The 288,358-nt window shown below is 43.0% G+C and overlaps 3 protein-coding genes and 1 long non-coding RNA gene across 8 annotated transcripts; 3 read left to right on the top strand and 1 right to left on the bottom strand.

Annotated features, from left to right (window-relative positions):
• Nucleotides 1-68,984: 68,984 nt before the first annotated feature.
• Nucleotides 68,985-224,369, bottom strand: TMEM232 (transmembrane protein 232). 5 transcript variants are annotated; one of them, XM_025190393.3, is made up of 16 exons: nucleotides 224,215-224,346; nucleotides 204,030-204,093; nucleotides 202,896-203,028; nucleotides 200,364-200,517; nucleotides 186,006-186,117; nucleotides 181,880-181,985; nucleotides 178,056-178,213; nucleotides 173,471-173,570; nucleotides 170,974-171,125; nucleotides 161,348-161,526; nucleotides 140,997-141,120; nucleotides 140,367-140,592; nucleotides 128,791-128,969; nucleotides 114,470-114,717; nucleotides 81,213-81,306; nucleotides 68,985-69,183 (listed from the first exon to the last, which is right to left on the bottom strand). In XM_025190393.3, exons 4-16 carry the CDS (start codon nucleotides 200,495-200,497, stop codon nucleotides 68,995-68,997), a joined length of 2,001 nt encoding a protein of 666 aa, XP_025046178.2. In that variant the 5' UTR covers nucleotides 200,498-200,517; nucleotides 202,896-203,028; nucleotides 204,030-204,093; nucleotides 224,215-224,346; the 3' UTR covers nucleotides 68,985-68,994. The 5 variants fall into 5 exon arrangements, with proteins under 5 accessions (XP_025046178.2, XP_025046176.2, XP_025046179.2 ...); XM_025190391.3 differs by lacking the exon at nucleotides 202,896-203,028 and having other exon boundaries at nucleotides 224,215-224,344; XM_025190394.3 differs by lacking the exons at nucleotides 202,896-203,028; nucleotides 204,030-204,093 and having other exon boundaries at nucleotides 224,215-224,369.
• LOC106732774 (histone H4-like) lies at nucleotides 86,953-87,618 on the top strand. The gene is given in 1 exon segment (XM_075932032.2): nucleotides 86,953-87,618. A coding segment is annotated over 1 exon segment (312 nt). The 3' UTR covers nucleotides 87,265-87,618.
• Nucleotides 224,370-224,513: 144 nt separating the features above from the next.
• Nucleotides 224,514-226,019, top strand: LOC142829889 (uncharacterized). Its single transcript, XR_012904789.2, has 3 exons — nucleotides 224,514-224,717; nucleotides 225,536-225,672; nucleotides 225,853-226,019. It is a non-coding gene; the product is annotated as an uncharacterized LOC142829889 (long non-coding RNA).
• Nucleotides 226,020-229,829: 3,810 nt separating this feature from the next.
• SLC25A46 (solute carrier family 25 member 46) lies at nucleotides 229,830-256,600 on the top strand. The gene is made up of 8 exons (XM_075932030.2): nucleotides 229,830-230,219; nucleotides 235,683-235,725; nucleotides 237,985-238,042; nucleotides 238,620-238,697; nucleotides 240,614-240,714; nucleotides 246,551-246,607; nucleotides 247,649-247,706; nucleotides 253,949-256,600. Exons 1-8 carry the CDS (start codon nucleotides 229,946-229,948, stop codon nucleotides 254,525-254,527), a joined length of 1,248 nt encoding a protein of 415 aa, XP_075788145.1. The 5' UTR covers nucleotides 229,830-229,945; the 3' UTR covers nucleotides 254,528-256,600.
• The last annotated feature ends 31,758 nt before the right edge of the window (nucleotides 256,601-288,358 follow it).

The raw sequence follows: 288,358 nt of genomic DNA, 5'->3' as shown, positions 1-288,358 counted from the left end.
TCTACTGACTGTATCTTATAAAGAACTCAAAAGAACAAATGTACTAACACGGGCATTGTGTTTTCATGTGCAGCAGAATGCACAAATGTTAGTGCAGCACATAATGAAGTGGATGGGGTTAGATTTAAAAGAAACCCATCTATCTTCTGCTAGTTACCATCTGGAGAAAATGGAGAATGTTTCTTGATTGAAACCTTATCACTTCTACTCCACTAGCACTGATATACAATTTTACCATTATAATGAAGTCCTGGTTATTAAAACATATTCTTTCATGCTCACTCATGCATTTTTGTACTGCATATTTCTAAGCTGCTACAATCTCTGACTCTGAAAATAGAACCTGATTATAGACATCATCTTTAGAGAGGCGAGACATGGTCCTGCTCATGCACTGAAGGAAGCAGATATGCCACAAACTAGGTGCATACTGGGAATTTGCTTACTTGCAATCAAAAGTCATGGCTGAAAACCTAACATGCTTATACATGAAGAAGTATAAGCCAAAAACTATATGTAAAAGCAACACTTCACTTTTATTTGGCTTTACAAGAATCTTTTTTAAACCAGAGAGTGCTGATGTTTTTAAAAAATGCTTGAATCTGATCAAGGGCACAATTTTGACCACATTGGGGAGGGGGGGGGGGGGGGGGAGGAAGCAGCTGTGTGCTCCCTGACAGGGCTAGCTTTTCATCCTGTTCCCAGGTCATTAAGGGAGTGAGGCGGGGCAAGGGAGGAGGGAGAAGTGCCTGCATTCCATGCTTTCCTCTCACACCTCGCTGGTGAGTTCCGTTCACCAGCCAGGTATGAAAGGAATGCAGGCACTTCCCTCCCTCATTCCCTTAGCATCCGGGAAACGGGATGAAAAGCTAGGCACATCCCGGAGTGCAGAGCTGCTGCCCCCTTCCATACAGTTGAAATGGTGCCCTTGTGTCTGATAAGAAGATGCTTGCAACAATAATACTAGTAATTAATAATCCCTTCTCCAGAACTACAAGGCCAAATTCCACTTCAATAGTCATTTATTATAAAATGCCCCCTTTTCTCATCCTTTCCTCCCTCATAATAAATGATCTCTGAAAATACCCATTGGTATAAAATCTGACTGATTATTTTTGAGGATGAGGATTTTTTGTTTCCTCACAGCACACTCTAGGTAGCCTGACTCCACTGCAGGAGCTTCTACTTCTGTGGGAGAGTCTGGTCATTCTAGTTCAAAAATCTCAACTGTTCCAGAGAATGTGGCAGCTTTAAGCCACCATCGGCAGCTCCTTTCTTCTAGGTCTCAATGCTGCACTTTTCTTGAGGCAGCTCAGCTCTACAGCATGACTCTCCCTTCTCCCTGGCTCCAGTTTGGACACCAGTCAGGTCCCTTCTGCCTGGCACCATGAAAGAGTTCAGGAGCATGCAAAGTAAGCCATTTGGCTCCTTGCCATGGAGGAAGATGACTAGCAAAAAGGATCCCACTGTTGCTGGCACTAGAGGCGCTACACCATCACTTGGTAACTATGAGAGAACTTCAGAAAACCTTTGATGGAGGCAGCCCAAGAAGTTTAGTGATTATTTCAAGGCCACATTACAAATCAGTAGCAGAGATGGGGACAGAACTTAGGATACTTGACTCTGCGGTAACCACTGGACCACATTTCCCCAAACTACTAGATAGTGTAACATTTTTGTCCACATATGGGAAGGAGTTGTTTAAAAAAACAACCATCCTTCAGCGTTCTGTATCAAGATGCTGGTTTAGTTTAAAGGAACTCTCTGATTTCACAACAATAACCTTTCAGTACCAGTCAAAGGGTAATTAACGATGTCTCTAAATTTAGACAACAATTCAAACATCAGTGGTTGGATATTTAGAATATATTTCATTGCTCCCATTGTTGTACACACACACACACACACACACACACACACACACACACACACACACACACACACACACTGTTGAAAGTATACACCTCAGTTTTTAACAGCAGCTACTGTCTATGCTATGCTTCATTGCTTTCATCCTAGCATCTAAATATATTAACACTCACAAATGCAACTCACAAGATACTTCTTTGGCCCCTCTCCAAATTTCAGCCTATTTTGATGCTAATCATCATGAAGTCTCCAGCAGTCTGGAGAAATCAACATACTTTATTAACCTTTTTAGAAAGTAAGTCTTCTCTAGGGACATACTATTTAAAACATAAAGATTCCTTGACGCAAGTGAGGGACCAAAGTTGTATTGCTGGCCTTATATATATTGAAATTGAAATATATTTTTAGGTGTTTACAGAATATCCTTGGATAAAAACCACATGTAAGATTGATCTCCAGTTATGTAGTTTCCTAAAGAGAAATCACTAATGGTCCCTTTTGTGCATGTAGCACTGAAGTTTTGCTTTTAGGAGATCTGGTAAGGGGAATGGTAGGTCTTCATAGATTTCTAGCATCAGGTAGCATAAGAAAGATTAATATAATTTCACTGATATTTCTGTAGTTATCCTCTCCACCCACACTTAGGCAGCACACATACATAGTGAAAACACATAGGATTATTCCATGTTTCATAACTTCAAATGCTAATGTAAACCAGGAGTTGTTAGTGAGAATTCCAGCAATGCTGAAGTCTCTCAATAACCTACTCTTTCCCCATCAGTATAGCCTAGCATTGAGACTTTCTTGCAGAAATACATGGGGAACAACCATAGCCCACCTGACAAGGAAGCTGTTGAGAGACGTTGCTTGGAGAGGATGCTTCTCCAGAGTGTCATGTCCTCAATTCACTGACACAGGAGGGGGACAACTGTGTTTTGAGTCTTAATCCCTCTCTTGTACAAAACGTTTATCATCTGTCTCACAGCATCTCCGCTATGTTGATATTACCATCTTTCTAACACAGCATTGCAAAATAGTTACAATAAAATTGAGACACTTTAAAATCCGTATTTTTCAGATTTCATGTTTTATGCAAAATGTTGCTGTTTTTACACACACATACACAAACACCTAAATGTTGAAATTTGTTCTTTTCAACATTTCACTTGCACAAAGAGTAATTTTTGTGTCTAAATATGTAAAAGAATGAATATTCTGTGTGGATGAGCTCATTAAATAAAAGTCTTAACAAAAGCAGTTTTGTGGGCACAAAAATCACCCATCTAAAATGGCAAATGTTATGCCCTTTTTCAATCTTACCATTCTTCTCCTGGAGTCATCCATGTAATGGTAAATCTGTCAGTGAGTAACAGGCCTGGTCAGCCTGGTTGGGCTAGTAATTCCCCACAGTGCACTGGTCTACTGGCCAAATGCTGGAATGGTGTTGGTACAGGTGGGGAAGTTGGCAAGTGCACATCTAAATCTGATACTCTGCTATAACTGTGAATCATGAGAGTACCATTTACAGCAGGTTAGAAATGAGGATTCCAATGTGCAGATCTGCTTACATTATGTTGCTTACTTGAACTTGTAATTTGGTACCACACCATATAGGGAAGAGTTGAAACTCATCTAATATTTTTTTCAGAGCACCACATCCTTGTAACAGGCCTAACCCATCAGCTATTATGGGTTTCTGTGGGAGTTTTGTCTACATGGGGAGCATAGGATCAAGGCCCATAGACATTTGTGTTTCTTCTCTTCCCTCCTCCCTCCCTCCCCCCGAATTGGCTGGTCAATAAGGCTATGTCTAGACTATGTTCCACTTCTTCTTCCAATCTCACTTTCGAAAGTGAAAGTAGCCTGGATGCGTTTTTTTTTAAACCCTTTTTCAAAAAAACTGTTCTTCCTTAAAAAAAGAGGTTTACACCGTTTTTTCAAAAAAGGGTTCACCTTATACATTCTGCAGTCACTTGATTGTTTTTCATCTCTAACCCTATGCAGCTTTTTTAAAATTGGTTAGCCTAGTGGGGTAGCATAACCATAAATGTGGCCAGGCTAGTCTTTCAGGATTCCAAAGCTATAAAGGATTCTGTTTTATCATCATCACCATTCTTTATCATCAAAGAATCTGGAGATGTCTTTGTTAATTAATTCTATCTGGTTCATATGGACTGATAGTGGAAGGCATTTGCACAGATATAGGATTCTTGGAAGAATGTTAATAAATGTATGGATTTTTCTATTTTATCTAGAAAGAAAAAGGCATAACATCCCATTATTTAAAACATCTAATTTTTTGGAATGATTTGGTATAAGTTTCTCTAAATGAACCTTTTAAATTAGATGTTGTGTGCACGCTAAGTACCTGAATCTCTTAGCTCCAATTACATTTTTTCATAGGTGAACTTTGCGCATAATCATTCAGAAGCAGCAGAAATGCAATGTAACTACTTCAATGGTAGAAGAGGGCAGCTGGGAAAGGGTAAGCATGTATACTTTGTACGATCATAAAAAGACTAATATATATTTGACTAACAATTCATTACAGTCTTAACATATTTAAACATTATATTTTAATATAATTAAAATAAAAGGGGGAAAATTTATATACAGAGTCGATTTATGGTTCAATAGCTGTTTTTTAAGTTATTCATCATATTACAAATACTATTTACAGTGGTTGTCTAGTTACAATGTGTTTTTGTGGGCATTAAAGGTTTGTTTTGTTAAGAAAGTGCATAGTGGGTTCTTGGAAATTGATTTTGAATTATTACCATCCATTTAGCAGAGTTTTGCATATAACAAGCCCTGAGGTTTAACTCTGCATAGTGCTTTTTGAAAAATCCTGAAAAAGGCAGAACTCTGTGCTGTGCTTTATAGAAGAATGAAGCTGAGGTGCAGGAAGAAGTAGAGGGCACAGTTATACAGACTATTTCTGGAGCCCTCCTGTCCCAATTACAACTATTTTCTCTTCCGTAGATGTAACTGTGGCACCCATCAGCGTGTATATCCGAATGCAATTTTTATCTCTCTCTATATATATTACTCTCTCCTCCTTCATAAAAAATAAATAGGATTTTTATTACTGAGCTAGTCTGCTGCCTGCAAACATAAATAATTATTACCAAGAAATGTAGTTTGTCCTGTATATAGTATTAATTGCAGACTGATTTATGAGAGAAATGGACATGTGGAATTGAAGAGACCAAAAAGCAATACAGGTTAGACAAATTTAAGAGACAACATCCCTCTTTGTGTCAACAGCATCACTGCCATGAAAGAGATCATAAAACATACTGAATGGCTCGTTGATCTTACACTTTATGAATCAAACACAGAAAAATGTGGTGATTAGCCATGCTTAGTGTCAATCAATTATTAATTTAGAATCAAAATCACCTTGTCTTCTGCCCAGAGGGACAGGTGGAAATATTTGTACTTCTGCAAAGCTGACATCTTGGCAGGAATCATGAAGCTATAAAGGCTTCTGCACATTTAATGTAGCACTCCTCCAGTAGGGGAATTATTGTGTGCTGCTTCTGCCCTTTTTAAATCCCCACTTCATTTGATTATCTTCCCTACCTGCCTTTAGGACATTCTGTGCTGTTATAATTAGAAACTGAAGTATTCTAAAAGAAGCCAATGCTTTGCAATGCATATTGGAGCAATTGTGTTTGCTTATTCTGTGAAATACAATCTAGTTATAAGCAAGGCTTTGTGCACTTCATTTAATGGGTTTTATGAAACCACAATGCCCTTTCTTAAGTAAGTCTTCTCTGGCTTGTTCTTGTGGTCTCTGGGGGGGAGTGAGGGGCACTGCTATGCATCAGGAAAAACAGTTCAGAATATTATGGCGCTACAACTGATGTGTGTTCCATTTCTGAACACAGGAGAGAAACATTTCCTCTCTCCGTTGACCTTTTTTGTTGACTGGATAAACACACATAGTTCCTGCTGAAAGAGAACATAGTTCACCTAAGCAGTATTAGCAAATTGGGCTGGATGACTAAAATGATAAAGCGATGACTACATGGCCTCTGAAGCCGATTCTTTTTATTTCAATGAAGCTGCTTAATGAGATTCTTCACGCATAAAATTATTTTTGCTCTATTCTATCAACTTCTAATATGAAAGGGTTTACTTAGAATTTTGTCAGATTTTATTTATATTTGCAATAAAGGGGACCTCATAATAAAGGCTTCTATTGATAATAACAGAAGATACAAAAGAATTCAGGGTATGTCTACACTACAGCGCTAATTGGAACTAACTTAGTTCTAATTAGTTAACTCAAACTAAGCTAATTCGAACTAACGCATCTAAAACTAAAAACTAGTTCGAATTAGCGTTTTGCTAATTCGAACTAGCGCATCCACATTAAGTGGACCCTGAAGCGGGGTGAAGGATGGCCGGAAGTAGTGCCGGCAGGGCATCAGAGGAGGACTTAGAGCGTGGAGATGCTGTCTCAGGCTAGCTGAGGGCTGTGCTTAAAGGGTCCCGACCCCCACCCCGGACAGACAGTTCTCAGGGGTGCCCCGCTTGCAAAGCAGTCCTGGCTTGGAGTGCCCTGAGTGCCCACACTGGGCACATCACACCACTCGGCCATCAGCCCAGCTGCACTTGCCGCAGGCTGCCATCTGGGGAGATGGGGCAATTGGGGAGCTGCAGGAGAGCTTCCACCCACAGAGCCAGCCCAGTCCTCCCCATCGGGGGCTCGTGCCCCATTCCTCCCTCACCTCCTTCCACTTACCCTTCCCTAGCCCCTCTTCTTGATGTACAAAATAAAGATAACGTGTCTTCCAAAATGGAATCTGTCTTTATTGAACAAAACTGGGGGAGACTGGGAAAAGGAGGTGGGAGAGGGGAAGAGAGAGGCTGGAAGACAGGAGGGCAACTAAAATGATCAGGGGTTGGCAACATATGAAGAGAGGCTAAAGAAACTGGGACTTTTCAGCTTAGAAAAGAGGAGATGGAGGGGGGACAGGATAGAGGTCTCTAAAAGCAGGAGTTGGGTGGAGAGGGTGCATACAGAAAAGTTCTTCATTAGTTCCCATAAAGAAGGACTAGAGGACACCAAAGAAAAGGAATGGGTAACAGGCTTCAAACTAGTAACAGAAAGTTGTTCTTCACAAAGCAAAGAGTCAACCTGTGGAACTCCTTGCTGCAGGAGGCTGTGAAGGCTAGAACTAGAACAGAGTTTAAAGGGAAGTGAGATCAAGTCATGGAGGTTGGGTCCATGGAGTGTATTAGCCAAGGGGGTAGGAGTGGTGTTCCTGCCCAAGGTTTGTGGAAGGGTGGAGAGGGATGGCACGAGACAAATGGCTTGGTCACTGTCTTCGGTCCATCCCCTCCAGGGTCCCTAGGGTTGGCCACTGTCAGCAGACAGGCTACTGAGCTAGATGGACCTTTGGTCTGACCCAGGACGGCCATTGTAAGCTCAGGGCTCAGGGTCGGGGGTCTCACTGGACCCCCTTGATTCTCTTGCACACCTGCTCCTGGGTGGCCAGGCTGGCAGCTATCCTGCCCTAGACGGCCACTTTCCTGTGCCTAGTGCGGAGATCGTGGATGAGGTCCACAATGTCCGCACTGGCCCAGGCGGGTGCCCGCCTCTTGCAGTCCCGGGCAAGGTCCCGGGAGCCGCCAGCCTGGTCCCGGGAAGAGGGGGAGGGCTGGGGAGCATCGGGTGGGTGGCTCGATCCGTGCCAGGTGCAGGGTCTGCTGGCTGGGTGCTGGCAGGCTTGCACCTGGCACGGGCACTGTAGCCAGCCCGTGCCCCTTTAAGGGGCCCGGGGCTGGGAGGGGGGCAGTAGAGTTTCCCTGGTGTTGGCCAGAGTGGCCACCAGGGAAACTTGGAGAGGGCTAGCCTCCCACTAGTTCGAATTAAGGGGCTACACACCCCTTAATTCGAACTAGCTAGTTCGAACTAGGCTTAATCCTCGTGGAATGAGGATTACCTAGTTTGAACTAAGCGCTCCGTTAGTTCGAATTAAATTTGAACTAACGGAGCGCTAGTGTAGTGCCTATGAAAGTTAGTTCGAACTAACGTCCGTTAGTTCAAAGTGACTTTGTAGTGTAGACATACCCTCAGGGAGCCATTCTACTCTTTGGTTGCAATGATGGATTAGGCATGAGCTGTTAGCCAAAGAAACTGAAAGAGCCCATCAAACTACAAAACCCACCCTTGGAAGACCTACTTTTTGAATATCACTTGATATGCCAAAGGAGATAAGGGGAAAGCTGTTAATAAACAGCCCAGTTAATCAGAAGAAGAACTTGGGTCATCTGAAGAAGTGGGCTGTGCCCACGAAAGCTCATGATACCATTTACATGTTTTGTTAGTCTTTAAAGTGCTGCAAGACTATTGGTTGTTTTTTAAATTTAGCCCTGTTAATTGTAAGCTAAGGTAACTTCCTTACTCTTTGAAGTTTCCATTATTGTTGTTATTTGCAGCATGAGCTAGTTGCTTTTCAAACTCTCCATGTGCCAGCAACCTGCAGCTAAGCCAGTTACTCAGCTGAGCTGCCTCCTTTCAGCCGCATGCCAACTGAGTAGATCAGCAAGAGACCTGGACTCTGCAACAACCAGCTGACAATTAGCTGTAAGGGAACTTCTGGTGGCCTCATACTGATGGCAGTCCCCCTTTCTCCTGTAAATCAGCTCATACTGAAAGCTGTGGAGGACTGGGTTTTAGTTTTTGTAAGCTCTAAAGATCAGTCAAAAGTGACAGTAGATGGGAGCAGAGCTGTAACATTTTAATTGAAAAAAATTCACAATGACAAACTTTCAATCCAATTTACACTTAGCAAACAAAGCCTTTTTTTTTTTTTCCAATCAAAGAAGGTAGAAGCAGACGCACTGAGATGCCAAAAATCAAGGGGGAGACAGAACTACAAGTTTCATGGGTACAAAGGCCAGGCTGGCCTACAGGCCAATCTCCTAATTAAACAAGGATTTGAAAAGGTTATTAGAATTACAAAAATATTGTAGCCATTAATGGAGACACGGTAGAGCAGACAGCTTCATCTCCGACGCAATTACTTCTGCCAGTGTTACAAGTGGAAATGGACCTGAGGCATGGAATTCAGAAACACTGTTTGAACTCTCCCAGGGCTTAGGAGGTGGAGAGGCCTGTCAGATCACCTCTTATGTGCCAGCCACTTGTCTAGTTAGGAGGCTTTTGAATATTATTTAAATAAAAAACACCAGAAGGGCTAATCAGAACAAAATGTTCTTTCATCAACTGATAGTGTGAAGGCTTTTGACCAAGCAAATTAATCTTTTTTTTTTCATTTCAGTCATAGGAAGAATTTACGCTATAGCTTACAGTGCTATTCGATAACTCTGAAGCTCATTTTAGAGTCAAAGGCTGTAATCTGAGCTCCCTTAACTTAAAAAGGGGCACATTGCAGGAGGGAGGCTTTCTTGTTTTCCTCCTATTTCCTCTATCATTAGAAATATGTACTGGCCACCAGTGAAAGAATGAATGTATGAAAGTCTGAAAAACAGTGAAATACCTTTCATAAAATTTCACCCAGTCAGGTGCTGCTGGAAAAGCGGGGAAGGATTCCCTCCGTCTACAGCAATTTTCCTTCCTTAAAGGGAGAATTACTATTTTACTTTTGCACTGTTTGTCTTAGGACATGAGACAGGTAGGTAAAATAAAATTTTGAGCTCTCTTTGCATCTTTCCCCAGACAGGAAGAGCTGCATGTAGCTCAAAAGCTTGTACCTTCTGCCAACAGCAGGTAGTCCACTACAAGGTATTGTTTCACTACATCATCTCTTGAAGTTGAAATGTTTAGAATAAATTCACTTGCATTTTTAAAATATTTTGTGTTATGTTTTCAGCGTGAGATGATTCCCATTTACTCCTTTATTGTGTTCAAGATGGCAGTTATTTCACATTATTATCTTTAATGTCTGTTCTGCTGGAGGGTTTACTTCATGCCAGGTTGAGAACCCCTCTTGACTATAGTATCTTCCCACTTTTAAGGGCAATCCTACATCTAAGGCTTTGTCTGTATTGCTAACTGAATGACAAAATTTTTTTTTGTCATTCACAGGTGCTTAACACCCACCCCCACGCAAAAGACAAAAGTTGTGCTATAGCAAGTGGCAAGGTAAACAGTGCATTGTTGGCAGGAGTGCAACCCCCACTTAGGCTACGTCTAGACTACAAGTCTCTTTCGAAAGAGGCTTTTTCAAAAGAGATTGTCTAGACAGCAACCAGTATTTTCAAAAAATAGAGCTGCTTTTTCAAAAGAGAGCACCAAGGCAGTCTGGATGCTCTCTTTCAATAAAGCACTGTTTGCATTGACTAACGCCTTTTTTTGAAAGAGCACTTTAAAAAAAAGGCATCATTCCTCGTAAAATGAGGTTTTCTGCAGTTGAAAAACCTACCCGTGTCTTTCGATTTATTTTCGAAAGAATGTGGCAGCACTCTAGATTCAGGTGAAATTTTTTTGAAAAAAGGTTACTTTTTTCGGAAAAAACCCTGTAGTCTAGACACACCCTTATTGCGAGATGGGGTGGTATTTTATCAGCAATAGCACCAACACACAGCACTTACACTGCCCAACTTTTAGGGTATGTCTAGACTACATGTCTCTGCCAACAGAAGCATGTAAACTAGGCTACGCGACATAGTCAAAGAAGCCGGGATTTAAATATCCCCGGCTTCATTAAAATAAATATGGCCACCGTGCTGTGCTGGCTCAGCTGATCATTGGCACAGCATGCGAGTCAAGACGCGGATCGATTGACAGGGGAAGCCTTTGTTGACTGCTCCCTTATGCCTCGTAAAACAAGGTTTACAGGAGCAGTCGACAAAGGCTTCCCCTGTCAATCGATCCGCGTCTTGACGCGCGCGCTGTGCCAACGATCAGCTGAGCCGGCACAGCACGGTGGCCATGTTTATTTTAATGAAGCCGGGGATATTTAAATCCCAGCTTCTTTGACTATGTCGCGTAGCCTAGTTTACACGCCTCTGTCGGCAGAGACATGTAGTCTAGACATACCCTTAGAGACATGGATGTGTCGACACGACCATGTTGCTAAAAGCTATATAGTGTAGCAAAAGTCTAATTGTGCTGTTCCCTGATGTCTTGGCACACTTACCCTTACTGCTGCTGGGTATGTTGTTCTTTGTTTTGTCTATGATTGTAAGAGAGAATTTCTTTGCTTTTAACACCTCATTTATGTCTGTTTGGGGATGCATCTAAGTAATTGTCTATGTAACACATAAGCTCTAAGTAACCATTTGTGCGTGCATGAAGATTGTTTTCTTGTGCAATAAGATCTGAAATCTAACATGATGACTATTTGCTCTTTCTGATATTAAACTTTCCAGAAATCTAGAGGGGAAAAAAAAACAAGTTGTGCTGACAGAGTTTGTACATTTTAGGGTATGTGATTTGTTTTATTTGATTGTTGTATAGTTTAATACACAAAATCCTCAGACATTTTCAAATGACTACACTAGAAAATGAATGCATGATTTTAATTTAGCATTTTTGATTGGGACACACTAGATTCTCCACCTGCTGTGATTTGTTACATGACTGGATCTACCTATTACACACTTAAAGCTATAAATCATAGTGATCAGCTATTCAAAATAAAGGCTGAAGGGCTCAAAGTTTGCATGAATAAGGACTTCAGCCTCATTGGTTGTATAAAATGGGAGAGAAGAAGAACATTGTTTGGATTCTGATTCCAGTAGATTTGTGAAATTTGAGGGGGAAGAGGGTGTTAAAATGTACAGGAAGGAAAGAAGCACATGGGCCTATACTTTCCAACAAAACAGCATTTTTTTTCTTTTTCACTTACAGCATAAAAGTAATAAGAATCAGCTGGGTAGAGCTAACTTGTGATAAAAGGCTCATTAAAAGCTTCTGCTATGATAACTCTTGTGTGAAATGGTGACTTCATGCTGAGAACAGCTTACTGGAACTCCTCCTAGTTCTACTCTGCTGTCAGAAATCTCTTTTACCTCATTGTGTGGACTTGCCTCCTGCAGTCTATGTGGGTCCCAGTTTGAGTCTCATCTGTAATGGTGTGATTGTCACACTCACAGCAAGTTCAGCCACAATGAAGGACTACAATAATTGGTTAAGTCAGCTCTGAGTGTTCCATCCCCTGTCGGCAAATACAACAGACCTAAAATTTAAATAGCAGCACAAAGAGAAGTTTATTCTTTGATTTGCTCAGTCAGCACAATTCACTGTAGCCAGTGGGCCTTCTCCTCCTTGAAAGGAAGTTGCATCTCAATATTTTCCCCACTAGATAAATATAACTACTAGTGTGGATTTTAATTGGGTTTCATCATTTTTATATAGGCTGTATGTATAATTTCTGTAATGCAGGTCTATTACAGATGAATTAGACTCAAAATATTCTGTGAGATTTGAGCTGGAAAATTATGGTGTGTGCATCGTGGGTTCTGTAGCAGGGGGAATGAGGGTGGATATATGCTCCCCAACTTTTGCCCCTCCACCTGTAATGGTTCCCCGAATTTTGTCTGGGTGGCCCAACTTTGTTGCTGGTTGTTAGCAGTTTTTTATCTCCAGCAGCTGCTCCTGTCCTATTCTGCCATGGTGCCATTGCAATTTACAGATGTGGGGGTGCTGAACAGAAACAGCAGCTGCCTCAGCTCAGCTCAGCTCAGAGCCCATCATGGTAAGCTAGGTTCCAGGGTTCCCTTCAGCCCATGAGACAACAGGAGGCCAAGAGAAATAATTTTGGTTCTGCCCCACACCTAGGAGACAGCAGCACAAGTTGCCCCCTGCACTCCAGGCCAGCAGAGGAAGCTCAGGTGGTGAGGCAAGGCAAAAAAAAATCAGGAAAAGAAGGTGTCTCTTGGTGGACAAGGCCAGGAGAGGAAGATTTTGGGTGTGGAATGTCTCCTGAGGTCAGGGAGGGGAGGAGAGACACATTTTGGAATCAGAGGCTATTTTGTATCTGAGGGTGATAAAGGGGGGATGGGGAGATTTAGAAAGTTCTTGCAAGCTGACATTAGGAGGCAGAATGAGTGCTGGAGAGTGGCTCTTGAGGGAAAGAGACAGAAATTACGTGAGAAGGAAACAGGGATGGTGTGAAAGGGGGTTGCTAGTCACCAAATGGGTTAAGGTGGCAGAGATCTGAGGGGAAGAAGTTTCAGATAGATGCAGACTCAACTAGAAGGCAACATGGGAGGGCAAAGAGAGCTCCCAAAAGCTAGATATAGGAAGGCAGGACAGAATTCCTAGGAAAGGAGAAATACCTTGTTTCCTCAGGAAGTGAGCCTGAGAATAGGGTTCATAAAAATGAGAAGAAGGAGGCAGAAATGGATGTTTCTAGGGATAGGGGAAAATAATAGCAGGAATTTATAATTTCCAGATTCAATAAATGAAAATAATAGAGACCTATATAAAAGATTAATATGATTATTAATATTACTGCCTTCAAAAAGGAAGCCACTAGTCCTCGCAACTGAAATTTAGCTTAAGGACATTAAGTAGGAGCTGCTTTTTAAACTCCTAGTTCAGTTTAAGCACTTGAGGAAAATGAGACAGGAGGAGGAAAAGAGCAATGGAGTGGCAACTGGAAGGGGGCAGGAGAAGAAATGGCAACTGTAAATTAGCCTTGTCCTCTGCTCTGCAAGACATCAGTATTACAATAAACAGCTGCCTGGTAGGGGCTGCAATGTATGATTGTGTCTAAAGAACTCTACTTTTTGGGAAGTGCTTGATGAGAGATCAGCATCTGTGGAAGATGGAATAAAGCATGAATGTTGCACTCTCTGCTCTTTCTCTCTCGTTTTATGCTAGAACACTGAACAAGCACTGCTTTCTGCACCCGTTCACGGATGAAAACCCACTTTCAGGTTTCACTTTCTATTGAAAAACTAAATTAGAAGTCTAATTTAGTTTAGCCAATAGAAAATGAGTCTTGTTGAACCATGAACTGTCACAGAAAAGGCAGACAAGCTCATGGGGAACAAGGCGAAGGAGAATGCAATTTCTACATGCAGGGAACTTATAAAAACCATGAATGATTTTTAAAAGTCTAGTGTGATAATACATACACTCAAAATACCAGTTAAATGATGTTAACTTGTTACCCACTAGTTTTTAGAATATTTGTACTAGGTACTACTTTTGGGGCAATACCTTGCATAATCTTCCTCCTCCCACCCTGCCATAAGAAGATTTAATACAGGTGCTTTTAAATTAAATTTTAAATAGCGGTGGTATAACCTGAAGGCATTTTAGAGCATGCATTACTAGTGAACTTCTAGGGTTGTTGAAGGCTCTCTGAACAATACACCCAAACCAAGCACCTCTTCAGTCTAATACAGTAAAATGCCCCCTTTGTGTTGTGTATTTCAGGTGACACTGGTAAGAAATACATAAGCATGTTTGAAATACAGTGATTAGGGAACATACATACTTCCTACACAGAATTTAGCCTACCATTGGCAAGATATTCTACCTGGCTGTAATTCACTTCAGTGAGGATTACAAGGTTTATGTACCCACCAAAATAAATCTTAAATAAGATTTAAGTACAGCTGGTCCCCGAGTTGTGAACGGTTTATTTACAACCGTTCGCATTTACGACCCAAACTCCCATTGAGCGGTCGTAAAGGCGGTTCCCGAGTTATGAATGTGACCCACACTCATGAACAGCATGGTCACAATGTAACTCAATGGGGTCCGAGTTACAAACATTTCGAGTTACGGCCAAGTGTTTGGTCCATAACTTGTTCGTAACTTGAGGAGAGGTTGTTGTGAGTAGGCTTTATAATGACTGCGATATACCAGGGTTCAAACTAGACTAATGAGGAACAGAGTCACCACTGCACCGTAACCATGTGTTACTTACGATGCCTTGCTGAAGGAGTTCTACCTGGGCCCACTCACAAGCAGCCATCCAGCATGCACACCACACCCTGAGTGTTTGTGTATAACTACAGTTTGCCAGCCACACTTAAGTTATACTCTGGGTCTCATCAGTGTTGGATATACTACAGTGTGACTCCAAAACTCACCCACACTTGTTTTTCATCCCAGAAATGAATGTCCTGTTCTGCTCCTCCCTTCTCTGGAAAATACACATCATATAAAGTCCATTATTTCTTTAATAGAAAGAACTTGCCACCCCAAATGGCATTTTCCAGATACTTAAATTTAAAAACAATGAGTCAAGTTTTAACTATAAAGAGCTAGGTTTTAAGTGAGTACAAGTGATGAGGCATATAAGCCAGAAATGGCTACAAGAAAGATAAAACACAACTGGTGCCTAATTTAGCAAACTATGGTAAATTCAAAGCAAAATTTTTTCACCACATACTTTCATCAGTCTTACTGACCAAACTTCCAAGGACCCTTTCTCCAAGTATCCAACTAATGTTTCCTTTGTTGCTTCAGGTGCCATAAATGTGATTAGTAGTGAGAAATAAAGGGGAATTCCTTGAGATGTGAGTTCCTCCTTTATATAGTTTGTCCCCTCATGAAAAAAAAACATTTCCAGCTTGGTACCAGAAATCATAAAGTCTATGGGGAAGGATGTTCCCTGATGCTGCTTCCCTCACCTGTTTGCACTTTCTTTGTTTCTCTTCCTGCTTAATGCCCCTGTTTACTGCTTAAATGCAAATTAAGCAGTGCACACATTCTTTTGTTTGAGACAGACTTGTTTGCCAACCTTCATTTGAACATAAGAACATAAGAATGGCCATACTGGGACAGACCAAAGGTCCATCTAGCCCAGTAGCCTGTCTGCCGACAGTGGCCAGCATCAGGTGCCCCGGAATTGAAACATGTTAATTCCAACATATAGTGGAATCTTGTAATTTCACATACCGTGCTGCCATACATATTTTATCAGGATGATACTGATCAGCAAATTATGAGTTTCAATTGATATCTTAAAAGGCAAGTCTCAGACAAAGATTATTACAATAGTGTGTAGGGTATGAATACAGAGGTACGTTCTGTCGCACCGGCCCTTAGCATGGGATGAATTTCACCCTTAGAAAATTTCATATAAAAATCCTGAATTTATTCCATAAAATGTGGTCTTAATTGCTGAAAATATTCTAAAATAATAATGTTGCCTTTGATATTTCATTTTTTTCTTAGGGAGGATTCCAAGACTCTACTACTCTATCCCCCATTAATTTCCCTACTTTCCTGCCCCCATTTTCTTTATATGGCTATACTTTTGCCTTTATAATGTGATTCTAATACTATTTAATTTAAGAGTGTCATATGTGGATCTGAATCTTCTTGCTCAGGTAATTTTGTAGCAGCCAGTATGAAGCAGTAGTAAGTATTTAGCATGCTGGGTACAAAATATATAATTTTTAAAGGATTGTTTCCTGCTAGATGAAAGACTGACAAATATGAGGCTTGGTAAACTCAAAGACGGGTATCCTGCTCATGCATTGCCTTCTGTATCCTAGAAACTACATGATTCTGTTAAGATAATTCCATTAAGAATTATCCTCAGACTGGAGATTTCATAAAAGGTGACACTGATGCCAGAGTTACCATTTCAGATGCCCGAGGCAAACTTCATGGCATGTTGCCTGTGACTATTCACTTCTTGTGGGACATCTTTTATAATGAAGACTAGGAAGCTGGCTATATCACCTAATGAGCAGCACAAGCTACAGAATGAAGAGTACTAGTCTCCAGAAATGTACATTCTTCATTTTTCTTCAATCATCTACCATGCATTGCATGAGAATACAATCACCTTTTGATTTCCACTTATTTATCACTCTGTATAGAGTTACCTACATGATTTATTCAATTTTGCCTTTGAATAATCCAGATTGGAATTCAAATATATGAATGGTCAGGAATCAGGATTTATTGACAGTAACTACAAATGTAAAAGATACGCATGTCGACTTCAAGGCTGTACTCAGTTCAGTGGACAAAATCCCTTTTGCAAAATTTATGGCAAAAGTAAAACTACCCATCAGTCAGCCATCTTTATATTAGTCCGTTATTTTTCATTCAGCCGACTGTCATATATCTTCACTAAGTGGAAGTGGAATAACAAAGAACTCTTTGACCTTATGCACAGGGGTGGCTTGTCAGCCTGGGGAAGTGAGGCACAGACTAACCAAGAATTATTAAAAGCTACAAAATACATTTTTCATGTTCTTTTTCATGTAATTTGTAAATATATACAACTTTAGGTACAAATTGTGATTTGATTTAAATGTCAGCTTGCTCTTTTGAGTTGGAAAATGCAGATTCAGACAGTTTGAACAACAGGGTACTGGGTGAGGCACATATCTTGGTATAATTAATAATGCCTCAAGAAGATGCCTTGTTACCATGGCAATTTAACCACGTGTAGGAGTTATTTTATAAGTCTGCTCCTGTGGTAATCATTGCTTGGTAAGACCTGGCAAGATGGTAGCAGTTAAGATTGCGCTGCAGAAATATTGCAGAGGGCAAGGAGGGGAACTGAATCTTGCATCTCTCCTCTTTCTCCCCCATTGGAGAGGACCCCTACAAAGGCAGGAGCCATCACTACCAAATGCCAGGCCCCTCTCTCACTCTGCTTCCCATGCTGGACCAGGTGGTGGAGGATCCAACTATCAGATAATCTTTTCAATAGCTCTTCAGTTATACAGTGGGTGTTTTGTGCCTCATCTGTCAAAAAACAGTCACTGGTTGTGAGCAACCCTCAATTACAGTTTTTGTTTGGGGGAATGACTGAGTGTGGCAATGCACACAGTAGTGTAACAGTGAATAACAGGACTGTCAAACATATCAGGTCACTTACTACGTAGAATGACAACTTTGATGTTCCTAGATGTCATGATGGTTGAGGTTGGCCATATTCAAATGTTAGGATTTTCTCAGTAACTATGAAGACAGCTTCTTGGAAACAAGCATGGCTGGTAAAGAATGGATTGAATGGCCTTCAGATATGCTTTCTTAGTCATGTATTTGATGCAAATGTCAACATGAAGCCTGAGCAGGAGTCAAAACTATTGAGGGTAACCATGCTGTAAGCTAAGCATGGTTCAGAAAATAGACCTCTATTATTGAAGCAAAGTTTCATTCATGGAAGATACAGATGTTTTCTTTCTGAACAGCAAAGGCCCAGATCCACAAAGGGATTTAGGTGCTGTGATGGAGCAAGGTGTAAGGGCTACAAGAAAGTAGCAGAAAGTGAATGTATTAGCTCCAGATTAAACAAATCGCTGTTTCCCTAGTAGCCAAACAAGGTCTATCCCAGGTTAATTGAGACACCAACAGGCAATGAACCTGCTAGAACCAGTTGAGACAGGTTGATTGGAACAGCTGGAGCCAATCAAGGACCAGCTGGAACTGGTTGAAAAGCCTCTTCTTCAGTCAGCACAGTAGCATAGTAGGAGCTGTGGGAGGAGGATGTGCTGCTGGAGAGGAAGAACAGTAGAAACATTGTCAATTACCAGGAGGGAACCCTGTAGGAACAAAGGTGAGAGGCAGGGCGAATCCTGTTTGGAGAACAGCCCCCTTGAGCTCCAGAGGTTGGAGGGAGGTAAACCCCTGCTAGATATGGAGAGACCAGATTAAGGAATCTAGTGTGTTGCCTCCCCACTCAGAGGCCATCGGAGACTTTCCCCTGCTCTTTTCCTTCTGCTAGCTGATAATGAGAGGCTAAATCAGACCATGGCTTGCCCCTGAAATAAAGGGGTTAGACATGTAGTGAGCCACTGAGGTGATCAATTGGACCCGGAATTATTCATTTTCCCAGATGGGGAGAAAGAATACTCAGCCTATCTCTACCGGGAAGCACAGGACCCACTGCAGGGAAACAGGTGTGCCGCCGTAGTGCCTAAAGGCAAGATGAGGACACTTGAGTCCCAATTTTAGGCACCACCATGATCCACACAACCCTCAGTCATTTGCTGTCCAACTCTAAAGGTGCCTAAACTCAGTCCATACCTACATTTTCAGCTGAGAGGCACCACCTCTCTGGTGCCTACATTTCTGCCTCTGAGTTTGCACATGCTATCTTACCCTAGGTGCTATCTCCATCCTAACCAGGTGAAGGCAGTCATTCTCCTGCCTATCTCCTTGGAATCAGCTTTAAACTCACTATTCTGACCAGTGCACCTTTATCAATGGTAAGGTAAAGGTCCTTTCTGCTTTCAGAAAGGGTGGCTGGCAAAGTACACTAAGGCACATTACTTTACATAAAGCTACATTTTAGCTACATGGCTATATTAGGACACATCCCTCTCCTTTGCACCTCCTATTGGCTAATTAAGGTGGCCGACAACCTAGTATGCTGGATTTTGCAGATCCCATTCTAGGCGTCTTTTTCTCCCTTCCCCCTGATTCGTTGATAGGTGCCTCACTTAGGCTTTGAAGAACCTATCCTGTTCTCTTAATTGCTAAATGTTTGAAACATAGATATTGCAGTTCAGTGCTGCAGCATCTAAGTCCCTTTGTGGCTCTGGACCAGAGAGTCATAAGGGCCTTGATAGACACATTGCAGTAAACTTCTGATAATCTGGCACCTTTAGGACTCAGGGGGTGCCGGATTATCTGATATGCCGGACTATCGGAAGGGTGGGCTATGTGCGGGATGGGGTGGGGTAGGGTGAGGAGGATGCCACCCCAGACCCCTCATAGCCCCCCCTTTCCGATAGTCCAGCTCTACCCCAGGTGTCTCTGATTCAGCCACTGCTGGTCAGTTTCAGCAGCGGCTGAATCGGGGACACCTGGGACAGAGTAGCTGGGGTGCTGCCGGGTTGGTCCCGCAGCGCCGAGGGGCGGCGCTACAGGACCAACCCGGCAGCACTCCAGCTGCTCTGCTCCAGGCATCCCCGATTCAGCCACTGCTGAAACTGACCAGCGGCTGACCAGAATCACCCACTGGTCAGTTTCAGCAGCGGCTGACTTGGGGACGCCTGGGGCAGAGCAGCTGGGGTGCTGCCAGGTTGGTCCTGTAGCACTGCCCCTTGGCACTGCAGGACCAACCCGGCAGCACTCCAGCTGCTCTGCCCCCGGCTTCCCTGATTCAGCTGCTGGTCAGTTTCAGCAGTGGCTGAATTGGGGAAGCTGGGCGCAGAGCAGCTCCAATTGTCCGGTTGTCCAGAGCACTTCCAGGTTCCCGATGGTGCCGGACCATCAGGAGTGCCAGAGCATTGGATGCCGGACCAATGGAGTTTTACTGTACTATGTTAAATGTCAAGTGATTTTTTTACAGGTCCTCTTATTTGTGTTCACAGTTTAATCACTGCAAACAAGCTGAGATGATTTAGATGTTGCTTTCAGGCATCAGTTCAGGCAGAAATTTCTTTTTATCCTGGCTAGGTGCAGGATCATATCCCATCTGAAGAAAATCTACCATCAGAAGACAAAAAAAAGCCCAAAGCATCTGCTCAATGTAAATTTTGTTGATAACTCTTTTGACCCATTGATGAATTTTTAAATGTTCCTTAGGAGCAGAGCACACTGAAAGAATGTGACTGTGAGCACATTCACTGTGTTATCTGGTAAAAAGGATGGGGCTATTTAACTACTTTGTCTCTAAATGCCAATACAGTTCTTGGCTGGTGGTGGCAGCTTTAAGGGAAATGAAATACTTTTAACTTAAAGAGAATATGCCAGGTGCCTTGGGGGAGATGCTTAAAATACTTGACATGCTAGACTGCATACAAATGAATGATTTATAACACTAGAAATGTTGACCATCAGCATCAGATTTTAATTCATTATCCTCTGCTAAAAGTCCTATATTAATATACAGCATGTGTATGTCTGTGCCCACTTTGTGATGATACATTCTCAACTTTGGCATTAATGACGTGATGTAATTACTGTTTGTTGGGGCTACACAAAACAGAGATTATAATGCATAAACGAGTGTAGATTAGCATGGGATAATCAAATCTCTCCAGTAGTACAAAATCTAAACTACAGCTAAATTGCTCCTATCTCTTATGGGGTTTGAATAATTATCTCATGAAATTTATATTAAGTTATATTAGAAAAATGTGTTCAGTCTAGGGGTAATTGGTATATTTTTTATGCTGAATTAAGTTAAAATTGTAATTTTAGAAAAGCAAATGTCTGAACAGAGTCTTTTGGTATCATTTCGATGCAGATGATATTCTGATCACCCTTGAATCAATTCTAATCTACACAGTGCCAAATTTCGAAATAACATGCTATTTCAAGCCACTCCTTATCCCTTGTGCAATGAGGTTTACTGGGATGATGAAATAGCATACCTGTTATTTTAAACAATATTTTGAAATAACGGGCTACTTGTGTAGACACAGGGTAGCTATTTTGGGATACCTCCAATATCCCAAAATAGCTGCTCAGTGTACATGTACCCTGTATCATTTTAACTTACTCTATCAGAGCTCAGATCCTACTAAATATTGATGAGTAGCAGCAACCAAAGCATTAGACCCTTCAAATCAGCTGCAGCCATACATTTGCCCCTACTGTAAGAAACACCAGATTGAGGGAGGCATGTGCATGCCCATCAGCAAATTTTTATGGAGCTTATGCTGGTGTGTTCTTTCTTTCTTGCCTCAGAAGAGACCTAAGCAAATGGTGCATTTTTCTTTCATGTACAGCCTGAGAGAGACCCTTTTGAGCCACTAAGCAGACGGCTACACCTCACCTTTCCTGCCTCCAAAGTCAGTTTTATTTACTTCAAATGCATTAGCTAGCTATTATCTCAGGCATATCTCAGATCACCAATTATGTATAGCTTAGACAACAAGAAGCATTATTGTCATCTTACTGAAAAAAGAGAACATAAATGTAAAGAACTGTAAATTCATATCATGCTTTCTTTGTATGCTATTCATTTAAGCGTCTGTGGATTGGCACTAACCTTGAAGGTTTTTTTTTTTATTGTCTTTGTGTGTCAGAGAAATCTTTTCTGTCTCTATTCTCTAGTGCTGAGATGTGGTATGTGACCCTCTTGAAATAGTCACTGTGTACTAAAATAATCTCATTACGGTAATTACAAGGAAGGAGGGTTTGATCTCTGTGTATAAACTTTCTGACACTAGGGCTATGTCTAGATTACATGGAAGATTTGAAAGAGGATATGTACATTCCATATGCACATTTCATGATACTCACATTTCAGAATGTCATATCAGAAAGCTCTGCTTTCAAAAGTGAAAGTAGTCGGGACACAGCTTTTTCAGTAGCCCCCCCCCTTTTTTGAAAAGCTGCTTTTCCTCAAAAAATGAGGTTTACACGGCTTTTCGAAGGGAGATGGGGTTGCTGAAAAAACCGCATCCGGACTACATTCCCTTTCGAAAGAAGAGGTTTCAAAAGTGAGATCGGAAGAAGATATGCAAATTCCCACCAAATTTGCATATCCTCTTTCAAATCTTCTGCATAGTCTAGATGAGCCCTAGAAGTCAAAGTGTACATTAGCATCTGGTTCTGCAATAGAGAAAATTCAGCTGCATTCTATGAGATGATATATCTCCATATATTATTATTATATTATTTCCCTATTGCAAACACATTCAGTTAAGCAATAACTCAATCTCCCAAATTCACAAGTTTAGAATTGGACGTGTTCTTTGTAAAAATAATGAGAAATACTCCATATTTCCACATTGTCCTGAACTGTCCATGGCACAGGGGAGTTCAGAATGGTGTAGCAGACAACCCTCTAAATTATACCGGCAGGTGAGGAGGAGGGCCCATAGTGATGGCTCTTCTTAAACACCACCCTTTCCCACTCGTGCTGGAGTGGTTCGTAACACAGAGTTTTAGTAGGGACAGGGACTTCAGTGTTCCCTAGCCTTTTCATAGGAGACTCATGTATAGAATCAGGGTCTGCCTACACTTGCCCCCAAGTTCGAACTAGGGAGGCAAATGAAGCATACCGAAGTTGCTAATGAAGCACGGAATTTAAATTTCCTGTGCTTGATTAACATATTCGCGGCCAGTCACCATTTTAAAAAGCCGGTAGCCCGAATTAACTTGCTGCGTGTAGATGCGGTAGTCTGATCCAAAACTCTTCCCTCAAATTAACTGTTATTCCTTGTGCAATGATGAATAGCAGTTAATTCGAGGGAAAGGTTTTGGATCAGACTACCGTATCTACACGTGGCGAGTTAATTCAGGCTACTGGCTTTTTAAAATGGCGACCGGACGTGAATATGCTAATGAAGCACAGGATATTTAAATCCCGCGCTTCATTAGCAACTTTGGTATGCTTCATTTGCCTCACTATTTCGAACTAGGAGGCAAGTATAGACATACCCTCACAGAATATTAGAACTGGAAGGACTCTTAAGAGGTCAAGTCCAATCCCTTGCATTCATGGCAGGAGTAAATAATCCCTGATAGATGTCTGTCTAACCTGCTCTTAAATATCTCCAATGATGGAGATTCCACAATCTCCCTTGGCAATTTATTCCAGTGTTTAACCACCCTGACAGTCAAGACGTTTTGCCTAATGTCCAATCTAAATCTCCCTTGCTGAAATTTAAGCCCACTACTTCTTGTCCGATCATCAGATGTTAAGGAGAATAATTTTTCTCTCTCCTCCTCACAACATCTTTTAGGTATTTGAAAGCTGTTGTAGTCTCTTTTCCAAATTAAACAAACCCAATTCTTTCAGTTTTCCCTCATAGATAATGTTTTCTAGACCTTTAATCATTCTTGTTGCTCTTCTCTGAACTTCTCTAATATCTTATAAATTAGAACTTCTCCAATTTCTCCATCCCTGAAAAGTGGCACCCAGAACTGGACACAGTACTCCAGTTCAGTAGAGTGCAGAGCAAAGTGGAAGAATTACTTCTCATGTCTTGCTTATACACTCCTATTAATGCATCTCAGAATGATTTTTGCTTTTCTTGCTTTTTTTTTTTTTGCGACAGTGACATACTATGATCCCTAAATTTCTTTTTGCAGTACTCCTTTCTAGACAGTCACTTCCCATTTTGTGTGTGTGTAAATAATTGTTCCTCCCTAAGGGGGTACTTTGCATTTGTCCTTAACCTTTTGTCCATTTGCTCTTATCCTTTTGCGTCCTTTTGTCTCCACAACAACTCCATAGACCAGTGATATAGCCAGAGACAAATTAGTTACTACTTTTCATTCTCTTCCTCTCTGGACATAATGTATCATTTCTTTCGAAGTTTACATTTGATAAGGCTGATAAAAAGATAAAACAATAACTGTTTCAGCCAATTCTGGCAGGCTTGTCCATTGTCCCAAAATAAGGGGAAAATGCATAAAATGTCATTTTCTCCCTAGGGCAATCTAACTAGCCTATCCTGCTGCTTGATAGAAGCATAGACTTTTTAACAAGTGAATTACAAATTTATCCTACAGGTCCATTGTGTTCTGTAAAATACAGTTCTTAAATTAAAGGAGATTCTAGAAATCTGTCCTTCAGCTAAAGTTAACAATTACAATTCACTTCTGCTTATGTCACTTATTATAAGCTTGAATAGATAAGTTCACCAATGTTAAGTCCATTAGTGGCTATTAGCCAGGGTGGGCAGGGATGCAGCACCATACTCTAAGGGTATGTCTACACTGCACACTTATTTCTAAATGAGCTATTCCGGAAGAAATACTCCGAAATAGCTTATATCGAAATAGCACGTCTACACTACAGGGAAGCCTCAAAATTAGTCTGAGGCAGGCTTCCCTAATGTGGATGTGCTACCTCAATTTAGAGCCCTAGGAGGCACTGGAGAGTAATTATGTTGAATAGCCCTGGGGAGAAGCTATTTCAAATGAGGCGCAGTGGAGTGTCCGCACTACTGCTATTCCAAAATAGCTATTTCAGAATAGGCGTTATTCCTTGTGGAATGAGGTTTACAGAAGTTGGAATAAACTGTCCGTTATTTCTAATTCATTTTGAAATAATGAAATTGCTGTGTAGACACTCGCATTGTTATTTCAGAATAACAGCCATTATTCCAAAATAATGCTGCTGTGTAGATGCACTCAAGGTGTCCTTACCCTCTGTTTGCCAGAAGCTGGGAGTGATTAATAGGAGATAGATCACCTGATGATAACCTGTTTGGTTCATTCCCTCGGAGGGACCTGGCCTGGACACGGTCAGAAGGCAGGATATTGAGCTAGATGGACCATTATTCTGACCAGTATGGCTGTTCTTATGTTTTTGTCCATATCACAAAACCTACCAAAAGTAGCAATATTTGGCATCTTTTTTATCAATGTCAGCAGGGTCAAAGACTGAATGGAGACTGGAGAATGAACTGCACTTTCCCTTGTAAAAGTGGCCCTTATTGGCTATGGACGATGCATACTTGCAGGGAAAGGATTTCAACTACTGCTGTTGGCTGTGTTCAAGGATTAGAATACTTTACTCTCTGGGAGGATCATTCCAGCACCTTTCCTCAGAAGTAAATTAACTTTAAAATTATGTTAAAGTAACATATTCTAACGCTTCATCTTATTACGCATTTTCACTGCCAAAAAGTAAGTTTGGGAAGGTACCATTCAAACTATACAGAGAAAAGCAACAAAGTGAGTAGTCCTGTCAAGGCTGTTTCCCAATCTGGCACTCTAAGAGTATGTCCACACTGCAGAGTTTTTTTTGGAAAAACAGCTGTTTTTCAAAAAAAAATTTCACTAACATCCATACTACAATCGAGTTTTCAAAAAAAAAAGTGAAAGAACAGAGGGGTTATTCCAACATTGGTAAACCTCTTTCTGTGAGGAAGAAGCCTTTTTCCAAAAGAGCTCTTTCGGGGAAAGGCATGTGTGGATGGGGAAGGAAGTTCTTTCAAAAGAAGAGGAAAGAGGAAAATGCACAGGTGCTCTGGTGGCCACTCCATCCATAGTAATCACAGCTTACATACTTTTTCAATGCTCTTTTGCAGGGTGGACGCTCTGTTTTGCAAGAAGTTTTTTCGGAAGATCTCTGCAGTCTAAGTAAGAAGCCTGCAGTCTAAACATAGCCTGAGTGCAGATGGTAGGGGCCCGTAAGAGACCTTAAAAATACCTAGCCTCTATAGGCGTCTGCTTAAAAGCTCCCGAAGGGCACAGATTCCCTGGCCTTGGGAGGTAGCTGCCACCATCAAGTAAAACAAAAACTTTTATTTTTTGAACTCAGGAAGAAGCACTTGAAACTTCTTCCAGAGGGGTACCTCAAGCTCCTCTAACACAAGAAAGCTTGAATAAAAAGAGAAAACAGACTGCAATCTCTGATAGCTGACCTCTCAGTCTTAGGAACACATACACAGACCCCACTCATTGCCTTAAAAAAGGCAATTTTATTGACAAAACAAAAAGGATATACTCGATAAAGCATATTTGTTTCCTAGGTGTTTTAAAGCAACTGAGAAAAGAACAATTTAAAAATACAGAAATTCCAACCCTGGGATACACCTTAAAGTTGCAACTAGGGAGCGCACATGGATTTAGCACACAGAAGTTTAACCAGACAACAAACCAAAGAAAATAACCTGATCATGTTTAAATAGACATTTCTCTTTCTACTCACGATCTGTGCTTCAAGGTCAATTCCAATTCCATTTCCATTCCCAGTATTCTTGGTAGGCATGGTAGTTCTGCCTGGTATAATTCATCTTGTTCCCCTAAATCCTGGCTTAAAACTCACACAAAGAAAAACAGCAGGCAGATATATCTTCCAATTCAAATCTCAATGCCTTCTCCAATTGGCTCTCCCAGCTCCCTGCCAATACCCCTTAGCTACCTGAGTTTAACCCTTTAGTCACTGAATGCTGGGATGTTCAGAAAAAGCCAGCACTCCTCCTAACCATCACAATCCCTTTTGCATATTTGTTTAATTATTGATTCAGAAGGTGCTGAAGATTATTGTGAGGATTAATGATCACATGTATAGGTAGGAATGAAAGGTGAGCTGGTACATTTTAATAATGTATTTAATTTTTTTTAAATACTGTGAAGTGAAAGTCAGAGCAGTCATGCACAGTAATGGGTTTCCCTTTGTCTCTGAGGCTATGGCTACACTGTGGCCTTCTTCCGGAAAAAATGAGGAAGAATGGCTCTTGCAAAGAGGGGGTTTTTGTGCAGCAAAAAGGAGCTGTCTATACAGCTCCTTTTTGCACAAAAGCCTCTTGCACAAAAGTGGCTGCTAATTATGCAAATGAAGCATGGCGATATTCCACGCCACGCTTCATTTGCATAAGCTTTTCCGGAAGAAAGCTACAGTGTAGCCATAGCCTGAATGTGAGGGACAAATGTTAAAGCAAATCTTGCCTTTCTATTCAGTATAGGTTCATACACCACTCGTTACCATAGTATCTGAATATTTTCCTGTTGTTCCTTAAGTAACTTGACTAACACTAATCACATATGATTCATTCTTTTCTCATCTTCTTCATAAGGGAGACCTCTGTGTATAGCAGACCTTTGGTTTTGTGTTGTTGCTGTTTGAGAGTGTAAGGTTTGAGAATTGGGCCTTGAACTTGGGGCAGAAGATGGTGACATCTGTGATGGTCCTCATTTCCTGTAGTGTTTATTCAACAGTCTCACTTGTCTGTGCAGGAGACTGAGTTTTTATCCTTGTGGTAGAAAGTTCCATTGTGTGAGAGAACTGGAGCTGTCATTTCAGGTATCCATACTTGGTTTAGGAAGTCAGAGTATCATGTTCTTAAAGATTTTTTAAAATTTCTATTTGGGAACTAATTTATGAAGTAAAAAGATGTTTCCACAATGTGCTTAACCTTTTATATAATAGGCCCAATGCTGATTTTTGTTCTTGACTTTCTTCTTTCAGTGGCACGTCATAAATATACAATATGAATATTTATATGCAGCAGAGTTAATGGCTCCCACATGGAGACATTAAACTGTTATTGCAAAACTCTTATATCAGTTGCTGAACTAGCCTATTTACTAGCTTCTTCTTTTAGCTCTCTTGACAAGTAGTTTTGCGATTCAAATTCATTTTTTTTCTCCTTCAAATCTCAGTAGCCAAAATAGTCAGACCTGTAGCTCGTGCAGACAAGGTCTATAATGAAATGGCTCAGCATTTCTATTGGTCAGGACCATATAAAATAAGTGGGGGGGGAAACACTTGCTTTGTGAAATTCTGCCATAAAACCTTCAGGAGGAATTGTCCATCATCAGACGGTCAGCTCCCAAAGGAAAGGGCTCAAAAAGACACCGTATTTTGAGTCGCAGTTTTCAGCCCAGATAAAATTGAATGAAATGAAGTTTGGCATAAGAAATAATGTTTTGCAGATCACTTTAAACATTAGTGTTGAGTGAGGTCATTTTGAAGATACATATAAGAGACAGTCTGCAGTACTCAGTATCATTTGAATACAGACATTGCATGATTTAGTTCTGGGTTTGGTCTGTATCTACCATCAAAAACCATGTTGTAGGGGACCCTATAGGGTGGGAAGACACTCTGGAGTGGGGGTGGGGTGGCAAAATATGCCGTCAGTCCTTGTTTTATAATATAAATTCTATCTCTTTGGGCTCTCTATGCTAACAAAACTCTTATGGAGCCTCGCCTGCAGTATAAAGTTGTCCTTCCCTGGTGGAAACTGCCAGAGTGAAATAGTGATACTAACCCTTCCCACCCATCCCCACTCCCTCTGGGTGATCTCCATGGTGATAGAGCCAATCCACAAATTTGGCATACAGTTTGTTTGAGATTTATCCGCTCCAGTAACTTCTAATTAGACACTTTATCTGTTTGCACTGTAGAGGTTTATGAATTCGTTCATTGCATGCAGGGTGAAGGCTACCTTGGGAAATGTTGAGAGAGTCTATGCCAAAATTTCATGTGGATGAGCTCACTGTTGAATTAGCAATCTTTCATCACATAATTTTATAATTAGTCTTTTTTTTTGCTAATACATTTTTAAAGTCTTGCTGCATCAGTAGATTTCTTATATAATGCTAATATGATAAGATGAAAAATTGCTAATACAACTGCAGATCTGTCATATTAGCAATCTGATCAGCAAAATTAACATTAATATGGTATGATGAAATATAGTCAGTGTAATATAATGGATTTTCTATCAGGAGCACATGCTTAAATTCATCTTGGACTTTTCCACTGTTGCTCTCCTTCACCTGAGTTCTTAAACTGCTTAATACAGTTAAAAGATAATGAATAAGGTTTCCATACTTGTCCATAGTAAAAATCCCAGATATTACACAACTTCTTGCCAAAAGAAACTGATTTCTGTCCTGTACAACCTGTCTTTCTTCATTACTGGCAGTTTAAGGTTTATGTAGGCCACAATATTTCACAGTGGTTGGGTTGTTTTGTTTTTAATAACTGAATTAAATCTATGAGAAGTTGCTTCCTATGTACAAGCAAGTGATTTTGGTAGATCTTTGAACATATATTTCACTACCACATGCTTCATGGGTGCCACTATGCTTTACATGGCAAAATTAGAGCCAGAATTCATATCTTCCTGCTTCAAACTCCTTGAGCTCATAGAAAATCTCTTTTAGCTATTACAATTATGAACTCTTTGACACATTATTCGGGGTATGTCTATACTGCCACCCTAGTTCGAACTAGGGCGACTAATGTAGGCATTCGAACTTGCAAATGGAGCCCAGGATTTAAATATCCTGGGCTTTATTTGCATGTCCCGGGCGCCGCCATTTTTAAATGCCCCGTAGTTCGAACTACCTGCCCGCGGCTACATGAAGCACAGACTAGGAAGTTCGAATTAAAGCTCTGAATTTGAACTACCATTACTCCTCTTGCAATGAGGAGTAATGGTAGTTTGAATTAGGAGCTTTAATTCGAACTGCCTAGTCCGTGCTGCGTGTAGCCGTGGGTAGGTAGTTCGAACTACGGGGCATTTAAAAATGGTGGCGCCCGGGAACATGCAAATAAAGCCTGGGATATTTAAATCCCGGGCTCCATTTGCAAGTTCGAATGCCTACATTAGCTGCCCTAGTTTGAACTAGGGTGGCAGTGTAGACATACCCTCTGATTCTTATGTGTGTGTGCACATGTTATTCAGTCCTTTACACTATTACATTTATTTCTGACAGAACGCCAATTAAATCACATTTTGTGGTGGCAAATTACTTCCAAAACTTTAATTCCTATAAAGCTGACAATGAATCAAGTAAGAAACTAAAGCCAAAACCTTCAACCTTTTATTCTGAGAGAGATGTGGAAAGCAAAAAAAATCTAATGAATTTGATGTTGGAATAAAATGGCTATTCCATTCTTTATAAAGGTGCTTTGTATATAAAAGAAGCTATATCAGATGCAAATGTGATTTTAATTTTGCAGCATGCTTTCTTTAATTAATTATTAACCAGAAGAATTTTTGGTACCAGTTCCGTAGCTCAGTTTTAACTAAAAACAATAGCATAATATGCATTCCATCATACTCTTTTAAATCATCTGGCTTTTTTCTGAAATTGTAGTTCTTTCCTTTGGCTCATCTGAATGAGGAAACGCACCAGATAGCAGTTCAAGGTTAAACATAAGTATGTTCTTCTAATCTTTCTTTTTCATGAGCTGCCAATGTGTGAAATATTCTCTTTCCACTTGCATTTTCAGATTTAGGACACTAATTATTTCCTGTTAACTTTCTTTTTTGAAGTTAGTACTCGGGTTGTTTGCCAGGGCCATCCTTTGTGCACTTGATACAGCATGATTATTAGCAGCTCTGACTCATCCATACCAACATGTCTCAACTTACACTTAGAGGGATCATCTCTAGGTGTGAGAGAATAATGTAGCTTCCATTCCTGTGCCTATAAGATAAATGAGGCAGTCAATATATATTAAAAACTGTTACAACTAGATGGTTTAATCAGCAATATTCTTTGAAAAGTCAGTAGATATTTGCAGTCACAATGTTGTAAACTGTCTTTTGGAATTTTTACTACTGTGTTGTCTAGATCTACTCTAGGACTGGGCACCATGAAGGAATCAATGCTGGCAGCTGGTATACACTAGTATTCCCACCAGTTTCAAGTGCCATGGGTCTGCATCAGCCTGGAACAGTGACCGGCTCATGAGATACCTGCAGAAACCAGCGTAGATACAATCAAAGTTCCTGTAGCAGGAGCAAGAGCATATTCCTCATCTTGAAGTAAGGAAAGGTTGGGTAAGGGCAGCATTCTCATTAGACTTTTACAAGTCTGGGGAACAGTTGTCTGAAAAGGCAGTAAAACAGATGGCAGCTAGTCAGATATTTTGAAGATTTCTGTAAGGATCATGAGGATCTGGGAGAATGATCTAATGCTGGAGACAGCTAAGTAAAAGTCCCACTAATGTGCCTCATAACAGTTTGGCTCTCTGCTGTGGAGGGAGGGAGTTTCAATACGTACCTGTTATTTAAAAATAATTACAACCATCTATGACCAGCAAAAGTTGTGTTTGGCATTATCACTTTGTCCAGCGTTGTCTTGGAGTAGTAAGAAACTCACATGTATCACTGATGCTATTCTTTGATTTTGTGAGAATAAGAAAAACATTTTTTTTTTTTTTACAAGAGAGTGAGAGATTTTGGCCAGAGATGTGATGCACGTAGCAAGTAACTGGATGCTAATTTAGGCTATCCCCTTTAATTAGAGCATCAGGGCTGGAATGTGCACTCTTCTCTCTTTGGAAATAAGAGCTCATGATCAAAAAACTACCACCTACTTTAAATAATTTAAATATGTATCGATTTTAATTAAAGTTGATATTGAGTATTGAATATGAAAATTACTTCTCTTTTTCTTTACATTTAGATGCTACCATATAAATGAGCAATTCTCTTGTTCAGAGTAACACAGCATCTGGCTGGCAATTTTCCTTCAGGGTTGAAAACTTCAAATGAATATCTGCTTGAAGCTGGCTGCATCACTAATGTCTTCCATGGAGCCAGCAAGGCAGGGGATCTTCCATTCTGTTAGGTCAGGTACATAGGGTTTTAAAAGGCCTCCTGCTGCCAGACTTATTTCATGTTACTAGTTTGAGTACACACTAGTTTATGTATCTTTAGAGAAAGCAGAGTTGAGAAAGCTAGGTACATTTTTGGATTTCACCAGAGCTGTACATATCTCTATTAATTTTCATGAATTCTAATAGTTTTCTGTAAGCTTTCTGAATATCTTTGAGGGGTGCAAAGAGTTTTAAAACGCAAACATATCTGTGTGCAAAACCATATATTGTTCATACAAATAGACTCATCCAGAGACACATACCAGCACACATAGTCAGAGATCAACCCTTCCCCCCCCACACTTATCACCACACAGATGCTACAGTCATCAGCATGTAAAAATGCCAACACTCTAGTCATCTGAAGAAGTGGGCTGTGCCCACGAAAGCTCATGATACTATCTATATGTTTTGTTAGTCTTTAAAGTGCTACCAGACTATTAGTCTGTACGGGAAAAACTTAAAAAACAACAAACTCGGCTACTCCCTGAAGCTTTTGATACCTTTATACTAACATCTATGCAAATACAACAAATCCTTTTTTTGGATCCACTGATATAATTTGTAAGAGCTTTCAAACCTATGGCTTCCTTCCAGCTGATAGAAAGGATTTATCATGTTAAACAATGAAACTAAATAGTAAAGCCCATCTGTGTCCTGTGCTCAGGTTGAGACATAAAGGAAAAATATGGTAGCCTGAAATACAAAGTGGGTGACTGTCCAGCCTTAATTCACTCCATTCCACTCATTATGTCTCCATAGGAATAGAACTTCACAATTAAGCATAAGATTTTGCATCTCTCAGCCACATCTTTATCTTTGTATTTCTCCTTTCCAAAGTGGAGGGCTTTTTGTGTATGTTTGTGTGCTCTTCATTCTGGGAAGAGCAAGGATCTTTCATTTCCTCCTTGCTCCCCTATCACTTAAGATCATGGAAAATGTCCTGCCAAATGAGTGGGGCTGGATTTCTTGAGCCAATTAATACTGTTCCTGAGCTAGCCAGAGAAGTTACAGTATTGCAGTGAGAAGTTTTCCTCCTCTCAGCTCTAAGCATTCTGTTTCCAAAGCACACCCAGCCCATGCCAAGTCAAGGAACAAAGAACCAGGTAAGTAGTTTGTAATAAGCACATTGTCTGATAATTTGTATTAGGAATATAAACAGTTCTCAAATAGATTTAATAAGAATTGCATCCAAGACCTGGTATGGCATATCCCTCATGCATTTAATGATGGGTTTCTAGAGCAAATGAAATGTCCAACATGTATAGTGGAAGATCTTCCCTTATGTACTTTATATGGACAGATCCGCATTGCTAAACATTCAACCATCAACAAGTTCAATTGTACTGCTGTTCTGTGACTTGATGCAATTATTGTGTGTGATAAGTTTCTGTTGGCAGCTTCTTAACTCTGCTACAGTTTGGCAAACTATGTTTTGATGAAGTGGTGTGAAACATTCCTTGTTATGAGAACTATTGATTGTTAACATTACAAACAGGAAATCAATTTGTGATAATCAGATACTCAAAGATCAGCCTACAGGATAAAGTAATTGTGCTCAGTCTACAATTCCTTCATCCCTGTTTATCAGACATGGTCCTTGGATGTCAGCCTTGAGAGTTCAGCATTGTCCTTATGCTTTAGCTAGTAGGCTAGGCAGAATTCTAGTTTGTCGTTTGCATCTGGTATATTGAGTTTGTTGGTTTTGGCCTAGTCCAAAATGATGCAGTGGTAAGACGGAAGGAATGGCTGTGTACATTCAGGTGAGAGCCGAGATGACAACAACGGGGGTATTGTGGGAGAGGAGATCTTATTTGCTTTTTTGTGAAGGATAGCCAATGCAGTGCTCATGTAATTCTCATGCTTTATATTGCAGCATTTGGTGGGGGGAGGGGAGGGTTCTGGTAGGGAGGAGAGGAATCGTGGATCTGAGTGTTAGTCTTTGTCTCTGCCCACTAGCAGAGAATAGAGCAGGGCAATTCAGCTAGAAGGACTCAAATATCAGAAACAAGTGTGACAGTGTATGATGGGGAACCCTAGTCACTATCTGGGGATAAGCGACAAGGAGTCCGGTAGCACCTTAGGGTATGTCTACACTAGCCCCCCAGTTCAAACTAGGGTGGCTAATGTAGGCATTTGAACTTGCAAATGAAGTCCGGGATTTAAATATCCCGGGCTTCATTTGCATGTTCCCGGGCGCCACCATGTTTAAATGCCCCGTAGTCCAGACTAACTGCCAGTGGCTACACGCGGCACGGAGTAGGTAGTTCGAATTAAAGCTCCTAATTCGCACTACTGTTATTCCTCCTGAAGTAAATAAAGAAATCAACAGAACACCACTGGCCATCACCTACAGTCCTCAGCTAAAACCTCTCCAACGCATCATCAGTGATCTACAACCCATCCTGGACAATGATCCCTCACTTTCACAGGCCTTGGGAGGCAGTCCAGTCCTCGCCCACAGACAACCTGCCAACCTGAAGCAAATTCTCACCAGCCACTATACACCGCACCAAAGTAACTCTAACTCAGGAACAAACCTCGGTGCCAACTCTGCTCACATATCTATACCAGCAACACCATCACAGGACCTAACCAGATCAGCCATACCATCACTGGCTCATTCACCTGCACATCTACCAATGTAATATTCGCCATCATGTGCCAGCCATGCCCCTCTGCTATATACATTGGCCAAACTGGACAGTACCTATGAAAAAGAATAAATGGACACAAATCAGATATCAGGAAAGGCAATATACAAAAACCTGTAGAAGAATACTTCAGTCTCCCTGGACACACAATAGCAGATTTAAAGGTAGCCATCCTGCAGCAAAAAAACTTCAGGACCAGACTTTAGAGAGAAACTGCTGAGCTGTAGTTCATCTGCAAATTTGATACCATTAGCTCAGGATTAAACAAAGCCTGTGAATGGCTAGCCAATTACAAAAGCAGTTTCTCCTCTCTTGGTGTTCACATAGATAAGCTGCTAGAAGTGGGCCTCATCCTCCTGATTGAATTTACCTCGTTATCTCTAGCCTGATTCTTGCCTGCATACTTATACCTGCCTCTGGAAATTTCCACTACATGCATCTGATGAAGTGGGTCTTTGTCCACGAAAGCTTATGCTCCAATACATCTGTTAGTCTATAAGGGTATGTCTACACTATAAAGTTAGTTCGAACTAATGGACGTTAGTTCGAACTAACTTTCATAGGCGCTACAATAGCGCTCCATTAGTTCGAATTTAATTCGAACTAACGGAGCGCTTAGTTCGAACTAGGAAAACCTCATTTTACGAGGATTAAGCCTAGTTCAAACTAGCTAGTTCGAATTAAGGGGTGTGTAGCCCCTTAATTCGAACTAGTGGGAGGCTAGCCCTCCCCAGGTTTCCCTGGTGGCCACTCTGGCCAACACCAGGGAAACTCTACTGCCCCCCTCCCGGCCCCGGACCCCTTAAAGGGGCACAGGCTGGCTACGGTGCCCGTGCCAGGTGCAAGCCTGCCAGCACCCAGCCAGCAGACCCTGCACCTGGCACGGATCGAGCCACCCACCCGATGCCCCCCAGCCCTCCCCCTCTTCCCGGGACCAGGCTGGCGGCTCCCGGGAGCTTGCCCGGGACCGCAAGAGGCGGGCACCCGCCTGGGCTAGTGCAGACATCATGGACCTCGTCCACGATCTCCGCACTAGGCACAGGAAAGTGGCCGTCTAGGGCAGGAGAGCTGCCAGCCTGGCCACCCAGGATCAGGTGTGCAAGAGAATCAAGGGGGTCCAGTGAGACCCCCGACCCTGAGCCCTGAGCTTACAATGGCCATCCTGGGTCAGACCAAAGGTCCATCTAGCCCAGTAGCCTGTCTGCCAACAGCGGCCAACCCTAGGGACCCTGGAGGGGATGGACCAAAGAGAGTGACCAAGCCATTTGTCTCATGCCATCCCTCTCCAGCCTTCCACAAACCTTGGGCAGGGACACCACTCCTACCCCCTGGCTAATACCACTCCATGGACCCAGCCTCCATGACTTGATCTCATTTCCCTTTAAACTCTGTTCTAGTTGTAGCCTTCACAGCCTCCTGCAGCAAGGAGTTCCACAGGTTGACTCTTTGCTTTGTGAAGAAGAACTTTCTGTTACTAGTTTGAAGCCTGCTACCCATTCCTTTCCTTTGGTGTCCTCTAGTCCTTCTTTATGGGAACTAATGAAGAACTTTTCTTGATGCACCCTCTCCACCCCACTCATGCTTTTAGAGCCCTCTATCCTGTCCCCCCTCCATCTCCTCTTTTCTAAGCTGAAAAGTCCCAGTCTCTTTAGCCTCTCTTCATATGGGACCTGTTCCCAACCCCTGATCATTTTAGTTGCCCTCCCCTCTCCCAGCCTCTCTCTTCCCCTCTCCTACCTCCTTTTCCCAGTCTCCCCCAGTTTTGTTCAATAAAGACAGATTCCATTTTGGAAGACACGTTATCTTTATTTTGTACATCAAGAAGAGGGCTAGGGAAGGGTAAGTGGAAGGAGGTGAGGGAGGAATGGGGCACGAGCCCCTGATGGGGAGGACTGGGATGGCTCTGCGGGCTTCTGGGGGTGAAAGCTCTCCTGCAGCCCCCCAATTCTCCCCTCTCCCCAGATGGCAGCCTGCGGCAAGTGCAGCCGGGCTGATGGCCGAGTGCTGTGATGTGCCCAGTGTGGGTAGTCCGGGCACTCCAAGCCAGGACTGCTTTGCAAGCGGGGCACCCCTGAGAACTGTCTGTCTGGGGTGGGGGTCGGGACCCTTTAAGCACAGCCCTCGGCTAGCCTGAGACAGCATCTCCACGCTCTAAGTTCTTCTCTGATGCCCTGTCGGCACTGCTTCCAGCCACCCTTAAGCCCGGTTCAGGTTCCACTTAATGTGGACATGCTAGTTCGAATTAGCAAAATGCTAATTCGAACTAGTTTTTTAGTCTGGATCCGTTAGTTCGAATTAGCTTAGTTCGAATTAACTAATTCGAACTAAGTTAGTTCGAATTAACGTTGTAGTGTAGACATACCCTCAGGTGCTACAGGACTCCTTGTCACTTTTGCAGATCCAGACTAACACGGCTACCGCTCTGATATCGGGGGATAGACAATCAGATAGACAATGTGCTGGCCTTTTCTCCAGAGCTCTCTTTATTGTCGTCACAAACAATAAAAAGTGCGCAAAAAATAACAGAAATGCCACTTTGGTCAGAAGTTCAGACTAGGGTCCTTGAGTCTCCAGTAGCTACTGGGCAGAGCTCTTTCCAACCCTGAGGGGAGATGGGAAGGGGGATGACTCTACAGCACTGCCAGCTGGTCTGCCAGCTCTGGTCATCAGAACATATCTTTCTTTCTCCTGGTTTCCACCTCACTCGTGCTCCTTGGAGAGTGGGCCAGTCAGAAGTTGTTGATAAGCTGATACCCAGCACGTGCCTACTGGGTTTCTTTGTGGGGCAGACTAACTGTTCCCTCTCTGGGGCTAAAAATAGGGCAGACCATCCTGTTACAGGCAGTCACTAGACATGCTCGGAAGCTGGTCTTATCCTGGTCATCTGAGAGTGAAACCAATCAGAGCAAGTGGGAGCAGTTTATAAATATAGTGGCAAGTGTTCGGCTGCTGCTTGATGCAAGATCAAGAGATATGTCTGCTCTGAGGGCTGGATCCCAAGTCCGGAATCACTTTGGGTACAGGTCAGTGCTCTTCCAGCTCTATTTACTAAGGAAGCCACTAACTAGGATAACATTGGTCCACAGGGATGTTTTATTATGGATCTAATGGGAGAGCTGGGCAAGGGAACATTTTGTCAACCCTGGGAACCACAGACTCTGTGGTACTTGCCTTTAATCATCAACTAATTGCTGTAGTCTGAGATTCTGTCTGTTCCAGAGGGAGAATGGGGATAGTGCCTAGTGAAATGATGGTTTGTGAATTTATGCCTGTCTGAGCTGGATTTATGGGGAGGAAATGGTGCTCTAGAGAGCAAGAGCCTTGGAGAGTTTAGAGAGTGAGTATTTTATATGCTGAATCCAACCTTGGATCCAGCTACAGACTTCTGTTTCACCATCAACTTTGACAGGAGCAGTCAGCGATCAATGCAAGGACTGGAATATTGCTAGTTGGGGCAATCCTCAGACTGTTGATGACAGCGTATTGCAGTGTTTGAAAGGATTTGAGACACTGCCATTTCTCAAGCTCTGAAGAGAGTAGAGTGACACATGCCCACTATGGGCATGCCATAAAGACTGAGAAATCATCTCTTGAGAAAATATCAGGGCACTGTATTTTGAAGTATAGAAAATGTTACATTGAAATGTTATGTTGAATATTTGTAACAGAAACAAAAGGGAGAGTGTATGTTAGAAACACCAATAGATTTATTGTTTAATAGCTTTTGTTTGAAAGTTATTCCTAAGTCTCTATGGAATGTTTTTTCTACTGGTCATGGTGTGTTTTGTTACCCAACATATTTGTTTTACTATCAAAGTGTATGGTACTGTCTTTGAAATTGACAGTGAATTATTAACATCAACTTATCAAGGTTTTACATACAGTCTCTCAGAGTGTTAAATCTGTTTAATAGTAATAGACCATCTTGTTAGTCTTTAAAGTGCCGCATAGTCCTGTCTTTTGTTTCAGCAACTCTGTTTAAGACGTTTTGAAAAAGCCAGAAAAAGCAGAACTCTGGCCTATGCTTCAACAAAGAGCTGAGAAACAGGAATCAGAGTGAAAAGTTGTACAGAATTTTGCCTGAGCATCTCTTATCTCATTCCCTGCTTTCCCCTCTTCTCACGGGTGCTGCTTATCTGTGTCTGATTTTTACAAGTGCTAATCCATCTCACTTTCACAAGCATAAACTGATCCAGTATTGTCCCAACCAATGGCAATAAAGTAGTCATCAAGGCTGCTGTTCAAACTTTGTTCTTATTTTTTTAAGTTGTACCTTTAGTCCTGATGAATTTGAAGAAGTGACGTACTAATAAGTGAAAGCGAGGAATGCTTTCCTTTGGATCAGGACACAAACAACAACACACATACATGGGCTACCAGTAGAATAATTTTGCCCACACACCCAATTGTACTAAAATAATTATGAGAAGTGATCTAAATAAGGAATCAGAGAAAGTAAAGGGCAAATATGCTCAAGGCAATGTAAAAATAAGTTCTTTTTAATCTGATCTATGCAAAATATAGGTACTCTAAGACCTGGACAGATTTTATACATATGAAAATTAATTAGAACTTCAGCCAAAATTGGATCTCAGAGCTCTCAAGGATGAAGGTCGTTCATTTTGTGCCTTAGCCCTCTACCTACACAGGGTGAATGAAGTTTAATAAGGAAATCCTTTGAAACCTGTGGTGATCATAAACACTAACATACTGAACAAGTGTTAAGGTGCACAGTGGGAAGGCTTACACATCAGACATCACACAAAGAATCAATTTCCTGCAGGAGGAAAAGATATTGTGGCAGTAGATGCCTAATAGTATAGCTTGGCAATTGAAAGAGAGTGCCTTCAGAATACATTGTGGCTTTGATTTCTTAATGGCATGCGGACAAATGTTGTGCCTATATGAAGTCACACATGTTTTCTTTTACATAGCATTGGATTCTGGCAAGAAGCACAGCAGGTTCTAAGAGCCAGCTATCTACTATATCATCCCAATATTATAGTATGTGAGGACCACACAAACTTTAGAGCTGATAAAAAAAATTCAAAAAAAAATTGTACTGCTAAAAGTATGGGATTTGTCCATGGGCTGTGATGGACAATAGCCGAGTACCTGAAGGTGCTCTTACCTGGTTGGAGAGATAAGTCCCTACCTGCCTAATTGTATCACCATCCTGGTTGTAAAGTGATGCTGAACTTGTACCACAGATACAATTTCCTACATGTACACACACACATGCAGAATTTCATAACCAAAACCTGTATTCAGAGCTCATATAATAACAGTCAAGTTCAGAACATAACATGCTTTCATAAAAGACCTTACTCAGTATATTTTAGGGTAATAGTAACATTGTATACAATCAGTTATTTTAACGGCTTAGTTCTGAGGTTTAAACCTTATTTCTTTTCTCTCTTTGGGGTGTCCGGCTCCTAATTGTCATTCCCTCATGTAGTACCAGTGAATATCAGAGGGTAAGCATCTCTTTATACAGTATATTTTGCATGCCAGTCTTACAAACAAAACAGATGCAAAATTAACATCAAAATGCTTGAGGGAACATTATGATATTGGCAATCATCTTAATGGACCGCTGCCTGGTTGCCAGTTATGCAAAGGCTTTTTAATGCCACTCTGACAGTGTAAAGGGGCTTTAAAATAGACAGAAATGGCCCCTGAGACTATCCCAACCTAAGGGCCCTCTTGCCATCTAGCACAGAGTTCAATAGCAGCCCTGGGGCTAGTTTATGGGGCTAGGGGCTGGTGTGTGGCTGGATGGCACTGCACTGCAGTTATTCCTAATGCTTGTAGGGGACTCTTGGAAGCAGAGAATAAGCAACAGTGGCACTGTGCCTGCTTAATTTACAAAGGTCAGATAGGCCCCCCTACATGGTCATGTAATATGGAGCTTCAAAGGTGAGGTAAGTCCAAGTGAAGTGATGATACAAATGAGAATCAGGCTTTGTATTTGCTGGGAATGTCTCAAATTATGAGATTTATGGACTAATTGAAAATTGATGCAGGAATTATTTCAGGGATAAGTACCCCCTAAATTCCTATTGTTAAAATAGAAATGTTTCATTCTGGATGCATGGTTCCTTAATCCTTTATGCAATTGCATTGACTGCTTAGTGATTTCAGTGAGATGCTACAGATGTCCATGTTGCAAAAACAAATACCCTCATTAGAAATGTGGTTGCCAAGAATATCAAATGAAAGGAAACAGAAATAATTGAGGGAAAAATGTACCAAGTGAGATAATCTAGGTAAGTAATAGGTACTAAATATTATATATCTTGTCTTTCAACAGTGGCTGGTGCTGGATGCTTCAGAAGGAATGAACAGATCAGCATAATTTTCAAGTGATCAGTTCCCTGTCATCCATTCCCAGTTTCTGGTAATCTAAGATTTAAGGGAACCCAGAGAGCAGGGTTTTGTTTCTAACCATCTTAGTTAATAGCCATCAATGGACCTGTCCTCCATGAATTTATCTAATTCTTTTTTGAACCCAATTAATACTTTTGGCCTTTACAACATCCATTAACAGTGAGTTCCATAAAGTGACAGCATTGTATGAAGTAGAACCTCCTTAGGTTTGTTTTAAATCTTCTGTCTTTTAATTTAATGAGATAACTCTGGGATCTTGTGTTATATGAAGGAATAAATACCACTTCCTTATTCACTTTCTCTACACCACTCATGATTTTATAGACTTCCATCACAGACACCCTTAGTCATCTTTTTTTCTAAGACGAATAGCCCCAATCTATTTAATCTTTCCTGGTATGGAAGCAAATCATTTTTGTTGCTCTTTTCTGTACTTTTTCAGTTCTAATATATCTTTTTTAAAATGAGGTGACCAGAACTTCATGCAGTATTCAAGCTGTGAGTGTACCAACGATTCATATGGTGGCATTTTTTATATCTCTGGCTTCTGCTTTTTCTTTTCTTTTTTTTCTTTTTTCTTTTTTTTTTTCTTGGTGTGCTCCTGCACATTGTTTACTAAGAACTATCCATAATGGCCCCAATATCTTTCTTGACTGGTAACAGCTGATATAGACACCATCATTTTTTATGCTTGATCGTGATTGTTTTCTGATGTGCATTACTTTGCACTTATCAACACTTAATTTCATCTGCCATTTTCTTGCCCAGACAATTTTATCAGTTCCCTTTGTAACTCTTTATAGTCTGCTTTGGACTTAACTATCTTCAGTAATTCTGTGTGATCTACAAACTTTGCTCCCTCCCCTCATTATTTACTCCCTTTTCCAGATACAGGCAGTCCCCGGGTTATGTACAAGATAGGGACTATAGGTTTGTTCTTAAGTTGAATCTGTATGTAAGTCGGAACTGGCGTCCAGATTCAACCGCTGCTGAAACTGATCAGTTTCAACAGCGGCTGAATCTGGACGCCAGTTCTGACTTACATACAGATTCAACTTAAGAACCCCAGGCATCCCCAAGTCAGCTGCTGCTGAAACTGATCAGCGGCTGATTCCAGGAAGCCCGGGGCAGAGGCTTCCTGTAGTCAGCCACTGGTCAGTTTCAGCAGCGGCTGACTTGGGGACACCTGGGGCAGAGCAGCTGGGGTGCTGCTGGGTTGGTTCAGTAGCGCCGCCGCTCCTCGGCGCTACTGGACCAACCCAGCAGCACCCAAGCTGCTCTGCCCCAGGCGTCCTGATTCAGCCGCTGCTGAAACTGACCAGCAGTGGCTGAATCAGGACGCTTGGGGCAGAGCAGCTGGGGTGCTGCCCGGTTGGTCCAGTAGCGCCCAGAGCGGCGCTACGGGACCAACTGGCAGCGCCCCAGCTGCTGTACCACAGGTGTCCGGAGCAAAGCTGCGGAGCACGGGGGCAGCGGGACAGCCCAGACGCGCCGTGGCTCTCCTGCTGCCCTTGGGCTCTGTGGCTTTGCTCTGCTTTGCTCCCCGTCCCCCTGGTCTGCAGTCCAGGGGGACGGGGAGCAAAGCGGCAGAACACGCGGGCAGCGGACAGCCCAGACCCGTCTGGGCTGTCCACTGCCCGCGTGCTCCGTGGCTTGGCTCTGCTTTGCCCCCCGTCCCCCTGGTCTGCAGACCAGGGGAACGGGGGCAAAGCAGAGCCAAGCCGCAGACCACGTAGCCAGCTGACAGCCCAGACACGTCTGGGCTGTCAGCTGACCGCGCGCTCCGCGGCTTGGCTCTGCTTTGCTCTGCTTTGCCCCCCGGCCCCCTGGTCTGCAGACCAGGGGGACGGGGGGCAAAGCAGAGCCAAGCCGTGGAGCACGCGGCCAGCTGACAGCCCAGACGCGTCTGGGCTGTCACCTGGCCGCACGCTCCGCGGCTTGGCTCTGCTTTGCCCCCCCCCCCGTCCCCCTGGTCTGCAGACCAGGGGGACAGGGGGGGGCAAAGCAGAGCCAAGCCACAGAGCGCGTGGGCAGTGGACAGCCCTGTCCGCTGCCCGCGTGTTCCGCCGCTTTGCTTCCTCTCCCTGGTCTGCTGGAGACCAGGGAGAGGAAGGGCCCCGTTCGTAACTGCGGATCCGACATAAGTCGGATCCGCGTAACTCAGGGACTGCCTGTAATTTGAATATGTTGAACAGCACTGGTCTCATAACAAATCATTAGGGGATCCTTCTATTTACCTTTCTTGACTGTGAAAACTGCCCATTTACAGTTTCCTATCTTTTAACCTTTCAGGAGAGAACCTTATCCCCACCCCCTCATGTGGCTTACTATGCTTAAGAGCCTTTGGGGTGGGACCTAGTCAAAGGCTTTTCTAAAGACCAAGTGCTCTTTCTCTGCTGAATCATCCTTGTCCATATGCTTGTTTACCCTCTCAGAGAATCCTAATAGGTTGGTGATGCATGATTTCCCTTTACAAAAGCCATACTGACCCTTCCCCAACATACTGTGTTCATCTGTGTGTCTGAGAATTCTCATTCTTACTATAATATTAAGAAATATGTCTGATGCTGAAGTTAGGCTGTAATTGACAGGTCACCTTTGGGGCCCTTTTAAAAAATCTGTGTTATTTTAGCTATCCTCCAATCTGGTTGAGAAGTTGATTTCAGAGATGGGTTACATAAAATAGTTAGCATTTCTACAATTAAATATTTTAGTTCCTTCACAACCCATGGGTGAATGCCATGTGGTCCTAGTGATGGATTACTGTCTCATTTATCAGTTGTCCCAAAACCTGCTCCACTGACACCTCAATCAGTTCCTGAGATTTCTCCGCAAAAAAGAATGGCGTACATGTGGGAATCTCCTAAACATCATCTTTAGCAAAGACCAATGAAAAGTATTCATTGAACTTCTCTGAAATGGCCTTGTCTTCCTTGAGTGCTCCTTTGGCACCTCCATTATCTGTCATCTGCACCAATTGTTTGATAGGCTACTAGCTTCTGATGGTCTTCATTTTTGTCTTTTGCACTTGACTCACCAGAGGTTATTCTCCTTTGTTTTCCTCGGTAGGATTTTATTTACATTTTTAAAAGGTGTCTTTTTGCCTTGAACTTCCATTTTTACTCTTGTGTAGTCATTGTGGCATTTTTGGTCCTCTTACTGTTTTTATTACTATTATTAGGCCTCAGTGTCCAGTTCTGGGCACTACATATCAAGAAAGATGTGGAGAAATTGGAGAAGGTCCAGAGAAGAGCAACAAGAACAGGAGCAGCCCTAGACTAGCTGCCAGCAACTGGTGCCCTAGGCAAACCATGCAATTGGCACCCCCACCTCCAAACCCCTCAATGATATTGTGACACCATTTGGTGCCCCATTTAACTTGGCATCCTAGGCGACCACCTAATTCACCTATATGGACTGGCCACCCCTGAACAAGAATGATTAAAGGTCTAGAGAACTTGACCTATGAAGGAAGACTGAAAGAATTGGGCTTGTTTAGTTTAGAAAAGAGAAGATTGAGAGGGGACATGACAGCAGTTTTCAGGTATTTAAAAGAGTGTCACAAGGAGGAGAGAGAAAAATTGCTCTTCCTGGACTCTGAGGATAGGACAAGAAGCAATGGGTTTAAACTGCAGCAAGGGAGGTCTAGGTTGGACATTAGGAAAAATTCCTAACTGTCAGGGTGGTTAAACACTGAAATAAATTGTTTAGGGGAGGTTGTGGAATCTCCATCTCTGGAGATATTTAAGAGTAGCTTAGATAAATGTCTATCGGGGATGATCTAGACCCGTGGTCACCAACAGATCAATCGCAATCGACTGGTTGATCGTGAGGTGACCAGGCTCTCTCCCATTTTCCACTCGCCCCTGAGAAGCCCCTGTACTTACCTCCAGCGAAAATGGAGGTAGTGCCGGCTTCCCACGGGTGGATGGAAGGCCCGCAGCTTAGCGCTACTTCTGGGAGTTCCGGAAGTGTGCTGGCTGCTTTGCCAGGTGTGCTGCAGGAGGGTGCCCTAGCTCCGGAAAAAGAGCATGGTGACTTCTCTGCACCGGCACAGGAGGCGTGAGTTGTCCTGGGGGCAGGCGCGAGCGGGGTTTCCCTGCGCTGCGGGGGGGGGGGGTGTTGGCCGCAGGGCAGGCACGCGTGGGGGTTTCAACCCCGGGGCAGGTGCACGTGGGGGGGGAGGGTTGCCCCTGAGAGGTTGCCTGAGTGTGCTTCCCTGCTCGGTTTTGGGGGGGGGCCGTCAGCCCCGGCAGAGGTACGCAACGGGGCGTCCTTCTTTCGCGGGGCGGGAGGGAGGAGGGTCAGCCCCGGAGGGAGCGTGGGATGGAGGCTTCCCTCCATGGCTGGTGTAGGGGACTCCTTGCCTCCGAACCTTGTTCCCTCTCCCCAATCCCAAACCTGTCTCCCGCCCTCCTGCCCCCCTGTTCCCTTTCTCCTGCCTTCCCCCACTGCTGCAGAAACCTGCCCCCACTCTGTGGAAACCTGCCTTCCTGGCACCCTGCCCCCCCTTCAGAAACCAGTCCCCCCTGGCACCCTGTCCCCTACTGCAGAAACCTGTCCCCCTGCTCCCCTCTGCAGAAACCTGTTCCCCGCCGGCACCCTGTCCACTGCTGCAGAAGCCTGTCCCCCACTGGCACCCTGGCCCCTGCTGCAGAAACCTGTCCTTCTGACACCCTGCCCCCTCTCTCCTGCCCCCACTGGCACCCTGATCTCTGCCCCAGAACCCACTAGCACCCCTCCCCAGTACTGTATCCCCTGCTCCCGACTGACTTTTCTATGGGTCAGTGACTCCTGACTCAAGGCAGGTTCCCTGCCATTCTCATAAATAAAGACAATGCAGAATTTTTTTGTGTTTGACATAGTAGTTTATTTAAAAATGAAGCCTGGCCAACAAACCCCCAATTGGGGACAAGCTCCCATCTGGCCACAACCACTCCTGCATTCCCCCTTCCCCAGACCCTAGATCTGAGCCTATCGTACACTGGAACTCACTGCCCTGAGCCCTTCGCATACCCCAACCCAAATTCCTGCACCCTCATATACACAAGCCTGTGGCTTGCTTAGTACCTCAACCCTCCATTTGACCCCAACACTGCCCGGTCTGGAGCCCCCTCCCCGAGACAGTGTCCACCTCCTTCTGCATCCAGATTTCCTCCCAGAGGCTTGCACCTCTCACCCCTTCCCACACCCAAATCCCTCATTCCCACCCCCAGAGACTACGCATCCTCTCAACCCAGCGAGGGGCTGGCTAGACAGCAGGAGTTTTTCAGGATTCTGCAGATATACCAGAAAAACTCTTCTGCATCCAGGGTTGCATTTGTTCTTCCACTTTTTTTAGTGGAAGAGCAAACATTCTCTTTTGGTCACCTCTATATTCCTCTTTCCACGAAGAATAAGGAGGCTTCCAAAAGAAGGGGGTTTTCTGACATTTGGTCCAGTCTAGACAGGACAAATGTTGGAAAAACCCCTTCCTACAGAAGAATTGTTTTTAAGAAAAGCAGCAGTATAAGGATTGGAGATAGCAAGTGATGGAGAGGAGGAGAATAGAGAGGGTGGGGCTTCAAGGAAGGGGTGGGGCTTCAAGGAAGGGGCGGGGTGGTAGATCTTGGCTTGGTCTGTCATTTAAAAAGTGATCTTGGGTGTAAAAAGGTTGGAGACCACTGATCTAGACAGTACTGAGTCGTGCCATGAGGGCAGGGGACTGGATTCGATGACCTCTCAGGGTCCCTTCCAGTCCTAGTATTCTGTGATTCTATGATTTGGGGAATATATTTAGTTTGATTCTCTAGTATTATGTTTTTAGAAAGTTTCTATGCAGCGTGAAGCTGTTTCACTCTTATGACTGCCTTTTAATTTCCATTTAACTGTCTTCCTCATTTTGGTGTAATTCCCCCTTTTTGGACTTACATACTACTGTGGTTGGTGCCTTTAAAATCCTGCCCACCCAGATGTTAAATTTAATGACCTTATTCACTATTACTGAGTGGTTCAGCCATATTCCAGGGCTCCTGTGCTCCATTAGGACTAAATCAAGAATTGCCTCCTCCCTTGTGGATTTCAAGAGTAGTGGTTCCAAGAGTAGCTGCTCCAAGAAACAGTCATTAATGGTGTCTAGAAAATTTCTCGCTGCATCCTATCCTGAGGTGATGTGTACCAAGTCAATAAGAGGATAGTTAAAATCCTCCCTTATTACTGGGTTTGCTGTTTTTTTAGTATTTCTAATCTCCCTGAGCTTTCCCCAGTCACTGTTACTATTCTGGTCAAGAGGTTGATATTACTTCTTACTGTTACATTCTTATTATTGAAGCATGGAATTGCTGTTCATGGAGATTTTATAGTATTGATTCCTTTATTTTCTATGCTTTCTTTCACATGTGAAGCTGCTCCCCCACTAATGTGACCTGCTTTTCCATTCCTGTGTATTTTGTACCCCAGTATTATCATGTCTTGTTGGTTATCATTTCACCACACTTCTATGATGCCTACTTTAGCAATATCCTTATTTAATACCAGCCAATCAAGTTCACTCATTTTAGTGCTTAGACTTCCAATATTTATGTACAAGCACTTACAAAATTAATACATATTTAGTTGTCTGCATCTCTGTGGTATAACTGAATGGGACTTTTTTTGGTCTTACTGTTTGTCTTCAGTTCCTGCCTGTACTTTATCAACCTCTGCCTTCTCCTATTTACTCAGATGTAGAGTATCCCCTTTAATAATCCTCTCTCAAAGGATGCCCCTCTCTCTGAACTGTGTGCTTTGCCTTTCTCCCAGGTTTTAGTTTAAAATCAGCTCAACAGCCTTTATAATTTTGCATGCTAGAAATCTGGTTCCATTTTGGTTTAGGTGAAGGTTATATTTCCTGTATAAGCTCGTCATTTCCCCCAGAGTTCTCCTGTTCCTTAAGCTCTCCTCCAAACACCATCACCTCAACCACAAATGAAGATCCTGGATTTCCACCTGTCTACCTGGCCATGCGTGTAGAAAGTGAAAGTCTTGGACGGTGGGTATAATAGGCCTAAGGAAGCTCAGCCTCCTCTGGCTCTGCTGTGGCCTCTGGACTCCCAGTTGTGGGATTTGAGTGGAAGTTTTTGCTATATTATGCTCCATACAGCTTCTGGGACAGCTGAAGACACAGTATGTGCTATTCAGTTTCCTGGGTTCATTAGTAATTTACCTGGACTCCAGAGATTTTTTATTAACACAGGAAACTGAATAGCAAATGCCATCTCCTCTGCTGCCCAGAACTCGTGTGGGATATATCAGAATGAGAGTGAGATGCTTTTCCCCAGGGTGGCTTGAGATTTGGGGAGTGGAGGTATGGCACAGCTATGACTGGCGTGGGTCTGCTCCAGCCAAAGAGTGTGGTGCTCAGGCCTTAGTCATCCCAGGCCTCCTCCAGCAGATGGGGGTGGTGTCTTGTGGTTCCAGCTGGCAGGTAGTCTTAGAGCTCCAGCCATGGGGGTGTGGGGAAAAGCAGGCAGAATGCAAGGAGCTGGAGAGCTAGCCTCTCCAAAGGGAAGCTACCTGCCACTCATGTTGGAAGCATTTCAGAGAATGGTGCTGTAGAGGTCCAGGACTTCAATCTCCTACCTGGCAGACTAAATTTGACCTCCAGGACCTCACTTCTACCTTTCTGAGCTCTAGACATTTCTCTAATTCTATAGTAAAAGGAATTGTGAGTGTCTCAATGGTAATTAGGCACCTACCTGTCTTTTGTGGCTTTTGATAATCTCCTTCTCTATTTCCCTTTAACTGTAAAAATGAATAACATCAATGTAGATGCACTGCCAAAAGGCAGGAACCTCTGTCTAACATGGGTTAAACTCTTGGTGTAACTCTTTTGCAAGTTGGTGTAATTACACTAGGGATGGAGTTGGCTCCTTATTGCTTTTTGTGATTGAAGGGTCTCAGGTTTTGTTAGGCTAGGCCCATTGTTGGTATTCATTCTCTCCATGCCTCTCCTGCCAGACACTATATGTAGCCCCTATCCTTCAGTGAGGTCCAGCTAGGAGATACCACTGACCCCACAAACTTCACTGAAGTTCTATGCACGTACCAGGGTCCCACTATGGGGAGCTCTTTGGCCTTCGCTCAGAAAATAATCCTACAGTGGGTTTTTTTAAACCTTTAATACATTTTCAGTGCCAAGTCTGATGCTTTGTAGATGGTGTGTAAGGGTATTACAGAACTGCTGTTTGGCCGATAGCCACTTTCTCAAGCGGTACATTTTAAGGCACTGTAATCATGCAGCACAGTTATATGAAATGATATATTTCATGCCTGTCATTTCACCTTTTTAACACTCGTAGTATTATTTTTCTTGCCTCTAGCTAAAATGAAAAGGCAGCAATGAATATATGTATTAGGGATTATGGACGGTCCGAGGATAGCTTTCTTGATGAGCATATCGAGTCCAAAATGAAGGTGACTAAAATGAGGTTGTGGGTGCATAACAGCTGCTATTTGCTGAAACTGAATAACTGTCCTCATCTTCCCAATAACAGTAAGATGCTTCCTCTCCTGCCTCAAATATATTCCACATATTAATGTAAAATGTTAAATCCAGTAAATAGCTCATGTCTCTGCAAACATGAAGAGACTTTGCTTCCCCCTCACCTTCACTTCTTCATTAACATTTATACACACATTGATCTTTTACTAAGCCTGGTCACTTGAGAACTATATGTAATACTAAGGCCACATTATATTCGCTGAAGAGCAGAAAAGTTGCTGCTCTGATAATTACTAAGGATTTCAAGATAATTAACTGCAAATGTCTGAAATAGGCAGCTGTACTAATGTAGCAAAGAGTTTGGATGGTGGTCCTGACACAGAAGTTCTTGCGCTGGTTCCTTGTAATAAAACTTGAGAGCTCTGTGTTAAATAACAATGCAATATCACAGTGTGTTTCTGTGTTACTGTTACTGTAGTAGGCCTCTGACCATATGTCTAGGCAACACACTGGGAACAACATGACTTTCACTACCTGAAAAAGGCAAATAATTTTCAAACAGTTCACTGCCTAACTGGTTTATACTCTTTGAAATATCAGAGGGGTAGCTGTGTTACTCTGAATCTGCAAAAGCGGCGAGGAGTCCTGTGACATGCATCTGACGAAGTGGATCTTTGCCCACGAAAACTTATGCTCCAACACTTTGGTTAGTCTATAAGGTGCCACAGGACTCCTCGCCACTCTCTGAAATGAGTGACTAAAAAGTTAGGAAATCTGATATGGGTATTGCAGCAGGTAGTTCTTGCAGTTAGGGTTTGAAAGTTTTCTGTTTAATTTTATTTCCAACTTCTTCTAGTACATTTTCTAGAAATCTCTGTGAAGCTCTTGACTGTAAAAACTAGAATGAAATGTCTTTGCTATCTGCTGGACAAAAATGGAGCTTTCCAATTGGCTGAAAATGATGTTTTACCCATGTGTAAGGAAGTGCCTGGGCCTAATTGCTTTCCTGATATTATTATTAATATTTAGTTGTGCTGTACTAACATCTTGAGCCAAAGGCCCCACTGTACTTGGTACTGGTCACACACAACAACAGATGGTCGCCGCCTGAAGGAGCTTACAATCTAAGTTTAAGATAAGAGACACCAGCGTATACAACAAACAGATGGAGGTGAGAAACCCAAGAGCACAATGATACAGCTCTGAGCAGTGGAATAAGCAGTGGTCACAGCTCACCAGCTGTTCATTTTGTGTATGAACTTCATCTCCTTATAGCAAAAAGACAGATATAACAGTGCATCTTAGAGTGACAACTGATTGTACCTCTGGGCAGGGAAATGTCCACCTGACTGCACTGTGAGGAAAGGGGAGCAGTGCAGGTAGCTTCATCCCTCATACAAAATGCAGGCTCATGGATGCTTGGTTCACTCAGACACTCAGTTCTGAGTATACTCTTTTGGCTTCAAAATCCCAGCCGTGAGAAGCCAGTCCTCAGCCTGCTGGGATTCTAAGAATCCTTAGTATTATAATTACTACAGTAAGCTTGCCCTCTGGGAATGCCGCTTTCTGTCAAAACAGTTTTCCTGTGGGGGGTGGTAAAAAGTCTACTTGCTAGTAGCTCTGGGGCCTGAAGCCAGCCAGTGGCAGCTGAGCTACACAGAGGTTATATAGATAAGGCATAATTATTATAAGGCTGTAATGCCAGCATCTTCAGGTCTGTGTGACAATTAGCTTAGAATAACTAAGGTCCACCTTGACACGAGGGGCTTGGGATAAGGAGCTAACTGATGAGTGATGTTAAATGGCAAGATAGGGATTACAATAAACAAATGTGTTCTGTGCTGGGAGAAGGTGAAGTTAGGACCACAGAGTTATGCTTTTGGAATTTTAAGAAAAGTTTAATGGATAATGAGTTTAACATACATATGCTTGCTGCAAGTATACCATGGCAACTAATTAACATAAATGCTAATGAGGCTATAATAAAAAGCTAATTAGCCTATAAAAAGTAACATCAATATTATAGAGGTGTGGAAGTACAGAGAAACCAAGAGTGAGATGTTTAAGATACAATGGCTGGTAAGTGGTTATATTATAAAAGTTAGTACACAGACTCTGGGCAATGGGACACACTGGGACACACTCACATGACACATCACACACCTATGTAATCATCATACCTACTTCAGGGTTCCCTTTGAAGGACAATATGAGTAATGCAACTGCTGGACTTGCTGGATTGGCGTTCTCTCCCTGGCTATACTCCAGTGTTTCTAGTTTTGATGGTTTAGCTAATAAAAGGAATACAATTATTGATCAGAGATCCCATGTCTCCCCCTCACTTTCACCAGGCTGGGTCAGGGGGTTGGAATATGGGAGGGAGCGAGGACTCCAGTTGGTGCAGGCTCTGGGGTGGGGTTGGGGTTGGGGATGAGGGGTTTGGAGTTCAGGAGGGGTCCCTGGGCTGGGGTTAAGGGGTTCAGGGTTTAGGAAGGAATCAGGGTGCGGGAGGTGGCTTGGGGCTGACATAGAATGGTAGGTGGAGGGGTGTGGGCTCTGGGCTAAGGTCAAGGATGAGGCGTTAAGCTTGCATATGCAGCTCCAGACTGAGGCTGAAGGGTTCATAATGTGGGAAGGAGCTAGGAGTTGGGACCAGGAGTTGGGGTACAGAACAGGTGTGATAGAGATGTAGCCGTGTTAGTCTGGGGTAGCTGAAGCAAAATGCAGGACAATGTAGCACTTTAAAGACTAACAAGATGGTTTATTAGATGATGAGCTTTCGTGGGCCAGACCCACTTCCTCAGATCAAATAGTGGAAGAAAGTAGTCACAACCATATATACCAAAGGATACAATTAAAAAAAATGAACAAATATGAAAAGGACAAATCACATTGCAGAACAGGAGCGGGATGCAGGGGGGGGGGAGGAAGGAAGGTAAGTGTCTGTGAATTGATGATATTAGAGGTAGGGAGAGTGGGATGTTTGTGAGTTAATTGTCAGCGCTTACCTAAGGTAAGATTACTCAAAGTAAGGCCCAGCACATCCCTGTGGCTTCTAAGTGTAGGATGAGGGCAGGGAGGCTCTGAATGCTGCCTGTGCCTGCAGATACCACCTCTGCAATTCCCATTGGTTGTGGCCTGTCCAATGGGATCTGTGGAACCAATGCTTGGAGTGGGAGTAGTGAGCAGAGCTTCCCTGGCCCTCCATATGCCTGGGAGCTGCAGGGCCTGCAGACCCCGTCATGGAAGTCTTGCTAAAGCAGGGCATGGAGGGAGCCTACTTTAACCCCACTGCACTGCTGACCAGACTTTCAACAGCCCGGGTCAGCAGTGCCAACTGGACCTGCTAGCTTCCCTTTTCAACTGTCAAAAACTGGATGCCTGGCAGTCCTACTGACACCATCTCTCTAATGCTTTTTATGCTAATGAAGAGGGGTTTGCTCTAGTGTGTCTGCAGGAAGAGGATGAAGAGTATAGGAGACTCACTTTTTCATGAGATTACATTATTCTCACATTCATGTAAATCAGCGATAACCTAACTCATGTCCATGTGTTTACACTGGTGTAGCACTAGTGTTGATCTGAATCAGACTTACAAAACCATAGGCATCAGAATTTTCACATTGGAATAATCTGGAAGTCATAAAATCATAGGACTGAATGAGGCCTTGAGAGGTCATCAAGTCCAATTCTCTTCATTCATGGCTGGAACAAGAAACACCGAAATCATCCCTGACAGGTGTCTTCCTAGTCTACTCTTAAAAATCTCCAGTGACAGAGATTGCACAATCTCCCTAGGCTCATGGTCACCAACCAGTCGATCGTGATTGACTGGTCGGTTGGGAAGCTCCGATCAGTCGATCGCGAGGTGTTCGGGACCCCCCCATTTCTCCCAACCCCGAAGAAGTCCCACTACCTACCTCCAGCAACAAGGGAGGTAGTGACGGCTTCCTACAGGGTGGACAGAAGTCCAGCAGCTGCACGCCACTTCTGGGGTTTGAGGAAGTGCGCAGGCTGCTCTCCCTTCCCCAAACAGCTGGCGCCGTACCACAAAGCAGGTCTGTGGCGTGCCGGGGACTCTCTGCACGTGGGGGAGGTAGGAATCCCCAAAGGAGGCATGCGCTGGGGCTTCCCTTCTCCATGCGCGGGAAGGGTGAGGGGGGGTTGGAAGTCCTGTGAAAAGGTGCGCACCCAGGATTCCTCCTCTATGGAGGGGAAAAGGGAGGAATCCCCAGAGGAGGCACACGCTGGGACTTCCCTCCTCCATGTGGGTGGGGGGGTTAGAAGTCTCAAGAAGAGGCGCGTGACCGGACTTCCCTCCTCTGGGGGGGAAGAGTCCCCAGAGAAGGTGCATGCTGGGACTCCCTGTCCCCCACTGCAGAACCCACTAGCACCCTGTCCCCTGACCCCTGCCTCAGAACCCACTGGCACCCTGTTCCCACTGGCACCCCATCCCCTGCCTCAGAACCCTGTCCCCTGCTGCAGAACCCACTGGCACCCTGTCCTCTGCCCCCCACTGGCACCCTGTCCCCTACCCCAGCACCCACTGGCACCCTTCCCCAGTACCATGTCCTCTGCTCCCACCACCACAGTTAGGGCCACATTAGTGAGGTGGGGGGGATTGGAGGAGTTATTTTTTTGCATCTCACTTGTGTGGCCCCAACTGACTTTTCTGTGGGTCAGTGACCCTGACTCAAAACAGGTTCCCTGACCTTCTCATAAATAAAGATAATGCTGAAACTTTTTGTGTTTGACATAATATTTTATTTAAAAATGAAGTCTCACCAACAAACCCCCAATTGGGGCCAAGCCCCCATCTGGCCACAGCATTATAAACTCCTGTACCCCGCCCCCAGAACCTAGATCTGAGCCTATCATACACTGGAACCCCCTGTCCTGAGTCTCTCACATCCCCAAACTCCTGCAGCCCCACATCCTCAGTCTTCTGCCACGACACTCCTGCACGATCCACACACCTGCAAATCTTCACCATCCACACACTGCCCATCTTACTTCCAACCTCCTTGTCCTGAGCCCCTTGCATACTCCAATCCAAACTTCTGCACCCTCACATCCACAACCATGTGGCTTGCTCAGTACCCCAACCTCAACACTCCCCATCCCGGAGCCCTCACCCCGAGCCAGCATCCCCTTCTTCACCTCCTCCTGCATCCAAATTCCCTCCCAGACCTTGCACCTCTCACCCCTTCCCACATCTAAATTCCTCATTCCCAACCCAGAGCCCACACATCCTGTCTCAACCCAGTGAGGGTATGGCTATACTGCCGGAGTTTTTCCGTGATTCCAGAAGGATGGTGTGGTAGATCTTGGCTTGTTCTGACATTTAAAAAGTGATCTTGGACATAAAAAGGTTGGAGACCACTGCCCTAGACAATTTATTCCAGTGTTTAACCACTCTGACAGGAAGTTTTTCCAAATATCTAACCTAAACTATGGATAAAATAGTGTAGTTGATTAATCAATAAGCCAAAGCTTATAGGTTAATGCTATAGACTACACGCATTTCCCCATCCCCCACCTGTAAATGTTTTAGCAGGCTGGCCAGCAACCTGACTGGTTCACACCAGTTCTGGGGCCTACCCTTGCATGTAAAGTGTATTATGAGCTGGGAAGGCAGGCAGCCCAACTCAGTTCCAGTTCGCGCTAGGTCTGGGAGCTCAGACCCCCCCCTCACCTCAGACAGGGGCTGCTGCCACACCGCACTGCTGCCTCTTTATCAGAGGTGGCAGCACAGGGTGACAAGCAGCCAGTCCACAAGAGGAGCTGGTTTTTAAACTGGCTTCCCTCATGGACTAGCTCCTGGCTGGTACCCTGCGCTGCTGCTGGCCCCGCCCCTAGGGACTATAGAATAGTTGAGTAACCGATAAGAATTAATGAGGTTACTCGACTATTCAATTAGCTGATATTTAACATCCCTTCCTTAAACCTCCTTTGCTGCAATTTAAGCCCATTGCTTCTTGTCCTGTCATGAGAGATCAAGGAGACTATTTTTTTCTCCCTCGTCCGTCTAACAACTTTTTATGTACTGGAAAACTGTTATCATGTCCTATCTTCTCTTTTATAAACTGAACAAACCCAATTTTTTTCAATCTTCCCTCATAGGCCATATTTTCTAAACTTTGAACCATATTTGTTGTTCTTCTCTTGACTTTTTCAAATTAGTCCACATCTTTCGTGAAATGTGGTGCCCAGAACTGGACACAGTACTCTAATTGAGGCCTAATCAGCACAGACTAAAGTGGAAGAATGACTTCTTGTGTCTTGCTTAAAACACTCCTGTTAATGTATCCCAGAACGATTAAAACAGTGTTACACTGTTGACTCATTTTTAACTTGTGGTCTGCTTTGACCTCTAGATCCCTTTCCACAATACTCCTTCCTAAGCTGTAATTTCTCATTTTGTATGTGTGAAAGTTCCTCCCTAAGGGTGTGTCTAGACTACAGAGTTTTGTTGACAAAAGTGGACTTTTGTCGACAAAACTATACCTGTGTCTACACTACCGCTGAGTTCTGTCGACATAATATCGACAGAACTCAGCAGTTTTGTTGACGCTGGTAAACCTCATTTTACGAGGCATAACGCCTTTTGTCGACAGAGTTCTGTCGACAGAAGGTGTTATTGCTTGTAGGGTTGTATCTAGACTACAGGGTTTTGTCAACAAAGCAGTTTGCTTTGTCGACAGAACTGAATTTGTCTAGACACTCTTTGTCGACAGATACTGTCGACAAAACTTCTGTCGACAAAAGCCTGTAGTCTAGACGTACCCTAAGTGGAGTACTTTTACTTTTGTCTTTATTGAATTTTATCCTATTCATCTCAGACCATTTCTTCAGTTTGTCTAGATCATTTTAAATTATAATTCTATCCTGCAAAGTAGTTGCAGCCCTTCCCAACTTGGTATCATCCACAATGTACACTTTGGATCATGTCCTAGTGGTTAAATAAACTATGCATACTGCTTGTGGAAGTCTGCTTTTAAAAGAAATGTGACCCCAGCCTGAATTGCTTGTGATTTAAATAGGTAAGATGAAATACATTGTACTCCCCCCAATTCAGATCTCCTTGGAAGGACATTTACAATGAAAGATATTATAGTAATAAAAACAGAAAGGTTAACTTTACTCAGTGTGAAGTGAATGTCCTTACCTCTTAGATCAAACCCAATTTGTTTTGTTTTCTATAACGCCACATATTTCAGGTAAGGAGAATAGGGCAAGGACAGTATAAATCAATAAGCTTTTTCTTTGTACTTAGATACTCAAAAGTTCCATGAGGCTAGAGCTAATGTTGTTGGAAAGCAATTAAGTGACACACCACATCCGGATGAAAAGAAATGTTAGCAGCAGGACCTAGACAAGCAGGTGTCATAGAATTTCAGCCATTTCTGCAGTATTAGGAGGATGTTTGGCCTATTCTTCCCATCAACAATAATGAAATTGAGCTCCACACTGAAGATAATTGTCTCAAGTCATTCTTCAGCCTCAGGGAAAGTAAGATTAATAAAGAACATTTGTTATAATTCTGCAACCAATTTATATAATGGAACACATAATAAATAACCATATTTTACACAAGCATTTATCATAGCCAATTTATACATTAGTTTGTTTCCCATGTGTTTGTTAAACCAACCATTTATATGAATGAATTTTCTTTGTGACCTTTTTCCTCTGCACTAAAGTAGAAATTTTTGGTTTTTGTTTAGTTTTTATAATAAATGTAGACATGATTGTGAATCGTGGTAACTTCTAAAGGTGCTGGGATTGAAGTAGTAATAAAAATAAACACCAAATCCATAGTTTCCATCACCAACCCCATTATAAAAATGATTCCAGCACTCCTGCAACTTCCCAGCTACAGAAAGATACTTTGCAATTTTTCATGGAGCTCAGGTTTCTGCCTATGATAATAGGAAGCCATTTTTTAAACATCTCCAGAAAGATGAAACCCTTGCTGCAAGTAGGCAGCCTATGTATTTAACCTCTTTGATTTTATTTGCATTGAAGTAGTAGGGTTGTCTCTTCAGCTGGAGGCAGAAGGAATTAATTCCTAAAAAGTTGTTGATCCAGAGAAATCAAGATACACTGTCACATAAATTGTGCATTATTTCTACTGAAGTTAGTGGAAAGAATCCTGTTTGATCAGGTCCTTAAAAAGAGTAGTGCGAGATAAGTAGCCATTATGATGCAGTAATATAGCCTAAACACAGAAGACAGATCCATTTCTGGATACTGAAAAGGAAAGCCAACTAAAATACTTTTACTGGACAGTTTTTACAGAAATAGGAAAGAGGTTTCAGATATTTTCTTTCCCAATTATTGAGGTCAGACAGTGTAAATAGATGTTGCTGATACTGCATGTAATGGTGCATATTTGAACATTTGTAGTTCTGTGAACGCCCCTGGAGAATGTGTACATTTCTGTGATGATGCCATTGTAGCATGCATTTTGATGAGGAGGTATTTCCTTAAGTTAGACCCTGCTAAACATGAAGCAATTTAATTACAGCCCAATTTGTTCTGGATTTCTCCTATCTGGTTGTAATTTCCTTAAACAGAGTGATTATTCTTTAGCATCTGTCAAGAGTTGAGTTATCTTTGATTCTCATTTATTTTTCCAGAATCAAGCACAGTCTATAGCTAGAAGTCCTTTTCATCATATAAAAATAAACTTAGAGTACAACCACTAACTGCTATGTATTTGAAAATACCAGCTCATTCTTCCCCACCCCAAGTACCCTCTCCCCATTTTTGTTTTGGACTGGTCTTCCTCCTACCTCCATGTAGTTCTGGTTCATGTTCAAAGTACTAGAAAAAGGGTTAACTTGTGAGTTATTATTACAGGCAAAGAAATGAAACTGAGTTTTTTTCCTGTCACATTTTCCTTTCTTACTTTAAACTTATGCATAGCTCATTCTAATATGGGGGTGTTCTGAAGCGTTTTAAACAAAGGCTACTAGATCTGCAATAAAGATTTGTCCTCTTTTATTCTATGCATTATACCAAGAAAGTTCTGAGCAGCAGTCATTGTAAAATACAGTAGGAAATAAAAAGAACTTTTATTGCCCTATGAACAGCCATAACCTTCTTGTTTTCCATACTGACAAAAAGACTTTTAGATTACTGTGGCACCTGGAAAAAAAAGTATAACAAGTAAATGTGCACTTCTGTTGAGGTGCACATCAATATTTATTAACCCAATAGTTAGATAGTAAACAAGGGAAAGCTGAAGATAATATTTATGGTGAAGAACAATAATATCTGATGTTCATTGAAACAAGCAATCTTGGTCCAATCCTTACTGAGGGAGAAAATTCATATACAAGTGCACATGCAAATCTGTGCTTTGAGGCATGCAGGATTTAGATATGTAAATCTGAAAATATTCATAAGCCCAAAATGCTGACTGTAAATTTAAATGATGGAAGGAGGAAACCTTGTCCCTTAGTACAATAAAATTGCCATTGCTATTTGACATTCCATGTTTCCAGGTCTTGAATTAATGTCACCAGAGGGAACTCCTGGGTTCCTGGAGCAATCTGGTACTTAAATTTGCCTGGCTCTTACCCCAGACAATAGGGTAATGTTTAGCTTGATATGTAACCAATTTTCAAGCAATCTGGCTTCTTTTCAGAGAATAACGAGAACGAGGCTAAAATGCACTATGCTTGTTATTACTTTTTAAACATTTATCTCTAGATTACTTGCATATTTTGGCAGGGGATCAGGGATTTAAGGATTTTTAACGGTGGGATTTCTCTGGGTGAAAACGGCAATTAGGTTAACTACTATGTTTCTCTATTTATTTTTATATATAATACTCCATATTTAAAAGTGTTTGGAATATTGCTTTCATACAGCATAGTAGATGAATATGAAGCAATTCATTATCAGTTAGAAATACTAGTGGTAGATTGTCAGTGTGTATCTCCAAAGGACAAAATATCTATAGACCATGGGCACTTTTAGGTTCTGAACTCGACCTACAGTGTTAGCATTTCTATCCTTAAAAGAAGTCCTCCCAAGTGATACTTGGCAAGGAGTCATACATATAGAGCAGCACCTAGGCAATTTGCATGTATTGAAGGAGAGCTGATGAGTAGAACAGTACTTTTGGGATTCATTATCCTATCATTTCCCCTGTATAGTCCATACCCTTATTAGTAATATGGGTGAAATTATTCACCACTGCATCAGGAAATGTTATTGCTATTGTGTATATACAGCAGATATATTATGTAATTTACCTGTCCAAAATGACTGTAGTTTGGCTAATGAATCTAAATACTGATGTTTCTTACACCTCTCTGAGTCGTAGCTTGTACTAGAGGTATTAAAGATTGGTCTGCTCTTAATTGGTCTGCAGCACAGGGGCAGAAGTTTAAACAGGATTAAAAATGCAATGTTTTGAATCTCAGTATGTACTGTAACAGCACCAGTTAATTTCAGGCCAGGTTGCTGCTTGGTGACTTTTTACACCTCAGAGGTTCTAATGGTGTCTTGAATGAATGGACTTCTTTATTTCCTCACCTATGACTAGTTACTAGGCAATTACTTGTTATCAGCTTTCTCTGCCTCGTGGAGGATGACGGAGGCATTGTTCTTTGACAAAGAAGTATGCATTAAACAAACAATCTTGCATCTTGTCCCAAAATAAAATAAGCACAATTTTGCTTTAGGTTTTCTAATCAAGTTAGAATTTTATTGTTCACTAAATTATAGAAGAGAAAACAAGCAAAAATTAAATCGTTAGACTTTAATGATATCACTCAAGGTCCTTAAAACATTTGGTGAAGTTAATCTAGAAGCTTTAGTTATAAAAAGGAAAAAGAATGTTAATTAAGTCAATCTCAACCCATAACTATTAATTACTCCAATAGAATCGTTGGTACTTAAGAACATCTTAGACAGCAAGTGTTTGTAAAATGGAACTTATTTGCCTTTGATGCTGCTATTTGAGTGCCATCCTTTCCTGCTCACATATCCCATTTATTGTAAGGAATGTTCTTTTCAGTATCGGATTGGGCAAGAGGGAGATGAAATACTCCAAAGTAAATATTGATTTTACATTAGAATCTATGTGATCAGTCACTTCCTTCAAATAGTCGAACCATCCAAAGAAGTTCTGACAAATCAGAATACCTTTGTTTGTTCCATGATTCAGGTTTTCAGTGCAGTTATTGGAGGAAAGTCACGAGAGCAAATATCCTTTGCAATCAAGGGCCAGTTTCTCTTCTGGGATAAATTAGGCAGGTCTATTGTCTTAAATTAGCTATGTCAATATGCACTAGAAAAGAATTTGCATCCAAATGTTTAGAGGGCCTCAGTCAAATTTCCCATATAACATTTTGCACACTATTACTAATGCATGCTGATACACTCACATGTACTTGATTATGCAGGTGTCCATGAAGTTTGGATATATACATTCTTTTCTTTTCATGGTGATAGTGCACTAATGGCTGAATTCACACAGATGTCATGTTTTGAAGTTCTGTTTAATCTCATCTGATTCTCAAGTAAAGGACACCTGGCTCCTGCACAGGGGTTCCTTAAGAGCAATGAATAACATTCAAATATACCTGTAATGCTTAAAATCATTGTGTGGCCAGATCTTTTCCAGACTCATACAGAAATAGATTTTTGTTGGTCTTCCACTCCAGGTAACACAGATTATTAATTCATGCATTACAAATAAGATCATAAAACAATGTATTTATCTGTAACATCAAGCAATCCATAGAATCTTTTAAACCACGTTGAGCAACACTTAGGCCCTGATCATCAGACTTTATTTGGGTGACTAAATCCTATTGAAATCAATGGAAATTAAATAATATTTAGCTCTTTTCATTTAAAGTTCTTAAATCACTGAACATTTTTTAATGAATGAGTGTGCAAGGTGCTGGATTAACAGCATTTCTACCATGAAAGGTGTAGACTTTCATTTAGTTTGACCTCATGTCATGGAAGTACTAGGCTGCTTCTTAGCTACCTGCATGTAGAGGTGGCATGATTCTAACACTGGAGAAGACTCTGTTCTTTAAATAACACATTCCTTTGATAATTAATAAATATATTGTAATCCGTGAAATTATTACAAATGTGAAAGGGAAATAGATCTAGGTTTAAGCAAGGTGTAAATTTTCTCTGGTGTGTTTTCTCTGGTGTGAATTTCCCTCTTTAGCTCTGTTCTGCTGTCTCAAAAATCCTAATAATCCCCAACTATGCCTCCAGGTATAGAAAATCTTCTATAGGGTTTTTGTAGGTCAGTTGGAAATGCCCCATATATGTGATTTGATCTGTACAAGTTTATATATCAATGAAATGTCAGCATGTATGAAGACAACTTTGCAGGTGGTATACAGGGACAATCAGTTATTCAAGAAAGTTTAAAACTGTATCATAATAGTACATTTAGAATCTGTGACTTGGTAACATTACTGCAAACTTTATTAAAGAGAAAGTATTTGTGCTGGAGGGGAGAATAATCATAGGAACTCCTAGGGAATTATACAGCTGTATTAAAATTAAACTGAATTGAATTTGGCTTTATACTAAGCCTTTCATACTCTAGACATCTCAAAGTGCTTAAACAGTAATGAGTTACTGCTGGCAGATCTGCTCTATAGACAGCCATTATGCACCCAATATGCACTCAAGCATACTTTGGACATTACTAGGTCAAACTTTCATCTATCAAGAAGGGGGAAAAGTTAATTTTTGCATGTGCAAATCTGTATTTCTGCCTGCTAAGTGGGTAATTGTGTGCCCATTCTCATTTTGCGTGTGGGAATGCAGGGTTTGCGTGCATTGCAAGTGCCTGCCAGCATCTCTGGGACACAAATTAGGTGCCAGCAAGAGAAAACTTGAATGAAAAGTATCTAGCAGGACTAGCTGAAACATTTCCAATGAAACTACTTTTCAATGGAAAATTGGGATGTTTACTAAATGAAGCTTTTAATGGTAAATATCTATATAGATATACATTGTATTTGTGTGTGTATACAAATATAAAACACACATAAATAGAACTAAATATATATTTATTGCTCCAGCTTCTCAGTTATGCCAATCTTATACCCCGGCATAGCTGAAGAGAGTAGCATGGAACTACTGAGCTGGTCAGGGGCTAAAGCATCCCCTAGTATAACTGAAATAACTGTGCTCTGTCACAATCACACCCTATCACTGGCATGCCTTGCCCTACCCCACCCAGTCAATATGCCTCGCCCACCCCCCTCCCAGTATAGACAGCACTATGTCAATGGGAAGGCTTCTTCCATGGATATAGCTACTACTGCTTACAGAAGTGGATCAGTGACACCAATGTGAGAAGCTCTCCCTTTGGCAAATCATCATTTTCACTGAAGCACTACAGCAGCATGACTGCACCTTGGTCTGCTGCCTTTTAAGTGTAGACCTGCCCTTAAGCACAGACCAGCTCCATGATTGTGGAAGTATAAACACATTGATCTGTGGCAGCAAACACCCTCCTCACTCTGCACTGTGCAAATTAGCACAGAAGGCAAACCAGGCTATTTTTTACATAATGAACGATTTTCAGGTGAGTGAAACAAACTACCAGAGCAAACAGATTTTTTCCATCACTCAGCTCATCCCAGTGCTACATTTGTGGATCTGCTTATAATAGGGGTATGCACTTCCATTTTCCCTCTAATGTCTATCCTACAGGAATGAACTGAAATTTGATGAGGGAAAAAAATGCCACAGAATACAGGGCCTTTGTTCTGCAAAAAGCTCATAGCAGCAATAATACACAAAAGGAACAAAATTCATCCCTGCTGTAATTCCACTGAAGCAGAGTTACATCCAGGCTGACTTTGGCCCAGGATCAGCATAGTGGTACCATGCACGTAACAGTAAGTAACAGACCAATCACTGTATCTGCCTTTTGTTTCAGTTGTTAAATGTATAGAACACATTACTGCTTGCCTCCTGAAGGCAGTCTGGAACTATAGTGTAGCTCAGATTTCAAAAACTGGGGACCTAAATTTAGGCTCCTAAGTCCATACTTACACACGGAAGTAAGTTGACTGATTTTTCAAAAGTGCTGGGAACCCAACAGTTCCCATGACTACATCGGAAGACACAACTGACTGCTACAATCTAGGGCTTGTAGGAGAAGACTGTGCACAGCAGTAGGGCTCACAGCCTCACCGGGACCCTCTGGGCAAGATGAGGAGTGCTCTGCTCTGTGCCTTTGGAAGGGGCAGAACGTGGGGCAAAACTGGAGCTAGGCAGCCCTCAGCATTGCCCAAAGTGTAAGGTGCTCTGGCATTGATTTAAAAGATTCGGGACTCTGGCTGCCGCCACTTCCAGGCTGGGTGCATGGCATTCAGTGCTTGGCATTCTTGAAAATATAGCCCTTTGTGCCTCAGGCTCTCGACATCTGTCACTGCTAAAGGTGTTTTTAGGGACTGAGTAAGGCTGAGAAGTCATATCCACTAGCGCCTCTGCAACCATGCCAGCATAGCTTGCCAGTCATCTGTTAAGCAGCTGATAGTCCACCCACTAGTCTCAACTATTTAGCTTGCTTTTAGAGAGTGTCTCGGAAATATAGTCTTGCATACTGCTCAAAGCATGTTGGAATGGGTTATCAGCAAGACAGAAAATAAAAGCAATTCTGAAGTTTAATGAAATATATTCAACTGTATCGCTCAGTATGCTGGTTATACAACTCACCCCCTATTTTATAGGGGCTGTGTTCATTACTCCTTACAGAAACAAAGCTTCCATTTTAATTAACTGGCCTAATCCTGAAGTCCTTTATTCAGTCAAGACTAATTGACTCCAATGGGAGTTTTTTTCTGAATAAAGTCTGTATAAAAATCGTGTAATGCTTTCTGGATTTGGGAGACATGGACTGAATAAAGCATGTCTAATAGGGCCCTTAGTTCATCCAGAAGCCTCATGCCTTGGTAATGGCATTTACAGAGGTTGCAGCAGTTGTCTCCTCCAGTTCATGAAATGGAAAACACAGTTTAAAACTCAATATTCAAAAGAAGGAGCTGTCACTGCTGAGGCTGATATGCTACCAGTTGCTCAATAGCAAAAGGGACTTCAGTAGAAATCCTACATAGCAAAATACTAGAGGGCCGAATAATATGTTGTACTCAACCAATACCCTGAGATGAGATGCGTGATCCAGGCAGATTTACTTGTCAAGTGACATAATTTCTCATTAGGAAGCGTCTACACAGCATTCTAAACTCAAAATAAGATACGCAAGTTGCATATCTTATTTCAAAATAGCTTATTTTGAAATGTGGCGCGTCTACACATCAAACACATCTATTTCGAGACATCCCTTAGCCCTCGTGAAATGAGCGTTAATAGGATGCCGAAATAGCACACCTGTTTTTTTGAAAAATATTTTGAAATAATGGGTGGCTTGTGTAGACGCAGGGTAGACCTGCGGTATCCCAAAATAGCTGTGCAGTGTAGACATACACTTAGAGAACAAAAAGGAACAGCACATTAACTTCTCCATACTTTCTTCAATAGGGTCCTGGTCGCTAGTCACAATGATAATACAACTACTAATAATACTGTGGTTCTGATCTCCCAGAGCAGGCAGGGAAGGACAAAGAGGGTGCATGGCCCCATATCACCTCCACTCTGGTGAGAATAATTGGCCTAACATGGGGCTGAGGGAGAGCATGCTTCACCCTTAAAAATGGTTTATCAGACTGCTCTGGTCTATGATCTGTTGATGTTCTCAGAGGCCTTGTGCTTGCTCGGTCACAATAGGACTGTTTCTCAGTTACACCAGGGCCACTAAAATCACTCTGGCAGTGTAAACAGCCCTCCGTGTGGGTGCAAGTAACACATCCACTACGTCCACACCAGAAACGTATATTGGTATAACTACATCATCCAAGGGTGTGAATAATCCTCACCCATCAAGCTAGGTAGTTATACCAACCTAACCCCCTGTATAGCCAGTGCTGTATTAAGGCACTGCTCCAAGTGTAAGGCACTTCTCTCAGCGATATCCTGGCCTCTCTGGGAGGTGGTTTAACTACACCAACTGGAAAAGTGCTCCCATCAGTGTGATAGTGTCTTTGCTAAAGTGTTACAGCAATGCAGCTCTGCTGCACGTGAAGCCAAGACCTTACACTCGAAGGCTTCTTTCACTATCAGGATGGTGTACAATGACTTTAGTATAAATAAGAATCAGGCCCAATATCCCCGGTCACTCCTCTGAGGACTGAGTGCATCCGCAGCCCCTTATAACAGGGCTATGGCTTTGCAGCCACAAGCTAGTCGTCGCAGGAGTCCTTCCTCTGAGAACAATTTTCACTTTTTTTTAACTGATTGAGTTTTCTGTTTTCTCTGAAATATGAAGAAGGAATAAGGTAATGGTACGGCAGCAGGTATTATGGAAATTAGTCCTCAGCTAGGGCTAAGTAAGTGCATGTGAATAACATTAAAGTTAAATTAATCTTCAGCTCAGTATGTTACTAAGAAAAATGCCTATTTGCTCAAAAGTAACAGAAATCATCAATGGAATTTGCTAAACTATGTAAATAACTGAATTTATGTTAGAGAATTTGACAGTTCAAATTTAGCTTTGTTTATAAATAAGGTTCCAAATGCACATGGTATGTCAGGGAAGATTGTTAGAATAGTATAATGAGTACTCCAAATACTTTAAATCTCCGGCAGCCAACCAATGGCTTATAGGCTGAATGTGGGCTAAATCCACCAAAAACATTTTTTCCATTAGTTGGGGTGTTTATGCTCACTGGCAGAAAAAGAAAAGTTTCCCCTTCTCTTACTTTTCTCCCAAAGAGCTGATGTGATAAAATGTTTCAGATAAAAAAAATTTAATGGTTTGTGAGTGTAGCTGCTACTGGTTTTAGTAGAGGGAGACATGCTCATGAATGGCTAATTTTTAATATGTTTTTTGTGTTGTGATTTTATTTCATTTGACATCAAAACAAGGGAAACTATACTGGCTCCTTTGACAGTTCCCAGAGACAATCTGTGCCTGCTGGTGGTGGGAGTGGAGACCAGGAGGGAAGGGTGAGGGCAGCCAGCATCAGCAGTATCAGTAAGCAAGCTCAGTCCATAAGAACATGGTTAGTACAAGCCAAGCATTAAATATGGGAGGGAGATCACATGATCCCGCCCCCCTGATGGGATCTAACCCATTTGTTATCTGGGTTCTCCACTGATGTCAATGTAAATGAGAAGTCAACCCCCCTGAAATGTATGGCCATTTTACTCTGTGTTGTAAATACACTTGTTCTAGAATTTGGGCCATATGCCTCTTCTTGCTGCCTCTTTCCTGACTTTGGAGGAGAGCCAAAGCTGATGGATACTGACTAGGGTACGTGGGGGAAGCATGAGCTTTGTGACAAATTCCACCAATCCTGCAGAAGCACCTCTGCTTCTATGGTGTAGCCTCAGCCTGCGGTCACTGTGGAATGGGGGTCCTGGTGATGAGAGGGCAGGATCAATGCAGTGATCATCCTCCATGGCATTTCATCCTTAACCTCACAGAGGGAGGTCTCATGGGATACAGTGATGAACCAATGAACATTTAACTTCCAGGGTGCAGAGGAATTCGCCTGTGTTTTGGGAGGTGGTTCAGATCAGCTGTTAGGCATGTGGGGTCCAATGGCTTCTTTCAGACCCATTGCTGTGGGAAAAGGGAAATGGCGGGGTGAGCTTGGGGAACAATTCAGAGGCACTGGGCCTTTTTGGGCAGATGAGCTCTATAGGGTTTGTCTGCAGTCTTGAAATGAGCCTTTCACAGGTCTTCAGAAATAACCCTCAAATAACTTAAGTGTGTGATCGCATGCCTAATTGACACATGCAAATAGTTCAACTCTGCATTCGAATCACATAACCACATTCTCAAGAGGCCCACTGCCAAGAGTGGGGGATCTGCTGTATATCAAGGTCATATGAGTCTAGCCCCTTCTTACTGATTTCTTAAGGTTTTCTTTTTTTAAAGAAACTTTCAAGAAGCATTTGTTTAATTTCGTTGCTTCCATATTCTGACAAGTTTATAGAAGGTTTATAGAAGGTTTTATTCTAAGATTTTCTCTCACAGCCAAAACTCAGTTAATGCTCATTTTTTTTAGAGATGATTCATAAATGCTGCTTATCAATTATTTAGAATTAATACCAACTACTTCTGTTTACAAATGATAAAATATGCTGTGTGATCGTAAGTCAAGAATTAATAGGAAAAAATGCTAATTATACTACTGGAAAAAATATAACTGGAAAAATTGCACTCACTTGAGACTCTTAGTTGCTGTAGGTATAATGACCACTTTTCAAATATATCTCATCTCAAATGAGGGCAGCAAAAAGTGATGATGCATGAAAGTTCTTGAATTTAGGCAATAACTGAAGCTTTCTTAAAGAAAGCTGAATACAGGAAAACTTGCTTGGTTTTGTTCAAAATCCAAACTATGGCAACTTTGCTATGGCCAGGTTTGCTAGGTTTCCTGTGGCAAATGTGAGATGCTGTTTGGCAAACTGATGGTTCAGAGGGAGACCATGAGAAATCTCTCTGATTTCACATGATTTTGGCCAGAAATAAGGTAAAATTTGGAAGCTTTGATTTTATTTTTGGAAGTAGAAACTCCAAATGAACTTCAGGAAGTCAAAGCTATACAAAAAGTTTTCCCTGAACCCATTTGTTGAAATGGATCCTGTAGCAAAGATTGGCTCAGGGCACATTTGGGACAGAGGCTCCCTAATACTAGACCCATGCAAGTCCTCTATGTAACAAAAGGCAACCTGAAGACTACTCCAAATTCAACCTGGCTGCCCATGACCTAAAAGGGCTATTCCAGCAGTTGGGAATGATGGATGCTGCTGTGCTTTGAGCTGCCACGTACACCAGGAACTCACCCCTACCCCCCAGGAGTTCCCTGAGGACTTTGAGAGATTGGCATAGAGGTTGTTCAACACCTTAGGAACAGCCAAGGACTGTCCCCAGACCGCTGAAATCTAGGGGTGCTGGAACAATTTTTAGTCTGTGGATGCTGAGTTCTTCCCTCCCCTACAATAGTTTCGTGCCCCTCTGACGGCTGCCAACTGTCAAGGACCAGACCAACTGCATACCATTTGCAGCAGTGGAGTCCAGTCCTTACGGTCTGGGAGAGTTGGCAACTCTGGCCCCTCAGCACCCCCAAGCTGGAGCCACAGCTGGGAGAACTGCTGACCCTGGGCTGAGGCCAGGTGCAGAGCCCTAGGTTGGCAGTGGAAGACAATGGGGTGGGGCTGGTGGGCAATGGGACCCTGAGGGCCAGCAAAGCCTATGAGGCTGCTGAGTGGCAGTGAAGCGAGTGGGGCTGGGGGACCCTCGAAGCCCAGCAGGACCCTGCAGGGACTGCCCAGAGGCCAAGACCCGGGGCTATGAAAGCCAGCAGGGGGTCAACACTGGGGTTGACCCCCAAACACAAAGAATCTGAGTGCAAAACCTGTGGGTGCTGCAGACCACTCTTATTTCCCGTGTCTGTGCTGAAATCCTTAGGCGAACGGACTCCTCACGTGTCAGAGCTGCAGGCCTGGCATATTGGGTCATTTTACTAGTCACTGGGGAACAGTTATTTTTTCCAATTTTTAAAACATTTTAATTTCAAGCATTTAGATTAGGAAGTCAGTCCCACATTAGTGTTGATTGATGAAATACTGACAGCTCGATCTTGTTAATTCACTTTATCAAATCTTCATCTTGGTGTTTAGCAGGAAGCTCATAAGGTTTGGTTTTCTTGTGCACCTTTTCTTCTCGCCTTTTCATAATTTCTCTGAAGTGCTCTTCCTCCTTCCTTTGTTTTTCCTGAAGTTCTATCTCCAGGAGCCACTCCTCTTCCTTAAGTCTGATCTGCAGCTCCTTCTGCCACTGTTGCAAAAAAGAGAATGATTTTGATTTGGTGAATGGGGTCTGTATAGGAAAAAGCACAATCTGGCATTAGCGAGCTCAGCCTGAGCAAAGCAGTTGCCCAAATGGCAAGAGCTAATGATAAATTAAGAATGTGTATTTAGGAAGAGGGCTTCTGTTAGAGGCAAGAGGCGGGCTGGTGGCTGGATGTCATAGTGCACTTTATTGTGGCTAAAACAGAAGCATATGACTTTTACAGGGAAGAAGGCTCAATGGAAAATCATTCATTTGTGGACTTTCTGCTTAGTTCTAACTTAAACATAACACAGCAGGTTTTCATATTTCCAGTCAATCTCATGGTTTCACTTGCAGACACTCTCAATGCTGACAAACTGAAAAAAAAAACAAGTAAGGTATGTATTTGCTTATTTCAGCCTTTATAGGGTACATAGGCACTGCCAGAAGTGAAAACATTTTGCTGAAAAGGACTGAAAGTATTATAGTGCTGCAATCAAGAAGCAGAAGTTAATGTCTCTTCTTTTGTTCCTCAATGACAATGTTATTACTGCATTAATGGAGGCCCTGCAGCTACAGACTCTTAAATACAGAAAATCCGAGTCTGAGTAATACAGCAATAAAAAATGTTGGTGCTTTGGGTTTGGTTTTATTTAAGGTTTCACAAGAAGAATAAAGTGTGGATGGGAGGGAGAAAACCACAGTCACAAGGTAAAGGACCAGGTATGGTAAATTCTGGGCTGAAATGTAAATTTTCTCATGCTTTTGGGAAGCTGAATGGAATATTGTGAGGCCACTGATGCCTTATGGGATAATCAATTCTAAAAAGAAGGTGTCTTTTTCTAAAAACCTTCCCCTGACCAAAACAAGCCAGTGGCTCATGGGCAAATTGTCCACAGTGACAGTGATTGTCAGTTGAGCGAAGTGCTCTGAATTATCAAAAAGATTTCAATACACTTGGTATTTTTGCTGTCTACACAGTGACAACTCAATGGAAAATTAAATCTCAAAGCTGTTTAACTTAACCACATAATCCCAAACCTGGTTTTATAAAATCAACCATACTGAAGTCAGCAAAGAGAGGTGGATCATATAAGCATACAGAGAGGGAGGAAATCTTGTTATTTCGTAAGAGAGGTTCATATTTATTTATTTAAAATATTTTTACCCCACCTCTCATATGAGAATTGTGATGGCAAAAGCAAGTCCAAAAACAGCACTTCTGATTAACATAACAAAGAAAAGTTATTTACTTACTATTGTTCATTGTGAAGCAAAATAGCTGGAAGCAAAATGCCCACTCTTGGGAGCACAAGCATTCCTAACATTGAGTTTGAATTCTCTTTAAAGCACTGGCCTGTACTCACATGCATGCACCTTCGCAGAACTAGACATTCAAACCTGACGTTATATAAGGAGTATAGTCCCAGTCCCCCAGGATGTTTCACATTACTAAAAATCATGGAGGAAGTTGGCAGAGAAATGGGGACTCTTGCTGACAATTTACTCAAAATCTATGAATAAATAATCTTTTCTTCACCTTATAATAATGTCAGAAGGACATGGCTTTGAGAGCTACTTACATAAAGACTGTGGCCTGCTCTGCTGATCTGGATATCAGATCTCGCTGCCAGATCAATAGCGAAGCAATACCGAGTAAAGGTATGCATATAACTACAGGTAGCAGGTTTCCATAGCTTTGTGTAGCTTACTAAGACTTACAGGCTACTTGGATCCCAGTGATGTGAGTTTTAAGACATTAAAGCACTGACACATCCTCAAAATTAGTTAAGAAAGGGCATATCTACACTACATGGAAGATCAATACTGCTGCAGTCGATCTTCTGGGGTTCCATTTAGCTGGTATAGCATATACCCGCTAGATCAAACTGAAAGGGCACCCTGTCAGTGCTGGTCCTTCTGCTCCTCACAAGGAGTAAGGGAAGCCAACGGGAGTGTTTGCTCCTCTTGGCCTCCTGCTGGGTGGATGGGGATTTAAGATACATAGACTCCAGCTATGTAATTTACATACTGGAGTTGTTTATCTTACTTCAATCTTTCCTTGTACTGTAGATCAGGCCTCACAATGGCACTAATCTTGAACAGGCATTTGTCTTTCTAACAGGATTCTAACCAGCCCCTGTGCAAGGATGCAAAAGGTAGGGAGAAGTTCTATGTGCTCACACTCTCTTGCATAGCTGTCAGAATCTAGCCCTTAGTTAGGAATTAGGGATCTAGGCATAGTATCCCTTATCTTTAGGAAACATACTGTCCTGGCTGATCTTATTTCAGCTAGGAATAGTCTCAAGGGATATACAGAGTACTCTTCCAAACGTTCAGATGGAGAATCCCTCAATCTTAGCAAACAGGAAATTCTAGTCCCAAGCAGAGGAGGCTCACAAATAAGTAAAATGATATAAAACAGTCCCAACAAAAAAGTCTCCATATTGAAATGTGCAAATATGATACTTTTAGAGATGAGTTTGGATAATGCTGTGAGGTAGTCCAGCATATCTGCGTATTAAATCCATAATTAGAGGTATTAAATGAACCATTGTTAGCCATGGAGCATATTGTTATGAACTGGGTTAAATCTTAGTATGGGTTGAATTAAAACCTCACTAAAACTGATGTGTGAATGTGCCCTTCACATAAGGTTGCTGATTGCCATATTTGGAGTCGAGAAGGAATTTTCCCCAGAGGCCAAGGAGAACAATTTTTCCCTCCCCCTTGCAACACTCTTTTAGGTACTTTAAAACCACTATCATGTCCCCCATCATTCTTCTCTTTTCTAAACTAAACAAGCCCAATTCTTTCAGTCTTCCCTCATACCTCATGTTTTCTAGACCTTCAATCATTCTTTGCTGGATCTTTCTTGAAATGTGGTGCCCAGAACTGGACACAATACTCCAAATGAGGCCTAATCAGCGCAGAGTAGATTGGAAGAATGACTTCTCGTTTCTTGCTCACAACACTCCTGTTAATGCATCCCAGAATCATGTTTGCTTTTTTTTGCAACAGCGTCACACTGTTGACTCATATTTAGCTTATGGTCCACTATGACCTCTAGATTCCTTTCTGCAGTACTCCTTCCTAGACAGTTGCTTCCCATTCTGTATGTGTGAAATGGATTGTTCCTTCTTAAGTGGAGTACTTCGCATTTCTCCTTATTAAACTTCATCCTATTTAACTCAGAAAATTTCTCCAGTTTATCCAGATCATTTTGAATTATGACCCTATCCTCCAAAGCAGTTGCAAGCCCTCTCACCTTGGTATCATCTGAAAACTTCATAAGTGTACTCTCTATGCCAATAGCTAAATCATTGATGAAGATATTGAACAGAACTGGTCCCAAAACAGACCCCTGCGGAACCCCACTACTTATGCCCTTTCAGCATGACTGTGAACCATTAATAACTACTCTCTGAGAATACTTATCCAGCCAGTTATGTACCCACCTTATAGCAGCCCCATCTAAGTTGTATTTGTCTAGCTTATTGATGAGAACATCATGCAAGACTGTAACCAATGCTTTACTAAAGTCTAGGTGTGCCACGTCTACCGCTTCTCCCTTATCCACAAGACTTGTTATCTTATTAAAAAAAGCTATCAGATTGGTTTGACAATATTTGTTCTTTACAAATCCATGCTGGCTGTTACCTATCACCTTATTATCTTACAGATGTTTGCAGATGAATTCCTTAATTACTTGCTTCATTATCTTTCCTGGCACAGAAGTTAAACTTACTGGTCTGTAGGTTCCTGGGTTGTTCTTATTTCCCTTTTTATAGATGGGCACTATGTTTTCCCTTTTCTAGTGTTCTGGAATCTCTCCTGTCTTCCATGACTTTTCAAAGATGATAGCTAAAGGCTCAGATACCTTTTCTATCAGCTCCTTGAGTATTCTAGGATGCATTTCATCAGTCCCTGGTGACTTGCAGACACCTAACTTTTCTAAGTCATTTTTTAACTTGTTCTTTTTTTATTTTATCTTCTAAACCTACCCCCTTCCCACTAGCATTCGCTATGTTAGGCATTCCTTCATACACAGACTTCTTGGTGAAGACCAAAACAAAGAAGTTATTAAGCACGTCTGCCATTTCCAAGTTTTCTGTTATTGTTTCTCCCTCCTCACTGATCAGTGGGTCTACCCTGTCCTTGGTCTTCCTCTTTCTTCTAATACATTTAGGGTGTGTCTACACTGGGCCACTGGTGAGTCTTTGCAGTTTGCACTCCCAAAGGGCGGGTGGCGGAGGGGAGGGGGGAGCCAGGTGCCCCGAGGGAGGAGGGGGAGAGCATGTCACTCAGGCCACGTGAGCTGCACGCTGTGTAGCATTAGGCAGCAAGCAGCATGTGCAACCACGTGCAGCCTGGTGACCGAGCGGCACGTGGCAGCTGCAGGGCACACCTGGGACCGTGCTGCTCACACACATTCGGCGGGACCAGGGGGAAGGGTGGATGCCTGCCAGAACTGGCCAGGGCCCCAGGGACTCAGCCCAGAGCCCACACCTCCGCTAAGGGTGCAGCACAGAGAACGGCACACTGTCCCATGCCTGGCTGTGAGGCACAGACAGCTTCTGTTGGGTACGCCACAACGTCACGGTCCTGTGACTGTGGACCCCACCAAGCCCCTCGCCTGCTCCTGGAGCCTTGGCTGGCTCCCCGAGGGGAGTCCCCACTGTGGCCACACATGTCCCTGGTCTACCGGCCTTGCAGGAGGGATAATGGGAGGGACAAGGGCCCCTAAGTTTTGCTGCAAGGATGGGACACCCCCCCCCCCAGTCACTCTTCTGGTTCCATCCAGGAGATATCCCATGTGAGGGGATCTGAGAGCCCAGATGTGCTCCCAGGCACTGTGTGGGGATGCATCTCGCTCCCTGTCAAACACCAGTGATTAGCCCAAAGCTTTTCACAGTCTCCACCGGCAGGGAGTTCCACAGGTGAACGCAGCACAAGCACCCTCCCGCCCTCCATGGGGCCAGGATACAGACCGGTGCTTACAATACTAGAGGGAAGACCCTACTCCAGGGGCAGTCCTCCTTGCCAACATACAACACAGGGGCAGGAGGGGAAGAGAGTGGGCCCAAGCCACACAACTGTGGGGTCACCTGGGCTCAGGGGTGGAGGGCATGAGGTGTGGGGACAGTGGACGGCCTGCCTGACTGACCCATCCTTTCTTCTCTTCCCTGCAGCGGGATCCAGCACCAGACCCTCCACTGCGGCAGCAGCGGCACCCCCAGCTGGCCAACCCCGGAGGCGCAGGCTGCGTCAGAGGGACTAGCTTCTGCGCCGCCACGTGACCGCTGTGGAGGGAATCCAGGGCTCCGTTGAAGAGTGGGTGCAGGGGGAACCTGCAGTGGCGGCAGGAGGGCTGGGCTGCCTTCCTCACTGAGTGCAGAGGGATGCGCACCTCTATGGACATACTCACGGCACATTTAGTGCACGCCATCCACTATGGCATGGCCGGATCCCATGCCCCCGCCATCCCTCCCGGAGCACAGCCCATGCCCCCTCCTATCCCTGCTCCTATCCCTGCTCCTATCCCAGCTCCTGCCCCTTCCCCTGTCCCTGCCCCTGCCCACCTCCCCGTGCAGGCTGCCCCGACGCGGTCTGCCCAGCGTGTGCAGGTCCCCGCCCGGAGGAGCGCTCGCAGGGGCCGCCCGTCGCAGTAACTGCCCCCCTCCCTGTCCCAGTAACTGCCCCCTCCCCCCCCCTTGTAAATAAAAAGTTGTCTATTTTTCAGTTCATTCTTGTGTTGGTTATTGTGTTACTCTAGTAACTGTAAGAAATGATTTGAGATGCCAATTAGCCACTTAAATTTAACATGGTTACAAACTGTGGACAACAAATTCTTTACTCTATCACCGGGGGGGCCCTTTGTAAGTGGTCATTGGTTTGTGGTGCATAAAGAAATACTGAGACTTTTCAGTAAAATGTAAACCACAAACTATATTTACATAGCCAACAAACAAGCAAGAATGGTTAAAAGATGCACACTACAGAGTATTAAACATAGTCTAGACGCAGGGAGGACAATTGGGTAGTGTTGCTGGCCACCTCAATCCTTTGGTCCTTCTGGCCTTCAGGAGAGGAACAGCCAGGAGATCCCTCGACGGAAGATGACGGCGAAGCTGGCCACCTCAATCCTTTGGTCTTTCCGGGCCTCAGGAGAGGAACAGCCAGGAGATCCCTCGATGGAAGATGACTGGAATCAGGTACGCTGACTTGAGCCTTCCACATGAACCCCAAATCCTCTTGGCTGTTCTTCAGGACAGGCGATGGTGGCCTAAACCCTAGCCTAAACTAAAAAGAAAAACCCTACCTAAGCCCGACACACCCGACGAACAGTCACGATGACGGCGGATGTGCTTTGACCCAATGCTTTACAATTGGGGTGGGAGGTAAGGGGAGGGGGTGGGGAAGGGTACGGGATGGGAGGGAGTAGTCTGGGGAGACCCAGGCGACCCTACTATGGGGCTTGGGCAAACATGTCCACCAAGGCCTCTCTGATGCGCACTGCATCCTGGCGCGCCTGGCGGATGGCAGCTGTGGCGGGCTGTTCCAACGTCTGTGCCTCAGCTGCCATCCATGCAGGGAGGAAGGCCTCCCCACTGCGCTCCACAATGTTGTGGAGCACGCAGCACGCGGCCAGGACCTCCGTTGCATTCTGTTCACCCATCTCGAGACGGGTGAGCAGACAACGGAAGCGGGCTTTTAAACGTCCAAAGGCCAGCTCCACTGGGTTTCGGGCCCGGTTGAGGCGGTCATTGAACCGGGCCCGGTTCTGGTCCGGTTGCCCCGTGTAGGGCCGCATTAGCCAGGGCATCAGGGGGTAGGCCGCGTCCCACACGACGCAGATGGGCATAGGCACATCCCCGACAGTCAAGTCCCGCCGGGGGAAGTAGGTGCCCGCCTCTAACCTGCGAAACAGTCCAGAGTTCCGGAGGATGCGGGCATCGTGTGCCCGGCCGGCCCAGCCCCCGTAAATGTCCAGGAAGCGGCCCCGGTGGTCCACGAGGGCCTGCAGAACAATGGAGCAGAACCCCTTGCGGTTCATGAAATGGCCTGCTCGATGCTCCGGGGCCCAGATGGGGATGTGGGTGGCGTCCAGGGCTCCCCCGCAGTTGGGGAACCCGAGGGCAGCGAAGCCAGCCATGGTATCATCCACGTCGCGCAGGCGGATGATTTGCGGGAGCAGGACGTCGTTGATGGCATGGACGACCTGCAGAAGGGTGCAGAGAAACACAAGGGAACACATCATATACGGCAGGGGCCCCCCCTTGATTCCCTCTGTCCCCTCTCTCACACACACACACACACACACACACCAGGGACTCCCTCGCCCCATGGCCCCCCCACCACCACCGGGCCTATGCAAGGGAGGGACGGCCCAAACCCCTGGGTGACCCAGGCTGGAGTCTTGGCTGTCCCTGGGCCTGGAGTGCAGCATCCTCCCCCCATCCCACTCCCCCTGGGACTTACCTCCACGACGATCACTCCGACGGTTGATCTTCCCACCCCGAACTGCTGTGCCACCAAGCGGTAACTGTCCGGTGTGGCCAGCTTCCACAGCGTGATGGCGACCCTCTTCTTAATGGGGATGGGTGCCTGCAGCCGAGTGGTGGCTCTCTGCAGCATGGGGGTGTGACAGGTGCACAGCAGCAGGAAGGTCCGCTTTCTCATCCGGAAATTCCGGATCCATTGCTGGTCGTCCCATAGTCCGAGGACCACCCGGTCCCACCACTCGGTGCTGCTCTCCAAACTCCAGACAGGCCTCTCTATGGTGGGGTGCTGATGCAACATGGTTCCCTGGTGAGGGAGTCCAAGGTGATCTCTGCCTCCTGGTACATGTACACCATGGCACCGGCCTCCAGCACGAGCAGCAGGCACTTGTACAGCTGAAACAGGGGCCCGAGCAGGTACGTGGCCACCCACGGCTCCATAGCAGACAGAGCAGGGCAGAAAAAACAAAACTCAGGGAAAAGCAGTTGGGGGCCAAAGGGTGGTGTCCCCAAAACTCAGAGGGCAACCACCGACCCTGCGAAGGGTGCCAGTCCCTGGCAGAGGCCCCAAGGCACAGGAGCAGGCGACCAACGGCTGTCCATTAAGCACATGTCTGAACGGCGCTCTTGCCCCGCCTCCGGAAAGGTCTGGTGGCCTTTGCCCTCTTCAAAATGGCTCCGGGCTTCTGCTTTTCTGGAAAAGCGCGCCGCCAGTGTAGACGCGCTTTTCCGGAAAAGTGCATCGTTATAACGGTAACTCCGGGGCCAATGTAGACGCTCCTTTTCCAGAAAAACTTAAAATGGAAAACTGTTCCGTTTTAAGCATTTCCGGAAAAAGGTGCCAGTGTAGACACAGCCTTATAGAATGTCTTCTTGTTATCCTTTATGTCTCTAGCTAGTTTGAGCTCATTTTGTGCCTTTGCTTTTCTAATCTTGCTCCTCTATATCTGTGTTGCTTGCTTATATTCATCCTTTGTAATTTGTCCTAGTTTTCACTTTTTAGATGACTCCTTTTTTATTTTGAGATCATGCAAGATCTCCTGCTGTTGACAAGGTGGTCTTTTGCCATACTTTCTATCTTTCCTGCACAGTGGAAAGCTTTTGGGCCCTTAATAATGTCCCTTTGAAAAAGTGCCAACTCTCTTCAATTGTTTTTCCTCTTAGTCTTGCTTCCCATTGCACCTTACCTACCAGCTCTCTGAGTTTACTAAAATCCGCCTTCCTGAAATCCACTGTCTCTCTTTTGCTGTTCTCCCTTCTACCATTCCTTAGAATCATGGAATCTATGATTCTTTCACCCAAGCTGCCTTCCACTTTCATACTCTCGACTAGTTGCTCCACATTTGTTAAAATCAAATCTAGAACAGCTTCCCCCAGTATCTTTTTCAATCTTCTGATATAAAAAATTGTCTTAAATGCAGTCAAGAACTTATTGGATAGTCTGTGCCCTGTAATGTTAGTTTCCCAACATATGTTTAGATGGTTCAAGTCCCCCATCACCACCAAATCCTGAGCTTTGGATGATTTTGTTAGTTGTTTAGAAAAAGCCTCATCCATCTCTTCTACCTCGGTAGGTGGTCTGTAGCAGACCCCTAGCATGACATCACCTTTGTTTTTTTACCCCCTTTTAATGTAACCCAGAGACTCTAAACATGTTTGTCTCCTACGTCCATCTCCACTTCAGTCCAAGTGTATACATTTTTAATATATAAGGCAACACCTCCTTCCTGTTTACCCTCCCTATCTTTCCTAAGTAAGCTGTACCCTTCTATACCAATTCTCCAATCATGTGTATTATCCCACAGTGTTACAAAAGTACTAAATTTTGAATTTGACATGGACATTACTGATAAGAGGCTATTAATGGTGAAAATGGCCATTGGATCAATGATTATAAATCAAATTTTGCTCTACACATGAAACACGGGGGAGGGAGGGAGTTCAGTTGGAACATTGTGTCCAGTTCTGGGCACCACATTTCAAGAAAGATGTGGAGAAATTGGAGAAGGTCCAGAGAAGAGCAACAAGAATTATTAAAGGTCTAGAATACATGAGCTACAAGGGAAGACTGAAAGAATTAGGTTTGTTTAGTTTAGAAAAGAGAGGACTGAGAGGGGACATGATAGCAGTTTTCAAGTACCTAAAAGGGTGTTTCAAGGAGAAGGGAGAAAAATTATTCTCCTCAGCCTCTGAGGATAGGAGCAATGGGCTTAAATAGCAGCAAGGGAGGTGTAGGTTGGACATTAGGAGAAACTTTCTAACTGTCAGGGTGGTTAAATACTGTAATAAATTGCCTACGAAGGTTGTGGAATCTCCATCACTGGAGATATTCAAGAGCAGGTTGGATAGATATCTATCAGGGATGATCTAGACGGTGCTTGGTCCTGCCGTGAGGGCAGGGGACCAGACTCAATGACCAAGAGGTCCCTTTCAGTTCTAGTATTTTATGATTCTATTATTTTAAACCCCCAAATGAAGTCAAAATATAAATGTAACTTGGAATAATTGGGACCCACAAGTGGTCAAATTCTTTTATATCTGATGCAAAAGCTGGTAGCTGCTGTAACAATATATGCACTTCTCTACCTCTCTACTAGGCTTTTGGCATAGTAATGACAAGTCCTGATTCTGCTATCAGTGAAGTCTGAATTGCAAAACTCCTATTTCTTTCAATTTGAACAGGATCACAGTATCGGAATCTACTTGAATCCAAGCCATTTACAGGCAGTCCCCGGGTTACGTACAAGATAGGGACTGTAGGTTTGTTCTTAAGTTGAATTTGTATGTAAGTCGGAACCGGTACATATTGTAGGGGAAAGTCTAGCCAAACATTTCTCCAGAGCTCAGTTTTATTCTCCCACACCTCACTTCCCTCAGTCCTTTATTCTCAAGCTGAGGTGTCTGCTGAGAAAAGCCGCTCTGCGTCTCCCTGGTCTGCTGGGGGGAGAGGGGAGGCGCTAGCTTCGCGTCTCCCTGGTCTGCTGGGGGGAAGCAGCTAGTGCGGGGTTGCCTCACCCCGTTTGTAAGTAGGGATCCGATGTAAGTCGGATCCATGTAACCCGGGGACTGCCTGTATTTAATTACATGACCTGTTAGTTTTTTGTCTGGTCTGGTATTGTTCCAACCAAAACTATTTAGCTCCAGATCATAGCACCAGGCAGAGCTTTTTCCCATGCTTCCTCTCACACTTAGTATGTGCAAAACTAACTCATTATCCTCCTTTAGATCTCTTCTGAAAATTCTCCTCTGCCACGGTCCCTTCAAAAAGCAAGTGAAGTGGCTGAGACCACTGCTGATCACACTGAATTATCTTGTTTCATTATTTCATGTGATTCCCATATTGGTATGTTTCTAGCTACTTTTCAGGGACAGTTTTATTCTGTGTTTGTACAGCACTTAGCAAAATGAGGTTCTGGTCTGTAAACAGAGTTCCCAGGCACTATGGCAGTAATAATAATTAGAAATAATAATACATTAATATAGTGGTTCTCACAAAATTACAATATGCATCTAAATATTTTGACACAAATTACTGGCAAAATTCCTGACACACTCCAATGCTACTAGTATCTGTTGCGAATGAGGAATTACTAATGGCAGTCCCTCACTAAGGCCATGTCTCTACTATCACAGGCTGCCCACCTAAGTTACACAACCTCAGCTACAGGAACATCATAACTGAAGTTGATGTACTTATGTCTGATTGCCATGGTATCTTCGCCATGATAAGTCAACAGCTGATGCTCTCCTGTCAACTCCTTTTACTCGTCTCATTTTGGTGGAGCACTGGGATCAATGGGAGAGCACCTGGAAGTCAATTTATCACATCTCTACTAGATGCAATAAATAGACCCCCGCTGGATTGATTGGTGTTTGTGGATCCAGCATGTACTGAAGACATGCCCTATGTCTCCATGAGCTATAGTGAAAAATTATTGCTGCAATATTGTCATGTCTGTCAAGAGGGGTTTAAGCAACAAGTTCAAATTGAATATATCTTTCTAAATAAATAAAAGCAGGCTGTAATGATGTATTTTTAGATAAAGAAGTTGCTGCCTGGATGCAGTGTATTGCTTTAATGGACTAGCCTCCTGCCTCTCCAGCTCATTTAAGTGCTACAAGAACAAAGTGATTTAAAAAAATCTTTTTGATCTCCAGAAAGTATGGTCTCCAGAAAAGTGAGTCAAAGGATTTGGGTATAGTTGTTAAGAACACACATCAGAAGAAATCAGTGCTCAGAAATTAGATTCTTGTCAGAAGAAATCAGTGCTAATTGAAGAAACTAGATTAGGTTATTATTTAACAAATAACAACAGGTGGTTCCCATAACTTAAGGAAGCAAATAAGGTGCATGTATAGCAGAGTTTTAAAGTAATATAGTTTGGCAACTGCTGAATTTTGTAATGATCAATATTCAATTTATGTAAGTACCTATTCTTTCAGGTCTGCTTGTCCTTGCTCAAAGACTTTTTTAAAAATTATAAACAATGCTACTTGTCAAACAAACAAACAAAAAAGAAATAAGAATCTTACCTGATCCTCAATTATCTTCTTTAGTGCCCTATCTGTCCTGGTAAAAATATCTGGATATGGATAAATTGGTATTCTTGCTTGCAAAAGTTCCTCCCTTTAGTAAAAAGAGAAACACTCAACATCATTACATATCAGCATTCCTTTTCCTGAAATCATGTTGGAAGCACTTATGTTATTAAGTGCTATTGAACATGCTATGCTTGTGTCTATGGTAGTCTTTTGGGGGAAATCTTCAATCAGTGCATTTAGATCAATGAAAACAACAGAGGGTGTGACAATGTAAATAGACCTCAGGAATTTTCATCACTGTCACCCAGACCAGCTCTAAATAGTGCTCATTATTGAAATCTTTACAACTGCAAGTAAAATCTGTTTCTCCATATTCCCTCTTCTGTGCTAAATATAAGGAATACCATAAACATTGCAGTAACATAAAAAGGCTACCTCTGCACTTGCAGCATGATAGTTTCAACTGTCTACCTACCACACATCACAGTAGTATCTAAAATTGTTTTCAGTATTGCTTGTAGCCATGTTGATCTCAGGATATGAGACTGACGAGGTAAGTAAGGAAATATCTCTTGTTCAACCAACCTTTGTTGGATACAAAGTCACAGGAGGGTACTGATACATAGTCTTACGACTTTTACTCAGGTTGTGAGCAGAATGGTTTTTTAAGAAATACTGTAGTGTTAGCTTTTTGGTGATGGGAGCTCTTCAGAAGGAACTGCTGCAAACAGAAAGAAGCTACTTTCTGCCTTAGACTCTTCCTCTAGAGTTAGTTCTTGGTATACAGTTGTTTCTAGGGAACCAAGTATTAATATCTGGGCTGGGATTCCCAAAACATGGCTTTGGTTGTGTATTGTTTGACTCCTATCTCAGGACTGGTTTGAAATTTGTGTAAATCAACAAGCTATATTAAGAATCAACCCAAAGTCAGTACAATTGGTGTCTCCTCAACTGGGAAACTCACCTGCAAGATGCTGTCTTCTGCTACTGCTCAGCAGAGGGGCAACAGCAGGCCCACCAGTAGGGAGGGGGCAAGGGAGGCAACTGCCCTAGGGCCCAGCAATTCAAAAGAGCCCAGAGCTCCTAGTCATGACTGCTGCTACTGCAGCAGTGGCAAGAGCCCTGGACCCTTTAAATCACTGTAGGAGCCCTGTGTTCCAGGAAGCACTGAAGCTGCCTGGGGGAAAACTAGCCCTAGCCTCACCCCATCTGCCCATACCTCTGCCCTTTCTAGGCCTTCAGTTCCCCTCACAGAGTGGAGAATTTGTTCTTCCACACCTTAAAGGGAAATCTAGACATTCAGCACCCCCATATTTCCCCCTTGTAATAAATCAGAGAACCACCCTGACACAAGGAATGGGGAAGTGGAAATGGAGAATATTTTCACTCTCTATGCTTGTATTTCAGAGACTACCTGCTCTCCTCCTGCAGTAGTGCAGTACTCTGAGGGAAGGGCTCTGTGATCTGGGAGGGACACAGGTCCTGTTACAAAGAAGTGGAAAATAGACAACCAGAAACTGCAGGTGACACACCAGCTGGAAGAGGGCACTCCAGCTGAGCTAATTCTCAGTGACCAGAGGGAGGCATCGCTGCTGTGGTCACAAACTGTTACACTCCCCCAAATGAAGCTATTTTGAAAAGCAACACTCCTAAGGGTATATCTACACTGTGGTGCTACTTCAGGATACTTTCAGTATCTTGAAACAGCTATTCCACTTCTTTGAAACAACCCCGTTATTTTGAAAGATAATGGGTTCACTATTCCGACGTTCCTGTAAACCTCATTCCATGAGAATTAAGGGATGTTTCGGAATAGTGGCTTATCTCAAAATGTGGTGCTGTGAAGATGCATTTGCATAGCTCAAATTGCGTAACTTATTTCAAGCTGAGGGTGCAGTGTAGATGCACCCCTACTCTACACCTGTTTCCTTTACACAGTGAGGGTCAAGGAGTACACTGATCTAGTTGTTCTGGAGCAATGGCAGCCACTGCACACAATCATCCAAGAGTCTGTTCTTGGAACAAGGCAGCAGATTGTTTAGAGAGAGTGAATATGGCCTTTGGCTACACTGGCAAGCTCCATAATTGTAATTCATTACCAGTGCAGCTCCATCAGTAATAGCTGTAGTGTAGACAGCTTTCAGCTATTACCACCTCTATAACTCTGAGCAGGATTGCATAAAATGGTGATTAAAATATATTAAGTATCTCATGCTTAGATTGCAACTTACATAGTTACTACCATAGACGTTGCTGCACAAGTGGTGAATTACAGCTATAAAATTTGTCTGCCAATGAAACACACAAGGTGAGAGACCAATTAAAGGGACAAGTGCAAAGTCCTGCATGCAGCCTGGAAGAAAAGGGAAATTGCGTGAAGTTGCTTTTCTTGCATCCCTGAGCTATACTGCACAATGAAAAAGGCAGGAACTAAATGAAATAAAGGAGTTTCCTAAAAATGTAAATTGCATTATCATCCTGTAGTAACAATTAGGGATGTGAAGGACTAGTTGACTATCCCATAAGTAAATGCTTATCAGACAGTCGACAGGCTAGTTGACTAGTTGCTTCTCCCCTTCCCCCCACTTGCTGCCTCTATCAGAAAGAGACAGCAAGTGGGGGAAGAGGAAAGGGTATTTCAAAGCAGCAGTGCTGCGTGGACCCTGAGGCCCGACCCTGGGCTCCACACAGCACTGCCGCTTTGAAATGCCACAGTGCAGCCCAGGGCCAGCTGGTGTCCCCAGGCTGCACACAGTATTTCAAAGTGGCAGCGCTGTCTGGCACCCAGGATCAGCAGGGCACTCCCCCACTGATCCCAGGCTCCACGGGGTGTTGCCACTTTGAAATGCTGTGAGGAGCCTGATGTCGGGCCCCCTGCAGTGTTTCAAAGTGACAGCACCACACATTGCCCGGGAGCAGCGGGGGAGTCCCCAGCTGACACAAGGCTCCACGCGGTGCTTTCACCTTTGAAGTATAGCAACAGCCCTTGGGTGTTGCTACACTTCAAAGGCGAACAAGTATCAGAGGGGTAGCCGTGTTAGTCTGAATCTGCAAAAGCGGCGAGGAGTCCTATTGTAGGGATAACATATCAATGTATTAAAAATGTAATTCCCCCAAGTGGAAGTGACTCCCCATAATTTGTTCCTCACAACTTAAAGTGTTTAGATTTATTAATTATTATTATTATTTGTTAAGATTGTTAAATGTTTAGATTTATAATTATTGCCCCTCTAGAATATAATTTGTTAGAATATAATATTAGGACTATGTATCCAGAAATAGCTTCCCCACCCCCCCACTCCTCCCACCCCGTGTCCCAGGGCATGCTCAAACTTGTGCAAGGGGCTGCTTGAAATTGACATTGCAGAGATACATTGTAACAATGCATTGTCAAGCCACTAACTCTGCTATGGGAGCCAAGCCCTGTAATTGACTAAGGGCATTGTTACATAATTAACGCCTGTTCTCTTTAAAACATTGTAACTTTACTCAGCACTCAAAGAATGTTTTAAGCAATACCACCCAGAAACTTTTGTAACTACAACTTTTATTATTATACAAAATACTGTATGGGAAACATTAATTAGGGAATGTATGAGAGAGTGCTTGGACGATGAATGAATGGTTCTGAGAGGTGCCAGCCTGAGAATACAGCAACAAAGGACTGAAGAAGGCGTCAGGTGCCAGTGCAACCAAAAGGTGTCAAGTGGAGAAAACCAAGTACTGGAGGTCCACCTGATGAGATCACTGACGAGCACCTGGCAGCCACCCTAAAGACATCAGCATGATGCAGCAATTTCCATAGACTGGCATAGGAAGAAATTCCTATAAGAACTGGACTAAAAGACTATGGAATTAGAGTCCAAGGTTCTGCTGCCAGCCTACCAGGAGCTTCAGATGCACATCTGATCAGGACTTCGCTCCCCACTACCATCACTTGTGTACAGAATACCTGGCCAGTATTCTGTCACAAGCAACTTCCAGGCTGGTAACTATACACAGAACTTGAATGAACGGATGTATGAATGAATGTTTGTTATATATATATATATATATATATATATATATATATATATATATATATATATATATATATATATACACATACACACACAGGCAGTCCCCGGGTTATGTACAAGATAGGGACTGTAGGTTTGTTCTTAAGTTGAATCTGTATGTAAGTCGGAACTGGCATCCATATTCAGCCGCTGAATCTGGACACCAGTTCTGACTTACATACAGATTCAACTTAAGAACCCCAGGCGTCCCCAAGTCAGCTGCTGCTGAAACTGATCAGCAGCTGATTCCAGGAAGCCTGGGGCAGAGCAACTCTGCCTCGGGCTTCCTGTAGTCAGCCGCTGGTCAGTTTCAGCAGCGGCTAACTTGGGGACGCTTGGGGTAGAGCAGCTTGGGTGCTCCTGGGTTGGTCCAATAGCGCGGCCGCTCCTCGGCGCTACTGGACCAACCCAGCAGCACCCTAGCTGCTCTGCCCCAGGCGTCCTGATTCAGCCACTGCTGAAACTGATCAGCAGCGGCTGAATCAGGACTCCTGGGGCTGAGCAGCTGGGGTACTGCTGGGTTGGTCCAGTAACGCCAAGGAGCGGTGCTGCGGGACCAACCGGCAGCGCCCCATCTGCTCTACCACAGGCCCCGGGCTTTGCTCTACATCTCCCTGGTCTGCTGGGGGGGGCACTAGCTGCGTCCCCCCCCAGCAGACCAGGGAGACGCGGAGCAAAGCCGTGGAGGACCCGGGCCGGACCGCGGCGCTTCCAGATCAGTTGGAAGCAGCCGCGGGTCCGGCCCCGGGTCCTGCGCGGCTTTGCTCCCCGTCTCCCTGGTCTGCTGGCTCCCGCAGCAGACCAGGGAGACGGGGAGCAGCTTTTCTTGCCCCGGAGGAGGCGGGCGGCGGGACCAGGCGTCCCGCCGCTTGCGTCCTCCGGGGCGAGAAAATCCCCGTTCGTAACTGCGGATCCGACATAAGTCGGATCCGCGTAACTCGGGGACTACCTGTATATGTGTATAAGGGTTAAGTAGTGATAGGAATAAGTAGTTAAACAACGTTGTTTGCTTTTATCTTTTCTTCATTTTTTCTTATTATCTTTACAATAAATGTGGCTTTTTGCCTTATCCCCCTCATAAGATCCTGCTTGCTTTTATTGGTATAACACTATGGCACCTTATAGACTAACTGAAGTATTGGAGCAAAGACCCACTTCGTCAGATGTCTTTGTCTTTCAAAGGAGAAGGCGCCCTATTGACTAATCAAATAGTCGATACAAAATGCATCGCCTATTCAGTTAGTTAATTACTCACATCCCTAGTAACAATAATAAAGAATCCTCACTATATATTGCACATGTATAATGCCTGCCATGTAAAGAGCTCAAAGCACAAAACAAATATTAATTTGGCCTCACATCACCTATTAGGCAGTGAATCACAGAACACTAGAACTGGAAGGGATCTCGAGAGATCATCAAGTCCAGTCCCCTGCCCTCATGGCAGGATCGAGCACCATCTAAATCATCCCTGATAGGTGTCTGTCTAACCTGCTCTTAAATATCTCCAGTGATGGAGATTCCACAACCCCCATAGGCAATTTATTCCAGTGTTTAACCACTCTCACATTTGGGAAATTTTTCCTAATGTCCAACCTAAAATTTCCTTGATACCGTTTAAGCCCATTGCTTCTTGTCCTAAGTTTTCAGCTGTGACTGAAAACCTAGCCAACATGTCTGGCCATGGCAAGGGAGGTAAGGATCTTGGGAAAGGAAGCGCTAAGCACCATAGGAAAGTATGGAGGAATAGCATCCAGGGTATTGCAAAGCCAGCTATCCACCATTTGGCACATCATGGGTGTGTGAAGCGCATTTCAGGTGTCATTTATGAGGAGACTCAGGGAATGCTGAAGTTGTTCCTGGAGAACATGATCTGAGCTGCCGTAACTTACACTGAGCATGCAAAGTGGAAGACAGTGACTGCTGTGGACATAGTTTATGCACTGAAGCACCAATGCTGTACTTTGTATGGATTTGGAAGCTAAGCCTATCAGTAATTCTTACTGAAGTATCTCCATTATATCAAGCTTAGAACCCAGATCTCCTAAACTCCTAGTCCTGTACCGTAGCCTCAATTTGTAGCCAGTGAAAAAGGTACGTGATGTAGGGATTTAGAGCACACAAAATGGAACTACACAGGAACCTGCAAAATCAGATACATTATTTTAAAAAAGAAACTGAACAGGAGAACAGGAGAGTGAAGGACTTTAAGTCTGAATGTGGCCTGGCCATTTGCATTACTAATATTTTCCCACAGTGTTGGATGCATACTCCCTTTCTGTGAATTCCCTTTTTTCCTGGGTTTCCCTGAAAATCTAGACATTTTTGGCATAGGTCTTGTTTTGCACATTTATTTTCCCCAAAGCATTTTTAGTTGACTATTGCATACTTATATCAGTAATTATGCCTACTTGTAAAAGTAGTATAAATTGAGATACTATGTAAAGAGTCTTATACCATCTTGTAACTAAAATATACTGCCCCTGTACAGCAAAGGATTTCTGAAGTTAAAAAAGCTTAGCAATTTCAAAGTATTTTTCCTTCGTGTAGTGGAACTGATTAGCCATATTTCTTTATGCTCAAAGAGTCATAAATAAAATGTTTTTCTTTAAAAAATGAAAAAAACTCACGTTTTTACTAATAGCAAAGCATAAAAACAAGGGCAGAGATCTATCGTTTTTACTTGCCTATAAAGCACCAAGCACATCTTCTGCATGGAACAATGTAAAAAATATTAAAAATAAGATAATGTTTTTCATCTGTGAGGCTCTCCAAATTTTTACAAAATATATACATACAGTGATTACTTTTCCATATAGAGCTAGGCATTTTCTGCCAGGACTGCTGAGATCTTAGGATAAAATTTAACAAGGTATGAATTTCTATAATTTCCAGAAGCTTCAGGGGATAGCCGAGTTAGTGTGTACAAAATAAAAAGGTCTGGTAGCACTTTATAGACCAACAAAACAAATAATGAAAAGAGGGATTTATTTTATGATGCTACCTTAAGTACAGTGATGATATTGGAATTTGTTATAACAATAGTGTGCAATGGCTTCAAAGAGAACTGGAACAGTATGTGAACTTTAAAAACAAAAACAACCCCATAAAATGTTTCTTAACTGTATCAACCTTATCCTATTTGCTTTAGCTACCAACTAAGACTGTAGCTAACAGATGGACAAATTGTATCATTAAAGCTGACACACAATTAACTATACCATAGAAGTCCTGAATTCTTGCCAATCAGTTCCATTTTTGACTACCTGGTTGGTTAAATTCTTTCAGCTTCTTAGTTACACTTCAGCTCCCTGTCAATTTTGTGCAGTACAACACAGTTCAATTTCATCCAGAGAAACTATGTGAATTGCTTACATTCCTTGGGACTGATTTTGTAGCATCTGAAGTACAAGTGGTAGTTTCTCAGTGTGCACACTAAATAACCCTGCATCGATTTAAGATGAAGCCAGTCAGTGAAGATCAATTGAGGGCCTGGTGACTCACAGCAGAAAAAGAGAAATGCAAATCATGATTTTTCTAGTGAACAGAAAATAGATGTCTTACAGATCAAGTCCTCCTTTGCAGATTCTGCACTGAGGATAGGACTTGACATTGATAAGCTTTAAACTTTAGCTCAGGGCTGTGCGATTTTAAAGGGAAAAAATTGTGACCTATACTTTACAAAATGACTTTAAAGAAATAGACATTCCCACCCAGTTCACTGTATCCTGTGTATTCACAAGCCCTCTAGCAAAGAGGAACAGAACCAATGGGCTCACCTAAGAGTGTTGAAAGCTGACATTTTAATGGGGTTTTGCTATTTCCTCTCTGCTAATCTGAATGTTTTTCTTTTGCTTTATTTTCTGCTATCACTATTCATACATATTAAACGGAGGAAGAAAATTCATTGCAGGATTTGTACAACACTGAAAGCAGCCTGATGCATTTGTGGAAGCCCAGTATTTTCAACTAACTGCAATGCTGCATCCCTAAAGCACCTGGCAGATGTTCATGTATGAACCAACTGTACAAGCTTCAAGTATTCCCTAATGCGAAATCACTTTAACTTAACATGAGACCAAAATACTCAGTTCAGTGAATTTTGATATTCACAGAAGGTACTTCTCCACTACAGAGGAAGATTGAAGCTGCCGCTGTCAATCTTCCAGGGTTTGAATTAGCCATTTAGTTAAGCAGCTAATTCAAAGTGAGAGGGGTGCTCCAGTTGATGCCGATAACCCTGCTATCATGAGAAGTAAGAGTGTTCTTCCTTCAACTTATTGCAATGTAGACAGCGTCAAAAGCTGAGTTAAGCAACTTCAACTTCAGCTACGCAATTGCGACTTGGAAACTAGTGGACCAGCCCCAATATTTGGGGCTTTGTTTTATATAGGCACCTATTTCCCCTCAAGCATATTCCATTCTGATATTTTACACCTACTGTCTGGTCACCCTAGGCACAGGGGAGACCCTGGTGTAGTATGCTATGCTGGTTTTGGGGCAGCTTTGCACTGGTAGAGCAGAACAAGGTGATTAGCCAAACTGTCTGCATTCCAGCACATTCCAGACGGGTTATGGAATCCCTCACCTAGAAGAATGCTGGACTTGAATGCAGGGTCCAGGACAGGAGGCTTTGGGGAAAAGACTCTCCAGAGAGATGAAGAGCTGCAGTACAGCTGACAGAACTCCTTGGCTCTGAGGGAACAGAAGCGGGAACAGGGAGCTTGAAAGTCTGCGGACTGAGGGTGAAATTGGAAATCCCAAGTGAGAAGGATCATAGGAAACTGTATCTTTATAAAGGTTTAATGAAGAGACCTTAGGAGAGGGAATATGATCACATATTTTGGATTTGGAACAAATTATTTGGGGAAGCAAGAGAGGCTTGATGGTAATGTGCTGGTGGAGCCATGCTATGCTAGGGTGGAGTGTGCTCTGACAAGATACTTGGGCCCAATACTATAATGTCAGGTCTGGCAGGAGGACAAGGTGAGCAAGGCAAATGCCTTGGGGTCCATGCTTTCAGGGCCCCGTGCTGCTGAGTATTCACCATCCAGCGGCCAGACCCGGGGCCCCGCTCCAAGCATCCTACCTTGCACCCCCCCAGACCCTTTGGCCGTGCCTGTGTAATGTAGTGGGGATTCTGGTCTGTAAATCATTTTGAGGGTGATGTGATTTATAAATAGCATTTTGACATTATTGTTTTCTATTTTAAATCTAGGAGGTAATGGTCTTGTTTATTCTTTTTAGTGACCTATGTAATTTCCTCTTGCTCCATTGCTGGTTAGTTGCTAAATTAGTTTTTTCAGATGTGTTTGATTGTTATTCACCTAGCACAGTTAGTTACACCTTCCTTACTCTAAGGTTGCGTCTACACTGCACTGTTATTTCGGAATAACTAGCATTATTCCAAAATAACAATGCAAGCATCTACACAACAATTCGTTATTTCGAAATATCGAAATAATGGGCTGCTTATTCTAACTTCTGTAAACCTCATTCCACGAGGAATAACTCCTCTTCCAAAACAGCTACTTCAAAATAGCTGCCGTGTGGACTCTCCACGGCTGCTATTTCGAAATAGTTCCTCAACTCGGCCATTCTAAGTAATTTCTCCCCAGTGCTTCCTGGAGCTCTAAATCGAGATAGTGCATCCACATTAGAGGAGCCTGCATCAGACTAATTTTGAGGCTTCCCTGTAGTGTGTACACTCTATTTCAAAACCAGCTGTTTCAGAATATATCTTCAGGAATAGCTTATTCCAAAATAAGTGTGCAGTGAAGTACCCTAAATGCTAAATTGATGTTTCTTATGAATACAGATTTTCTTTGAGTCTCTTGTTTTGGATGCTGGAGTCTTTCAGCTGGACTTCTGCCTGTAAGTTCTCTTTCTCAGTCTTCTTTTAGGTAAGTTATTGTAGCTGCAGCCCACTACATGATAATTATTATCTTCTAAACTACAGATAGGTTGACTTCTTTAATTTCAAGGCAGTACTTAACACTGATTCTGCTCTTTTGGTGATTGCACTCAACTTATTTCTGCTGAAAATGTTAGATAGTAAACCCTTAAATCAGGAATAGAATGTTATCCTCACATGGCATCGGGCTAATGTACATCAAATGATATAGGATGATGAAATCTGACATGACCTAATGGAAAATGATGCATGCCTCAGCTGTTTTAGGTTTTTATTTTTACAATTTGCTAAAAGTAGTTAGAAACAGCTAAGTCGCTTCAAGACATGGAACTCTGTTAATAAACCCTGGGTTTAAAAGAAAAGTAAGTAGCTGAAGCACCTCCAATTTTTATCTGCAATTTCCAACACAGTATATTACAAGGAAATTTCATTTGGGTCTTATTACTTGACATCAGCATTGCCATGTCTGCACTTGCTTTAATTGTAGGTTCAATCGTTCCCTAGTTGTTGTCTTGTTGTTATAAGACTCAGATTAGTGAAAGGCTTTATTGCATAGTGTGCTACAATATAAAGTTTCTGCTTGTTGTCAATGCAAAATGCTTGCTATTGTGTTTGTTGTAATGTCACTGTAAGGCATTTGGAAACTTTTTCAATGCCCTCTCATTGTTTAGGGTCTACCTTCTTATAATCAGCTACCTAAAATTTCTGTTTTATGCATGCAGCAACTCTGCATTTTGCTTGTGGGACTACCTTTTTAAACCTGAACATTTTGGGAGTGTAACATAGGAGCCTCTCTTTGAAAATATTCCTTTTTGAAGCCCAGTTAATTGTGATAGTAACATTTACCACTTGCACTACCAACTGTTAAATTGGAGCTGTGATAGAGCTCTAATGACTTCTGGCTCACATGAAGATTGCAAAATCCAATTTAGAGAGCATCTTTGTAAGTGAAGTTAACAAAGTGACAAATTTTATCTGCTCATTTTGCATTTCACAAACAATCCCTTTGCATGGAAAAAATGCCACGTTTTGTGCTTTTTATATACACTTGAGCAGCTGAATGGCCATCTAGTTGTGTAGCTAGATAAGTTCCAGTGTTCTGATCCTTATCAGGAATTTGCTCAAGTTTTCTATAAAAATATCTAAACTTTCTGCCTTGAAACTCGTGGATATTTTGCTTTTCTGAAAAATGCAGGGATATTTGTTTATTATAATCTTCCTGTGTGCATAGGTGCTGCAACTTGATTTGTTAGGAGTCATACTGCACACCCTGGATTGAAGTTGATTCCTTATATACAGTGTTTGATTCAATGGCTCTCCGCGCTCCCACTATAAAAACTGTTCAAGCACTCTGTCTGTATAATATGCTTCACATTTACTTAGTCTAAAACTTTAGATTTTTTTTATTTTTTTTTTTTAGCCAAAATAATGGTGGTTTGTGTTTCTATATTCTTCAGCCTTTCATGTAAAAAAAAAAAAAACCTCATTGTGTGTGAGTATCAGGTTTTGTGCATGCAAAATAGATTTAAAACAGGTTGTGTAGTAAATCAAGGATTGACTTAAAATTTAACAGGGTTTGGTGGCAGCAACTAAGTATGTAAATATATAGTTGTAGTAAAATTCTAGGGTTGATCCAAACACAGAGGTTTTTTTTTACTTACTTAAAAATATTTGTTTAGAAACCTATATAGGTGAATTGTGCCACCCACTCAAGATAAACATATCTATACCAGTACTAACACGTTTACATAATAGATTATTTCCATAAATTTACTGACACTCTACACTGATATATCAGTATAAACATGCTTATAACTTTACATCAACATAGGAAAACTGACTTGTAAACAAATAAACTCAAACACAAATCAAATACTTCAATGAAGCAGAAGCAGCTGCAAATAATTTATTGTAGCTTATTTTACTCTGACGTAGTTGGCAAATTAAACTGCTTACTGTTCTGGAAAAAATAATTGTCTTTGAGTGATCTGACTAACCTTAATTGTCTTTTTAAAAATTCAAGGAGCATCCCAATATTTAGTTTGTGATGTCCCGCCATGCCTCACGCATACCTCTTTAAAATAGGCCATTAAATAAATAATAAGGAAAAACTAGCTATGTGTAGATTTGAATTGTATAAAAATTTCTTTCTTTTCAAACCTACAGATAGCCAATTTTCTTGGCCAATAATTTAATGTGTGTATAATATTGTACTATAAGTGCTCTCAGATGCCTGAGCTCCTTAAACATCACAATATGATATTAAATGAGAGATGGTATGTATATTTTCTCACAAAACAAAACAAGAGGCTGGGTCTTCCTACAACTTTGGAGCTGGGGTTCAGATCCTACTGGCCTTCTGTTAACCTTATCCAATATCTAAGGAGAACAATGGCATTCACCACCCTGCTCTGTAGCAGCCCAAGCAGAAACTACACTGGTGCCCCACCTAGTGCTCTGCAACTATAGAAAACACTTCTCCTACTTCCATAAGGCTTTACAGGCAAATCACCTATCCTCACTTCACTAGCCAAGCAAAATGTAATTACTTTACATCACTTGTCTAACAAACCAGCCTCGTGTCTAGCAATAAAAAGCTGCACTGTGCTTCAAGAAGTAAAACATGGGTTGGCTTCTGAAAGGCTCAGTAAAGCAAAAAGTCTATGATACTAATAGTTAAATGAATTACAAAATGAATATTGTACTGTCATGAATAAGCAGGTTTCAGACTTGCTAGAATTAAAAACAACATTTTAAAGTGAATAATGTTTAATTCAAAACTAGGATTAGCTGACACAGGCTTCATTTTATGCAGTCTGATTCATGGGGTAATATCTGATAAGTAGAAGCACTCGCTTATTTTCAGCTTTGTTGGACAGGAATAATAAATAACTGTTCAATACAATAATCAAGCTTGCATTTCCTGCATGAGCCGTGTTATTCTAGAGCTGGTACATACCTTTTTAGAAAGGTTTCTGAGAGATTCCAGAAAGGCACGTGGGAAACTAGCTTGTTCACATGCAGAGTGTTTAAATGAAACATTGTGCAGAGAAGGCACGCTGTCAGAGTCCCGACCCATTACACTTGAAACAGTGAAGGAAACTGCCTGACTTAGTCCATTTGGAGACTTGCCTATGCCACAAGAACTGGTTGGGCAGATCCACTGCATTAGCCCTTTTGCTCTAGTGGATGATCACAAAAGGGCTTTCAAGTAGGGGGTGAATCTGACCCCATGCATTTATATCTAATGTATTTAAGATGTGTATCTTTAGTGGCTTGTTGCAGTCCTTCTAGACCAGTGGTGCGCAACTCGTGGGTCACGACCCCCAAGGGAGTCACAAACATCTTCCTAGGGGGTCGCCACGTGGCTGCCAACAGCCGGGCCCACCCCCCGGCCGTCTGGATCTGAACCCCGCACCCCGGGGCCACAAACAACCAGGACCAGCAGTACAGGTCACAGTAGAGAAAAGGTCACACTCTACTGTTCTTGACCACTGCTGAACCTAGTCAGCAGGAATTCGTCACAATGTGTGTCCCTGTGTTGCACCACAACTACACAAAGGACTATCATGAAAATCCCAGCAATACAGGATGGCTTCACAGAGACCTTGCCCTGTCTGGAACCCATTCAACAGGGCCCATTTGAAGATGGAGCAGACAAAACCAGCCAGGCAGAAAGTGGGTTCGGTGACAATAGACTGGTTAAGAATTATAACAGACATTCATTGCTCTCGTCAGTGTGTTTGCTCCTTAACATCCTGGCATGGCAGATGAGAAAGCCAGTATTTGGCAGCCTTGGGTTTGCACATACTTTCATCAGTAACTTGCCAGTGGCAACCTCTCTTCTGATATGAGGCGGAACAACATTGCTCATAATTGGGAGCCATGAGTCAAAGGCAGAGTGCCAGAGATAATGTGCATGTGGTATAGCTGCATATCTATTATTATAGATATCTAATAGGTATTTCTATCTTGAGAAATAAATTTACATGTGCCACAAAAATAGAGAAGTGGGTCATTTTTCCAGAACCTGAAAGTGTTCTCCAGTTTGATGCCTTCTTTCCTCTGCCCCATTGGTAGTTACTGAGCAAACAAAGAACAAACAGCCTCTACCCTAAAGAGATTACAATCTAAAATCAAGAGAGGAAGCAACAGCTGTTTACAAACAGGAGTATAAACAAAATAGCACAACATGCTGTGACCAATGCCTACCAGCAGTCTAATTACTGATAAGCTCTTTTGGTTTGGTTTGTTTTTTTGTAGCATAATGGAAAAGGAGAGGGGAGGGATTTGAAGGTGGATGAGGTAGCTTTGTAGATGTTTATGGCAAGTTCCTCCAAAACATAAGGGGAAATCATGGGAGAAAACTTAAAGATGATTATTTAAAAAATGTAATGAGAAGGTGAAGGAGGCTGCATCAGAGGACTGCACTGGCTTCAAGTACCATACATGTGTTAAATGTCAAATCCTGAAACATAGATCTTTTTTTAATTGATCTAATTAAAATTCAGGCTATTCTGAAGCAGATAATTTGAATGCAAACTCTGTTCTTTTACTCTGTCTCGAAGGGTGAATTCCCCTACTGATGTGTACTAAAAAGGCTCAACTATAGAAGAAAATGTCGAATTTTTGAATTCCATTTTCCAATGCAAACCAGAATTTGATATTTTGAGAAGAGCTTATAAATGTAGCTAAAAACTTAAAGATATGAGGCCATAGAAACCTTTGACGAAACATTGCTCAGTTAAAAATAGCCACATCACAGTATGTGGGTTCAAAATTAATTTGAGAAAGTAGAACACAATATGAAGGGGCAAAAAGCACTAACACTAAACACATTTTCCCTAATTTAAGCCTGCCTGGGTTTAAAGTTTAATTATAGACAGCTTCCATCATGCAAAATGACTTTCACTTTGTACATTTTCACTGTAAATCACAGTACTAACATAATATTTAAAGGTCAGAATTCTTGCAAAATTAGCTCAAAGGGAAACTTTTTTACACGTGAGAGAGGTGTAGTCTTTTTTTAAACAGAAAGATGCATAACTCACTAATAGCAGAGTTAAAGAAAGCTGTGTGCATGAGTCTCCTTAACTTTTTTTAAATGATGTGACTTGTACTCTTTGAATGTCTAGCATGTGGGAGGCAGTGGCTGAAGAGCAACTCCATAAACATTCTGTTAATTGTACAATTTGTCACAGATTTGTCAAAGTTCTCCCATCAGAGCAAGGTGATATAAATAAAGTCATTTGATACAGAAGCCAGACACACTTGGACTTCAAGCTTCTCTGAATACTGGTGTAAACATTCCTGTGCAAGCCATCTGAAAAGAGGCAAGGAAACAGAGTCATGGATCAGCTTGCAGCAGTGGCAGACTTGGCCAGCCACAGAGGGGAGTATACACAGCACCCTGTTAAGGAGAGGTGTAGGGACTGTGATTCCCCTGGGCTCTAAAAGCCTTCCTGGCCCTTCTGAAGGAAAATACCCGTGGGACCTCCCATTGGGGCACTGTAACGCTACACCATCTTCAGTATGGATTTTCATTCTGCCTCCATGAAATTTCTGTGAAACTTTGGAAAAGATCTATTAGACTATAAGCCCAGATCCACAAAGGGACTTGGACATTACAATGTTTAACTCTTGGGCATCTAGAAAACTATTGGCCCAGCCATGGAATCTAAAAAGCTAAGTTAGATGCCTTCCCTCCCTATTCAATGCATGGAGAGAATGGTGTCTAAGAAGGGGATCCCCAAAAGCCAGCATGCTGGGCGAGGAGCGACCTAAGCTACAGAATGGGGAAATGTTGATGAGAAGGGTAAGTCCTAATCCCCTTCCCTTTGAGTTTAGCATCTCTCTTGTGATCCACAGCCAAGCACTCCTTTCCTGCTTCAGTGTGTTAGGCATATAACCTTTGTCTTGCAAGAGTGAGTTAGGTACCTGCCTTGCTGCATATTGTAATTGCGATGTCCATGTAACTTTTAGCTCTGTGGTTTAAAATGCTGACCTCGGATGCAGGACACCTGGATTCAATTCTTCCCTTTGCTCAGAGTCTGTAGCCACCTACCAATCAGCTGCAATCTTGGGCAAAAGTTTTTTTTTCCTCTCTTGCTGAGGCTTATTGGGCAATAGGTGTCAAGGTGCCAATAGTGAGAAGCATTAAGCATACCAAGAAACATCTAGGCACCTATAGATATGGCATAGTGATAGAGATGTAGCCGTGTTAGTCTGGGGTAGCTGAAGCAAAATGCAGGACAATGTAGCACTTTAAAGACTAACAAGATGGTTTATTAGATGATGAGCTTTCGTGGGCCAGACCCACTTCCTCAGATCAAATAGTGGAAGAAAGTAGTCACAACCATATATACCAAAGGATACAGTTAAAAAAAATGAACAAATATGAAAAGGACAAATCACATTGCAGAACAGGAGGGGGATGCGGGGGGGGGGGGGGAGGAAGGAAGGTAAGTGTCTGTGAATTGATGATATTAGAGGTAGGGAGAGTGGGATGTTTGTGAGTTAATGGTATTAGAGGTGATAATTGGGGAAACTATCTTGGTAATGGGTGAGATAGTTCAAATGTTTGTTGAGTCCTTTTTGGAAAGTGTCGAATTTTAACATGAATGACAGTTCAGAGGATTCCCTTTCAAGTGCAGATGTAAAAGGTCTTTGTAGCAGAATGCAGGTGGTTAAGTCATTGAGAGAGTGTCCTTTCTGGTTAAAATGGCAAGAAACTGTTTTCTCTTTGTGATCTTGTCTGATATCTGTTTTGTGGGCATTAATCCTTTGGCGAAGTGTCTGAGATGTTTGTCCAATGTACATAGCAGACGGACACTTTCGGCACATGATAGCATAGATTATATTTCTGGATGCGCAGGAATATGTGTTCTTGATCTTATAACTCACTTGGTTAGGTCCAATAATGGTATCAGCAGAATGAATAGATATGGCAGACTACCATGGGTTTTGCGGATTGCAGTAGTACCTAGAACTGAGACTTAGGTGCCTGGCTACACAAAGGGACTTGGACCATATTCACTCTAGCCCCAGTCCTGCAAACTATTTACATATGTGTTAAACATGAAGCTCTATGAATACTCAATATACTGATTTAAGAGGACCTACATTTTCAGATAGGGCTAGTGAATTTGTGCCTCAGTTCTTCTGCCCCCAACTTAAGACTCCCTTAAAGGGCTTTAGTAGAGGATAGGTACTCAGCATATTTGAAACAGCAGCTCCAGTTAGGATTTCTCACATTGGAAACCCCAAACTAAAAGCAACCAAAAATGGTCAGTTGCCGCTTCTGGAAAGTTCGGATCAAGTATTGATAAATATAACTGTCATATCTTACTCTGTATTATACTCCAACAAGCAGATGTAATAAAAAATACATAGGTCTCCCAATGAGTTTATACTCATAGGCTATGTCTACACTACAGGGTTTTTGCGCAAAAACCCTCAGAGTGTCCACACCTCAAGTGTGTTTTTGCACAAGAAAATGTACAGTAAAATGGCAGAACAGAGGGCTTTTTGTGGTGTAGGTACACCTCTTTCTATGAGGAATAACTCCTTTTTGCGCAAGAGTTCTTGTGCAAAAAGGCATGTGTGGACACTCAACAGGGGTTTCTTGCTCAAAAAGAGCCTACCAGAAAAAGCACACATGTTCTGATGGCCATTCTTTGAATGGCCATCAGAACTTTCTTGCGCAAGAGCATCCATGGATGCCCTCTTGCACAAAAGCACATTGCTTTTGGGATGCATTTTTGAGGTGTGGATGCGCTTTTGCGCAAGAAGTTTTGTGGAAGATCACTTCCGCAAAAAGCTTCTTGCGCAAAAACCCTGCAGTGTAGACAAAGCTATAGTGAACAAGGCAAAGCAAGATCTAAGAAAAGGAAATATGAAGCTATAGTACATCCTCATGCTATACACAGACATCACTTAGAATGTTAGTAACAAGTTAGCATTAGAAGGCAGAAGTTGATATTTTTTGGTGGAGCCATCTTTGTACATTTTAACCTTAACTACTGTGTAATTTTGCTTATAAGATGCCTGTTTAATATGCATTTGATGTCTGTTATCTTGTAATTACCAATGGTTCATTATTTTAGGCAGCTGTTTTTAATTGTGGACATCAGAATCTATAAAGGGAGTTGATGCATATCCTCGGATCTCCTCTTTTTGAGAAGGTGCATATGCAATCATCTTCAATTAGACTTAGGAAATGTAGCTTGCAGAATCATGTGTGTGTGTGTGTGTGGGGGGGGGGGGGGGGTTAATTCTAGAAGCCTGATAATGAAAGGCTGTCTTGTGGCTCCAAGAATCAATGTTGCATTGGGTAAGGGTACTAGACCCGGAAGCTGGATGCCTCCTAAAGCATAATGCTTCTGAGGGTGCATTAATTGTCAGACATCTTACACTTGTGTTAGTTGTAAATTGCATGCTCACACTCAGGTCAGTGTGCAGAAAGGGCAAGGAAACAGTTATGTCCCTTCCCTATAATGGCAAGGCGTCTGGGGGGCATGTATACTGTCCTTCCTTTCCCCTCCTTCTTGCACTTCAGTGCTGAAATGGAGACAAGTGTGGAGGGCCTCTCTACTGCCTTATACTTGACTTGAGCCCCAGGAAACCCGGCTTGCTTTCTGGTGCCTGAGGCCTTGTCAATGTATTGACATAAATTTCAGCATGGCAGAGCAATTATTTAAATGTATGGCTGCCCCTTCAGCGAGAGGAGTATGTTCCTTGCAACATTTACCCCCTTCGCTTCACCCTGGTTGATTTCATAGGAGTCTAGGATTTGTGACATTAACTCTGTTGGAAGCTGATATTTAAATAATTTCCCTTAAATCATAATCTTGAAGTGTGTGGTTTTTATACACAAACATTAATGTATCACAATATATTCTTAATTGTCTAAGAAAAGAGAGCTATTTGATTAATTGTCAGAAGTTCCAAATCCTGCTGTTATGGAAATAAAAAAACAGAGAAAAGAAACGTAGCTTTGTCTGTCTCAGCTTTCTAGAGCACAAAATACCTAAAGGGGGAGGGGAGAAGGGCTAAAACGGGACAGAAGACCGGATTTAAATTCTTTTTAAATCTCTCTAATTAGAATACAGTTTAGCAGCAAACTGAATTTGATTTGCAACAATAACTTGATCATGAGACCTTTTATTTTTGCAGCTAATTTGTGAACATATATAACAATTTATACTGACAATACCTACTGACTGGCAGACCAAAATGATGAGCATAGACTAAAAATAATGCTAGATTGCTAGACACAGTGACTAGCAACTGTGGCTCTGCCTCCACACTACGCCAGTCCCAGGAGCTAATCCTGCTGTGGCTCTGCACTTTAAATGTAGTAAGAGCCCAGCAACTTGTACTATATTTAAAATGCAGAGCTGCAGCAGTACAGGAAATTCCATCGGCTACTTGATTAGCTAATTAACCATTACTTAACATCCCGACTGAGAACTCCGAAGTTCTAATCCCAGCTCTGTCGGTGGCTCATCCTGACTTCAACAAATAATTCGGTTTCACTTTATTTGCTTTTCTTTATCTGCAAAACGGAGATTATAATCCCATACCAACCTGACACATTCTAGACTGTAAGCTTCTTTTGAAAGAAGCTTTTTCGGAAGAGATCTTCCAAAAAAACTTCTTCTGAAAGACAGCGTCCACACTTCAAAAGCGCGTTGAAAAAGCAATCTGCTTTTTCAAAAGAGAGCATCCATACTCATTGGACACTCTCTCGCATGAAAGCTGTGATTACTATGGATGGAGTGACCACCAGGGCACCTGTGCTTTTTCCTGGAAGCCTCTTCTTTTTTAAAAAAAACCCTCCCTTTTCTTCATCCACACACACCTTTTTCCAAAAGAGCTCTTTCGGAAAAGGTGTTCTCCCTCGTAGAATTAGGTTTACCAATGTCGAAAACCCTCTGCATTCGTTCGATTTTCTTTCGAAAGAACATAATAGCAGTGTGGATGTAAGTGAAGTGTTTTAGGAAAAACAACTGTTTTTCAAAAAAAAAACCTGTAGTCTAGACACACTCATAGTATGATGGTAAGAATTAATTAGAAAAGCAGAGAAAATCACTTGTAATGAATAATTTTATAAGAAATTGACTCTTGTTTTGTTTTCACATTGCCTGTTCTCTCTATTTTGTGAAATATATCTGATGTACAAAATTATCCTGCAAAATGTCTGCACATAACTCCAGGCGTACAAACATAAATAGGGGTCTGTAAGTAATTGTATGTTTGGTTTGCATGAAGGTCCAAAAATAAAAAATCACTGCGCTAAAACAAAACGCTCAATGAACTGAAACATTTGTTTAACTTTATATCAAACAGAATGTCTAATTTCCAATTTCAAAGTGTTAGAATGTTTTTTTTTAAAATATTTTTCTGTAAAACTGAGAGAAAATCCCAACCGGAAAAATCTTTCTGAAATGAAGTTGGAACTTTTTATTTTGAAAATTCCAAAATAAACCATCTTGTCCCTTAAAAATCCAACTCAAATTTATTGTAAACCTAAACCTGCACTCTATCAGTGGTGGATGAGGAAAGGTTTGTATAAAAAACTTTGCCCAGCGCTCGTTGAACTGTTTAGAAGCATTCAGAATCAAATTTCCACCGTTGGTATCTATGATTGGATATAAAAATCACAAGTTTTGTTTTTTCTCCCTAGCTGAGGGATATAATTCTCAGAATTGGATTTCTGGTGTAAATACTGCATTGTGTTCAAAATTTACCTTCTTTGATTTTTTTCTCAAATTCTTGCAAACAGATCACTGCATTCTCTAACATTGATGCAACAGCCATATCATTTGTTTAATCACTGCAGAAAAGGAACATGCAAAGGGCACAAACAAAAGCATAAAGAATAAAATATATTTTCAGTTGATATTCATGGACATTTTTAAGATAGTATCTGAATACCTTAATGAATGTACAGTGCTTTGAAATATAACACTAAATAGTATTGGTGCCTTCCTACCACGAGAGCATTAAAAATGCACAGATCAGATGACGGATAGTTAAAATAGCTGTTTCACATTTTATTATGCTTTGAATTTTTCTGATATAACCTTAATTTAGTTCAAACATGCAGAGCAAAATGGAAACTATGTCATATACAATAATTAGTATTTAATGAAATTAAGAGAAACTGTACAAGGGAAAAATGTCAAATTGTGTTGTCTTAAGAGGGGATTTGCACTAATTCTGAATTTAAGTTAATTGCAAGCAAACTGCAAAATGTTCCTTACGGAGTTCAAGCTACACACTTAAAATTTAGACAGCAGTGCCCAGAATATTCAAATTATAATTAAACAAACATTTTGTAGTAGTGCTTCTTTATCTAGCATTAGTAAAATATCTTTTCAGCCCCCTTCTCTCCCTTCCTCCCTTTTTTTAATTCTAAGTATCAGGTGAATGTCAATTTTTTTTTTTTGTAATGGCTAAAATTTTTACTCCTTGATACTATTGAAAATATCATCAGGTACAGATCATGGCTTGCAAACACACACCTGATTATTTCATAACCATGATTGATATCTTTTCACAGTACAGGCTTACCAAAAGTAATTGGAAAACATTTTTAAGAACTGAAGATGGATAGTGTCTCTTCTACAGAAGACTGATTTTAGGCTGCCATCTTGTGGCACAACTTTTTTTTTTAATGAGATAATATTCTTCATGCTGGCAATAGTACTCTCCATCTTGGCAAAAGCTGGTGCAGTTTGGAATATTCTGAGAACATAATTCAGTTGAAATGAAATTATATTTAAAAGATTGTTTGGGGTTCTTTGAGGTAATTTACTCAAGTCTTATAGTCATGAACTATACGTTAAAAGTTTGTCCTGACCGTTTTCTACTCCTTTATGTCCTATGTACCACAAAAGCAATATAGGCCAAACTTAATTCAATGTGCAGATTAGATACACAATTACACAGGCATTTTGGCATATGGCCATAACTTTCTTTCCTTTTGAACATGATCCAAACTTTATTTTCCATTCCATATTGCAACCTTTTGCTGAAATCCATGGATTTGTGTGTGCACACATACCCAAGACTAGATCTGATCCCCTCTAGTAAGAGTCTGATGAACCATGCTTTGTAATAATTGTCCTTCAGGGATGCCCAATTGAGCTCTCACAGCTGTGTTTCCCCAGAGTCATGTAGCAGGGTGTAAATGATGCAGGGACCATCATTTGTTAAACAGAACAAAACCCTCAGAGCAGACAAGGAAGCTGTTGACCGCCATCTGCCTAACAAATTTATATAATCTCCTGGAAAGGTTATACAGTATTGCATTTTCCTTATCACAAAATGCTAAGTATACAGGGAGGGGCTGCTTTGTTGTTGTTTTTAAACAAAAACATTATCCCCAAGCAGAGATTTTAACTCCAGAAAAAGAAAAGGACCAGAGACTCAATGGAATTCACTATTGCTTTTGAGGCTTTTACATGGAAGGTGCTCAGAAACTGGTGATGGGCAGAGGTTTAAAATTCCTTGATAAGTGTTGCATAACATTCGTATCTTGTGTAAGGCAGACTGAGTAGCGTGAAGACCTTGTGGAGGCTGGGAAGGGCCAGAACTAAACATGTTATTGCAAATCTGTGCAACATGGTCCATTCCAAAAGCAAAAATATTGCTGCTCAAAAATTTTTATGAGCCCCAGGGATGCTTAGCTAGAGAGGAGGTGAGCTGCAGCACAGGCTGGGATAATTGCCTTCAGCTTGTGTGCAGAATTCTAACAAGGGGCCCTAAGAGCTCCCTCAGGCCCATCACTGTATCCTCTTATATAAATATTTCATGCCATCTCTAGGTAAATCATTTTAAAGGAGTTGTAATTGTTGTATGCAGTGGTGTTGTATCCACATTGGTCCCTGGGGCTATGTCTAGACTGCAAGCCTCTTTCCAAAGAGAGCGTCTAGACTGCACGTTGAACTTTCGAAAAAGCGGCTTGCTTTTTCGAAAGAAAGCATCCAGTGAGTCTGGATGTTCTCTTTTGAAGGAGCCCTATTTACATTGAAGAACGCCTTCTTTCGAAAGAGGAACTTTCGAAAGAAGGCGTTCTTCCTCGTGAAATGAGGTTTACCGCCATCGAAAGAAAAGCCGCGTTCTTTCAATTTAATTTCGAAAGAACGCGGCTTGAGTCTGGATGCAGGGGAAGTTTTTTCGGAAAAAGGCTACTTTTCCCGAAAAAACCCCTGAGTCTGGACACAGCCTGGGTGTTAGAAGCAAGGTGGGTGAAACAATATCTCTTTTGGAACCTACGGCTGTTGGTGAGCGAGAGAAGCTTGTCTGTCTTTTTGACTGTAGATGGGCTATTCCGTATAATAATCTGAAAACCCACATGAGGAGAAACATTCTTCATGGTGGTGAAATATAGCATTAAACTCTCATGTGGCAGAGCGAATGTGGGTAGTGATTGGCAATGCCCTGAAAGATGGGAGTAGAACCAGGGAGTCAGGAAACTGAGACACATACCAGGCTAAATTATTACAGTTGTAAAAGCAAGGAGATACTTTGGCACAATGCACATGAGCCACAATCCTGCTATGTGTGTCTGACTACATCTCTCACTTCCATTCTGACTTTTTATCCAGTTTGTCCTCACTGTAATACTCTATTACCGATTTTCCTTTTTTGACACTAAGCACTGTTATGTGGCTGTCAGCACCAATTAAAATGACAACTGGTCTTGTTAAACGCAACCTCTTTACAATGCTCAGAATGATTGGCCTGTTGGCGATGAGAATAATTAATTACAACATTAAAATACAGTCGAGTGTGATCACATTCAGAACTGGAAATGGAAGAACTGACAATACTACTTACTCTAGTCCTGTTAAAGCTTCCTCTCACAATCTCCACCCACAATACTAATTAAAATGCTTTCAAGGACAACTGACTGATTTCCAGGGGCCAGATTCTGCCATCTTTACTAATGCTAAGTAGTATCTTAGGCCTGCTCTATACCAGAACAAGCTTAAGGCTTATGGTAGGCTTAAGGCTTACCTTAAGCCTAGCCTTGGCGGCATCCACACAGTAGAAACACTTACTCCTTGAAAAAGGAGGAGTACTGGACACTGGCGGGGGCTGCCCTCAGTGTTCAATTTACAGATCTCTACCACACCTGCTAATTGAATGTTAGAAGATTGACCTCTGGAGCATTGATCTTGCACTAAATATAGATGTGCCCTTACTGTGTGAGGAACTCTCACTGAGTTCAAGATGACTAGCCTGTTAATGTGGTATGGGGTTTTTGTTTTTTTTTCTTTTGAAGTGACACACTGTTAGGATGGCTGTGTCATATGTGTCATGTACCAGACTGAATGTATTGCTTATAATAAGCCTCAGTGAAAAAACAGAGCCAAGGAGGATATGCTGAAAAACAATTCCACACATGAGGCATTTGTTGTATGATACATTTTCACTGAGTTTGTCTCTATATTATTGACATTAGACTAATGGACAACTTGTTGAACTGCTTGACTGCTTAGAATATTTTACATGCACATTCATGCCTAGAAGTAGGGCAGCTAAGAAAAATGAGAATATATGGAGTTTATCACCACATAAAGCCAATAAAATAACTTGGGTGGGAGGAATTCTCCTTATCAGTCTAGTATTGCAGTCTGTGTGGGTTTCTTAATGTTAGCAATGGCTTTGCCCCTTTGTTTGAATATTTTTTAACTGAACAAAAAGAAAAGGGGGGCAATGACAGCTACTGTGTTCTGGTTAACAGCAAAGTGTGTAGAGACAATTCATTTTATATATGATGGATGTTTAACAATTACTAATCTTAAATTGCAGTGGCACAGTTACAGAGGGATGTGGAAGCTGCTCAGGAAGATAAATGAATATGACAAATTATTAAAGATATGTGGTTAGGTTAATGCTGATGCAGCTCTACTCTTTTAAGGAACAAAGTAGTGGATGAGAGGAGGAAGACCTGAATCACTGTAGGGAAATATTGAAAGAAGACAAGTAATTGGGGGTTGGAATGAAAGAACAGGCTGTAATATATAGCACATTTCAGCCAGAAAAAGACAATGTGGGTATGCCGTTGGGATAAGTACATTAAAGTGATACTACAATTTCAAGGTGAGAAAGTAAAAGGATTTTGTCCATTTTGTTGGACAGAATAAGCAGAGAACTCAGCAAGTTAAGAATGTTAAAGTGGAATAGATAGTGGACCAAATTCTGCTCACACTTGCATCCATGGAATTGCAATTAATTCACTGGCATGTACATTTTTCTGCTGCTATGGGAAAAGATCCTGAAGAATTTTGGACAATATTTTGTATGCAATGTAATTGTCGAGTATATTTGTTTTTGTTTTGACAGAACAAAATCTAGCCTGTAGAGCTAGATCCCCAAAGAGATTTGGGCATTGGAATGGTATAGAATTACAAATACTTGATCTGGACAGGACTTCTAGAGGTCGTCCATCCTCACGGCAGGTCCAAGCTAGATCATCTCGCACAGATGTTTGTGTAACCTGCTCTTAAATATCTTCAATAATGGAGATTCTACAACCTCCCTATGCAATTTATTTAAGCTTTTAATCACCCTGACAGTAAGAATTTTTTTCCTAATGTCCAACTAAACCTTCCTTGCTGCTATTTAAGCCCATTGCTTCTTGTCCTATCATCAGAGCTCAAGAAGAACCATTTTTCTCTCCTCTCCTTCTAATACCATTTTAGGTACTTGAAAACTGCTATCACATCCCCTCTCAGTGTTCTCTTTTCTAAACTAAACAAGCCCAATTTTTTCAGTCTTCCTTCATAGGTCATATTTACTAGACATTTTATCATTTTTGTTGCTCTTCTCTGGACCTACTCCAATTTCTCCATATCTTTCTTGAATTGCAGTGCCCAGAACTGGACACTACTCCAATTGTGGCCTAATCAGTGCAAAGTCGAGGGGAAGAATTACTTCTCATGTCTTGCTCACAATACGCCTGTTAATGCATCCCAGAATCATGTTTGCTTTTTTTGTAACAGCGTCACACTGTTGACTCATCTTTAGCTTGTGGCCCGTTATGACCCCTAGATCCTTTTCTGTAGTATTACTCCTTCCTAGACAATCACTTCCCATTCTGTATGTGTGAAACTGATTGTTCTTTCCTAACTGGCGTATTTCGCATTTGTCTTTATTAAACTTTTTCCTGTTTACCTCAGATCATTTCTCAAGTTTGTCAGATCATTTAGTATTATGACCCTATCTTTCAAAGCACTTGCAACCCCTCCCAGCTTGATATCATTGGCAAAATTTATAAGTGTATTCTCTATGCCATTATCTAAATCATTAATGAAGCTATTGGACAGAACCAGTCCCAAAACAGACCCCTGCAAATCCCCACTTGTTATGCCCTTCCAGCATGACTATAAACCATTAATAACAACACTCTGATTGTCAGGGGCAGATGGCTGTTTTGCGGGGCCCCGGGCAGCATAACTCCACGGGGCCCCCCTTTGCCACGGCGCATGTGCCGTGACGTCATGCACATGTGCGGTGGCGCCACGGCGCATGCACAGGGCTTTTTTAAGCACAGGGCCCGGGGCGGCCGCCCTGTTCGCCCTGCCCTATATCCGCCCCTGCTGATTGTAGCACCTCATTCTTAGGGAACCCTGCTGCTTAGTAGAACTAAACTACAATTAGTCCTTGACTTATGCAATACATGGGGTGACTGAGTGCCTAAAAGTAGGCTTCACAGAAGCCAGTAAGCTGTGCAGAGAGCTACCTAAACTAACTGAGGAGAGAAGTATGTCCTAGGAAATGCTAAGGAGAAATGTGTGGCCTAAATTCTGCTCCCAGAGGAATTTGGGTGCCTAACCCTACTCAGGATTCAGAGCTATGAATCCTCTGCTGGAGTTGTGTGTGTAAGGCATGCTAGGCAGATATTTATGAAAGATTAATTCAACTGGAATGTTGCAGAGAAGGACTACTCTGATAATGAGAGGAATGGAGAAGCTGCCTTATGAGAGGAGACTTAAGGAGGTTGATTTATTTAGCTTAACAAAATAAAGGATGAGGGAAGATACGATTGTTTTCTATAAAGACATCAGAAGGATAAATACCATGGAGGAAGAGGAATTATTTAAAGGGCCAATGCTGGCACAAGAACAAATTGATATCAACTGGCCGTCAATACATTTTTGCCTGATTCCAAACCTAAGGTTTCTAGTCATCAGAGAAGTGAAGTTGTGGAACAGTGCTCCAAGGGGAGGAGTGGGAGCAAATATCCTAATTTGTTTTAATACTGAGTTTGAGAAGTCATGGAGGGGGTGGTATGTAAATTCCTACAATGGCATATGGCCCATCTGCAACAGCTAGTAGCTAGTATCTCAAAGCCAGAGATGGAACATTAGATGGAGAAGACTGTGAGCGATGCAGAATTCTCTCTTAGGTTTCTGACTGGTGGGCCTCGCCTACATGCTCAGGGTCTAACTGATCACCATATTTGTGATTGGGAAGGATTTTTCCTTGAGCTCAGATTGGCAGAGACACGGTGGAAGGAGTCATCTTTCTCTGCAGTGTGGGGCAATGGTCAGTTGCTGGTTTTGAACTTGAGTAAATGGTGGAATCTCTGTAATTAAAAGACTTTTAAAATTGAGATTTGAGAACTTAAATCAGCCAGAGGTTACAGGCCTACTACAGGAGGGGATGGCTGAGGTTCTGGATCCTGTAATGTGCAGGTCAGACTAGATGATGATTATGATCCCTTCTGGCTTCAGGGTGTATGAATCTACAACCAATTAGAGGTATTGGATGTAAAGGGGCATGGCCCATTGATTCAACTTCTTTTAGGTCAGCCTCCACCAGCAGGGCTCCAGAGGCACACATAGCCTACTCTCCTGCCAGTAGGGATAAGCAAATTTTACCTCCTTATGCCAGCAGGGATGAATGAAGCCAAGTATATCAGTCTCTCATAGCTGTGTTTCCAAAGGCATTCACTGTGGAAACAGCTAAAAAATGGAGCAAGTCTATTATTGCTTGGCCAGAAAGGAAAACTGTTTGTACTAAACCTTTTCCATCTGACTTCTTTAAATACTATTTTGCAGATGCTAACACACTGAGGCAGTCTGTCAAAATTAGTATCCACTGCTGGCACGATTTTGTCTCTTGTTTGGAAAAACAAATGACTATAAAAATACACACATTTCTGCACATTGTCAGGTCAGCAGAACTAGCACCAGATCCTGCTATTTTTGTACTGATTGGTAGGGGTGGGGGCAGCAGAGGGATGTGCATACATTTGGCTCTAGTGTTTCTGTACTTAAGTTTTAGCAAATGCAAGCTGTATTTAAATTATAACTATGTGCCCCGAACTGCTCCTTTTTTGACTACCATATACCTCCTTTTGGCTGTTAAATTCTGAATGCATTCCTTATCACAGCTAACACAGGCCAGCATGGTAACTGAGAAGAGTGTTATGCAATAAATAACCTTTGACTGGAATTAAAGGCTCAGAGCAGCTACACAACATACTTATTTATTTGTTTAGAAATCTATAGTGTCACCTGTCTCTAAAGCAACTCAGTGCTATACATCAGTAAAAGCACTCAATAGTCAATCAACAGGCTAACAGCACACCTGCTTGTAAACAAACCACATACCTTATTATCAAGTTCAGTGACAAGTCTGGCTAAACAAAGAGCTTGTGCTGTACCCTGCCGCTTGCCAAACACAGCTTCAGATGGACTGCCAGCCTGAGTAGGTCTCTGAGACTACTGTGACTAGAACTGGCTGTAAGAGTGATCTGGCAGACCCTTACTCCCAGAATGCAATATTGGGGCAGAAATGGTCTCTCAGATAGCTGGGTCACAGATCACTTTGGGTTTTAACTGACACTTGCACCAGGTACTGAATACTTAGTGCAGATCACTGAGGGCTGGTATAATGCCCTTAAATGTTTGCTGCACTCAAGATGAGTAGCTTTATGTGTTTGGGTCCTTTTCAAATGTTGCTCTATGCATAGTGCATGGTAGGAGTTTAGCCCAAAGTTACAAGTTACAAAGCTCAGTGAGCAGGCCTGTGCTGAGGAGGAACAACAGGGATAACCCTAGATGAAAATAGCACTGTCACTGGTTTTTTTTTTTAGATTCTCGGGTGGCAACTGTGCAAAATAAGATCTAAAGTGATTAAGAAGACTGCAGCCACACCACCACTATCTAGACAGACACTCTGTCCCTAGCCTCTGTTTGTCAGGGCTGAAAATGGATAACAGGATGGATCACTTGATAATTACATGTTGTGTTCATTCCCTCTGGGGCACCTGGCATTAGCCACTGTCAGAAAACAGGATACTGGGATAGAAGGATCTTTGCTCTGACCCAGTATGGCTGTTCTTATGTAATCGCAACTGACACTATACCTTCCCTCTGGTTTCTAGATGAACATTGGGCAGCTTGAGAATAGAAGTAATAACGGGCCTGGCCTGCTAATGTCACTGTACGCTGTGTAAACAGGGCAAAGGGGCCAGAGGAAGCTAATGGAGATTTCTTTCTTCACAGAGAAACTCCCCACTGATGGCAGGCTGGTGAATCTGGCTCCTGTATAAGGAGATAGAAGTAGGTGTGCACTGGTGTGGGGAAGGGCTGGGATGACAAGGAAGTGGGGGTATGGCAGAGTAGTTAACTGCTGCTTCCTTACACCAGAGCTGGGTGACTAAAGATAAGGGAGCTTAAACTGGTTCTCAGATACTTGATTTTCCATTGTATGTAGTAACTTGACAATTAGGTTTCTAGCATTCTGCAGTATGTGGGATGTATCTGAATGTACCACTTTTTTTTGGCAGAGCCTTGCTGCTATGCCATGACTCAGTGTGGGGGCTGGTTTGTTTTTTGTTTGTTTGTTTTTTAAACCAGTTATGTGCCTTTCACTTCTCTAAGAAGCAGGTCACAGGCCATAAAGTGCTGCAGTCCCCTCTCATTTCACAGAAGTAATTTCCTTTCCCTTGAGTTCTCCCATGCGTGGTGTTTTGAAGCAGCTGAAGTGAAGAATGTTTTTAAATCTGTTGGTTAGTTGTACTGAGCTAGACATGGAGTTCTTATTATATGAAGAATATTGGATCAGATTTTCAAGTGGTACAGTTCCATTCACTTCTCTTGCCCCATGCTCCTTTACATTGCTGCAGCATCACTGGCTACAAGGGGATTCTCAAGGCCTAAAGGGAAGTCTGGTTGCTTCCAGGATGAGCAGGGAGGGCATGACAAGAGACACAGATGGAGATGGGACTTGAGCCCTTCACCCTGCAATCCCCAGGCAAATGTCCTATCCACTAGGCCAGTCCAGAACCCATCCTACCTCCCTACCTTCAGGACATCCTTTATCCTGCTTTTCTAATACCGGCGCCGTCTCCATCCCAGGGGAAACTGGCCACCCTGGTACCAGATCAGGAGTGTGCAATAATTTTTGAGCAGAGGCCACTTCAATAATTTTTGAAGTGGTTACGGGCCACCCCAGAAGGGGGCGTGCCACGGAAGAAAGGGGTGGAGCCTGGGATGGAAGGCGCAAGCCCTTTAACTAGAAACAGTTGAAAGGGCTCACATGTCCCTGGCTCGCAGACAGCGAGCTATCATGGGTCCAGAGTTGCAAGCTCTTTCAATTGCTTCACTTTAAAGGGCTTGTGCCTGCCAGGCGGCTGCCAGGTAATGCAGCTGCCTGAGAGGCATGAGCCCTTTAAATAGAAACTGTGAAAAGGGCTCGCAGCTCCGGTGTGGCTAGCATGTTGCCAGGGAGCTGGGACTTGCAAGCCCTTTCAACTGCTTCTATTTAAAGGTCTCATGCCTTCCCCATGCCTGTCAGGCAACACGTTGCCTGGCAGCTGCGGAAAAGGCACAAGCCCTTTAAACAGAAGCAGTTAAAAGTGCTCGTGCATGGTTCCCAGGGAATGTGCTAGCAGCATGGCAGGAGCTGTGAACACTTTTAACTGCTTCTATTTAAAGGACTTGGGAGAGCCCTTTAAATAGAAACAGTTAAAAGGGCTTGCAGCTCCGGCGCCGCTAGCGCATTGATGGGGAGCTGGAGATGTACAAGCCCTTTCAACTGCTAGAAGTGCCCTGCCAGGCAACGGGGAAGGCGCGAGCCCTTTAAATAGAAGCAGTTGAAAGGGCTCACATAGCTTCATCCACCTGGAAATGTGCTAGGAGGCAGAGCCTGGAACAGCTGTGTGGGCTGGATCCAACCCGTTGAGTGGCTTTTGCCCACCCCTGTGCCAGATGGAGGGGATATGTCAGTGCATGGCTAAGAGACAAGGGGCATAAAGCCAGAGCATCACTGTGCTCCAGTGATCCCTGAATGCCTGTAAGGTCCTTGGAGGGGGGAGGGATGTCACAGACAGATACAGCTCAGAGCAACTCTGAGACCCATTTGCTTGAGTTAAGAGAGGTGGTAGCTGAGGGTGCCAAAATGAGCAGATGATTGAGGAGTTGAAGAGGTCCGTTGACTAAAGCCTAATTTAACTTGTACATGTTGAGCATCACACAGTTTCAGGTTTCAAAGGAAAGGTTCAAGCACTTTTACTAGAGAAATTATTGGCTTTAGCACCACGAATCTAGATCATGAGGGTCTGAAAATCCAGTCCCACACACTTGTCTCTACTCAGTGAGTCTACCCAGTTATATTTTGCTTTCAGAACATGAATTACTGTAAAGATTATAAATTATTTTCTGGATCTTCAGTGCATAGCTTCAAAAACTAGCATCAAACATTTCTGGATGATACTCCTTGTTTAGGCAACAGACAGCAGTCATACTTCAATTCAGATCTGACACATTTTGCCTTTGATACATGTGGAAAGAGTCATGCTTTATTTATTGCCAGGAGCTGTAGCATGTTTATATGTAGCTGTCTCATCTGAGGGTATTTTCACCCATTGCTATGCGTTGGTTTCTAAGAATTTACCATCCTTCAAAAAGCAGAGCTTGTCAGGATTATTTGTAGCTGAAAGAACATTGTTTTTTTAAAACAGCCTTTAGTCATATTAGAGTATGACCTTTACCATGCTAGTCTGAAGTGAAGTTGTGTAGATATTTAATTCCTTCAAGTCAGAAAGTGATGTTTCATACTGACCTCGGACATGCTTTCTATTTTAACACTAAGTCTTACTAAGTGAAAGTGACTTCTTAATTACATAATAATAGCAATTATGTAATGCATTTCACCTTCAAGCGGCTATACAAATATTAACTAACCTAATACACTATTAGCAATTAAAAGATAAATTGAGAAATGGAGTATGGCACAGAAGAAAATCTGTACAGCACAAACAAGTTAGGACCATTATGATGACACAGATAGTGATAATATAGGGTCAAATCTTCAAGCTGACCTCTAAACATGTTTTGTTCTCTCCTCCCCTCAACCTCACTTTGCCATTTCTACATGAAATTGTGCACTGAGATTTGGTAATCTCATACCTATTTATCCAGTATAAATATGCACTGAAAATCACATTACTTGGGGCAGAAGAGGAATTAAGATCCAAATTGCATGCAAGACCAAAAAAGCCTCATATGCATAAGGCTTAGCTGAAATTCTTAGGGCCCCTGCAGTCTTTTCACATTCAAAAATTAACATCAAACATTTCAGTTGCAAATATGGTAGTGCAACTCGCTTTTTGTTCCAGGATTAGTAGTAACATATTGATATTTTGCCCATACTTTGCATCTTTTTAATTGGTGGTGGAAAGTTAGACATTTCATACTAGCCTTTTCAAATAAAATGCATGTTTACTAATATAATTTGAGATCCTTGGAGTTAACTTTCATATGTGGCAGGATGACAGGACTGGGGCATAAAGTTCATTTAAACCAGTGTACAGTCCTGAGTGGTCTTGTTTTACTTTGCTTATTGGATATCTTCCTAAAAACTAGGTTGCTATATCACTAGAGACAGATTAAATTCAGAAAATCCTTAATTTTATGATTCAGGGTGTGCATAATATTTCCTTTTTTTAAAGACTTTATTCTTAAACTGATAATGTCCCAGGCTGAGATGATATACACAGCTAAGCGAATACTTGCAACACATACATATCTTTCAGCATAAACATTGGATATGATCCACACTAATTTTACTCCAAACATATTTTGCTGAACTTTTTCAGATGCTGAATTCAGAGGAGTAGGGAGTGTTGTAAACATATTACATATAAATGTCATTAACTTGGGACCTGTATTTATCCCTTAAAACCAGAAGAACAGATGGAATGGGCAAAGGGGCAGTGACAGAGTTTATGTGTAGGAAACAAATACCTTAGAGAAGGGCGTGCAGTTCTTTTCTCCACATCACGTTGTTCTGAGTACTGATATTTCACAGGAGATACCTTCTGTTTAGATTTGCTTGGCAGAGGGATGTTGGGTCCGGTGGGAGGTAAGTAGACCTGGGAGAGTGCACTGGCCACTCTCCAGCCCACATACTGGCAGGAGATTAAGGTCCTGGGAGATGATGGAGCATTTGCACTTGAACTAATAAAAGGATTTGCTGGACCATTTGCCTCAGCCTGTTGAATGAAGAAAAACTAAATTAAACCTACCACAATAAGCTGCCTGAAACAAGGTAATGGCAAAAATGATCTGGGATATAATTCATCTACAGAGAGAATTATAAATAAGGTACATAGTGTTTTTCTGTTTTCCATGGCTCACTTTGATTCAGTGCTTCTCCTCTGAGTCAGCATGTAGGGTGAGTTAAAGGAAATTTTAAAAGTACACTATAGATTATTTGATTACATTTATTGAACAAAATGATCCAAATAAAAACTTCATTTTTGTTCTATGGAAACCTCAATAGGTACTTCTCAGTTTTAATAAGCAAATACTTTACCAATTTAAATTTTACCTTTCTAATTTTTCATTTGATTAAAGATCTTTTTACAGAGCCTTGTGAAGGTATTTTGAATAACTCTCCAATCTTACAGACAGGCATTCTGCAAACTTTTAGGGACACAGTTTGAAATGTGTCCTGTAATTACATATTACAGTTTTGCATACCCACCCCCCAAGAGCATGAAAACAGGCAATTTTGTGCACACATGGGATACCAGAATTTGAGTATATGACACAAACGTGTAATTTAGTTTTATATATGCAGATAGAAGCACATGAAAAATACATTTGCTCAGTTTCAGAAACTTTGAACTTTGTCCCTCATTTAAATTGGACATTGTGTGTGCGCCTATGTACTGTTTTGATTGAATATCTGAGACTGTCCCTCAATCCAGAAGAATATTAGCTCTACTAGAGATAAATTACAAACTCTGAACAGAGAGAAGGTGGGTGAGGTAATATCTTTTATTGGCCCAGCTTGTGTCTCTTGCCAACAGAAATTGGTCCAATAAAAGATATTACCTCACTCACTTTGTCTCTGTAATATGCTAGGACTGCCATGACTACAACAACACTGCATACAAATTTGACATTTGGGAAAGGGGACAACAATATGTTTTTCTTACTTTTTTATACTTTAATAGTAAAACCCATGACCTACTAGTATCATGTTTCTGTTCCTGTTATCTTGTTTTGATAATGTCCTTTACTGTTTTTAATTACTTTTTTTCTCGGAAGATGTTTTAACTTAGAGATGCCCATAAGGCAGATTTTTCTCTGTCAGAATCTGCTTATAACCATTGGAGCTGTTAGCTTCAAAATGTCATACAATGTTATAATCAGTTACTTTATGTTCACAATTGCTCTTTCTTGAAAGTAAATAGGACATTGTGTGCTGTCTATTTTGTTCTAAAATACCAATGACTAACTATTTACTGAATGTTATAAATCTTGGTACAGGCCTTTTACTTCATTTTTATGCCTTCCAAGCCTTGCAATGGTAAACAGATGGAATAAAGAAAGCTTTTTTTTCAATGTCAATCATACTTCTTAGCATTACTGAAATCTGATGTTTAGGTAATATTTATTAATATCATTATGTAGGTACATTTGATCAATTAAGAAAGTAATGGTACAACTTGCTGCTTCATATTACTTCAGTTTGTAAACCTTTTAAAATTTTTATAGCAGCTTCTGCTAGTGTCACTACACAGTTATGGCTGCCAGCATTTCCATTATAAATCCTAGTTTTGTTTTTATTTTCCCCAAGCATCTATAACTGAGTAGTAAAAATTCATTCTTTGCAGAAACTCAGCATACAATTTCTCATCAGATTTGTCTATGCACAAATGTCTATTAAAATTGTCTTGGATGTCTTTAACATAGAAATGGGGAAAATACTATAGCACTTCAATATTTTTGACACTTTATGACCCCTTGTCTTTCCCCAATAGAAAAACTGTGAACATGTAACAATTGTACAGGAGCTGGCTTTCCCCAGTGAATAGAGAATGTGTTTACTCTCAGTTACACCTTCTATTTCTTTTGGGTATATGAAAAAAGTAAGTACGCCTCTGGTTTTCAGCCTGTGGCAAACAGAGCTGCTGTAGATTTTCCCCCATGTTCATAAAGGAACTAATATGCAACCTCTTGCGTTAGGGTCAACATATTATGTTAGTCTCTCTGCCAGTGACTCACCCTTTCCCTGAAGGTGATTTCTGCACAACAAATTAAATTGTAAAAGGCTGATTTTCAATTTTTAAAACCAAAACAATTATTTTTGTTCACCTTGGTAGTTTTTCCAAGTCCTTTATGGAGCCCCTACTAAACTCTGTTACCCCTTCTGAAAGGCCTGTACAGTTACAACAACCTGCTTTCTGGCATAAGAGACCTCTCCTCAGAACCCATAAGTGTTGCACTTTATGCTGAGAAAGCGAGTTGCTGAAGAGTGTTATAAACTAGTTTAGAAATGTCAGTGGCCATAATTCTCTGCTCCAAGCCATTTTTGTGTGTGCCACGGCTGTGGGGTGAAGGCACTAGAAAGCACTGAATCGTCTTCCACCATTAGGATGTCCACAGTGGTGAAGCCACTTTCTGTGCCATCCTCACAGTAGCCTCCACCAAAGCGGAAATGGGATGGTTATTGGGTTGGAAGGGGAAATGGGGCATTACTAGAATACAGCTTTTTTCCATCAACGTGGATGGCTTTTTGAAGCCACTGCATGGTTAGTCTAGAGCAGGGGTCTCCAAACTACGGCCCGCGGGCCGGATGCGGCCCGCGAGGCCCTCTCATCCGGCCCGTGGAGACCTTTTTGTCTGGCCCCGCCTTCTTCCGCATGCCGGTGTGACGAGGCGACCCCCGCCCGTCCCTGGGGCGCCGCCGAACGGGCCCTTCTTGCCGCGGGGGGGGGGCCCTGTCAGGGGTGTGCGGCGTGTACTCACGCCGCGCCGGGGCAGGAGAAGCGGGCCGCTCCGCTGACAAGCGGCCGCGCGGCGGCAAACGGCGCAGGGGGCGGGGGTTAGCACGGGCGGCGTTCCCCCGCCCAGACTGACAGGGCAGCCGGCCAATCAGGGGGCAGGATGGGCGGTGGTGGTAACGCCCGCCCGGCGACGTGCGGGGGAACGTGAACCCCGGCGGGAACTTTAAAAAGGTGACCCCTTCCGCCCAGGGGGGGGAAGGAGTGAGCGGTGGCAAGCAGGAGGGGAGGACAGCGTGCAGAGGAAGGGGAGAGCAGGGGGAAAAGCCCCCCCCCCCCCTTCCGGGAGAAACGGATTCGCAGGCGAATATTCTGAAGAGGAAACATTAAAAGCAACAATCTCTCTACCATAAGTGGATATATTTGCACACTATATTCAGGTAAGTTTAACTTAAGAAATCATAAGAATTTTTAAAAATTGTTTCGGGTCATTTGCAGCTATTATTGCGACAAAATTAGTTCGCATAATCAGGTTTTTTGAGCGATATTGTGTGCAAGATACTTTCAGTTTCATTATTTATTCAATGTGTATCAATGTGTATCAATGTGTTATTAAATAATAACTGAATAAAATAATATTAAATAAATAATTAAAAACAACATCCATGTTTTGATTGTTTTTTATTTGGACCTCAAGTGTGTAGTTGGCCCCCGAACTGCTGTTTGATAGTTAATGCGGCCCTCAGGCTGAAAAGTTTGGAGACCCCTGGTCTAGAGCAAGTGGGGGCTTTCCTGATCTATGCCAAGGAGCATAGTGCCCCCAAGTGGCAAGAGAAGTAAGGGAACCCACAACTGCCCTGCCCAAAGTTGCATCCAGTAACTATCACACACAGTGAAGGATGGAGGCCTCCGACTTTGTAAGGCAGCCTAAAAATGAAAAACTTTAAATGACTGACATCTATTTCAGTAAACAACAATTTCCTACAACACAAAAGGGGGCTATATGGCAATGAATCCATGAGGCTGGCTCTGTCATTCTAGAAAGTTATTTATCTTTTGTTCTTTCTATACCCATTGCTATCATGTAATTCAGTGGCATAAAACATATACAAGTCAAGCTTTTATAAAAGAGGGCTACACAAAATATTAATATGGCATAAATGGCAAGAATAAAGTCAGTTGTATATATGAGGCGTCAGAGAGAAAAAGAAGAAAAAAAACCTTTCAGTATTTCAGTTTTTATAGCAGATGGTAGAAAGTACTTAGACATGATGACTCTTCCTAGATGTGCCAGCATATGCCTCAGAATTGCCTGTACAGTAAAGCCCTGCTCATTGCAAATCTCCCAGGAACTATCACAATCAAAGCACATCAATTAACATTTGCTTATTATGCTAGTGTGTGTATATGGCAATTTTGTATTTTCCTCTCATACATTAGGTTCACATTTTAGTCAGGATTACTGATTTGCCAGGTGAAGGTCTCAGCACTTAGACTTCTGTTTCTGCTTCTCTGTAAATATCTGCATTTATTTCTGGACTGTGAGTTCCAATGCACATATTTAAGTCTTGTTAGCAAATGCACACCCGTAGCATGATGCCGATTTCACTGGAACAAATCTGGAAGTTTGAGAAGCATTGCTAAGGTTGGACACATCTGGTGTGCTCAGATCTGTAATCTCACGTGCACCCTACGGGAAGGTGAATTTTTCAAAAGGGGTGCTCTGCTAAATCAGCCACTTCGACTCATAATAACAAGTACCTGAGACACAAGTGGGTTGCACTTGCCACATGGGGATAATAGAAGCATGGCTTTGCAAATTATCCAGCAGATAATTTTAAAAGGACATCACTGCGTCCCAAAGGGCTAGTGTAGCCCCAGAAGTGTGCAACAGAAACTGCACTTCTAAGCTCCGGTCTACATTAGGAGTTTATTTCTAAATAACCCTCCTCCTCCAAGGTCGATTTTATAAGCAGAAAGCCCACACTACCAAGCGCATTATTTTGAAATAATGGGCCATGGAATTCGAAATCTGTACTCCTGCTTTTCTTCAGGAGTAACACTAATTCTGACATAGTTATTTCAAAATAGCGGTAGTATGGAAGCTCTGGTACCACTATTTTGGAATAATTACTCCCTAGAGTAATTCAAACTTATTACTCCCCAGTGCTTCCTGGGGCTCCAAGTCCGAGGCAGCACATTCACATTAACGGAACCTGCCTCAGACTAGTTTCAAGGCTGTGGACATTCTAGTTCTAATTTGTTAAATTGGGAGTTATTAAATCAAATTTAATAATTTTGAAATACTTTCTTAGTGTAAACATGGCCTGAGTGACTACAGCAGGTGACAGCTTCACGTCAACTGCCTTACTGTGATCAACTATGCTAGTCTCAGTACATGTGTGCACCCACTCCAAGCCAGTAGGCAGCCATTTGTTTGTTTGGCATTAGTATTAACAAGGCTACATGCTGGGGGGGGGGGGTACAGGAGCTGCTCATTGAACTAGTTAAGCTTTTTTACTGGCTGCAGCCTGGTGTTACACCTCCTAATGAGAGTCAGTGCCCTCACTGTTGGAGGGGCACCGCTGGGGTCAATTAGGGTACAGTCACAGGGACAGTTAAATGGTAACAAATCATCTCTGCAAGAAATAAGGTTGACTACACAAATCCCTTTCACATTCCTCCACATCTGCATAACCTGGCATACACTGCCTGCTGAGAGCAAAAAGGATTACTTCTGCATTGCTGTCCCCTGGACTGTCCTGCCTGGAATTGTTGGTAGGGGAAAAAAAGGCACAAAAGGATCACATCACCTCTGGACCTGCTGGAGTACTGCCCAAAAACTACACCACCTCTGGACCTGCTGGAGTACTGCCATCCAGCATTGTTGGATACTACAGCAGGAAAAGTAAAATCTAAAGCTGGAGTATGAACCATGGCATTGGTCAGATTGAGGACACAGTCCACGTGTGTGTCAGATACAACCAGCCAGGCTGCACTTTGAGAAGTGAGATGCTTGAGGGAGTGGATTTGCCTCACTGCAACGGACAGAATGATTCTCTAGATTGGGGTGAGGAACCTAAGGCCCCGACCCAAAAAAGATTCCTCATCCCAGTGCTAGATGCCATGGAGGTCCTAGTACAATCCCTCTGAGACACTTGCTGTTGCCTTTGTATTCCTCCTTCATCCTTACCCCTCTGGATATGCTTATCACACCCAGACTCCCAAATGGAGTGAGGACTGCTGCCCAGGATCCGTAGTTACACTGCTGTCATGCAAGCTCCCCCTAGGCATTGCTGCCTTTTGCATCCACAGGACTATTCCACAGTCCTCGCACTAAATAATGCAAATGAGCTCTGCCGGCCCTAACTACAGGAAAGTGCAGCCTGCATCTAATTGTTCTGAGATAGCATCTCTGGATAGCATCTCTGGGTGATTGCCCCTTATACCACTATTTTAAGAGGCTACTCATGTGACTAAGTACTGACCACCGAATAAGGGTTGCACAATCCTAATCCCAAGAAAGGAAGGGTAGATGACAGCCCTTAAAAAGAGCACCATTTTTGTTCTCTTAAGAACTGATAGGAATAAACCATCAGCAAGAGGGTTATTTGCTCCCACAGTTTTCTAGCATTATGTGGGACTATAGTACTACTCAGTATGTTCTTTAGGCTGCTGTTTCTGGTAGAAAGAAATCAGAAGCATCAGCTATAAAAGAGAAAGGGAGGAAAATGGTATAAAATAGAACACCAGAGTAATCTGGGGGAAAAATCTTCTGCCACATTAATCAAAGTAACTCTGAAATGTTATTAGCATAGCTTAATATCTGCAAAATCTAATTACTTGAGGTAACAATTTCAGGACCTGTCTCTCCTTGCTCTTGAAATTAAAGCAGTTTTCAGCCTTTTGAACATGGTTGCGGTGGAGAGACCGCTGAAAAATTATTTCATGCTGAAATGTCTGGTAAAGATGTATACTTCAGCATGCTGAGGGGCAAGGATCCATTAAGCCATTGAACTCAGCCCTGCTGAGTGGAAGTTCAGGAGCACTCGAGAAGTGCATTCAGTGCACTAAGTTAAGCAGTTGTGTGTCCAGCTCTTTCACCTTCCATGAACTTGTGAAATTGCTTTTGCCTCTGCAACCAACTTCATTACCTTGCCAGCTTGAACAGAGTATTCTCTCAAGCAAAGAAAACACACTCACCATTGCTATGCGGTATGTAGGCATTTTGGCCCAGATCACCTCTCCAGAAGTCTATGAGCATTTTCCTCCTGCAATAAAATATATCTCATGGTTGTGTGAGGAGGAGGAGGAGGAGCATTTGCTTCTTCATGGGAAAAGCTGTGGATTCCCACACCTGGATACATTCAGGTGATCAGGGCCATCCACACTATGACCAAGTGACTCTGCATCATCTCTGAACCAGTATCCCTTTTGGTTTCTTGGCATGATTGCTCCCTTTGAATCACAATGCCAGGGAGCCGGGCTGTATTTGTGTGGCATATGGAGGATAGTTATCAATGGTTTACAATCAAGCTGGAAGGGCATCCCAAGTGGGATCCCTCAGGGTTCTGACATGGGTCCATTTCTATTCAATATCTTCATAACTGAAGTGGATAATAGTAGAGAAAACAAATTTATAAAGTATGCAGATGATACTGAGATGATACTGAAGTAAGAGGGGTTGCAAGCACTTTTGAGGACAGCATCAAAATTCAAAATGATCTTGACAAACCAGAGAAATTATCTGAATTAAACCGGGTGAAATTCCAAATCCGGAATATGACACTTAGGAAGGAGTAATCAATTGCACGAACACAACATGGGAAATGACTGCCTGGGAAGGAGTACTGCAGCAAAGAATGTGGGGTTTACAATGGATCACAAACTACAAGTCAAGAGCAGAATGCTGTTGTGCAAAGAGAAAAGATAATTCTGGGATGCATTAGCAGGAGGATTGTAAGCAAGACATGGTAAATAATTCTTCCAGCCTTCTCAAGACTGGTGAGGCCATAACTGGAGTAGTGTCCCCCATTCTGGGCATCACACTCTGGGAAAGATTTGAACAAATTAGAGAAAGTACAGAGGAGAGCAACAAAAATTAAAAATCTGGAAACATGACTTCTGAGACTATGTCTATACTACATAGTTTTTGCGGAAAAACGGCTGGTTTTTTGGAAAAACTCGCGGCGCATCCACACCTCAAGTGCATTTTTTGTGCAAGTAAATCGAATGATCAGAGGGGGTTTTGTGCAATTGGTAATCCTGTATGAGGAAGAATGCCTTTTTGCGCAAGAGCTCTTGTGCAAAAAGGCGTATGTGGACAGAGAAGAGGGGGGTTTTGCGCAAGAAGAGGGAAGAGGAAAAAGCACTGGTGCCCTGGTGGCCATTCTGTCCATAGCAATCACTGCTTACTTGCGAGAAAGCATCCAGGCAGTCTGGACGCTCTCTTTCACAAAAGTGCATCGCTTTTTTGATGCTCTTTTTCAATGTGAACACTCTCTTCCGACAAAAGCTTCTTGCACAAAAAGCCTGCAGTCTAGACGTAGCCTGAGGGAAGATTGAAAAAACTGAGTTTGTTTATTTTGGAGAGACTAGAGGTGGGGGAAAACTGATGAAAGTCTTCAATTATGTGAAAGATTGTTATAAAGAGAAAGATGATAAACATGGGTCAGCAACATGTCCATACATGCACACGTGTCCATGGTAACATTTGAAATCTGTGGAGGCAGCTCCACACTTTGCCTCTGTCCTCCCCTCCCCTGTCCTTCTTGCCCCAAGAACTGACTCCATGGTTCCCAGCCAGCTCAGTGGCCAGGACAAGGAACTGTGGCCAATGGAACCCGCTGGCAGTGGCCCCTACAGACTGAGTCAATGTGCCTGATGCAGAGCCACGGTTGCATCTTTCCACCAGTGACAGGCCATTAGAGGTGAGCACTCCCCTCCCCCCAAGAACATGTTGCACCCCAGCTCCTGCTTGTAACAGTTGAAGCCACCCATAGTTGGAACCTGTCTGGAGAGGGGTACCTGGTCACAGTGAGAGGAAGGGAAATCTGCTCTACTTGGAGATCCCCCTCCTCCACTTCTTACGTATATTATTCAAAATAAGGAAATGCATTAGAATTTTTTTTTCCAGTTTTAAAAGTAGAACTTGGCTGCTACAGTTTTCTTTTTCCCCACATATTAACCCTTAACTCGTCTGAATGTAAATGAAATGAATCATTATTGTGGGAAATTTTGTTACAGAAATTTAAAATTTTCTGTACCCAAGTCTACATTTTCTTAAATCAAAACCCTATTTCACTTAAGGCTACAATTAAACAGAGGAAATCAAAGCCTATGTTCCAAGCAAGTCCTGCTATTAATCATTTGGAAGAACTAATAGTCCAAGTACTTTTATTGCAGTTTCTTTCCACCTGAAAACTACATTTAATCTAAAACTTCAACTCTGTAATACAGACTGAATTGCAGATGAGTCAAATTAAATGCTATACTATACAGTATAGTATGGCGTACAACTTAATGTAACACAATAGCATTGTGCTAAAATAGTCCATACATGACTCCAACAATAAAATTCTGACTAATTATGTAATCAAAGTTATTTATGGATTTATTTACCCCTCTAAACTCAACAGCTGCTTGTTGAAAAATACAGATGTGACAATATTTGCGCTAACACGCTACCACTGGACAATTATTTAAGGCTTGATCTTACTCATAGACTTAGACTTTAAGGTCAGAAGGGACCGTTATGATCATCTAGTCTGACCCCCTGCACAGTGCAGGCCACAAAATCTCACCCACCCCTCCTAGAATAATCCTCTCACCTATATGTCAGATATTGAAGCCTTCAAATACTTTGAAGACCCCAAGATGCAGAGAATCCTCCAGCTGTGATCTGTACCCCATGCTACAGAGGAAGGCGAAAAACCTCCAGGGCCTCTGCCAATCTACCCTGGAGGAAAATTCCTTCCCGACCCCAAATTTGGTGATCAGCTAAACCCTGAGCATGTGGGCAAGACTCATCAGCCAGACACCCAGAAAGTTCTCTATAGTAACTCCTATCATCCCTCCATTGACCTATTTCCTACTGATAATGAATGGTCAATTAGTTACCAAGATCATGTTATCTCATCAAACCATCCTCTTCATAAACCCATCTAGTTTAATCTTGAAACCAGATAGATCTTTTGTCCCCACTACTTCCCTTGGAAGGCTGTTACAGAACCTCACTCCTCTAATGGTTAGAAACCTTCGTCTAATCTCAAGTCTAAACTTCCTACTAGCCAGCTTATATCCATTTGTTCTTGTGTCCACATTGGTATTAAACTTAAATAATTCCTCACCGTCCCTGGTATTTATCCCTCTAATATATTTAAAAAGAGCAATCATGTCCCCCCTCAGCCTTTTGGTTAAGGTAAACAAACCAAGCTTCTTGAGTCTCCTTTCATAAGACAGGTTTTCCATTCCTCGGATCATCCTAGTGGCCCTTCTTTGTACCTGTTTCAGTTTGAATTCATCTTGCAGCCATTGAATAAAGTGAGTTTTGTCCTTACTAGCAATGGATGTAGGATCAGGTCTTTCACTAAATTATCTGAACTGAGTTTCTGTGTGGTTTTTTAAAAATATAACTTTAAAAAATGTATCTATTAAATATAACTTGAATAATATTTGATGTAAACATGAACATTCATGTCCAATGTGTTTCTTATTTAAAGAAAATCACAATAAAACATATTATACATGTGAAACAAATTTTTAGGGAGAAACAGGATTGTCTTGCTGTTCTTTTTCCTAGTGTATCTGTTCTCTTAAAACAATAATCTGGTTTATGTCCCTTCTACAGCGCAGTGTCTGCTTCTGAGTATTACCCATAGCCTGCTACTTTTCAACTGTACAGCAGAAGCCTATAGCTTCTCAGCAGCATTCTACTAGATTGCCTCTTTTAAATAATAGTAGTGCCTACCTCCTATAATGGACTTCTCATCAGTAGATTGCAAAGTGTTTTACAACAGAGATCAGTAGAACTGTCGTTGTTTTATAGATGGGGAAACTGAAGCAAGAGAAGTGAATTAACATCACCCTAGTGGAAAGCTGGGAAGGGAACCTGGTTCTCTGGCTCAATTATACATGAAATTCATAGTACATGACCTCTCTTTTACTTTACTTTCCTAAGAGACCCTGTTAGCTCAAGGAACTTTGCAATGCCATGGTGCATTTGGAGGCATTAACTCTACCGTTCTGTTTAAAATATAAGAAACTATCAGTACAACCATTTTATGCCATTGCCCAGCAGAGGTGAGAGGTCAGTTGGCCAACCTCACTCCCAGCAGAAGTCCCCTGAGTGGATCTGGAGAGCAGCCTAAACAGATCCAAGACTCTGACATTGTCTGTGTATGTATCTGGGAAAGAGGGCAGGCTCCTGAGAGAACATGTAAGAAATGGGAAAGCCCTGCGGTAGGGTGGAGGGCAGGTGTCAGGGTGAGGAGTCTTTATCAAATGGTTTGGAAATCAAAGACTGGTTTGGGGATTGAAGGAAAGTTCCAGAAGTTCTTATTTTACATTCAGAGATATGCCCTTTGGTAATAGGAAGTTATGAGCTGTTTGGTTCTCCTTTCTCCTCTTGATGATCCTCTGGTTTTAATGCCCACAGCCTTTGTAGAGGAGCCTATGGCTGCCTTCCTATTAGCACTGGTGGTGGTAGAGAATTTTGTAGATTTCATGATGTGAGTTTGTATGGCAAATGCGCATCTACCACATTCTAAAAAGCAATTCCACTGTACCCTGGAAGCAATGCAAGTATTTTAAAAGCTGATACCGCAATCTGCTTAAGGATGTGAAGACCATAAGTCTTAGGAAAATATACTCTTAAAGGGTTACAAACAGTTACTTTGTTTTAGCAAGTTAAAATTTTCATTATTTCACAATAACCTTAAAATACACATGTAAATCCATTTCAGTGCAGCGGTACCATTAGTATCTATTTATATCTGGGGTGAGGGGAATTGTTTCAATTTTCAAAGTTTCTAACTGAAATCCTATTGTGATTCCTGGCAAGGCTTGAAAATATTCCTAGAAAAACTATTTTCTTCTTATAAGGACAAAAATTAATGTAAGCACAAAGATTGCCCATTGATTTCAATAGAAGTCGCACCTGCTCACAACCTAGCTGAATTTAATTCATAAAGTTTGTATTATTCATCTTTAGGCACAGATGTCATATGCTGTCATGGTCCACAGGAGATCTTCTGAACACATACTGGTAAGCCATTCAAGCTAAATAGATTACCATTTATCTTGTAATCTGGTGCACTGAAACTGAAGTAGAAGAAGAGACCAAATTTACCTTTTTGATCTCTATTAGTTAGCTTCAGGCACATTCTATATCCTGATCACAGGGAGAGTGCTGTGTGTAGGTGAACCTGTAGCAGCTGAATGGAAGTGCTTTGTAGTTTTTGCTGAAAGGATCTCTTGGAACGCTGGGGGAAGTATGCTGGATAATGTTCCATATTCCGCATGGTGAAAGGTATAGTATATACTCCCTCCCCACACCATTATCTCCTCCCTGCACCTGCTGCCAAATGCTAATGTGGAGGGACCTTGGGCATGCCTCAAGTCCAGTTTGTCATGCTCCTTATCATTGGGGATTGCTGCAGTGTGTGATACTACCTACCACCAGTTGTGCTTCTCTGAGAATTCTTTCCCTCTTCCACATGCACTTGTACAGGCGAAGGTAAACTCCATGCCTTAATTCTATTGAGCAAAGGCAAATGCAGACAAATCCCCTTGTGTTCTCTAGGCTATTGAAGATTTAAATTCTTAATCTCCTAGGCCTATTTTCATCCCAGTTAAATAAATCAGACATTCTTATCTAATTTCCTAAGATAATAGGATGGGGCTGAGAATTTAATACATAATTTAACTTTTCTGCGGGCACCATTTTCAGCAAATTTATCTTCCTTACCTGTCTTAACTGTAACTTGTCCCACTTCTGTAATTCTGTGTCTATTTTATGAAAAATGGAAACTGAATTCAAAGAACTCATCTTCTCTAAAACACACTTGAAAAAATAATTGCCAAATTCTTAAGTCCCAGCGATGTTATCTTTTTATCCACTTCTATTGTGGAGCAAATGTGGCATGATAGACCTCTAAATATTGACAGACACTGCTTTCAGTTGAATTTTCTGCTGTGAGATACAGCCAAATATAGCTGACAGTTTAAGAAGTTACAAAATGAAAGCATCTGTTTTCATTAAGTTAAATAAAATATCAGCATTGGCATTTAAAAGAGTTTTTAGCTCCTTGTGCACCCTGTCAAATTCCCTGATTTCCCTCCTCCATTAACTCTGTAGAGTGACTTTCAAAAGCTCAGTGGATGGAGTTAACAATGATGTCTATCAGAGGTAACCCTGCCTGGTACCCCTTTTAAATATTACACAACTCAGAGATACTGTCTAATGAGCACCGATGTCTGGGATTGTTTTTAAAGTAGTTTTGTGAAAAAAGCATTTGAATGGGATTCAGAGTCCTCGGGTCAATTCTTGACCCTTCCACAGACCCTTCTGTGTGACGTTGGGCAAGTTGTTCCCTCTCTTGGTATCACTGTTCCACATCTGTAAAATGGGGATAATACTCCCTTTCTTCCATCCTTTGTTTCTCTTGTCTACTTGAAGTGTAAGCTCTTATTATGTTTTTGTACTGTACATAGTACAATGGGGACCTGATCTCAGCTGGGGACTCAATTCACATAATAAACAATCCTGTTCTGTTGCGGTCAAAGGTAGTTTTAATACTGTCAGGGAAGATGGACTGGACCTTAGAAAACACAATGATTCTTTAGTCTTTTGTTTCCATCTGAGCAAAAATCAGCATAGCAGTCTCCTATTCCTGCCTAGGCATCAGTAACATTGTCAGAATTGTAAAGATCACTAATAATAACTAATTGCTGACCAGTAAACCAGAAAGAGAAAGTCATTCATTATTTTTAGTGTTCGAATAACATGGAAGCTATATAAAAATTAAATTGAAATATTAAGGGATTTAGAAGCCAAAACATATTCTTTGCTGTATTGTAACTTAAAATGTCAATTGTTACTTAAACAGTAACCCTTTCAACCCTTTTCTAAATTAAAGTATCTCCACATTTTTACAATTATCAAAGTAGGCTCCAGAGACCAGTGCAATTGCCACTAGTTATGGGTCAGAAGTTGGTCTTTTAATTAAATCACCCTCACTTTGTCACTCTAAAAATAAATGTTTAGCTTATGTTACACTAGTGATCTGGCTGGAGTGATGGTCTATTCCAGTTATTGGATTTTATACATACCTCTGCTACTCTAACAGCTTCCAGGACTCGACCATCTCTTTCGTTGTTCTTTTGTTTCTGTAAAGCATTCCACATGGCATTCCTTAAGCCTTCTCGACTCACATCCCCACAGAGTTCATTGCACATCACAACCAGATTGTAAACAACACCATAGCGAATAACCCAGAATAGTTCTTCACCTGCAAATAATTATATTTTAGTGTGCAGTACAATCCTTTATTAAATGTCGAACTAATATAATGCAGCAAAGTATGCTTTAGGCTTTTGCTTACAAGTGTTGAAGAGAGCTTGGCTTAGTGAATTCAGCCATCCTATGGGGGATATTTAATTTTGGAACAGAATAATCAAATCTCTTAAGTCATAGATTTTGTTGGCGTATGAGAGTCGCACCAAGAAAGTGAGTGTGTGGGGGGTAGGGGGGGCGAATGCAATGTGAGCGATTAAGCATCAAGTTAAAACGCCTAGGCTTGTTAATGGAAATAACTCTCCATTACAGTATTCCAGACATGTGAAATGATTTGATCTCATTAAACTATTGTTCAGCCCTCATGAAAAGAACGCTTTCTTTCTTTTCCTTTTCTGTTTGGAACAGAAGGCGGAAGACTTCACATAAGCATAAGACCATTTAAAGTTTCAAAAGAACCAAATACGTTAAATTACAGTGGTTGCACTGAAAATCTTCCCTATATTATCTTAAATAACCTTACCACGGTATTTGTAATGTCCCCTAGACTCCCTTACTCATTTTTAGGGGACAGCTCTGTTGCCCACTTTGTTACCATTGTAAAGATCTGCAGCTTGAAGGCTAGCCTGGAAGAATTTAAAACTAGCACAAATGGTATAAACCCAATTTAAAAGATTCTAGATAATGGCTTAGTCAGCATGGAACAAAATGCACAAAACAGGGAGTCAATGTAACTAAGAGCAGAATGTGGCCCAGCAACTTTAAGCACGAAATGTAAAGGGCTGAAGTACAACTAATGCACTTTGAAAAGAGGAAACACACAAATCTGTATTATCTGAATTCCCCAGTACAATAAGACCTTATATAGTTGTACTGAAGACTGTCAAAAGTGGATCTGAAACCAAAGCTATTTAGGATATGTCTACACATCAAAGTTATTTTGGGATACCAGAAAATGCCCCGCATCTTCAGAAGGCTCCCACTATTTTGAAATATTTTTTTGAAATAACAGGCATAATATTTCAGCATCCCGGTAATCCTCATTCCATGAGAGTTAAGGGATGTCTCGAAATGGCTCTTTATTTTGAAATAAACTCGAAATAAGTACGCAATGTGCATAGCGCAAATTGCATATCTTATTTCGAATTTAGAGTGCAGTTGTGGACATAGCCTTAGTAGCCAGGTCTTTGTAAAGAAATTATTCACTGAATCTGTTCTTTCAACTATGAATAATAAAGTGAGGGTGTAAATAATATTACAGTAAAGCAAATACAAGATTATAGAGAACTAACTATCATGGTGTGACTGATAATTATAGGGAGAGAACACAAGCACTGAAAAATTAATTAGACAAGAAAAGATATCATGAAAAACCTTAAGAATAAATACATGACATCATGCAGGACTTGTATACAATCCAATTTAGCTCTATAGAGGCTCTTTTATACAAACTAACCCAAAATGCTTTTCATGTTGTTCCGTGTTAAGATTAATAAATGAACACAGGGACATGAGAGAATTAAGAAATTTAGTCAAAGGAAGAGGCAGTATCTGTGTTTACATAAGATTTTCAGACAGAATACTAATGAGCAGAGAGTTGCAGGAAGGTTGTGCCAGATGGCAGGAATTGCAGTGAAGGTTCCATTGCATGGTGGGCAGATTGCATGAAGGTCCTGTACAAGAGTTAAACAGGGTGTGGAGCTGGGAATTGAGAAAGGACCATGAAGAGGTTGGATCAATTCCACTGGAGGTTTAAAGCTAAGGAGGTAAATTTTGAAATGGAATCCTGAAATGAATGGGAGACAGTGGACTACTTGGCAGTTCTCCGCAAATTGGTGGAGGGTACTTCATGAGAATGTAAGATGTATCTTTTGGATGTGATCTAACATCCCATCTTACAAAGCAGCTATATATATAAAAAAAAGAAGGGTGGAAGAGAGGTCAGGACTGCCAAAGGGACAAAGGTCATACTTTGGATACATGTGCTCTGGATTTATATATGTTATGGTAAGTTTAACCTTACCACTGAGTGTCTAAGCATTTAAATTATTAATTTGCTAACTATATCTGAGTTTTCTCTGGGATTCCACATTGCACATATATACTGCACCCACACAAATGGTATGCAAACACACAATTACAGCAGTTGCACTTATGTTTCTTCCATTTAGAAAGATTCTGCTTCTTTCAGAGACATTCTAGTTCTTAGCTGGGAAATCAACTGAAGGCAGAAATATCCTTGAGACTGGAAGAAAGTTTTTCAGTATGACAGCTGTCTAAATAAATAGATTTGGCTACAGGCATCAGAGTAGGGAAATCACAGAAAAAAATATTTGTAAATTTATTTGTCTAATTTCACCAATATCTGTTGAATAATACATTAGTAAGTGGTATTCAACCAGAAATAGAGTTTTGACCAACTAATGATGGATAGTTTGGGACTCTTGAGTATAGCTAATGTGTCTTTAGCCATTTTTTGTCAAAAATCAATGGGGATATTACAGAAGTCATCTGCCCCCACCCTCCATCAGATCAGTTTGCCAGACAGGAGGTTTAAATTATATGCACTCTGAGGCTGGGTCTTCCTGGGTACATCTACTTTGTGTGGCTATTTTGGGATACCAGAGGTATCCTGAAATAGCTACCCCGCATCTTAACAAGCTGCCTGTTATTTAGAAATATTTTTTGAAATAATGAGCACACTATTTCAGCAACCCTGAAGCCCTTGTTCTACAACGGTTAAGGGATGTCTTGAAATAGTGCGTTATTTTGAAATTTGGTGCTGTGTAGACATGCCAAATTTCAAAATAAGCTGTTTTGAAATACAATAAAAAAAGATATGCAATTTGTGTAGTGCAAATTGCGCATCTTATTTTGAGTTTAGGATGCTGTGTAGATGCTCCCTTCTGAGTGTGTGCAGACTGGAGGTGCAACCATAGAGATAATAATAGCAAAACACCAGGGTGAATATACGGCCATTGCACAGCATTCACAGTCAATATCTCATACTTCCATAACAGATACGTGTTTTGCACAAGCCATCTCTCTTTACATGCTCTAAATTTTTGTTCAGTGAGGAAGAATATATTACCAGCACAACCATCACTCTGAATATGGTTTGCTCTAAAATCCATAAGATAAATTACAAATAATAAAAGCATCCAGCCAACTTTACCCCAGCAAGTCAAAAATTCTTTTTAAAAGCCATTGGTGATTTAACAAGTGAGCCATATGGCTCCTCTCTTGTTGATTTAAACTCTGCTACAGTCTTCTCAAAGAAGGATATTTGTGAGAACCCCTATTGCACCCAAATGGCACAAAGTTAATGCAAAATATATATATATAAAATTCTGCTTATAAAGACAGATGGCAATATGTTAGAACTGTCATAAAAAGTGGACTGCAATTTAATAATCATGTCTAGACATTTGCTGAGAAACCTGACTGTTATAAAACCACTCATCCAAGTCCCCTGCAGCATCACAAGGCACTCTTCTGTTCTGCTTTGGATGACCTAGTGGCAGCTATCAAAAATGTTGCTTTAAATATATTGAAAGGAAATCTGCTTTTGACAGCCAACCAAGAGAATATTCTGGCAAAAAAAATTTATAAACTGCCAGCAACAGAAATCCTAACAAGAAAGGAAGAAAGAAAGGATGGAAGGAAGAAAGAATCATTACCCATTCAAGGGACCTGAAAAGAACCATTCTGAGTTTTCTGATTATTCCATTTTCTAGTCTTTAGCTTATTGTTAATTTAGCATGCAATGAAAACAAAAATGTCAGTGGCAATTCAGCAGCAGCTGTATCACCCCAATGCAATTCTAATGCAAGAGTCAAGACAATTACTATATGAAGTACATTTTAAATGAGGCACATTCTTCCACACACTGACCTCTTTGAAAATGAAAGAAGCTGAAGTCTTAACCAGTGTTTGTAAATTCTGCTGCTTTGATATAGCATGGAACACAGGCAAAATGGCAATTGATTTTTCTCTTTGCCTTCCTGAAAGGCAGCTGTGCTAGTTTCAGCGGGTATTAACTTTGTCACAAATAACTTTCTTGAGATATTCTTAGATAAATATTATAGAAAAAATCCTGATATGCAATTAGGGGGGGAAAAAGGAATGGTTCAAGTGATAAGGCTATAGGGAATGAAGCAGGAGCTGTGATTTTTATCCCTGCTCAAGAGCTAACTGTGTGTGTGAAACACAGGCAAATTATTGACATGAAATGCATTCCGGTATAGAAGGACAGCACCTCAAAATAGCACTTCTAAAAATCAGGCCACTTATTTATACACTTAAATATGAATTTAGAAGCCAAACTTGAAACATCCAATTTTTAAGAACTTAGCAACAATTTATATTATCGAAAGGCCTGTAATCCCCAATCCACCCTGCAAATAAATAAATATATAATAACCTGAAGTGTTCTGTGCTTGACTAGTTTAAATACAGGTTTGAGTTAAATTCCATCCTAAACCCTGGCAATTATAAATGGCCTATTCAGAATGTAAATGCTTGGGGCAGGGAGTATGTCTTCACACATTTCCGTAAAGCACCTCGCAGAGTACTGACACTACTTAATTATATACAACAATGATGAATAGTTTTAGCAAATGTTTGACTGTACAGGAAAGACAGCAAAGTGGTATGGTACAGGCAGTTGCAACACTGAGATCAATATTTTCCTAGATATTTGTTATTTAATTCTGACACTATTTCTGAAAGAAAAATTCAGCCATAGGAATTTTAAGGGCAGCTGCATCTCATAGAAGACTACATACTTTTTAAGTCTAAAAAATTATCCTGAAATTGCCACTTTCCCAATGAAATATTTTACCAACTGACTCCTCCTGACAAATTTTTGTTGTGTTGGTGTGAGCATGCCAGGCACTGAAGAGCAGACAAGTGATTGGGTCGGGGCACTTCCCGTTTTTTTCTGTACATTTTGATTTGATTGGTCTCTGTTTCTTCATTTGTGGACTCCTGTGATTTGCCATAAAGATAAGTTGGCTCTGAGGAATATGTATAACTGGGCAGTTGAGCTCACATCCAGGGCTTGTGGCTGTATTCTTATACCTGTCTTCACACAATCAGCAGTTATGAATATTTATAAAACATGCATATGCTGACTGAAACAAATGACATAAAGCTGTAGCTGGAATAGATAAGATTGAACGATACCCATATGAAAGTCAGCACTTGGTCTGAGAACAACAGACTAGGAAAATATTTCCTCCAGTCACCTACATTACAAGCTATTCCAATGAAATCGTCAAGAGGGCTGCCACAAGCGAAGCCAAGGAACATCTGTGAATGTGGGAAAAAGATATACTCAGCAGAAGCAGAGCCTACCTGGCTCCATTTGTGTTGAACATCTTGGCAGTCCTATCACCTGAGGTTGTTGGCAGGTTCCTGGAAGGTATAGATGGCCATACCAATTTGGAAAATTTTGACTAGGGGTAGGTCAAATGGGTCAATAGAAGGGCCATCAATTAATTGCAGTTAACTCACATGATTAACTCATAAAATTCATTATGATTAATCACAGTTTTTAATCACACATAACGATATACTATCAATTGAAATGTTTTAAATATTTTGGACCAAATATTTTCAATTACAACACAGAATATAAAGGGCGAAATGCTCACTTTATATTATTTTCATTACAAATATTTGAACTGTAAAAATGATAAACCAAAGAGAGAGTATTTTTCAATTCATCTTAAACTACTGAAGTGCAATCTCTTTATCATGAAAGTGCAACTTACAAATGTGGATTGTTACTTAACTGTTCTCAAAAACAAAACAATATAAATCATTAGTGCTTACAAGTCTACTCAGTCCTACATTTTGCTCAGCCACTCACTGAGGAACAAGAGAAACAAGTTTGTTCACATTTGCAGGAAATAATGCTATCTGCTTCTAATTTACAATGTCACCTGAAAGTGAGAACAGTCATTCCCATGGCACTTTTATAGCAGACATTGCCAGGTATTTACCTGCCCATTATGCTAAACCTTGGTATGCCCTTTCTGCTTCAGTCATCATCCCAGAGGACATGCTTCTATGCTGATGAAGCTTGTTAAAAAAATAATACATTAATTAAATTTATGACTTAACTCCCTGGGGGAGAATTGTGTATCTGCTGTTCTGTGTTTTACCCACATTCTGCCATATATTTCATGTCATAGCAAATTCAGATGATGCCTCAGGACATGTTGTTCATTTTAAGAACACTTTCACTGGAGAGCTGACACAACACAAAGATGGTACCAATGTCAGATTTCTAAATATAGCTACAGCACTTGATGCAAGGTTTAAGAATAAAAAATGCCATAAAAAATCTGAGGGACAAGTTGTGGAACAGGTTGTCAGAAGTCTTAAAAGAGTAACATTCTGATGCAGAAACTACAGAACCTGAATCACCTAAAAACAAAATCAACCTCCTACTTGTGGCATTGGACTCAGATGATGAAAATGAGCATTAATTGGTCTGTACTGCTTTGAATCATTATTTAGCAGAACCCACTAGCAGCATGAATGCATATCCTCTGGTATGGTGGTTAACGTGTTAAGGGAATTTTTAGCACATCTGGCATGTACAGGGGTTAAAGTAGATGCTGGAACTTACTAGTGGGCCCTGCACTGGGTCCAGCATTCTTAGCAAGAGGAGGGGTATCTCTGGACTCCCAAAGGGCAGGGCTCGGGTACAAGGTGCCTAACTAGAGCAGAATACCCGCCACCTCCCAGCCAGTCCTTCACTGCAAGCAGCTGGGGGCTTCGGGGCAGCTGCCCCTTTTGCTCCTTCCTGTCAGTGGCCCTGCTGGTAGTCTCCAGTAATGCTGCCATGGCTGTACTCTAACATCACTGCTGCAGCTGGGCTACAGACATGGGAAGAGCAAAAAGCTGGCCATGCAAGGGCCAGTACTGGTATCCAGTTCTTACCAGAGCACTGCTCTGGCCCACTTTCACCACTGGGCACATAAATATTTTGCGATGCTGGCTATAATACCATGCAAACACCGATTTTCATTTTCAGGTGACATTGTAAACAAGAAGCGGGCAGCATTATTTCCTGCAAATGTAAACAAACTTGTTTCATTGAGTGGACAATAAGTAGAACTGAGTGGACTTGCAGGCTCTTAAAGTTTTACATTGCTTTATTTTTAACACAGTTATTTTTTGTATATAAGTCTCCATTTGTAACTTCAATTTTCATGATAAAGAGATTGCACTAGTAATAGGGAAATAAAAAAATATCATTTCTTCTGTTTTTTACAGTGCAAATCTTTGTAATGAAAATAAATATAAAATGATCACTGTAGACTACCTATTCTGTATTGTAATTGAAATAAAATATTTGTAAAGGCAGGAAACATCCAAAATATTTAAATAGTATTATTTAATTCTTTAATTGTGCAATTAATCATGATTACTTCTTTTAATTGCCTGACAGCCCCATAGCTGGATTTAGAAAGGGGCTTTAGGGGCTGCAGCTCAGGGCTCCATGCTAAGGCTCACCCTTCCTGATGGAGGAGAGGGAAGAGGCGGCTTCTCACACTGCCATTCTCCCACATGGCAGCCGCATCCCTGCAAGTGCCAGGATGCTCTGTTCCCATGCTGGCCTCACCTGCAGGCTCCTTTCCCACAGCTCCCATTGGCCAGAAATCACAGACAATAGGATCTGTGGAGGGTAGTGCCTGCAGGCGAGCTCAAGACAGTGCAGGGCCACCTCTCCTCCCACTGAGAGTTGCCACAGGGAAGCACCCCTCACTGCTACCCCATTCCCTGGCCCTGAGCTTCCTCCTGCATCCTAAGTGCCTAACTCCTTCCCAGATCCTGCACAATCAGTCCTGAGCTTCCCCCTGCACCCTAACTCCCTCTCAGACCATGCACCCCACTCCAGACTCCCATCCTGACCCTGCTCCTGTATTCCAAACCTCTTGACCTCATCCTGGAGCCCTCTCCTACACCACAAAATCCTCATATCCACCCCCACCCCAGAACCCATGCCCCCAGTTAGAGATCTCAGACCCTCTCCTTCCTACCTTCCCTAGAGTCCCCTTCTACACTGAACCCCTTATTTTGGCCCTACCCTGGAGCCTAGGTGCCCCCAGAAGAGTTAATCTGGCCCTGGTCTCTATGTACGTAGCCTGGTGTAAATGTAGAGGACAGACTCTTAAAGTTAAAGTTTAATAACCACTTCATGAGAGCTCTGCAATTGTTGCTATGATTGATGAGACAGTGATGATGGATGGGAGACTTGTCATCTTCTGTTATTTTGTGAGCTACCAATGGGTGTTCAAATCCAGATAATATTGCTTCATGCCAGCTCAGAAAAAATGAGAAGACTCAGCTTTTCAACAAAATAGTAAGACAGGCATTGTATCCAGTGCTGGAAACTCTGGCAGGTCCAGTATCTCTGTCACATGGTAAGTAATAAATCTATAGATGTATGTATATATATACTGTGTTTACATGGTGCGCCTTAGGACTTCATCTCATCAGGTCTAACTAGAGCGCAGGGCCAGAGACCGTCATTAGTGAGATTGAAGACCTCTAAGGAAAAAATGCAGAAGCAGTAAGACATTCAGTAGAAGTCTCTCTTTGTCCTGAATGAATATTGAAACAATGCCCTAATGCTGTTTGATTATTGGTAGGGTTCTATAGTGAGTATCTTTTTTTTTTTTTTGGAAGAAACATAAAACCCATATTCTGATAATGCATGTTCATTAACAAGTCCTTGGCACTTTTCTCAAGCATATAATTATTAGTTTAGCGTCCATCTGTCTGTTTCCAGATAAGTAGGTTCAGTCAATTAGTCATCAGGATTCACTGTCCTTCAAATGTCCATTTTTGCCTAATTTATTCATGGGAAGTGAACACTACAGATGGGTCGGTTCTTATCAAATAAGAAGTGGTTTAAACTACAATGCTGTTCCTGAACCTTTAAAAATCTACTTTTTATCAGCTGAGGATTCTTTAACATTCCCTTCACCACGATATCTGAGTGCTTAACATGATTTCCTTGGTTCAACTGATTTTATCTTCTGCCCCCAACATGGAAGTAGCCTTCCAAACATAGAGACCTATACTTTCCCCCAAAATTGAATCCAAAATCATTCACATCTCCAGGCCAGACCAGTTACTCCTTGCCGATATAAGCCTTGGCTCTGACTTCCTTTGTCTTTTGATCTCCTGTTTCTTTGCTGAACTCAGGCCAGTTCTTAATTCCAAATATCTTCTAGCTTTGGGACTTCCCTAGGGAATGACACATACATGGAAATTCCTTAATGGCACAAGCAGTCTCAACATACCAGAATGGCATTAGAGAGACTGAAATTGTGACAGATCTCGATCGTATGCCTTCTTCTTCAACCCCCTGAGTTCAGTGCATTTCTTATAAACCCAAAAGGAAATCAGGGAGGGAAAAGACTCAAGTTTTATGTATCCAGGTCAGATGTGCTGTTAAGAAGTTCATTTTTATAACTTTTTTTTTAAGCCTGACAAGTAAAGGTGGTGAGGCTTTTTAGAATGTCTCCAAAATGAAAAATACATTTATTTGGCTTTATTTTTTTGACGGATGTCACTGACATTGCTATGTGGGAAGATCATTTAGAATGCATAAGACTATTAGAGAAATACTATGGTTAATAATAGGCTTTTTGTGTAATGCATTTTTTCCCTGAGCACATCTGACAAAAAGAAAAGAAGGATGGATCATGACAAAAGAAATCATAGGACTACTACCTTTTCTAGCAGGAGATGGAAAAGAGACATACAAAGCCTTTTGATTGATCTGAGCAGTGAGCAAGTAATTTTTAAAGGGGGAGATGATCATTTATCTGCAATAAATGCACATCTGTGTACTGTATATAAGGTATAAACAGTGTAGTATCATAGTGACAGAAAAGTGGTGGTAGAAGGAATGCAGGAGATTAAGTTTTAAAATTGAAAATAAATTAAAATATTTAGACTCATTCAGGATTCATTGTCATCTGTCATGGCCATAGTGTTCACTAGGTAGTTAAAACTTCTAATGGCAACAGATGCTATAAAGTAAAAATAATGCAAAGAAATGAGACAATATTATATTAATTCAGTCTATGATTTTTGGTCCATGAATATAGCATTCTGAAGTGCTGTCTCTTAAAAACAAGTGTTATCCTGTTTATGTCTATGCACAAGTCCTTTATTTCATCAAAAAGTATGTAATCACTCCAATCTACCATATACACTAATCTAAAAATTCAAGTATTTAGCCAGATATGTGTACATAATATGTATATGCAACAGTGCTTTCATGACAGTGTATAGAAGTCCTCCATTTTCAGGCACTGTTCCTGCAAGTGCACATTTGGAGGAAAATTAAATAACCAGCTATTTCTATCTTTATCCAGTTTGTATGTAACTGTGTATGTGATCATGGCATTTGCACACAGTCATCTGCAATCACTTGTGTGCACATGTATCCAGAGATTTAGATGTCCAGATTATATAAAACCGATATTGTTAGACGGGTTTTACTGTATCTTAATCTTTTCTGAACATTGTGCCATGTTTTCAGTGTAACATAAATTAAAGGTGTTTAAGAATTGGTAAGAATCACACTGGCCAAATAGGTAATTTTGAGAGTTTACACAGAAAGAGAAGAGCTTCTGTTTCTAATTTCTTCCCTATTATTCATTAAATTTCTTAGACACATTCCATAAGATTAATAATACTTAGCCTCTTTTATATGGAGCACTTTTCATCAGTCCATCTCAAAGCACTCTAAAATGGAGGTCAGTGTTATTACCTTTGTTTTATAGATAGGGAAACTGAGGCAAGGAAGTTTAAGTGACTTTCCTAAGGATCATGCTGCATTAGACTGGAAGAGCTGGGAATAAATTAGTATACTGCATACTATAATTTACCTTGTAGATACATTGAATTTACAAGTATCAGAGGGGTAGCTGTGTTAGTCTGAATCTGCAAAAGCGGCGAGGAATCCTTATAGACTAACTGCAGTGTAGGAGCATAAGCTTTCGTGGGCAAAGACCCACTTCGTCAGATGCATGCATTGAATTTACAGTACAGTTATGTTTTGCTTTTGCTCATTGATACCTTTAACTACTACTTCTACTCATTTAAGAATTGATGATTCAGAATAATTACAATGTAAATATAATATAGTTAATACTCCTGTATTCTTATATTACCTATATTAATAACACAATAGGGCTAATCATAAATAGCAAATTATCCCCAAATGTTCAGGGAAGTGAAAACTAGGCACCAAACTGAGTTTTCTGTAGCTGAGTTTAGCATATGTATAAAATTGGCAGGAATGTGTGTGTTGGGAGTATAGCTGTTGTTTTATTTTTACTTATTTGGTACTTACAGTCGTGTGGACCATCAGAAGGACTATATTGCAGAAGGTCAAAAAAACTTGCTCCTCTTAATTCTTCTGGATGCTTAGGTGGTTTTGTACAATCACAGAATCCAAGAAAAGCTGTCTTTTGTAAATCTGAGATTATCCCATTTAAACAAATGTCTCTCAGTACTGTGGTGTATACATAGCCTATTTCCCACCTCCAAGAAGATAGATTTTGCATGCAGCTGTCTTTCTGTTAGCAGAAATACAAAAATGCCATCAAATACCTAGAAAGACTATGACAAAATCAAAGATCTAACAAAAGAACCATATAGTATATAATAGGAGTAGAGTCATGTACTATAATCTAATGCCATATTTAGTCACATTAATAACCCAGATGTGAGTGGGTAATATAGCAAAGGAAATAATCATGCACCAGACATGCATAGTGGTTAAAGAATACGTAAATTATGCTTTCAGATCTTTATTCTATTGAAATAACTGGCCTGCTCATTCTATCTGCATCTCAAAATGGTAAGACCAACATGACCTTCAGTTTTAAATAGTAAAGAAAACAAATGTCTTGCTTCTATCCAATTTAGTATTTGAAACAAACACATTTTCTGGCTACATCTAAATTAGTACTGTGGTTACCTGCTTCTGAAGAGACATAGAGCTTGAAATAAAATCTCTCACTAGATCCATTAAAACCTTCAAGCAGGACAAGTTTAATTTGGCAGCCTCTCCAAGGACCAACAAACCTAATACAGAATCCAACCTAAATATTTCAAGACAGGGAGAAAAAAGCAAACTTCAATACAAAATAAAATAGTAATGGATTTTTAAAATATTGGCTAGCCAGAGGCAATTAGTGTGCTATTTTGCTAGAATCAATTAGTGCCAGTAAATGCAGGCATTTGTTGGAGCCAGTTAACATCAAAGTATAGAGAACAAGTGAAAGTGTGCCACAGTTATTATGGAAATTTAGAGTTAAATTTAAGATGTGACAAAACCCATGCCCTGGATAGGCACAAACTTACCACATTTCTTTCTGGATCCACAGTAAGGGCAGATCAACTAACCCAGCAGTTCTCAAACTTCATTGCACCACAATTCTTTTCTAACAACAAAAATTACTACACAACCCCAAGGTGGGTAACTGAAGCATAAGCCCACCCAAGCCCCACCACTTCCCAGGCCAAAGCAGAAGACCAAGGAATTCGGCTCTAGGTAATGGGTCTTAGATGACAGATCTGCTTGGGGATGAAACCCTTGGGTTGGTGGAGCTCGGGCTTCTTCAGACCTGTGCTCCAGCGAGTCTAATGCCAGCCCTACTGACTCCATTAAAATGGAGTTGCTACCCACTTTGGAGTCCCAATTCACAGTTTGAGAACCATTGAACTAGCACCATGCATTAATGGTGTCTTAGTTTTGTTGTACCTTGACATCATTCGTGGATGAAACATTTTATACTGCTAATGGGTGGTAGGTGAAACTGCTGCTTGGGGTTGCAAGCTCCCTAGCCCATGGCCCTGCCCATACTCCACTGTTTAACCTCTGCTCCCTAGCCACTGTCTCCTCTTCTCTTCCCTCCCTTTCTCTGCTCACCCATTCCAACCAAATCTCTGAACCCAATATAGCAATGGCATTTGAAAAACACTTTTCCAAAATTTATTTCTAAAGAAAATGGAGCATGTTTTCCACTGCATGCCAGATTGAGAAAACTGGACATGCAGACGGTACTTAATTAAAAGCACAAAATTTGGGAATAAAAAATGACAGGTTTTTGGATATACCCTGAAGTTTGTCATAGATTTATTTGCAAATGCATTGTAGGAAGGGCAGGTCAGCTGTCCTGCTGAATACAACATTAAATATTATGGAATACATGATGCAGCCCTTCTCCATTTCACATTTTCTTCACCAATATTTCTAAGATGATTTTATATTTTAAATATTTTAACTTCATAAAGTAATCAGTCCAGGTTACTACATATTTAACTCACTGAAACAAACACATAATTTTAAATTGATCAGTCAGAGCCATAACAAAGTTCATTGCTGTTACAAAAAGGGAATACTAAGGGCATGTCTACACAGCAGGGCTACCGGCAAAATAAGCTACGCAACTTGAGCTACGGCAGTTGTGTAGCTTAAGTCAAAATAGCTTATTTAGGCTTTTGGAGCTGTCTAAACAGCAGGAAGTCTGAAGAAGAGCACTCTCTTCCTCCGATTTCCCCTACTCCTCCTAAAATAAGGGTTACAGGAGTTGGAGTAAGAAGTCCTCAAGCTTGACATTATTTCAGCATTATGTTGAAATAATTGCTTGCCGTGTAGATGCAGGCTATGTTATTTCAGAATAACGTCAGTTATTCCAAAATAACACTGCTGTGTAGACGTAACCTAATTTATGTTGTGTGATCTTCATAACAATAGACACGTTTATGAAATGTCACCATATATTTATGTTGAAAGTATGTTTCCATAGATTTTAAACATAACCTAGGAGTTTATATCTTGGCAGGGTACGGATTTTTGTAGAGAGTTCTAGTTCATCACATAGTAAGAAGTAAAGAAAGGGAAAGTCATTGTCCAGCTATCTGGAAGAAAGGGGATATTGTCCCTTTACCAGCTTTCTTCAACAGGAAGGTGAAAAGAGAGCAGAGATGGACAGAAAAGACAGGGAGACTTTGGAAGCAAATGTTTGTACTGTAGTAACTAAAATTTAAATGTGTATTTTAGATAAGGATGATCTTATGAAGAATTTATTTAAACAACTAGATCAGAGGTTCCCAACCCTTTCGAGCATACGGACCCCTTTTCAAGCTATTAACATTTCACAGAAATGCCTCCCCCCCCCACCTCCCTGGGGAAAAGAAAAGAAAATAAAGAATCAGGTCCACCATGATCGGGCCCCCCAGGTGTGTGGACCACAGGTTGGGAACCCCTGAACTACATGACTGAAGAGCCAAGCATTTAAGGCTAAAACTGAATATTCAGATTGTGCATCTAAAAATCTATTCCAGGATTTTTAGGGGATGTGATTTTATAATCTTTAGCAGCAAACTTATGAAATATTTGAAGCAAATTCTAAAATAAGGTTTTGTAGATACAGTAGTGCACAACTGCATTTGTGAGTTGGCACATGCCTGTTAAATAGCTTCATTACCATTTAATGGCTCTTTCACAGGTTAATTGTTATGCTAATAGGTCTGGCAAGTTGGAAGGGGATAGACTCACTAGTTTGCAACAGCTTGCTGTGAGAGCCTTCAGGAACAATCGGAATAGGGGCTATGTCTACACTGCAGGGAAAAGTTGGGAAAAGATAAAAAAAATTGCGGTTCACAATTTGCGTATCTTTTTCTGCTTTTCTTCTGAAAGAGGCTTTTCCGACATTTGGCCTGTCTACATGTGGCCAAATGTTGGGAAAAAACCCTCTTTAGAACATCCCTTCTTCCTCGTAGAACGATGTTTATAGGGATGCCAAAAAGAAGGTGTCTGCTTTTCCAATTTTTTTTTTTTTTTTCAGAAAAGCAGACACATTCCTTGGACATGGATACCAGAGGTATCCTAGAAAAGCTCTGCAGTGTAGACATAACCAGAGATAGGAAGAGGGAGAAGACTGAGCACTAAAAAGGCATTGCCTCCCCTTGCCTTTTATTCCCATACCTCCCATACAGGTAACGTAGATCACTGCCGGATCTCAAAAGTACAAGTTTTCCATTCAGATGGTGGAGAACAAGTCATTAGATAATGATTTGTATCACTTCATTTAATTGGAAAAAAATTAACTATTTTCCTAGTCATTGAAATTACTGTAAGCAAAGCTTTATTAGTTATCTGGTTCACTCCCCTGCTAATCCTTGGGGCCAACATGCTGGCCCTACCAGTGATATAGGCATTATTTGGGCAGTTACAAAGAAAGAAAAAATCATTATTAGTCATGATTTCTGACATTAAAGAAAAGATAACATTAATTGGAGGGAGGTTTCCAGCAAGGCACAAGAAAGGAAATTATCAAGTAAGAAATGTACCATTCTGCTAGCAGTGTGTGTTATGCATGGGTTACTCCCTTCCAGACTGCAGTTTCTGGAATCAGTTCAAAATTGTAATACAGCCCAGGTGATTTATTCCAAAACTGTATAAGAACTTGTAAAATATTATTAGTAACCATAATTTCACCAACAACCAGTAAATTATGTACTGTAGACTACAGTACATAGCTTAACTATCACAATTAAATTCTTTTGGCTAGGAAGCTATCAAGGGAGGTTAGAATTGCAGGAGGTGCTGCTTCAGAAAACAAATGGTGAGGTAAGACATGTAGCAATCTGCAGCTCAGTGTCTCCTGCAATTATGATATGTATAAGGAGCAGCAAACAGAAGCAAGAATGAATTAGCAAAACAGAATTAAATAAAGAAGATATCACTCCTGCCCCTGCCCGCCCCTCATTAATTGCCCAAAATGGCAATGCTATTACAGGACCACTGCTGGCAGCACCTTCCTGAAGGCCTCTGCAGAGACTTGACTCATAAAGGTGTTAATTGATGATCCCGTTGCTATCCTGTAGATCTATGCAGGGAAAGCACAAGCTCTTTCTGCCCAAGAAATTGCCATAGACCTTGTGAAGTTTACCCTGATTCCCTCTGGAACAGGAGCACCTGCTATCTTGGATCAGGCTATGCTTCATAGAGGCATACTTCTAGCTATTGACTGCTTGGATATCCTGAGTTCCTGACACTCTGGCTGAAAGGAGGTAAACAAGGAGCCCAATTTTCTTGTTGATTTTGGTGTACTTCATATAGATCTTTAGTGCTCTCCGAATGCCTGAGTGCCACAGCTTCTCTGTTGTATGTCAGGACTTCGGACATAATGAAGGGAAAATGATTTCCTCTGAGGCATAGGATGACAAATTCATCTCAGATAAGAATTATTCTGGGGTTGTTAGCACTGTCTTGTCATCATAGAACACACAGAGGTGTTCCTGCATAGATAAAGATACTAATTCAGACATTAATCTAGTATACATGATGGTTAGCAAAAAAAACAGGTTTTGATGGATAGGTAGAAGACATATTAATGTCAGCAACTCAAAAGAGTGTGTTATCTAACTGCAGGTTTAATCAGTCTGGCTACTTGGAGAAATCTGGATACTTGAGGGCTCTATATCAAAGAGCCAGAGAATCCCAATAATAGGTTGCTACTTAAAATTGCCACTGTGCTAAGCTGAAATCCTCTTTCATTAGCTTCCTGAAGAAACATCAGCATAACGGGGATAATAGGAGCTTTGGGATTTGTGCATGTGTATATGTGTGTGTGTTCTCAACATCACAAGCTAGACCTAGTCCAGGTGGCCATTAGTGTTGAAACTTGCCTGGAGAAGAATAGAGTTCCAAGCACCTTGGAAGTGTTACTAACACTTCTCTCTCAATAGTCAGGCTGTCAGTTGTATATAGTCTGGGTCATGATGAAGGAATGAACTTTGGTAAGGATGTCTGGTCTCTCAGGTAGTTGCAATGGTGGTTCTAACTTCTGTTCTGTGAGATTTGAGAACCTTGGCCTCTGTGGCCAATGCAGAGCTGGCATTATCACCTTTGCTTCTTGCTTTACCTTCTGGATCACCTTTCCTAAAAATGAAAGGTCGGGGATGTCTATATTAGATCTTGTGACCATGTGTATGAGAAAGCATTTGGGGTCTGCTTCTCTGCCAAAGCACTACAAAATCAGAGAGCATGGTGCCTGAATCAGAAAATATTCAGAGCTGTCAACTGTGCATCTGCTGAGCCAGACTGCATTGTGGTTTAGCTGAACTTGTATGTGAATTGCTTTTATGGAAAGAAGAGTCCTCTCTGCCCATTCCATTATGTCTCTCAATTCCACATGCAAATTTACACTCTTGGTATCCTCTTTATTGTTGATGCATACCACAGTGGTTGTGTTTTTCAGCTGGATGAGAACATGTTTCCCTTCTAGCTAGTTCTGGAACTTCTATAGAGTTAGTTTGACAGCTCTGAGCTCCATAAGTTGATGTTCTGGTTTCTTTCCCTGGGACTCTAAGGCTATGTCTACACTCGCGGCTTCTTGCGTGAGTAATATGTAAATGAGGCTAAGCGTGGAATATCGCCGAGCCTCATTTGCATACCTAATGAGCCACCATTTTTTTCAGAAGAGGCTCTTGCGCAAGAAGGAGCGTCTACACTGCCCTTTCTTGCGCAAGAGAAACACTCTTGCGCAATGCCGTTCTTCCTGAAAAGTAATAGGTGTAACAGCATTGCGCAAGACGGTTTTTCTTGCACAAGAAGGGGCAGTGTAGATGCTCCTTCTTGCGCAAGAGCCTCTTCTGAAAAAATGGTGGCTCATTAGGTATGCAAATGAGGCTCGGCGATATTCCACGCTTAGCCTCATTTGCATATTACTCGCGCAAGAAGCCACGAGTGTAGACATAGCCTAAATGTCTTGCATTATCCTGCAAGGCACTTCCCATTCCATCAGACTGTTGTCAGCTGAGTATCTGCAGATCTGAAAAGCATGCGGGAAGTCCCGTTTCAGATCTTACGTCTCAGGGAATTCACCTGTTCTGTAGGAATTGTCCACCATATTACAGAGTCCAGCACCTGGCTTGGATCTAGTACCTGATCTTACATGCTTCCTGCTGAACAGTTCCATACTTTCAGGAGAAAAGCCCTGAACTACTTGATATAGGACCTTACCCATCAGTCGATAAACGATGAGTAAGGTCCTATATCATGAAAGTAGGAGGCCCAATAGCTGTAGAATTATAGTTGGCCTTGCATAAGTTAGCAACATGGATATCAGGTTCTGGACCACATGGTATTTGTGCAGTGATGGGTTGACTTTTGAGCATAAGTTTCTATTTCTATGCCCACATGAATTATGTTTGTGAAGGGAGCCAAGAAGATCTTCTCAGTGTTTATCACAAATCCATATGCTTGAAGCAGGTCTGGCATCCAGATTGTGGCACTGTATAGCACCACTTGGCTAGGAGCTCTAATCTAAATGTAATCTAGGAAGGGAACAGGTGAATTCCCTGAAACCTAAGGTCTGGCTATAATTGCCACCAGCATCTTGAAGATCCTGGGGACTGCTGAAAAGTCAAATCAGAGTGATTGATACAAGTAGTGAGCTATTGTTTTAAGATGGGGAATTGGATGAAGAAGAGACTGAGTAGACTTTAGTTTGAGGAGTATCTGCCACATGCCATCATTCACTTCTGTGGTGAGTCAAAGCCATTATTCTGAGAAGCATTCTGTCTTGCAGATGCAGTTTTGGGTGAAAATAAATTTGTTTGTTGTCCTACTGGGCTCTTAGAGGCAAAGGACCACCTCTGGATTTGCCATCCAATCCCCGGTTCCATGGTCTTTCCCAGATATACCTGTTGCCTCTGCAGCTAGGTTTGTAGTCTCTCTTTAGAGCACTAAGGGGCGGGATTGTTTTCATTTTGCAGTGCTTTCTTCCACTATTTTGTCTAGTTCCTCCCCTGAGAAAAGAGAGCCTGTACATTTAGATGAGCGCAGAACTTGTTTGGAGTAAATGACAACCTTCCGGCTGTGAAGATAGATGTGGCATCTCATTGCTGAGCTGGATGTCATGTCCCTGGCTGAAAATCTCATGCTTCCCTTGATGCATCTGCCACAAAAACTGTTGCTAGGGAAAGTTTTCATAAGAGCAGTCCAGAAGTCAAGATGGTTTCTTTCCTAGCATTAAGGGTGTCAAGCCAGAATACTGTGGCTCTTGCAAAGCATATAGATGTGAGAGATGCTCTAAGAGTGGTCAATGAAGCCCCAAAGTTCCTTCTTTAGAATGTCTTCCACCTTTATATTAGTAACCCTTCATATAGGGTTACTGTATTTTTTTTTTACCTGAGATGCCACTGCAACACTGATCTTCGATATATCTGACGGCATTTTTTAGCTTTTGCAGATGGTGATACATAAGTGTGTGCTTGCTTATGTGTTTCTACTTATTAGGGTTTCCCTTTCCTCTTTGATCATATCGTGGAAGGATGGGTGCAGTGGGATTGCTGTCTCAGAAGAGGATTTAGAGGACAAACTTAAAGCGATGTATGTCTTGTAGTTTCTTCCTACATGTTTCTGATATCAATGCACATGGAATTTCAGAAAGGGGAACTACACAAAAATGGTTATTTAAACAGAAAATAAAAGGTACAGTGCCAGAAGTGAAATCCCTGCAAGCTGCATGGAAACTTTTCAAAGACACCATCATAGAGGCTCAGCTTAAATTCATATCCCAAATTAAAAAACATAAAAAGAAAAGTAAAAACTAATCTGAAACCCAGATATTTAATGCAAGGCAGAAATTTGGTCGCTTTCAGCATTACTCCTTTCCAAAATATAATATGGCTAGCAAATTAGACATGAGTTTGCAATTCACCCTTGAAGAATCTATAAAAGCTTCCCCACAGATATACCACCACTTAAATTTAGCTAGGTGCTCATGAGACCATGCTATCATGCCTGAAAAGTGGCCAAAGGATTTCAAGGTAAAGGGGGGGGGTGCAGTTGCAGTGCTGGGATGGCTAGGACCATATGGCTGTTTCATACTCAATCCAGGAGATGGAGGAGAAAGGTTACTGACTACTGCCTGGAAATATGGATAAGTATAAAGCTGGCAAGGAGAACTGAGAAGCCAGTTTGCTGCTATAGAGGCAGAAGATCTGGCAGCAGGCCAGTGAAGGGAGGGTGGCTGGCTAGCATGGAGTATGCTACAGCTTTGAACTGCCTCCCAAAGCTGCAGGAAGATGAAGAACAGTCCATATGTCTCAGGCTTGCAGGAGAGCCTGAGCTGCAGAAAAATCAATATTATGTCAAGCTTTATTCAGTGTCTTCATTAAGTGATCTAAAAGAAGGAGTAAAGATCAGGAAGGACACAAATAAGAAGGTATCCAGAGAAGTTAGTAACTTGCTCAAAAAATAATCAAATGATTCCCCTTGAAAAATGCAAGCAAATATATTGAGGGGAGACTAATCTGAAACCCAGATATTTAATGCAAGGCGGAAACTTGGTCATTTTCAGCATTACTCCTTTCCAAAATGTGACATGGATAGCAAATTAAACATGAATTTGCAATTCAACATGGTAGCAAAACTAGTTTAAAATGTGAACTGCATACAGAGGCACATCACATTATGGAGCAGAGATTATATAGATCCTTTCTACGTGTTTCTGATATGAGTGCACTCCACATGGAATTCAGAAAGGGGAACAACACTAAAATAAGGAAGTTATTTACCGTAAACAGAAAATAAAAGGTACAGTGCCAAAACTGAAAGCCCTGCTAGTTGCATGGAAACTTTCCTACAGAATTTAGCAGGGATTAAACTAATCTATATATTTTAGTAATATGCATATGTCTGTGTCTGTCCTTCTGTGACTCAGTTCATGCAAGAACTCCTCCTAAATGGTAAGAGCTAGGTCCACCAAATGTGGGATGCAGCCTCCTCTTATCCTAACATAAAGCAAGGTCTGGGTTTGGTTGTATCAGGGAGGGAATTATACTGTAGAATGACTACAAAGGGACAGCAGAAAGCCACTGGCTGGCAGCATCCAACACCTAGGCCTGCTCTGAGTAGCAGCTATCAGCCACTGCATGGCCCCCACCGCTCCTGGGCCAGCCTTGGGGGGCACTGGTGGGAGGCATATGCAGCTCCCACCATCCCTGGGTTGGCCCAGGGGCGAAGTCAGCAGCCAGGGTACACATTCTCCCCCACACACTCTGCCCCTCGGCTGGTACTGGAAAGAAGCCCACGGCTGGGGTATGTGCACCTTCTCTTGCTTCAGGTGGACCCTGGGACAAGTGAACAGCCAGGCTGCATGGGCCCGCCCCGGGCCAGAGGTGGGCAATTCCAGGTCTTTTAATAGGATTCTATAGAAATGTAATGGAGATTAAATCAATAGTAAAAAGGACATCACAATTCTATAGGAGTTATTCTAAAAACCTATCTAACTTAATAAAGAATTATGCTGCAGATAAGTTGTCATTTCGTATTAATGGTATGTAAGCAAGGGCTTGCTATCAGCCAGCTAAAAGGAGAGAGCTGCCCTGGGCATGGGTATGCTCACTCCAGTTGTTTAGCTCTGCCAGATTATTAACTGTTAACTGTTGATATGTAAATACAGCTCATGCCAGGAGGGGGAAGTTGTGGCTATGTAAATCCAATTCAGCCAGGGCTGATGAAAGATCAGTGTTGGAATGGAATGTGGTTTATTGTAAATAATTTGGGGCTGTTGTGGGGGGTCACAAATCATGCTACCCCTAAATGTGGGAACTGTAAAATATGACACCAGTGCTTGCAGGAGAGACACCATCATTGTAAGATGTCTCCGAGGAACAAGCCTCCCCCCTTCCAGAGCTGAGTGGACTGAGCTGGCGGGAAGGGCTAAAGGGCTTGAGTCAGCCTGCTTCACACCTGCCAGGTGTGAGCTATAAGACTGGCACAACCAGCCCCTTTTCCCCCTTTGTTTTAAGGACTCCCTGAGGAGTCTTTTTGCTAGTCCAGTGGAAGCTGGAATATTTTGCCAGTCTAGGTGGTGGCTAAAAGCTGAAATCACTGGTTTGGCTGGGAGCCAGACCCATTGCAGCCAGTGAAGCGGCTGGCAGGAATGACCGGCAGGCGGCCGGTAGGAATGGCGGCGGCCAGCGGAGTGGCTTCTGGGAACGACCGGCAGGCCATGGTAGGAGTGGCGGAAGGCGAGCAGCGGCAGGTGACCAGCGGAGCGTCCGGTGGGAACGAATGACGAGCGGCCGGTAGGAGCAGCGGCAGGCGACCATCAGAATGGCGGCAGGCAACCAGCAGAGTGGCCGGTGGGAACAAGCGGCCAGTAGGAGCGGTGGCAGGCGACCAGCAGAATGGCGGCAGGCGACCAGCGGAGCGGCCAATGGGAACGAAGGGTGAGCGGACGGTAGAAGCGGACTGAGACAGCTGGTGGAGTATGGCATAGTGGCTCGTGTTAAAGATTGCAGCAGAATCCTATGGAGAAGGTTCCCCCTGCCCCCTTTCCGCCCAGGTTGGGAGGTAAAACCCTGCAGGTGAACTTTTGGATTCTGGGCGGCACTGACCAGGGACAGAGAATTTTGGGGTGTCAGACTTTGTGACTTCAGGTGATTCTTGGCTGGGGGGGGGCTTAGCTCATGGTTTGGTCTATGAACTCTGTTTGTGGTATTTTCCCAAGTTAATGCCATATGACTTCTCTCTCTGTTTCATTAAATGTTTCTTTCCTACACTCAGACTCTGTGCTTGCGAGCAGGGAAGCATTGCCTCTCAGAGGCACCCAGGGGCATGTGAATTTCCCAGGTTACTGGGTGGGGGCTCAAGCCAGTTCTGTGTGAGATGGACCCCTAGATATTGAATCTGGCCCTGGTTGCTGCCAGGCCTACCTGTCAGAAGGTTTACAGTTATATGACTTTTCCATAAGGGCTTACTGTGGTTTCTATAGGGCTATCACTTTTTTACATAAAAATACTCCTTTATTAGTAAAACACAGTTACTTCCCAGAATCCAATTTGTATGCTGATTCCAGGGAAACTTGTCCCCACAAATCACATCAAAACTGGACAAAAGCAGAGGATCTACATCTTTATCTACACTAAATATGGACTCTGCCAAAAGGGCTTTCAGCTCCACAATTGTCTCCACAACCTACATTAAAGTTTAACCTAGGGCACCCTAACTACAACATGGATTACAAAAATGTTCATCAGTGTCAACAACATATGGCAGCCAAAGGCTGTCATAGCAACACTGATGGAAAAGACAATGTTAATGATGATATGAAGCTCTTCAAGAACTAAAATGCCCTTTACAAAGAAAGAGGCCAGAAGTCTCTAATTATTTGATATATGCAGAGAAAAGAAAAACACAGGATTTAAAAGTATTAGCAGAGACACTGACCTTAAGAAGAAATTTAAAATTATCCCAGGATCAATAACCGTCCACATTTTTGTTTACATAAGAGGATTTACACTAGGCCAAATGAGTTAATCCAGTTTGCAAACACATGCATACCTGTGACATAACCCATAACTATGTTCTAACTCTGCATTTATCGAGAACTCTTGCAAAGTAGACTAGGTTAGATTCTAATTATATTAGTTCCATCTTTTGTTCATGTGCATACAATGGTTGTGCACCACTTTTTATGTGCTTCCAATGGCTTTGCAGGTTGACTGTTACTGCCCTGTCTGCTTCCTGACATAGTGTCAAGTTTCCAGGATGACCTTTCCCCATTTAAAAGATGGCACAGAGCTAGATTTTGCCCATTTTCTCCTGGATCCCAGTATATTTTTCTGGCAGTACAACTGGGATTGCAATCCAGGAGGCCCATGACATTCAGCCTGCCACTGTGGGGAACCATGGTGAGACCCCAGATCTCAATTTCATCTGGGAGAAGCACTAGTTTAGGAAGCTTTAGCCATAGAAATGAAAAACAGTTTTGTAGACATTGCAAAGCAGATGTCTAGGAAGGGGTTATGACCAGGTTGCTGACCAGTTTCAGATAAAGAACAAGCCACTCAGGAGAAAGTACATTGAAATGAGATATAAAAAGAGAATCCAGAGAAAAACCTGTGAACTGTACATTTTTGATGCACTGGACAGGATTTTACACAGTTACTGTGCAACCCATTCTAGGCACTATTTGGAACTTGCTGCCTGCACTTCTGCACTGAGGGCAACCTGATCTACCCCCAGGGGCTGACCAGAAGGATGGGGGAGAGAAGTTGATGCCTGAGAGATGATATCTTTCTGGGATTCAGGACTCAGGTAGCCACTCACTCATTCCCAGAATATTATAGATGTTCTGGTGCTTCCAGAGATACTGTGTTCCACCTCCACTGAGATGATTTCACCCCTCATTGTATGTGACCTTAGACACATGGTGTGAGCAAGGTCATGCTGCATAGTGATGCTATTTTTAAGAGCACATTCCTTACCCACCTGCATATCCCTGACTCACGCCTCCCTTCACCTCCAGCCAACAGCTCCCTGTACTGCATGTTCAGCTGCTCACTATCTAGACACCGCACAGCTGTCACCCACTAGGTACTGTCCCCAAAGCATGCTATTGTGCCTATCCCTCAGTTCCACACACATCCTTGCACCCATTAGCTAAGGCTCCTCAAAGTGCTGCTTCCTCCCTATTTTCACTGGTCAGTGTTCTTTCTTCACCCAGCTGTTTGAAAGATCCCATTATTCTAGAGACCTTCTTCTTTGGCGACTCAAATGTTCTTCTCAGCCAGCTTCTGTGCTATTAGCCATCAATTAAGGCTGTTATTTGCCATGAGTGGGTGACATTAGGAATATGGGCTGAGTGGGTGGAAGTGACCTTGCACATTCTTCAAAATGGCATCCCCCAGCCAATATCCGATCAAACCAGCTGGTGACAAAGCCTAGAAAAGCAAGCCTGTGCAGTTTAACATCTGATAAGTGGACTGACAACAACCAGATGGAAAGCTAGACTCAGTCCTGCCCTGCTACAATGATTCCTTCCCTGCATTGGTTGAGCATGAGTCACAACTGGAAACCTAGGCTGGGACCAAAAGAGGGAGATTCCTCGAAAGGTAACTTCGGCATGTTTGTACCTATCTTCACCATTGCATATTATTGTTGGTAGATGTGAGCTAAGAGCTTCCTGCTCCATGCCTTTGCTGTATCAAAATACTACTTGCCAATGTAGCACGGTCACAGTCTATACGCCTTCCCTTCTCCACCCACCTTCTTGCAGCAGCATCAAATAATGAAAACATTCATTTGTACAAAATTCAACAGTGTATTGAGACTGTGCTTATAGGAAGAGAAATGTTCTTAATTCTTGCAGTTTACAGTAGATATTGGATCAAGGTACAAACAAAACTGCTCTCTACTGAAGTACAAATTCCCTGCACTTATTCTGTCAGGGAAGATGCAACAGAAATTAAGATGGAGAAATTGGTTGGTTTTGTTTTGCACATTACAGAGAATACAGTAGTTGCATGCTCATGGTCCCAGTACAGGGTGCTCATCATCTCTCTCTCTTTCTCTCTCTCTCTCTCACACACACACCTTTTAAGAATTGCAATGGAGTAAGCCAAGCAAGTCTCCACTAGGCGTTGTTGCAACCATAATAGAAGAGTAGAAAAGCCTATACACAATTACCTATCAGCTTTTTAGCCAGAAACTGTCAGCAGGACCAAAGATATAATTAGCACCAGAACTAAGAAAAAGTGCTGAGAATTAGAGGTAGATAAGATCCTACTGAGGAATGAGAAGCTAATTTTGTTTGTTAATTGTATGTGAACAAACTCATGAGATTAGAGGCATATTTTGGGGGAAAGAAACATATTTGGTTTTAACACTGTTAAATATATCTACAAATTCACTAAGTCCAGTAGAGATGGTTCAGGATCATGACTCGGTGAGAATGTGCTCAACAACATGATCACTCTCTTAAGCAGTGATCTCCACATTGAAAGTGGTTGAGAATCTCTGCTCTAGTATTCAGTGGATTGTTTCTGCTTTTCAATCACTTAAAATTCTGAATTAATTAGCAGTCAGTCATTCTTAAAGATTTACAACCAAAATCTCTGAAGAGTAAATAATACTGGAGAGCTGTTGAGGTTAGAATAAAACTCACTTTAAATGCAAACTTTACCACATCAGTAGCTGTAAAGCTTATTTAAGCTATTATATGCCACAGACAAACAAACAGATTGGGTTCAACCACTTTTGTTAAGGAACCAGTGCTTAGTAAAGAGACAGTAAACCCAAAAATTAAAAACAGCCAAAAGCGAAAAGCAAAATAGTTGTATTTGTGAAGCAATTTTTTCCACCTATTTAACTAAAACTCATTCTATTTAATTTCTGTTAATAGTGGAACTGACTCATATTTAAAAAATTATTTGTTGTAAACAATAAATAGTGATATCTCAAATAGGAGTAGAGGTTAGTTTACCTCTGTATCTAGCACTGGTGTAACTGCTGCTGAAATACTGCTGCTAGTTCTAGTGTCCGACAATTCAAGATGTTCATAGATTGGACAGGATTCAGTGAAGAGCCATAATAATGATAAAAGAGTTAGAAAACATGCCATGAAATGATAGGTTCAAGGAGAGTAATATATTTAGTTTGCCAAAGAGAAGGGGTTAAGAGGTTACTTGATTACAGTCTGTAAGCATCTACATGAGGAAGCTCTTCAGTATTATATAGAAAGATATAACAAAAGCCAATGATTAGAAGTTAAAAGAAGACAAATTTGGAGTGGAAATAAGGTAACTTTTTTAAGTCACTAAACAGTGAGTTGTTATAATTGGAACAACTCCCCAAGAGTAAAAGTGGATTCTCCATCATTCACAATTTTAAAAAAAGAAGTTCTAGTAATTATTTTGAGGAAGTTCTATAGCCTGTGTTATACAGGAAGTCTGATTAGATTATTACAATGGTCCCCCTTCCAGCTTTGAAATCTGTGACTGTGAATCTGTAACTGCCTGTTTGTTAGACTCTGAGAGTCTCAGAGTATGGACTACTCATTCTTGAAAATCAAGACAATGCCTAGCCCTCACACGTACAGAGCACTGTCAAAAACAAATAATAAATATCCAAAAGAAATAGCAGTGAAGTCTCTTAACCGTGAAATTCACCCTTTAGAGATCACTCATTAAACAGCTAATATATTCAAATTTTAGCAACAGTGAATTTGGCCTGTTTTTATTAATGGCTTTAAAAGGAGTAAGTTATAACATAAACGCTTTGTAGTTCTGCAGCACTATACATGGATACTTTTATGCTGATGCTACACATCTTTGGAAATTACTATTTCTAGGGGATTCTTATGCACTTCACTGGCATGTATTACATTGTATTAATTTATTATATTGCATTGTGTCTGCAATGGCTATGAATAAAAATAACCAAAAAGTTCCATGACAATAAGATGCTTTAAACAAAGAGAGCTCTGTACAGTGGGTAGGATATAAAAGATGTTTATACAACTTTTCCACTCATTACTGTAGTAAAAAAAACTTGCTTCCATAATCGTCCTGTTCTTTCTATCTATCCATACTCCCCTTTCACACACACACACACACACATACCCTTCAAGAGAGCCTTAAAGAGACAACATTCCTTTTCTTCCAGAGAGCTTAACAAATTAGTTGCCCTGTCACTTCAGACTATTTGAGGAACTAGTTTTAAGAGAACTCTCCATCAACATCAGTACCTCACTGAAATATAAAATCCGTTGATATGCCTAAAAGTCTTTGGAAACATATTTTTAACCTGAACATATAGTGACATTTCATTAACATTAACCCTAAATTTAATTAACAACTGGGCCTGTTTCCTGATCGTGGTGGACAAGAGTGAGTTGGGGTTTTTTATAGCCCAGCAGCAATTCCTATTTAATTAAAAGAGCAAGAGGGGCTACAAGTAGGCTTTTGATCAGTTACAAGGGCTCTGCACTCACACCAGAGGCCCTCCTGCCTGGCAGAGCAGGGATTTGAGTCCAGGACACTCACACCACAACGGAGTACCCTAGCCGCCATACCACAGAGGGCTTTGGAAGCTTACTGTGCCCTGCTTAATATATAGTTAAAGTGGAACACTTGAAGGTAATAGATCACCCTGCCACTCATTTCTCAACATGAAGAGAAGGAATTGGAAGCCGTGCCTCCCTGCCTCTGGGACTGGTATCCAAAGCACAGGAATAAAGAGGGAGTCATAAGGGCTAAGTGACCCAATTCTCATTTCATATTTATTGAACGTGGCCAGCCATGAACAGGAGAGGCTGAAGAAGCTCCCACCTCCAACTACCATCTAGGCCAGCACTCAGGCCATTCATTTGAAAAGTAAGAGATCAACATTCAAAACAACATTTGCATTTGTCAATGGGCAGGCATCCAAACCTCTGGACTACAGGGACACTCAAGGGCTGCCTGTGGCTCAATGCCAATGTAATTATCTAATGACAGTGGCCCATCCTCAAAAGGAAACACAGAGAAAGCCAGCTCCTAGCCCAGCTCTTAGCCTAGTCACTTGAGAGGTGAGAGATCAACAAGCAAGAAGGGGATGTGAACTCCAAACTTCCACCTCCTGCACACACCCAACCAGTAAACTACACAAGGCTGATTATTGGGGCTTTGGTCTGATGAAAATGTACTGAAAGTGGAGCCACTTCAGCAGAAAGGACTAAGGGAGGCCCCAGGTCACAATCGTTCCTGGTCCAGCATTTAGGCCATTCACTGGAGAGGTAAGAAAGGAAGGTTCAAATCCCTGCTCAGCAAGCATAAAGGGGGATTTGTGCCCCAAGCTTAACATATGTTAACCACATACCCAAACTGCTAGGCTCCCCAGGGCTGCTTGCTAGCTTTGTGCATCCCCATGAATGAAAGTGAAACAATTGCAGCAAAACAGGATGATGCAGCAAACACCAGGCACACCTCAGGGAGACCACCTCTTAGTCCAGCACTCGAACGTTCACTTCAGAAACAACAACTCAAGCCCCTCCTCTGGAAGCTGAGGAAGGAGTTGAACCCACATCACCCAGATAAGCACCCAGCACTACAAAGGGATTAATCAATTAAGCCTTACCTAATTGTTACTTAATAATAATGTCACAGCCTCAAGATGCTCCAAGGTGCAACCCACTTTAGTGTGTTCCTTATGTCCCTGACTGGGACTCACATGTGAGAGAATGCAGAACTGTTATTCAAATCTCTTCTCCTCAGGCTGGGAGAAGGAAATTGAACCAGCATCTACCCTCTCAGCATCTAACCTGACCTCTACTTGTAATCCCTGGCCAGGAGCCACTTAGGTGCCAAAATCATGTCTCGTGAGGTACCTTTGAATGCCTCCACAAACAACTGAGGGGGAAGAAGACTGAGACCTACCATGTAACCTTTAACTTAGTGGTTAAGGGGCCTTACCTGTGACTGTGGAGAAGGGGAGCCAGGCTTTTCAGCATGGGAAAGCCAGGATATGCTAGAGCTCTTTAAACTGTGTGGAGAAGTGCATAAGGACATTTTATTCACCCCTTCACATAATACAAGAGTCAGGGTGACCCAAGGACATGAATCGGCAGCAACTTTAAACCAAACCAAAGGCGGTATGTCTTCCTGCAAGGTACAGTCAGCGTGTGGTCCTGTTTGCTAGGTGACGTCATAAAGACCAGCCTTTAAGTGAGTTCAGTAAAAAAGTGAGCAATTCATGTAGCTGGAGTTGTGCATCTTACATTGATTTTCTCTGCCAGTATAGACTAGGCATGAGTCTTCCCTGGTGCCTATGCCTGCACCTGTTCTGAAATAGCCCTAGGCATTCTGCTTTCTTGTCTGTTGAAGCTGTTCTGCTTGAGTTAGGCTATGTTTAGACTGCAGAGCTTTTCCGGGATACTGGAACATGTGCACTCTTTTGGAACAGTTTCCAAAAAAGCGGACATGTTCTTTCAACATCCCAGTACTCCTCTCTGTGAGAGGAATAAGGAATGTTCCGAAAGAGTTTTTCCAAAATTTGTCCCTGTGTAGACGGGCCAAATTTTGGAAAAGCCTCTTGTGGAAAAAGATACACAAATTGCGGTTCGCAATTTGTGTATCCTTTTTCAACTTCTTTCTGCAGTGTAGACATTGCCTCAAATGTGCTTTAGACCAAGCTCACAGCTAGCCTCACTGTCTAGTCTGGTTGCTCAAATGAGACAGCAGGTGACTGGAAGTATTTCATATGCATTGCAAACAGCAACCGATGGGAATTTTTGACTGTTTGATTTTTATCAGTAATAGGTGTGTATTATTGAAAACTAGCCTTGAGAGGATTGTGGTCCTCATTGGTCACTGCCAGCTGGAACTTTCTGGTCATATAGCCTGCCTCAGGGATAAAGTCTCTGCATGCTGAGCCCCTGATCAGACTTACGGTCAGGAGGAGATGTGGCCCAGTCATTGACCATTGCCAGCTTTGTGGTCAGCCAGATCAATAATAATTTTCTGGAGTTTTTAATTGCCTGAAATAAAGCTATACAATGTGGCCATGGACATTCAGCACTATGGACCCACACTGCCAAGCATATGGTTGTTGTTATGAAAGAGCCCTCAGGATCTCTGAAACATTCATAGAACTTTCAAGCAAGCCTGAACTGGTTTAAAGCTTTCCATGAGAACCAAGTAGAATCCCCCTGTTTCTAGACAGTTTCAAACTTTTATCTGTTTTGGTTTGATATTGTGGAAAATGTGTGTATGTGTCCATGTGTGTGCATGTGTGCGTGCGTATGCATGTGTGCGTATGCATACTCCTTTCCATACTGAACAAGTATTGTCTCTAGTTCTGGCCTGTTTTGAAGGTTCTTATACAATGAGATCATAGAGGTGCTCTCTGGAAGTTTCTGTAATCTAGGTTTGCTTATACAATGTTTTACCTTATTTATATAAGCTGAAAATCTCTCTTTAAGTAGATGCTGTGATATTGGCAGACTAGTCACCAGCTCATGCCAAGGTCTCCGTGTCAGAGTGGGACTGTGACAGATACATAACTGAGATCTGTCTAGCTCATTTATGGGTTAGTACAGTATGATAGAATAGAATGTGCACCAGGTACTATATGCAGGGGAAGGCTGAGCATTCCCCTATTGTGGCCCCTCCCCCAGGGAAGTGTAGTTCCCACGGGGAGTCAGGGGTTGGATGCATTGCCTGCCCAGTGGTCTGTGTCCTAGAGCCCTAGGGCTGTGGGTGCTGCTGCCGCACCACCTAGGAGCTGTGGGTGCTGAAGCTGTAGCACACCAGGACTGGGGGCATTGCCTCCCTGCCCCCAGCTGAGCAGTCCTGGGATTGTAGCACTCCAGGGCTCTGCTGAGCATGCTTTGGGCTCCTGGAGGGATTAAAGAGGGTCAAAGAGGAAGGCAAAAGAGGTGGGCCAGGGGCTAGGCACCCCAAGCTGCCAGGTCACTGGCCACCCATAGACAACAGTGTGCTCAGAAAAGCCACTGACAAACAAAGTAACACATAGCTAGGGAAATTAATGACAATGGGAGACAATGACAGAAATTATAAAAATTGCTATCTTGTAAATAGGGGTGGAGGAGAAAATGAGAACAAGGGTACCCCTTGCTTGGAGGATGCATAGCTTCACATCCTCTTTTCAGGGGTCTCGGTTATAGCTAGAGTTAGCCTTCTTTTGTCAGACTTTATGTTTACGTAAAACCTTCCTTCTGCTTCTCCAAATATAGCTATGTACTAAGGCTCAAGAACAAAACAAAAGGAAAAATATGCTTGTTGAGGTTTCTGTTTTATTCACTGTCCCATTTCATTGGAGTTTACAGAGCTGAACCAAACCCATGAGATGGTACATCACTGATCTCTAGGGAAGCTTACATCTGGTTCCCAGGGCAATCTCCTATTATGTTTTTGAGCAGAATTTTGTAGATGAATGAGCATGTACCTTGTAACACTTTTGCAGATGCTTAATTTTTTTTTCAAAAAAATTCATAAAGATCACTAATTTCATACTGTAGCTCTGCTAAACACAGTCAAGATTTTGCCTGTTGCTGCTTAAATTAATAGACTCTATTCAGGAAAACATTCCTGTGCAAAATTAATTTTAATCATTCAAGATTAGTTTTGGTTACATTTCACAAGTAAGAAAGGCAACAACAAAAAATCGAAGCTTGATATATTTCCCTGAAGGATGGTACACTTCATTTCTGCTGTTTAACTACTTGGAAAATTAAGGCAACTTAAAATGCTGGAATGAAGTTCCTATCAATAACTAATTTAATAAAGACAAACTAGTACAAAATCTGTATGTGCTTCTAGCGAAAAAAGTATGAACAATTTATTGATAAAATGAAGTAATGCAAAGTACATAAATTGCTTTCTGCTTTTGGCACTGAGATTATAAATCTTTTTCATAGGCAATTTAAGTGTGATTAACATTTAAGCACAAAGGTTATTTAACATTTAAGCACCAAGGTAGTTTCCATAAGAACTATATCATGTTTATACAGTTATCCTTACCAGTTTTTCTGGTGGAGCTCATCCTTATAGAACAGAAGATGTTGGAGAACTTCATCTAATCGAGATGAGTTGTTGTGTATACAGACCCAAACAACAAGACTATGCCAAAGAAAGGGCTGAATCTTATTTTCTTTTTGTTCAAGCTTTATTTGAACTGATGGGTCAGAATTCAAGAAGGACTAAGAAAAATAAATAAGTGAAATTCACAGATAAGATCTCTTAAATAGTTAGTCTTTAGTTTTCTACTGATATTTGACTTAGAATTTTTCCCAGCATAATACTTGCTCAGCATTCTATTTTAATAGAAAATACAGTGCTACAGATGCCTCTAATATCTTTCACACATGACCAAAAAACCTCAACATCCAGCCAACAGAAGATGCATACTATTGTTGTTTCTCTAGGGCATCTATGTATTTTGAAGTACTCACCACCTGAAGTTGTCAGGGGCCCTGTTATTGTGCTGTTACTGCTAAGCAATCATTACCAATATCATGGTACTTGGTCCTGCCGTGAGGGCAGGGGACTGGACTCAATGACCTCTCAAGGTCCCTTCCAGTTCTATGAGATAAGTATATCTCCATATATATTACTAATATGAACTATAGAGATTTCACTTCAGACTGAGAGTGGGTTTATAAAAAGAAAAGATCAGCCTTCTGGGACTATAATACGTAGTAGAATTGCTATAGTCTGTGAGGTTAAATATTAATGTGAGCTGGCACACTTTGGGTATCCTGGTGGAAAACATTTAAATAGCCAAGGTTCTGGGTGTGTCTACACTGCAGAGATTTTCCTGAAAAACGGCAATTTTTCTGGAAAAACTTCACTTATGTCCACACTACAATTGCATTCTTTCAACAAAAAGTCAAAAGAACACAGGGGTTTTTCCAACAGCAGTAAACCTCTTTCTATTAGGAAGAAGCCTTTTTACGAAAGAGCTCTTTTGGAAAAAGACATGCGTGGACAGGGAAGAGGGTTTTTTTAAAAAAAATAGGCCTCCAGGAAAAAGCACATGTGCTCTAGTGGCCACTCCATCCATAGTAATCACCACTTAAATACGAGATAGTGTCCAATGAATGTGAACGCTATCTTTCAAAAAAGCAGATGGCTTTTTCAATGTGCTTTTGCTGTGTGGACACTCTCTTTCTAAAAAAGTTTTTCTGGAAGATCCCTTCCGGGAAAGCTTCTTCTGAAAGAAGCCTGCAGTCAGGACATACCTCCTAACTCTGGAATCTGATTGCATAGTCAAAGACCCATGTTCATGCAGACTCCTGCCAACTCTAACAGGACTCTGGTACATACCTGTTACCACCTGCAGGTATCAGATTGTGAGATCAGGATCAACATTATTTTGTTTACAAGCTGGAGTGCTCTTTACAATAAGAATCATTTTTTAAAAATATAAGTATTTTTTAACACTGACTTGTGGTGCCAAACCTATATCAGGATCTGCTAGTGCAGGACCTTGTGCCTCTGCCGAGTCCTCCTAACATAAGTGTCAAAGTCTTGATACAGGATTTGTAAAAATTGAGTACTGGTAATTAAACTGGATCGACTCAACATGATCCCCCGCACCCGCCTCCTCCCAGGACTCCTCTCCCCTCCCCCTCCCCCCACAGAGGAGGGAAGCCCTGGCGTGGGCCTCCTCCAGGGACGACTCCCCCCTTCCCCCTGCAGAGGAGGGAAGCCCTGGCATGCGCCTCCTCTGCGGACAACTACCCCTTCCTCCCGCAGAGGAGGGAAAGCCCCGGCATGTGTCTCCTCCATGGACAACTCTGTCCCCACCTCCCGCAGAGAAGGGAAAGCCCCGGTGCGCTCTTCCTCTGGGGACTCCCTCTACCCCACCATGCCATGCCAGTTCCTGGCATGCCACAGACCTGGGGGAGGGGAGCAGCCATTGCACTTCTGGAACCCCCAGAAGTGATGCGCAGCTGCCGGACTTCCGTCCACCCCACAGGAAGCTGCCACTACCTCCATTGTCACTGGAGATAGGTAGTGGGGCTTCTTGGGGATGGGGGATAAATCGGGGAGGCCCAAATGCCTCGCGATTGACTGGTTGAGCCCTCATGATCGACCAGTTGATTGCAATCAATGGCTTGGTGACCACGGTGTTAGAGGCTTTACGGTGGATATTACGGTCCATTCAGACGACAGCCCACTGAGAAATTCCCGGTATCCCGCCGGGCCAGCCCGCCCCTGGCTATAATAGTGCAATCACAGTCCAAAACAAAATAATTTGGGGACATGTACACAAATGCTGGCTCTGCAGGTGGCTGACTCATTCATAAAGTCAATCTGCTCAAACTTCTCCCTTCAAAACGCCTGCTTCATGGCTGGACAGTTACAGAGCTGATTAGTAGCAATCAATTCATGAGAATGAGCAGGCTGCCCCTTGAAACCTGTAGTTCTTTATTTCTCAAGCCCTTGAATTCCCTTACTGGTGGCCACATTGAGTGCCTGAGTTAATGCAGACTCAGGGTTGTAGAAAATGTCCTAAATGGCAGTATGTAAAGACTCCGCAAGCTCAGGGATCAGAAGGTGGACTAGAATTGGTTTTTCAAATTACCTAGGGCTCCCATGAGGGAGCTGTCATTCATCCTCACTGGCTGGAAGATCCTTCAGATAGCCTATTTCTTGATTCAGTAAACCTTGGGGAATAATTTTATTATATAGTACACTTAAATATGCTGTTGAAATTAAATTTCATTAACAGTAATTGAATCACTCTCAATACATTTTAGCTGTCTGTTCTGAACTAGTCTACAATTTCTACAATCCTCGCTGCTCTGTTACACATATTTAGGGATTCAGAGCTATGATAAAGAATAGCAGACCTTGAAATAAGTAAAATAAAAACAGACATGGGAGAAGCTGCTGTAATCTACTGTTGAAAAATGTAGGTGTGTATTGTCTCTGAGTCTGTTAGCACTGTGGTTATGATGACTGACTGAATTCAAAAGCGTTAGACACAGTTGGGTTTCAGAAGAGATCCCTGTGAGTGCTAAGTATTTTTATTTTGAAGTGTTACATCCTTCAACAAAGACAAGTAATACTAGACTTCAGGCCATATACTTTTAAAATCTCCAAATTTTCTGTGACTGAAGGAAAGGATTTGACAGCAGAGCACTCTGTCTCCTGTTTCTTTCTCTAATGATGCATGCTTTTCTTACTGGTGAATGGTGGTCATTGTCCTGAAAAGGTTATCTTTCCTTATGTCTCCCCTACTTATAGAGAAAAATTGGTGAGTTAATTAACTTAATTAAAATGTTAATATTAGGTTCAATTGCAGCCTTTCTATGGCTATGTCTACACAGCAGTGTTATTTCGGAATAACTAACATTAATCTGAAATAACATAGTGCATGTCTGCACAACAAGCCTGTATTTCAAAATAATGTTGAGTAGGACTTCTCTGACTCCTGTAGCCCTCATTTCATGAGGAGTAAGGGAAGTTGAAGGAAGAGTGTTCTTCCTTTGACTTCCTGCTGTAGACAGCGCCAAAAGCTGAATTAAGCTATTTTGACTCAGCTACATAATAGACATAGCTAAAGTTACATAGCTTAATTTGACTTTTGCCCTGCTGTGTAGATGTACTCTATATGTTAGATGTGGTAACAAGTAGGAAGTAGTATTCTTTCCCCTGATACTGCAATGGCAGCAACATACAAATACAATAAAAAGCTTGGATGCGGTCACCAAAGAATTCCCTCATCACAGGAACTACAAAGCCTTGTTCGCATGCTCCAATATAAGGGTGTGTCACTAGGGGTCTGAAGGAGGGACCAGAGCAGGCACCATTACAATGATTCCACAGGGTGTGGTTGCCTATTGGCATCATGGCTTGAGCTGTTTGTAACACAGGTGGCACCTAAGGGTTACCTAAATTATATCCCATTTTGGCTCCTGCAGCAGCCTAGAAGCGGAAGGGCACAAAAGGTGGCTTGAAGCGTCTTAGCCTACCCATCATCTCTCTTGGACTGAGACTTTTGTATCGCACTTCCCAGAGGTACAGCACAAAGATAATGCCTGTGTTTTTTCTCCAGTTGTGCAGTTTGCATATGCATATCCCTATTTATAACGTGTAAAGTCCTGAGCAGATACAAATTTGTATCTTTGTACGCATCTGCATCCAATTCAAATGATCCATGGATATAAAACAGATATCCACAGATTTGCAGAGCTTTAATAACATGACCTTCCTTACATGTCAAGCCCCACTCCCATGTTTACAAGCCTCAATTTTCATTCCTTTTTACAAAGACTTCTGCCAGTGCATTCCATTGCTTGGAGATTGTTCAAAACCCAGCAAAATATTGCTCAAGGCTTCAAAGCTGTAACAGTCATACTATAACTGCCATTTGTTCTTTATAATGGGTACCTATTTAGTGGACAATTGACTTTAACTTGGCCCTGTTGGTCTTTTAAGTTCTCTACAGTGAGCTATAAAGGATCTACTTTTACAGGCATCTCCCAACATAAGGCTTATAGGATGTGTCACTCACTCCCATCTGTCGCATCCCCTTGCTCTTAACAGCTCTTACAAACCCTCCTTCCCCTTCCCAGGTGTGTTTTATCCTTCTTTCTCTCTTGGTGTGAGACAGTGCAGATTTATTGACTGTCACAGTATGCTGCTAGGCTCATCTTCTTTTCTCCACTCAAGCTTTTGGGAGGAAGTAGGCTGAGACAGTTATGGGCGATTTGACAGGGTTTCTTCATGATGGATTGGCATGGACCATTTTTATTTTGACAGATGAAGTTGACTTTGAGGAAGACAGTGAAATGTTCTAATATGGTTATTTGTCCTTTTATTTATGTTTTTCTTCCTCTCTATGTAATGACAAAAGCCCAATCAGTATAGTATCACAGAACATCACAAACTCTAATTAATTTACCTAACAACATCTGTGGTAGGTAGGGAAATACTGTTATTTCCATTGTATAGTCTGTGCCTACTGAATCTAGACTTCCTGAGTACCAGTGGTCATACGTCTTAACTATAAGTCCATCCTTCCGCCTTTATAAGGGCCTATAACCTTGAGTTTTTAAACATTTTAATAAATATTTTCCCATTTAAGATACCTCCCCTTTGCTCTTTTTTAAAAGGGAGTGAAGCAAATCACTTCCCAGAACGTGTATTGTTTCCATGGCTCAGCAACAGAAAAAGACTCAGAATGCCAGACTTGTATATGAAATGAAAAATCAAGCCCAACTTTGTGGCCTGGGATAGTTTGGCACTTAGGGCCATACTTTCAAAGATGGCTTGTTATTTTGAGTATTTTACTGCTGGTGAAAATGTAGGCCTTAACCTCTTTGTGGATTATGCCATGTCTAGACTACAGAGTTAAATTTATTTAAATTGTGTTGACGATCATAAGTCTCTTTAATAACATAGGTGGAGTATGTCCACACAATGCTCCTTGCATTGGGGGAGGCATCCACAGTCATTATTTTTGCAATGATAGAGAACGCTGCATCACGGATACCTATCCCGTTGTGCAATTTGTTGTCCTGTGTCACTCTTCACCACTGGGAGCCCTGGGACCAGAGCATGGTGCATCATAGGGCTATGCTTGCTATCTTGTGATACAGTTCTTTCTGTCCTACCATTTCATGGAATTCTTAATTCATTTTATGCCATTTTTCAACAGCTCTTGGAAAGTGTGAGCCCATCATCTCTGCATAGATCCTGAGCTACTGACGGCTCTGAGGACGAGCATTTTGAACACTATGCAACTGGTCCTGTAATATTTCGTAATCAGTGAAACAGAGAGTGAATTGCTGATGTTTGTCCTGCTCTCTGCCCTGGAAATAAATCATTCAAGATTGCTGTTGGTAGTCACGGAATAGCACACCATGGTGGACAGCCATAGGCTCAGGAAACAAGAAGTGAGTGGTGGAGTCACATTCTGATGCATGTTTGGAATGGTAAGTAGTAGCTGCAGAACTCTCAGATGCACAAAGCCACCTTCCTAGAACTTTGCATGGAGTTTACCACTGCCCTATGGGACAAGGACACCAGAACGAGAACTGCCCTCACTGTAGAAAAGCAAGTGGCAATTGTGTGTAACTGGCAACTCCAGACTGCTTCTGGTCAGCTATGAATCAGCCTCTTAGGGAGCAGTGGTGCCAGTGTTCAGGGCCACCGATTGCCTCCTGCTATGAAGGACTGTGACTGTTGGTAATGTCCAGGAAATAATTGATGGCTTTGAGACAATGGGAGTCCCTAAGTGCAGTGGAGCAATAGATAGAATACACATCACATTTTGTCCCTCTGACCAGTTTTCAGTAGACTTACAACTAAACATATTACTTCTCCATGGACTTTGCAACTAGGTGCTCTCACCTCTCATGAGTACCCCCAATCTGAGTGTGTGTGCCTGAACTCTGTTTGTCACGGGTCTTCAGTAGTGGAGCCAACAGCCACCGCAGATCCTAGGGCAAGGTGAGGTGGCAGGGGGCTGGCTCCATGCCCCCTGAAGGGGTGGGACTGAGGGCAAAAGCAGTGGGGCAAGGGCAGTCAGCCCTTAGCAACTGGGTGTGACTTCCCCCTCCAGCCTTTGGATTTGTGTAGAGCAATGCTCCAGAAGCAATTCAAAGGATGCTGAAGCTCCAGCCTCTAGAGGCAATGGCATGGGTATCTGGTATCGTAGGTGGAGGAAGGCACAGCCTCCCTAAACCGCCGGGCATGGCACCGCCCACACTCTGCCCCCAGCACCTGCCCTCCTGGTGCTCCGGGGCTGGGCCAGGCAGTGCACCTTCCTCCAGTGCTCTGGGGCTGGAAAGGCTTGGCCATGCAATGTATCATCTTCGCTCCCTCCAGTGCCCTGGGATGGTGTGTGCCCCATTTCCCTGAGGGGGGCAGGGTAGGAGCAGGGCCTCAGCAGAAAGGGCAGGGCTGGAGGTGGGGCTGGAGGCTTGCCTCCTCCAGCCCTACCTTCACCAATGCCCATGGGAGGTGGCACCTGGGAGATCTAGCCCCCCTTTGAATCTCTGGGCCCTGGGGCAATTGTCCCCTTTGCAGCCTCCTCCCCATCAGTGGGCCTGTTCTTTGATCATTCAGACTTCAACCAAGTCACACAGTCTGCTCTCCCCACACACTCGGCAGATCCGGCAGCTATACGCAGCAGCATGTCTGCTGCATAAAGCCAACATTGTCAGTAGGGATAGTGTTGTGTGAACTGTGTATGGGGCGCAAACAGGAAGAGGAATTTCAAAAATTCCTGAGCCTTTAAACTGGGGAGGACAGTAGAGTTCAAACTGTTAACCAGACTGGTCATATGGGCATTGTGGGACACCTCCTAGAGGCCAATTAAGGTGACAACTAAATAAGATATCTTCACTGATGCTCTGTTGCTCTAATTACATCACAAAAAGCACTCTGCCGCTCATCTAGGTTTTTTTATGTCAGTGTAACCCCTCCAGTCCAGTGTGTTTCAGCAGCAGCCCTGGGAACTATATCAGTATAGCAGGGGAGTTACAACGGTGGGATGCATATGTCAGTGTGTGCACCTCTGCTGTTTTGTCAATGAAAGCTGATTTTTGTTGACAAAACTTTGTAGTGCAGATAAGGCCTTAGTTCAGGAGAGGGAAAAATATGGCCCATGGGCCGGATCCAGCTCACCAAGCCACCAGATCTGACCTGTGCGGGCATCAGAGAGACTCAGACAGGTTCTCTGCCTGCCCCACCTCCCCCCCCCCCCACTCCACTCAGAAAAGTGGCTGTGGGGCCCTGTTTGTCTTGGAACAACTGTGAGCCCAGGGATAGGGGAGAAGCTTTGTGTGCTGCCCCAGCCCTCAGCACAATCCCACTGGCCAGTTTCCTGCCAATGGGTGCTGCCTGTTTGAAGAATAGGCAGTGCTCAAAGTACCCCTTCCCCCTCAGGCCTGCAGCTATTTACAGACTCTTGTGGCCTCTGCAGCCAGGGAAGGGGGCAGACAGGGGAGCCTGCCTGAGAAACCTGCCGGGCTGCTGGCTGGGACCCCAAGTAAATGTCCCTGCCAGAGCCTGCCTCTGGCACCACAGTACCTCCCTCCTCCCAACTCTTTGCCCCTCCACTCCTGGCTCCCTGCCCCAAACCCATTGCCTCTCCTTGTGTTCCCATACCTTCCCCAGACACAGCACCCCAATCACCTTCCCCAGGTTGCAACCACCTCCTGCCCTAAGTCACAATCCAAACACAATCCTGCCCCCCCCACAATCCCCTGCCCCAGATCACATAAAAATTATTGCCCACTCCTGCCTTAGTTTCTCACTTTCTAAATTGAGATAATGATATTTGCCTTCCTTTGTAAAGCACTTTGACGTTCTTGGGTGAAAATGGTTATTAGGAGCTAAAAAGTATTAGTATTATAAATAGTGTTTGTTATTTTATTTAGTCTATGAAAAGACAAACAAAAATAATGTTGGTCAGTTCTCACATAGCCTACACTCCCATAGGTAAATTCATAATTAAGTAAAAAGAAAAGAGCAAGAAATATTGTTTACCCAAGAGAGACTGCAGCAGTCCTTTTGATGTCATTACAGCCTGTGAGCTAGACACATAATTAGGCAGTTTTTAATCAGATAAATGATAGGCTAGTGTGCACCACATAATTATGGTTCTTCTCACCCCCTAGCACCTAAAAGGCAGCTAGAGGAGAAAACGTACACAGAAATATTCTCTATGGTTCATTGCACACAGTTTTGATGCATCATCTTCTACAGGGGGAGAAAACTGGGGCTTCACAAGGGGTATGGCCATTCAGCCATGCAGGCACCCCAGTTTCTACAGGGAAACTTGAACATCTCAAGGGAGCCCTCAAAAAGCCAGCTACTAAATGCTACGTCCCCTGCCTGTGCTCCATCTGTCACCCAGGGCAGCAAGGTTCAGTCAAGTACTGTGTTGCTGCAGAAGGTCTGTGCATGAACCCCCTACATCCATCTGTCCCCATCCACTTCCATACACAGATGCCACAGAGCAGGAATAAATGCTGTCTCCAAAAGGATACTGGCACCACTCTAGCTACTCTTATGTATTGGGTCCCCATAATATCACATTGATAATTACATCAAACAAACATGGATAGTGTATTCATGTAATGGCATGTTTCACAAATCCAGACTGTGATCACTACAAATGGGTGTCTATTCCACTGAAAGGCAACCTGTGCTAGTAAGTGGGCCTTATGAGTGGCCCTCCTTCATTTCAGTGGCCCACAAGATTGTCGTAACCAAGACAGTCTCCCAGGATAAGATAGTTTTTCTAACTGCACTTGCATACCTAGAAATGTGTGTGGTGTGCCAACTGAACCATAGCAGCACTTCGATTGGATGCAGAGGGTGTACGTGACTCTCACAATTGTTTTAAGTGCATGTCACTTTTGTAATATCCATAGGAAGGAAACTATGTGGACAAAACCCAGCAAAACCTGGCAGCCCTGCAATAGAACCCCAATGGGCCGCATACAGTCCTCAGGCCACAGGTTGCCCACCACTGGTCTATTCTGTTCATCCTGTCCCTAGACTACAGGTAATTCGTCTAGCTCAACTCTGCGTTCATTATTTTTACTGAATTACCAAGCATGCTTATTTGATCACAGTAATCCTTTCTGATGCATCATATATCATCCCACTTTGTTACCCACCATGCCACGAGGTCTCTGCTTCTGTATTTCTTCCAAGTTTAGATCAGAAAGTACCACAGCACCACATATGGTTTCTCCAGCCTTCAGCATAAAATGCACAGCCGAGAGGATGTTTGGATATGGCTGGTAGCAAACCTCACAAGCAGAAAGTGCTATGGCATAAAAAATAATTTTGTGAAAATTGTCTTTCTGTTGTTTTACAATATATTCTGTTTGCCTTTTATTTATTATGTGCTATTTAACTTCACTACTTTGCTGATGGAATCACTAGCAAATATTCCATCGGATAGATTTATAAATGGTGTGTGACCTCTTGTGGTATAACACAATACTACAAGTATGATTCATAGATAATAGCTTACATAAGCCATGAGCTGCATATAGCTGAAGTCTCCAGTGATGACTGAATTCCTAGTTAACTAAGGCTAACTCTGAACAAGGTGAGGGAGCTCTCAGCTAACAATGAATCACAATGTAAAGTCTCTCTTCATGCAGTCATTCAGTGACTGCATTTATTTTTGGCTAACTGCATGAAAACCAGACTCAACTTTTCTAAACTAACATGGAATTTTTTCCCCAAAACATGTGTATCCTTTGATGAGATTTGAAGCCCCACAATTAGCATTCACACACTGTCATCTGTATTGCAAATGAGATTTAATTCCTCTCAATAACAACACTTGACGCTGAAGAGATGGAGTAATGTGAATGCATCTGAATTCAGTTGCATTAAATAAAAGGACTTTGAGAGGCTGTATTGCAAGCAGCTCTGTGGTTGGGTGAATGCAGATTTGACTGCCTGCATGCCAAAATATTGCTCACTGCAGATCAGTTTAAGTACTGGCAGATACAGGAAGTTCTGTTGTGAAACTGTCTATTATATTTATATGTTTTATATCGTTGACTGGAGTGGACAAAGCTTGTAAAATACAAGGTGTCAGGAAAAAAGTGGGTAATCATTTTTTACATCATCTGATTCTTTGTTCTTCATTTTGTATATTACTTGTGGCCATGACAACCAATTGATAGTAGCAAGACTGCAATGCCTCTGCAGTCTTACTACAGCAGCAGCCTGCTGATTCACTGCAGACAATGTGCATGCATGCTGAAAAGTCTGAAATAGAATATGAATATCCAGCATTAGGTTAATTTACCAGCTCTGTCAGCATAACAAATAAGTGACAGGAGCCCAATCCTATGAGCCACTCTCCCTTTCCACTGTCAGTCCATGTGAGTTAGAAGCACTCAGCACCCTACAGGACTGGGCTGTGTGTTAATACTATACCAGAAGGGAATTTAAGACTTTTGCAATTTTTCCCTCAAACATATGGTGCCCTATAAGATTGCTTTTAATAAGGACTTTACAGGGAGTTAACATTAATTGCATTCCAAACTTTGTGTAAAAGATATTGATCTGATTTGTGTATGTTTTCAAAATACTCAACATTCCTGCTTACTAGAAAGTATTTATTTGAGATCTTACAAATCGCAGTATACTGTGCATTTTTGGCACATTCACTTAACGTTTATTGACTAATTACATAGTGATGCAAGGTTGCTCTGATTTTTCTTCTTTCTTCAACTAAGGCACGTCTACACAACAGGGCTAAACTCGAAATAAGCTGTGCAATTTGCGCTATGCTTATTGCATAGCTTAAATCAAAATAGCTTATTTTGACTTTTGGCGCTGTCTACACAGCAGGAAATCGAAGATAGAGCACACTTCCCCCAATTTTCCTTGTTCCTTATACAATGAGGCTATTTCTAGACTGGCATGATTTTCCGCAAATGCTTTTAACGGAAAACTTTTCCGTTAAAAGCATTTGCGGAAAAGAGCGTCTAGATTGGCATGGACGCTTTTCTGCAAAAGCACTTTTTGCGGAAAAGCGTCCGTGCCAATCTAGACGGGCTGTTCTGCAAAACAAATCTGAGCTGTCTACACTGGCCCTTTTGCGCAAAAGCTTTGAGCAAAAGGGACTTTTGCCCGAATGGGAGCAGCATAGTATTTCCACAAGAAGCACTGATTTCAGACAGTAGGAAGTCAGTGTTCTTACGGAAATTCAAGCGGCCAGTGTAGACAGCTGGCAACTTTTTCTGCAAAAGCAAAGGCAGCCTGAGGGTTACAGGAGTCAGAGTAAGCAGTCTTCCAGCTCAACATTATTTTGACATCATGTTGATATAACTGCTTGTGTGTAGACACTGTTATTTCAGAGTAATATCAGTCATTCCGAAATAATGCTTCTGTGTAGACATAGCTCTACAGAACTGATTTTTGTCTATTTTACCTCATTTAACCAAGCTAAGTGTTGACTGCTTTGCATGCTTACAGGTGAATATGAAACTCTCAGTTCAGGTGGACAGTACCCCTAAGAATCAAATGGTAAGTCTCCTGAATGCAGAACAACTTGAGATATTTACCTAAGTCATTTCCATTTCCCAAATTAGTAGTTAAAAGTCATTTTAAGGTTGCTTATATAGCAAATATATAATGTTCTACCTTTTAAATCTATGTAAAGCCGATATGTATGTTCTCCAGAAGATTTCAGATGACCACACAGGTGAAAAACAAGGAGTCTTAAAAAGACCAAAAATCCAACCTGTCAAAAGAAATATGAATATTTGTATATAATACCACTCACAATAGATGCATAAATACCACTTTTGGATTATGGCTTTTATTCACCACTGCCTTCCTCCACTTGTGTAGCGATATAACTAGACTGAGTTCCACCAGCATGAAACTGGAATAGAGTGCTAAATTAGAACCCATCTTCAGATTTCACATATGTGACAGAATAATAAATAACTCTGTCTTGTGTTTTGCATTCAGTGTATATTAATGAAACTGAATATATTAATAATACTTTGTCATTTATAGAGGGTTTCCTTTTCACATGGAAGGAGCAGGTGAGAGAAGATGCATATCCCTCAGAGTTTTCTTGGCATAAGGGAGTAAACACATTTTTGTGAACTAAAACTCTCAACTCCTGAGGACAGGTTTGTTTGAGGAAATAGAAATAACAAACAATGATACAACACCAAAGAAAACACAACCCTGGATGATGATTCTATGGTTACAATGCCAATCAGGAGAATCACGAAGCTCTTGTCTTTCTCAACAGTGCTGCATGAATCAGGCCCTGCAGTCAGTGTTAGGGCAAAAGCATGCCATCAAGCCAATACTATGTGAAATGTGTGGGCATTAGATATGTTAACTAATGTATATTTGTATCAATGAGTAACCACTGGAATTTTTAGAGGCTCCCCCCAGCACTGGCTCTTGCCTGTCGTCTGTCTGTCCCTATACCCCCGCATAGTTGGCTCTGTGGGAAGCAGCAAGAGGTATATGCATGTAGTGGTTAGGATTATCCGATAAGATCAGGCTTATCAGTTAATCATGTAAACGACTACACACTAACGGTACATCAAGACTACATGCCTCTGTCGCCAGAGGCATGTAGATTAGGCTACCAGACAGTAAAATGAAGCAGCGATTTAAATAATCGCCGCTTCATTTAAATGTACATGGCTGTCGCGCTGAGCCAACAAACAGCTGATCAGCTGTTTGTCGGCTCAGCGCGATAGTCTGGACGCGCGGGTGGCGACATCAAAGGTATTTGTCGACCACCCAGGCATGCCTCCTGGGATGAGGTTTACCGGAGTGGTCGACAAATACCTTTGATGTCGACACCCGCGCGTCCAGACTATCGCGCTGAGCCGACAAACAGCTGATCAGCTGTTTGTCGACTCAGCGCGGCAGCCATGTAAATTTAAATGAAGTGGCGATTATTTAAATCGCCGCTTCATTTTACTATGTCTGGTAGCCTAATCTACATGCCTCTGGCGACAGAGGCATGTAGTCTAGACGTACCCTAACATCCCTAGTAGGCATTTAAGAAGCATCCATTCTGCAACCATAGAGCTAGATATTACATTTGACAGATTTCATGTGTAGACTATGGCTTTGATAACATAGAGGCCAAGCTAAGAGACGCAAGCTAATAAAGCATGTGAAATGAAATAAGAAAGTTAAAAGCTGCCATATAGCCATCATTAAAGAAAATAAAAAGTTAAACAACAGATTGGAAATCTTGGAAAATTATTCAGAATTTAAAATGTCAGAAATAGTTGGACTCCCTGGAGTAGCTGAGCAAAGAATCATATTGAGGTTTTTGTTTTTTTTGTTTTTGTTTGTTTGTTTGTTAGAACACTTGTTTGTTGGAGAAAGTAAATAAGAAAAAGTTATTTACTTGTTCCCATAACATAAGAACTAGGGGGTCACCAAATGAAATTAATAGGTAGCAAGAGCAGGAAGTTTTTCTTCACACAACTAACAGTCAATCTGTGGAACTCCTTGATAGAGGATGTTGTGAAGACTGAGACTTTAACAGGGTTCAAGACAGAACTAGATAAATTCATGGAGGTTAGGTCCATCAATACTTATTAACCAGGATGGGTAGGAATTGCATCCCTAACCTCTGATTGCCAGATGCTGAAAATGGATGACAGGCAAGGGATCACTTGATGATTACCTGTTCTGTTCCCTCCCTCTAGGGCACTTGGCATTGGCTACTGTCATAAGACAGGATACTGGGCTAGATGGACCTTTGGTCTGACTCAGTATGATTGTTCTTATGTTCTGTGAATCATCATAGGAATTTCAACTTTAAATTGTTTCAGCTAGTATGCTCATTGTTTACTTCATAATAAATACTAAAAAGAAATTCTGTAGGCTTGTTTAAGGGACCAACATTTACCTTCATTACAATAAGGTAAATCTTCTGCAGCATCCCTGATGAGTGCCTTTTATTGAGGAAGAATTTAATAGGAAAAAGAAGAAGGTTAAATCAAACAAATATTGGCCTCAATGTGCCTCTCCTACAGAGAAACCTGGAAGAATTTATTGAAATTCTACATGATTTATCTTGCAACACTGCATGCATGCACCCCAAAAGGAAGGGATTTGAGACCTCTTAGGGAATGGCAAGAGGTGCATTCTGCAAATATAGGGATCTGAGGGATCCACAGGAAAAGCAAAGTACAGTAGACTTCCGATAATCTGGAACCTATAGGACCTAGGTGGTGCCGGATTATCAGATATGCCAGACTATCAGGAGGTACTATAAACTGGTTATATATTTACTGTATACATTATATACTGTATATAAAGTGTTCTAAACCCTTTTTTTTGTACATACTGTATACAGTATACTGTAATGTTTTAGTATTTTTAAGCCTTTTTTACCCTTTTTGCTCAGTTCAGCTGCTGCCGCTGTTACCTTGTGACTCATTTTTTGCTGAAGCTCACTCAATAGGCTCTTGCCATTTTGATGCTGGACTATCACGAGTGCCGGACTATTGGATGCCAGACTATTGGAGTTTTACTGTACTATGCTAAGATGAACCCTTCATTATCTCTGGTAATGCTTTATCCTTTCATATTGCTTGGTGGAATCCCACACCACTGGAAGTTTTAAAAATATTTTGTCCTGTTATAGTAAATTTACCACAATATTCTTCACTGTCCTGGAGCAAAAAAATTCAAAAAGCTTCCTGCACATAACATGGACTATCAGAGCCCTACACTCCCTCTGTATCCAATTAAAATACTGCTATGGTTCAATCAACACACCCAGAAAATTCTAGTTTGCAAAAGTTAGCAAAACTACCCTAACCTGGGAGACCATATTTGTTACGATAATCTTGCAACCCACTGAGATAATGGGGGCCACTGATGTGGCCCATTCACTAGCCTAGGTTGCCCATTACTGGTGTAACCAATAAGCTTATGAGTTTTATGTTTCATGTCTGTGTCATGCTTTATTCCCTATCAGACAGCTCAGATATGTCTGAACATTAATACGTGACATGAATGTAAAAAAATACCCTCTTTTTTCCTGGGCTTGTTACTAAAAGATGGCAGAATCAATTTTGCTTAAACTTTCCAAAATAATTAACAATTTAGTTTAAGCTATAAATATAGAGTTTTGGAAGTTATAAGCCATTACAATAGGGAGGATGATTGCCAGACTCCTGCAACTTATCTTCACTAGGACCTTAGTCTGAAATTAGCCCCCAAAGGCTGATTTTGTAAGAGATGCATCCACACTATCAAGCCTGTTATTCTGGAATAAGGAGCCACAGAATTTGAACTCTGTAGTCCTGCCTTTCATAAGGAATAATGCTATTCCTGAACTTGTAAGCCCAAAATAACATTAGTGTGGACACCCCGGTGCCACTAATTTGAACTAACTAGCCTCCGGGAGGTCTCCCACAACTCCTCTGAGTGCTTCCTGGGCTTCTGATTCCGAGGTAGCGCATCCGCAGTATAGACCCTGCCTCAGACTGCATTCGATTCCCCATAGTGAGGATCCAGAACTTCAAATTTGTAAAATCAGGTGCCCAGAAGTCAAATTTAGTCAATTTGAAATAATCTCCTAGTATAGACATGGCCTAACTGGGTAAAGTAGACCAGACCTTATACAGGCAGTCCCCGGGTTACGTACAAGATAGGGACTGTAGATTTGTTCTTTAGTTGAATTTGTATGTAAGTCGGAACTGGTACATATTGTAGGGGAAACTCTAGCCAAACATTTCTCCAGAGCTCAGTTTTATTCTCCCACACCTCACTTCCCTCAGTCCTTTATTCTCAAGCTGAGGTGTCTGCTGAGAAAAGCCGCTCCGCGTCTCCCTGGTCTGCTGGGGGGGGGGGGGCACTAGCTTTGCGTCTCCCTGGTCTGCTGGGGGGAAGCAGCTAGTGCGGGGTTGCCTCACCCCGTTTGTAAGTAGGGATCTGATGTAAGTCGGATCCATGTAACCCGGGGACTGCCTGTATACATAACTCTCATGCTGCTGCACTAAGACTATGTAACATAGTGTGCTATACCTCGTTGATTATACACCAGATGGGAGGATAAGAATTTGCATAATTAACAAAATATTCTGCAAAAATATTAATATTTTATGAGAAAATCCAAGTTAATATTATGCATTATGAACAAAAAGGAGAGTTTTATACACAACAAAAGTGAATATGTACCATATAGAGAGAAATTAAAAAGTACTTAAAAAATACAACAAACCTTTGATAACTTGATTTCACTGGAGTATAAATAAGATTTCTGTGCTGCATCATAACAGATCCTATATAAAATGGATTCAGCAATAAAAAATAAAACAGGGACTTGCTCTGGATTCATGGGTGCATGGTCCAAAGATATTAAAAGGATGTCCAAAGCTTCTAAAGTGAAAACAAAATGGAGAATACATTCAATACGAAGTTCATACTTTGGAAGTCCATTCATAAAGGGATTTAGGGATTGTAGCACCTAACTTTTAGGTGTCTAGTCATCCAGTGGAATCAATATCCTCTAGTTAAATACCTTATACAATGCATAGGAAGAGTCAGGCCCGTAATAACGGGATCCACAAAAGATGGCATGCTGAGAAGCGTAAACTAGCCATTAGCAAATGCCAAGGAGAGGAGTATGGCCTAAGCCCCACCCTCAAAGGGAGTTAAGCACCTATGTCATGTTATGGCTCTAAACCTTATTTCTTTCTGACTGTATACTGTACATCTTATATTCATTTCACAACTTCAACAAAACTCAAATACTTGCCAAGTTATGAACAAATAAAACATGCTTTATTTTTATAGTTCATTCATTTTGTTTGCCTTCAGTAAATATTACTTGGAAGAAAAAACAAAGTGCAAATGTCTGATAAATTGTATTCAACAGCTATTGACATTTTTTGTTAAAGTATATATATTGAAATATATGGTACAAAAATGTCTGAATTAATAACATTAAACTGATTACTGAGAAGTGTAATATAAGCTTTTTTTGAGATATGCCACTTTTTCAGAAAGTTCCTGCAGTGTCAACTTTTCTGCTATTTTTGCTAGGTGGGCTGATCTTTTTTGTAATATGAATGAAAATGACCTTACAAAACTATAGTGGAAAAGACAGAATTGCTTTTTATGGTTGAAAAGGCAGTTAAATTGCTTTTTCAACTATTACATTTTCAAAAAATTACATTATGGCTTTGTTCCATTTTGGTTAATGATTTGTGTGAATCTGATGCTTGTGAAAGTGACAGATTTATAGGTCTCATAGGAAACGTTTAGGTCAGAGAGTCACTATGCAAATTTCTTCAAACATGCCTGCCAATGTGCCTCAGTCTTGACTTAAAACCCACCTGCCTTGTCTGCCAACTTTTAAAGTCTGTGGAAGAAGAATCCACTTCCCCCAACCAACATACACACACATACACAAACACACAAATCCTGCAGGTGGGAGCGTAACCACATTCCAAAATCATCCAATCAACACTTTCTCATCTTGACCTCCATATTTTTGGATCAGTCTTCGTCCCACAAATTTCCAACTTGTCCAAAAATAGAATTATTATTTTATTTTATTTTATTTTATTTTATTTTATTGATGCAGTATCATATAGAGGTCTCAACTGGATTAGGAATATATTGTATTATTAAGAGCTATACAAGCATTTAGTAAATCACAGTCCTCCTAGTGAACTTACAATTATGTGTATATATAATAGTTCCATCCCAGATCTTGTGTTCTGTGCAAAATTCTTAAAAGCCTTTTCCTCTTCAAAAGCATCATGGAAAAAGATACATCTTTTATTATTAATTATGTGAAAGCCTTTTGTCCAGTAAAGCAACCAGTCAAAACAATGTTATTTTATTATTTATTGACTGATAAGAGCATGCTCATGCCCATATAAAACAGACGTTCTACAGTAGCTCCATAAGGGTATAAGGGTTAATATTTGTGAATCCTGTTGCATGACTGTGGCCTAAACAGAAAATAACAGTAATCAGTCACATAATTTATCAATTGACCAGAATATGGATTTGTCATTAAGTGGTTCAGCTACTGTATTATTCTTACTTTTTAAATAGTCAACAGTTCATTGTTGGCAGAATGATATTGCTCCTAAAATGTAATCTGAACTATAAGATGGATTCTTGGCCCTCCTTAAGAAAGATGTATCCACATATTATAACACAGCATTGCTTCTCATCTGTAATAATTCTTTGAAAGATAGATCTTTCAGAGCAACCTTATCAAATATCCACCAAAAAATCTTGTAAGTCTCCCAACACTACAGTAGAATGCATAGTATTAAAACACCTAACATTCTGATATTTCTTATATTCCAAATTAGCTATAATTTTTAACAAGATAATCTTTGATAAGTGATAGCTCAGTTCTTTGTTTCTCCTCCATAAGTTTTATAGCTCTCATTATTTTTTGTATACTACCTTCTCAATATTCTCATTTCTGGAAGAGATCACTTTCGTCAAAGTATATAGAGCATCCCTGTCTTGCCTGGATTGACTTTAATTAGGTTATATCATGGTGATTCTGACTCCCTAACTATTTATTTGATTACCAAGTATAAGCAACTTCTTATCTTTGTGAAAATTATCTTCTTATAAGTCTAGTCATCATGATCAAATTCAAATGTGCATGATTTTTAAAGAAAAAGAGTATGAAGAGAAAAAGGACACTTTTCAATCAAGTGCCATAGGCTTCAGCATCTTACCCAACCCCTGCAAATTATGAGGGAAATAATGCTTAGATCAGCCCCAAATCACAAAACAAGAAAAGAAAAATGAGCTTAATGAGGAGCATAGAATTTTTTGCACACCCTCTATTTTGATTTGTTCCCCCATTTGAGTACTTTTATAGATAGTACAATATCCACAAAACTCCAAAGAAAACCCAGCTTAATAAAAGCAACAAAAAATTATATAGAAGTCTTGATATGGCTTTCACAGTAACACTATTGAATTGTTTCATTTTCCTTGGTAGATTTTCTTTTTCACATGAATGCAGTCATTATCTCATAGTACATTGAAAAATCCAACATCTACAACTAAAGATCTTCTGATCATGATTCAATATTGCAGGAAATGTAGAGAATGTTTCCACATAATTTCCCACCACACCCCAGGATTTTTTGACAGGCAATATCATTCTACCGGCAGACTCATATGAATGAGGTCTAATTTTACTTTCGGAATGGCCCTATACATTTTTAAAAAGAGCAGGAGTACCATAGCATCTATAAAATAGGAATGGAGTGACTCAGCTTTGTCCTATATATCAGCAGTGCAGACTATAGATCATAGATGTCGGCACAGGCACTCGTTCATCATTTTTGTTTCAAATATTGCATGATCCTCTCATTAGCCACACCAGCACACTTGCTCTCCAGCCTAACTAGAAAAGCTTTAAGGTATGTATGATGATTATGGATTTAAATCTTTTTGCCAGAACATTATTTTGATAAATCTTATTCTAACTAAAGTGCTATCGATCAGTAAAAAAATCAAAACACCTTAGTGTTCATGAAAGATCCTGCACAGGAATCTCCTTTTACCTGACTTTATTAAGAAAGATCACGACATTTTAGATTGAAAGAATAGTTAACATTTTCATTTACAAAATCTTCAGAACTAACTCAGTACTCAGCAATTTTATTAATGGGCATAATTAGGAAAGTTAAAAACAAGAGGTTTAGTACTTTGAGATCATTAAATGTCATTTTAAATTACACTTAATTAGTTACTGATTTCAGAGACAGGTTACAAGGTAATGCCATGTAAAGGTGCTTATATGGTAATGATTTTGCAATTTAGGAAATCAAGCATAAAAACAGAAGTCTCTGAAATACTCTGTAAACATTATAATACAAAGTTAGTTTCTGTGTATATTTATAAAGTTTCTTTCTGCAAGTGGAAAATAAAATGCATATTTGTCTTGGCTTTCTTCCAAGTTTTCATAGTTGGGAATGAGCTAAATTTTCTTTTACTGCTTGGTTAGAAAAGTCCTAAAGTAATTAACATAAATATAATTGAAGAAGACTGTACCTTCCTGGATTTCACCTTTGCACTGAGCCAATATAATTGCTTCAGTCCATGCTACCGGAAGATCCACATGCTTCCCAGAACCTAATGTGCCAAGGCCTGATCTTCTCTGTTTGGAAATGAAAAAGGTGAGATGGTAAAGAAAAAAGCCAAAGATTTTTTGTTTACATTTAGCTTAAAATAAAACTTTTCCCCCAGCCAATTTATTTGGAATAAAAATTCTCATTTTAAAGGCATCATTGGTAAGAGTTTGCTTATGCAAAACACAATAGTGGGAACTAATGAGGCAGCAATGCTTAATCCCTTGGGTTAACACTTAATTAAGAATAGGAAAACTTAACTATAATTACAGTATTATTACCCACCGTAAGTACTTTGCATAAGAAACAATTAATTACCATCTCTGAATCACAGTAGTAACTACAGCCAACTTAGTAAAAGGCCTCTACTATTACTATCTCTGTAGGGCTGAAATTGTGTAGGGAGTCAGCAACATGCTATCTTGACAATATACATCTCTGAAGCTTTAGCTTTTTGCATTTTCTAGATCAAACCCTTTCTAGATCAAAACAATCTTTTTAATAGATGTCCTCTTTGTGGGTGATTTCATGGCCAAAAGTCTGACATATATTTGCTCACATCTTTTGGTTAAACAAGGAAAACATACAGTACATTAAATCTGATTTTCATGCATTTAGCTTTTGGAATGAACAGTGAAAAAATATTTTATTTGAACATATTTTCCTTTAGGTTTCCTTCCATATGCTAGCAGCTGATTGTATTCATTGGATTTCTGTATGAATAATTTCATTGTTTTTGCCATTAAGATTGGCCTCTCCCATTTAACCTAAATTGAGCATTGGCACAACAGTGAAGGATGGGAAGGAAACAGCTTTTGGATACTCAGGGAACAGAATTAACAAAAGTAGTAAATGCACTAAGCTGAGGCAGTTTTCCAGCTCTGCCTTCTTGATCACTAAGATGGATGATTATCTATCATGGAATATGAGGGTAAGTATTCTCTAGAACTGAAAAAAATCCAGCATTAATCTGATAAGAATGGAAAACTACACTACAGCACAAAATCAGCAAAATCACATAACTCTATGAGAGTGCCAGTTTTACAAGGGAGCAGGGAGATTTAGAACACTTTTAGCCAATGCACCTTTCCTGCCAAGTAGAAGGTCCATTAAAAAAAGATAATATTCACACTGAAAGACTATGATTGGCAAATAGGGCCTAAGTGTGCTTCATGATGTATACATTTTTAATTTAGATGGTAGCAGAAATTGTATTAGTACCACAGCCATCTCTTCAATGCCTATTAAATGCCAATTACATTGCTTTTTCAATATCTTTCAAATTTGAATGATTATTCTGTTTCTAAACATTATCTATTTTTGGCATAGTAAGCTCACAAGGAATCATGTGGGGTCTCAAAGTGCTGTATTTATTGTTTTCACTTTTCAAAACAGTTGCAAACATTTTAATGGACAAAATAAAATGAAACATGAAAACAAACCAAAACAGTATTCCAGCTAAATAGCTAACCGCCAGGGGTCATGTGCAGCTTGACCTACTGCTCTCAAACAGGGAGGAATTAGTACGTGAAGCAGTGATGATGAGAGAGTCGATCTCAGGATCCTGTCAAAAGGAAGAAAGGAGGGCAGCAAAATACACACACTGGACTTAAGAAAAGCAAATTTTGACTCCCTCAGAGAACTGATGGGCGGGATCCCCTCGGATGCTAACATGAAGGGGAAAGGAGTCCAGGAGATCTGGCTGTAGTTTAAAGAAGCCTTATTGTAGGTGCAAGAACAAACAATCCCACCGTGCAGTAAGAAAAGCAAATATGGTAGGCAACCGGATTGGCTTACTGGGGAAATCCTTGGTGAGCTTAAACACAAAAAGGAAGTTTAGAAGAAGTGGAATCTTGGACAGATGACCAGGGAGGAGCGTAAATATATTGGTCAAATCCATGGGTCCAGATTTAATGCATCCAAGAGTACTGAGGGAGTTGGCAAATGTCATTGTAGAGCCTTTGGCCATTGTCTTTGAAAACTCGTGGAGAGGTCCTGGATGACTGGAAAACAGTAAATGTAGTGCCCATCTTTTAAAAAGGGAAGAAGGATGATCCAGAGAACTACAGACCTGTAAGTCTTTCTTCAGTCCCCAGAAAAATCATGGTGGGGATCCTCAAGGAATCCATTTTGAAGCACTTGGAAAAGGGGAAAGTGATCAGGAAGAGTCACCATGGATTCACCAATGGCAAGTCATTCTTGACCAATCTGATTAGCTTCTATGATGCAGTAACGGGCTTTGTGGACATGGGGAAGTCAGTAGATGTTATATATTTTGACTTTAGCTTTTGATACGGTCTTCCACAATATTCTTGCCAGCAAATTAAGGAAGTATGAATTAGATAAATGGACTGTACGGTGGATATAAAGCTGGCTGGATTGTCGGGGCCAACTAGTAGTATCAATGGCTTGATGTCTGGTTAGCGGTCAGTTTCAAGCAGAGTGTCCCAAGGATCAGTTCTAGGGCTGGTTTTGTTCAACATCTTTATTAATGATCTGGATGAGGGGATGGATTGCAGCCTCAGCAAGTTTGTGGATGACTCTAAGCTAGGGGGAGAGGTAGATACATTGGAGGGTAGGGATAGGGTCCAGAGTGACCTAGACAAATTGGAGGATTGGGCCAAAAAAAATCTGATGAAGTTCAGCAAGGACAAGTGCAGAGTCCTGCATTTGGGACGGAAAAATCCCAAGCATTGTTACAGGCTGGGGACTGACTGGCTAAGTAGCAGTTCAGCAGAAAAGGACTTGGGGATTACAGTGAATTAGAAGCTGAATATGAGTCAACAGTGTGCCCTCCTTGTAGCCAAGAAGACTAATGGCATGTTAGGGTACATTAGGAAGAGTATTTCCAACAGACCTACAGAAGTTATTAGTCCCCTTTATTCGGCTCTGGTGAGGCCACATCTGGAGTATTTCATCCAGTTCTGGGCCCCCCACTATAGAAAGGATGCGGATGCATTGGAAAGGGTCCAGCGGACGGCAATCAAAATGATTAGGGGGCTGTAGCACTTGACCATCAAGGAGAGTCTGAGGGATTTGGTCTTATTTAGTCTGCAGAAGAGGGTGGAAGGATTTGATAGCAGCCTTCAGCTTCCTGAAGGGACGTTTCAAAGGGGATGGAGAAAGGCTGTTCTCAGTAGTGACAGATGGCAGAACAAAGAGCAATTGTCTCAAGTTACAATCAAGGAGCTTTAGGTTGGATATTATGAAAAACTATTTTACCAGGAGGGTGGTGAAGCACTGGAATGGGTTACCTAGGGAGATGATGGAATCTCCATCTCTGGAGGTTTTTAAGTCCAGGTTTGACAGAGCCCTGGCTGAGATGATTTAGTTAGGGTTGGTCCTGCTTTGAGCAGGGGGCTAGATTTGATGACCTTCTCAGGTCTCTTCCAACTCTAAGATTCTATTATTCTATTTCTAAAGTTCTCTTGAAGAAACTTAAAACAGTTTATAGCATTTAGCTATAAACTAATGAAAAATCTGTATAATATTCTGCCAATATATTCTTTTCCCCCCAATATTAAGTAATGACAAGATCCTAGGACAGATGATCAATGGAGATACTACAGGTTGAATCTCTCTAATCCAGCACCCTAGACACATGATGATGCCGAACAAGAGACTTTTCCATACCACAGGAATTCAATATTGTATAGCTGCATTACCAACACTTCCTTTCCTTACTGGGCTTTTAGAAGACATTTAGGGGTAAATTAGAGCCAAATAACACCACAAAACACTGAGAGTCAGGGCTGATGGCTGTAAACAACCTTATGGGACCATGGGACACTTGGCACGCCCATGATTAAGTGGATATCCAGCTAACTAAAATCATGCTGGACCACAGAAGTTGCCAGACCACAGAGTTCCAGGTTAGAGAGGTTCAACTAACTATTATGCTTCACTTATATCTTCTAATTGTTCCTCTTCCCCTCCCCCCCATACTTTCTCCCAACAAAAGTTTTGGCTTTGTTTTTTCAATAAGAAACAAAGTGTGCAAATACCAGAACATTAATAATATTAACTATTCCTTAATTGTGTACACAAACCTTGCATCTGGCAAGCATTTTCTTAGCTAGTTCCAGTAAGTCTTTTTTATCCTGTGGATTTGTTGCATCATTGAACTTCTGAATGAAATTTTCTGTGATTTCCAAGGGGTTTCTAAAAGAAATAGCCAAAATATTGGTGCAATTATGATTTATTTCCTAAACAATATGGTTTAAAGTAGTATAAAAGTGTCCAAAGACAGAATTACTTTTCTATTATTTTTTTAAAGTAGACTTTAAAAAAGTAAAGGCGTGGTGTGTTGTTTTTTTACTATATTGTTTCAAGACTTTACCAACCGTTTTATTGGAAGGCTGCTCTAATTTACATTGGATTTTAACAGGCACATGGGTGCTGAAAGTTCAGCCAAGAATCAGCACTCTACAAAACTGTCCAGCCAGGCACTCACTGTGGTAGCCACACTGGCCATATAATGGAAGTTTTGCTATTGACTTCGGTATGGCTAAGACAGCACTCACACTTTTTTGTCCTATTAAGTTAGCAGCAGGGAAGTCAGCAGGAAGCCAGCCCCACAGGCTTCATGCCAGTACAGGTTCACTTTTAGTGTATATCTACCCTGCAACTGGGAGGTGTAATTCCCAGATCCTGTCGACATATATGGGCTAACTGTGCTCAAGCTAAAAATAGCAGTGTGGTCATGATGGGCCACCCACCTGAGTGTGTACTCAGATATATAAGATATTGGACAGGATTGTGTTTAGGTAGCCAGTGCAAACTATTGCCTATGCCACCAGGGCCACACCTGTTTTTGGTGAGCTAGCTTGAACACAGCTAGCCTATGCTGGGAATTACACCTGATGGCTGAAGTATAGACGTATCCTTACACTGGAGTGACTCCTTGTGGATGGTTAAACTGGTTTTATGCTCATACTACACCAGAAGTGCAATGCAAAGTGCTGTCTTCTCAAAGCTGCTGACAAACCAAAACAATAGCTCTGAAAGAGGTATGGCCTGTCCTTTTCATTTGCTAGGATTTTTATTTTGAAAGTGACCAAGGACAATTTAGATTACAGCATTATAACTACTTCAGTGCTGATCAGTTTACCAAGCACCCACTAATAGACACCTTCACCAATCTCAGACTGCCTACTCTGCCACAGCTGACCTCTTCCCAACTACCACAACCCAGGCTTCCTACCGTAACAATTTCTAGGCTATGTCTAAACTGCAGGCTTCTTGCACAAAACTTCTTGTGCAAGAGTACATCCACACTGCCATGTGCTTTTGTGAAAGAGTGTCCATGGCAGTGTGGATGCTCTCTTGCGCAAGAAAGCTCTGATGGACATTTTAGCCATAGGGGTTGCCTGTGCAAGAAACCCCTGTTCCCGTCCACACTGCCTTTTTGCGCAAGAGCTTATTCTTCTCTTCTGATGATCTAATGCAAACTTTCTTGTGCAAGAACAGGCTTGTAGTGTGGGTGCTTCGCAAGTTTTTGTGCAAGAATGGCCGTTCTTGCACAAGAAGCCTGCAGTATAGATATAGCTCTACAGTATAGCTGTACATTGTCAATACACAATTCTGCATGACAATCCATATTTTAAATGTAGTAACAGCAAAAGAAATCACAATTTAACCTCCCATGAAATCACACAAGGCATACCACATCCAGTGCAGTATTCTTTTTTTTTTTTAATGTGATACAATTAGAGCCTCAATTTTTAATTTCAGTGAAACTGCTGTACCATTTCCAGTATGCCTCAGAACTCACACTGAGCTTATGTAGAGTACTCAGTGCCTTGGCAATCAGCAGTAGGCAGGCATGTCAAAAGCAGGGGGTTGGGGAGGAAAAGGGAAATTGCCTAGGGACCTAGACAATTTAAAGGGGCCTGGGGTCTCCAGCCACTACCATGGTAGCAGCAACCAGGACCCCTACTAGACTCTTAAATTGCCTGTGTAGACCACTGGCACAGGCACATGGTTGGTGGGTGGAGTCCCCCATGAGGGAGGGTAGACCCCAGCTCCACTTCTTCTATGTGTGGGGCTTCATCAGAGTTTATTGTAGCTGGATGCTGAGGTGTAGCAGTTTGAAAGCCTGCAGGTTGTTTTGGCTTTCATACTGCCGCTCACTGCTGTATTGTTTCAGCATGAGGGCTTGGTAGTCGAGAGGTTGGAAACAGAATTAAAACTGGCTTACCGGTATGCAGATCTGGATTGTACATTGTTGAAAATATCCCATGAAAGTTGCTAATATAAAATTTTCTAATTTTTTTAACCCCAGTGTGTATTTAGTATTCTAAGCTGATGTGATTAATTGATTCTTAAAAATGTAAGACAACTTCTTTCAGCAGGACTCCTATGTCAAAAGGTCAAAGTAGAGTAAGGGAGGCAAAAGGAAACTGACCCTCGTTGTATATTTCACAAAAATTTGCTTCCTGATAGTCTGAATTTCTTTTAGTCTCTACCTAAGAGGAGGAATTTATAGAAGAAAAGAAACTTATAAGCTGAAGAAGAAAAAGCTTGATGTTAAACAACATTTCTTAATTTCTAAAATGATGACATTTCAAACACAGCTGTGATTCTGGAACACACTGATTTCTGTTAGTTCTCCAGAAAGCCTGTTTGCCTAATGTAAAAATAAGAAACACTGCCATGTGATACACTGACCCAACCCTTTTATGGCTACTTGCCTCATAGTGTTTTCTTTGACAGTACTTTGCTCTGAACTTCTGTCTCCTCTTTTTCCAATTACACATTAAATCAGTCTGAGAATTATTTTCCTGTTTGGAATGCAAACCAAACTGGTTTTGTTTGTTCACTTTCTCCTACCTCAACCTTGTGGGTGTCTAGTCTCATGCCAGGGAAACTTATGTTGAAGCCAGTTTCTGATTGGTTGCTGATACAAAACATTTTGGCTACGGCTACACTACAAACTTTTTCTGGAAGAGGAAATGCAAATGGAGCGCTCATTTGCATATCTCACACTCTCATTTGCATATTCTCTTCTGATCCTTTTTGCGGAAGAGGTTTTTGTGCAAACAACAGCGCTGTGTAGATGTTATGTAGATGTGATCCAATTTTTGAGGAAGAAGAGATCTTGCGCAAAAGGGAGGTTTTGCGCAAAAAGGCACCATCTACACCGCTTTTTTGTGCAAAAACCTCTTCTCCATTTGCATTTCCTCTTCCGGAAAAAGTTCGTAATGCAGCCGTAGCCTAAGGGTACGTCTAGACTACATGCCTCTGTCGCCAGAGGCATGTAGATTAGGCTACCAGACATAGTAAAATGAAGCGGCGATTTAAATAATCACCGCTTCATTTAAATTTACATGGCTGCCACGCTGAGCCGACAAACAGCTGATCAGCTGTTTATCGGCTCAGTACGATAGTCTGGACGCGCGGGTGGCGACATCAAAGGTGTTTGTCGACCACCCAGGTAAACCTCATCCCAGGAGGCTTACCTGGGTGGTCGACAAATACCTTTGATGTTGACACCCGCGCATCCAGACTATCATGCTGAGCCGACAAACAGCTGATCAGCTGTTTGTCGGCTCAGCATGGCAGCCATGTAAATTTAAATGAAGCGGTGATTATTTAAATCGCCGCTTCATTTTACTATGTCTGGTAGCCTAATCTACATGCCTCTGGCGACAGAGGCATGTAGTCTAGACGTACCCATAATGTTCTCCTCTTTATGTTAAACATTCCGTGACACATAAAAATCCTAAAATAATGAAGTCTTATTCCTGAAATTTAAAAAATTTAGGGAGGTTGTAGAATCTCCATCACTAGACATTTTTAAGAGCATGTTACACAAACACCTCTCGGGATGATTTAGATGGTGCTTGGTCCTGCCATGAGTGCAGAGGACAGGACTTGATGATCTCTAGATGTTCCTTCCAGTTCTATGGTTCTATGAAATACCATTGGTTACATGGGGATCGGATGGGAGGGGAGATGCAGCTGCAGCTGGCATGGGGTTCCTCTGGGCAGATGGGGGGACGCGACTGCTGTTGGCACAGGGATCCTCTGAATAGATGGGGGAGAGAGGTACCTCTGGCCAGGTAGGGGATGGTTGATGTGGAGGCTGTCCACTGGTTGAGGGGTGGTGCTTGGGATTACTCTGGGAGTGGGAGGGAGGTTGTGGTTCCATCCAAATGAGGGAGACAGAGCAGGGAGGCCATTGATTGTACAGTCCTGGGGACTGGAATTCCTGTTGGTGAGTCTGACAATAGGTATGCTTGGAAATAGTGAATTGACAACACTTTCACAGATATTATGGAGCACACAGCAAGTTGCCACAACGGTGGGAATGTTACTTTTGCTGAAGTCTATAAACTGCAAAACCTTAATGTCCAAAAGCACATTCTATCACCATTCTGCACTTGCTCAGCCTGTAGTTGAACGGCTCCTTACTGCTACTGATATTCTGTGATACACAACACACATCAGAAATGGAAAGTACTGTGAGATTAGACATAGCATTTCAGCTTTCCTTAAGCAGTAGAAAAATGGTATGCATTACATTTTACTCAAAGTCAGAGGAAAGTCCCAAGACAACTCTGATCTGCTTTTCTATTTCTGGTATGTATTTTACAAATAACTTATGCTTTATCAATTATTTTACACATAATAACTGCCAACCCGTCTGTGATGCATTATTGAAAAGATAGAAGACTGCTCATTTGTAACCTTGTGTGTAGAAGTTGAACTGCTTAATTGAATGCTTCTTACAGTCTGCCATAGCTCATCTTGAATATTTAATGGTGAAGTAAGATAGTTATTTTTAGCCAATAGCTGACTGGAGCAAAAAGGAAGTCTTTATAAATATAGGCATTTAGAGTCTAGCGACAGAGTATTATAAAGAGAAAAAAACATTAAGCAGCTAGTCCGCAAAACATTACTAACCACCTCTGTTCTTTAACCAGTTCAAGGACCAACTAAGAGAATAGGGGCTGTTAACAGGGAGTTTGGAGAGGGAGTTCTCCAGATAAAGGAGGAAGCTGATACAGGACCCTTGAAGGAACTCACTTTCTGTAGCGTGTGTTGTGTTTGTGGTTTTCTTGCTGTGTGCTAAGCTTGTGTTTGGCTGGAGAGAGGGCTTTGGTTTCTAAGACCATGGGACTCTGTTCTGGGCACAAGGATTCTTAGGAAGAGATGGGATTCACCACAAGAGGAAAGAACATCTTGGAGATGTTTTACAGATCCTATAAACCTCCTTGCAGGAGGCATAAGGGATCTGTGGAAAAAGGCTTTCTTTCTCGACAGATCCCCCTCTAGACTGCTGCTTTTTGCTGACAAAGTGTTGAGTCAGCAAAACGCGGTGGCCATTTTTATGCAAATTAGGCACGGGATATTTAAATCCCTGCCTCATTTGCAATGTCAACCTGCCTAATCTGTATCCTTCTGCCGACAGAGGGATGCAGTCTAGACATACCCCTAGTGACAAATGATGTGAGAAAAGCTGAAGTACTCAATGTTTTCCTTGCCTCTGTCTTCACAGACAGGGGCAGCTCTCAGACAAATGCACTAGGCAACGCAGTATGGGAAAGAGGTGGAAAGCCCTTGGTGAGGAAAGAACAAGTTAGGAACTATTTAGAAAAGCTAGACATACAGAAATCCATGGGCCCGGATGTAATGCATCCAAGGGTACCGAGGGAGTTGGCAAATGTCATTGCAGAGCCTTTGGCCATTATCTTTGAAAACACGTGGAGATTGGGAGAGATCCCGGATGATTGGAAAAAGGCAAATGTAGTGTCCATCTTTAAAAAAGAGAAGAAGGACAATCCAGGGAACTACAGACCAGTCTTATCTCAGTCCCCAGAAAAATCATGGAAGGGATTCTCAAGGAATCCATTTTGAAGCACTTGGAAGAGGGGAAAGTGATCAGGAATCATCAACATGGATTCGCAAAGCGCAAGTTGTGCCTGACCAAACTGATCAGCTTCTGAGATGAGGTAACTGGCTCTGATGATATGGGAAAGTCAGTGGATGTGATATACCTTGACTTTAGCAGAGCTTTTGATACGGTCTCCCACAATATTCTTGTCAGCAAGTTAAGGGAATATGGATTGGATAAATGGACTGTAAGATTGATAGAAAGCTGCTAGACTGTTGGGCCCAACTAGTAGTGATCAATGGCTCAATGTCAGGTTGGCGATCGGTTTCTAGCAGAGTGCCCCAAGGATCTGTTCTTGGACTGGTTTTGTTCAACATCTTTATTAATGACCTGGATGAGGGGATGGATTGCACCCTCAGCAAGTTCGCAGATAACACTAAGCTAGGGGAAGAGGTAGATACATTGGAGGGCAGGGATAGAGTCCAGAGTGACCTGGACAGATTAGAGGATTGGGCCAAAAGAAATCTGAGGTTCAAAAAGGACAAGTGTAGAGTCCTACACTTGGGACGAAAGAATCCCAAGTATTTTTGCAGGCTGGGGACCAAATGACTAAGTAGTAGTTCTGCAGAAAAGGACCTGGGGATTACCGTGGATGAGAAGCTGGATATGAGTCAACAGTGTCCCCTTATAGCCAAGAAGACTAATGCCATATTAGGGTACATTAGGAGGAGCATTGCCAGCAGATCCAGAGAAGTGATTGTTCTCCTTTATTCAGCTCTGGTGAGGCCATATCTGGGGTATGTCTACACTACAAAGTTAATTCGAACTAACAGACGTTGGTTCTAATTAACTTTAATAGGCGCTACACAAACAAACCGCTAGTTTGAACTTAATTTGAACTAGCGGAGCGCTTAATTCGAACTAGGTAAACCTCATTCTACGAGGACTAATGCCTAGTTCGAATTAAGTAGTTCGAATTAAGGGCTGTGTAGTCACTTAATTCGAACTAGAGGGGGGCTAGCCCTACCCAACTTTCCCTGGTGGCCACTCTGGCCAAACCAGGAAAACTCTTCTGCCCCCCCTTCCGGCCCCGGAGCCCTTAAAGGGCCACCGTCTGGCACCCAGTCAGCAGACCCTGCACCTGGCACGGGATGAGCCAGCCACCCGCTGCCACCCAGCCCTCCCCCTCTTCCGGGGACCAGGCTGGTGGCTCCCAGGAGGGGCCGCAAGAGGTGGGCGCCCGCCTGGTCAAGTGCGGAGATTGTGGACCTCATCGAGGTTTGGGGGGAGACCTCCAACGTCCACGATCTCTGCACTAGCCACAGGAACACAGCCATATACAGCCGCATGGCTGACAGCCTGGCCACCAGAGGCCACATGCGGACCCGGGAGCAGGTCCGCTGCAAAATCAAGGACCTGCGGCAGTCCTACTCCAGGGCCTGCCAGCCAGGGGCCGACCCAGAGACCTGCCCCCACTTTGAGGCCCTGGACCGCATCCTGGGGGCTCACGCCGTCCATGCCCCCCTGGTGGCGATCGACCCCAGGGCAGAGGGACCCGTCCCTGACACTGAGGAGGAGGAGGAGGACGTCAAGAGCCAGGAGCCTGCAGGGAGCCTGCCCAGGACCCAGGACCCCTGAGGCATCCCACAGAGCACATCGGCTGTGTCATTCGAGGCCGAGGAGGGCTCCACATGTGAGTACCATCATGCTCCCCTTATGTGTACGGGAAGGTGGGGGGAGAGGGATCCCAGGGACCGTGCGCCTGAGCCTTGCCCACCATGGAGCAGCAGCTGGATATCATGCAGGGGCCCTGGCGTTGCAGAGGGGGGCTGGGTTTCACCCACCTTGTCCCCAGGGAGAATTGACCACTGCTCTTGTTTCACCACTGCCACAGCACATGGGACTGCAGGGCGCACCACCCTGCCTGCAACAGCCACCTGCACCCAGGCCAGCAGGCGTGCCAGGAACCAGGAGGAGTACCAGCGGTGGCACCTGCGGCTCCTGGAGCACCAGCTCCACACCCAGGACCACTGGGTCCGGGAGGATTTGCGGCTGCGGCAGCGGAGTTTGGAGGCGTTGGAGGAGCAGGGCCGTGCCCTCAGAGGCCACCTCCAGACCTTGGTGGACAGGTTCCTGCCTCCTCCTGCACCAGCCCCTGCGGCCGTCCCAGCTCTCGCTCCTCCTCCCACCCCTGCTTCCCCTCCCTCTTCCTCCGCACCCCCTTTCCCTCCTGCCCCACTCTCCACACCCACTCCCCCCCGACACCGCACCCGCAGTGCTGTGAGACGGGAGAGCCAGAAGGACCCCCAAGCCTGAGCTTTCCCTTCCCTTCCTCCCCTTCCAACCCTTTTCCAGCTCCCTCCTCCCAGGTTTCCCCTCCCCTCTCCCACCTTTACTCCACCCTCCCCCACCCCAGTTATGTAAAATAAAAAGAGATTTTGGTTGTCAAAACAGGTGTCTTTATTTGACATTAGGAATGGGGGTAGAGAGGGGAAAGGGGAAGGGGGGAAGGAGGGAAGGGTGAAAGAAGGCCCCAGTGGGGCATGCAGGGAGAGTTGAGTCCTCCTCCTCCACTTGGAAGCTCTCCCTCAGGGCTTCCCAGATCCGGACGCCCCCCCGCTGGGCTTTCTGGACGGCAGCGGTGCGGGGCTGAGCGTAGTGGCCAGCCATGCACTCAGCCTCAGCCATCCAGGCTGGCAGGAAAGCCTCCCCCTTTCGCTCAAACAAATTGTGTGGTCAGGGAAGAAGGTCCCGGCCTGCAGCCTCTGGCACACAGAGGAGTTCCGGTACACCCGTGCGTTGTGTGCCTTGCCGGACCAGCCCACATTAATGTCCATGAACTGGCCCCGGTGGTCACACATGGCCTGCAGGAGGATGGAGAAAGTACCCCTTTCGGTTGACGTACTGGGAGGCCTGCTGTTCCGGGGCATGGATGGGGATGTGCAAGCAAGGTAGGCAAGCAAGCGGAAAAGCTGAGAACTGGCTATCCAAGGGGTCCCTTTAAGCACGAGCTTCAGATAGCCTCAGACAGCAGCCACGCATAGCAACTACTGACCTGATCCCCTGCCAGAACCGGTTTCAGCTGCCCTTAAATATGACCCAGCGTCCAATCAGTGTGGACGCGCTATTTCGAATTAGCAAAATGCTAATTTGAATTAGTTTTTGGGTCTAGATGTGTTATTTCAAATTAGCTTATTTCAAATTAACTACAGGCAGTCCCCGGGTTACGTACAAGATAGGGACTGTAGGTTTGTTCTTAAGTTGAATCTGTATGTAAGTCGGAACTGGCGTCCAGATTCAGACACTGCTGAAACTGACAGCCAGTTCTGACTTACATACAGAATCAACTTAAGAACCCCAGGCGTCCCCAAGTCAGCTGCTGCTGAAACTGATCAGCAGCTGATTCCAGGAAGCCCGGGGCAGAGCAACTCTGCCTGGGGCTTCCTGTAGTCAGCGCTGGTCAGTTTCAGCAGAAGCTGACTTGGGGACGCCTGGGGCAGAGCAGCTGGGGTGCTGCTGGGTTGCTCCAGTAGCGCTGGGACCAACCCAGCAGCACCCCATCTGCTCTGCCCCAGGCGTCCTGATTCAGCCGCTGCTGAAACTGACCAGCAGCGGCTGAATCAGGACCTGGGGCAGAGCAGCTGGGGTGCTGCCGGGTTGGTCTAGTAGTGCCCAGAGCGGGCGCTGCAGGACCAATCGGCAGCGCCCCAGCTGCTCTGCCCCAGAGTCCAAAACAAAAGCCTGGTCTGCGACCCCCCCACTAGCTGCGACCCCCCCCCCAGCAGACCAGGGACACGGGGAGCAGAGCCACAGCGGCAGCGGGGTGCCGCGCCTCTGAGGCTTTGCTTTGGCCAGAGCAAAGCCTCAGAGGTGCGGGACCCTCCCGCGGCTGCGGCTTCAGTCCGGGTGCCTGTGGTCTGCTGGGGACGGTCCCAGGCACCCGGACGGTCCCAGGCACGGTCCCAGAGCAAAGCCTCAGAGGCGCGGGGAACCGCCGCTGCTGCTGCTTCAGTCTGGGTGCCTGTGGTCTGCTGGGGACCGTCCCCAGCAAACCACAGGCACCCAGACTGAAGCGGCAGCAGCGGCGGTTCCCCCGCGCCTCTGAGGCTTTGCTCTGGCAAAGCCTCAGAAGCGCGGGAACCCGCCCGGTGCCCCTGGTCTGCTGGAGACGGTCTCCAGCAGACCAGGGGCACCGGAGCAGCTTACAAACGGGGCTTTCTCGCCCCGACCTCCGGGGCGAGAAAGCCCCGTTTGTAAGTGCGGATCCGACATAAGTCGGATCCGCGTAAGTCGGGGACTGCCTGTAATTCGAAATAAGTTAGTTCGAATTAGCGCTGTAGTGTAGACATACCTGAACAGTCTGGAATGGCTGACCAGAGTGGAGTTTTAGCTGAGGGAAAAGATCAAATTCTGGAAGGTGATTCTGAGGAGTTGCTGGCTAACCCTCATGATCAGGAAACTGAGAAACATTGGTGATTAAAAAATATTTATTTTCTGTTACTCCTGTGGTTTACCAAATATCTACATATTGTTTGTCCACATAATTAAGGAAAAATTATATTACAAGTTAGGATCCTAGTACTGTTTGTGCCCATCTTTTTTTCTCTGTATTTTGTTCCCTCTTGTAGCTAGTTCTTTCATCCAGGGCAACCCACAGGCAAGGGCAAAAACAGTAGCTGTACCAGGGCTCAGTGATTTATAAGGGCCTGTGGCTCTGGGCTGCCACTATCACTACCATGGCAACAGCAGTAGCTGGTGCCCCTGAACTCTTTAAATCACTACCAGAGCCCCATGCAGTGGAGTCCAGTGCTGAGGGCTGGGTGCGGGAAGCTAGCCTCCAGCCCTGTGACTTTCTTCTGAGGCCCTGTCCTTCCTGGAGGGGACTGGAGCTTGCCCTGCCCCCAACTTGCATAGGGCCTGGCAAAGTCAGTCACCAGCCCTGCATCCATCCAATGTATCTATTGCTCTCCATTATTAATCTTTCTGTATCTGTTACTTTCTCCTTTTTTTCCACACTCCACTTTCTTCATTCTCTTGGGACAAATCCTGACCTCTTTGCTCACTTGTGTAGAGTCACTAAAGCCAATAGTTATTCTCCTTTCCTCTCTTTTTCTAAGGTCAAGCTGGTACCTGTAACATGAATGGAACACAGATCCATCTACATTTTCACTACTCACTGTGTCAACCAATTTACCTGGTACTGAAGGAAGGACTCTCTGATCTAAAATTCTCAGATCTAACTCTAAGCTTTTTTTAAAAAAATGATGGCTACCATATTTGCTAGAGTCTGGTCTTCTAATTACTTTCTGCTAATTTAAATTAAAGAATACTTTGTTTTCTAGAAATTCAGATAATCCATTCATAAGTTTCTCAGAACTCCTGGAGGAACACCATCTATTATGGAATAAGAATAGAGACAAGTTCCAAAAGGTGTCAGTCATTCTTTCAAAATGACATTAAACATTTTTTGTCCGAGCCATTTTTTTGCTGTAGTTATAGCATTTTCAACATTTACTGTGAGGTGCCAAGGTGATCATCTGCTGATTAGGATATAGCAGTAGATATTTCCCTAGAAGATGGACTCTGGTGTCATGTCTCCACACAAAATACTTTGCACACAGATACAGCTGAAGAGTGAAATACACATCACCACAGGCACAATATTTTTCTGAAGTCTTGTATTATTTTATTTCTGAGTTAACTGGCAGAACCAGTTGTCCTACAAGCAGTAAGTGAACTACAAGCAGTAGCCTGCTGTCTGGTCAATATGTTCCCAAGCAGATTTATTTCTCACGGAGTGTCGCCATAGAAATCTTTACCGCAGTTACAAATCCGATTCATGGAAAAAGTCAAAACACGTAACACAAATATCATTTTTGTAGAGCAAATTTGCTTTTCATTACTGTCATTCAACCCCTGCATTACAGAAATTGTAAATATGTTCATAAAAAGTACAAGATGCAAATCAATGGACCTGACAGTTGGAAAAGGTTTTCAAGTAGTTTTTTTTTAAGGGAACATGTGGATATATCTAATATCTTAACTTTTTATTATACTATAGACCTTTGATTTAAGGATTATGCCCTTCAAGCTGTTTCCTTTCTGATTGCAAACTGAACATATTTTATCTGAGATCCTAAATTTCTGAAATTTTCACTAGAACAAAAAGAAACTGTAGGAAGGTTCAAATTAAAATGGAGACGATTGATCTGTGGGATCAATGTAGGTTTTTTTTTCAAGTTTTTGGTGGTTGAGCTGTGGCTTTATCTAGCAGAAAAAATCCAAAAATGTCTGAGAAAGCTAGAGCCTATCATGAATACTGTGCCCAGTTTTGGGGTTCACAATTCAAGGTATTAATAAATTGGAGAGGGCCGAGAGAGGAGCCACAAAATCCGTTAAAGCTGCATTTCTCAAACTATGGGTCCCGACCCCTGGAGGGGTCGCGAGCAACTTAGAGGGAGGTCACAGTATCACAAAGTTTGAGAACCCCTGAGTTAAAGGATTAGAATACGTCCCTTATAGCAATAAACTAAATAGGCAGAGTTCCTAGTCTAACAAAGAACAGGTGAAGGCAGGGATGTGGGACCTTTTTTGGGTTGGTGGCTGCTGACCCGCAGAAAAATTAGTTGGGGGGCTGCACACAAGTGAGAAGCCAAAAAACAAAAAACAAAACCCCAAACACTTACCCTGTCATGGGCCCCTACTGAGAAGGAGAAAGACACTCTCCACATTCCCTTCACATACCAGAGCCTAGTGGGGCCCAGGCTAATAGATTTTGTGTGCTCCAGTCCCACAGTAGGCACAGGCTCCCCAATGCTGAGGAGGGGAAGCCCTGAGCCTTGGGGGCCAGATCCAGGAACCCGGGGTCCGCATCTGGCCCCTGGGCCTGAGGTTCCCCACTCTTGGGTTAAGGGTTGACACAGTACAAAAGTACCCACTGAGGAACAAATATTTGCTAATGGGATCTTCATATATGTTCACATAACATAGTCCACGGGCGAGACAAATTCAGATTGGAAATAAGGAATACTTGTTTAACCATGAGGATAACTAATTACTGGAAGAGTTTATCAAGCATCCAGGTGGTTTATGCATCCCTGGTCATTTTTAAATCAAGACTGAATGTTTTTTACAAGGTATGTTCAAGCTCAAGCTAAATTGTTTTGAGAGAAGTTCTACGCCCTATGTTAAATAGGAGATCAGACTAGATAATCAAAGAATTATCTGGCCTTGGATTCAAAGAATGCTTGATTTCAAGATCTTCTGAATATTGTAAGATCTTGGATATTTCTCAAGAGAGCTGTGTCAATTGATATCTGCTAAAGATGTGGCCTTAAGTGAGCTCAGACCATTAACTGCATTCATGTGTCCAGTCTTCCATACTGTTAAAGTAAGTCACAATAGCTAGGAATCTTGGCCGTAGACTTTAGTCTACTGAACATGCTTTGTGTTGGAGCAAGCTATTTGCATTATAAGCATATATGCTAATCAGACCTGGTGCCTTTATATAAATAATAAAACACCATGGGCATAGTTGTGGGGTGCACATGAGGGCACTGCCTCCCTAACAGAGATGAGGCATGGGGATGCCACATGTCACCTCCCACCCATTTCTGCAAGCACTCATCTGCCCTGTAGGGCTTAGTCTACTCATCCTGCCCAAGAAGGAACTCTCCTTCTTACACTGTAATTCCTCCCCGCCCCACACATACACACACTTTAGATTTCCTGTACAACAGTAGTGCCCAGGGGGAGGGACAGGACAAGCAGGGGCTGGGAGAAGAATACTAGGGGGAAGAGACAGTGGGATGGATCGGGGACAGCTGGGAGCAGGAATGAGGAAAGGTATAAGAATGGAGGGGGGGAGGGGGAAGCAAGATCTTAGATCATGGAATTTCCTTGGCGGCAGCAGCAGCATCCCCAAAAGGGAAGCAGCTACAGTAGCAACAGAGCAGTGACATTGCTGCAGCATCCAATGCCAGAATGGCTGTCAGCAGCAGCTGGGGCTTCTCAGTTAAACCGGCCCACTCCCCTCCCCAGAACCAGCAGCCCAAGTACCACTCCAGGCAGGAAGAGAGAGCCAATGGAACTGGCTTGAGTGAACCCATGTGTACATGCATGTGCACAAGTATTGTGCTTCCCCAATGTAACAGTCAAACTACAACATGTTAACTGAGTTAAACACCAGTTATATGCCTAACTTATTTCCAAATGTTGGACCAATGTCATCTGTAATAAGCCAATTTTAGGTTTTGAAATCAAACATCCATATTCCCCAAGCATTTGGTTGAGGCGAAAGGGATGATGGGAGCAGCTTTCCATGAAATGCCTCTGGTGTACCTGACAGATGCCATTAGTTTGCTGCTCTTAGTGGGAATAAACTATTTGTTTTCAAGTCCTATGCACTTCCAGAGCTGAATGGCTTTATAGATAAGAAGGTGTTAGTCAACTCAAGAACTCTGCACAGGAAGTTAATGATCCATGGAATTGGAAACTTAGCCTTTGACCACACACTGTTCTACTATACATAATAAAGTGATGTTAGGGTTTCTATTTAAATTGCACTTACAGAGGCTTGTCATGGCGGATTTCGTATGAATGACTTGGAAAATATTTTCTCAAAAATTCCTTTTGGAGTTCTTTATGTTGTCTATTAGATAATATTCCAAATCTGTGTATCACTGGCACTTTAAAGATTGGCATCTTCTTATGCTATAATCAATCTAAAAATCAGACAAAACAAATACAGAATATGTTACAATCCACTGAATTAGAATTTTTTTATTGTATCCTCCACTAGTAAGAGAAACAGCTATTCCCTATTGATATGTGAAGACATATGTGAAGACTGCCATAACAAGGCAGTCATGAATGACTTCAGGCAAGTTGTTTCAACTCTCTGTCCTGTAGATTCCTCATCTGTAAAAGGAGATTAACAGCATTTGTCTAATTCGCAGATGGAGCGGGGTGTTCAAAGGATGAAACTGTTAGCTATACTAGTTAAGTATGTGAGACTCTTGGATGGAAAGTGCTATACCCAGTAAGTGCAAACTATCATGCTATGAGGAAGGGGGGTTGATTAAAACAGGTCACCGGGTGTAGCTAAGTAGAATAATCTATTTATTTATTGCACATTTGAATGAACCAATGAACTTTACTGTGGTTAATGTGACTTTAAAGATCAAATTTGCAAATAAGCCTTGTTCTGGTTCCTAAACTCATACTCAAAACATACACACAATCATTTGAAACCCAAGAGATAAAATGTGTGCAGGCAAATCTGGCAAATCTCATTTGCATGCACAAATACTATATACTTTGTGGCTGCAAATTATTATACCTAGACAAATGAAAATGCAATTTTTTAGGTAGTTTTTGAAGTTGTGACCATAGAGATTTATTCATATGCATCGAACACAAATGCCTATTGAATGTGTGGTTTTACTAATCATAGATACTGATGAAGATAATACAGAAGTCTCACTTGTTAAGCCTACTAAACTGATTCATACATGGAGCTATACTGAATTAATGGAAGACAGAACATTCAAGAAGTATGAAACTCTGACATAAAAATGTTTTCAGCTTTTATCTCTGCTGTATCTGAAGTTCTCAGACCATTTGGGGCCTGATTGAGCAAAAATGTATCTGACTTACATCAAATGCAACACTTTAAAAGCATATTTTTTTACCAAATCATGCTCAATGTATAAAATAGCACCCACTAGCCAGCAAGATACAGGTAGTCTCCGATGAAGAATTACCTCTAACCTATCTATAGATTTAACACTGATTTTTTTGTATAGCTTTATCAATTTAAGTCAGACAATTAACAATATTCTAATGCAGTTTTTTATCTCAGTGGACTTTGTTTTGTTCATTCTAAAGATACGTGTATAGCATATAGCCACAAACAACTTAGGCCAAATTCAGTCTAGATTTCAGGAAAGACACTTCAACATAATCAGGAAGAGCAGGCAACTAATGAGTTACAAATTGTGCTCAGAAGCAGAAGGGATGCATTCTATCGTTGGAAGAAAGCTACCATGGCTGGTAGTAGATTACAGCTCAGAGTCTGTGGAGAAGGACAAGCCAGCAAATGACTCACAAGTGGTGAGTGGAGGTGGGAATTAAGACTGCAGCTAAAAACAGAAACCTGAAAATCTTGTGAGGATTGAGCATAATGAAAGTTTCGAGGAATACAAGGAGAAATACAGCCCTCTTCTGGCCTATCTCTGTTGTAGTACAGTTACATACGGATAAAAAATCAGCTATGCCCTGTTAATATTTGGCAAATCCATACTGGTAGAAATTCTTATTCACACCTAGGTGAAAAAGGCCGGCAGGTCCTGTGGCTCCTAGGCAGGGGACCAAGGAGGCTCACCTTTGCTACTTGCACCCACAGGCACTGCTCCTGCAGCTCCCATTGTTTCCTGGCCAATAGGAGTTGTGGAATGGGTGCTCAGGGGGACAGTGCACAGAGTCCCCCACCTCCTCCTTGCCCATGTGCTGAGGAGATGCAGGAACATGACAGCTAAGTCCAGGGAACAATGCAGAGCCAGGACAGGGAGGGAGCCTGCACTCTGCAACCAACCAGACTTTAAGTGCTGATCCCTTTTTGACTCGGCCTTCTGGTCAAAAGCTTGGCCACCCTAAAGTTCCAGCGCTTAAGTTGCTGCTGAAACTTTCCTGTACGTGCAGGGTGAATAGACAGTATAAATAAGTAGCATTTGGTTTTTAGTTGGTCAGCTACTGAATTTCCATTTACGATGTATTCACCTCCAACTCCCACCTCCTGCTTTTTATAAGTACCAAGAAAGAAAAAAAATCATGATTTTTAACTAAAGATTGCTGAGTTGAAGACTGCTAGCTAAATTGTCATGTAGGTTTCTTTTTTGTATTTGTTAAAACAACAACAGGATTTAATAGCAGCACTTAATCAACATTAAATTTTCAATATACAAACTCCCCAAATACAGAAAAGGGTTATAACTGTGACAGGGTGCTCAATGGAAATAGCAGACCACCCCTCTGTCACTCTAGCTCCAACTAAAGGAGGTAATTGGAGCTGACTGGGGGCAAAGGAGAAACAGCTCCCAACCTTATTAACCTGGACAGCAGACATCTCCAGAGGGAGGAAGTGAATGGAGTAAATCAGGAAATGAGTGTGGTAGATCTGACCTCCTGACTTCAGAGTCAATGAAATCCTCCAGCCTGGAACCCCCAAGCCATACCTGGGGAAGAGATGGTGGGATGGTACTATGTGGGGGAAAAAAGGACTGGTGACTGCTGAGTCAGAAGGTCTCAGACTGGTCTTTGGAGTAGAATCAGGGCCAAGGGAGGCCCTGCTACACCCTTTGACATGCATCTGACGAAGTGGGTCTTTGCCCATGAAAGCTTATGCTCCTACACTTCAGTTAGTCTATAAGGTGCCACAGGACTCCTCGTCGCTTTTGCAGATTCAGACTAACATGGCTACCCCTCTGATACTTGACACCCTTTTACATGTGTGGGCTTGTCCGCTGGCCCCAAACGCAGCCATGGTTGGATGGCCCAGCCTCTCTCCTCACAGTAGTCCCAGAGTACCCTCCTTCATCATAAACCCTTCAACCCCAGTCCCACCCTCTAGCCTGTACCCTCAGCTAGAGTCCTCACACCCCTGCACCCCAAGCTCTCATCTCCAATCCCACTCCAGAGCTTGTACCCCCATCTGGGCTCCTGAAACACTTGCACCCCACCCTCTGATCCAGCCCTGAGCCCCTCATCCTCAGCCTCACCCCAGACCCAGCACTCCAGCTCTCTGCCCCAAGCCTGAGCCCTCTCCCACACTTAGAACCCCTTAGCCCTATCCCCATCATATGAATTTTGTTATTATATAATGTATCACACATCACCTCCATAATAATGTACATAAAATTCATTCCACTCAGGGTTGGGAAAAATTAGAGGAAACAGTGGCAGGAGGGCAAGTTCCCAAGGAAAGAGGGATGGCCATATAGTGAGTTGGAGGCAGAAGAAAAGGCCAGGAAACCCCCACCTAGAAAAGGCCCAGAGAGGAAAAGGGAAGAGGCCTGAAGGACTTCTGCAGGGCCTGACGAATTGTTTGCTGGCAGTGCAGGCAACCAGGACCCAAAAGGGAGGACTTCCCATACATGAAGTATAGATTGGATGAATTTTGTGGCTGGACTAATGCTGGGGGGAAGGGCAGAAAATGGGCAAAAATTGTCTACCATACCTGTGACGGTGGTGAGGACACCCTAGAGAGGTCCGGTGAATACAGCCTCAGACTGCTGCTTTATCTAAAAGGGAGTGATAAAACCACACTGAATGATTCCCAGCAAAAAAATGAGCATTAAATGTGTTTATAGGGACAAGAAACAGTACCTGATGGCCCAGGTGCCCTTTGAAGACTGGGGCATGTTTTAGTGCAAGTGGGTCAGGGTATCGAAGGGGTTGCCTTTCCTAGTGGCACAGATTGGGACCATATACTTCCCAAGATGGAAAGGAGGAAATAGGAAGAAGCCCACAATGGGAAAAAGAGGAGGCCCCCTGAAGAGGGGGGTTGGAAATCCCTAAATATCAAAGCTCCAGTAAAGAGGGGAACTCATCTCCTATAAGTTAAGACCCCTAGGCATCAGAGCCTGAGTAATGAAGAAAAGGAAGGAGGTGGGATGGGGCAGTTGGTCTCTACTTCTTCCTGGACACCCAAGGCCTTTAAGGGAGGAAAAAGGCCCAAAGGAGCTCTCTACAAAGTGACCCCCAGGAGAAGAGTTTCAGGCCCTGCTAAGTGGGTTTGATGAACTTGAGGCCCGGGGTATCCATGTGGAAGTAGGGGCCAATCCCCAGCCCCTGCCAGAAGAGAATGTAGAAAAAGAGGGAGGACCCATGTGGGGGTGCAAAGGGTGTGAGGACTTTTGGGCAGCAGTGGACCTATGGGAGCATCATCCTCCATGCAATGTAACTTCTCTGAGTGGGGGATGCAGGAGCCCTACAAGAAAGACCACAAGGGTCACCGGAAGGCAGAAGGAGAAGTCCCCCATGCTGGCCCCTCCAATAAAAGAGGGAAGATGAGGTGGGCAAGGATGAAGCTGGCAGTTTGTTAAGCGGAGAGGGAGGTGCAACAAGGTGGCAGCCCTCTGTCACTCCAATTCCTGTTAAAGAGGGTAAATTGGAGCTGGCTGGGGAAACTTGTGGCTGATTGTTTCTTCTCAGCCAATTGTCAGTCTGATTAGCTTGGGGTTATAGACACTCTCAAAGGGAGGAACTGAAGGGGGAAGCCAGAAAAGAAGTGTGATAATACTGCCCTTTGGGTCCAAAGGCTATGGACCCCTCAAGGCTGAAACTCCCAGCTACATTCAGTAAGAAGGTTATGGGGTGGCACTATGTAAATAAATTGCACTAGTGACTACTGAGCCAGAAGGTTTCAGAGTTGTTTTTGGAGCACAGCAGAGGCAGGGCCAAGAGGGTTCCTGTTATGTTCTGTTACAACATATACGAAATTTAGAATGTCATTGACTAAACAATTTACAAATGAGAAAAATGTAATTTATCTACTCATTCATGCAGAAGACTGTAACTGAGACTGTTAAACATAATCAAGAGTTTATCATTTTATCTGACTTATTTGTATGGTCTTAAGCAGAAACTTGGCACAGAATCTTCAGCTAGAATGTACATTTTTCTTTGGAAAATTATTTTGAATTGAGTTTCAAACTATGTGTGTGTGTTTTAAAAAAATAACTATAGATTTTTTTAAAATAACTGAAATATCAATTGTTAACTTTTTGTATTAACTGTCTTTTTGACAATTATGAATGTTTTAAAGTTTAGGAAAACATTTTACAACTGCACAGCCTCCGCTTTTCTTTTCTTTTCTTTTCTTTTTTTTCCCTCCAAGGACTTAACCGCCTTCATGAAATATTCTTAAAGCACTTGTCTGATACTGCATTACAATGCCAAAAACATAGAGAATTTGTCAATTCAGGTCTTCTGAGGCTACTTATTATAGCAAATTATGGTGGTAAACAATGTCAAGGCAACTCATTACTATATCAAATTGCTGTCAGCGTGAGATGTACTCAAAATCAAATCTTTGAAAAGACAGAAAATGAAACAAAAATAGCTGTTAAATAATCCTTATGTATTATACAGGGCTTTTGATCTTCAAGGTTCTTATACAAATTAAATAGAGTCAAGAAGCATTTAAACAAACTCAAACAAACAAACAAACAAAAACCAACCCCAAACCCAAGGCCTGGAAATGTTATAGCACAGCACCTCAGCTTTTCTCCATTCTGTTTTGATGCTACAGCATGAACTACATGGGGCTAAAGCTGGCTCGCTACTGCAGTAGTGACCGACTGTGGGAACAAGGGATGTAGCAGAGAACCTTTTGTTCTTGCACAAGTTGTCAGTCACAAGCTGCATCTTCAGGAGAATCCTAGATGTAAGTCTCAGCTTTCTGCCTCATATCCCCAGGAGGAATAGATCTGTGGCTTGGAAAAGTGTATTTAGTTGTCCCAGTGTGTGTTCATTAGCAGATGGTGGGCACCCATATATAATCTACCTTAGAGATGCATCAAAGTGCACCAGCTTGTCTTCTAGTATCCTGTCTTACCCTAACAGGATTTTCAGGGACAACGATGTATGGGAAAAGTGATGAAAGGAAACAACAAGCAGAGTCCAGGTACGAATCTTGTGGGGGGAAGGGGCCTTCAGCTCCCAGCCCTCACTAAATAGCACCCTTGCTCCCTGAATTCTCCCCTACATATATATCCCCAATCCCCTTCCCTGAGCCCTTTCTCACACCCACAACCTTGACTCCAACATCCCCCCTGCCCTACGCCTCTACACCTCTGTCCTGACTCTTGCACCCCCCACATCCCTACCCCCTGCTCTGACCCCCCCAAACACACACTCACCATAATCCACTGACCTGAGCCCCCCACACCTCACCCCATACTTAATTTCTTACAGGTACTGCCCAATCACAACCCTCCAACCCACTGCCCTGAGTCTCCCCCACCCACCCTCTGCCCTCCGAGAGGGTGCAATACAACAGTACCTACAAGAAATGTAAGTGACTTTCATTTCTGGACTCTTTCCTGAAAACATTAAATGAAAACTAGTAACAGTCACCAAATACATTCAGTGAATAATTGTTTTGTTGTTCAAGTCATCCTTGTAATTTGCACATTAAAAATATATTAAATAGAAAGTTGATAATACATTACAACTAAATACAGTTTTGTTTGTTTAAATTGCAGGGTGCTGGGATCACAGAAGCACAAAATTTTATTCAGCTTGGCTGAAAGCCCAAGGACTGATCCAATGCTCCTAGAAATCAATGGGGAAACACCCATTAACTTCAATGGCTATTGAATTGAGCCTTCAGTCCCTACGCTAGTATGTGTAGAGTACTTTTTTCAAATCCTGGTCACAGCTATGATATGATACCATATTTGCTGCAGACATTTTGCTTCAATTATAATATTTCTAATAACAAGGCAGCATGTTTTTCCCTACAAACAACAAACTACCTTATCTATCCTGGAATGTTGTGAGGCTACTTTCATTAATATGTGTTAAGCAGTCTGAGATCCTTGGCTAGAAGGTGCTATAAAACTGCTTAGTTCTACACTGCAATGGTAAGTCGGAAAAATAAATGCAACTTGTGGTACGCAAATTGTGTATCTTTTTCCACTTTACTGTCAAAAGAGGCTTTTCAGAAATTTGGCGTGGCTACACAGCGCCAAATTTTGGGAAAAAAATGCTTTTTTGACACATCCCTTATCCTTGTAAAATGAGGTTTACAGGGATGGTGAAAGAGCGTGTCTGCTTTTTTGAAATTTTTTTCCGAAAAAGCAGACACGTTCCTTGGACGTGGCATTGCTTTTCCGGGATACCTCCAGTGTCCTAGGAAATCAGTGTAGTCTAGACATAGCCTAAGTATTTTTAAAGGCTCCCTTAGCTGCAGAAGCTGTGATAATAATCCGTGCACAGTAGTTTGAGAAATAGACGAAGTGGGGTATGTTTTTTTAAAATCCAAGACTACCACTTTCACTCCCATCTATTAATTTTCTTGCTATCCTATTTTTAAAAATCAGCTTTAGTTTGTAAAATACATACTTTCTAACCACATGCTGCTTACTGCTCATAATTTCTTTTATTCTCTGATTTTTTTCTTTTAATATATTGTCCATTGAGAATAGTCTTGGACCCTAGTAGCATTTACCAGTCTATGATCTCTATAATAGATTTCTACATCAGCATCCAGGAAGACTTGAGCCGGAAATAATCTCAATTTCCCTCTGTGACATTCCTTTATAGGTAGCATCTAGCACTATGTAATGTATGAGTTTTATAGTTCAAATGTGTTTTCATCGCTATTTTAATGTGAACCTCTCTCACTAGGTTAGATGAAAAAGAATTTATACTGATGCCAATTTTTTTTTGTTCTCTCCTGCAAGCTGTGTTGATAGCAGTCAGTCACATACAATATCAATAATTAAGTGCTCATTACAGCCAAGGGACCAAGCTCTTAGAATGGTTTCTGTTCAATAGCAGTAATTCAATTTCTATGATGTGTGTATAGAAGTAGTCTTTGCATCTGGTTATAAAAGCATCATGGCATAGCAAGAGGTACTGAAAAAAAGAAAAATTTAAATGTATGGGATGAAACTGGAAACCCTTTTTGGAATATACAGCTCCTGGCATCATTTTTAACAGGAACCTGAATGTATTTTTATGATGCACTAGAAATATATTCCCATTGGACAATTCCCAAGCAAGATCTTTTTGATGGAAAGTGAAATCTACTACAAGCTTCTCCATGAAAATTCTGACACTGGCAAGCTCCCTGTGATATCATGCTTCCAGAAGCCCTCTGCTGAAGACCTTGGTATTCTGATGAGGGCTTGGACCTTCCTCTGAAGAGCCTGGGCAACAGGCAAATAGAGGATCATCTCTTCAATTCCAAGGAGAAAACTAGGCCCAGTGTTACTATCCAGGATACATTGAAGGTAAAACAGATAATTTAACAGTGTTTCTATACCACCTATCGCCAGCCCCAGCCAGTTCCATTCCCTTGGATCTCAGCCATGTTGTTCAGGAGAAGGGGTTTAGGAAAAGAAGTGGAACCACCTCCCACGCTCACCAGTGGCAGGAAGCAGAGACACATGGCTGAGAGTCAGGGGAATGGACCAGGCTGTTTCTGGGTTGCTCTGCTTTCCCCTGCTGCCACTGGTGAGTATGGAGGGGGCCTGATTCCCTGCTGCTGATGCCAGACACCCTCCCGCTAGTCCTCTGGGCCATATCATTCGGGGGAGCGGGTAAAGGGGAAGAGGTGGAATGGGGGCAGAGCAGGGGCAGAGCTTGAAGGAAGGGCGAAGTGGGAACAGGGAGTGATGGGGCCCTCCCCTAGGTTAGGGGTAGCGCAGGGAGGAATCACATGGGGGGGTCACATGACTGGTGCCCCCCTTGTGTCCCTCCCCAGCAGTTGCCACAGATTGAGGACCTGCCTTCAGAAAAAAATTTCTACTAAACTCCAATAGTTAACGATTGGCTGATGCTGAAACATGAAGAGCTATATCCCTTCCAAAATGGTCCTTTTTAGGTTTGGTTGTGTTTGTTTCAAGTATTTCCTATTATGGGTCTGGATATATTTGTTCCTAAAAATGTCCAATTCTTTTTTTAAACTGTGCTAAACCATGCTTTTGGTCTCAGTTGTATGATTTGACAGTTTTCAGTTTCACTGAATATTCCATTATATTTCTATTATGAGAGTGACTAAAATTTTCTGTTCTGCCATCTCCATATAATTAATTATTATACATATTTGTTTGTGTCCCCATTCATCAATCTCCCTTTAAGGGGAATATTCCCAATATTTTCAGTCTCTCTTCAAAATGAGCTATTTATATGAGCACTTTCAGGCTCATAATAGTTACTTTTGCCTATATCTGAACACTTGACATGAGGTAATAAAAAGTGAATATAATATTCCAGGTGAGGGCAATATTTCCAGTATTCTCCATCTGATTCCACATTCAGGTTTTGGCTCAGTTTCATCTCTTCCAGTGGCTAGTTCCACAATCATGTGCTCTCAAACAAGAATATTCTATTTTATACCACAGTACATATTAAAACACTATAAATAAACTAAACATGGAATGGTGCACTGGCACACTGCATACCTAATTCAAGAGCAGCTTTTGCCACAAACATGGTTGTTAAAAAACTTGATTTAACTATAATCAGGGCCCATAACTTTTCATAGACTGTAGTGTGCCAAACAACTCACTCACTTGCAGTTATAAAGAAATGAGAATGTGTATTACTAACCAATAAAAAGTAGATTACTCTGAATTTATGAAAAGTAATTCCTAATTTTCTCATGGTTGTGATGTTGCATTTCACCTGTTAATTCCAAATTAATCTAAATTCTTTTTTTCTTACAGAGAGATCCAGCAGAAAACAGACAATTTTAAATGAAGTTCTTTAACTCCCATCAACTAAAATTTCAATCACTATACCATTTATTTTATTGTTGTAAAAAGAGTCATTGTAGTATTATTTCCACACCAAGCTACCCATGAAATCTGTCTGAATATTCCTGCCAAAATACCTTTTACCCAACCTTTCTTATCCAGCATTCCAATAACATTGTAAATGGCTAAATTTACAGTATACTTTAGTTAATGATACAACATAATGGTTCTGATTCTCCTCTCTGTCAGCTAGTGTTAAAAGCTGAGACTAGGAGGGGCTAAAAATCCATTCTTGTCCTGCAATTTGCATGCCTGTGTTATGCAGTCTTAGAGAGGTAGCCGTGTTAGTCTGTAACTGTAAAAAAAATGAGCACTCCCGTGGCACCTTAGACACTAATAAATTTATTAAGTCATGAGCTTTTGTGGGTAAAAGCTACTCATTTGATGATGTGGGTTTTACCCACAAAAGCTCATCACCTAATAAATGTGTTAATCTCTAAGCCAGGTCTACTCAACTTTAGAAGCCCCAGGGGCCACAATGATACTCACAGCACATGCCAAGGGCTGCAATTTAAGTGTGGTTGCATATACTTGCAAATATATAAGCAAATAGCTTCTTTCACACTGATGGGCATGAATACAAAGATTAAGGCAAGACTACACAACACACAGGCCCCATTTAAGTCAGTTCTGCGGATATTAATCAAGTGCAATATTTACTCAATTTACACCCATATGACAGCACTTTTAGGCTGTGTCTAAACTACATGCCTCTGTCGTCAGAGGCATGTAGATTAGACACAAAGGCAAAGGCAAATGAAGCCGCGATTTAAACGATCGCGGCTTCATTTACATTTACATGGCTGCCGCGCTGCCATTGCTCATTTAAATCGCGGCTTCATTTGCCTTTGCCAAAACAACAAATCTACATGGCTCCGTCGACGGAGCCATGTAGTTTAGACATACCCTCAATGAGCAATGACAGTCCAGGAATGTAACTACTAAAACACATATCAACAGAACACCATTATATTGACTACTTTTTTGTTTTGGCTCCCACCTGCGGGCCACACACAAATGGATCGCGTGCCATATGTGACTCACAGGCCATATGTTGAGTAGGCCTGCTCTACATTAGGGAGTGATTTCAAAATAACCCCCCTTATTTCAAAATAATAAGCGGAGCATCCACACTATCACAAAATAAGGGCTAGTTATTTTAAAATCTGTACTCCTGCTTTCCTTGGGGACTAAGCTTATTTTGAAATAATTATTTCGGGAGTTATTATTTTGAATTTAGTTATTTCAAAATAATTTCCAAATGTAGACATTCTCTCAGGTGCCACAGAACTGCTCGTTGTTTTTGTGTTATGCAAGCATATTGCTATACGGAGTGATCTAATTTATAAAGTGATGTGCACATTATCAAGGAACAACTAGCCAATAGGGTTGCCAGATACTTTCACAAAAAATCCTGAACATGGCGGGGAAAAATATTGGTTGAGGAAAAAAATAAAAGAAAAAAAAGGTCACTGTGCTTTTAAATTCCCCCACGCCCTGCTACCCACTCCCCACTCCACTCACCCCTGTCAGACAAGGCAAGGGAAAAAGGTCCCTTCCAGGGATTTCCCTACACTCCCCCATGGGGATGTATACCCTCCTGAATTTCCTCAACACCCCCCCAGTTTTGTGAACTATGGTGCCATACACCTTCACCCTCACAGTGTCACCCACATTGGCCCTGACATCCCTCCCTTTTGTAAATTTGAACACCCCCTACCCCCTACTTTCAATTCCTGGGGAGGCTACTGGTCCCTGCCTGCCTTCTGTCTGAGAAAAACAGAAAATACCGGACATTTTACATGTCCAGTATTTTCAGGGTTTTTTTTACTGGACAGAAGACACAATTACCAGATTGTCCGGCCAAAAACCAGACACCTGGCAACCCTACTAGTCAAGTCAAAGAAAGAGTCTCAGCTTTTAACTTGTTTTATTTCTTTGACTCTGCTGTGACATGTCACACTCTTAAGGGTATATCATCAGCATAATGCAGGAAGAAATGGGAGTTTACATGCTAATCCTCACTAAAACTAATGAGATTTATGCATGGTAAATCCCTGTGCAGTAAAATGAAAATATGTCCTTTGTTACATAAACAAGGTTTGTTGAAATAAACACAGTGAATAACACAAATAAAATTAAGATAACTTTTGCATGACATATTAGAACTTAGAGATAGAAAAGATCTATCGCCATTTATCTAATCTCACTGTTAATTCTAGAACTCTTCCCTACATTGTGTATCTAGAAAAGTACTGTCCTGTGCAGTGGCTCTAAGATTCCCTGTTTAGACAACACTGTGCTTATGGGAGGGATCTTGGAAGAACCACAGTATCTGGAGGAATGGCAACCTTGCAACCTCCCACTTTGCCTCCTGACAGAAAGATTTTTGGCTGGAACCTCAGCACATTTTCCTCCTCTCTCCTCTTGCCATTCCCCTTTTTTCCCTCAGAAATCAAAAAATGTGATCTACTGAGATCTATTAGGTTATAAAAAGTAGTGATGGTGGTGTCTCTTGGGACATGTACAGCTGCAGAGAATAACTCTTTAGGGGTCCCTGGCAAGACAGCGCCCAGCTCACATAGCTGTAATACCAATGAATCACAATGTTGAAAACTACACAATCATAAAGTAACTGTCATACTAAATAACTGTTAAGTTAAAGAGATAGTATAAATAACTGCTGATATATAGCAAATAATATGCAACATTGTCCCAGCTTCAGCCCATGCATTCCACACTGGGCCAAGTTCTACCCTCCATTATACCCATGCAACCTCAGGAATCTATTTTTATCATTATAAAGCATTCAGGTATAGTCAAACAATCATATTGCTCATAATGTAAACCTCCATAATACCTTGAATAAGTTGGACGCTTAGCACTAGATCTGTAAAAACAGTCCACTCATTTATAAAAGCAGCAATTGAACTATAAAAGAAATGGGACAATATATCTAGGCCCAATTTCTTGCATGTCGGCACAGTGAGGGCATGCCTACACTAAAGGGTTATTTCAAAATAACTAATGTTATTTTGAAATAAGAAGGTACGCGTCTACACAGCAAGCCCTTAAAGCTACAGCCACATGGGAAAGGGCTTGTGGCACCAGGAAAGCCCTGCTAACCCTGTGCCACACACCAGCAGCCTTCACAGCTTTTGCTGCCACCATAAGTGACTCCCGTGCTACCACTGAGCCCTCCATGGCTGCAAGGGAGCTGGCAGCCCTCTCCCAAGCCCCTGCCCGGGAGCAAAAGAAGAGGTCCCCTTCCTGGTCTGGTGCAGAGATCCTGGATCTCATTGAGGTCTGGGGAGAGGAGACAAACCTCCAGGATCTCCACACCAGACACAGGAATGCAGACATTTATGGCCAGATGGCTGACAGCCTAGGTCAGAAGGGACACATGCACCCAGGAATAGGCGTGAATGTAGGTCAAGGAGCTGAGGTCAGGGAGTGCAGCTCCCACTAAGGGGTGGTACCCCAGACCTGCCCCTACTTTGACCAGCTCCAACACATCCTGAGAGGGGGGCAGTCCCTTCCCCTGCCCCTTGTTGTGGACTCTGGATGGAGATGCCCATTGTCAGCCTCTCAGAAGGCATAGCTGTGGATGAAGAGCAGGAAGTGCAGGAGGAGGAGGAGGAGGACAAGGATACAATGGGGCTCAGGAATGTGTCTGGGCCTGGATACAATGACTGTCAGCCAGGTCAGCCTGGCCCTGGAGCCGATATCACCCTACCAGGATGTCACCCAGGGATTGGAAAAGCCAAGGAAGGCCCATCAGGTGAGTTTCATTACTTTCCCTAGTCACACACCGGGGGAGAGGAGGAGCAGTCCTAGGCTCCCACCTGGGACCTCTGTGCCCCTGCAGAAAGGTCTCAGCCTCAGATGGCCTTGCTCAAAGCACATTGCCTTCATCTGAACCAAGACCTTCCAATGTTGGCTCAGAGATGAGGGCTAGGCTTCATGCACTCTGTCTCCTGGGATGACTGACCTTCTCTTTGTTCTTTACAGCTAGACCAGCTGTGAGTGGGGCACAAGCCACATCTCCTGTGCCAGCCTCCCAACCCTGCAAGACCCACAGGCACCGCCAACCCCACAAGGACCTCGAGCAGGAACACATATCCAGCCTGTTCCCTACAATGGCCTCTGGAGCAGCAGAACCATAGGTTGGATGCAGAGCTGGAGGAGCACCACTCCACCTGGCAGGAACAGTTCCAGGAGGCATGAGCATGGCATACAGCTCAGCCAACTGCCTGGTCGCCACCATTGAGTGGTCCAGCAGCTACCCCTCTCATCCACTCCTTCCCAATTCCCCTCCCTGAACCCACTGCCGCTCCCACTTTTGCTCCTCTGGTTTCTCTCCCTAGCCCCCCCGATTGCCAAGGGCCCCACACAAGAGGCAGTGGGCCCACCTGAGGCAGGCACCAGGCCCAGACCCATCCCTGAGCCCCACCTTCCCCCTCTTGCCTCCTCCCCGCTCCCCAGGTTCTTACCCCAGTCCCTCCCCAGTTATATTTACCCCAATTAAAAATTACAGAGTTTATTGTTCCAAAACAAAATGTGTTGTTTATTTTTTCAGGAGGAGGGGAGAGGAAGGGGGGAAAGAAGGGCAGGGGAAGGAAGGGGTAGAGAATGAAAGACACACTGGGGCACTGCAGAGGCTCCTGGTGGGGAGGCCTGGGGGAGGACATCACTGTGGTTCTTGTGTGAAACTCTCGCTCGGGTCCTCTTGGATGCGCACAGCTCCCTGATGGGCCAGCTGGATGCTGAATGTCCTTGTGAGCTGCTCGGCCTCTGCCCCTGACTCCTGGCAGGAACTTCTCCCTCTTATTTTCACAAATATTGTGGAGGACATACCCCCACCAGTTGGGGAAGGTTCTGCTTGCCGAGGTCCAGGCAGGTAAGAAGATAGTGGAACGTCCCTCTGAGACGGCAGAAGGCGCCCTTCACCATGATGCAGGCCCTGCTCAGCCTGCTGTTGAAATGCTCTTTCATGGGGTCCAGGTGTCCCATGTAGGGCTTCATCAACCAGGGGAACAACAGGTAGGTTGCATCCCCCATGATGCAGATGGGCATGTCCACATCCCCTACCCTGATGGTGCAGTCGGGGAAACGCGTGCTGGTGTATAGCTTCTGGTAAAGGCTGGAGTTGAGGAATATGCGGGCGTGGGGCACCTTCCCCTACCATCTGACATTGATGTTCATGAACCAGCCTCAGTGGTCCACGAGGGCTTGCAGCACAATTGAAAAGTACCCTTTCTGGTTGATATAATCGGAGGTGCGGTGGTCGGGGGCCCAGATGGAGATATGGGTGCCATCAGTGGCCCCCTTGCAGTTGAGGAATCCCATAGCGGCAAAGCTGGCGATGGTGGGATCTATGTCGCCCAGGATGACGACCCTGAACAGCAGGACGGTGTTGATGGCCCGCACCACCTGTAGAAGGAAACAAATAGAGAATCACAGGGTTGCCAGAGCCCTCAAGAGGTCCCTGAGTCCAACCTCCCTTCCCCACACCAGGACTTACCCCATCCCCTGGCAGAACTTTTGAAGGTAGGACTGAGAAACCTTCCAGGGAGGGAGTTTCCACCACCAACAACCCCATTCCAGCAGTTTCCCACCTTCCTAGGACAATCATAAGAGATCATACCTGCATGCGCACAGCCCTGATGGTCGATCTCCCCATGACAAACTGGTTCCTGATGGAGGAGTAACTGTCCGGTGAGGCAAGCTTCCAAAGTGCAATGGTGACCCACTTCTGGAGGGGGATGGCAGGTCTCATGTAAGGATGTGAACGACTAGTCGACTATCAGATAAGCAAATACTTAATGGATAGTCGACACACGAGTCAACTAGTCACTCCCCCCTCCCCTTGCTGCCTTAATCAGAAAGAGACAGCAAGACGGGGAGGGAAGTGGAAGGAGTGCTACAAAGCAACAGCGCTACATGGAGCCTGGGGCTAGACCCTGGCCTCCACACAGTGCTGCCACTTTGAAATGCTGTGTACAGCCCAGTGCCAGCTGGGGACTCCGCCGCTGACCCCGAGCACCATGCGGCACTACTGCTTTCAAATACCACATGGAGTCTGACGTCTAGGTAGAGCACTGACACTTTGAAATGCCATAGAGAGCATGGGGCCAGCGAGCGACTGCTTGAGTCCCCCACTGGCCTTGTGCTCCCCACAGTACTTTTGCCTTTGAAGTGTAGCAACAGCCTTGGGGATGTTGCTACACTTTAAAGGCGGAGACACCCTTATCAACTAATCGAATAGGCAATGCAAATTGCATCGACTATTTGATTAGCCAATCAATCTAAATTTAACATCCCTGGTCTCATATGGGTGACCCGTTGCCTGAGAGCAGGGGTGAGCCACTCGCAAGGCTCCTTGAAGGTGTCCTTCTACATGTTGAAATTCTGGAGCCACTGCTAGTCATCCCACTGCTCCATAACGATGAGGTCCCACCAATCAGATATGGAGTTTCATTGTTGTACCAAATAAAAGCAAGCAGGATCTTATGAGGGGGATAAGGCAAAAAGCCACATTTATTGTAAAGATAATAATAAAAACAAAGAAAAGATAGAAGCAAATAACGTTGTTTAACTACTTATTCCTAACACTACTTAACCCTTATACACTTGTATGTATATTATATATATATATAACCATTCATTCATACATCCATTCATTCAAGTTCTGTGTATAGTTACCAGCCTGGAAGTTGCTTGTGACAGAATACTGGCCAGGTATTCTGTACACAAGTGATGGTAGTGGGGAGCGAAGTCCTGATCAGATGCGCATCTGAAGCTCCTGGTAGGCTGGCAGCAGAACCTTGGACTCTGATTCCATTGTTTTTAGTCCAGTTCTTATAGGAATTTTTTCCTATGCCAGTCTATGGAAATTGCTGTATCATGCTGATGTCTCCAGGGTGGCTGCCAGGTGCTCATCAGTGATCTCATCGGGTGGACCTCCAGTTTCTCCACTTGACACCTTTTGGTTGCACTGGCACCTGACGCCTTCTTCAGCCCTTTGTTGCTGTATTCTCAGGCTGGCACCTCTCAGAGCCATTCATTCATCATCCAAGCACTCTCTCATACATTCATACAGTATTTTGTATAATAATAAAAGTTGTAGTTACAGAAAGTTTCTGGGTGGTATTGCTTAAAACATTCTCTGAGTGCTGAATAAAGTTACAATGTTTTAAAGAGAACAGGCCTCAATTAAGTAACAATGGCCTTAGTCAATTACAGGGCTTGGCTCCCATAGCAGAGTTAGTGGCTTGACAATGCATTGTTACAATGTATCTCTGCAATGTCAATTTCAAGCAGCCCCTTGCACAAGCTTGAGCATGCCCTGGAGCACAGAGGGGGTGGGGGGGGGGCTGTTTCTGGTTACATAGGATTATATTTTTAACAGTTCTAAGTTACATGACCTAATACATTATATTCTAAAGGAACAATAATAATAATAATAAATCTAAACATTTAACAATCTTAACAAATAATAATAATAAGAAGAAGAAGAATTAATAATAAATCTAAACACTTTAAGTTGTGGGGAACAAATTATGGGGGGTCACTTCCATTTGGGGAATCATTTTCAATACATTAATATGTTATCCCTACATACTCCCCCTTTTGACACTACGATATCTGGTATACTCGTAGTGTCACTTTCTATTTAATCTGTTTAAGAGATGGTATTGTGAGGCAACATGTGTTTGTGATTGTAATGTAACAAATATTCTTTTTATCCAGGTTAGGTGACTTTGCCCAGAGCGAGAGAAAAAATAGTGATTTTATCCAGGGCAGCTTGGGCAACAGTCTGAAACCCAATTAACAGTGCATGAATTTATGTGCTCTCATCCCATATAGTGTAGGCATCCTTGCATTTAGCCCTGAAAACAAAATTGGTGGTGTGCCTCAGTTTCCCTTTTCACATCACACACCAATTTTGGAATTCCCCTTTCTCAGGTGAGAAGCTTCAACACTAATTACAAGTACTAACAGTAAAATACCAGTGTTACAAGGCTTTTGAACATACAATGTGCTCTTGGGTACATTTTTTTTTTTTAACCATTTCCAGGGTTTTGGTATAAAATCCTGCACATTGAACATTGTTACATTCTTAGTAACTGCAGTACAGTGGTCATGAAAGTTAGCATAAGTAGCAGGAACAAATCCATCCCAAATGTACGCTGACAATTTTGGGTTTTTAGGTTGAAAAATCTGCAGCCTTCCAAGGGGGAGTATGTAGGGAGGTGCAGCGGGGGAGCGCTGGGGGTTGTTACTCCTGAAACGTTTCCTTGCTGGCCCTGCAGTCTAAGAACTTCCTTCATAATATCAGTAAGAGGGGCTCTGTCCCATTTCTCTCTATCCCCTCCCAGCTGTGCTAATAATTTCCAAGCTATGCGGCGCATCTCAGAGGCGGGTCTTTCTGGGTGTGTAGTCCCGTCGGCAAACTGAGATCTTTGAGGGTCTGGGTGTAGATGACCCCTGAACTGATTATTCCCTCTTCCCCTGAATTTGCCTCTTGAGTATCCTCCTCGGGATCCTGCAAATCCTTTAGTTCCACTTTCATTAGAGAAAGTGACTGTCGGCTCCATTGCCGCTACGTATGCTACTCTTTCCTTTTTAATATTGGGCTTTGGTCCGGCGTGGGTAGTTATTTGTTGTACCATCCCTTTCAATTCTCTTAAAGTGGCTGGGTGCCCGTCCTGCCAAACTGCAAGTTTCCCAGAATAGTAGGGAAGCAGCGATGCAGCGCAATCCCTGAGCGATGGTATGGAGAACGGGATTTCATCTAAGTCTGTGTTGGCAGGTATGGTTACCAAACCAGCCATTATCTGCATTAAAGCCCACCGGGTAAGATAATTTTCAGGATCCTCATTAGACTCCTGGATGGAAGCTACAGCTTGGGCAATGAAATTTCGTCTGCCTATTTGTTCCCCAAAGGTGGCCATTAAAGTCAACACACTATCGGCAGCTCCAACTCTTATGCGGTCCAGGGCAGCTCTTATTTCTGGTGCCGCACATATACCCATAAGGCGATAAATTTCTAGAGTAGTGAGTGTTTCCCTTCCTGCCAATAAGATGGCATTGGTACACCATCGAGAAAAAGTTTCTCGGTTGAGTGTTCCCAAATGGTCAGCCATTGCTTTTAAATCTGATGCTGACACTGGGACAGTAGTGACCTGTTGATTACCTCCCCCGTCCACCGGGGTGGTTACAGTGCGCCGTTCTATGGCTGCCACCTGGGCTACAAGACCCTCCTGTTTGTTGTCCCAAATGTCTCCTTCCCATACCTCACGGGGGTCCCAAATGTCCTCCTCCCAATCTGAGGGTATTTGACATTCGGCAAGGTCCCATTTTCCTGACTGGACAGCTGCTACCTGGCGAGTAGCGAAACCTAATTTCTGTTTTAAATGCTTAATAATAGAATTGCATTGAATATGATTTTCTGTGGTTTTATTCTGTTCTAATGTTAATTTCTTAACCATGCCTTGCAGGACCTGATTTTCTTTGATTAAAGCCTGATTTTGTTTTTCTATTTCTTCGTATGCTGTCACTTGGTCCTTCAGGAGTCTCTCATTACTTTTACTTTCCTGTAAGGCTTGTTTCATCATTTCCATCTGATTGTGGGAATTTGTTGCCATTATTTTCCAATTTTCTATCCCTTTTTCTGATTGGGATAGTTTTTCTTTTAGAGATATTGCCTCTTCTTTACTGGCTGTTAGGCGGAAGTAGTTGTTATTACATGCCTCCCACAGCAGCCAGATCCCTGCAGCGTCTCTTTTTGCTGCATTCGGGGGTTTGCATATAAGGATATATTGGGCCAATCTATCCTCCAAATCTGAAATATTACAAGCATCTTCAAGGGCTTGTGCAGTCCAAGGACTGTGCCCATATCTCTGAAGGATTTGTTGAAAGGGTGTTATTTCTTTTATGAAAGGCGAGGTTAGAGCTCCTTCAAACTCTGTGCCTCCCTCTGAGACTGCTTTCCCTGAATTTTTCTTAAACATCTTTAATACTTGTGTAGTTTCCTTTATCACCCCTGAACCTTTGCAGCGAGTGACACAGCCTAGACTATCAATGAATAATCGTAGCTTCTAGTTACACAGCCTAGATTATTTCAATAGTCGTAGCTTCTAGTTACACAGCCTAAATTATTTCAATAATTGTAGCTTCTAGTTATACAGCCTTGATTATTTCAATGAATAACCGTAGCTTCTTACACAGCCTAGATTATTTCAATGAATAACCATAGCTTCTATTTACAGCCTAAATTATTTCAATAATTGTAGCTTCTGGTTACACAGCCTAGATTATTCCAACGAATAATCGTAGCTTCTTTTTACTATGAGCTCTTTTGTGAAGCCTCTACCCTCTAGAGGTCAGCAGGCTTTGGTTAACCAAACTAAAAAGAAAGAAAAAAAAATAGAACTGCTCTTTGTAGAGTCAGCTGTGTGCACACTAATGTTCACAATACCTGAGGCTTCTTACCAATATTCCCCCTTTCGCATTCTCCACCAAAATGTTGTACCAAATAAAAGCAAGCAGGATCTTATGAGGGGGATAAGGCAAAAAGCCACATTTATTGTAAAGATAATAATAAAAACAAAGAAAAGATAGAAGCAAATAACGTTGTTTAACTACTTATTCCTAACACTACTTAACCCTTATACACTTGTATGTATATTATATATATATATAACCATTCATTCATACATCCATTCATTCAAGTTCTGTGTATAGTTACCAGCCTGGAAGTTGCTTGTGACAGAATACTGGCCAGGTATTCTGTACACAAGTGATGGTAGTGGGGAGCGAAGTCCTGATCAGATGCGCATCTGAAGCTCCTGGTAGGCTGGCAGCAGAACCTTGGACTCTGATTCCATTGTTTTTAGTCCAGTTCTTATAGGAATTTTTTCCTATGCCAGTCTATGGAAATTGCTGTATCATGCTGATGTCTCCAGGGTGGCTGCCAGGTGCTCATCAGTGATCTCATCGGGTGGACCTCCAGTTTCTCCACTTGACACCTTTTGGTTGCACTGGCACCTGACGCCTTCTTCAGCCCTTTGTTGCTGTATTCTCAGGCTGGCACCTCTCAGAGCCATTCATTCATCATCCAAGCACTCTCTCATACATTCATACAGTATTTTGTATAATAATAAAAGTTGTAGTTACAGAAAGTTTCTGGGTGGTATTGCTTAAAACATTCTCTGAGTGCTGAATAAAGTTACAATGTTTTAAAGAGAACAGGCCTCAATTAAGTAACAATGGCCTTAGTCAATTACAGGGCTTGGCTCCCATAGCAGAGTTAGTGGCTTGACAATGCATTGTTACAATGTATCTCTGCAATGTCAATTTCAAGCAGCCCCTTGCACAAGCTTGAGCATGCCCTGGAGCACAGAGGGGGTGGGGGGGGGGGGGCTGTTTCTGGTTACATAGGATTATATTTTTAACAGTTCTAAGTTACATGACCTAATACATTATATTCTAAAGGAACAATAATAATAATAATAAATCTAAACATTTAACAATCTTAACAAATAATAATAATAATAAGAAGAAGAATTAATAATAAATCTAAACACTTTAAGTTGTGGGGAACAAATTATGGGGGGTCACTTCCATTTGGGGAATCATTTTCAATACATTAATATGTTATCCCTACATCATCACCAAAAGCAGCGGTGCACAGTGTGCAGGCAATGCAGGAGGGGCTGTGCTGTATGAGCAGCACATGGAGAGAAGAGAAGAGGTGCAACACAGGAAGCAGCAGGTTCCTGTTCCTGAAGTGCCATGTGGGCAGCCTGTAGTAACTGTACCAGGAGGTGCAGCATAAGGTCTAAAAGCCAGCGCAAGCTTTGCAGCAGGTTCAGCTCTATGGTTGGAGTGCTGTGGAATCCACAAGGGCAACCAGAGCATGCAGCGAGATGAGTTTGCTGTCCCTCAAGGAGGTAGTCAAAGGTGAAGAGTCTGAGTCATGACTGTACAGGAGGGTTCCTTTAAGCACGAGCCTCAGCTAGCCCCAGGCAAAAGCTATAGGAAGTGACTGCTGTCCTGATGCCCTGCCCAAAGTGCTTCTAGGGAGGCCTTAAATGCAATTCAGCCTCCAAACAGTGTGGACACGCTATTTCAAAATAGATCTGTGCTATTTCGATGGGCATTTGTAGTGTAGATGTGCTATTTCGAAATAAGCTAGTGCAGAGTTTTTATTCCGAAATAGCTTATTTTGGAATAAGTGCGTAGTGTACACATATTCTGAGAGGATCTCGCAACCTGCGCTATAGCCCAAGCCCAAAATTTTGTACTGCAATTAAACATCTAGGGCTCCTGTGAGCATGAGTAAGCTCGCAAAAGAGTATGGGTTTTTAATTGCAGTGTAGACATACTTAATATGCTGTCAAGCATACACAGCAAACAAACTCAGAAAACTGCAAAATATTTTTTCAGTATTTTTCATTGATAGTAATCATTTAGGTCCCAAACCCACAAATACTTTTACACGTATGCTTAATTTTACTACCACTGATTACAATAGTAAAGCTAAGCATGTGTGTGGTTGTAGAATCAGGGCTTTAAGTGTTACTCATACTCAAAGTAGGTTAAAAATTCATTTTAGCTAGGGATGTTCCTCTAAAGTAAATGAAATTAAAATACCTTATCTTATTTATAGAAATTGTCTAGAATATATCATTTTGTTTCTTTATTATTAAGTGCTGAAAATAGGTAGAGCATTGTGCAAGATACAAGCTGAACTCATTCCTGCAGAATTTACAATCTATAACCCTGCTCACACAAACACTCAGGCAAAGCAAATGACTAACTTGACTAGTCCCATTGAAACTGCTTTGATAGTAAGCACAATTGTGTTTGCCAGATCAGTGCTGAAGGCAAAAAAGTTATTTGACACACTGAGTAATTTCACTGATACCAACGGATCACTTGCAGCATAAAAAGTTATACAAGGGAATACGTCTTTGTAGAATCAGGCTTACAGCAAATACTTGAGCATGTATGGCTTTATGCTCATGATTCATGAATAATCAATCCCTTTGGCTTCAACGGGGGTGCTCACATAGGTAAAGTAATGCACATTCATATTTACAGGATAGGAAGTTTAAGGAAGAAACAGAGGAGCAGTTTATTCTAAGTGCTGTAGGTAAAGTGATTATTTGAGAGTGGCTGTGTGTGAGCTAGTCAAAGAGAGGGTGGAGTGATGACAGAATGCCTTTATGCAGCTTTACAAGCAATATGAAAATACTGGGGAGTTGGCAGAAGTGGCATCAGTTATGTCTGGGGTTCTTTTATGGGACCATTTCACACCAGCTAAAAGCTGTGGCATATAGAACCACAAACAAGGAATTCACTGGTCTTTCTCACTAGATTTAACAGCGACGAGGAGTCCTGTGGCACCTTATAGACTAACTGAAGTGTAGGAGCATAAGCTTTCGTGGGCAAAGACCCACTTCGTCAGATGACATGCATCTGACGAAGTGGGTCTTTGCCCACGAAAGCTTATGCTCCTACACTTCAGTTAGTCTATAAGGTGCCACAGGACTCCTCGTCGCTTTTGCAGATTCAGACTAACACGGCTACCCCTCTGATAGATTTAACAGGTTTCTTAGCACGATAACAGCCTCCTGGATGTATGCGGAAGGGAGAGCAAAGTAGCACTTGAACAGAGGAGAACAGTGTCTGGCAGTTTTCGGTAGGGTTGGGAGAGGAAAGGAGATGTGGAGACCCCTAGAGAATCAGGGATGCAATCCGCATTCTGGAGCAGGCGTTGGTGGGGGCCTGGAAGGGGGAGAGATTGGGGGCGGTGGCAATTCCTGAAATGAACTTAACCCGGTTCTACCAACCCCCGCGTACCTGAACGTGGCAAACGAGGAGGCAGGAGCTGACCTCAGCCTGCAAGCGCCTCTCCCACCGTCCGCTCCCGCCGAGCAACTCGCCTCGCTGCGCCGCCCGGTTCCAAAAGCGCTGCCGGGCTGTTGCTACGGACGCAGTTAGGTTGGCGCCCAGCCCATTGTGACGTGAGAGGAGACACTTCCGTGAGTGTAGGACTTCAAAGTTCCAGCACCCTGCGGGACAGGACAGCGCTGCAGGGCGGTTCTCCCCTCCCCTCCCCTCCTTTAAAATAAAATAAAACAAAACTTCGGGGGCGGAGGGGGGGGGGGGGGTGGAAGGAAACGCCCTAAGCCAGACAGCAGCCGCGCAGTGGAAGGGAGGAGAGGAAGGAAAAGTCCCTCCCCTCCAGGAGCACCCAAGCCAAGTGAGAGTGGGGAAGCCTCGAGTCCCTAGACCCGGCTGGTGCCGTGGAAGGGGCGGGGAAGAAAGAAAGGAAAATCCTCCTCCAGCCCTGCGGATGCCGGGTGTGTGTGCAGGGGAGAAGCCCCGACCTCCGTTCAGATGCTGCTCGCGGAGACCGGAAGCCCCAGGCGCGTGTCCCCAGGGCAGGGGGATGCGGCCATCGTGCATGTGCATTTTTAAACTTAAGTTCTTTCGAATCCATTTTTCCCACGTTCCTGTGCGTGCCCCTGCCAGCGCAGAGGGGGAGAGAGAGTCGGGGCAGGGATTCCTCCCTGTGCTTCATTGAAACAATTGAAATTCTGGGAGAGGAGGGAAAAACCCGGAGCCCCTCACCCTGGCGGGGGGCTTCGCTGGGAGGGGGCGTGAAGAGAGAAAAAGGAACGAAAAGTCCCATCCCGGAAGAAGCCACGCTGGGGAGGGGGGGTGTATGTGTGAAGGAAGAGAGACCCTTGACACTGGCAGATGCGTGGCTGAAACCCTCAGCTTTCGAGCCCCCACCAGTGTCACCCTAGTGCTCGAGCTGCGCCAGAGCTAAAGTCCTAGCTCACCCCCTCTGTGCAGAGCTGGCCTCTCCCCATCCACTCTGTGTATTGGGGGTTCTTCCCCCCCCCCCCCCCGCATCCCCCTTCTGTTCTGAAATGTGATTTGTCCTTTTCATATGTGTTCATTTTTTTAAATTGTATCCTTTGGTATATATGGTTGTGACTATTTTCTTCCACTATTTGATCTGAGGAAGTGGGTCTGGCCCACGAAAGCTTATCATCTAATAAACCATCTTGTTAGTCTTTAAAGTGCTACATAGTCCTGCATTTTGTAAGTTTAAGGAGTGGGTCTAACAGCTTTGCTGGTTTTCACTCTGTTTATTTGCATGTCTTGGAAGTTCATATTTATTTCTGGGGAGAATTTTTATACAGAGATGAAGGATGATCTGATCTGGTCCTGAGGGAGCAGAAGAAGCTCTGTGCTCAATTATCTGCTCAAGACTTCCTGCCTCCTGGGGCTCCAGTGTGCAGTGAGGCAAGTGGGGGCACAATACTGTACAGTTTTTCATTGCAGGATAATTCCCTGGCTGCTTGTGACCTGATTCAGGGGAGGGGAGAACAGTGCCAGGTTGAGTAAATTACTTAATTTCTCTAGACCTCAATTTCCTACCTGTAAAATGGGGATAACAATCCTTCCCTTTTCTTGTCTGTTTAGATTTTAGTCTCTGTAGGGCAGAGAACAACTGTCTATATGAATCAATGGCTGCCATGAAGAGGCACCAGCAGCAGTGAGTGAAGGCTGCAAGCAATGGTTACTTACAATTTAAACATTCCTTTTTGTTGTTTTCACTTTAAAATTAAAAATAAAGCATTATAAACCTTTTTGTCGGGCATGCTGTGTGGTCTAGCTGCAAAAGGGGACATGGTGAGGCACAAGAGCCAAAAGAAGAGGCAAGGAGCACAAGGGAGCAAAGAAAAGGCAGGATGGGCTCAGAGGGACAAGGGGATGCATAAAGGAAGGTACAGTGGGCTTGGAGGTGCACAGGCAGATGGACAGTATTCAGAGAGACACAGTGGGTGCCCAGAATGTACCTCAGGGGATCCAGTCACATAGACTGAGGATTTTTTAGGGTTTAGTTTGGTTTGGGAAATGTGTTGAAATGGGATTAGCTTTATTTTGGATCATCATGAAAACCACATTGCTTATTTTACAGAGTGAAAGTTGGCAACGCTGGCACCCAAATGCAGAAACCTGCCTAGTGGAGATTGCCAATGGAGATTGAAACTCCATGCACATGCAGCCATGGGTGGGAAGAAGGGCCTAGCTCAGGTGCGAGAGCATATAGGCTAAAAGCTTGGAAAGACAGGCAGGGCTGGGGTTGCACCCTCAGCAGTTTGAGACTAGGAAGGGACATGATGAGGTGAAGTGGCTGGAAGCAGGTAGGTTCTCTGTGAATCAAAGTTCTTCCCCCTTTCCCTCTTTCCTCTCTTCTGGATTCAGAGTTGACCTCCACGTGTTTGGGAGCTCAGTTTACCCTCCCTACTCTGACATATCCATGGATTCTGAAGTGATTTGGGTGGGGGGCAGAGCACCACACCAACTGGACAGTCTCCTCTTTTTAGCTGCTCTTCTGGCCTGGATGTACACCTCCTGTTGGAGGGAATGCAACCCTCTCCCATTACAATGAATTGTTCTTGTCACAAATTGCAGAAATTGGGCAGGCTGAGTCATGAAATAAAAACAATGGAAAAGGGTTGTGCTTTAGAAATTAATCCCATGGTATTGTTAGATTCAGGCTACAATATTTTTCTTGTGACATGCCAGGCACGGCCTTGGTCACTGAAAAGGAAGTTTTGGCAAATGGACCTTGCACTTATTTCCAGCCTCTTCAACTTCACCTGGGCAAGAAAATGCTAGTCTAAATTCTTCTCTTGTCCATCATATTCATGAACATATTTAAAAAAAATTAATGGGGGTACCTCAACCATTCCCTTTCATTTTGTTGCCAGCCTGTGTCTTTTTTCAGTTTTTCCTCCTGTCTACCCTGTCTGTGACTAATTCAATAAGAAAAAGCTAGCAATAACATATATTTGTTCAGTTTTACTGATACGGACAGATTATACTAGACTGTAAGCACCTCCATCATCATATCACATTGCTCAGAAGTGTAATTTCTCTTTTCAGCCTAAATGACATTTTGTGTCAAGCTATTACAAATTTACCACACTGCCTCAAGGACACAACTAGCAGCAATAACTCTGAAAGAGCAAGATACCCATGTAATATAATTAGCTGTGTGTGACATTACCAATTGCATTTGCCATTATCACTGATACTTACCCTTTTGCCTTTCTCCTCCAACTAAAAACTACTTCCTAGATATCTGAGAGTGAGTGAGCAAGCAAGTTTAGTAGTCAAGGATGGCACAGGCCATCTTTAACTGGTTCTGGCTTGTCCCCAAATATAATGTATGCCTGTTAAAGCAAAATGGAAAACATACTTTCATGTTTATGAACATATCTGCTCAGATGCATGGAAGTAAATTTCAAAGTAAGGAAGGAAGTGTTATTTACTTCATCTCATAACACTTAAAGGGGAGGGGATGTTACCAAATGAAATTTACAGGCAGCAAGTTTAATGTAATGCAATACAGAGTTAACCTGTGGAACTCTTTGCCGGAGGCTGATATGAGGGCACAGACTAAAACTGGGTTTTAAAAATTAAATAAATTCACAGAGATCCATCAGGCTCTGTTAGTCAGGATGGGATGGATAGTGGCCCTAGACTCTGTTTGCCAGAAGCAGGGAATGAGCAATGGAATGGATCACTTGATGACTTGTTCTGTTCATTACCTTTGAAGCACTTTGCCTTGGCCACCATTGAAAGACAGGATACTTTGCTGGTTTAGGGGTAAGCAATAATTTTCACAGGGGAATCACCTCATAACTTTTGGTAAATTTTGGTCACAGGCTGCTTATTTCTATTATATTAATAGATGGGGTGTGGGATCTGGGATGGAGTTTGGATGCAAGAGAGAGCTCTAGTCTGGTGGAGGGGATATGAATGCAGGTTTGAGAGGGAGTTTGGGTGCAGGAGGGATCTCCAGACTGGTGCGGAGTGGTGGGGTGTAGGAGAGGATGAAGGCTGTGAGGTCTGGGAGGGACCTTGGGTGCAGAAGGGGACTAGAATCTGGGGCAGGAGGTTGGGGACATTGTTCCCTGTAAGCTGTGCATTTTGGTAGCCACTCAAGAGAAATTCAGATGCCACCCAGTTGATTAGCAGAGCACCCACAGCTGGCAGCATGCGTACTGGTAGTACATATCTGCACGTCTTGGGGCACATAAAATTTATTGTGGAGATGGATAGATAAAAATGAGAGGCAGCATTGATTTAGGTACAGAGGAGGGGTGCAGGGTGTGGGAGGAAGTCTGGGGGCAGGAGGGATTCTGACTTGGGTCAGGGGTTGTGGTGCAGGAAGTGTTACAAGGTACAGGCTCTGTCCTACAGTTGGTTCCCATCTGGCAGTACAATGGAGTGCTCAAGCAGTGGCCCCATGCTATTTCCAGAAGCAGCCTGCTGCTGCTGGCATGTCTGTGATTGCCCCTTCATAGAGGGCTCTGTGCACTCCTTCACAGAGCATGTCTCTGTGCACTCCTTCACAGAGCATGTCTCTGTGCACTCCTGGTGCACGAACCACCACAATTTCCACTGGCCTGTTTTCAGCCAATAAGTTGTGAGAATAGTGCTGGGATAGGGGCAACTCCTCAGATGGCACCATTGCTCCTCTTCCAAGGGTATGTACAGACATGCCAGCAGTAGCCAGCCACTTCTGAGAGTGGCATGGGGACACAGCAGAGTGCTTGCTGCACTGTGGGACTTTTAGCAGCCCAGAGTGTCATGGTGGGCCACAGCCCGGCCAGAGTTTGCAAGGCTCAAGGCAGCATGTTGTGGTTGGCTGTACTGCGTAGCTGGGTGGCTTCCAGCCAGGGCAATGAGCAAGCAGCCAGGCGAGCAGGCACCAAGCAGCATAGGGCCCAAGGCAACCGCCTTGCCCTAAGGCCAGGCCTGGTGGGCCGACAGAAACATTAGACTGGCTGTGTTTTGCCCACCGCTTGCCTAGATGGGCTTTTGAGTTGCTCCATCCAGCATGGCCTTCTTTTGTTAAGCTTTCTGTAGGGTGACCAGCTTGCAACTGTGAAACATCAGGACGGAGATGTAACAGGCACCTATATACGAAAAAGTCCCAAATATCAAAACTGTGCCTATGAAATCAGAACAGCTGATTATCCTCGCCTTGCTGTCCGGCACTGAACCAGCAGCAATCAGCTACGAGGCTGCAAACCCCAGTCGGGGGAAAGGAAGCATCGCACAATCTCTCACGTAGGAGCTTTCTACATAACACAGGAAAAGGGGGCGAGCAGGAGCGGTGCAATTGCACCTTGGCGTACGCGGCTGACTTGGGGCAGCTGCCGGGCACGCGCAAGCCTCAGCCTCCCCCAACCCCTGAACGGGTCAGAGTCCGCGACTCAGCCCCAGACACAGCCCCGCCCAGTGCGACACTGCAACCTCCCGCCCCGCCCAGTAGGACGTCAGCGCTGTCGGCGGTTACGTTGGAGATGCTTATTGGTCCATCGGAGGTCCGGGAGCCTCTCCCGGATCACGTGACTCACAGGTGCTGCCTGGCTTCAGGGCGTAGCGTCCTTGTTCCGCTTCCGACCCGGAAGTAAACGTTGAGCGGCGCCGCTTCTGGGTTCCTCTGTCATTCGCTGCCGTTTGCGAGCGCCCGCGTCCTGCCTCGCGCTCCCCGATGCAGCCGCGGCGCCCCGAGGACTTCGATGGGTTGGGCTACAGGGGGAGCGGCCGGGACGAGCCGGGCCCCGGGGCCGGTTCGGGGTTTGCGGCCAAGCCCTACGGCTCCTCCTCGGACCTGAGCCACTGGGTCTCCAGCCCGCCCGACATCCCGGGCAGCCGCAACCTGCACTGGGGGGAGAGGACCCCGCAGTACGGGGCCGGCCCGGCCGGAACCCCCCTGGGCGGAGTCGGCCTCAACGACGAGCCCTGCCCTGTGAGCGCCAGCTCCGGTAAGGGGAGCCGGCCGGCCGGGGGGAGGCGCAGCTGGGCTGGGGGCTGATGGGGGCGGAGGGCCGCGGGGACGGAGGCGGTGCTGGGCTGGCTGCGGGGGGGCAGCGAAGGGAGAGGGGGCCTGGCCGGGGGCACAGACACAACAGAGGTAGAAATGGGCATTTAGTAGCGTGTCTCGCCTGGACCTTTTTGTTTCTGGTTTAGCAACCGTCCCAAGTAAAAGAAAATTGATACAAAACCCCCCCAAAAATCTCTGGCTCCTTGTCTCGGTGGGCAGGGCAACCCCCACAGCTCTTCTCCTTATAATGTTACAGGAGCAGCACCCCCAGGGTATCACTGTCACACTACAAATAGTCCCTGACCCTAATTATGGTTGTCAAATATCGGTTAGTGCAGTGGTCCCCGACCTTTAGAGGCTCCTGGGTGCCCAAGAGGTGGGGGCCACTCATGCACCGGGCGCCCGGGGGCGGGGCCGTGCGTCCAGGGGTACGCCAGGGGACTGGGATGCCCTTGCACCCGGCGCTGGCATGTGCCGTAGGGCCGGAGCTGGGGCCGCCCGAGCACCTTGTGTTGTGGGCCCGGGGCCGGCGCTGCCACCCGAGCCACGTGCCTGGGGCCGGCACCAGCGCCGCTCGAGCACCACGCGTCCGAGCGCCCGCATGTGCCTCGGAGCTGAGGCCGGCCCAGGTTGTTGGCAGGCGCCCAAGAATGCCCCAGCGGGCGCCATGGCGGGGACCACTGGGTTAATGGAATAGTTGATTAACCTCATGCATTCTTATTGGTTACATGACTATTCTATAGTCCACAAGGGTGGAGCCAGCAGCCAGTGTGCTCTGGTCTCACTCCTGAGGGGTCCCCTGCCATTCTGCACTGCTTGCCTTTATCAGAGGCAGCTGTTTGGGGTGCTAGGTGGGAGATGGTCTGGGAGTTGAGCCAGTTTAAAAACCAGCTCCCATCCCAGACTGGCTGCCTGTCCCCCACACTGCTGCCTCTGATACAGAGGCAGCAGCATGGGGTGACAGCAGCCCCTGTCCAGGGGGGCTCTGAGCTCTAGGACCTGGCACGAGTCAGAACTGAGCAGGGCTGCCTGGCTCCTAATACAATTTAAATGCAGAGCTGCATTTGAGGTAGGTGCCAGACCTGGCACAAGCCAGGACTGAGCAGTGCTGCCTGCCTGCTAATTCCTAATACACTTTAAATGGAGAACCGCAGTGGGATAGGTCCTGTACCTAACACAAGCTGAAACTGAGTTAGGCTGCAGCTTCCAGCCTGCTAAAAAATTGACTGGTGGGGGAATGTGTGTAGTATACAGCATTAACCTATAAGCTTTTACTAATCAATTAATCAACTGCATTATTACATCCTCATCCCTAGTCTGACATAGAACACAATATCTGGGAGACTCATGGGAAGAGAGGCAAATGAGACAAGGGTTACAGAAATACAATTGCATGGCTACTCAGTACAGGTTCCATTAAATAACCACAATAGACTGGTGAATTAACTCATTAAATGGTGACACAGCAGAAATTAATTTTGAGGAGCAATTCAGAATTGTGACTTACCAGTCATTAAGAGTTAGTCTACATTTATTCAAATCGCTGCTGTGATGCTGAGTGAAGATGCTGCCTACATTGACAGGAGAGTTTCTCCCATCTGTGTAGGTACTCTACCTCCCAGAGAGCTGGCAGTAGCTGTGTCCATAGGCTTTGCTGCAGGCTCTGTAGCTGGCTCCCTGGAGTGGGGCTGGCAGCCCCTGCCTGCCCACTCCTGGGGAGCCAGCATGTAACTGGCTAGGGAAGGGAGAGGCAGATATTTTTCTTCAACATTTGTTTTAATAGGGGTAAAAGTCAGACTTATGAGACAGCAGGACCACTCTCTTCCTTATTTCCTATTACTGCCTTTCTTCAACCTTTTGGTACCTCTCACTTTTAGTACAAAATTGAAAAATTATTTGTGACATGGGATGAGGAGGGTGTGACTATGCTACTACTGGAGGAGGAACATAGAACCTGCCACCTACACCTTTTCAAGGGGCCTGCTGAAACACAGCTGCTTATGAGAGAAGATTCAGCACATTGGACTCAGAGACAAAGTTCAAGCAGAAGTAGCTCTCCTCATGGGTGATATATACAAGTTCATTCCCCAGAGTCTCCTCAGGATCCAAAAATGCTTGTAGGAGACATTTATCTCTCCTGACAAGCTAAAGGGTACATCTAGACTACATGCCTCTGTTGCCAGAGGCATGTAGATTAGGCTACCAGACATAGTAAAATGAAGCGGAGATTTAAATAATCGCCGCTTCATTTAAACTTACATGGCTGCCGCGCTGAGCCGACAAACAGCTGATCAGCTGTTTGTCAGCTCAGCGCGATAGTCTGGACGTGCGGGTGTCGACATCAAAGGTATTTGTTGACCACCCAGGTAAACCTCATCCCAGGAGGTTTACCTGGGTGGTGGACAAATACCTTTGATGTCGGCAGGGAAGCGTCCAGACTATCGCACTGAGCTGACAAACAGCTGATGAGCTGTTTGTCGGCTCAGCGCGGCAGCCATGTAAATTTAAATGAAGCGACGATTATTTAAATCGCCGCTTCATTTTACTATGTCTGGTAGCCTAATCTACATGCCTCTGGCGACAGAGGCACGTAGTCTAGACGTACCCAAAGACTCCAATCTCTTCCAAGAGGATTGGAATGGGAAGCTCTTGTCTCTTGGAAGGAGCATGGCTGTTTTTATCTTGATAACTCTACTGATAGCCACTGAAGCAAATAAGTATGTAGACAAGGGCAAGGAACAAATGTTCTTATCTCTGACTTGTAAGTTATAAGGGCAGAGAGAAAATGTTTTCTTCAATGAGCAAGAAATCTTTTAGTCTTCTGACTGTTGATGGCTTAAGTAGGGGCAAGTGGCAGCCTGTTTGGAGGTCTTTCTGTAGGGCAAGAAAGACTAATTGGTTGACATTGTGAAAGTGTCTGCAGGTGGAAAGAGATTAGTGAACTAAGGCCCGGGTTTTCAAATACATGTACCTAAAATAAAGGTCTGTGTATACTGCCAAGTTTTGGTGACAAAACGTATGCCGATACCCAAATGTCGACAAAACAAAATTTGTCAGAAGGTGTTTGTACTTGCTCCCTTTGACAGATTATGTTCGCTCTAGGGGCACCATCATCAATTCTGTGAACAATGGACTGTGGGTATGCGGTTTGCCTGCCACTGTTCCTAGTGCAGGGCAGAACTTTAGCAGTCTAATGACTTGCTTTTTGTTAAGTATCAGAGGGGTAGCCGTGTTAGTCTGAATCTGCAAAAGCGGTGAGGAGTCCTGTGGCACCTTATAGACTAACTGAAGTGTAGGAGCATAAGCTTATGTGGGCAAAGACCCACTTCATGTCATGCATCTGACGAAGTGGGTCTTTGCCCACGAAAGCTTATGCTCCTACACTTCAGTTAGTCTATAAGGTGCCACAGGACTCCTCGCCGCTTTTGCTTTTTGTTTTTCCCAAATGGAGCAACACACTCAGCTGTCAGATCCTTCCCAGAGCTTTGAAAAGGGAGGAAAGCATGCCTGAAGTATAAACCTGTTTACTGATCTAGATGTGCTAAGTGAGGAGCATTAGTAGTACTCAAGGACCTTAATGGCCCAGTACTCAGGACACTGAGGCTATAAGGTTTTTGCACAAGAAGTCTTTTGTGGAAGAGTTCTTGCACAAAAACTTCTTGCGCAGAAGCACGTCTACACCTCAGAGCTCATTGCTTTTGTGCAAGAGAGCATCCATGCTGCAAGGACGCTCTTGCGCAGGAAAGTTCTGCTGGTCATCAGAGCACTTGTGCTTTTTCGGATAGGCTCTATTTGCGCAAGAAACCCTTGCGGAGCATCCACATGTGCCTTTTTGTGCAACAGCTGTAGCGGAAAAAGGAGTTATGCCTCATAAAAGGAGGTTAACCTACACTGGAAAAAGTCCTCTGTTCTGCCGTTTTACTGCTGATTTACTTGTGCAAAAGCGCGTTTGAGGTGAGGACGATCCATAGGTTTTTGTGCAAAAACCTTGCAGTGTAGACATAGCCTGATCTGTGAATAGTTTTTCTTTTCCTGTAAGCTGGACAAGGTTGGTCCTGTCAAGACGTGGCCAGGTCTCCTGGTGCTGGAATCCATTTTGGATGCTGTACTTTTCCATGAGCGTGTGAAAAGTTGAAACTGAACACAAAGGATTCCTGGGGTGGGGTTTGGCAACAGGGATATAAAGGTGGGAGACCAAATAATAGGAGTGGCTGCCACATGCTAGGACACCCTTGTTTACCATCTGAGATGTCTGCTGCAAACACTTAAAACTGCACAAAGAAAAGGATCAGGCCAAAGCAGGGAGGCTTCTAAGCTTGTGAGAAAAGATTCTTAGGGTAAGAAATTGCATGTAACAAGTTTCTTAAGAGTACAGTAAACTTGCGATAATCCAGCACCTTTAGGACCCAGGGGGTGCCGGATTATCAGATATGCTGGACTATCAGAAGGGGGGACTATGAGGGGTCTGGAGTGGGGTGGGAGGGGATGTCACCCCAGACCCCTGATAGCTCCCCCTTACGATAGTCTGGCTCTGCCCCAGGCGTCCCTGATTCAGCCGCTGCTGGTCAGTTTCAGCAGCAGCTGAATCGGGGATGCCTGCAATAGAGCAGCTGGGGTGCTGCTGGGTTGGCTCCCGCAGCGCCGAGGGGCGGCGCTACGGCACCAACCCAGCAGCACTCCAGCTGCTCTTGGGGACGCCTGGGACAGAGCAGCTGGGGTACTGCCCGGTTGGTCTTGTAGCGCGGCCCCTCGGGGCTGCGGGACCAACCCAGCAGCACCCCAGCTGCTCTTGGGAACGCCTGGGACAGAGCAGCTGGGGTCCTGCCGTGTTGGTCCCACAGCGCCGAGGGGCGGCACTACGAGACCAACCCAGCAGCACCCCATCTGCTCTGCTCCCGGCTTCCCCGATTCAGCTGCTGGTCAGTTTCAGCAGCAGCTGAATGGAGGAAGCCTGTCTGGCTGCCCCCGTAGTTCCGGGTTCCCGATGGTGCCGGACCATCAGGAGTCCTGGAGCATTGGATGCCAGATTAATGGAGTTTTACTGTATTAGGCTTAGCTGACGTATTTAGTTTTATTTTACAGATTTACCTGGCATTGTTCTGGTCCTTAACCTGCAGGCCACTCATTTTATTTTCCAAAAAAACCCCAAAATTAATTGAGTTATCAGTAGGGAGGACTTCAGAGAGTGGCCCCAGCCTCCAGTTACCCCCTGTAGGCTGTCCAGGAGAATTGGGGGAATGAGGCACCAGGGGCTGGCTTCCAGTGGCATGGTGGAAGGGGAGGCAATAAGCTCCAGGGGCCGGATTTATTCATTCGTTCATTAATTTTTTAGAAGGGTAGATCATCATTCCTTGCTGTTTTGCTTTATCCGTGCAACATAATCTACTATTTGTGTTTCTTTCAGAGCAGTTGAATAGATTTGCAGGCTTTGGTATTGGTCTTGCAAGGTAAGAATTTTGGTTTGTGTACAACATATTTTCACTGATAATTATGGCACTTACATATTGTAGTCTGAGTCCTAATTACAAAATGCATTTAATTAACTGGGTTTAAAAAATCTAGAACAAAACTAATTTCTTTCTCTTTTCTTCTTTCTCCAGCTAATATATTTTAGGTCTTTCCATTACTGCAGTGATGAGTTTGATTCATAAATCTATATAGAGTAGAAATTTTGGAAACTTTGGGGCATATAAGTTGCTATAGTATGTTTTGCATGAAGCAGACTTCAACCAGAAATACTCTTATACGTTTGAACTCTGTAACTCAGCCTTGCTCTTCAGCTCACAGTCTCTGGCTCTTATCTTCATATATAATGACAAAGGATGCTTGGAGTTATTAGCATGGATCCCATGCAGTGCAGAGATTTTCATATTGACCCAATGAGTTTGAGACTTATTCATCTTAATGCCACCAAATAGCATGGTAATGAGCAAAGTATAAACACGTAGCTAGATTTCCACTGTTGTCTGTGTTCAGTACAAGGAACCCCTGAAGAACATGACATGCCTATGCTGTTTGGCAACTTGGGATCCTGTTCAAACAACAAATCCGAGAAATGGTGGAGAGGCAAATAGCTCAAATGAGATACAGGCAGTACCCGGGTTACGTCAGTCGGCCTTAAGTCGGACCCCGAGTTACGAACGGGGGAGGCCGCAGCTAGTGCGGGGTGCCTCCCCCACTGTCGCCGCCTCCGGCGGTGTGGGGGGTGCTTCCCCCCAGCAGACTAGGGAGACGCGGAGCTAGCGCCCCCCCAGCAGACCAGGGAGACGCGGAGTGGCTTTTCTCGCCACAGAGGACGCGGGCGGCAGGACCGCCGAGACGCGCCGCGGTCCCGCCGCCTGCGTCCTCCGCGGCGAGAAAAGCTGCTCCGCGTCTCCCTGGTCTGCTGGGGGGGGGGCGCAGCTAGTACGCCTCCTCCCCCCCAGCAGACCAGACTTTTCTCGCTGCTGGTTAGTTTCAGCAGCGGCTGAATCAGGACACCTGGGGTAGAGCAGCTGGGGTGCTGCCGGGTTGGTCCCGCCGTGCCAAGGGTCGGCGCTACCAGACCAACCCAGCAGCACTCCAGCTGCTCTGCCCCAGGCGTGTCCGATTCAGCCACTGCTGGTCAGTTTCAACAGCGGCTGAATCTGGAGTTCCGACTTACATACAAATTCAACTTAAGAACAAACCCACGGGGACTGCCTGTATATGCCTGGTGACTGATTAGTTGAAGATGTAATTTCACATTCACATATATTTTGGAGAAACACCTTCAAATGCTAATATTTTATTGTGATTATCTGATTATTGTGGTGTAATCAGAATAAGGAATCTAGAGGAGATGACTCCTGAGTAGGAGGAAACAGAAAATTTATCACTTGAGAATCTGCTGTTAAATATGAAGAGACTTCTGAGTGCTCTGAATAACTTCTGTGATGAGTGCTTGTGCATTAGTCACTCAAATTAGTATTTTCAGGTAGTATTAATCGTCTCTAAGCCAGTGCAGATCTTACCAAGCCCTGAATGTCAGAACATGCTAGAGCAGTTCATTGTGGTGGCAAAGGTGGTTTTGGTTTTTGTTTTGTTTTGGTGGGGGGAGGGTTGTTTGGTTTTGGTTGGATTTTTTTTGTTGAGAAAATGTTATACCTTTTTATAGAGACTGATTCTCTTCTGAGAACAGAGTCTGTGACAACACAATAGTTGGTTTTTTTAAGATAGCTGGTGAATCATGAGGTTTGGGGATCAACTTTTGAACCCCTTCATACATATCAACCTCTGTTAATATACTGTAGGGAGCCAATAGTTTTATAGAAGAAAGCCTTTCCTTGAGAGTTATAGTGGTGAAGAGGAATGGCCATAACACTGGGAGTTGGGAGCTTTTAATTCTGGTTCTGCCACTGACCAGTTCTGCGGTCTTGGAGGACTTTGTGCCTCTGCTCATTTCTTCATTTTCATAGGGAGAAGATGTGTGTTAACTTTTGTACAGAGGTGGTATGAGGGAGTGGATGGTCAGTTTCTGAGCGCTTGCCCTTTTGGGCTGATGAGAAGCATGCGATTCTTTATCGAAAAATACCTCCTGGCAGGTTGTGGAGTAACATTGAGATGTCGTTTTGTGTATTATCCAAATATTGTTAACCTAATATTAATTATCTGGTAAAGACAAATATCAGTTATGAATAAGTTGCAATTTCTTTTCAGTGCTTTTAAATAGATTCCTCTTTTTAAAGTCTATTTACAGAAAATGTATTGGCACATCCTTGCATTGTTCTTCGTCGCCAGTGCCAGGTACATCCTTTTTAAACTCTGCAATTGAACTTAATCTATTTTGAAACTTTGTACATGTGATTGATTGGGGAGTTATAAGGAAGCTTAAGACTTCCAACTAGACATTGTCAAGTAAAAATTTTAAAAACCAAAATTCCTTATGTTACTTGAATCACTTCAATTAAAATGTTAATGTAACTTTTCATGCTGTTTTTTTTTAGTTTGGATAATTAAGATATTTTTCTTTATTTTATTTTATGTGTTTACTAGTGAAATTACTGTCAGGTTCTCATGTACCAGCAGATTATGTTGATGTTTGTTTAAAAATAACTTTCCATTAGACTTTTTTTTAAGTAACTTTCGTTAACATTTTCTTCAAAGTTTTTTTTTAACACCTGAATTCTCAAATTAATTTTGATCTATGTCCTTTGAAGTGGTAGTGAAGATTTAAATAAGTATCAGTTGACGTTTGAATGACAAAGAATGTTCAAGGCATCTCAAAAAAATGATGATCTTGAGATCTAAATTGGAACATTGAATATTTATTGCTGAAAAGTTCTAAAAATAACTGTTGTGTTCTAACATTTTATTTTAACAGGTTAATTATCACGCCCGGAACTATCATCTCACTCCATTTACTATTGTCAATACTATGTACAGCATCAATAAATCCCAGGTCAGTATTTTATGCCAGCCGTAACTAAACATAAAACAAAATGATGTAGATACAGTAGTGGCATATGTATTTACTGAAACAGATATCATCTTCATCTCTAAATATATGAAGAAGCTAGCTGAACATTATAAAATTGTTTTTCTAACTAAGAATGTTACCATGTAATTAAATAGTTGTGTAACTGCATCTAATTTCAGCGGTTACATGACTGTTCGATAGTCCCCGGAGGCGGGGCCAGCAGCCAGTACATTCCCGGTCCCACTCCTGGGGAGCCGTCTGCCACCCCACACTGCTGGATTTCTATTAGAGGCAGCAGTGTGAGGTGGCAGGTAGAAGGTGGTCCACAAGGGGAGCAGGTTTAAAAAACAGCTTCCCATGCAGCCTGGCTCCTGCCTGCTACCCTGCGCTGCTGCCTCTGATACAGAGGCAGCGGCACAGAGCAGCAGCAGCTCCTGTTCGCAGGGGGACTGAGCTCCCCACAGACAGAGGCTGCTCTGTGACAGCAGCCCCCAACCTTCCACAGACACGGGCCAGGCCTCCCTCTTCCCCCCTCCTTTCCCCCTCATTGGTATCTCTGATACAGAGATAGCTGAGGGGGGCGTGTGGGGGAATGAGTCTAGTTGACAGGATTAATCTATAAGCCCTGGCTTATTGGTTAATCATGTAGTCGTCTACACTTTTATATCCCTATTTCTAAGTTTTATTTTAATTAATGACTAAACAGTTTAAGAAACAATTTTACTTTCTATTGTCCTTTATTGCACTGTGGTTACTATTTCCTAGAAAAAAGTTTTTGTGTGTCTGTCTATACGTACATACATATAGTCACTCTCTCTGTCTCTGGCTATGTCTACACAGCAGCATTATTTCCGAATAACTGATGTTATTCTGAAATAACATAGTCCGTGTCTACACACAATCAGTTATTTCAACATAATGTCGAGTTAGTGGAGGACCTACTCTGATTCCTGTATCCCTCATTTTATGAGGACGAGGTGAAGTTCGAGGAAGAGTGCTCTTTCTTGGACTTCCTGCTGCATAGACCGCACCAAAAGCTGAAATAAGCTATTTTGACTTAAGCTACGAAATTGACATAGCTCAATTTGCATATCTTATTTCGACTTTAGCCCTGCTGTGTTGACGTGCCCTCTCTTTCACACATACATAAACACTTCTGCATATATAACATAAAAAAATTAAAACATGCTGTCGAGGCCAAGAATTCATCAGGGTTCTGAAAATAATTAGATAGTTATGTGGATAAAAAGAATATTTTGTTATATAGTGAATTTTTAAATTTTTGAAGACTACCATGCTATGATTTCCCAATTCCACTGAACTACATTATAAATTTCAACATATTTATCCATGTTTTTACAATAAAAGGGTAGTTTTGTGTCTAAAGTCCAAGACTAAGAAAAATGAGAATTTTTGCCCAACTGAAATAGGAAGTTAATGCATATGAAAATGATGAGAAGTTTAATGAATTAATGTTTATAAAGCTGATGGGAAGTGTTACAAATCTGAAAAATATTGTGTTTCATGAGGGGGGGACAGAATTGGCGGGCCCCTGAGGAGGTGGGAGCTAGCCTCCCCTCGTCTCCCACCAGGCCTTCAGCACTGCCTGGAGCATGCCACCCAGGGCTCTAGCGATAATTTTAAAGGTCCCAGAGCCCCACCCCAGGCCCTTCTGAATCACCAGTCCACAGAGCAGTTGCCTCCTTAGCCTGTCCTCTCCCATCACACGCCTTGATATGATCATTGTTCAGATCAGGATCTGAATACCATTAATTTGGGAACAATCAACTCCAGTGTTCACTTTGGTTCTTTTTCTCATGTGCTTCTATAGTTTTATTACAAGTGTGAAATATGTTATCACTAATTTTCATGTTTCAACTGGAAATGTTAAACGACAGGGTCCAAGAGCTCTTTGGAAAGGAATGGGGAGTACCTTCGTGGTTCAGGGCATCACACTGGGAACAGAAGGCATCATCAGTGAATTTACGCCTTTGCCAAGGTATCACACTTTAAATTTTGTGACATTTGTCAAGTTGAACATTAACATTTATTACTCAGTAACATATAAGGTATTAAAATATGGAGTTTAAAAGTTTGAGTCTGTTACGGTAACCAGATATCCCTTGATGGTTTCAGTCAATGGATTGATTTAAATCAAGGTGATTTAAATAACTAACTGGTAAGCGTCCTTTTAAATCAGTGACTTCAATCAACTTTCCCATTTGTACCTTCAGTTATTTTCTAAAGAGAAGTTCATTCTATTGGTTCATATAACCATTAAAACATGCTGATTTACAGCTAAATCATCTTTACACTAGATTTGGTATATCAATTTACTGCTGCGGGGGTAAACTATATAACTGTATACATTCATTTAAAAATGTACGTAGGTTAATATGTTCAGTCTAGTATATTTTTATTATGCTAAAAATGAATGTTATGTTGCTTCAGTAGATAATTTAACTTTTTTCTCATTTGTGTTAAGCTATTTAGGATGACAATTAGAATTTGTTGAAACAAACAGAATAACATATAAAATATATTTTTATTAAACAGAACAACCTTAAATGTTTTAGATTGTAAAACTGCATGTTTTGCATTTACAACTAAATGTTGAATTAAACAGATTAATTTTAGTCAGTGAGTTATACTGATTATCAGGGCTCGCCAACTGGTGGAGAGCCCCGCTCACCAGCCGTGTGGTTCTGCGCATGCGCAGATCGTTCTGTGCCAGCTCTTCCGGGTTGTAATCTACTCGCCATTTGTTGAGCCCTGCTGATTATTTCAGGTCTTTCTGGGAAAATTTTCAAATATATCCATGTGGACGGGACTAGATTAGTTCCTGTTCTTCTAAGCTTCTTGAAAATGAAATGGTCTCTTAATTACTTAGGCTTCCTATTGTTCCATAGTTATGAAACTGAACTCAAGTTAGATGTTTTCTCTAGCTGCTTTCTTTATTCAGGTTGAAACTCTAAAATCAATTACTCTCTGGTCTGGTATTGCTGGACCAGATAATCCCACTGAGAGTGGGGGTGGCCAGGGTTAGAAGCACTGACCTAGCTGATGACAGCAGGGCCAGAGGCCAGGAGCGCAGCGTAGGCAGGAGGTGGGGAGTGCAGACTCACCAGGTACATGCAGTCCCCGGGTTACGTACAAGATAGGGACTGTAGGTTTGTTCTTAAGTTGAATCTGTATGTAAGTCGGAACTGGCGTCCAGATTCAGCTGCTGCTGAAACTGATCAGTTTCAACAGCAGCTGAATCTGGAGGCCAGTTCTGACTTACATACAGATTCAACTTAAGAAGCCCAGGCTCTATGGCTTTGCTCTGCTTTGCTCCCCGTCCCCCTGGTCTGCAGACCAGGGGGATGGGGAGCAAAGCAGAGCAAAGCCGCGGAGCATGCGGGCAGCTGACAGCCCAGACGCGTCTGGGCTGTCCGCTGCCCGCGTGTTCCACCGCTTTGCTTCCTCTACCTGGTCTGCTGGAGACTAGGGAGAGGGAGGGCCCCGTTCGTAACTGCGGATCCAACATAAGTCGGATCCGCGTAACTCGGGGACTGCCTGTAGTGGCGGCAGCTGGAACTTACAGATTCAATATTTTATTCAGTGTTTTATGAGATTCTAAGTAGTTTAATATATTTGTATTAAATTCAGATTTTGTTTGAAATGGGTTTTTCTAAAATTATTTTAATTTTAATTTAAAATTGTAATTTTGTTTTTAAATCAGGTTTTATTCATCTTGGTTTCAGTACAGTTCTAAATGCAGGGACTATATTAGTAAAATGGAATAAAGTCTAGCATGGAAGTAAGTGTAAAAAAAGCTGTGGGAGAAGCAGGTGTCGAGGTTGGTTGTGGGTTTTTTGGATACCCCAGATAGTCACCTTGTTACCCACCCTTGTCTCAGCAAGCAAGAGACATCCTTGTGTTTAATATCCTTGCTGAGTGTGGATGGGAGAAGTATGGAACAGATGGGGGAGTGGGAATGTTAGGGAGCTGGAAGGCCTCCCCCATGCAGACCTTGGCCAACTCCTGGCTTCTTCCATTCAGTCATGGGGTACGTCTAGACTACAGGGTTTTGTCGACAGAAGTTTTGTCGACTGATACTGTCGACAAAGCTTCTGTCGACAAAAAGCATCTAGACTACATTCAGTTCTGTCGACAAAGCAAGCTGCTTTGTCGACATGGTAGTGTAGACGCAAAGGACAGTTTACATGCAAGAACACCGTCTGTCGACAGAAACTCTGTCGACAGAAGGCGTTATGCCTCGTAAAATGAGGTTTACCAGCGTCGACAAAACTGCTGAGTTCTGTCGACATTATGTCGACAGAACTCAGTGGTAGTGTAGACGCAGGTATAGTTTTGTCGACAAAAGTCCACTTTTGTCGACAAAACTCTGTAGTCTAGACACACTCATGCACATCTGCCTCTGTCCCCAAGAGGCCCTGAACCTCAGCCAGCCTTCCTCCATCTGCATGTATCCTGCACCCCCAGTCCCATTCACCCCCAGCTCATCTGTTTCCCTCCCACTAGCTCTTTGGATCCCCTCCTCCAAGCAGTCCCTCACTGTCCCTCCCCCCCCCCCCCCCCCCCCCCCCCCCCCCGCCCACCACCACATACATATCCCATTCATTCTCCATTGGCCCTGCAGGCAGGGTGCTGTGAGACACAGCGGCTGTGTCTACACTGGCCACTTATTCCGGAAAATCAGCCGCTTTTCCGGAATAACTTGCCAGCTGTCTACACTGGTCCCTTGAATTTCCGGAAAAGCACTGACAATCTACTGTAAAATCATCAGTACTTCTCCAGAAAAACTATGCTGCTCCCGTTTGGGCAAAAATCCTTTTCTCGAAAACTGTTCCGGAAAAGGGCCAGTGTAGACAGCACAGATTTCTTTTCCGCAAAAAAGCCCCGATCGCGAAAATGACAATCGGGGCTTTTTTGCGGAAAAGCGCGTCTACATTGGCACGGACGCTTTTCCGGAAGAAGTGCTTTTCCGGAAAAGCATCCTGCCAATGTAGACGTGCTTTTTCCGGAAATACTTATAACGGAAAACTGTTCCGTTTTAAGCATTTCTGGAAAATCATGCCAGTATAGACGTAGCCAGCCTGTGTTCTCCTGCTAACTGCTAAGGCCAGTGAGTAAGCCTGCTGCCAGTGTTCTGGCACCACAGCAGCCCCTGGTGAGCAAAAGATGCAGCTACAGTGCCTCTCTATCTGAGAATAAATCTGTGGGACACATGAATTCTGTATGTGCACAGTGGCATGCAGCTGACACTGGACAGCCCAGTTTTCCCATTGATTACAGTTGCTCACTTCTACCCAGGTGATCCCAAAACGTTTAGTATTTTCTATTACTGTCATCTGCCAGTTCTTCCTTGACCTTCCTTGCTTTCTTTCCTCTTTCAGGTACCCAGTTCAGTGCTTGCTTAGCATGTTTCCCATCTGGTATAAGTGTCCCAACCACCTGAGTATTCTTTCTTTGATGATATTTCCTACCATGTGCTGCTCTGTCAGCTTGCTTACTTGTGTGCTTGTTTTTTATACAGTAATTCCTCATTTAACACTATAGATATGTTTCAGAAAATGATCGTGTTATATGAAAATGTGTTATGCGGGGTCAATTTTCCCATTGACAATCATGGAAAAGGTGGGCGTTGCCTTTCAAACGGTGGTGTCTGTTGGGACCGACATAAGGTTGGGGGAGAAAGGGAACTGGGTTACAGCAGGGAGGGGAGGTGTGTGGTTCTAGGGAAGGGGAGGGCCGGGGATTGAGTTGGGAGTGGGATTGGGTTGGGAGTATGCCCCTGTGACGGGTCTGCCAGGACCCGCACTGTGTCGGGTAAGTGGGGGGGGGAATCGCTGGGGAACAGCACATCAAGTGGCGAACCCTCTGCCGCTTTTCAGGGAGGCAGGGGAAGCCCCGTGCGGCCGCCGGCAATGGGCCGGCTGGGTTTCCGGCCTGCAAGCAAGGGCGGAGGAGAGGGGGCAAGGCGTCCAGTGGGGAATTGTGCGGTGAGTGGCGAACCCTCCACCGCTTTGCAGGGAGGCAGGGGAAGCCCCGCGCAGCCACCAGCAACAGGCCAACTGGGGAAATCATGTTATTCTGGGGACGGTCGTGTAATTCAAAAAACGTTCCCTAAAAAAAATATTGTGCTATCGCGAAAACGTGTTAAGCGGGCACGTGTTAAATGAGAAATTACTGTATTTTCCACAAAATGTGTACAATATCCTCAGCCATCTTGGAATGAGCAAGTTCCACTTTCTCTTGGCTACCGTATATTCCGGCGTACAAGACGACCTCTGATGTTAAAAACCATCCCCCAAAAATCGGGGGTCGTCTTGTACGCCGGGTATACATCCCAGGCGCGCCTGGGATGCCCCACCGCCGGAGCCCCTCCGCGGCTTTCAAAGCCTCGGGGGAAGCCGGCGGGGGGGCATCCCAGGCGCGCCTGGGCTGCTCCCCCGCCGGAGCCCCTCTGCGGCTTTCAAAGCCTCGGGGGAAGCCGGCGGGGGGGCAGCCCAGGCGCGCCTGGGCTGCCCCCCCGCCGGCTTCCCCCGAGGCTTTGAAAGCCGCGGAGGGGCTCTGGCGGGGGAGCAGCCCAGGCGCGCCTGGGATGCCCCCCCCCGCCGGCTTCCCCCGAGGCTTTCAAAGCTGCTGCGGCTTTGCTCCCGGTGCCTCTGGTCTGCTGGGGACCATCTCCAGCAGACCAGGGACACCGGGAGCAAAGGAGGCGGAAGGGCGCTGGGGTATAAGATGAAACCCTATCTTTTAATTAAAAAGATAGGGGGTCGTCTTATACGCCCAGTCGCCCTATACGCCGGAAAATACGGTACTCATTGTTGTCAGGCAAATCTCTGTTCTGTATAGTAGTGTGCTCAGTACAGTAGTCTGATATAACTTCTTAAATTAGAATTGCTGACACACTACTAAGTGTGGGGTATTTTACAAGAATTAAGGTGAATATAATTCGCGTATTATTTTTCAGCAGCAAAAATATAAATCATAGTCCAGGATGTCTGACATGCCATAGAATGAAACTTCTTTAATCTTAAATAATTTTGAGGTCATTTAGCAAATTTACTGCTGTCTGATGCCCTCACTAATTCATGCTGTGAACATTATCCATTAAATAGACTGTGGTTGATATTAACTTTTTTTGAAATATTTTGAAATATGCATTTAGAACATACTACTTGTGGAGAGTTAAGACAATTTTTGCATAGAACATCAGGAAATAGCTAAACATGTCTACATTTGAATACTTTATTAGCATTTGCTGAATTACTATACAGCTGCAGGCTTGATACCTTGTGTCTTAGATAGTTGAAATATCTGAAGTAAGTTAGCACTTCAAAGCAGGTAAAGCATATGAGAAGATTGAAAACCAGACAAGTGTCCCTTCAAGGAATAAAAGCAGTGTTTGAAATATAGCTAGCCATTTTCAGTGTTTCTAGGATGGCAAAGTAAGACTGTTGTCTAAAACTCACCATTCACTTAGAAATAGAGAAACAAAACCAAATTTGCTTCATAATTCTGGAATTTTGCACGCAGTAATGATCATGTAAAAATTTAGTACACATTGAGCTACAAACAGATCAATGAAAGTCACTTGTTTTCCTGTCAGAATTTCCAGCAGTCCTAACAAACTAAAATGTCTAATTTTAAAAAATAAGATTTGTATGAGCTCTAAAACATGATCTTTCCATTAACTGTAGTGGCGGATGTGTGTAGACCCTAATTATAAAACTGATATTTTAAACTTGTATTATAGTGATGAAATAAATGCTTGGAGTTTTCTGTCCTTGGATTTTACAGGTACATTCTGCTTTAACTTATAGGGAACTTTCACATAAGTGGAGCCTCAGACAAATAGGAGGCCATCTTCTACTGAAAGGGTAAGTATGGCCCTTGCTGAAAACTGATAGTATTCTTATGAGAAGCTGCATACAATAACATAAGTTCTTAGGATGGGAAACCAATGAATGCCACCGCAGAGCCCAGCAAGCTTGTGGTTGTCAAAAGCTTCAGTGGTGCAATGAAATGATATACATAAACTGAATATTCAACCAAAGAACCTTAAGGTCCTAGGTTGAGTGCCACTTGGATTGATCTCTTTCTGTAAGGAGTCTGCATCCCTTTGAGATTTGTCATAATGATGGTATTAGTTCTGTGCATCTTCAAAAAATGTTCTTTGCTGCAAATGAGAATTTCAGATTGTTTATTGGTTCCAAATAAACAGTGTGAGATTACATCTTCACTGCACACCAGCACCATGTGGGGTATATGTAGCTAAAAAGCAGTCTGTGTCCACACTGCCGTGTGTTGCTACATGTGTCAATGAAAAGTTCTGGTGTGGGGGAGCAGTGGGGAGCTGCTGAATCTTTTTTTCTTGGGCCAGAGTCTTATCACTGCAGAGGAGGTGGCAGGACTGGGAAGACAGCTTGAGTGAGTAGGATATATGCCCAGGTGTACATATCCAGAGGGTTCAGGGATATCCTTACTCTACTCACCAAAGCAGTGCCTCACCTTCTACAGTGCTGTGAATACTTGTTAGAGAGGGAGGCATATGATGTCTATATTATGCCTGCCTACAAAAGCTGTGTACAGCCTACGTATGCTTAAGAAACAAACAGAATATGGTAGAAATTTAACTTATCTCTTATGAAAGCTCCTGATCTGATTCATGGCTCATGGTTATTTGTGGCCTTTAACAAATACAATTTCAAATATCTTTAATACAATAAAATTTGTTTTATTCTTTGATCCTGCAATTTGTTCTGTGTGCTCAATTGTTAAATAGTTTCTTTTGGGCATAGTATCATCATTGTATAAATATGAAGATTTCCGTGGCTAAATGTGTCCTGAATCTAAGAATATTGATATTTTAGTAATACAGTTTGTAAACAAAGTAATAATTTTCTTATTAATTCTTGCAGCCTAACCTATGTGGTAGCAATGCCTTTTTATTCAGCAAGCCTGATTGAAACTGTGCAGGTAATTTACCATCTATATATCTATTACCTATAAAAAGCTATGTTGTTCAAAAATACTTCTTTTTTTAAGTATTTATATCGAGAACAAAGTATATTACTTTTTCTCACTGGATTTTGATTAATAATACTAGAAATTTCTGTATGGTTCTATTGAGGTTTTGATAAATGGAGCTAAAAGAAAACCCTTTTTCTTTTAGCTAATCTTTTTTTAAATAAATATATGATTAAACACATAGCTTCATTCATTGATGCACTAGACAAAATACTTACTAAGATATGAGGTATTGGCTTGAAACTCAGTCTACCTTCTTTCATCTAATATTTACCAAAAAAACCTCTAACAAGTGCGACTTACTGCTTCAGCAAAGCAGAGTTGGAAGACTTCCAATCGGATTATGAACTGTGCTTGTTGAAATGCTAATAACCTGTACTCTTTATCAAAGGATAGTCTCCTTCTACAGAGCCCACTACCACTGATCTGGTTTTGTGGCACCTTTTCTGTGGATCCCTGTTCCCAGGGGTGCTCAAAGACCCCGATGAGGCCGGGATCAGGCAACAAAACCTTCACCTTCTTGGGGCTGACACAACAAATTCACACACAATCTCTTTTTTTCCCCAGGGTCTCTTAGCAGAGCATATCAGTCTCTCTAGCTGAGCAAAAGTGGTTCTTGTCCCCTGTGGTTATCTGAGGTTATTCAATGCAGAATATCAACTTCAGCAGTTTCCAACATTTTCCAGATGGGGACCCAATCAGGAAGACTTGGTTACCCAAGGCAATTCAAAAACAGGGGGAGGAGGCGAGGCAGAGCTACCTGGGAAGAGACTTGGTGACCCTGTTGAAATGTAATGGAGACCCATAGGTTGGGAAACCCTGCTCTAGAGTGTGTAGGGAGTTCATCAAAATGTCTTCGTCCAGGGCGGTGTTTTTTTCAGTGAGCATCATGAGCAGAGCTTGACAAACGGCGGCAAAAACTGCTCGCCAGCCCCGTACTGCACATGTGCAAGAGCCGCGTTGCACATCCGCATGCTGCAAATGAACGGGGCGCGCGGCTGAAATCTACTCGCGAGTAGATTGTATAGTTTGTCGAGCCCTGATCATGAGCTTAGGTGAGACTTACACATCATAAAATGTGAGCACTGTAGGTGCATTGTGTATGATTCTAGTTTTCAAGGATAATTAACTGTCTATCAATTGCCTTTAATTCATTTCAGTGGGATTTTTTTTTAGGAGTTGGGATCAAGTATCTGTATGAATGTATTAATGATACTTGGCCTACTTATTTATGTATGTCTGATTATTTCAGAGTATAGTCCCTTAACATACAATACATAAAGCTTCTGCCGTTGTATGAGTAGTGACCTTGAAACAATAATAAACTTGTCAGTCTTTGAATCAACGGAGTTGGAAGGTGGTTTGACAAAAGTCAAGTTCTCTTCAGCGCAGTTCTTTGTAAGAGAGACACATAGCTGCTGAGAATTCTTGAGTGTTTAAGGTCTATATCTTGTTACAGGTTTTTGAGTATTTGTTTTTTACACAGCAGTCCTAGTGGTAAAAATCATGCTACGTGTCTTAAAGGAACTATGCATTGGAGAAGTTTGTCATCTCCGCACTTCTGGTCTTTTCCATTTTAAACCACAGGGTGGCACACTTGATATATAAAATTAAAAACAACAAATGGTCTGATAGCACTTTATAGACTAACAAAATGTGTAGATGGTATCATGAGCTTTTATGGGCACAGCTGACTTCTTCAGGTGACCGGAGTTCTGAGTTTAGGATGGGCAGACCCAAAATAAATAGGAGAATGGGAGCAGGGGGGAGGGGGGGAGAGAAAGGAGGGGAGTGGGAGACAGGGAGCAGAGGGTATAGAAAATAGGGGGGTTAAGGGAATCAGTGAGTATCTGAAGATTGGGTAGTTAAAATGAAGTAGATAAGAATCAAAGTCAATTGATAGTATCTTTCCTGACAAGTTTTGAAGCACTGTACTTGAGTCAATGTTGCATGACTGAATGAACAATATTTAGATTCTTTTTAGATTAAGGGTATGTCTAGACTACATCCCTCTGTCGCCAGAGGAATGTAAATTAGACGTAGTGATATTGAAAATGAAGCAGGGATTTAAATCTCCCGCGCTTCATTTGAATAAAAAGGACTGCTGCGTTTTGCCGAGTCGGCAGTTCATTGGCAAAAAGTAGCTGTCATGATGGGGATTGGGTGACAAAGAAAGCCTTTGTTGGCTGATCCCTTATGCCTCATAAAACGCTTTCTTTGTCGCCCAATCCCCGTCTTGACAGCCACTTTTTGCTGACAAACTGCTAACTCGGCAAAATGCGGTGGCCATTTTTATTCAAATGAAGCACAGGAGATTTAAATCCCTGCTTCATTTTCAATGTCGGTATGTCTAATTTACATCCCTCTGGCAACATAGGGATGTAGTCTAGACATGCCCTAAGTGTCTAATTTCTTTTAATAAATATAAAACTTCCATTTTAAAATAGTAAAAGAAAGCTATCTCAACTATAAAGGCAAAGCCTTTGCTGGTCACTTGAAATTTACCTTTATTATTTATTTGTGCTAGATATCTCCATTGTGTTTATCTTGCTATTATAGCAGATACCTTTTCATATCCTATTTTCCTTGCTTTACAAATAAAAGAAAAAACTATTTGCATTTTTCAAAATATAATACCCTAAAGAATTGTGCATATGTGTTCTGATTTTTTTTTAAGTTAGTGTCAAAACTACTAGGCCATACTTACTACATATACCTCCTATAGAAAATATTCAATGTAAACTTTTTACAATTTTTACTTTTGCCAAGTTTTCAGTACAGCAAATGCCACTGGCAGAGTCATTTTGAGCCATGCAAGTTTTCTTTCCATCATTTTAAATATTACCTCTTGTAGAATATCTAGATCAAAACAGCCTGTACACCAATAATCTGTTTTAAATGCAGACTTCTAAGTTTGTTGATTAGGTGTTACTAATTAATACATTATTTTCACAAGTTTTTGAATTTATTCAGTAATTAGACTCGGATAATTCCGCTTAATTGTTAATTCATAACAGAAAGATATTCTTTACCAAGACCTATAGAAAGAGTTTGATTTGTATGTTATCTGGGTCCATTATTTCCTTAAAGGCTGATGTACTTACACTAGAATTATTCTTGATATTAGAACTATTTCTTGATATTAAATGTTTCGGCTTTCAAAATGTTTCCAAAGTAAATCTGCATCCCTTGCATTATTTGTCACTATTGTGCACATAAAGGCTGAGTCTATACTGCAAGCCTCTTCCATAAGAGGAAATGTGAATGGAGTGCTCATTTGCATAGGTCACACTCTCATTTGCATTTCCTCTTCAGATCTCTTTTGTGCAAGAGGTTTTTGCGCAAAAAAGCTGTATAGATGGCTTTTGCGCAAGAGCTCAACAGCTCTTGCACAAAGGAGTTTTGGGGCAAAAAGTAGCCATCTATACAGCTCTGCTCTTGCACAAAAAGGGGTTTTTGCGCAAAAAAGGAGACCTCTATACAGATCTCTTTTGCGCAAAAACCTCTTGCACAAAAGGGATCCAAAGAGAAAATGCAAATGAGAGCGCGACCTATGCAAATGAGTACTTCATTTGCGTTTCCTCTTGTGGAAGAGGCTTGCAGTATAGACGCAGCCACAGTGTGTGTCGAGGAAGAGAATTAATATATCAAAAGATTATATTCACTGAGGTTTTTTTTTAAATATGCAGCAAGATAACATGATTTTACAGTTGAGAAGGATGGGAATATAAAAGAAAATATCTACCAAACTCTGTGGGGTGCTGTTTATTGAAAGATCTTATGTACAAGAGCCATGAAAATTATTTTATTTAAAAAACCAATAGTATTCTTAACACTAAATAAACAGACCAGAGTTGGTGGACTGCATTTGACAAACTACTCTAAATGTATTGTGGCTTACAGGTATGCTCATGCATGCAACCCGCTCTTTGTTTTTATTTTTTTTGTGTGGGGAAACACAGATTTATTAAAAAGTTTGTAAATATTAGTTTGATCACAAGTGCATGGATCTCTTCAGAAAGGATTTATTCATACTTGATTCCCACTGAAGTTCTGACTCCAAGATGGAGTACATTATACCCAGTGTAATCAAAAAGGGGGGCAGTGCTTTTGACTTATCATTAAAGGACTGTCCAGAGATATAATAGAAGGTGAAAAAATAATATGACTAAATATAAAAATAACTTAAAATGACCCTTGCTATTTTTATGGATGGCTGCGTCGGTGAAGAAAGCACAATTCTAAGAGTCAAGAATAGAATGAAAGACCTCACCATAATTTTTGCAGCATACACACACAATTTTGAGTCTGTTACACTTAACATAGCTTATAACAGGGATGGCCAACCTAAACCTGAGAAGGAGCCAGAATGTACCAATGCACATTGCCAAAGAGCTAAAGTTCTATGTCACCAGACCCGATCAGCTCCCCACCACCACTCTCAGCACATCGCACCCACTAGCAGCCCCACTGATCAGTGCCTCCTTCTCCTTTTCCTCCTGCCCACTGGGATCAGCTCTTTCTCAGTGGGAAACACTGGAGAGGGGAGTATGGGTGTGACCAGCTCATTGGAGAGGGTAGAAAGTGGCAGGATCCTAAGAGGAAAGGGTGGAGGGGGACAGCAACTAGGGCAGAGCTGGGGGTTGAATAGTGAACATCCTCCGGCCCAGTGGAAAATTGGTGCCTGTAGTTCTAGCCCTGGATTTGGTACTTATGTAAGGAGCCACATATTAACTTCTGAAGAACCGCATGTGGCTCTGGAGCCACTGGTTGGCCACTCCTGGCATATACTGAATCTTGAGAGACACCTGAATTTTTGTAGTTGAAGTTATATCTGGATTTGTACTGTGTTTTTTAACTCACAAATTAAAAATAGGTGACCTATCAAAGACTCACATTTTAATCTTAAGTAGAGAAATTCCAAATTAATTGGATTAGTCCTTCAAGTTTTTAATAAATTATCCTTGTTCTCATACAGTTTAATGTTTCCAGGATTATGTGTTATGACATAATATGCTTTCTGAATACACTACTATACATACTCATAGTTTGAGTTAAGGTACTTGGAAACAAAACAGGATATTGTAAATTGATAATACAGGTTGTACATCCCTGGTCCAGCACCCTCGGGACCTGAGTGATCCTGAACTGGTGAATTTTGCCAGACCAGGGGAAGTCGATGGAGCAGGGGCTCTGATTTTTCAGGCCACCCAAGGTCAGGGCTTTGCTTTCCCCACAGCGTGGGGGAAAGGAGGAGTTCTACTCCCTCCCCCCACCCAAATTTCGCTGCAGCCTGGGACTCCACTCTCCCTGGCAGAGGACTCCACTACTGTCCAGAGCTATGCTCTCCCCGTAGTAGTTTTGTTTCTGCCTGGGGCTCTGTGCTCCTGCTGGTAGCTCCACTTTCTCCCCAGTGATTCTGCTGCCACCCAGGGCTCGGCTACTACCCATTGGCTCTGCACTCCCTCCAGGATCCTGCTGCTGCCTAGGGTTTCACACTGCACAGAGCAGTTTTGCTGCTGCCTGGTGGGTTCCACACTCCCCGCAGCAGCCCCGCTGCCACCTTGGGAACTCCACGCTTCACTGAGCAGCTATGCTGCCACTTTTACAGGAGGGTCCTTGTTCCTCTTGGTGGCTCTGTGCTCCCCTTCTCAGCACCCCTGCTATGTCCCAGGGGCTCTGTGATTTCTCTCTTCTTCCCCCCTCCCCCCAGAAGCCGTGCTGTTACACTCCCTCCCTCCCGGATGACAGAGAGCTCTGCTCTGGCACTCATCTCCCTCCACACCCATTCCACCCTGCATTCCCCTCTGTGTTCTGCTGCCCCCAGGACTCCATCTCCGTCCCCCTAGCTTGACAATGCTCCTGGTGCCAGCCCAACAGCTTATCCCCGTGAGTGCTTGCTTGGACAATGCCAGACCACAGGTGTTGCCACACAAGGGAAGTCCAGATTAGGGAGTTTCAACTTGTAATATATTTAAGTAAAGTTGTGTTTACATTCTGTAATATGTAGATTTAATCCGATTCAATGAATCAGTGTTGTTGTATTATGTGTGTGCGAGTATGATAAGCCCACAATATTTAACTATCCTTGAAAGGTGAAACATACTGCTTTGATTATGGTCTACATCTATCCTATTTCCCAAACAAGCCAGACCAATACTCATTTTAACTATATTTCATTTTGGTTGTAGAGTGAAATCATTCGAGATAATCCTGGGATTTTGGACTGTGTCAAAGAAGGGATTGGCAGAGTGATTGGTTTGGGAGTGCCCCATAGCAAACGGCTCCTTCCCCTTATGGCTTTGACCTTTCCCACTGTTCTACATGGAATTCTTCATTACATCATCAGTTCCATCATCCAGAAGTTTGTTCTGCTTATGCTGAAAAGGGAGAGTTCCCAGAGCCTTCAAACAGAGAGCTCCAATTCTGTGCAGAGTATGTTGGATGCTTATTTTCCAGAACTTATAGCTAGTTTTGCCGCTAGCCTTTGTGCTGATGTCATGCTTTATCCACTGGAGACTGTTTTACATCGCCTTCATATTCAGGGAACACGTACAATAATTGACAATACAGACCTTGGCTATGAAGTGCTTCCAATAAATACTCAGTATGAGGGAATGAGAGACTGCATCAATACTATAAAGAGGGAAGAAGGAATGCTGGGTTTTTATAAAGGGTTTGGATCTGTTGTCGTACAGTATACTCTGCATGTGGCTGTTTTACAGCTCACTAAAATTATTTACTCCACACTGCTTCAAAATGTTGCTTAAAAGTGTGTTTATATATTGATTAACATCAGGGACATGATGTTGTCACTTAATTAATTATGTTTAAAAGAGCTGGATAGGAAAATGCAAGCTAAAAGATGAGACTGCAGTAGTGGTTTCTCTTTTTACAATGTGAAGTGTTCATTTGAATTCTAAAATGTCCTTTTTAACAAGTACTCTTTAAAATTATAACAAGGACTATTGCTAGAATTTGAATATCTTGAAATGTGGAAGAGGCTCACAATTTAAAGTGGGCAAATTGATGTAGACAGTATACATGATTTCTCTCATTTCAATATAGATAACCTTTGTTCTACCTGTAGACTGACATGGAAAATGGCATTTCCAATGGCACTGTTCACATGCACTATCTGTCCAGAAGATAAATAGTCATCATTATCTTTGGCAATGAATTTCTTTAGATAAATAAAGGGGTTTGGATTCAGAACTTATATGCAAGAGATCTGAGGATTTAATGGTCTTTGACAAACCTGTTTTAACTTTTACTGTTCAGGTGGTTGTGGTCAGAATGGTAACTTAAAAAAACTTCCATATTTTTTTCTCCCTCCCAAGTTTTGTCTTACAAACAAACAATACTGTCACTGCCACAACATGCACTTAGGGGAAAAATAAACTAAATATTAGGCTTTGTTCCTCATCCATAACACATTATTTTGTAATAAGAGCTTTGTTGTCTTGGTATCTGCAAAATGAAATAGAATGCAATAGTTAGCTCTCTTCTGCACTAAAATGTATGGCTTGAATAAAGTAAATGTATGTATAATTAGGAGGTGATATGTGTAAAAGTGCCATTTAAAAATCAGATTTCCAACCGTAACCACAATTTAAGAGATTTGCTTTTCTAAGTTATTTTTGCATAAAAGAATAATCATGAGATGTGATTTAGTACCCGTGTTCAGATTATACTCTGAAGCATAAAAAAAAATTATCTGGTTTTTATTTTGTCTACTTACCTTCTGTTAGATTGCAATGCCTGGGGGGGAGAGATACAAACATAGTGATTTGGTCTTGAGGGTCCTTTGTCTTCTCTAGAGCTGCAGTCTACTTAAGACAGCCTCCACTTATGATTTTGCACTTAACCCATGCTTTAAAATGTATGTGCTGGATTAAATGTCTGATGGTCAATATTCAACTTTCACAATTAATATGTAATGTGTGACAACTACTCAAATTGATTTTTCTTCCTCTCTTCCCCCATCCTCCAAACCAAGATTTTTAATACTGAAAAAGTTATTCTGAATTCGTTATGTTTGCTTCTTGGTTCTAAAATAGATTTCATGAAGATGTTTAAAAGAGATGTTTTAACAAGTAAAACAGATGAGCATGTTAAAAGAAAATCACTTTTAAACAATATGAAAGGTTATTGCCTTTCTTGTAAATTAACTTTTGTGGTAGGAGTCTTTGTATATCTGTGTGAATATAGAAATGTGTTTAATCAATCTTAAAATGTATAGTAGTTCTTATTTATGGAAATCAGTCGTGGAAAAACTATGAACAGCTTTGACTTAACTGCAATGACTTACAATTTGACATACTTTGAAAATAATTTGACTCTACTTATTTATTTTCATGTATTTTAAGCACAAGTGTGAAAATGGAAAGTATAGTAAACATGGGATCTGAGATTTTATTTTGAATATTGTTCTTCTGCAAGTTGAGTGTATAAAATGGGAACAATCAGATAAAATAGAAACACAGTATAAGTATTTTGAAAAAGTAATTTACCAAACAGATAACTAAAATGTCATCCATAAATCAGAGCTCTGTCTTGTAGGTTACATGTGTTTTTTAAAAAAATACTCAAGTTCAGAAATCTTAATAAAACTCAAGACAGCAACACTAGCCTAACACTCCATTCATTGTGAATTTCTTACATTTTAAAATTTGTGGTAGCAAAGACTTGCCAAGGTATCTTAAATAAAGAACTAAAATTTTCTCAAATCCATATTAAGATACGTAGACAAAAGTAGCCTGATTTTTAAAGGTGCTGAGCACCCAAAAGCTGTATTTAAGTACATTAATCCAATAACTGTTTATAAATCAATCTTTCATCAACTAACCCTCAGTATTGTATTTGTGTAATTTGAGTTATCATTTGTGTACTTAGTGAAAGAGAATAATTTTCTAGGAATAAAACTAACAAGATCACAGAATCCTGGAACTGGAAGGGACCTCAAGAGGTCATCGAGTTCAGTCCCCTGCCCTTACAGCAGCACCTAGCACTGTAATCCCTCATAGATATCTGTCGAACCTGCTCTTAAATATCTCCGGTGATTGCCTTCCTAGGCAATTTATTCCAGTGTTAGGGTGAATAAACAGTTAGGAACTTTTTCCTAACGTCCAACCTAAACCTTCCTTGCTGCAATTTAAGCCCATTGCTTCTTATCCTATCCTCAGAGGCCAAGGAGAACAATTTTTCTCCCTCCTTGTGACACCCTTTCAGATGCTTGAAAACCACTATCGTGTCCCCTTTCAGTCTTCTCTTTTCTAAACTAAACAAACTTAATTCTTTCAGTCTTCCCTCATAACCAGGGCCATCCTTAGGAATACACGGAGTACGCAGTCGCGTAGGGCACCACTCTGCCAGCCCAGCATGGAGGGGAAGCATACGCGGGCGCTCTGCACTGGTGTCAGTAGGGGCGCTGCCAGGACTTATGGCCCTGCCAGAAGACCCCACCGGGCTGCGGGACTCTGGTGAGGAGGCTGGCAAGCTGACCCTGGCTGGAGAAGGGGAGCTGTCAGACTGGGTGGCATCGTCGGGAGGAGCCTGGGTTGTGCTGGGGGCGGGGTCATGCATGGGGAGCCAGAGGGTGCGGGGTCATGTGCGGCTTGGTGTTGCTGCGCCATTTTTTTAAAAAGCCAAGCCGCGCCTTGACAGGAGGTGGGTCGCGGGGGAGCAAAGCCTCGCTAGGGCGGGGACCGGTCATGTTGTGATGGGGTAGGGCTGCGAGCATTGGCATCGGCATGTGGCCTAGAGCCCAGGCTGTGGGGACTTCTGGGGCCTGATTGCAGCAGACTTCAGCCCTACAAACGGGAAGGAAGAAGGGAGGCGAGGCGCAGAGGTGGGAGAGGAAGGGGCTTGTGCTAATGGGAGGGGGGAGGTCAGGAGAAGAAAGGGGAAGGCACCAAGGGGCAGGGGTGCAGGAGAGACTAATGCGGGGGGAGCAAGTGGTGACAAGGAGGAAAAGGGCAGGAGTGGAGGTGTCAGTGGGGGAGGGGAGGGGAAGGGCATTGGGGGTTAGAGAGGGAGGGGGAGAGGAGAAGGCTTAAAAGAAGGGGTGGGCATGAGAAAGATGGGGATGGAGCAAGGCACGTGTGACGGCACAGAAGAGGGGCAAGAGGGGAATGGGGCAGAGTGATGAGGGGGTGCGCATCAGGGAAAAAGGGGGCAAGGGCAGTAAGGGAAGGGGAAGGCACCAGGAGGGTGCAGGGCTAAGGGAAGGTGCAGGTGCCAGGAGATTCTGGAGGTGAAGCAGAAGGGCAGACAGCTGCAGGGGGGAGACCAGCACCAGAGGAGAGAGACAGGGCAGGTGTGTAGAGGGAGGTGTTAGAAGAGGGCATGAGGAGGGGTAGCTCATATGATCAGAGTGGGGCTACTGGAGGAATGGGCACGGGGAGGGGGGGAGAGAAGGGCTGGTGGAGGGGGGCAGGTCGCAGGAGGGCTGAGGGCAGTGAGAAGGGCAGGAGTCAGGACAGCAGAGGGGGTTGGGTGCAGCAGGCACCAGGGGAGCTGATGGAGCAAGGGGAGGAGACATAGCAGCAGAAGGAAAAGGTAAAGGTTTATAAGATTTATTAATAACTTGGATGCCACAGTGGCACAACCAAACAAGCCACGTGAACTCAGTACTGGTGCACAACACAATTCATTTTGCTCATGGGAGGAAACTCTTAGGCTACGTCTACGCTGTCATGATTTTGTGCAAGAACTCTTTTGCGGAAGAGTTCTTGTGCAAAAACTCTTCCAGAAGAGAGCATCTACACTGGCATGTGCTTGTGAGCAAGAGATGTGCTTTTGCGCAAGAGCATGCATGCTAGTGTAGACGCTCTCTTGCGCAAGAAAGCTCTGATGGCCATTTTAACCATAGGGCTTTCTTGCACAAGAAATTCATGTTGCCTGTCTACGCTGGCCTCTTGTGCAAGAATAGTTGTGCAAGAGGGCTTATTCCTGAGTGGGAGCATCACAGTTCTTGCGCAAGAAGCACTAATTTCATACATTAGAACATCAGTGTTCTTGCCCAAGACCTCGTGGCCAGTGTAGACAGGGAGCAAGTTTTGGCGCAAAAGCAGCTGCTTTTGCACAAGTTCGCACCAATGTAGACACAGCCTGAGATGGAACACTTCCCCCAGCCTCTCCACCCCCTGAGTTAATGTCACACACATTGGGTTAATGCAGGTGCAGGATAGTTGCATGAGGGGGGTTTGGTGGGGGCCAAACTAATCCCTATTCGTAGGAGGATGGTGGGAAAAGTCCTTGAGGGAGGGGGTATCACATGACACCTTTTACTTTTGGTCACATGTCCATCTTGCCCTGAGAGTGTTGCCTCCAGAGGCTTGGCTAATGGGGATTGGGGTGTGGCTAATGGGGGTGTGTACATTTAAAAAAAATTCTTTGGGTGCACACCTGAATGAAATATGCTGCCCATGCCTATGACAGGAAGCAGTAGAGCATGTAACAGCAGGGCTGGGTCCTAGAGAGCTGAATGCACTGCCTGCAGCACAATCTGAGGGAAGGGATTGGCTGCTGGGGTTTCTGGGAAGGGGAGGGAGTAGGGGTGGAAGAGCAAGTCAGTCATAGGGGCACCAGTTTAATAATCTCGCGTAGGGCACCATAAATCCTAAGGACGACCCTGCTCATAGCTCATGTTTTCTAGACCTTGAATCATTTTTGTTGATCTTCTCTGGACCATCTCCAATTTCTCCACATCTTTCTTGAAATGTGGTGCCCAGAACTGGACTACAGTACTTCAATTGGGATCTAACCAGTGTAGAGTAGAGCAGAAGAATACTTCATGTCTTGCTCCTAATATTTATATTAATGCATCCCAGAATCATGCTTGCTTTTTTTTGCAATAATATCAGACGGTTGACTCATGTTTTACTTGTTGACTGCTATCACTCTTACAGCCCTTTCTGCAGTACTCCTTCCTTAGACAGTCACTTCCTATTCCATATGTGTGAAACTGATTGTTCCTACGTCGCGTACTTTGTATTTGTCTTTATTAAACTTCATCCTGTTTCTCTCGGACCATTTCTCTAGTTCAGTGGTTCCCAACCTTTTCCAGCATTTGGGCCCCTTTTCAACCTAGTGAAACTTTGTGGACCCCCCAAACAATATAGCTGTTTTCAAATGGCAGGTTTGTAAATGAAGGTGTTGATGGTAAAGTGGTGTACAAATGCTTTGGAATGTTGTGCACAGACATTCTGATTGCACTTAGTGTGGCAACTGTACTTATTTTATAGTGCTGCTGGGAGCTTCAGGGGCAGGGATGGATCACTGTGCTCCTTCCAATATTTTGGGTCAAAATCACCTCACTTAGCCAGAGGCAGAAGAGCTGGGGAGATGGGGGATTAGCATAGAGCTGACCAGATATTCAGCTGATACAAATCAACTTAGTCACAGGAGCAACATCAATTTATTCCAGGGGATATGTTTTAGTTGCAGTGTCCAGGCAAAATCCGTGCCCTACTTGTCAGGGAAAGCATCTGAGTATCCTCCTGACAATGTCTGTATCTACCCCACCTGTGCCACAGCTAGCATGACTCTGATCCAGATCTTGGCAGTTTATTCATGCCCTTAGTGCCGCCTCCTGTGCCTTCTGAAGTCCATGTGAATTTTCCCATTGACCGTGAAAGGAATGGCATTGGCTCCAAGGGAAAGACATGACTTTTACAGGTATGCTCTCTTGCAATGATTATACTCAGTATTCCAGACAAGGTGGAGGAGCGATGTTTGAATTTCCACTCTGCCCACCCAAAGTGGAAGAGTATATCCCTCTCTCTCTCCCCCCCACCTTTCCACCACTTCTGCCTCTAACAGGCTAAAACTAATTCATACAGACATTATATAAACTGACATTCTAGTTAATAGGTGCTTTGGAAATTTCCAAGCCATGAGATGTCCTGCAATCTAGAAACTGTGGTTACCAGACATGAGCTAAATGATAAACTGCTGCAACAATGAGCCTTTGCAAGCATTCCTAGGGTCATTGTTGCAAAATAAAACTTGTAATATCTGAATTCGGTGACCATGAGAGCTTCTCTGTTGGAGTGTGTAAGGAATATCCCAGGGGTTAGGGATATTCCCACATTTCACTCATTGACAAGATTTTATTGGGTCAGGACAAGTAACAAAGGGTGGCCCTATTGGGAGAGGATACCGAAGTACTTGCAGCATTAAGGATAACCTTAGGATAGGTGTGTGTACCTTTTAAATTAAAATACTTTCTGTATTCCTGTTATTGGTCACTAAAAATCTGGGAAAGCATTTGGTAAGACTTCCTTTACCATTCATGAATAATGAAAACATTGGAAGGTAATATGTTATCCATGGAATTAATACCTTGTGGGTTACAGCACAGCTGCCCCCTCACCAAAAGCAGAATTTCGGGAGGGAGAATCAGCAGCCATGCGCTCCGGGACGTGGCTTGCTTTTCATCCCCTTTCCTGGATGCTAAAGGAGTTAGGGGAAAGTGTTTGTATTCCCTGCCTTCCTCTCACATACCAAAAGAATGCAATCACTCTCCTCTCACTCACTTAACATCCAGGAAACTAGATGAAAAACAAGTTGGGTCCCAGAGCACACAGCAGTTACCCTCCCCACTCTCCTGAAACTCTGCCCTTGCAGCGACTTGCCTCAGCACTCTGCCCTTGGCAGGTCACAGAGCCCAGGGGGAGGAAAAAAAAGAAAACAAAAGTAAGGATTAAATCCTTACTTTTAAACTTTCTGTGGACCCTCTGCACCACTGTTGTGGACCACCAGAGGTATGCAGACCACCAATTGGAAACCACTGCTCTAGTTTGTCCAGAGACACTCAAGTATTTCTCCTATGTCCATCTCCACCTCAGTCTAAATGTATTCATTTTAATATACAAGGCAACACCTCCTCCCTTTTTCTGCTGCTTATCCTTCCTGAGTAAGCTGTACCCTTCTATACCAATATTCCAATCGTGTATTATCCCACCAACTCTCTGCCATACCAACTGTCATAATTGTGTTTATTTATTAGCACTTCAAGTTCTTCCTGCTTAGTCACCATATTTCTTGCATTTGTATATAGGCAAATAAAATACTAATTTGACTCCCTCTCCCCCCACCCCCAGTTCTGCCTTGGTCTCCTTTATCTCTGCTATGATAGCCCATGCTCCCTTCCATTTCCGAGTCATCTCCCAGGGTTTTCACTTACCTGTGGGCTTTGGTCACATGCCCTCATTGAACCTAGTTTAAGGCCCTCCTCACTAGGTTAGCCAGTCTGAATCCAAATACTCTCTTCCCCTTCCTCAAAAGGTGAACCCCATCCCTGCTTAACAGTCCTCCTTCTTGGAACAGCATCCTGTGGTCAAGGAAGCCAAAGCCCTCCTGGGGACACCATCTTCGCAGCCAGGCACTCACCTCCAGGACGCACCTGTGTCTGCCTGGGCTTCTACTTTTGACAGGAAGGATTTAAGAGAATACCACCTGTGCTCCAAACTCCTTCACCTGTACTCTGTCACATAAAAGTCATAGGTGGGTCCTGCAGCTTAGCAGGCCTAGGATGGAAGTTTCCATCCCTGCTGTACCCACCTTAGCATAGTGTGGGATGCTGCAAGCCCAAACAGCAGCTGTGGGCTTTATCAGTGTTAATAAACCTTGAGCTGGGAAACTGCTAAGCAGTAAATAAGTTTGACCTCGGTGTCAGCCCGTAAGAGTGATAAGAATGGCATTGCGCCAGGTACACGCACACCCCGTAAACACCTGTAGTATAATTAGTTTAGACAGTACCACCTTTAGCTGAGTCTCAACCGGGGCCCCAACCTCGAAGGCTGACCGCGATTTCCCTCTTGCTGGAGCCATGTCTACTGCGTCTGGGTGCAAGGTAACCGGAACGGGACTCCCTGCAGACCTGAAGGGACGTGAGCATTCCAAGGAGCCTTTTACTCCTTTAAACACTGTTCTGTAGTGCTTTCGCTTGCTAGAGTGTACCCTGTGAAGTGTAGTAGCAGTGGAGTAGTGAGCTTAATAAAGTACATTATCCTTAATCAGCGCTGTGTTGAAGCGAATCTACAACCCTGTTGGGCCCTGGCCCTGTGGAATGACAATTGGTGTCTCGAACAGGATTCGCTGAGCACAGTGTCTGAGTGAGGGAAGAGGGACAGCAGGCAATGTGGAGTAAGAGGGGAGTGGCAGTTGTTTTTCCAGATGGAATTCTGGGATGGCTGGCCACCTCCCGGTGGAGTCCTTTCACTAGGGCATTGTGCCAGGTGGCTCCCCCAGTGGGGTGGGATAAGGGGCAGCTCCCGCATTCACCGCAAAAAATTGCAAAACGCATGGGAGCTGCAGTAACCATTTGTCAGCCAACAAATCCTATAGGGAGTGGGGCCAAGGGGAAGCAGGTGCTAATAAGGTGCTAAGCGGAATAAAAAAATCTTGTTTTTTGCAGCATTCTGGAAAAAAAATTGGCCCTTCTCCTAAGGGATATCTGTGCAATAACAAGGCGCAAAAACAATTTGGTTTAGATATTTGGCTATGAACACTTTTGTTAAATTTGCTAAAAAGGGAATGCAATCTATGCATTGTAGGTTTGTCAATTTGCTTTGGAGGCTTTGAATGAATTGCTTTGGTTTTGTTTTGGATAATGCCCTTTCATTTGAAGTTTCAAACTGAGAAGACTGTTTTTGCGAGACACAGATTACTACTTGGCTGCTTGTCTTCTAACATTTAACCCTCAAGGTACTTCAACGCTTTGCAAGGTTTAATATCTCATTGTAAATCAAATTGTGGCAGGTATTAAGGGCAGCCAAACACCCCAAAATTGAGGATGGGTTTTGGATTTCTTTTTCTCCCTTTTTTCCATTTTTTGGGTAGCACAAATAAAACTGTTACATTAATAAGGGTACATAAAAATCTGTAAAACACCTTATGTACTCCAGAGAGAAGCCACAATAAGTTGTATTTCGTTCTGTGCTTTGAGAGCAGAACTTGAAAGTAAAAATGGCCAGAGCTCTAGAAGTTCACTGTGCCTCTTTTTAAGGCTGAGCCTCTGAGCTGCTGACAACTTTGGATCAGAAAGACATCCAAGCATGTGTGAGTGGGAGAGAGGGGATCAGAGCCCTAAGGAGGTATAGTGGCAGGAATAAGGAAAAGTAGTAATAGGCATTGGGAAAATTACTTAGAGCGGCGATAAGTTTTCATTTTAAGGACAAAGTAAGTGATCAAGGGGAAAAAAGTAAGGAACTAACTCTGCGGAGTCTGGGATGAATTAAGCAATGTTATAATACGCTACAAGAATAGAGGGGACTGCTATTCAAAGATTTCAAAAGGGTGTAACACACACACTGTCCTTGAAAGTAAATTGTCCAAATACAAGGCATGGGATATAGCGAGATATTTACGAGCACTCATTCGTAAGAGATTTGATGCCAATGTTACTGTTTAATATGGGAATAAATTTGGTGTTAAGTAACCCTGCAACATTTTATATGATTCTCTTTCAGGAAGAGAAAACCTTTTGGGCTTGCCGTAATGGCAACTGGCAAACACTAAGTGCTAAGAAAAATTTCTACAGCAGTAAAGCCTCTCACTTACTACCCGTGAATAATTTGGAGCTTCACACAACAGACAAACTATTAAAAACCCGGTCTGCTGTGTAAAAGGGAAACTGAGGCATGCTACCCCATTAATTTAATACATGAGCAGTGGAATGATTTACCTGGAACCCACAGAGGGAGGAAGTTACTGAGGCTTGGCTGGTTTACAAAACAAGCATAGGGAATTATTGGGTAACAGCAGGCAGGTAAACAAGTCAGCAAGAATATCTGTAAAAGAATGGAGCATTTTAAGATATAATGTGTTTCCCCCTCCTTCCCTCTGGGAGGGCAAAACAATTTTCTTTTTGTCTTTCAGAACATCAGAAAGAGCTGGTTCCCAGCTGAAGAGCAACTAAAATAACATGGATTTATTGTCGGGACAAATATTGTGTTTTGTGTTTTTATGTCTTGTTTGTCTTGTGATGTCTGTCTTATTGCTAGCATTGTTGTGTATTGTGTTTGGAAAGGGGGAATGCTGCGTTGGGCAGAGAGGGATTGATAAGCATTTTGGTTGTGTTCACAGGAACTAATATTGCAGAAGGGACATCGGATGGGAATTTCACCCACCCTCTGGATTCCCCTGACTTTCTGCACGAATGGTGCTCCCTCCCCTTCCCTTGGGCATGTCATGCCACTCCCTTTTAGAATAAAGGGAAATGGATTTTAATTACACCTTTGCTAATTGTTTCCAGTTTGTCAAAACAGGAAAGAAGAACGCTGCTGTGGGCCATAAGGAAGTTGGGTGATGGCCACTGTGGTGCAGCACTGGCCAGACCCTATGGATTGGAATGAGCCAGATAAACAGTAAACGACCTTAAAGGAGGCCAGCAACCAACTCAAAGGAGTGGGGTACCGCAAGCCAGAACCACATATTTGTAACCCTGTTTGATGCGATGAGGGTCCCATCACCCAAGCCGGTGTTTTGTACCTGTATACTCACAATCAGAATGTTATCCACCAGGTTACGATGAACAACACCGCAAACTGGTGTTGGGATAGTAGAGCTTTTTGTTATACTTTTTGTTAACCAGATGTATCTCCTCTTGCTACTTAGTAATGCTTGCCTTTTTGGTCATAGCGAGATTTGGGGATGTAGTTGTTTGTTATTCCAAAAATACCTTTGGCCTCTCTCTATCCAATGCCGGGCTAATGTCACCCCTCCCATGGCACTATTGTTGCCTGACATGAGGTCCTGTTTGGGCCTCATATTCATTAGCTTTATGTGTAAATCAATGCTAGGGTATGTTAGTACACATAACGAAGCATGTGCTGCTTGGACAAATCCCATTTGACACCAATAGCAATTGCCAGCACTGCGACGTAATCGTCGAAGTGTAATAAGCACCATATTGAGAAGGGTGGAGACAGGGCAGGTCTCCTGAATTCTTTTAACATCAAGACCCTTAGGAATAGGTTACAAATTGGGTGGACTTAATGCTGGGGCACTTACCCTACAAGACCAGCAGTTAGAAACCACCTTTTTGAGTAACCTAAACGTGTGGGTGGGACAATGGAAACTATGAAAGCCGGTAAATGCCTCCTTATGGAGCACTTATGTTGGCCTCACCTCCAATATAAGCTTTGCCCTAGCATGTGTGGTAGATCAGCTCCTATCTAAAACTTGTATTCGCTTTTAAGCACAGTTGCCCCCGCTCAGCTTGGAGCTGTGTTACTTCAGCTCCACAGTACGTATTTGCACTGGGTACGTCCAGTGCACCACTGACTCGCAGCTGCAGGAGGACGTACTGCTCCTGGGTCTTGAGACAGCTGTTTCCCGACCATCTCAGCCCCTAGGACATGGTGTGACTTGGTACCTCTACCAAGATTTTTTGACTTTTCAATGTGGGCATCAGAGATATTGGGGACAAAACTTCTGCTAGGCTCACATGGTACATATCTGCATCATGAATGCCAGGGTAGGGAAAGGCATGGGTCTACCACATTCTTCCCCCGGCACTAGAACATTTCAGTCTAAAGCATAGTGCAGCAACCTGCATATGGCACCCTATTGAAAGCAACACCACCTGAGTGCAGAACAATGGTCAAGGCTGCCTGTGTGTGTTCTCCATAAATGCAATAGAGTGGGAGAATGAAACTTTTCACGCTCCCCTGTGCAAGTGTGCCATTGCAATGTGACTTTTGTAATAGACCGCACAATAGGCAGTATGCATTGAGTTACCAGTTATGAGCAGCAGTTTTTGAATCTGTCCCTTTCACACCCACATCTCTTATTCCCACTGGGGCTAACATTCCCCCAATTGGACTTTTTTTTTTGTAAAAAAGCCCCTGAAGTCACTCAGTTCTTGACTGTGCAGGGACAGCGCTTGGTACGTACCTATGTCCGTATGCAGTACGTGAATCATTACGTTTGACCAAAGTGGAGTCTGATCTAACCATACATCATTGGTGGGATATTGTCAAGGAGTGGTCCTCTAAGGCCCCTGCCCTCCTCAACCTAGCCCTTCATTCAATTGTTATTCTGTGCATATTGATTGGCTTTAGCTTTACTGGAATATGTTATCTATATTGGCGCCTTCGCACTGTATATATGCTTGTGCAACAAATCATATATTGTATGCATGCTACACTGAGTGGTCGCAATCTGGTCAATGCCAAGGGATGGAATGTCACATAAAAGTCATATATGAGTCCTGCAGCTTAGCAGGCCTAAGATGGAAGTTTCCATCCCCACTGTACCCACCTTAGCATAGTGTGGGATGCTGCAAGCCCAAACAGCAGCTGTGGGCTTTATCAGCGTTAACCCATGACTTGAGCTGGAAAACTGCTAAGCAGTAAATTAGTTTGACCTCGGTCTCAGCCCGTAAGAGTGATAAGAATGGCATTGCGCCAGGTATACGTACACCTGGTAAACAACTATAGTATAATTAGTGTAGAAAATCCCACCCCTAGCTAAGTCTCAACTGGGGCCCCAACTTCGAGGGCTGACCGCGATTCCCCCCATGCTGGAGCCACGTCCACTGCGACCAGGTGTGAGGTAACCGGAATGGGACTCCCCGCAGACCTGAAGAGACGTGAGCATTCTAAGGAGCCTTTTACTCCTTTTTACTCCACTGTTCTGTAGTGCTTTCGCTTGCTAGAGTGTACCCTGTGAAGTGTAGTAGCAGTGGAGTAGTGAGCATAATAAAATACATTATCCCTAATCAGCGCTGTGTTGAAGCGAATCTGCAACCCTGTTGGGCCCTGGCCCTGTGGAATGACATACACCCAGAGACATATAGTCACTCTTGATCTGCTCAAGGTCACACCTTGCAGTATAATTTGTGCCCACATAGGTAAGTAGCATGGGGTAGAAGTCAGAAGGCTGGATAATTCTCGACAATGTCTCCACAATGTCTCAGATACAGGCCCCAAGCAGGCACCATACCGCCTGAGATGACATTTCAGGGCAACAGAGGGGGGTGTCTTTGTCCCCTTCATAAGAATCTCCAACCACCACTACCCTATATTTCCTCCTCAAGTGGTGGCTACAGACCTGCCAGCCTTTTCCACTTCCACTTTAGGGGGTGAATCCTTATCTCCTGTATCCAAAACAGCATAATGGTTCTCCAGAACCACAGTAGGAGAGATGGGAGCAGGGGTGGAGCACTGCCTGCTGCTAGAAGTCACCAGCTGCCAGCGTTCACCCTGAGACTGAGCCATCTCCACCACCACCACCAGTGCAGCTCTTCCCTACTCCCTCTCCCCCCCTCCATGGCTCATAATGCCACTCCCATGCCCCCCAAAACAGCCCTCTTCTCCTGGCTTCCTATGCTGACCTGAGCAGGGGAGCCATCTGGTATGGCCATTAAAGATGGCATCGTCTGGCAGTAGCCTGATGTGGCCAAAAAGCCTCTAAATGTTTTCTTAAAGGGGCAGAGCTTTTATTTGCTTGTTCTGGATCCACTGATATCTTGGCTCTTTGCCCATAATTGGTTGGCCACCCCAATCTAGCTTAAACTGTGCAATACAGTACCATCAAATTATTTCTGTATCAATGCCTAGAACTTTTAGATATGCTAGGGAGTAACTTAAAAATATATGTAATCATAAGTACAGGTTGAACCTTTCTAGTCTGGCTCCCTCAGGACCTGACCAGTGCCAAATCAGAGAATTTGTCAAACCATGGGAAGTCAATATTGTCTAGCAGCATCACCAACACTTCCACTGCTTACTGAACTCTTAGAAGACATTTAGGGGTAAATTAGCACTAAATAACAAACTAAACAAACTTTAGGGAACTGTGAGAAACTTGGCCACACCCATGATAAGTGGACATCTGGCTAACTGAAATCACGCTGGACTAAGGATATTGCCAGACTAGAGAGATTCAACCTGTACCTCAAGGCTATGTCTACCTTGCATCCCTCTTGCGCAAAAGCCTATGCAAATGAAGCACAGATTAGCACATTGCCATGCTTCATTTGCATAATTAATTAGGGGCTGTTTTTGCATAAGAGGCTTTTGCACAAAAAGTAGCCAACTACACAGCTCCTTTTTGTGAAAAAAACCCTCTTGTGCAAGAGCCATTCTTCCTGAAAAAATGAGGATGCCTCATTTGTGCAAAAACTTCTTGCACAAAAACGGCTCCTAATTAATTATGCAAATGAAGTGCACGCTTCATTTTCATAGGCTTTTGCACAAGAGGGCTGCAATATAGACTTAGCGCAAGTGACAGAATTCATGACATCCCTGGGTAAGCTCAAGAACCACCCCATTCCTACTAATGTTTTTAGTATGCTTTTAGTGTGCAGTTGTTTAGCTTCAGTTTTCAACTATTAGATCTTGGTGTGCCTTTGTTCACTAAATTTAAAAAGCTCTCTGCTAGCAGAAATACTTTCCATAATAGATACCTATCAACTGTGATAGTCATTTCTTAACTTCCTCTTTAATAAAGAAGGTGCATTGTGCTTCTTTAGCCTCTTAATCTAAGAGGGTATGTTTTCTACGCACTTATTCACTGTAGAGTTTTTTTCCTGAACCCTTTCCAACTTCCTAAGAGCAATCTTCAGACTGTTATTTTGTCATTTTTGTTTATAATGGAATGTATCCACTCTTCTGAATAGGCCCTCTCTACAAATCAAAATATACATAAAAGTTGGTTGCAAATATTACATCATGCATTCTAATATCCCTTGCACAAACAGGCTCAGAGCTGGACTTACCATGAGGTGAACTGAGGTGGCCACCTCAGGTGCCAGATTATGGGGGGGCACCACTAGGACCCAGAGTGTAGAAAATTGTGTCTGCTGCTGGTGCATACGTATTCGCTCTGCAGTACCATGAGAGGAGTAGAATAGGAAGAAGGCAGGATTAAGACCTTTCAAAGTTTTGGCCCAAGTGAGGGGACATGGGCGCGTCATTTGAGCTCCCCGCCTCAGGTGCCAAAATGCTGTGGGCCAGCCCTGAACAGGCCAGAGGCAATGTTTCCTACTTAACTTTTAGTCATTGACCTTTGGAAGCAGTCTCTTGTGATCAAAATACAGAGCTGTAGCAGTCCAAGAGAGAAGCAAGAATTCCAAGGGGGAAGGGTGGAAGAGAAGATCTGACTCATAAGGCTTTTTAAAAAGAAAAAAAAGGGGGCAGGGGATTAGTTTCCACAACTGCTTTTGGCTGCTGTTTTGCTGGGTTTGGCCTTGTGACACTGTAAGTTCATACTTAATTTACTGTCATCCAAATGTTTTCAATATTACTACATCAGAGTTGGCTTCCTAGCTGTATTTTGCGTTCTTCCCAGAATGTTAGTTTGTATTTCCCCATATTTAATCTAATTGGACTTTCTTCCTGCATATCTGACCAGTAGATGCCTGTCTACGTCTATTGTCTTCTCACGTGAAGTGGGTGCTTGACACCTACCCATGTAGAAACTGTAAACTTAATATGTGCTTTACCTTTTCCAAACCACTGGTGAAGATGTTAGATAAAACTGGGTTCAACACTAATCCCTTCAGCTTCGTGCTACTTATATACCAAAAACTCGGCACAGCTTTTTCACTGCCTAGTGTATATCTTTCTGATTTTAGTTTTGACAGGCTCATGTGTAATCCAATTTCAATTAATTTTTCAAAGAAGATGCCAAGAAGCAGTTTTTAAAATGTTCGGGTATGTCTACACTACCACCCTAGTTCGAACTAGGGTAGTTAATGTAGTCATTCGAAGTTGCAAATGAAGCCCGGGATTTAAATATCCCGGGCTTCATTTGCATCTTGCCGGGCGCCGCCATTTTTAAATCCCCATTCGCGGCACGGAGTAGGTAGTTTGAATTAGGCTTTCTAATTCGAACTACCGTTACTCCTCGTGGAACAAGGTGTACCGGTAGTTCGATTTAGAAAGCCTAATTTGAACTACCTATTCCGTGCCGCGTGTAGCGGCGGGCACGGAGTCCTCACTAACGGGGATTTAAAAATGGCAGCGCCCGGCAAGATGCAAATGAAGCCCGGGATATTTAAATCCCGGGCTTCATTTGCAACTTCGAATGACTACATTAACCACCCTAGTTCGAACTAGGGTGGTAGTGTAGACATACCCTTCTAGTTAAATTAAAAAGAAAAAGAAAAACACCTTGAGACTCTTTCAAGGGATCTGTTTTTTCAGAAAGTGCCAGGGACCAATACTCTTAAAATAAGGCCCAATTAAGATGTCTTAAGTTGAGTGTTTAAAATAACCATGATTTTTAGAAGTGGCTATGTAAGTGCAAAATTTTACATGGGTTTGAAGTATTTAGGCTGAGAGGGAATTAGGAATGTGTTCCTAATATTATGCAATTTCTCAAGATTGCTTTGTATTTTATACATGAGGGTTTCAAATAAGTCAATTTCTGGAAGAGCTAAGTTTAATCCTGAAACAGCCAGTGAATCATATTCTCTGTATTTTCTTACTCTTGTGTCATATTATCAGGGCCAGCTCTAGGTTTTTTGCTGCCCCAAGCAAAACATTTTTGGCACCCCCTTCCCTTGTCCCGCTGCTGCAGGACAGGCACTGAGGAGGAAAGCTCCCCTTTCACCTTGTGGCTTTCTGACTCCCACCACGCCCTCCGGCCAAACCCAGCCTACGTCCTGTCTCCCCTCCACACACATCCCAACCCCCCCACACACACTCACCGAACCCAGTTTCCACCTTCTCTCCCCTCCCAGACAAACCCGACCTCTCAGTGACCGGACCCAGTCCGCCCCCCTTCTCTCCCCCATTTAATCCACTCTGCGCCCTCTTCCCTCCCAGCCAAACCTGATCCGCCTGCTCCCAACCAGACCCAGTCCGCTCCCCTCTCCCACCTCCCCCCACTGACCGAACTCCGTCATCTTTCCCTCTCCCTGCCAAATCCTCGTGTCCCTTTCCCACAGCATGCGCGGAAACATCGGAGCACCCTGAGGGAGCGAGGAAGTGGTCTGGGTCCCCCTACTTCCCTTTCTCTGCAGCTGTACACACCTTTCCCCGCTGTGAAGCGGGGCGCCACAGGCTCCCGTCCCCTGCAAGAGGAGAGAGAGAAGCCACCAGGCCAGGGTTTGCCTACAGCCGCCGCGAGGGACTCTGCTGAGGGGCCAGTGCAGTAGCATAGCTTGCTGGCTGCCCAGGAGCAGGAGAGCGGCAGGGCACTGGGTGGGGCGCTGCCTGCGCCAGGGTCCAAGCTCCATGCGGAGTAGGAGGAGGGTCTCCCGAGCTCTCCTGGAGCTGATTAGACAAGAGGCCGGAGGGAAGGGGTAGGTGGGAGGAGGGGGTGAAATCAACAACAACGAGTGGTTCGGCATCAGTCCGAGCGGAGACGGTGGCAGGCTGCTCAGACCATGGAGTTCAGCTGCCCGCCCCTGCTGGCTGCTGAGCTCACTGGCGTTCGCCATGGGGGGGAGGGCTCCTCCCGTGGGCTCGGCTCACAAGCGGCGGGGCTCAGCGCTTGCCCGCCTCCTCTCCTTCCATGAGAAGTAACAGTTAATTCGAACTAAGGGGTTTATCTCAGAATCCCGCTTCTCTGCCACGTATAAATGCAGGCAGTTACTTCAGGCTAGTCAGTTTGCAAAATGGCGACCGGCCAGGATTATGCTAATCAAGCACGGTTTATTTAAATCCCGGGCTTCATTAGCAACTTCGGTCACCCTCATTTGCCTTCCTAGTTCGAACTAGAGGGCTAGTGTAGACGTATCTTTAGAAAGGAAAAATCAAATGCTCAGCTACAACATTAGGAATAAGTAGCTAGGTGGTAGTATTGCTGAAAAGGACTGTGGAGTTCTAGTGGGTCACACACTGAAGATGAGTCAACAGTGTGATGAAGTTGTGTAAAGGGCTAATATTCTGTTGAGTATTAACAGGAGTGTCATAAGTAAGATGGGGAAAAAATTGCCCTGCTCTACTGAACATTAGTGAAGCCCCCTCTCCCTTCTAGCTCTGGGCCCTACAATTTAGGAAAGAGTTGGACAAATTGGAGATAGTCCAGCAAAGAGTAACAAAAGTGATAAAAAGTTTAGAAAACCTGACCTCTGAAGAAAAGAATACTAGAACAAAGGATAATTAACAAGATGCATGACTTTGTTTAGTTAATTTTAAGTAGCCAACTTCCTCTGTTTGTAGCCCTGTCCCAGACCCTGCCCCAGCTGGACTAGATGATCTCTCGGGCTCCTTTCCAGTCCTATGATCACTGTCAGAATTAATTCCATTCATACATAGTACCATGTGGCAGAAAGGAAATGTAACATACAAAACCTGATATAAGAGCTTGGAGTATTTCCACACGGTCATGGTGTGGATTTGTGAGAGAAGGCAAAAAGGACAAAATAAATATTTTAAATCTAGTTATAGGCTGTGTATGGAGGAAAGGAATGTGGAGTGTGAAATCAATAACTGATAAATCAACCCTTCTTTCTTTAGTGAAAGAAGATATGTTTCACTCTTCAGCTGCATCTACACTGGCATGATTTTGCGCAAATACTTTTAACGGAAAAGTTTTTCTGTTAAAAGTATTTGTGCAAGAAAGCGTCTATACTGGCATGTGCCTTTGCGCAAAAGATTTGCTTTTGTGCAAAAGCATCCGTGCCAGTGTAGACGCTCTTTTGCGCAAGAAAGCTCCTATGGCCATTTTAGCCATCGGGCTTTCTTGCGCAAGGAATTAACATTGCTATCTACACTGGCCCTTTTGTGCAAGAATACTTGCGCAAGAGGGTTTATTCCTGAGTGGGAGCATCAGAGTATTTGCGCAAGAACCACTGATTTTGTACATTACAAAGTCAGTGTTCTTACAGCAAAATGCAGGACAATCTTTAAAGTGCTACATTGTCCTGCATTTTGCTTCAACTACCCCAGACTAACATGGCTACATTTCTATCAGTGTTCTTACACAAATACTCACGGCCAGTGTAGACAAGCGGCAAGATTTTGCTCAAAAGCGGCTGCTTTTGCGCAAAATCTTGCCAATGTAGACACAGCCTTCATGTTTGTAGCTGTGAATCTGTAATTTAAATTACTCACTTGGTTAGGTCCAATAATGGTATCAGCAGAATGAATATGTGGACAAAGCTGGCAACGGGGTTTGTTGCAAGGGAAGGTACCAGGGTTGGTGGTAGTATCATTCTGCTGATACCATTATTGGACCTAACCAAGTGAGTTATAAGATCAAGAACACATATTCCTGCGCATCCAGAAATACAATTTATGCTATCATGTGCCGAAAGAGCTCTTCTGCCAACTTAATTAAATCACCCCTACTGAGTATCAGTAGACCTGTTGGTGGGAAACAATCTCCTGCCAACATAGCACACTGTCCACAGCAGCACTTTCATTGGTGACGCTTATAGTGGTAGTGGTAAAGACTACCAAGGGAAGTTGTAGAGTCTCCATTATTGGAGGATTTTAAAAACAGTTTGGGCAATCCTCTATCGGGGTGGCCTAAGTTAACTTGGTCTTACCTCAATGCAAAGGACTGGATTTGTGTCTTCCAGTCCCACTTTTCTCATGTTTCATCTCATGTATGATCCTGCAGTATTTCCTGAGCTGTGAGTCTGATGACAATGCCGTGGCATCTGCCTTACTATGTGCTATGGAAACAAACAATTCAAGTCCATCTTCCTGGAACTGAATGTGGAATTCTCCCCAGTCTGCCAGTAAAGCAAAACCAAAACGAGAGCTGCACTCGTGTTGGAAAAGTGAGCAATGGTTACAGGATGGAAGCTGGCAACACCATATTGCTCTAAATCAGTCACAAGCTAATTTGGAGTCAGGAAATCCACTATGAGGGTTGTTGTGAAGCAAGTGTGCAGGGCCATTAATCAGATCCTGCAATGAAGACTGTGCTTCTGAGCAATGTGTGGGAAATAGAGGATGGTTTTGTAGCAATGGGGTTCCTGAAATACAGGCAGTCCCCAGGTTACGTACAAGATAGGGACTGTAGGTTTGTTCTTAAGTTGAATTTGTATGTAAGTCGGAACTGGTACATATTTTCGGGGGGGACGGGGAGCTGGAGTTAGGTGGAAAAGACCCCGATTCTCATACAACGTCCTTATTCTAAGAAAAACACATACTGTTTTGATATGAAGGTTTTTTTGGTTGATATTTTAATTAAAAATTGATCATAAGTTTCAGTGTTTCATGCTATATCCAAATCTTCCTTTTGGGGTACCTTAAAGATCCCAGTTATTCATTTAATAGTCAGAATCTTTGCTTTTTATAAAAGTTTATTCAATGCATATTACTGTTCCAAATAGAATTTGCTGCAGATGGTTCAGTGAAATGGGTATTAAGTGTAATCAATAGTCATTGGAGAGCACAGTGAAATATTGATACAATCAAAGCTGTTGTTGTATTCTGCTGAGCAGAAAATGGAAATCCCTTCCTGTGAAGTGTATGAATTTATCCACAGGATTAACTTTAAAGAAAAATTCTGTGTTGGGAACAGGAGTTTAGCCACAGGTGGGTCCTCATTGTCCACTCACCCACTTTGCAGCCAGACCCATCCCCTCGGGGCTTACCCTGCTCCGCTCCAGCCAGGGTGTGGGGTTGGAGCTTATCCCCTCTTCCCTTCTGTCCTGCTCCTCCCCATTCTTGCCCACCCACACCACTGGGTAATTTTTCAGCTTCACCTCTGCCAGGCTGGAAGGGACTTGTTAATTTCATGTGATGCTAACAAGATACTTGCAGCTCTAGTGCTGAAGAGGGAAAGAGCTGTTGCTCCCAAGGTGGGGACTGTAACACAATGGGTCTCACTGCCTGCTGCTCCTGCTGTTCCCTAGGAAATTAATTTTTCCGCTCTGGAGTGCCCCCTTTTGGCTGGTGTCTTGTTCCCCCCAGCAGACCCACGTCCTCCGTGGCGAGAAACGCCACTCCGCATCTCCCTGGTCTGCTCGGGGGGGGGGGGGCGCTAGCTCCACGTCTCCCTGGTCTGCGGTGGGGGGGGCGCTAGCTCCGCGTCTCCCTGGTCTGCTGGGGGGAAGCGCCCCCCGCACCGCTGGAGGCGGCGACAGTGGGGGGGGCACCCCACACTAGCTGCGCTCCCCTGCCCCCTGTTTGTAACTAGGGGGTCCGACGTAAGTCGGATTGATGTAACCCGGGGACTGCCTGTACAGTGGGGCAATAGATAGAATACATATCCTTATTTTGGCTCCAGACAGAGCATATAACAGAAAGGGCTACTTTTCTTTAGTATTTCAAGTGCTAAATACTAAAGGTCACTTCACTGACATTAATGTGAGATGGTCAGAGAAGGTGCATGACACATACATCGTTAGGAATATGAACCTACACAGAAAGCTTTACGTAGAGACTTTCTTTTTAGGCCCAGAAAATTACTAATATAGGAACGGAAATGCCCATAGTGATCTTGGGAGATCCAGCAAACCATTTACTCTTGTGGCTCATGACACTGTACACCGGTCATTCTGACAGCAGCAAGTAGTGCTTCAACAACAGGTTCTTCAGGTGCAAAATGACAGTTGAATGTGCCTGTATTCATTTGAAGAGCTGCTGGTGCTGTGTAGTCAGGAGACTAGATGTCAGTGAGGACAATATTCCCATAGTTATAGCTCCCTGCTGTGTGTGTCATTATGGCTAGGTCTAGACTGCGGCATTTTGTGGAAAAAGCTATGCAAAATGTGCTCCGCATTTTGTGTAGCTTTTCCCGATCTTTTTTTTTTTTTGCAGAAAATGGGCCAAATGGCGGAAAAGCCTCCTCTTTTGGCAGAGCCCTTATGCTTCATGATATGAGGTATACAGGGTTCCCTGAAAGAATGCATTTGCTCTTCTGCAAAAAAAAGTGTTCCTTGGATGCGCAGGCGGTTTTGTGGGATACCAGAGGTATCCCGCAAAAACCCCATAGTCTAGATGTAGCCTATGTTGGTGAAGCAAAGGTGGGACAGCCCCATAGGGTGGAACACCAGGATGGATCAGCTATTTGCTAATTTTAAGCAGCCAAATATCTCGACTATAAGAGGAGCTCAACAGGGAGCTATTTGGCTCAGAGAGGCCTTGAAGGAGCATTTTAGCAATGAGCCACAGTAATTTGTATCACCGTAGGGTTGCCGAAGCATTAATTTTATTTTGTTTTGCCCCATGAATTGAACTTGTAATAATTGCTCTGTAGGCTGCAGGGGGAGGCAGGCAAAAAGGAAGAGCAAGTTCAAAAATTCTTGGGGGTTTAAGAATTGCAGGGTATGCACCTGTGCACCTGGCTGTGGGGCAATGGAGTGACCAGAGCAGTCATAGTGGGGGTATAGTGGGACACTTAGGGTATGTCTACACAGCAAAGTTATTTCGAAATAACTGTACTATCATCTACACAAGCCTACCACTATTTCAAAATTGGTAAACCTCATTCCATGAGGAATAGCACCTATTTCAAAAAAAGGGGCCTCCAGCTCTTCCCAACTAGGAAAACTCCTCTCCTCTCCCCACACCTCCCTCCCCGGAGCCCTTAAAGGGGTAGAGTCTGGCCATGGGTGGCAAGCTATATGGGCTCATGGTGCCCATGCTCCAGCAATATTCAGAGCCAGGAGCCCTGCTCCATCAATATTTGGAGCTGGGTCTCTCCTCTGGCCCTGCCTGGAGTGGGCCCTGGCCCCCACCTGCCGGCCTCCCCGCGCGTCCTCCCACACCCAGCCCCAAAATGTCCCCCTCGTCCCCATCCCGTCCCTGCTGTGCACAGCTTTCAGTCCAGCTCCCCCTTGCTGGCACGCACTGCCAGCTGCTGCCATGCGCGGCATTTACAAGTGAGCGGGGAGACGCCCTGGAGTGACGTGATGTCACGACCTGGGACTTTAAAACTGCTTGGTGCGGCATTGCGCCACGCGGCCTATCTCCTGGTTCGGAGCCCGGGGACTTCTGGGGCCCGAGCACAGACTCCAGCCCCACAAAGTGGAAGGCAGAAGGTAAGGTAAGGGGAAAGGTAAGGGGAGGGGGAGGAAGGGGCTTGTGTGGAGGGAGAGGGGGAAGAAAGGGGAAGGCACAAAGGGACAGCGTGGAAGAGAGACAAATACTAGGGGGCCAAGTGGAGACAATGAGGAAAAGGGCAGGAGGGGAGGTGTCAGTGGAAGGGGGGACGGGGTGATGCTGGGAGAGGAGAGGAGAGGGGAAGGGCATTGACGGCTAGACGGGGGAGGGGATGGTTCTGGGAGAAGGCTTGAAAAAAGGGGTGGGCATGAGAAAGGTGGGATGGAGCAAGTCATGTGTGAGGGCACAGTGGGGCATGAGGGGAATGGGGGCAGAGCAGGTAGGCAGTGTGGATACTCTGTGAGTTCTTGCGCGAGAATGGCTGTACTTGCGCAAGAAGCCGAGAGTGTAGACATAGCCTTAGAGGGAACACTTCCCCCAGCCTCTCTGCCCCCGAGTTAATGTCACACACATTGGGTTAATGCACTTGCAGGATAGTTGCATGAGGAGGGTTTGGTGGGGGCCAAACTAATCCCTGTTGGTAGGAGGAGGATGGGGAAAGTCCTTCGAGAGGGGTGACATGACACCTTTTACTTCTGGTCATGTGTCCATCTTGCGCCAGAGGCCTGGTTAACGGGGGTCAAGAGGGCATGGTTAACGGGGGTCAGGATATGTGGCTAATGGGGGTCAGGGCATGGTTAATGGGGGCCAGGGTTTATAGCTAATGGGGCACCACCAAAAATGATATAAACCTGCCGCCCTTGAGTCTGGCCACAGTGTCTGTGCCAGTTCCAGGCCTGCCAGCCCAGAGCCAGCAGTCACTGCCCCTAACTCAGTGGCCCCAGCATGAGCCAGGCAACCAGTGCCAGCCACCCTCCACCAGTCCCCAGGACCAGTCTGCCAGCTCCCAGGAACCTGCCAGGGGCCGGAAAAAGCGGGCGCCTGCCTGATCCAGTGCGGAGATCAGGGAACTCATTGAGATTTGGGGGGAGGCCTACAACGTTCATGATCTCCGCACTAGACGGAGGAACATGGCCATCTACAGCCGCATGGCTGCTAGCCTGGCCACCAAAGGCCAAATCCAAACCCAGGAACAGGTTCAGATGAAAACCAAGAAGCTGCGGCAAGTGTATACCAGGGCCACCTGCCTCTATTTTGAAGCCCTGGACCGCATCCTGGGGGGGAGGGGGGGCAGATGGTCCATGCCCCCCAGGTGGTCATCGACCCTGGGGCAGAGGGCCCTGACCAGGGCATGGAGGAGGAGGAGAAGGAGGAGGAGGAGGAGGATGGCCAGGAGCCACAGGAGCCCAGAGGGAGCTTGCCGCGCAGCCAGGACCCCCAAGCTGTCCGAGTGAGCCTGTTGCCAGTGTTGTCTGAGGCCGGGGAGGCAACAACATGTGAGTGCCATCACTGTCCCCTTATGCGGGGGCGGGAGGAAAGGGAAACCAAGGACTGTGTGCATGGTCCTTGCTGACCACGGATCACGCAGCAACCTGTGCAGGTGCCGTTCCACCCCTGGGCATGTGGCCCCAGCTGGCTGGCACACAGGGGCCTTGGCCTTGGCTTGTTACCCACAAGTGTGTATGTATGAAGGCACATGACGTGCTCCTGACCCCGGGGTGGGACACAGCAGGACGCCCTCCCTCCACAAGTCCCCTCTACACAGAGACAAGGGACCCTCACCACATACAGCACAGGGGCATGAGTGCACTCTCGGGCCAGCTCCCACTCCCGGGGATAGCAGGACATCCCGAAAACGGCCTCTGTGCTAGCACATCAGCTCTGATGGTGTGGAGACCTGTTGTTCTCGCCTTGCAGAGAGGGGCTGGGCTTCATCCACGGGGTCCCCAGGGATAACCACTTATCTTTGTCCACAGCCATACCAGCTGCTAGTGCAGGCCGCACCACCCCGCCCCAGACATCCTCCCGCACCTGGGCACTCTGCAGGTTTATCCAAGCCCAAGAGGACTACCAGCGGCAGCACCTGGGGATACTGCGAGGCCTGCACCGCACCCTTGACCACTGGGTGCACGAGGACCTGCAGCTCTGGCAGGAGAGCTGGTGGGAGCTGCTTGCCCAGGGCCGTGCAGTTTGTGACCACTTGCAGACCCTGGTGCAGAGATTGCTGCCTCCTGCCGCTCCAGCCCCTGCTGCCTCCCCAGCTACCACTCCTCCCCCCACTCCTGATCCCGCTCCTGCTTTTTCCTCCCCATCCTCCACACCCTCCCCACTCTCTGTATCCTCACCCCTGGGGATGCCGAGGCCCCCAAACCCACAGTGCTGGGAGACAGGTGGGCCAGCAAGACCCTGAGCCATGAGCTTCTCCTCCCCCTTCCTCCCCTTGCCTCCCCCTTCCAGCTCCCTCCTCCCAGGTTTACCCCTCTTCTGTCCCACCCTCTCATTTCCCCTCTTCCACCTTCTTTCCCCAGTCTTACCTGAGTTTCAGTCCTCCCCCACCCCAGTTTTGTTCAAATAAAGAGAGTTTGTTTTCTTGAACACGTGTGTCTTTATTGTACATTAGGAAGGGGGGTTAGGGAGGTGTAAGTGGAAGGATGTAACGGTGGAATGAGGCACAAACCCCCAGTGGGGCACACCAGGGAGACTGTTACTGCCTGCAGAACGTGCTGCCAGGCTTGCAGCAACAAGTCCACGAAAAGCACAAGAGTGCCCAGGTGCAGCTCCATCTCCATGCTGCATAATGCTGTGATGTCCCAAGTGAAGGCAACCAAAGCACACACAGAAAAAAATGCTTTGCTGCCCCTCAGCAAGGTAGGCAAGCAAGTAGGGAAACCTGAGAACCGGCTGTCCAAGGGGGTCCCTTTAAGCACAAGCCTCAGATAGCCTCAGGCAGCAGCCACACAAGGTAACTCCTGACCTGGTGCCCTGCCAGAACCAGTTCTGAATGGCCTTAAATGTGATTCAACATCCACTCAGTGTGGATGCGCTATTTCAAAATAGCAAAACACTATTTCAAAATGCATTTTGTGTTTAGACATATTATTTCAAAATAAGATATTTTGAAATAATGCTGTAGAGTAGCCATATCCTTCAGGTGCATCTATACTGCACCAGAGATCAAAATAAGGTATGCAATTTTAAGTACAGAAATTGTGTATCTTATTTTGATGTTATTTTGTAATACCTTATTTTGAAATCTGGGACTATTTACTCTACATAGCACTTATTTTTAAATAAGTCACTATTCCAAAATGTTCCTTACTCCTCGTGGAATGAGGTTTACAGGGACGTTGGAATAGTGAGCCTCTTATATTTCAAAATAATGGGCACACTCAAAAGACGCAGAGTAGCACGTAGCCCTGATGGAGGACACTTAGGTCAATGTAAACAATGCAGCACCTACACTGACACTGCATTGCCTTAGGCTGATCTAGTTCTGTGCCTCTCACCAAAGTGGATTTATTAGGTCAAAGTTGCAGGCGAGTTAAAGTGGCAGAAGGAACGCTTGTAGTGTTAGCACTTCTATAGTTAAATTGACATAAGCTGCCTGTGACAGGGTGAGGCAGCCCCACACTGAACCTGCAGGGCCCAGCCAGGGTTACCTGGCTGCAGAGGCCCCTCCCGCACAGCCCTACCGAGCATGCCCGGGTTGTAGCTGTGCTATAAAAGCCTGGGGAAGGACTCAGTTGGGGCAGACAGCTGGAGGAGAAGGACTGGTGCAGGGAAGCTCACACCCAGCTGTTGCTGGGAGCTCCAGAAGAGGCTGGAAGGGATGTGGAGGTGAGTTGGTGTAACCCAGGGACTGCCTGCTGAGGGGATGCTGGCATGGAGCTTGCAGCAAGCTGGGCAGGTACAGGGGAAGGAACCACAGGGAACCAGGTAGGAAGTGGCCTGGAGCGGGAGCTGCCTCTCCTGCCCAGAGACCCTCAGTGTGTTTTGGCTAGATTGCCCTGCTGAGGAAATGACCTGTTACCTGGTTGCTTGCAGGGACCCAGTGGAGTAGGCTGGGCCTGGGTCACCCTACCTGGGGTGCATCCCTGCTACAACCCTGAACTGCGTTGTGGACTCAGGCCAGAGGGCTTTGGCCTGGCTTAAAGGGCTGGCTATAAACTGCATTGTGGACTTGGGCCAGGAGGCCTTGGACTTAAGAGGGCAGGTGGGAGGAGCCTGCCTCATATTGACCTAACTGTGTAGTGTAGACCAAGAGTGGAAGGAGCAGTATTTCTCAGGATCCATTTTCAACCCATTCTGAATTGATTCACAGTCTTTAATTGCCCATTCCAGTGTTTCCCAAATGGTGTTCTATGGAAACCTGGGGATCTGCAAAGTGAAAACAAGGATTCTGTGAGAAAATTCCATTACAATAATATTGTATGATTAAAAAATTAATACTTAAGTATATGTGAATTTTATTGAAAACATTGTGGCAAACAAATTAAAGTGTCCCTGTGTAATGCCAGCTTAGCCAGAGAGTGGAGACGATGGTGCTACTACTCAGTGCTGTGTGCACAGTCAGTCAGTGGTGTGATTGCCTGTTATATTTACTACTGTAAATCCCAGTACTCACGTTCAGGGAGCTTGGATCACATGGGTAACCGAATACAAATAGCCTAGCACTGTGTTGGACAAAATCACAGCTTCAGCTATCAAACCAGTTGCTGTTATTAGGGGTTCTGCAAAATTCTTTTGAGTTTAAAAGGGTCCAGTGACCAAGTAAAACTGGGAAACACTGGCCTATTCTATTTCATAGCTTAATTGTGCTTTCTAAATGTCTATCTCAAAATACAGACAGGTGGGATTTTTCAAAACATTCTCAATCCTGGCCTAATCCATGGAAGAAAAATTCAACACAGGGCTAAGCAAAACAAAGAAGAATGTGTGTAACAGAACCTATACAATTGTTTATATACTTGCCTTGAGAAGCAAGCAATCTGGCAAAGAGGCAAAATTGGCTTTAATTGGTGTTTTTAATACATAGCAAACTCAAGAAAAACTTTACATCTATTTGCTTGTGTGTGTATATAGAGATCTTAAATGAATTTGGAAGGAAGTACCTTCTACTTTTTCTCATAATGTAATGAGAAAATTGGCAAAGTTGCAATTTGATAACTGTTGGGTAAGCAGATAGAAATGCTTCTGTATTGTAATATAATTTAGTAGTAGACAAATCACTCATCACATCAGACCATTGTAAGTATAATCTTAGCAAAGAATCTGAGTCATTCAGCTATTGGTTGGGGTGAGGATGATAGTTCTACATTCAATTTAAGTTACTTGTCTTCATAATTAATCCAGGTGACACTGATTTTTTTAAACTTTCATTTATGCTTATTTTGGTTACACAATTATCACATGGTAGCTTTGCCTGGTTTCTTCTTCTCTGAATTTAGGAGGAACCCCAAAGGAGAAATGTCATAGGTTATAGCCCCAAACTTTCAGCCACCAGACTGAAAAGATGTCTCTAGATTTTTCAGTGGTCACACTGTATTCAAAGGCTAATGCTTGGGGGTTTTGCCCCTGTGCCCTACTCTGTTCTAATCTGGTCTCATACTCCCGCCCTTGACACACACACACACACACACACCCCTCTGGTAACAGTACACAATTGTACCCACTGCCTACCTGATGCCAGGTTGTTGTTTTTTGGCAAATTCTATTATGTCTTGTTTTAGTTGTGGAGGGCACATTGATGCAGCAGTTTGAATGAGATTATAACTCCGCCTATAACAAGGTGTCATCCAGCTCATAATAATGTGGTTTTTGATAGGGTTGTCCAAACTGCAGTCTGCAAATGTTGTAGCTCCTAAAACTCTATAGTACTTCATTGCTCCCTGTTAATGCAGATGTTTGACTTCATATCAAGTTTTATCTGATCAGTCTGCAGTCTGTTCCATTTAATTCAAATATGGCATAGACCTAAGGCTCCTGTTTGTTGTAAATTTGGGCCTTAGTTTGGCTAAATTTGGGCAACCCAGATTTGTAGTTAATTTAACGGTTTACTTGTAATATTTTAGATAGCTAACACCGTATTCTAATATGGGGAGAACTTTTTATTGGAAGTGTAAGGGAAACTATATGATTGAGATGATAAAAATACTGACTGAAATCCAGACTTATTAAATTGACACTGGCTTTAGTGGAACAGAGTTTTACCCCATTGTCTTAATATTAAGTTTCAGAGATGTAAAGGAGAAGCAGACCCATATCACAAAATTTAAATCTGGAGCTAGATACAAATTTTCTCCTCTTCTCATTAAACACAGATTCTTGAGGTTTTTTTCTTATAAGAAAGCAAGGTCAAATATCTTAAATTTCAATCTCAAAGTGGTGAGATGTGTGGTCATTCTAATCTCTTCTAGGTCTTGGTTCCACAGTCATGTTTTAGTTGTGGAGAAAGTGCTTGTTTCTTGTACACACAAGTCTTGCTGCTGAGACTTTCCAATTCTAATGGAATTTAGCTGTCATGGGGGATTATAATTCACCATTGGCATTTGGTGAACATTAGTGTCTGAATAGTTTTCCAGATGGACAGAGCATGTGATAGCTTTTACCACTGAATATTGTTTTTGTTTGAGCTAATAGCACCTATGCTGAATTTAGTGTGCCCAAAACAGAAACACACTTAAAGATTCACCATATTTTTTGTTGTTGAACACAATGTTATGTGAAATATTTTTAACATAAGATGAAAACTAGACTGAATTAGTAAATCACCATATAAATATTTAGCATTGATAGAAAGAATTGTAGCCAGTAGCAATAGGTACAGCTTTATACTTCTCAATGAAGCCAGTGTCCTCCTTGTCTTAACAAAAATGTCTTGCTGAGTGGTTCTAAAAGTGCCCTTTGTAAAACAAGTGTTCATGTAGGGAGGGATATTAAAGTGTTCAGTGTTAACCTAACTCTGCTCCCATTGAAGGCAAGGATATGATTGGGCCAAGTAGCAAGAAACTCTGTGCAGAAGCTCGGGCTCAGAATTCTTGCTTCGTTCTCCTATGCAGTGCTTGTCCTTCCTCCCTCCCTTTGTCCCCAGCTCAGAGACAAGTCACTGTTTCTGTGAGGAGGGAGGTATCACACAACATCACTGTAGGTTGGGGAGTTCAGGTCTTGGCTTGCCCCTGGTAACCTAGCAGCATTGATCTGTTCAGTGGTTGGGAGACCTGGCTAACTGCCCTCTTTCAAGAGAAGGCGAGTGTGGGGTTATATAATATACCATTGGGTGTGGGTGCACAGTCTGCAGCCCCACTCTTCCCTCCCAGATGTGATGGAGGGTGTTGGCTGGCAGCCTTTTCAGGGTTTGGAAGGGTTACTTCCCACATGATAGAATTGGGGGAGTGTCACATTCCTCTTGCCTCCAGAAGTCTGCTGGGTTGTATTTGCAGGTTTCCAGTGCAGATTGCAGATGTTCAGCTGTGGGCCCCTACCCCCACCTGGCATTGTCAGGCATTGTTCCTGAGGCTAGTGGGGATTCCAGCCAGAAGCTTCCTTGTTGTCACACCTTACTTCATGGGCAGATTGGGAGTTGGGACAGACACTAATTATCTTAATCAAAAAACGGACTATGCAGCACTTTAAAGACTAACAAGATGGTTTATTAGGTGATGAGCTTTCGTGGGCCAGACCCACTTCCTCAGATCAAGTAGTGGAAGAAAATTGTCACAACCATATATACCAAAGGATACAATTATGAACACATATGAAAAGGACAAATCAAATTTCAGAACAGAAGCAGAATGGGGGGAGGAGGGGAAGGTAAATGTCTGAGCTAATGATATTAGAGGTGATAATTGGAGAAGCTATCTTTGTAATGGGTAAGGTAATTAGATTCTTTCTTCAAACTCAGGCGTAAAGTGTCGAATTTAAGCATGAATGACAGTTCAGAGGATTCTCTTTCAAGTGCAGTCTTAAAAGGTCTTTGAAGCAGGATGCAGGTATTCAAGTCATTGAGACAATGTCCTTTCTGGTTGAAATGGCAAGAAACTGTTTTTTCTTTGTGATCCTGTCTAATATCTGTTTTGTGGGCATTGATCCTTTGAAGTGTCTGAGACGTTTGTCCAATGTACATAGCAGACGGACACTTTCGGCACATGATAGCATAAATTATATTTCTGGATGCGCAGGAATGTGTTCTTGATCTTATAACTCACTTGGTTAGGTCCAATAATGGTATCAGCAGAACGAATATGTGGACAAAGCTGGCAACAGGGTTTGTTGCAAGGGAAGGTACCAGGGTTGGTATAGTGTGGTATGTCCTGTTGTGGTTAAGAATCATCTTGAGGTTAGGTGGTTGTCTATGGGAGACAGACCCATAGTCTCCTAGAGCCTCTTGGAGTTTAGTATCCTGTTCCAGTATAGGCTGTAGTTTATTGATAATGTGTTGGACAGGTTTAAGTTGGGGGTTGTAGGTGATGACCAGTCTATTGTTGTTTTTCTTTGGTCTGTCTTGAAGTAGATGGTTTCTAGGTATTCGTCTGGCTCTTTCAATTTGCTTTTTTATTTCTCCGGGCGGGTAGTTGATGGACAGCCATCGTACCTCCATGTGAAACGAGAGTTTTATGATCTGCTCCCAAATCCATGGAAAGAGCATCAAAAAGTCTAGTATTTAAAGCACTGGTCACAAAATTGACAGCTTTGATGGCCAAATTCAAAGAGTCACATAGGTCATCTGGAAGGGTTTTAGCAGCCAGTGCTTGTCTGTGTATGACACAATGAGTTGTGGTTATGGTTGGATATTTTTCTTTCACCAACATCACAAAGCCAGAGCAAGAGCCAAGCATTGTTGGAGCACCGTCTGTGCATATACCAATCTGTTTTCCCCATGAAAGTCTATTTTCTTAAAGTCAGAAATTGCTTTCATAATATCAGAAGCCTTTGATGTGGTTGTCAATTCCTTCGTAAAAAGCAGCTCTTCTTTCACAGTTCCATTGTTAATGAATCTAATGTAGACAAGCAGCTGACCACATTGTCCTACATCAGTGGTATCGTGGTGCTGAATTTCAAAAAAGCCAACATTGCCTCCACAACTCTAAGTTTAAGATCTTTCACCAGCTCATCAATGCAATGTTTTACAGAATTGTCAAAGCAAAATTTCTGATTTTTCTTGCTTTCGACACCAAGCAAAATATCAGCTTCCTGTGTTTCAAATTTTGAAGTATAGCAGCAAAAAACTCTTTTGGTTTCTCTGTCAAAGCGCTGTGGTTCTTCGTCAAGTGTCGCTCAAGACAGCTAGATCTCAAGGCGTCGTTGCTAAGAACTGTGTGGCATACTACGCATTGAGGATGATCAATCCCATTTTTTTCCATGACAGTGAAGCCATACTTAATGTAGTCTTCATCGTACTTCCTTTTCTTAATCGCAGCCATAATATATTAAACTTTAAAAAAAATCTATAAGTAATTTTCCCAATTACAATAAATGGAAGCAAGTTACTTTAAGTTATTGCAAATGTTTATTTACTACTACTCTTATCTATGGACACATGCTGCCTTATATATACTCCACCACCAGTAACCACGCAAGACTGGCTACCTACTCCCACGACAGAACAGTCCCAAACACTCCTGCAAGCGTGCTAGAAAGTTTGAAAGTTCCATTGCCTTCTACATCGTTCTTTGGCCTCCCCACTAACCAAACCAGTACCCCTACATGCCAAAAGGCAATATAAATATATATTCACATTTCATGGTATGAAATTTGAAAAGTTTAAAAAAAATTTACAATAGTCTTTCCAATCTTTTTACACCGAAGATCACTTTTTTAATGTCAGGGCAAGCCAGAAGATCCCACCCCTTTCTAGAGGCCCTGCCCTCTCCCTTTCCCTCCTCTCCATTTGCTGTCCCTAGCCCTTACTCACTCTCACTGGGTTGAGACAGAATGTGTGGGCTCTGGGGTGGGAATGAGAATTTGGGTGTGGGAAGGGGTGAAAGGTGCAAGCTCTGGGAGGGAATTTGGGTGCAGGAGGAAGTGGAGAAGAGGCTTCTGGCTCAGGGAGGGGGCTCCAGACTGGAGAGTGTTGGGGTCAGGTGGAGTGTTGGGGTGCTGAGCAAACCACAGGCTTGTGGATGAGGATGCAGGAGTTCAGGTTGAGGTGTCTGAGGGCTCAGGGCAGAGAGGTTGGGAGTATGATGGGCTCAGGACACAGATTTGCAGTATGTGGATTGTGCAGTAGTGTTGTGGCAGAAGACTGAGGATGTGAGATGCTCAGGACAACGGGTTCCAGTGTATGATAGGCTCAGGAATGACATGTGAGGATGTAGGAGTGTTATGATGCTGTGGCCAGATGGGGGCTTGGACCCAATTGGGGTCTTGTGGGCCAGACTTCATTTTTAAATATATTTCCAGCACAAATGTTTTATCATTGTCTTTATGGGAAGAGCAGGGAAACTGTTTTGTATCAGGGGTCACTGACTCCCCAGAAAAAGCAGTCGGGGACCAAGTGAGATGCAAAAAACCCCAAGCCCTCCCAAATGCCACTGATGTGGCTGCGCCTGACACCTCCCTCCCCTGGCACCCTAGCCCCATGCAGGGAGGGTAGGTAGGCCTGAGGTTCAAGGACTCAGGCCAGATTCATTTTTCTGGGGTTCTAGGTTTAGTGGAATTTGTGGGCCCCTCTACACTCTGAGCTGGGGCCAAAAATGAGGGATCCGGTGTGCGGGACAGAGCTGCCAGGCAGTGAGATAGGGATGGGGTGCAGAATCTGGGTGGAAAATAGGCTACAGGAGCAAGCTGGGGGTA

This window comes from Pelodiscus sinensis, chromosome 6 (genome assembly GCF_052426305.1).
Source record: "Pelodiscus sinensis isolate ZL-2025 chromosome 6, ASM5242630v1, whole genome shotgun sequence".
NCBI classification, from domain to species: Eukaryota; Metazoa; Chordata; order Testudines; family Trionychidae; genus Pelodiscus; species Pelodiscus sinensis.
Note: the sequence above shows the minus strand (reverse complement) of the source record. Positions and strands in the feature narration are given on the sequence as shown.

What these genes read in the sequence shown, in the direction of transcription:
- SLC25A46 (XM_075932030.2), top strand. Translation starts at nt 229,946, where the DNA reads ATGCAGCCGCGGCGCCCCGAGGACTTCGATGGGTTGGGCTACAGGGGG. An exon ending in CCCTGTGAGCGCCAGCTCCG is followed by an intron (nt 230,220 to 235,682) that starts GTAAGGGGAGCC and finishes TGTTTCTTTCAG; the next exon opens with AGCAGTTGAATAGATTTGCA. An exon ending in TTCTTCGTCGCCAGTGCCAG is followed by an intron (nt 238,043 to 238,619) that starts GTACATCCTTTT and finishes TTATTTTAACAG; the next exon opens with GTTAATTATCACGCCCGGAA.
- TMEM232 (XM_025190394.3), bottom strand. Translation starts at nt 200,497, where the DNA reads ATGCCAATCTTTAAAGTGCCAGTGATACACAGATTTGGAATATTATCT. An exon ending in AGCAGAGACCTCGTGGCATG is followed by an intron (nt 161,527 to 170,973) that starts GTGGGTAACAAA and finishes TATTTTTCTTAG; the next exon opens with TCCTTCTTGAATTCTGACCC. An exon ending in AAGCTGTTAGAGTAGCAGAG is followed by an intron (nt 114,718 to 128,790) that starts GTATGTATAAAA and finishes TTCATTCAACAG; the next exon opens with GCTGAGGCAAATGGTCCAGC.